Here is a 262,310-nt window from a genome sequence, read left to right on the forward strand (position 1 = left end):
CCCACCAGCTGGATGCAGGAAAACAACTAGGCAGCCAGCCCTTTATAGGGGAGTGACATGAAAAGTGATTTACTTTTTTACTGTCTCCATCTGTTGGTGGGAGGACTTTGCCCCTCTATGCCAGCCCTGATACTGGTTACAGTATTTAGAGAAAGAAAAGGAGTTCTTGTGGCACCTTAGAGACTAACAAATTTTATTTGAGCGTAAGCTTTCGTGAGCTACAGTTCACTTCATTGGAGGCATTCAGTATTTGGAGAAAATCCACTGGAAAGCATAAAACGAGATAGGTTTCAAAAACCTAACATGACCTTTAAATAGAAATATAAAGTTCCATATTCTTTAACAGTGGGGGGCCTGATGCTGCAGTTCTTGTGTACCTGAAATTCTCATTACTGTAACAAGGGTTTTAGCAGCATAAGGACTTCAGGATCTAAGCCCTAATAGAATTTGCCAGTTTTGGCAACTTCAGCCCTGAGCTTGGATTTTTTTTTTTAATTTTAAGTTTGAGCCAACTTTTTAATAACTGTAAATATTGTATGAAGACAGATGCTCAACAAGTGACTGGGACTATAGCTGTGAAAGAAAACTTTAGAAACCTGGACCTCCCTTAATGTGAAATTGGTCTAACTCCTGGGGCTTTTATAATGGCAAATTGTACGTACTTTCTACCACCCACATGGCACCAAATTTCATTACCACATTCTGTGAAGCAGTCAAATTCTTCACTGGTGTGGTCTACTTTAAAGGGTCACTGGGTTTGCAACTTATGTAGTAGTAAGCCCCAAACTAATGCTGGGTCTTGAAAACAGCACCATCCTGAAAGATGGGCAGAGATGCCTTTTGGTTCAGGGCTCAACAGACACTCATATGGGGCTGGCAGAAATGCCTAGGGATAGTATATAGCTTTAATCTTTGTTTTGTGCATTATTGGTTTAATTTATTAGTTCACTACCATTTGGGGTTTTTTATTTTGTTTTGTTTTTTTAAGTGATGGGTTTAAAAAAAATGCGAAAAAAAGATCCTAAATTCCAGAACTACGGAGATTTAGGTGTAGATCTGAATTGTGCACCAGGTCCACCCTGCAATTTTTTATTTTTGACCATGTGCTTCGTAATCGATTGTTAAGCTGTACTTGCAAAATCAAAAAAGTGCAGCGCAACTCTTGTATTTGGAGGTGTGGGCATGTCTTAGCTGGTGCGTTGGCTAAGGCAGTATCCCCCGCACTAACATATAAAATACACGTGTGCAGTATTTGTTTATGCTGGTCTGGGAATGCAGCACATTTTTGCAACAAAACGTGTTGCTGTGCTAGCAACAGGTGGAATATCTCCACTTTGCCCTCTGATACACAGTCCTTTCCGTTGACATCAAGCCCCTCCCCCCTTGACTGCTGTACCGGGGGAAAGGCACATGGACTGGGGACAAAGAGCATAAGTATCATGATTTAAGTAGGCGGGTGTGATTATGGATCTTGCTAGTGGCCAATAGGTGCAAGAGGACTTTTTAGAACATCCAGCAAACACAGGCGGCCCGAACTCTGATTCCCTAAACCCAGGACTCTCTTCCCTTAACATCACAAGTTCCTGTTCGACACTGGCCCACAGCGTGTTGGATCATATTAAAGAAGTTCTGTATTAAAATCACAAATGAGTTTGATTCCCCATAGTTTAAATTCCAGGGTATTACTAATTAAGAGGTCTCTTGGTTTTTGGTACTGTTTCTCTCCCTCTATGTGTGAAACTTGCAAGTTGCTAATTGTGTTAGTACATTCTAAGACAGAGTCTGCTTTCAAAGCAATTCTTTGTAACAACAACTACTCACACAGAGAGAGACTCAAAGCAATACTCTGTAACGATAGAAACAGCACCCAGAGACTCCCCGCCCTTTTGTTGTCTTCTTCTCGCTTTCTTAACAATTGTGATTAAAATAGAGATAGAGGATGTATGTGGATGGATGCTTGGTGTGGATAATAACTGAATGATCAGGGAGGTGCCAGCCTAAGAATCCAGTGTCCATCGGCTGAAGAAGGCGTCAAGTGGAAATAACCAGAGGACCCCCGGAGGGCAGACTGGAATCCACCCAACAGCCTCAAGAATGGGAGAACCAAAGAACAAGATAACATCTAGCAGCACGGAGCCATCAGGAATGTGACATCTGCTGATTGATTCAGCAACAGCATGATGAAGCAATTCCCATAGACTGGCATAGGAAGAAATTCCTATAAAAATGGACTCTAGAAAGTGAGAACTTGGGGGTCTGATTCTGCAAACCAACTTCCAGGAGCATATGTCAAGGCCCTGCTCCCTCCTCATGTCCAGGCCACCCAGCCAGTGGCTTGGCATGAGCAACTCTAAGGCTGGTAACTATATAACAACCTTGCAGAACCTGTGTGTGTGTGTGTGTGTGTGTGTGTGTATGAATGAATGTGTGAATAAATATGAGATTGAATGGAATGTTATAGCTATAACTAACTGCTTACTATGATTCTTTCTGTATTCACAATAAATGTGGTATTTTGCCCTTTTCCCTTTAAGAAGATCCTGCTGATTTTTATTTTATTGGTATAAAAAGCGCAATATCAATGACCGTGGAAGGGGATCTCAGCAACGACGCTATTAAAAGGGAAAGCGGAGTACTTCCCTGGCAAGCTGTGTTTCCAGCTGAATCGCTCTCCAACGAGCATTCACTTTCAAATCAGTAACTTTCCCGTATATTTAACTTTCGAAACAGCAGATTTGAATGAGGCTTTTTTAGCAGGTACAATGGTTCCGTTTTTAAGGGTGGCGCAATGTTGAAGTGCCTGGCTCTGAATGGGCACAATGTTGTAGTGCTTGAATGGATACAATGTTGCCATCTCAAATATGTGGAGAAGTGTTTAGAAGTGGGTGGAAGTGGAACTCTACACAGGCCCACTCACAATGTCTCCTTCTCCTGCCTAGTACACCCCCTCTACCTCAACATTCCCTTCCCAGCTGGCTGACTGTGAGCCCTGGATGAAATTAAGAAAATGTAGCTTTGAAAAAATGGGTAGAAACTTCCTCCAAATGAGATCATCATCAGACTGTGGAGAAATCTCCTAAGGTAGGTGTGACAAAGCTCTGTCTTTGTCTCCATGAGTCCCATGTTTCCTGGTGGATTTCACTAGCTCTCAGAGGCTCACTGTGACCCTCCATATAACCCTTCTCTCTCTAGAGACAAGGGTCATAGTCTACTGAGCCATTTTCATCATAAGCCAGCGAGGGAGGTGAGGAGACACTGTCCTCCCTTGCACAGTCTTTGTTGTCTCCCAATCTCAGTGATTAATCGGGGGGAGGGCAAAGGGGGGAGCCCGGGCCCGCCCTCTACTCCAGGCTCCAGCGCAGGGACCCAAATAGTATCCACTATGGTAGCTGATCTTTTGGAAACATGACACGTACAATTCCCTGGGCTACTTCCCCACAGCAGCCCCCACTTCCTCAGGCTCCACTTCACCCTTACCTCAGGGCCTCCTTCCTTGTGCCTGATATGGTGTGTACTGCTCAGTCTCTCCAACAGCACAACTTCCTCCCACAGCTCCTGACATCCACACCCACCTGACTAACTGGGAGGCTTTTAACTAGTTTCAGCCAACCCCTGATTGGCTTCAGGTGTCCCAATCAACCTAGCATTCTCCCTGCCTTCTGGAAAGTTCTTAATTGGCCCCAGGTGTCTTAATTGACCTGGAGCAGCTGCCATTTCACTTATCTTGGTAGCAGGGATTTGTTTAGCCTGGAGCTAATATATCTATCTTCCACTACTTTTCTATAGCCATCTGGCCTTGTCCCATCACAATACATACTATACATTTCGAAATACCAACTTAATTACTGTGAACTGCAGATGACACCATTGAATTATGTGTTGTGAAAATCGCACAAAATATAAGAGATGAGGCAGAAATATGTAAATAACTGGAGGGCATGATCTCCTCTTAGTGCTTATGTGCAGCGCCCATTAATGCTAACAGGAGTTAAGTGTGCAGAATAAAGGGACAACTAAACCCATCAGCCAGCAGTTCTGAAACTGGTCCAGCCAGCACATTTAGAAGGTCTACAGAACTGCTTCTATCACAATGATGAGGCAACTCTCGGGCTTCATGAAATAACGCACTCTGCTAGCTCTACCTCTATTCGGGGCATTTTAAGGAATCCACTTTCTGGAGTCTTGTTTTAACCCATTAAATCCCAAGTTAATAAAGCACCTCCCTTGTCTTGGTGCAGTAGCATCATTCCTGTCTCTTCCAAGTGTTTTCTTGGTGTAAAATCTAACCCTGCACAAAGTGCGGAAGACCCTAGGGTGACCAGATAGCAAGTGTGAAAAATCGAGACAAGGGGTGAGGGGTAATAGGAGCCTATATAAGAAAAAGCTCCAAATATATAAAATCAGGACATCTGGTCACCCTAGAAGACCCCTAAAAGTGCAGCTGGGTGTGCAGAGTTGTCCTGTAAAATAGCCTAGCGCAGTGGGGATTGTAGGCAACATAGGGATAGAGGAAATACCTTATTGATCAGACCCACGGTCTACTTTGTCCAGTACTCTGACAGTAGTCAGCACCAGATATCTGAGGAAGAAACTATAAACCATGCAGCGGGCAGATGTAGGATAATCTGCTTTCCAGGGAACAAAGGGAGTTTTAACACTAGTCCTATGAAATAAACAGCACAGATATCAAATGAGGGAATGTGGACAGCCACCCATCCCAGCCACATCAAACAAATATACCTCTAATATTCTCCTTAATAATGTCCTATCGTTGCTTTTTTTAATTGGTTTACTTGGGGGGTGGGGGCTGGGAGGAGGGGAGTCCATGTGAAGATTTTTGATCTCAAGCATTTTACCTTGGTTCCAAGCAGGGATAAGCGGCACCAGTGCAAATCCCAGCTCTGCCTGATTATTCCAGGGCAGAGGTAATCAATAGGTGGACCACAGGCCAAATACAGACCACCAGATGCTTTTGAACAGACCCTGAAATCTTTTTATTTAATTATTATCACTATTGTTGTTTTTTAATTATTCTTTTCTCTGGAGTCTGGATCTTGACTATACCTTGACCAAGAAATTTGGATCTTGACAAAAAATAATTGACTACCCCTGCTCTAGGGGTTTGTACTAGTGCTGCTACTCATTGGCTGGTCTGTGTTGGGACAAGCCAGTTGAATACCATGGCTGAGGGCTCGTATGTGGTAGACAAGGCATCTTCAACACCTTTGTGTGGCTCTGTGACTTTCACAGAGAACTCACTTGCTTTCAGTGCAATATTCTTATGCTTTGAATGAACTACATTTTCAAAGGTGAGACAACACAATGGCAGTAAATGGAAGGGAGTGATTAATCTCTTTGGTCATTTCTCTGGTCTCAGCACCAACATTTTAATGTAATTTTTAAAAGAAAGTTAAATGCAATATTTTGAAATATGCCCCTTCTGGGGTCCAACCCAACACCCAATGCAGTGAGTAGAAATATTCCCACAGACTTTAATAGGCATTGGATCATGCCCTCAGTGAGAAGTTACCATGAGATTTATGTGAGCCAGTAGAATACCTCTATTCCTTCTAGTGGTTTAAGACGAAGGAAACCCTAAAACCCCTCACACATGGAAGTTTAGAACCATTTTCTGTGATTTTTTTCTGCTCTGCCCCTGGTACCAATGGAAACACCCTGCCAGAGTGTTGGGAAGGTGACCGTGGGAGCTGGGAAAGAGAAATGATTTAGGTGAATACATCTGCAGAATTGAAGAGAATGGAAGATTATTCTCACTGTTGTGCTCACTGGGAAATCCAGCTGCACTAATATCCTTACAGTCACATTAGTGACTTCAGTGGGGCTGGGATTTCACCCAAAGTTTCTTCTTTAATTTGAGTGGGCAGAATGGAATAATTTAACATCTCTTCAGTAACTGTTGATTTGCCCATTTCAAGCTATTGTTTTTACAAATGCAGGTGGGCCCTATAATGATCAAAATGCAGCGCACTCCTGTTTATCCAAATAGTATGGGGGTGTGACATACCAGAGTACAATTGGCACTGTGAGCAGTCCAGGCTGGAGACTACAACAACTTACTGTAAAGGGCACCCCAGGTTACAGGGCAGGGGTGACATAACTACTCAAACAGCCTCCAGCATTTGGCACTGAATGGCTATGTCCCAGCTATGTCTGTATGTTCTGCAGCCAGCCACCCCTTGGCTCTTACCAGCCTGGGTTATGCTGTAGGATGACCCCAACACACCTCCAGTCCCAGATTTCCCCCCATAAATGTATGTCCTGTAGTGCCTAGCCATCTCCTGGACAATACAAATATATTGAGTCCATTAGTCTTTTAGGGGAATAATATGCACAGAACTTGCTACCCCAAATGGAGTTACCTGAGCACTTAAACTTGAACACAATGGATTAGATAAAACAAGTTTATTAACTGCAAAGAGAGAGATTTTAAGTGAATACAAATAATGAGGCATAAAAGCCAGAAATGGTTACAAGAAAAATAAAGATAAAATGTTTACTATTATTCACTTAAGAAACTAACTTAGTTGCAAAGTAAGCTTTCTTACCACATGCTCCAGCAGATTACTGACCAAATTCCCAGGTCAAGACCCCTCTCCCAGAGCCCAATGACTGGTACCTTTGTCTCTTCAGGTGCAGTGAATGTGATGGGCAGGGAGAGAGAGGGGGGTACCTGGTGTTTGTCCCTGCTTTTTTATTGTTTCAGTCTCCCTCTGGAAAAACATTTCCACTTTAGACTCAGGCAACAGAGAATATGTGGAAGGATATTCCCTGCTGGGGTTTCTTCTACCTTGTGATGGGGCGGTGCCCCACTCCCAGGCAAGATTGGGCTACAACAGGCCAGAGCAGCTGCATGGAACGGCAGCCAATCAGAGAGGGCCTGTGGAGGAACCATTCAGTGCCAAGCAAGAGGCAGCCAATCAGGGCCAGGCTAGGCCCTATATAAAGGCTGCCCAGGCAAGAGGCAGTGAGTCTCTCCCAGACCTTCAAAGGGGGAAGGTCTGTCTCCTGAGTGAGGAGACCAGCACCTGGGAAAGTTCAGTACTGGGCAGGCTTGGGGGAGCAGAAGGAGCTCCAGCCTGGTACCTGCCAGGCTGCAGGCCCTGATAGAAGGGCCCACAAGGTGCCAAGGGGCTGAAGAGGAAGGGCCCAGGGAGGAGAGGTGGACAAGGGGAGCGAAGGAGGGCAGAGAGGCTGCCACCAGAGGGTCCTTGGGCTGGGACCCCCCACTTGCATTACACCCGGCTGTTAGAAGTGGCCATAGCAGATTGCACCCGACCCCTGACAGAAGGGGTTAGACTTCGGCGGTGTGGTTGGCCACTGGGGAGAAGTGGAAGGACTACTGTTAACCCCTCCCCCCCCCCCCCCGGAAGGGGGTGAGCATGGACTAGGGGGCACTGCTGGAGCGCAGTGTCCTGAGTCCTAAACCTGTCACACATGTTTGAACTTCCTGTTTTCCTCCTTGCTTGATGACTGTTTATTTCTTAAATGCAAATTAACGCAAGCACACACTCCTTCCTTTGTTTAGGACAAACCTGACTTCTGTCTGGGCAGGGCTGTGGCTTTGGAACATGTTAATATCATACATCTTATTACTTCACATATAATGTTGCCACACACATTTTATCAAGATAATACTGACCAGCAAATGAGTTTTCAAATGATACCTTACAAGGCATATTTTGTACAAAGATTACAAGAGTGTGTAGGGTGTGAATACAGGGGTGTATTCCATCACAGAAGGACAATTTTATTCAGGTAACCTGGAGTTCAGAGAACTTGAGAAGGCAGCCTCTTGCCCCAATCCCCTCAACACTTCCCCTTGCAGTCAGAAACAGCTGGACAGGGTACAGCCTTTACTGTTGTCACTAAGCAAGCAGAGTAATAGCAAGGCAGTAGACTCCCTAGCACCTGGGCTCCTCCTGCAGCTTCTCAGCTCTGTGGGGCAGCACTGGCTCCTGTGGGCCATCCAGCAACCAGCATGGAGGCTACACTGAAGAGGGAGCTGGGTACCTCATGATACATAAGCAAGGGCCAGAGCTATGACACGGATCAGGTGAAGAGCAACACCATGGCAGAGATACAGAAAGGAGGCCAGGGAGCAGGGGGAAAGGATGTGCATGTAGACATCTGCACGCAGGTGTCAGGGGATTGACTAGGAGGGTGTTGCAGGGCAGCAGCTGGGCAGGGTAGATAAATGGGGGAATTGCATGCAGGCATTTGTTTTGGGGGTGGGGACAAGGAAGGGATTGGGATAATGCAGAGGTTCAGATAATAGGGTTTGGGGTATACTGTAATTGTGGGCCTCCCTTTCCCTTCCTACATGAAGCCTACCAGAGGGAGACAGACAAACCAGAATGTTCTGAGAGGCTCACTTTGCAGAGTTCCCTGTCCATTATCCCTCCGAGAGCCCGGTCAGGCTGGATTGATTTAAATCACCAATTTTAATCGTGATTTAAATCAGCAAGCAGAAAATCTTGAATTAAATCACAAATGCAAAACACAATTAAAAAATCCATTTTTAAAAATCTATTTTTTTTATCTACCATGAGCCTGGATGGGGATTGTCAGTGGACAAGAGGTGTGGCCTTCTAACCCCAGAATTCCCCAGACATGCTGAAATAGGTGTTTATACAGAGATCTGTTCCCTCTGTCCTGCTGCTCCCTTGGCTTTTTCAGGAGTCATGCTAGCGTCGGCTGAGTCCTACATAGCTGTGCACAGGCCAGTGTTCTGTACAGACACACACAACAGCTCCTTTGGCGTTGGGGGCAGGACCAGTGGGTCTGTCACTGAGCCATTAGGCTACACAGAATGGGGGTGCAAAGACAGGGAGGCTATTACAAACCAAAAGCTACACTCATAAAGGCAGGGTAGATTTGCTTGTACCCCACAGTATTAGGGAGTTATTGCCCCCATTGAGATGCCCTGCGTCCGGTCCAGCTACTCGGGCTGGGCACTGGAAATAGAATTTGGGGTTTACCGTGCATTTTAAAAGGAAATATGTGAGGGCCTGTTATATCTCTTTATTAATAGGTTTTGACTAATCCTCTAATCATTGATGTCCATAATGAGATTATATGGCTAAAATTAGGTTAGCACATACAGTATGTCTATAATGAATTAGATAATTGTGTGTTTCGAAAATAAAAAATGGTTCAGTGATTAGGGCTGAGACTGGCAACTGACATAATAGCCTTGTTGACTGAGGATTATTAGTTAAGTGTTGCAGCCTTGCTTTTCCTTTACAAGTTAGAAAGGACCAAGAATTGAGGTCGTTCTGCTCTATTGCAAGAAATAGAAGTACTGTGCACGAGGCACAAACGTACACTGTGAGAGGGAATCAAAAGCTCCAAGCTGGCATCAGTAAAAAATATGGTAGGAGGATCAATTCTTGGAGGACAAGAGGATTTATTAGCCATTACAATCACGGTTTATTTCACTCGATAGAATTTGTATGTTGGGACAATATGTTATATGTTCTAAACCCTTTTCTAAATGATTGTATAAGTGAAAATTGAATAACTGTATTTTTTTTTTACATAATTAGACATACGGTGTGTATTAAGCTGTCTTAAAGTACAACTGTTTCCTTCAGGATCTGTGACCACATCTCAAAGTGTGATAGACCAGGTTTGGCAGAATTTAGCTCTAATAGTGGTAACCAACTCACTTTAGTAGTTAATACCAAAGGAAAATATAACAGTAAATTCATCCCAGTATTAAGATACAGGTGTTTCAGTAACACCAGGGTTTGACACACTCCAGAGGTACCCACCATTTTGGACAATTTCACTGGGAGTTGTGGGCGTTGTACACAATTCAAATGTTCCTTGTTGTCAGGGATGCCACTTACTTTAGTTCAAAAGTTCCCTGCATTACTTACACACACACACACACACACACATGCTGTCTCCTCCCTTTTATCATTGAAAAGTATTTACATCAGACATGAAGAATCATGAAATGGAGATTGGAGAAAGAGCTGGTTATGCTAAAGAATTGAATCCCACATACCTTAATTATGCTGCGTGGATATCATCTTGTTTTAAAAGGTGGGCCCTTATTTTGGGCCTTTTTTAGAAATTACATCCCACCTTTGGGCCCTGGTAGGTTGGAGGCAGAACAACCTAATGGGTAAGGTACTGGACTGGGAGTCAGGTAACTTTGGTTCTATTCCTGGCTCTGTCATTGGTCTGATTTGTGACCTAGGGAAAGTTTTTTTCCCTCCTACCCTTGCTCCGACTTGTCTGTTTAAATTGTAAGCTCTTTTGGGCAGAGACTGTGTATTTGCAGAATGCCCAGGACAATGGACTCCTTGATCTTGGTTAGCTCCTGTAGGTGCTGCCTTACATATACTACATAATAATAATAATTAATAATAAACTGCTCACAGGAAGTTCTTGGTACCATGCAAGATCAGGCCCTATTTTTCCACTCTGAAAGGAGTGTCCCAGGGAGCTGCAGGCCTAGACTGGACTGTGAAGGCAGAACTTTGTGGGGATGTAACACAGAGACCCACTGGTAATTCACTACTGTGTCTGCTACTTTTGCCAGGCCTGACATTCTCACTATTCCTAACACACCATTGTCAGAAACTGTATCTTAAAAGGTGGAATGTAAGGTATCACTGGAAAACTCTTAACTCACTGATCATTAATATTATTCTGTGGGGCTATGTACAGATAACAAATGCAAAATTACAAACAGGCCAAAATGTTCTTAAAATGTGTCAGGTGCAACATATGATAATTCACCCTAGGCAAAGGAATGTGTATCCGAAGTAAATCAGGAGAGACTGGAAATGCATTTACATCAAAGGTAAACAAAGCCATCAACATAGCGAGTGGGGGAGGTAGTTAAGAGGCTATCACAATGGGGGGTGGAGGAAGACTGCAAAAATTAACATGGTATCAGCCCCCTGGTGGATACAGCAAGCTGCAGCCTAGGAGGGCTTCCTGCCTGCTAAAGGAAGGTCTTTGAACTTTGGAAGATATAAGCAAGGACAGAAAGTCCTTTTGGTATCCTTCACCTGAAAAGGCAAAGGAACTGCGCATTTTGAGATCTGTGATGGGTCCTGGCTAGAGTGTCTGGTCAGCCATGCTGGGAAAAAGATTGTGAGAAACAATTATTTGAAAAAGTTTAATTTGTCCAATCAGGTTTTAGTCTGACAAGTGTATTTTTACTTTTGTGGTGTGTAACCCTATCGATCTTTATTTCTTATACCTGGTATCACTTAATCTTATGTGTTTGTTACATAAACTTGTCTTTCTTTTACTATAAACCAGTTCAGTACTGTGATTGAAATAAGTGTTTGTCAAACCCCGATTAAATTAATGATACCCAGTGTATTATCTCTTTTAAAGGAGCAATGAACTGAATGTCTGTAAGTGTTCAGGAGAGGTCTGGGTGCTTCAAGAAGATGTCTCTGGGGAACTCGGGAATTGGGGTTCATTGTTTGTTAGGCAAGGCTTGGATCAGCAGAATCCTGAGGATTTTGTAAGTCAGACAAGTGGCTGTGTCAGGAAATTTTCTCACACTGCTTAGCAGCAGCAAAAGTTTCACTTGGTGAGACTGAGAGGGATTATACAGTAACTCTCAGTACAGCAGATTGTCACAGGGGTTCAAGGAAAACCATATCAGGCAATAAAGATCAATTTGTCATACTAAACCTCATGAGATCAACTCTTTATGAGCGCAATGGTTCCTTTTGCTATCCTTAACTCTACATTTAAGTTCAGGGTCTACTGGGAGTAGGGAGACAGTTCTGTAATATAGTAGACCCTTGAAACTCTGAGCTTTGCTTTTGACACTAAAGGGGGGGTGGGGAAGGAATATCCTATCTAGTGTACTGTTTCTGCACTACACCTATGTAGATACACAACACGGATGAAATGGCGTCTGATTCCAGAGGTGGTATTAGAAGTGTCCAACAGGGGAAAAATAGCATAAAAATGAAAAGCTGAGTGTAAACTGTCAAGTGCACCATTGCCTGAGGAATCTATTCACTATTACTCACCGATGGGATAAATGCTGGGGAAAGCATAGCCATTTAGGATTTGCCATACCACCGATTAGACTATTGCTTTAGTAAGTTTGGTATCTTATCTTAAGTTATGGTCAATGCCTCGTACTTCAAAAGAATGCAAAGCTCTAATACACCTGAAATGACATTGGCTTCCCACCCACTGAAGTCCACTATCCTCAGTAGGGTGCCACCAAAGGTGAAAGTTCAAGGGTTCTTTTGCTGAACTCATCTCTTAATATTAGAGAGTCAAAGATAAGCTTTATGGCTCCCCCTAAGCTCTGCCTAAGTTTTGTTTCCTGTCTGTGTTTGCTAAGATCCTGTTCCATCCTTTCCCAGAAGTGGGTCTACCAAAGCATCCATACGGGGTTGAATGCAGCAGTCCTTACTCAAGCAAAACTCCCATTAATTTAGGAGCATTTCTGTCTGAATCAGAACTGCAGAATTTGGGCTTCCTTATGTTTCTGGGTCACAGTGGAGAGAGAGTCACATAGGAAGGGCAATCTGTTTACTGAAGAGAAGGATCATTGGAGAAGCAGCTCCAAAGAACACAATGGGACCAGCAAAGAGGAATCTAATCCCTTCACCCTATGCACTCTTTGTGAGTGAAATCCTGGCCTCCTTGAAGTCAATGGGAGTTTTGCTACTGACTTCAGTGGGACCAGGGATTCACCAAATAAACGGCCCTGGCACCCTTTCTATTTGCACCAGAAAGCCTGGCAAGACAGTCATGCATGATTTCTCTCAGTGTACATGATATGGTGATTTCATTGGTGCCATGGGCAGGAATGTGAACCGCTGCAAAAACCCACCTTGCCGTTAGCAACCTTCTGTGCATTCTGTTCATTGTGTTTCCTTTGCAGAAAGGCAAAGGGCCTGATTTTTAGATGGGTAGAAATTGAAGCTAGACGAAGTCAGACTGGACACATTGGATACATTTTTAACAGTGAGCGTAATTAACCATTGGAACAATTTAACAAAGTTTGTGGTGTATTCTCCATCAGTGACACCTTTTTGTAAATCAAGATTGGATATTTTTCTAAAAGATAAGCTCTAGGCATTATTTTGGGAGAAGTTCTAGAGCCTGTGTTAGACAGAAGGTCAGACTAGATGATTACAATGATCCCTTCTGGCCTTGGAATCTGTGAATCTACATCCACACCCTTCCAAACTATGGCTGTCCATAGAGACCCTGTTGCAATTACTGATATTTTAGTGGCAATGCACCAGATGCACCCTTCAGGTTGCACCAGTGCAAGCTGGCTGACAGCCCCCAGGGTAAAAAGTCCACGAAGGCTGGTGAGGGAGGAAGCCACCCATGACCCTCACTCTGCTGGGGGACCTGGAACCAACCAGCAAGTCCTCCAAATTGGATAGAACCAGCCAAAAAGGGTGAGCAATGAGGAAGGCCAGGAAATATGATCATTAGGTACAGCTGGGAGCATTGTTGATGGAGCTCATATGGAGCCCTAGTGAGAACTAAAAGGTGTCGTCCTCTGAACTCTGGGGGGAGGGGAGACACCTGTGTCCCCAAAGATTAATGCTTTCTTTGGGTACAGTTGGCAGCTCCTATGCCATATGGGTGAATGGAGTCCATTGATAGTGGTGAACGAAGGGTGACTGATGATAGAAAAATGGAGGCCAGCACTTTCAGTCCATGCATTTGGTTGATACAATTTAGAAATATTGTTGTACTTGAGATGGGCACGCTCCTTAACAACAACACAGTACCATGCACGGTAGTCCCAAATTCCCAAGCAAGAATGCTGGCACTAATGCTTCAGCAAGACATGCAACTGATCTCAGCCATGTTACTATGGCTTGATTTCTGTAGCCGTGATGTTTCAGACAAGGCTTGATTTAAGAGATCTAGGAAAATCAAGTTAGTTAATGTTCTAAAAATTGCCTCATCTCAACAGCCCAACTCCTCCTAGCTCCAAAAAAAAACAACCCTCCCTCTTCTACTTGTGATATTCCAAAGTCCATATGAGCTTGCTCATGCCTTTCCCTTCTTTGCTACAATTACACTAATCCAGTGAGGTGACAGAAACAATGCTATGTGACTAAAGTGACCAGTCACACCCTGATAACAACGAACAGCAAAGATATGTGGTGAACACAGTTCACAAGCAATCTGTGGACTAAAATTTGCTTTCATGTGACCGTCACAAAATCACTGAATAACAAACACATTTGTAAAAAACCAAATTTGTGAACAACTAAAGAGCTAAATTCCTCAAATAAAACTTTTTTACTATAGATTTGCCTTGCTCTAGTAGTAGAGATCCAGCCTAGGTTTTATTATATACATATACAAATGGTGCATGTCATTGTTTGTGGAGAAATACTGCAGAACAGAATAGTAACAGAAAGACAACTAGGGGAAAAATCCATTATGAAAATATTTTATACCATATCAGCTACTGCCTTTGTCAGGCAATAAGTAAAAGGTAGCAGAGCATGATATTAAGATGCTGCTACCTAATAATTTCTTGATAATTGCCCTTTAAGAGGCAAATGACAATAAACTGTGTCAGAGCTTTGACCTACTCAATCCTGATTCAGAGAGTACACGATGGTGCACACGTCCTTTGAGTAAATAGTGAAAGGCTCCCTACCAATGCTTATACAGTATCTAGTCTCCCATTGATGTGCTAGGGATTTATGTAGGTGAGTCCCATTAATGCTAATGGTAGTTATGTGTGTAATTCTCCTTTTTCAGCAATGAGAGAATAGACCTTTATGTTTCTAAAGTAATTACAGCCTTGGCACTGTTAGCATTTTCCACCTCTCTTTTCTCCCTCTCCCCCGATAGCTTTTTTCCTTCCCTCCCCAGCTTTGATTCTGAGGGGGGAGGAGGATTTTTTTTCCAGTTGAAAAAGGAAAATTGGCAAAATAACTTAAAGGTGAAACAAATGTAACTACTCGTTATTTGAAAGACATGCTAATGTGGAAAGCCAGTTTACATGCACTGTGTATGCAGTGCTTTTGGGGAGCAGTAGTGGTTTGTTTTTTACTTCTGGACTGTTTATTTTAGAAGGAGGGAAACAAATTTTCTGGACCTTGTCATTTTAATTAATCTATCTTTAGATAAGTAAAATTTCAGTACTAGGAGACTGTTTGTAAAAACTAGATAGTTAAGTAGAATGAAGACTTCTTAGAGTGAAGTCCTTGATTGACAGACAACATTACAGGTTGAACCTCTCTGACCAAACCAGAGAATTTGCCGAACCATGGGAGGTCAATACAGTATTGTAGTGAGCGGATCTCTTTTTATTTTTATTTTGTCAATGCAAATAAACTGAACAACGTACCCAATATGCCCTTTTCCAATTTCTGTGACAATTCCACCTTTTGTTGTATCGATAGTGGCTATGCTTACTCTTAGCAGCATTACCAACACTTCCACGGCTTGCTGGTCTCTTAGAAGACCTATTTAGGGGTAAATTAGAGCTGTAAGCAGAGTCAGGATGAGCTCCACCCCAACATCTGGTGGTGAGGTGTGGCAAGTTGTGGAAACAACTTCAGGGGCTGATCTCATTTGCATAGGCACACCCACCCCACCTAGAATGAGGCCATAACTGCCCAAATGGTCACTTTGGCTGTTGTGGGATCCCCAGTGTCTCTGTTATTGGGGCGGGAAGAATAAATTGTTATTACCCTGATTATAGGAACTGTGCTTGGAACTGTACTTGGCCTTTTGTTATGATGGAGGGACTCACCATCAGCTAAGTAGCACTCGCTAGGCAAGGGACATGGGTTCCAAAACTCTGTGAATGCAGAGAGGCCTGAGAAAGGTATTTGTACCTGGTGGTGTGGGCTCCTTTGTGAGGACTTGAAACACCAACTGCACCTCTGTCTCTCTCCACTGTGGAATGTCAGAGCTAATTTTGGGTCTATTAAGAGTCTTGCTACAGGTACTGTGCTGAATTCACTTTGGCCTTATGGTGCACCAGCACTAAGGCTCCCACTACTATGAGCTGGAATCACTGAGCACTGTGTCAAGTAGTGGGGAGCCGGAAGAACTAGAGTGCAGTGGTGCTGTTCGTGGATAGGCTGGCGGAGTGTTCGTGAGACGGCGAGCTGAGCAGAGCTGTTCGTGAGACGGCGGAGTAAAGTGTTCGTGAGGCGGCGAGCTGTGCAGAGCGGAGCCGGTCATGGTGGAGCGGAGCTGTTTGTGAGACAGCGGAGCAGAGCAGAGCCCTGTGGGGCAGTCAGCTTCAGGACACGTAAGGTGCCCCTTACCTCTTTCCCCCACACACAGGCACATTTTAGCCAGACTGGGGAGTAACACTCTGCAGATGAACTTTTGAACTCTGGGGCTGGACTTTTTGAACTTTGGGTGATTTGTGGATTGCTGAACTCAAGAGACGTTTGGGTTCTGGGACTCAAGAACCCGAGGGAAAGGATGTGGCCCAATTTGCTGGGGTGGGTCTTTGCTCATGGTTTGGTTAATGAACACTAGTTGTGGTGTTTCCCCAATTTAATGCTGATGTCATTTACCTCATGTTATTAAAGATTCTCTGCTACACCAAGACTCTGTGCTTGCGAGAGGGGAAGTATTGCCTCTTTGAGGCACCCAGGGGGTGTGTAAGATTTTCCCAGGTCACTGGGTGGGAGCTCGAGCCAGTTTTGCATTCGCTTTGATGAGAGGGAACCCTGTGTACTGAACCCGGCCCTTGCTGCTATCAACTTGGCCTGGCAGAAGGGTTACAGAGCTAATGAACAGAACACTGAGAGCCAGGACTGGCAGCTGTAAACAAACTTTGCCAGACCGCGGGAAAGTTGGCCCCACCCACAGTAAGCAGACATTCGGCTAACTAAAATCATGCTGGACCATGGATGTTGCTGGAACAGAGAGTGCCAGACTAGAAAGGTTCAACCTGTATAAGATGAGTGCTACTATAATCATCCCTACAGTTTGTACATTGTGATGCACTGAAACAACCCAGACCTTCATTCTACCAGCTGGAGTTTCTCGACATCAGTGTTCCCTACAAGTAGGTTCTGAATGGATTTAGGTGTCTAATGAGAGGCATCCAAGTTTGAAAAAGTTGGTTCTGAAACTGCCTCTGCAAGTCAAATATCGTATCTGTGCCTCAATTTCCCCATCTATAAAAAGGAGATGATCTTTTTCTCTCTGATAGGGGTAATCTGAGACTTAATTTATTAATGTTTGTGAGGTGCATAGATAATAGAAGGATGAGCATCATAGAAATATGTATTAGTAAAATCTGAATAGCAATGTTGTCTACCTTTTATCTCGAAACCTAGCAAAATGTTCACCTAAAATGATCCAGTTATTAGATTCTGCAGTTTTCAGTTCCATCCTCTTCGAACACTAATATGCTTTTTTTATGTGTAAACAGCTTTATCACTAAGCAAACTCCCACATTTTATTCAAATTTGATATCATCCCAAATTGAAATGGAAGGAACAACTCCCCAAACTTGATGCAAAGAAAGACAATGAGTTTGAAAGAAACAAAGAAATGGGAAACCACCTCTTTCTTGGGTTCCTTGGGTTCTGCATTTGCATAATGCGACTCAGACCTGGGGACTGATCCTCAGATACAGCCAAAGAGAACAGACCACAGCAGGATGCGGGGTGTTCAAAGGTGTCTTAAAGCTTTGCCCTGCCTTGATCCCGGTGCTTCTCTATGCATGCTGTTCTCCCTGTACTGTGTTAGAGCAGCTACACTGTAATGGCCACAAGAATCATAGCCCAGGACTGCTGTAGCATAGGTGTATTCCAACTACTACATGTTCCCTAGCCATTTCTCCTTGTTCCCCTATAAGCCCCTATGTCATCTCTACGCTTACAATGGGAACATCCTTATGATGGGACAGTTAGGAAGAGTTTACAGCCAAAACAACTGCGCTATGTGCAAAATTTGACACCGATTATCTTTATCCTTAATTTAGGGCTTGATTCTGAAGGGGTGTGGATTAAGATTCACAGAAGCACTGATTCACAGCAAGCAGGGCTACTGAGCATGGTGCTTCGTGACATTAGGAGACGGAGGCAGGCACTGCATGGTGGTGGGCTTGCAAGAAACCTGTATTCAGTGCACGTGGACATGAGGCATTGAGAGCAGCTGTGACTACCCCTGCTTTTCATTTCTTCTAAATGTAACTCCTCGGCACACTCCTACTGCCAGTCAGTAGTAATAACTGATCAGTAGTAATAACTGATCTTTTTTTTTTTTTAAAGCAACTTCTACTCATACTCACTTTCATAGATTTTTAAGGGCCCATTATGACGATCTGATCTCCTGCATAACAGACTAGAGAATTTCACCCAGTAATTCCTGCACAAAGCCCATAACATTCACTGGGTTGCAGGGGTCACCTGTGCTCTGCCTCTATCTTTCCGCTCTCTGCACCCCTATCGTGCCCACTTTTTCTCCTCCTCAACCAAGGGTATGTGTTTTGTCACACCCCTGAACGACTAAAGTTTTAGCACTGAAAGTGGCAAGTGTAGCCACAGCCTCAGTGTGGGCATATTGCTATGCTCAATTTGCAGAGCACCAGGTACCTTTCTCCATAATGGCCGGACGCTTCTCTGCACAGGTGCTGATCAGTTATTAAGTGGAAAGTGCTTGTGCTTTGGCTCTGTCTACTTAATCTATCTACCTAATCACATATAGACACTAAAACTCTGCTTCATGTCTATGGGCCAGGATTCCATCTGCTATGCATTTTCTGTAGCACCCCTCACCCTAGTATCTTAGGTTAATTCTTTCAGAAGGGCTCAGCAGGCGGCAGAATCCACACTCTAATATTCTTCTTTGAGTTACTATGTCTTCCTGCCTCTAAGTATTTCCTCTTGCCCTTATGCTCTTTCCAACAGTTCCAGAGAAGAGCCCTTTCCTCTGAATTATTTGATTAAAGAACAGTTCATCTACAGCAGAAGCATGCTGCCCTGTAGAAAAATATAGCAAATAAATGGGAATAAACGTTATGCAATGTGAAATTTCTTGTTTGGAAAAGATGCAAACAGCTGGCCTCAGCAGTTTAGAAATATCTATTCATCTATCACTTTCACCATTATTGCTATAATGAGTATTAGAAATAGTAATTAGCCTAGATGAACTGAATTAAACAGATAGAAGTACGAAGGAATGAAACCTGCCATTGGATGCAGGTCCAAATGATGTCCAAGAGGAGCTACGCATGCTCGTTCAACAGCAGAAATGTAGTCATAAAAATGTACTTCAACTTTGTAAGCAGATCTAAGATTTCTCTCCTAGAATACCAACACACAGACTGACTCATCTGTTCAGTGGATGGGGAGGCCACTCACAACATTTTGCTGCAGCCTTTACATTTAAACTTCCATATCTTTCTTTTTATTGTGTGCTCATGACATTTAGGGCCCAATCTTGTCACTGATTCCTGCCAGGGGCCAAGTATTCTCATTCTCCACTGAAGTCAACAATTTTTGGTTGCACACTTGAGGCACTTTAAAGAAGCCTGATTTTTCAGAGGGACAGTGCCCAGCACTTCCTGAATAGCTGCTCTCATTAAAGTGTCTCATGATGGGCACCCAAGCATTGAAGCGCTTTTGAAATCTTGATCTCTTGAGTCACTCTTAATTTCTCCTTTTTTGCCTTTATTTTCACCATCACTTAAAGATGAATTAAAATGCTTTTAAAAACCCACATAAATAAACCAGTGTCAGATGTCTTCCGGTAATGATTTAGATTGCTGGTCCAATAAACGATATTACCTCAGTCACCTTGTCTCTCTAATGTAAATACATTGTAAAGACGGACGTTGCAGGCTTTCTACCTGCATGTTTAGTTTATAACAAGGATTTGAGTTCTTCTTTTAATCTTTTAAGACCTTCCATCAATGATCTCAAGCAGCTCTTCAGGAAAGGAAGTAACATAAAGTGTCAAGGCAGAAGTGTTGTTGTTGTTTCATATTGAAGATGCTCATTGAGGTGGTCAATCAAGGTTTATTACTAGATGCTGTATTTTTGTTTGATATATATATAGAGAGATGCCTAGCTTAATGTTTTTAAGAACATAAAAATGACAAAGACTGCCCTCCCAGTTCTTCTGTTAACAAAGATTCAGTGTTGTAAAGTCATGAAACTGCAATGCATGGGCAGATGGATCATACATACTTACTGTATCCCTGACATTTTTTTGTTTTTGTCTTACAGTAATAACGCAACCATTTTTTTGGTCTTTGTTTCTAGTATCCAATTATGTTGTTGCTCTTTGAGCTGCAGGACTACACTGGTGATGGGAATCTATTATTTTTATACCTCAAATTCTTCCAGGACTGCAGTCACTCATTAAAAAGAACGTCGGAGCAGCTGTTCTTGGGTGCAAGAATTGCTACAGTATGTTCATAGCTGTCATTTTTTGGTGTATATTTATTTGCTATGGGAGCTTTTTCATTGGATTTTACATTCAGCACCTTAAAATATTTTCATGAGAGGCATCTTCTAAGTGTTTTGCCCTTGACTAGAGCAGTGTCCAATGAAAAATACTCACTATGAATAAATGCGAAGATGAAAATATCCAAGATATATTCTAGTTGAAAACTTGCCGTTCAGAATGATTATAATAATACACACACTTTATATCTTTCTACTTTATCAGGCTGTGGGAGGCAAACTTCTTTGACCTATGAAGTTGATCTGTGAACTGTGTCAAAAAATTCAAAACCTCACAGTTGAGGTTTGCGCATTCTATTAGCATAATTTACCACCCAAGCTGTAAATGTATACTTTGTACAATGGCTTGCTGCACAGACAGTATTTCACAATTTTGTAAGGGAGAGTGTTTGTATCTAATGTTTCTCAGGTACATTCAATAAGTTTGCCACAATAGCTGTGCTTTCCCCCCACCCCCCACCTGCTCTGGCAGTATTTAATGAAAATGTCTTCTCTAAGGCATATGCTGAACTTCATTTGTGTAGAACAATAGATATGCAGAATAAACACAGAAACGTACTTTGGCCTGAACTTATCCACTTCTGATTTAGCAAGATGAGAGAAGGGGTTTGTTGGGTTGGGGAGGGGGGGGGGGCGTGTCTTTTTGTTTTCCTATCCTTCTGCAAACCTTTGAGATCTAGAGAAATGGCTTATAGGTTTAAAGAAACCAAATGGAGTATCTGAGAATCTGAATCTGAAACTGAAATGCAGGCAGGCTTCTGCTTTTTGAATGGAGGGAATGTTTGTAGGACTTCACTGTTACTAAAGCTTTGTACGACTTATTCAGAGCCAGACCGATGATGTGTGTCCCCTCCCCAGCCCCCCACCTCTCTAGCTACACCCTCCCCTTTATAATTCCTGAAATTAAAATGTGTTGGAATGCTCAGTGCTGCTTTTCACTCTCTTTTGAATGGGCCCTTTAGTTTTTCACACCAAGGTGTCCTTTGGGGTGCCAGGTCAGGCTACCAAAACAGCTTCTAGGAGGGGATTAGGACCAATTAACATCTTTGTACACAAAAGCCACTGGCAGCTGAACAGGCGGCCTGGTGGCCTGCTCGGGAGCTGCATTTTAAATAGGGGCCTTCTGTACTTGAGCTCAAGTGGGAAGAGGCGGAGAAAGTTTTTATTTATAATTGAAAATGCTGCTCCTGGATAAAGTCGAATGAAAGGCAGAGTGGTGTTCAAAAGTATCTAACAAATACTATTTGAATATTGGCCTTTATTGTATGATTTCCATCAAGTATACTATAACAATATAGCCATTTTCCATTACATATTGAGATGAAGTGATTTTTCCTGTGAAGGAAAAACAGTTTCATCCACACATTGCATCAGTCCCTCTGTTTTTCAAATGCAGCTATACTTTAAAGTCACCAGATAGGGTTGTTGCTGCAAAGTGATATACAGTCTTAAAACCCATTGCCTTTTCAAGCGAATGCTATCACAGGGACACCTGACTCACCAAACCTTTTGTTTACAGAAAAATGAGACAATTTTGAGTGTGTGGGGGTGGGAATCAGTGTTTTACATAAGTAAATTTGCCTTTATACCCATCAGTTTGTTAATAGAGAAAAATAATGAAGAGTCCAAAGACTGAACTGTTCAATTCAGTTGAGCCAGATCCTCAGCTAGTGTACGTCAACGGAGATCTATTGACCTTGATGGAGCTATGCATATATACATCAACTGAGGATCTGACTAGATATCTTTACTGTGTTCCTCATTGTTTGCTCTCCATATCACCTTTAAATCATCACCCTCAGAATCTAATCAGACATTAAAGGAAAGGAGGCAGGACAAAATACATGGTGTGTGCATAATTATTGTACGTGGTTTTTTCCTGAAATTCTAGGTTTATACTATGTTATAAAGTTTGTGGTGAAACCCTTCTGCATTTTTGGGATGACACTTTTTCAAACAGTGTTTCTAATCACAGCATAAGCCTTTCCCCCTACTTTCATAATAATAATAATAATAATAATGCAATTTCATACACTTTTTATAGAAGGAAGTCATTACTAGCTCTTCTTTAAACCAGCATTTTTGATAAGGAAAAGGTTCATTGCAGATAAGAATAGCTCAGGTTTAATAACCCCATCAGGAAAAACTGCAATTTGTCCTCCTGATTAATATAATTTTAAAAGGAAAGAATTGTAATATGGAATGGTAAGAGAATGGTGTGAAAAAGATTTAAATATACCAACAACCAGTTCAAGTAAAGCACCTATAAAAGTAAATAAGAACACAAACAATATGCCAGATCTTCAACTGTACAAAGTGGCCTATTTCCCTTGACATCAGTAGGACTAGGTCAGTTTACACCATTTGAGAATCTGGTCCCATAGACATGCATTGTCTTTCATGTCCTATGGCATTTATTCATTTATTTTACTTATGTCGGACAAATATGGATTTCCACCTCAGTTGAGGAGAACAGAAAAAGCCTAATTATGATCATTTCCAGCATCATGGTTTTTATAAATAACTACAGATTCCATTTAGTGTGACATTTTATAACAAACATTAAAACATACTCTATGTGTGGCTTTACCCCTTCCTACCCCCTCTTTAGTTTCAGATACTGTATTGTATTTCTTCCAACATGTTGATTCTACCTCCTGTTAAATTGTAATTGGCAGTAGTATAGGTGGGGATAGAAACATTGTTATATTTTGTTCATTTTTCACACTTCAGCAGTTATCCCTTTCTCTCCCTAGCTGTACGCTTATTAGTGTATGAAATGCAGGTGTGTGGGAAATGGCAAGCAGACATTGACAGGTTATTTTGTTGGCCACTGCCTAATTAGTAGCATAGTGCATGCACCCTGCTAAGCTTTAGTGTGGTGCAGTAGAGCTGGTCTGTTCTAATTTCCTCACAGCTTTGATATTCACCAAGAGATTGACGGTTAGCACAAAAAGCCAAAGCGCGACGGAGGCCTGCAGAAACAATGGCCCTTCTTGCTTGTAGACACCACAGATGTGAGAGAAAGCTGACTAAAAACAATTGGCCAACACTGTCTAATTGTCTCCAATGTCAGCATCATTAATGGTTTCCCATGTAAAAAGTAAAAGGCCAAGGTTGTATCCTCCCTTTATTTTGAGTCACATGATTATGTAACTTACTGAGATTCATCTTAAGGGTTAATTGTATTTGTGCAATAAAGAAACTGAAGCTACCTTGAATTCAATGACTATGTACTTAATTAATTTTGACAGCCTTTTATCTTTATTACCTATTGAAGAATCACAATCAGAATTAATAACATTTATAAGCAATTAAAATTACAGCCTATTTAATGATGATATGTGTTTACGTCTTTTGCTGAGATACAAATTATGAATACTTATTAGTGAAGAAGTTGTTTGCCTGCCAGGAGGCTTCTTGTCTGTGTTAACAGCAACAAACAACAATAATCAGTTCAGTGTGTAATAGTGCCTTTCACATCAGACAATCCCCCGAAGCGCCGCACAGCAGAAAGGGGTTTGCAGAATTTAAAGGTAATCACTAAATGGCAAGAACTATAATGTGCCTGAAACAAAAAGGACCAAACTCTTCGAAATCAGACACAAGGCAAGTACAACAAATCACAATATTTTAGCATTTTCATTATTTTAAAGCAGTGGTTTTCAACCTATGGTCCGTGGACCCCCTGGAGGTTCACAGGCTATGTCTAAGACTTCCAAAGGGGTCCACAGCTCCATTTGAAAATCTTTAGGGGTCCGCAAATGAAAAAGTTGAAAACCACTGTTTGAAAACTTAATTTCCTCCAGCAGGAAAAAATGTCCATTAACGGTACAATCCATCTTCATTTAAAATTGCTTCAAGAAACTATACGGCACCAGGCACTCAGTATTTTCTATGCTACATGGAGATTGCCAGGGTACTGCAGAGTTCCAAGACAGTCACATTCATAAGAAAGCCAAGGTATTGTCTAGCAAAATGCCCATGTAACAGTTTCAGGATGATCACTGCTAGTCACGTAGGTGTTGAATAGCAGAATACTGGCTTTCCTATTGTGTTGGCCACACTGGATTTGTTGTTGTTTGCAAGATGGCACCATCAGGAGCTGAATGTGAGGAAAAGAATAGCTAAAAAATGAAAGAAGCCTGTGATGGTTTGGGGGACGTGTCTATGTACCAATTATGAACTCTGCATGTTTATGCCTTATGATTGTCTTTACTGTATTCTTGCATCACACTTTTTGGTAGTAAGGAAAGGGGGAGTGGTGCCAGTGTGTGGGCCTCTGAATGGGACAGTTGTTCAGGACCATCAACAACTGCAGACACCATGCTACCTAGCAGAACGCTTGGGAAGCTTCAATCTAGGTAAAACCAGTTCTTTCCACATCTCAGGAGGAGGGAGAGGAGAGGACAGTGGAAAATATCCAAAAGGAGAAGAAAGAGACAAAGGTGTCAATGCAGGCCTTTAAAGACAGAGAGGCTAAGAAGTTCAAGAGGAGGAACAAAGAAGGCATGTTCCTGGAGGGAACCTTTTTGACTGCTGCACCAGTTGAAGCCGAAGGAAGTGGTTGTAGGAATCAGGGAAGTGGTTTCATCATCCAGAGAGAAGCCTGAACTGGAGAAATGAGATCCAGGTTTTCCCACGATCACCCCTTTTTTTTCTTTTCTTTTTTCTTTTTTTTTTTTTGAGGTAGCTGTTCCCGGAAGTTTATAAGGGTGCTCGGTACATACTGTCAACTGTCCAGTTTTATGGGCTAAGCATCATCCTGGATTTTCTGGAGTTTTGTACCTCAGAGGTAGCAACCCTAGGTCCAGGAAAGGGGGTTTGGGACCCTGAAAGGACTCTGTCCCAGTCCCAAAGAACTCTCAAGAGCAGTGAGGAAACTGAGGCAGGAAATGGTGCAGATGTTGTATTGTTTTGCCTAGATTTTATATCTGTTGTGCTGGCTAAAGTAAAGGAATGATTGGTTTAGAAATGCCTTAGCAAAGTCTGTGTCTTTTTGGCTTCAACTATCACATATCCCTGAAGGGAAAAACTATTAACCAGAGCATCCATCAGGGTGGAGCTCTGGGGAAGGTGTGCTTAAAATACAGGGGAGTCTTGTGGGGTTTGGCACTGGTCTTGGGACCTAGAGCAGCAGGACCGTGGGGTCCCACTTCTGAGGAGATGTACTAAATAGACAGGCAATGCTCAGGGGGTGATCCTAAAGGCCAAAGAAAGAAATGGTGCATGAAGTCTACCCGTATCGCAAGAGATCTTAAAAGCACACAGATCCAGCATGTGGGTCCAAACACAGCAGCAGGGGGCGCTCAGCGAGGTCTGTGACAAAGCCTATGTCGTTTCAAATTAAATCATGGAGTTATACATTTGACTATTAAGAAAATTAACGTGCATGGGGCAGTGGTGGAGTGGAGGATCACAACTAAGCTAGGTTTAAGTTGCTGGTGTAAAGAAAAGAGGGGACCAGTAGGGCCTCAAACTTCAGAATTTACCTAGAGCCCCAGAAGATCTTAATCTGGGATTGTTAAAATGAATCCTAATTTTGAACTGATTAAAAATGTATAATTACAGACTGGATTAAATAATTCACTTTTCGTGACTAATTGCCACATGGCTTTATACAAGGTTTAGGTAAATTATGACACTTGCATCCTTATTTCACTCTGATCCTGGTAAACCGAGTGCCAGCTCTAGCCAAGGCTGGAGGCATCTGCTGAGCACTGACTAATTCATAGCTGGAAACCAGACCAGCTCATCTGCATGTTAATATTGTTCAATAGGTGTTAGACTTGTAAAAACGTGTCTAGATGCTATAAAATGCTTGTAAGTTGATGCATACATTACTCTTACATGTTATGTCTGTATCTCATGCTGTAAGATAATATGAAAGTTTTGCTTTATAATTGTAAACATGCCTGCTCTGAACTTATGAACCTTGGCAGGAAGAGTGGTTCCTCCACCCATCAAGAAGAACTATCAAGACTAATTGGGCCATTGTAGGACAGAAACGTTGTTGACTGCCCCATCCACCCATGAAGAAGTTACATGCAGGAGCTCTCATCCCATTGGTTTGAACTCTGGGGGAAGAGTATATCAGGATGCTCACAAAAACAAATGGTTATCTCTTTGCTGTTTGAACTCTCATGGGGCAGGAGCTAGGAAACAAAAGCAGAGTCCCCCAAGGTCAACTTGGGTTAGCCCTAAAAGACAATCAGTGGACAGATTACTACATCTCAGTTGCCTTTTGGAAACATAGTGAAACTCATCTGTGCTTATATGTTGCCTGCTTTAACCTGTAAATAACTCTTGTCATTTCTTTTTACTGCTTAATAAATTCTTAGTTAGATTACTATGGGACTGGCTACCAGGGTCTCTTGGGACTTGGGAGCAACCTGAATACTTTGTGACCTTTGGTATAAGTGACCATTTATCACTAAGTCCAGCTTGCCTGAGTGGCAAGATAGATTGGAATGCCTAAGGGAACTGTCTGTGACTCTGTGTTGGTGTGATCCAGGAGTTCACATTTGTTACTGGGTTGGTGAAATCTAATTATAGAGCCCCAGCTTGGGATGTCTGCCCTGCTTTTTGACAGTCTGCCGTGAGGTTGGCACCAATGGCCGTGAACCAATCCAGACAGTGGGACACCCATCCATTGTAATGAGTGAGTTTGGCAATTGACTTTCACATAAGGTTCTTTATTATAAGGAATAGGATAACAAATGACCAGGGGACACTACTGAGCATTAAAAATGGACTTGTTTTAGAATAGCTAATGGCCCATCAAGTCCATTATATACACCATAATAAAATCAATGTATTCATTAAGCTGAGGACTAACACAAGAGTAAAGGTCTTACAACTTTGAACATTTCCTACTTTCTATGTATTCAAATGTAAGATGCTTTCTTTGAGTCATGAGATTTGTCAATATGGAGTCAGCTTCTCATTTGATACTTGCTTTGTTCTATTTATTTCTCTTTTGTGATGAAAATGAAACTGGGAGAGATATGTATTGTATCAGATCAAAGGTAGTTGGGGGTTCAAAACCAGGAGTCCTGAGTCTCGGTGGGGTACTGCCTGTTTTTGCACTGCTGTGCTGGTGCGAAGGGACTCTACAACTCGCCAAGCCAGCCAGAAAGGATCGAGCCAGCATAGCAGCTAGGGACTATACAAAAAAAGGTGTCCTATGACTTCAGAGTAGCATCAAACTGATGGTTTTGTGGTGGAATGGATGCTGGAGGAACAGATCTCGTGACAATTACACAGCTATATATTTTGAGATTTTTTTTCCCCTTCCTACTATAAAAATCTTGATATTAAAGTTCAGAGCTTTTCATTTCCTGGTTATGTCACTGTGAATTCCGAATGCCAGCCCAGCTTTTCCCTATATCCCTAGCAGGACAGCTGATTGACAGTAACCACAAATACAGAATTAATATTCAACAGATGCAATTTAAGGGCACCGCCTCAACAAGAGATTCACTTTTTACCCGGGCCTCCCTGCATGAAACAGAAAAGAATAAGCTCTTTGTACTAGATGCATTTAAAACATAGAAGCAAAGCGTACAAATTGTGAAACAGGAACCCATCGTATCCCCCTTGACACCAATACCAGCAAGTCTGTTCTCCTCCCCCAACTCCTAAGCTTGTCTGAAAGCTGGCTACATTTGGGATTTGGTCCTCTCCCCTTGTACTAACATGCACCGCTAGTTAGAGTTTTCATCTCTTCACCTGAAGTTGGTAGGAGATCTGGGTTTTTTTTTGCTGTAGTAGGACCTCTACGTTCCCTGAATTCCAGCTCATTTTGTCCCTCTTCACTTTTAAAAATGTCTGTGTGTTTAACTTCAAAGCAATAGAACAGCAAATGGACTTAGCAGCTTTTGGGGGTAGTTGTTGCTGTCTTGACCCATGAGGTGGTAGATTAAGTGAAATGCTACAAATGACTACTCCAAAGTGGAGGTCCTGTTCATCAGACAAATCACAGTCTTAAAGGCTGTCATGGTGGTTCAGTGGTGCATGGTTGCTCAAAAATATCTTGTCATGCTTACTGTTGAGGGTAAACTGTCTGAAGACCAACCCTTTTCCCTAGTTCGTTGAGACATAGCCAAGTACGGCAAGCACACAACTGACAAGGTTCAGAATCACCTGCTAATTTTCAAATCAATAGTTTTTATGCACAATATTAGTTCCTTAAAGTATTAAGCCACAGTGCTCACCTCAGGGGCAGTCTAATGTCTTGTCTTTCATACTCCAGCATTATTAACTAATATATATCATTAGATTAAAAATGCTCCCAATTTTTCTTTACTTATGATCATAGTATGAGGCATTGTTATAAAGATTAATTACAATATATTTTGGACCAAATCCTTGGGTAAAACCAAAATGCACTTGGTGCAAATCAGGGGTGGCATCCAGAGATGATGTAAAGCCCTCCCTTACATGCCCATGGTGCTGGTATTGCTCTGTGCATGCTCCCTGTGAGCTGTCTTGAATGCAACCTAGACCAGGGGTTCTCAAACTGGGGGTCATGACCCCTCAGGGGGTTGTGAGGTTATTACATGGAGGGTCGTGAGCTGTGAGCCTCCACCCCAAACCCCGCTTTGCCTCTAGCATTTATAATAGTGTTAAATATAAAAAAGTGTTTTTAATTTATAAGGCGGGGAGGGGGGTCGCACTCAGAGGCTTGCTGTCTGAAAGGGGTCACCAGTACAAAAGTTTCAGAACCGCTGACCTAGACTGTCTGTGATGGCCACAAGTACCTGAGACCTTAGCCTAGGATTAGCCTGGCATAAATTCATCCTGACTACACCCCTCTTCTGTAAGCACACCCCCTTTTCTCATGATGTTGGAAGTGTGGCAGGGGCAAGCCCATACATCAGCTGTACGCCACTGTAAGATACAGTTGGCAGTTAAGACTGGTTGTGTAGCCAAAGCACTTCAGCAGTGTAGTATGAAGTTGCTGCACCACAGGTGGTGGTTTATTCTACTTTGGAACTAAGTACTTGAGAGTGCAAAATAGATTTGTTAATCTCGCTTTTATGATTGCTCATAACTTACTCAAGCAAATACCTTTTGGGTTGAAATTTTTAATGCTTCATGTCAAACCAAAGATGACACATTTTATGTGAAGCCTAAATAAAATTTGGGTGAGATTTTGTTTTGTTTTTAGTTATTAAAGCATTTAAAAACATGTTTTTCCCAATATGTTTCTCTTAGATGTTTTATGTATGGACTACTCAAAACTGACTAAATAATTGAAGCTATAAACATCAAACATGGCTTGATTTGTAGATCTCATAGTAATCTAATATTTAAGATGAGCTTTAAGAAAATTGGTACAGTAGTTCTAAAGTTATCAGCATTTAAATTTGAGAATTGGTCATACAGTCAGTAGAATTTTTCTATTCCATTGGTTTTTGGAAGTACTGTTAAAGAAGAGCCACTTAGAACATTGACTGGGCTTAGCAGCACTTGAGTATAGCAGTGTCTTTAAGCCAAAGTTTAACAGTACTTTTGGAGCTATAAGCCCAAATACACCTCTAAAAAGAGGGGCATGTCTGTAAAATAAAAATATTTTGCCTTGTGATTGCCATAATAACCCTTTTTTAAAACTAATATTTCACACTTAAAATACAGCAGGTTGAAAAAAGAAACAAAAGTTTCACGAACATTTTTGAAATTTTAAAGTTTTATTTTTGTTCTCGGTTGGTTTTTTTTAAATATTTGCTGTGCATCTGTTTGAAAATTAGCAACATTTTGATATTTCAAAATTTCAATCTTTTGCTTTCCTTCCCTTTTTTCCACATTTCACCATTGGGTGCAATATAGTGAATGATGTTCTGAATTTTACAGTTTTGAAACAAATAAGCCATTTTTCATCTCTTCCCTCCACACTCCCCTCCCAAAAAGTTTCTAATGAAAAAATGTGACCAGCTTTAACTTACATGAATTTGTTGCCCATGAGTATACCATTTTTCAATGATGGTACAGCATACTGTGAGTATGTGGCCTTCATCCTTTTGCATAGGATAGGAGGGGTGCCCTGGGTCAATCTCAAATCCTACCTGTAAGGTGCTTAAGGAGTTAAAGGAGGAAGGAGATTAGTTTAACCTTTTCAGTTCATGCTGCAGTGGATGCAAAAGTACTGTCTAATTCAGATTCCTAAATCTGTTTCCCTGCAAATGCTCCTGTTTCTGGCATTTTTTATTTTTAATGTATTGAGATTTTCTATGAATGTGTGTTATGCATCTTGGCAAAACCCAGTTAAATAAATGGTACTGTACGCTGTGGGGCCTGAAGCCTGAGAGAGAAGAGAGCTCAGTGCTGTCTCCTGTTGGTGAAATGGGACAAGAGCTGCCCAAAATTGCTTACAAACTGCAGAGGGGTCGGTGTGGGAGATATCTGCCCCCATCTGTTTTATGGTTGGGGTTGGAGGAGGGGAAAGGATTTATTTTCTTAATTATTTACATCTTGTACTTTTGGCTTGACTCAGATTTAGATGTGGTAGAGGACAAGGAGAGCTGACTGAATAGGCCAGGCCTCATTTGCGTTTTGTTTTGTGTGACATTTTGGTTAAAATACAGTTCAGTTTTGTGTTTTGGGGGGCAATACAATACAATTGACCTTGTTGGGAAATAAAGACAAGACATTGTCATTGAATGGGCTTGGGGTCACTTTGACAGATGGCTGTCAGGCACAGTTGGGGTAAGAGAGCCTTGACAGCCCGAAGGTGGGGTGGGGAAGAGAGAAGGAGAGGGCTGGGCTGGGTGTTGTGTTGTGTTGTCTGCTGCTGAGAGTCCCTCTCTGGTGGTGGAGGTTCTGACAAAGGTCTCAGATACCACTGATTCCCCCCCTCACCTACAAGCTGAGTCGAGCCTGCAAAATGTGGACAGAGCAGACTGGCAGCATCTCCTCTGAGGCGACGAGGGTGCAGAGTGGCTGCAGCACTTCAAGGGGATGGATGGCTCAAGGCGGCAGCAGACCTAGGCAGCTTAGGCTGAAACCCGAGAGAGCAGCAGCCTGCCTAAGGGACTGGGTTGTGGATTTCCCTGCCCAGCAAATAACATTGACTCGAGCGCCTCATCCAGAAACCTGGGAAATTATATATATCACCCTGGGCATCCTGATGATCAGTTCTTTCTCAAGCACCCTTTTTTTGCTGCTGACAACACCTGGCAGAATGGTGACAATACCACTGCTTCCATTGTTGCCTTACCAGTAGTAGAGACAAGTAAACAAAGCAAACCTTGCTAAATATTAGCAGGCAAGGGAGAAAATGGACAAAAGGCTTGTAGTATCATGCACTCTGATAATGGCAGTCCCCTGTAACATCACTAAGAACAACACTATTGACTTGTAGTCCATTATGAATGAAGGTGTTAGCCTAGTTTGATGGCTTGTTTTTCAAGACTTTCTAGTGGCTTTTAGGTGGTTTTTTGTTTTTTAATATCTTCATTAAAGATTTTAAAAGCAAAGGTCTTTGCTTACATTTAAAATACTTTTCCAGAGCCCTGAAGCATCATAGCTTCTTGCTAATGGACTTCTGAATGCCATTTTCATTATTCTATTTTTTTACAAGACTTCTCTTTTCCTTTACATTATTACATTTGCTTTTGTTAAATGGCTGAGACTGTTTGTCACTTACATTCGGTCTTTTAAATATTGTTCATGTTTACCATTAATAGAGATAGTGATGAATTTGTTTAAGAAGAATAAATCCATACACCAGTTTGTATTTGGCAGCTAAGTGTACATATAGAGTGACTGCATTTGTTAAGAAAATTGATAATAGACCTGTCCTTTCTCAGCATAAATCAATAATACAGTTATTGGCTTTGAAGTATAGATCCAATGAAAAGAGTGTGTTGCCTAATGTTTCATTGAGTATTACACAAGTGTCCAAGGACTCCATCATGCCGTAATAAATAGCTTCAAACACATCTGATACATCATTTTTAGGGGCGACTATTTCAAGACTGATTCTCCATTGTCCTTGTACCTTGCATAGTCACTTACACCTGTGCAAGATGAGTGTAAAATGCTGCTATAACCCACTAATCAGTATGTGATATGTGTAACCTGTCTGTGCTTGGTCTACAGTCTGTTACATCTCCTAGCTAGAGGACCTGGCATTTAGCAAAAGCTGTAGAGGGCTATCCTTTTAGCTCTGGAGGTTCCTGGTTTAATCCCCAATGTCAGTCAGGATGGTGGTTGTCACACTATCATTCTGATTTTGCTCTCCGATACTGTGGTGATGAGTTTGGATTGCGGACAGAATAGAATAGAACAGACCAGGCAGTGGAGAATCAGTCCTTTCATTTATCTTATGCACAAAAACTTAATCTGATTAGAGGCCTGATTCCTCACTGTACTACTCTTGCTCAACGGTGGTATAATTTCACTGACTTCAGTACGGTGGTGAATCAGGCCCTAGAAGCAGAGACTGCCAATTCTCATTCCTTAGTACTTGTGATGCCAGTTTGTGGTCTTGTACTGAGCCACAAAACATGTACAGCAATGACACTGGCAGTGAAAGCCACCTCCATCAATGAGGTGTTTTAAAACTGACCTACAGGTAGTTCCACACCCATCTGATCTTGGTCTGTCTGGCAAGACTGCCAGCAGGGGTGCTGTTTAGTGCCTATTATTATGCAGACACCTTTCCATTTGGAACTGGGCTGAGATCACAGATTGTTTCCTAGACGCCACACAGCAGCTATGAGATGGTAATGACTTTCAGTCACACTTGACTGGCTTTGAAACATCACCTCAGAGATGAAAAGTGGGGCTGGCTGGAAAGCAGTAGTTCTATTTCATGAAAAATGTCAATGTTTCAAAATTTGTTTTCATTCCAACGTGGAATGGAAATGAGAACTTTCAAAATCTTTCATGGGAAAAAATTAGAGTGAGACTTGCCCCAGAATAACCAGTAGACTAATAGGTAGGACGCTCACCTAGGATATTGGAGACCTACATTCAAGTCATTGCTCCAAATCAGGCAGAGTAGGGTCTTGAATTTGGGCCTTTCATGTCCCAGGTGAGTGCCCGACCCCCCAGGCTATTAGTTGTTCTGGGGTCCCTCCTTCTCTGTGACCAGAAATTACATCATGGACCTGAGAGATCTTCCTGCTGAAACTTGTCAAAACAGACACGTTTCCATGGAACATTTTAGTTTTGACAAAACAGCAATTTTGACAGAAAAAAAGGTTTGTCAAAAAATTTTCAGCCAGTTCTAATGAAAGGTTCACTCTCCCATTAGCAATCCCCCAAGCCACCGAGTCTCTCTCTTCATTTTCTCATGTAGAGAGCGTCAAATTCTATCCTGAATTACACCAGAATAAAGTCACTGAAGTAAAGGGAGTTATTCTGAATGTACACTGGCGTAACAACAGCAGGCTCTGGACCTTTGTTCCTAACTGATGTGGTGTTATGAATTAGTCCTATGCATGATAAGCTGATTAAGCCAATTTCTTTTCTCAGGGTCACCTGTGACACCCTGTTGATCTCAATGGGGTAGCATGAGTGTAACTGAGAGTAGAATTCTGAACATAATTTAAATAGCAGATGTAATTTAAACAGTATGTGATTCCTATTTGTTCAGAATACTCTGCAGTTTTAGTAGTAATAGTGGTATTTGCTGCATTCACTCTTTACAAACTGTGACAAAGTTCCTGCTCTACCTTGGTGGGTCTTGCGCTTATTGGTGGATTTGCTCGCCTTGGAGCTTCACAGCAGCCCTCAGCTTGGCCATTTTTCTGAATTCACAGTCCAGGTTGACTCCTCCTGTGTCTGACCAGGAGTTGGGAGGATTTGGGGGGAACCCGGGCCCCCCCGTCTACTCCAGGTTCCAGCTCAGGGCCCTGTGGAATGCAGCTGTCTAGAGTGCCTCCTGGAACAGCTGTGCGACAGCTACAACTCCCTGGGCTACTTCCCCATGGCCTCCTCCCAACACCTTCTTTATCCTCGCCATAGGACCTTCCTCCTGGTGTCTGGTAATGCTTGTACACTTCAGTCCTCCAACAGTCTGCGTTCTCACTCTCAGTTCCTAGTGCCTCTTGCTCCCAACTTCTAACACGCAAACCACAAACTGAAGTGAGCTCCTTTTTAAAACCCAGGTGCCCTGATTAGCTTGCCTTAATTGATTCTAGCAGCTTCTTGATTGGCTGCTGGTGTTCTAATCAGCCTGTCTTAATTGTCTCCAGAAGGTTCCTGATTGTTCTGGAACCTTCCCTGTTACCTTACCCAGGGAAAAGGGACCTACTTAACCTGGGGCTAATATATCTGCCTTCTATTACTCTCCTATAGCCATCTGGCGTGACCCTGTCACAAAACACACAACACAAATATTTAACTGAGCCATTGGATTTTACTATGCTGTTTTATTTATTGATGTATTTTTCATTAATGTTTATTTCAATTATTTCAAATAAGCTGGCCTAGTATTCTGTATTTTTCTGTCAGTATAAATCAAGAAGAAAGCAGTTCTCAGGGCTTCATGAATTATGTTCAGTAATTTTAAATATCTTTTTAAAAGACTTGATTGCTATGAATTATGACTTTAAATACCCTAAATTCTTTTTTCAGCTCAATAGGTTTTTAATTGTTTATGATAGACCAGTTAAGTTGTCTGGATTCATAATTGATATACCAATAGAGAAGAGTCAATGATAAGAATGAATTATAGAAGGCCTGCATCTTTAAAAGTAGATTGAGCTGTTTTCAGGGTAGTGTCTCCAAGATGTTTAACGTGCCAAGCACAGTCATTTAAGGTCCATTCAAAAGGTACACTGCCATGGGGGCGGTGTTTGCTTATTGGGGATAAAACAGTTCAAATGGGGAGTGGGAAAACAGCAAATGAGGCTGTCCAGACACAGCACTGATTAATCATTCTTAAATTCTCCTACACTTTATCTGCCTTGTCTGTTTAGGTTGTAAGTTCTTCAGGGCAGGGTCTGTCCCTCATATAAGTACATACAGTGTTTTAGTAGAGTGGGGCATCAGGCTCAGTTAGGGGCTCTACGTGCTATTTAATACAAATAATACATAATAATGATAGCGAATAACTGAATACAATCCTGATTTCAGGGACAGACCCTGGGAAATGCCACTTGCATAATGGGGTGTGGGCACATCAAAGAATCTGAAACGTAAAATACAACTGGGCTGTAAAACGAAAATCAAATGGGGGGGGAAGTGTTTCTGATAGGCTGAAAGGGGAGAAGAAAATTAAAACTTTCATTGTACTACAACTACGCAGCTTAGCTGTTGCCAAGCACAGGAGTGGCTATGTTCTGTAGACAATGTCTTTTGTTGAAATCTGACTCTCTTTCTGTTCTTCATAAATCTTGTTTTTTAAGTAGAGCACTTGAACCTTAGGACCCAATCTTGAAAGCACTAATGAGCATACTTAAGTTGCATTTGCACTTGACTTCAATGGATTGTGTCAAGTTACGAGAGTGCTCACGTGTATAAATTTAAACCTCTGAGTGTCTTCAGGACCAGAATCTTTGCATGTACTGAGGAAAATTGCTGCACTATATTCTTGAAGAGAAGCCAACATTCTGAACTCTTGTGAGAGGCAGGTGAGGTGATAATGGTACCTATTCTGGAACACCTGGTTCAGATAACCACTTCATTGGTGTTCTCTAGATATTGACTGCACCCACAAGGAGCACAGGGAGCTAATACAGACTCTGAGAAGTAGTAGCCAGCAGGAATAGGAAACTGACCATGCTTCCTAAACATGTGCCTGGCTTTTGGTGGGTCAGGAGGTTTGGGTATATATTTTGGAGTGACAGAGAGGGGAAGGACATACATATTTATATTTTATGCCTTTCACCTGTCGATCACCAGTTCAAATCTGGGTCCAGATAAGTATTTATCGGGTTAAGTTATATGGCTAGGTATAGTTTACAGAATATATACAGTACAGTTATATGGCTACGTATACAGAAAGTTGCCGTCCACTGGCTCTTTGTGGGCTATAAAATGGGTTGCTGGTCTCAGGCCAGCAAAAGTTACTATCACTCTTGGTACTCACTGGAAGCCTTAGCAGGAGGCTAAGGACTGGATGAATGTAGAGACTTAACATGTACAGGTGTCCTTATCAAAATGGGGTGCACTCAGGAAACTTGAACTGCTAACCTCGATCTGTAGATTAAAAAAAGCATTTAAGTGTACAGTATAATCAATCCAGCACCCTTCTTGAGCACTAAACTAACTTAAAAAATTAAGAAATTGGTCCAGCAGAACCGAGGTGCGGCAAGGGGTCAATGAGTGCAAAAGAGTTGGGTGTGGTTTCTTATGCCAGTTGGTACATCAGCTGTTCTAACCTACTACCGGAAGGGATCATCTACTCCTTGAAAATAGTTGACACGTACAGGCTTTATGCTAGCGCTAGGAAGGCAAGGAGGCTTATTAGTCTGCTATACTGGCTCTATGCCAGCAGAAGACACACTGCAGGGAGTCTCGGCTGTGGAGGTGGCCAGTTTCCAGACCTTTTGTGCCAATGCAGCAGGCTAGAAAATCTGTCCCTAGTTTAAGTGCAGATGTTTGTTGCTTGAAAAGACAAAAGCCATTTTGTGACAAAACAATACAGAATGTTTTACGTCAGCTGTTTTTCCATCTAATGCACTGTTGCTTTTTTATCTGTTACTAGCCACAGCAGAATGCGTCTTCACCAGACTGACAAGCAAGTGCTAGTTATTTTGACTGAGGTAGGTAGCTCTTATGTGGAGGTACTGCAAGAGGTAAAATGTAATAGCATTTTGCCAAGCACTTGTTCCAAAGAAAGTGTCTGAGTACTTGGCTGCTTTATTGTCTCCAGAAAAGGCTCAGAGAGACACGCATGGATATGCTGTTGCTCAAAAACCTGTTTATGAGAAGGCTGTTAGGACTGTAAGTCAATAGAGTCATAGAGTATATGTAACTGGAGCCAGAATGCAAGCAGTTATACCTGGTACAGTGTTATACTGAGTAACACTTTTATTTTGATATATCCATTTTTCTGGCTAAATATGTTTTAAATGTTCAGGAACTGGGCAGAGGGCATAATAGTCTCTAAAATTTAGACTGAATTCTACTGTGTTTTATCTAACTATTCTTCAAATGACCAGTCCCATTGAAGTCAGTTGGTCTATTCACAAGAGTAAGGATTATTTATGCAAGTAACAAATTTTCAGGATTAGGTCTGAAACACTCAAATCGGATGCCAAAAAACGGAGACAACAAGAATCTCAAATCAATTGAAAATCTGTTTTGTTAATCTGGAGTAATTGCCTTCACCTCATTGGAGTCAGTCTGGATTTACACCAATGTAACTGACAAGAGTAAGCTCTTTATGGCAGGGTGTTTTTGTTCTTAGTTTGTATAGTGCCTAGCATTATAGTCCATTGCTGAGGCTTCTAAGTGCTACGGTAATACAAATAATAGAGAATCTGACCCTTATACATACAGATCAAAATTAAAAAAAAAAATGTAGACAGAAAAGTAATGTAAGACAATTTCCCCATCTAACATATGCAAAGTTAGCATTCAGCAGATGGATTGTTGCTCACACATAATATATGAGGAATGTGTGAATCTAAACGTGGGAGAAGAATGAGTGAAACAGGAGAGAAAGATCGGGGGAGGGAAAAAACCAACAAATAAGCAACAGAAATACCCAGCAGTTAAAATCAGAACATTTTCTACCAAATCAGCAGTGCTTTCCCTTGCTTAGCTGGTACTGCGCAGCTTTAACTTTCACAACCACCACTTTCATGTCAGAGACCTCTGGTCTCACGTGCCTGGGCTTAAGGGCAATCTTTTATGGAACTGTGAGCTCTTTTCAAACACTTTTCCTTAATGTATTAGGGGCAGCGATGTGTTTACTTTAATCAGCCAACAATAAAGTCATCTCGTTTCAGCTCTCTGCTTTCCTGAGCTGACATACTTGTTTCGTACAATGCAAAGAGACACTTATTTCTTCTCTTGGATTTAAAAGAATAATCAGTGAATAAAGCCATATCATTTTTTCACTGATGGGCATTCAAGTAACCCTGGAAATAAAGACAGCTGGGCAGACTCAATTTTCATGCACAGAGTAAAGGAGTCAGATCCCCTAGAAATAGAGGTTACTTTCCCTTGATAAATGTTTGGGTTTTTTTTCACCTGACACACTTGAGAACACTTGGAAGGGTCTCTCCTCTCTCAACTCAGTGAAGCTTACAGCACTTCCCCGCCCATGTTCTGCACATGCTCAGCTCAGTTCCTGCTATCCTTGGGGTAAAAACCTGTCTTGGCAGATTGCTAAAAGAAACACAAAGCCTGGTGCTTCTCAGACAATGGGGCCACCGGAGATGAACCCCCCACTGCACTGGATATCAGATCTCTAGGCTCCCCACTCCACTAGTGTCTCCTACTGTGTTCCTGTAGGAGACTCTCTCCAATTAGGGACAGGGGCCACTACATCACCACCGGTATCTAGGAATTCCACCTCTCCCAATGGGAAGAGTTCCTAACATAGTAGTGCCCAGTGCCACGGTATCCGCCTGCAGTACAAAGGAACAATTTCAGGAAGTCAGGCTCAGCCCCTGCAACCCAAGGATGGAGTGTGCTCAGTCACTCTTGAGGGAAGACATATATGCTCAATCTGATTGACATGTGGGAGCTCTGAGGGGTTGGATCATGCTCAGTAAAGACAGAATCTTCAGAGAATATAGCTGCCAACTCTTACGAGTCCCAACTGAATATGTGCAAACAGATTTTTCAGAGGCCTGTACTTTGGCCAAGTTGAGACAGGGTTTCACAAGGATGATAAAAGGCACTTCCCTGACACCTGTGCAAACCAAAGCCAAATTTCAAGACCTTGCTCCAAGCATGGTGGCATTATTGCTTCTCCCTGAAACAGCTGTAAGAATTTCTTAACGTGCAAAATCCTGTATTTTTTTCCCCATTCTCAGAAATGGCTTGAACCATTTTTGCTTAAAGTTTCTTTAAAAAAAAAGAAAAAAAAAGCCAGAGAGTCCAAGCAGTTCGTCTGACAAAGTTGTAGGCAACTGAAAACGTGGTCTTATAATGGAAAGTGTCAGGCAACCCTAGCACTGCCTATAGTTAGTCTTACCTTAGGAGAATAGGTTGAAGTGTTTTGTTTGTTTGACATGTTTATAATTTTGTGTGTTTATCAGTTATAGTTATGTATTCATATTTTATTGTGCTTTATAGTTGGGAATAGTAAAACGTTATTCTATTAAATGTATGGCAGCTAGTTCAAAATCACTGAAGATGGAGTCCCTTCTAAAAAGAGTTGACCTTTCCAAAATCTTTAACTTTTAGCATGAAATTTGACACCATCCAGTTGGTATTATTTAATGAGCCAGCGGTCTGATTTTCAGAGGTACTGAGCACCAGCAGCTCCCAATGACATCAGCAACATTCTGAAAACCGGATCTTAAGTGAAACCAATCAGTGAGTGAAACGTATCTTAATTCCCATCAAATTAACAGAATTACCTATTATTAAAATCAAAGATAACGGGTTTTGTTTGAGTTCCCTCCTGTTCCTTATGCAGAATTTCAAGGCAGTAATGTAAAAAACAGGTTCATTTTGTATCTTGTCTGGTTTTTTTTTTACGGTTCTTTCTTTGGAAGTCTTGTGCCACAGAGCAATCTGTTCTTTCTGTTGATCTTCTGCAACAGTAATTCTTTCTTTTCAGCTTTTAAAATCACGTTTCTTATCTTGGCATGTGATGATTCAGAGTTGAACACTTGGCCCTTTGCCTAAGAATATGCAGTAGCAGCAGTACTAGGGGGTGCGAAGGCAGCAGCTTCAGAACATAGTAAGTCAAAGCATCAAGACTCACAGCATGAATAGCGTGCTGCTCAACAAAGCAAGCTGTTTTAAGACGCTGTTTTACAAAACTCACCATTTCCATGAACTATATGATGACTAAAAATGAACAGTTGACATTAAATCTTGCTCTTGGCCTGATCCGAAGAAGGACTCCCTCTCTCCATATTCGAAATTTGTGCTTAATTGTGGGGTCAGCAAACACAATTCAGGTATCACTAGGGTTGCCAGCATTCCAGGATTGTCCAGGAATTAAAGAGTATGTCATGTGATGAAACCTCCAGGAATATCTCCAGCCAAAATTGGCAACCCTAGGTGTCATTGCACATTCTGAATGCATATTGAAAACCATGCAGTCTACACATATGTCTTCTCCCTCCGTTTGTCAGAGAAAATAAGAGAACGTAGGATCTCAAGTAAAACATTTGATTTGGCATCAGAGCACATGACTGCAAGTGGTTACCACAGTAATAGAGGGAGGTTGTAATATTCTCTGTTGCATAGCATGTAATCTTGAGGGCTTGATAAATGAAACAATACAAGAAATTGATTGCACAGAGAACAGAGAGAGATAAAGAAGTAGATCATGTGAGGCAGTGAGAAACTGTTGTAAATATGGAGCCAAATCCTCAGCTGGTGTAACTGGTGTAAATTCACAGAGCTCCATTAAAGTGCCTGGTTTACACCAACTAAGGATCTGGCTTTCTGAGCTGAATCACTGTACACCACTGTAAATCTGAATGGCAGTACTTACTCCAGACACTACCAGTGTAAATCAGATCACCAGAATCCGGCTCTTAGGGTATGTCTACACTGCAGCAGGGAGCAAATGTCCCAGCCCAGGCAGACAGATTTGTATTAGTGGGGCTCAAGCTAGCGTGTATTATGGACATTGCATCTCGGCTCTCAAGCTCACCTGACCCCGAGGCTTGAGAGTCCGAGCTGCAGCCCCAGATGCAATGTCCACATGGCTATTTTTAGCACGCTAGGCGAGTCTGTCTACCCAGGCTGGGCGGCTCACTCTCAGCTGCAGTATAGACACACCCTACGTTTCTCAGGGCAGCTATATTAGATAGCTATAGTGGATGCTGCAAACGCTGTGAAGCTTTGTTCAGACTTTTCTTCTTATGCAATATTTTTGCTCTTTCTAATTTCTCTGCCGTAGTATTCTTGTTGACTCTTCAAATTTATTAACGTGCAATAAATCTATAGTGCTCTATTTCTTAGTGCTTGCTGCCTGTTTATTCATTAATCTCATTAATGATTCACAGGAACTTCTTCTACAGGAAGAGGAACAATGTTTAACCCCTTCCATCCCCTTCCTTCCTCTCTTGATTTCAACAAGACAAGAAAGGTAAAAAAGCAGAGCATGTGTTTTGTTTTGCAATCATTTCCACAGGGACATTAGCATTTCAGGCACTTAGCTGATATAACCCTTCTGCCAGGTGGAGCCGGCAGCAACCAGGGTCGGGTTCAATATCTAGGGGTTCCTTTTCAACAATACAACACAGAACCGGCTTGAACACCCAATAACCTGTGAAAATTACACACCATCCCTGAGCACCTCTGAGAGGCAAAACTTCCTCTCTTACAAGCACAGAGTCTGAGTGTAGAAAAGAAACTTTTAATAAAAGGAGGGAAGTCACCCAACATTAATTAGGGAAAATGCTACATGCAGGATTCATAATCATAAAACTGTGAGCAGGACATCCAACCCAAGGTGCGTGGGGCAGTGTCTTCTGACTCATGTTCCTCAGTTCTACAACCAAAAGTTCCTTTTCTGTGCCCCTCTCTGCTCCCTCACCATACCCCACTCACTGTGGTTGTCCTTGGTCCGTGAGGACCCAAGGTTCAGAGGTGCATCTGTGTGAGTTCACCTCCCACCCGGGGAAGAAGGCACCTTGCTTGCTCTGCTATCTGATCACTTGCTCTGGCTGGCCACCCTGCCAGCCAAGGTTCCTTTCTGTTGGCTGCCTTGCCAGCCACTCGTTCCACTTCGCCAGTCACCTTCTGCCACCTGCCTCTCTGCTGTGACCTCTGCAGGTCAGTCTCTTGAGAGTCCACCCAACTCTTAGTGACTGTCAGCTCTTAGTGACTTTCAGCGCTTAGAAATGCTGTCCCACCAAAAGTGTTTTCAGTGCTAGTGAGCACTTTATATAACAAAAGACTCTTAATGGAGCCTATTTAGCTCTATGTTTGAACAGTGGGGAGGAACAGGTTAAACCAGACTGGGGACCATTAGGGAAAGACTACATCTCCTGACTGGGACAGCTGTTCCCACTCCTCCTGCTTTCACAGGGGTCTGGCCTTCGAGCCCCTGATTTAGCGAGTCCCTTTCAACTGAGGGTGACTCCTCAATCAGGACAGGCTCAGCACAGTTCTACTCCCCTTTACTCATACAATAATGTTAACAACATTGATAACAACATTTCACAACTTCTGCATTCAGTACTAAAGTGGTTTGTAACCCAACAACAGCCAAAGTTGATCACTTGGAGCCCCACAACTCCTGTCTGCTGGATACCTATGCAGAGCAGGTGTGTTTATGTAAATTCAGTTTGCTCCTGAAGTCTCTCACCTCCCCAGCTATCTGTCAGGGGAGAGTTCATTCAGACCCTGCTTACACGCCATAACCTACCTTGCATGGAAGTTCCTCAGTTCTTTGATTTATTAGCAGATTGTTATATTGCACTGGTCTTGTTTACACAATTATCTCGAAGATGTCCCCCATTTTGTCTGCTAACGCATTATTTCCTTATAGGTCTGTGGGGTTTTATTTATTAATAATTATAGGCTCCCTAATGGAAGCATTTTAAAAATATATATATTTTTGCAATCTTGAGTGACCGATGCTGAGTTTTAGTTTCCATTATGAAGTCTCTGATCAGAGCCAGATATAGCGTGGCCAGGAAATGTGCATGGTTTGCCATACAGTTTTACTAAGAGACCTTAATGCTATCCTGACATGCAAAGATAGAGTCCTGGCAGAATGAGAACATATTTTTTAACACTGGTGTTTATTGATATGGGGTTAAAGATATATTAATGTCCTAAAAATGGAACAAATCCTTCTCTCAATTACACTGATGCAAATCCACTGATGACTCCTTTTAAGATCAAGGCAATTATTGCAGATTTACGCAAGTGTAATGAGACAGAATTAGGACTGCTAAACTGTGAGTTCTAATGTTAGTTCTTGGAAGTGTTGAAGTAGAACCACATGGAGAAGTTAACCTGTGGAATAGTCTCCTATTGTTTGGAATGTTCCAAACTAGCTGGGACCAAAAACCACTAGAAAATAGATTGCAGAATGCACGGTCTGGGAGATGGGTGCGCTGGCAGAATAAGCATTTCCCCCTCTCTAATGTCCGTCATTCAGTTCCAGATTCCGTAAGCTGGAATTCACAATATTCTCTTGCTTTTAGCCCCTTTAAAACCTATTTGGCATCCAGAAGATGTTGGGCCAGATCCCTATTCTGGCTCCTTTGTATTGCTACAGCAACAATGCTCTATGTTCCATGAATAATCAACAGGATCTGTGGGAGTTCCATGCATGGAGGAAGGCAGACTCTAGGAAATGAGTACCACTATGCCAATCAGAGAGGAGAATTTTCTCCAATGTGTTCACAAATGCACTGGGCCAAATACATCCCCAGTGTAACTCCATTGCAGACAAAGGGTCAACGTCTCTGAATTACACCATTGGAACCCCATTGAAATCAACAGGAGGCAAATCTGGGCGGAACATGACCCAGATGAATTTGACCCATTCTCCGTTTTCTTTTTCTCAGCCTGATTTTGAATTGACACTGTTAACAGCAACAGAGCTTGAGGTTTCAGCAGCTGCCTCTCTGTGGTAGTGCAGGTCAGCAAAAGGGAAACTCCATTCTGGCAAAGGGCATACAAATAATTCATATTCTTGGTACATAGATGTCAGAGTGCTGGGCACATTAGAAATACCTTGATAGATAGGTATAAGGATTTGTCATTGATTGTCTTTATGGAAATCATGTTGCAGATGTATGTTCCCCCTCCCCCATCCTTTTTCTGCCTCATTAAGGCAGGGTGTCCATATTTCCCAAAGGGAAAACGGGACACTGCACGGGGCTGGCCCAAGACTCTTTCTCTCCCCTCCTCCCACCCCCCCGAAGGGCTGGTCCGAGCCACTTGCCTGAGCCCACCTCCCCACGCAGGGAAGAGGCAAGGCTCGGGTAAGCAGCAACACACATACTACATAGGGTGACCGTATTTCACAAAAGCTGGGGCTGGCATTGCTGTTCACCCCAGCCCTGCCTGCCTTCCACACGAGGCTGGGGCTGGTGTCGCTGCTTGCCCGAGCCCTGCCTGCCCCCTGCTAGAGCCCTGCCCCCCCGCACCACCACCACCAGCGTGGGGCTGGGATCACAGTTCCCTTTCCCCGGGAACATTCCACCACACCCCACTTTTTTGACAAGATGGCAAGAGCAAACGGGACGAATGCCCACTTTTGCCAAAAAAAAAAAAAAAGTTGGGACGGCCAGGACAGGGCTTAAAAAAGGGACTGTCCCAGCCAAAATGGGACATTTGGCTCTGGCCCTTAGCAAAGGGTGACCATATCGCACTGAATTTAATCGGAGTCTTTCTACTGACTTCAATGAGCTAAGCGAGCACAGAGGGACAGATACTCAGCTGATGTAAATCAGGGTAGTTCCACTGAAGGCAAAGGGGCTGTGGTGATGTACATCAGATGAGTATGTGGCCTATGTATGTTTACTGATTTATTTATTTATTGTCTAGCAGCTCCAAAAGTGTCATCAGGTGATATGCCAGCACAATAGCATTCAGCACTAAGTAAAGAACATGACATGACAGCTCTAATTAAAAGGGGAGGGGGGGATTGTGAGAGGGAGAGCCCAGGTGCCCTTCATTTCAAACAATAGGTATGTGACCCTAATTGTGTGCTTAACAGAGTGTGCAAAATTCTGCAACAGGGTCAAAAATGTCAAATATTGTTAGGCTGTAAGTAAAGTTCAACTCAAAGAGATAAACAAAGTGTGAAAATAGCTACAGTTGCACATAAATGCATTATAGAATATGTATTATGGAAGCAGGGCAACAGGTTATTGCTGATTAGCTGCAAAATAGCTTAATATAAGTGGAGTGATGTGCCCTTCCTGTACAAATTAAATTGTGAAGGTAACTGTTATCTAGCTGTATAATAAAAATTCAGGCAAAGTAACCATAGCACTGAATTCAATAAATATGCATAATGAATAGTCTATTAACATAATATGAACAATACCAATAGACCTTGACCATAGTACAATCATGTATTTCAGTCTCCACTAAATTGGATTTACTAGTTTTTGCAACATTACATTAGCTGTTTATCAAAGAACAAGGGCTAGAATTGCCTTGCATATTTGAGGGGCAAGTTACTACAGGAATAAAACAAACTCTTTTTTTCAGTGCCACTCTCATAATATCGCAGGAGGAGTGTGTTCTTTTCAAAATAGCCCCCAAGATAAACATCCAGCCATGTAGAAGGCACTCTTGTCCCTGCTTCACAAAGCACTGAGACACTTACTACCATACAACCAGAATGATTAAGATGTGATTTGAACAGAGATGCATTTAATATATTTTCCTTTCCCAGAGCTAAAGGATCTTCCCCTTTTTTGTGTACTTTTGTGATTTTTTTCCCCCCATAGTCTTTTGTTTAGAAAATATCAAAGCAGTGTCCATTGCTGGTAAGTGCTGCTACAGAAATGTATAGAAGACCAATATATAGGTCATTTATCTATCAATATTGCAATTTATAAAAATCTCCACTGTTGCCCCAATACACTGAGTAGTTTTTGCACATCAAGGGTCCAGTTCTTTACTGGTTTAAATACGTGTGTCATGCACACCCCCAGCAAATCCCATCTCCTTTTTGGTCTTTAGGCTTCTCTCCTGTGTTTCCATGCCTTTGAGATATACCTCAATAGGAGGGGGCACTACTGTACATATTGCATCTGTCCTTATTCTTCAGCACCTCCCCTTAGAGGCTGAACATTTCTTTGGTACTGTCTGCATGAAGTTACCCAGTACCAGAGTAGTCTTTTTAAAAACAAGATTTATTAAAAATAAAGAGAAATAGTAGTAAAACTGACAGTTTGGGGAATAGGTCTGCCAATTTATGAATTCCTTTTATGTTGTGAAATATCATTTAGATTGTAACCTGCAGTGGGATTAAAACCTACATTTACTAGCAGAAACAGACTTTGGTCTGGGAAGTTGAAACAGAGGCCATCAACCTCAAATTGCCCTACATTTTTGGGACAATGGGGTTGTTACCAGAAGACACATTGACTCTGCCCACTAACCAATACAGGGATTTGGAGCATGGAAAATTGCCAGCAGAATCAGAAAAGATGTTACAGGCTGTTTTTAGAAGTGACATGCTCTCTAGCAAGGGAGCCAGGAAGGGATTTTTTTTCTTTTTTTGCCATAGAACTGTAACTCTCCTGTGCAGTCTAAGAGTAAAGTTTGTGTGTTTAAGAAGTTCCTTTGCAAATCCTTTGTTACTTGCTTTAACTGCCATGTGGTCCCCAAAGAGTTAAACTGTACCCTACAGCACCCACAGAAAGTGGAACTCTAGAGAGTATTCATAAGTGACTGGAGAGGCTTGGAAGGTTCAGCACTGATTTCAGGACATAGGCAGTTTGACTTTGAGTCCCACATAGCAAGGAGGGGGGGCAGATAGGGAGTCTGCACACAAGAATATGCCTTGGAGGCCAGAGCTAGAAACAGTGCTTGCATGCAGCCCTGCTAGCTTGGAAGCATGTGGGATCCAAAGTTGGGTCCTCTTAACAGTCAGGTGACTGTCCACTAAGGGAGACTCAGCCAGGATTGTGACAGAATTCATTAGAAAAAACCTCATTGGCATAACAAACCTCATCTGAATATCTTGCAAAGTCCAGTAAGGCATGCTGCTCTTAGCTTAGCTACAGAGAAAAGATTTTGCATCTCTAGAAATCAGCTCTCTCTCTGATGATTTCCTGATTACCCCAGATACAAACTCTCTCTCTCTCTCTCATGTCCAGAGACGTCTCTCCCTGTCCTCCACCCAACATACTTATGACATCCCAGAGAGTTCTTTATCAGCTCAGGGTCAGGATGCATCAATAATTCCACAGCTGAGTATTTGATGAGGAGTACTGCCTGCAGGCAATTTTTCAGTATTTCAAATGCCATCTTGCTCTCCACTTCCTTAGACATAGAATCATAGAAATGTAGGGCTGGAAGGGACCATGAGAAATCATAATGTCCAGCCTCTTGCCCCAAGACAGAACTAAGTAAATCTAGACCATCCCTGACAGATGTTTGTTGAACCTGTTCTTAAAAACCTCCCATGATGGGATTTCACAGCTTTCCTTAGAAGCCTATTTCAAAGCTTAACTACCCTTATAGTTAGATTTTTCCTAATATCTAACCTAAATCTTTCTTGCTGCAGATTAAAACCATTACTTCTTGTACTACCTTCAGTGGACATGGAGAACAATTTATCACCATTGTCGTTATAACAGCCCTTAACTTATTTTAAGACTGTCATTAGGTCCCCACTCAATTTTCTTTTTTCAAGACTAAATATGCCCAGTTTTTAAACCTTTCCTCATAGGTTATATTTTCTAAATGTCTTATTTTTGTTGCTCTCCCCGGACTCTCTCTGGTCTGTCCATATCTTTCCTGAAGTGTGGGGCCCAGAATTGGACACAGTTGAATATTAGGAAAAGCTTTTTAACTATAAGAGTAGTTAAGCTCTGAAATAGGCTTCCAAGGGAGGTTGTGGAATCCCCATCGTTGGAGGGTTTTTTAAGAACTGGGTAGACAAACACCTGTCAAGGATGATCAGGGTGTACTTAGTCCTGCCTCAACATAGGGGGCAGGACTAGATGACCTGTTGAGGTCCCTTCCAGCCCCATATTTCTATGATTCTCCGAAATCCAGGGGAGCCTTTCCCACTGCAAACTGTGTTCGCATGTGTATGTGTTTTTGTGTAACCCACTGGTGACTGTGTATTGCAGGTTCCCCTCTGTGCTTGATCCCAACCAATGTGTCTGTTTCAACCCCTGCTAAGGATTTTTGGCTCTTTAGCTCAAGTTGTAGCAACTCATGCTTTTAGCTCTGGAGGTCCCTGGTTTGTTGGCCAAGATGGTGTCCATCGCATTTGCCTTAGTTTTTGTTGAATCATCATAAAATACTAACACTCATAAATGTTTCTTTTCTACTAGCTGTCCCAGTAGATAGTACAACATTGAGAGTTGTGCAAATCTCAGCAGGCTCAGCTCACAACCTATCTAGTCCAGTAGATATGGAAATATGTATTTCACCTAAATTATAACAGAGGAATATTAGAAACATTCATGGAAATATGGTATACTGCTTTGAAAGGTGACTAGTTATAATTGTGACTGCAGACATTTTTTAGTTCTGCATTTAAAATGCACGACCATTAATTGCACTGTAATTACGGTATTTTAAAATGCCATACCAACTGTGTGTAGTCTTTTTCACCTTTATCCTCCAATCAGTGTTCCATCTTCATTGTTGAGGCGGATGAAGCATGCCTAGTAAGAGGGAATGACTAGGAAAGGTCATGCCAAGGTCTCTAATCAAATGGTAAATTTTTCAAATGAATCTGAATTATTTGTTTTTTATTATTAATCATCATTGTAATCTGCTTATGAATGTGTGTTGATTAGTTAGTTGTCATCTTAGGGAAACAATGACAGCTAATATTTACCCAGATATACTGTTCTAGAGTTATTATTTACTACTGATTTGATTTGCTTTGATGGGAAAATTTACATTACCTCAGCAGATAGATCCACTTAATCTTATTCATGATGTTAATTATATACTCAAATATATTGCCATTTTATTCTTTATGGTTATTATTAGGACTTGTTTATCTGTGTAGCAATTCTGTGTAGTAATTACGTGTGTACACACACACATACACACACACACACACACACACAATGCCTGCTATGCAAATAGTAAATATCTTCAATCCATGACTTTAGTCATACAGCCATGAGCTGTGATCTTGTCTGCTCCCCTAAGCCAGGCCTTATCTATACATGAATGTTAAACCTTCAAGATAAAATTGAGGAGTTGCAAGGATTGGAATGGTTGATTCCGTAGGTGACACTCTTCCATCTGAGTTAGTACGGAGCACCTATCACAGCACATGTTTGGGGTGGGTTTTTTAATTGGATGTAAAACTAATAGCTACAAATGGTCAGGAGCTCAAAGATCCCACAACACTTCTAGCAAGTATAGGAAGGGCTAGCCAAGTTCTAATGTGGGCAGCCCTATTCTGCCCATCAAAATTCTTCCTGAAATTTCTATTGGATCAGAAATTCTTCACTTCCTACCCTACACTGTTGTGCAGTGTTGTCGTCATATCCTTTTAAATAGTTGATATATTTCACCCAGCAGATGGCTGTACTTCAGGACAAGTTCTATATTCTGCAAAAAAGAACACGACAGGATTCCCAATTTCTTGACTCTTGGTTTCAGATCAAATGTTCTTAGTTTTCAAGATTTTTTCTAATTGTCAATCCTTCAAACTCAGCCTGGAATCTGACAGTCAAGCAGATTTCTTTCCTTCTTGCTCATCACCACCATCAATAAAGATTTTGTAGGCTAAATGACGGGTATCCTACGCAGCCCCATTGTCGTCATCATTGTTACTTCAGTTCCAGAAATAAATAAAAGAAGGTAGGCAGTGAGGGTCCAAGCACTTGTTATAATGACACAGAGTTCTAGCAATCAGTAGAGCTAGGCAAATTATTCATAATGAATAGCTTTAGATAAACTTTGCTGCTTTTTCTGTTTGTGAATTTTCTGTGAGCAGATTGTTCTTTTCTCCAATTTACTTTAAATTATTTACTTAATCTTTTCTGAGGACAACTTTTTTATCTGCAGATTATTGCAAGCAATTTGTCCCAAGTATTCTGTATTCAAAATGGGAGTTGTTTTGATATGTCACATGGGTAATGTGCTGGGTTGTTTATTGATAACTCATCAGATAGCTATGCTCCATCAAGTTTATTAAGTAAACATAATAACACACACAGACAGACAAAGATTAATTTTATCTAATCCATTTGGCTAACTCCCATCACCATCATTCTCAATTCCATCTCACCCTTCTCACATTCATTAGTCCCTTGTTTATTGGGAGGAAGAAATCCCATGAGATCTCTGAGCAACCCTGGGCTTGCAGAGGTTTCTGCATGCTCATTCCCAGAGCCTCCACACCAACATCTGCATCCTGCCACTCAGAGAAGCAGTTTCATGCAGTTAAGGGCATTAACAGGGTCCCCAATCCAGGAGTTATCGAAATCATACTCGTACTGCTGACAGCCGTCATCCCAACCATCCTTATCTGGATAAGGTGGTGCAGAGGGGCTTAGTTTATGTTTAAATGCCATGATTTGCCATCTGAGGACCCATCCATGTTCCTCTGTCTTTCTCCATCTGTTTATAACACTTATGATCTATATGAAGTCCCCTTTGCTTTAAATTCATGTTCCCAAAGAACTCCGTAAGCACTTATTAAATCCTCTTTTTGTTTCCACTGTAACTTTTCATATTTCTCCCTAGTACAGCAGCTCCTGATGGTCTCTCAGCTTACAATTTGTCTTCCAAGCTACATATGGTATCTTTCTGTTTCCTGATTGGAGAAACAGTCTTTATGCTAATACTCACATTCATGGATCCAGAGTTTCTTTTCTGTGAATATTCACTAGTATTTCCTTACATTCATTGTTTCCAGGAACATTCATGCTAGCTAGCCCCCTCATTAGGGATATTCATGGAGCACGAGAGGAGCACAAACACAAAATGATATCTTAAAATTTGAACATGTATTTGCAGAATTTTTCGGCAAGTTGGCTTCAGTGGAGCTCTGTGCAGGCATAGCAGTCCACTTGTGCATGATTAATTGCAGGATCACAGCATAAGGCCTGTGAGCTGTAAATTGTCCTCAACTTCCATTGATTTCATTGGGATTTGAGGGTGGTCAGCACCTCTCAAGATCAGGCCCAAAGAGAGACAAATCATGAAAAGCAAACCTTCTGTTAGCATTTTTACCCTACCATTTCAATATTAGGTTTATGAGGTGGTTTTGCTGGGTAACCTGAATATAGAATTCACATTCTTATCAATTGCATTCAAAGTTCTCCACTCTTTGGCTTGCTCTTATTTTTGAAACGTGACTCCAAGTGTATGCATCTGCCTATGCTGTAACTCTGGACCTTATTCATTGTTATATCTCTGTTCCCTTGCAATTTCCAAGGGCATAGCTTTTGCAAGCTCTTAGCTGATGGATGTACTTCCATGGTTTCTCATATCAGTGACTCCCTTGGAATTTTTAATGCCCCCCCTTTGAAAGTGTATTGTTGTTTTTTGTTCTATACGGTGTTTGTGACCCTCTTATAAAATGTCTACATGCATGTGGAAGGTATTTTATAAAGGTACCTTGCAGGATTGGAGGCTCTATAAGTAAATAGTCATCATTGATTTAAACATGGGCCCAGTCCTGTATTGTTTATACAGGCAAAAAGCTCTCTGATTTCAGTAGCTTTGCCTGCATAAAGAATATAGTATTGGGCTTTATAAGCCATTGAAATATGCCTGAAAATCCTATCCAATCGGCACTCGAATGGAAACTAAAGTTGGATATTTTAGTTGCTTACAATTCACTAATTTCCACAAACTCTCCTGATAGCAAAGTTTTTTGCTAAGGTAGTTGTGGCCTTTGATCCCAAAAGGTGCATAAACCCAGTTACTAAAACAACAACTTGCCCTCCCCCCCCCCACTATTCACCAAGTTAAAATAAACAGACTGTGAAGGGATTCACTTAATGCTAGAGTGCTGCGCCCTGGCCAGGCACGGCATAGCACCTCTCCCCTCCAATGGTGACCCCCTGCCAACTGTTGCTCCAGTGCTGTGGGGCTCTCTTTCCATTACTTGGCCCTTTGGCCAGGTCACAACTTCATCTACCCCTTCCAGGGTAATAGAGAGTCCAACAAAATAAGAGTTCAGTGTCCTTATATCTGGTCTTGGGCTGCAACTCTGTGCCCTGTGGTCCTTGCCCCCTTTTCTCAGGGCTCTCTATTGTCCTTGTCCCCTTCTCTAACCTCATGCCACCCTACCAGTGGCTGGTAAGGGAACTGAGGCCTACCTACTATACCAGGTTCAAGCCCAGGGCTCCTATACCCAGTAGCCAACGTCTACTCAGTCCATCTCTTGCTGCTGCTTCCCTGGGCTTCTTCATACCTTAAGCTTTCTCCCCCACAACCCCTCTAAGTTTTCCTTTCTCTCTGCTCCAGGACTCAGTGCCCTCTCCCTGGGATCCCCTAATAAAAATCCTAAGCTAAAAGTATAAACTCTAACAAGTATCCACATCTTGCCCTTTTAGCAGGGCTTACCACTGGAGCCTGCTCTATGCTGCCCCTGGCTGCTTGCCAGTCTTCTCTGGCCTGGCTATGATCCTAAAACTTCCTCCTTACACCCCCTCTATTCCCAGATTCTCTCTACGTAGCCCCTTTCTGCTACACGCTTCCTTTCTTTATACTAACCAGTCAGCTCATGCCTACCTGGGCTTCATGATCATTTAAACCGGGTTCTCCCTCCAGATCCAGCTTGGTATGTTAATTGGCCTCTCAGGCACACATTAACCCATTCAGGGCTTGTGTGGAGCACTCACCCCATCACACAGTCAAAAAGAGAAAAACGGCATCCCCGTGAGATAACGTACATGGATATGTCATACTGAATATTTCACGGGTAGAACCAAGTCAATTACCTTAACCCCAAGAGAAGTTAATCAGATAAGCAAAGCGTTTGGCTGTCAAATGCTGTTACCAGTGACTGCAATAAAAAGTGATATTTAACAACATCTGAATTTAGAAAAGAATCTGGAAGATGGCCAGCAAATATCTCCTATTGCCTTGAAATATCTTTGAAATTCCAAGGGTTTACATGAGCTAGGAGAAGTGAATAAGGCATGCCAGGATTGGCCAATGATTAGAATAGCTCCTGTTATGTAAATTGCCATTTGGGGAATGATGTCATTAAAAACTACACAGCTGGTTTGTTTATACAGCCACAGTTCTGCCTGCTCTGCTGAGTCCAGTGCGGCTGCTAGCGCTAAACTCTCCTAGTGCTTGAGTCAGGGAGTGTAAGGAATGGGAATGTGACTAGCTCTTGTGCAAGGGTGTAGATGGAGTGGGGAAAGCGCCTTGCATTTTGCTTGCCCCTTTCCCTATTGGGTCACACACAACTGGCACTTAATTTTCTTGTGGAAATATTTGTACAGAAATAAAGCATTTAGAGCTAGATTGTGGTTTGAAGGGGAAGGTTGGGCTAGCATGGGCTGCACTGCAGTGGAAGCTCCCAGCGGGAGTTTTTGCTGGCTCAGGTCATAGTCCTCCTGGGGATTCCCAAGGACCACATGCTGCAGCAGCAGTAACACCACCCCAGAAATGAGTGCGTCATGCAGCCTAGCCCTAGTATCCTTTTTCTGGTACAGTAGAAAAACATCATCTGCGCTAAAGCCATGCGGGAGCAGAGACCTCTGACCAGTGAATCATTCCTTCAAGAGAACAGACTTTGCAAATCCTTCAGAATATCCACTTCTCATAAGCACGTCATGAGTTTTGACTGGGAGGGGGACTGATTATTACATCCTAGCTTTCCCCCCCATCTTTAAAAAGAATCCTCGATAGGACTTTTGATGCAGTGTGCACATCATAATGGAAGAAATACGAAGTAAAGGACCCACATTCATTGGTACAGGAGATGCCTCTTTGTTTATTTGTGCCAAAAGAAAGAGCAATGTAGTTCATGCTGTTGTATATTGATCCTTCAGTAAACAGTGTCACTTATAATCAAGTTTCTGTCAACACTGAAGATCAATAAAATGCATAGTTAAATAAAATGAGCAGCAACCAGTTTTAACTAGTTTAACATAGAAACTTCACTCCTGAATTAATTTAAAATCAGTCTGTACTGCAGTCGCTTCCTACTGTCGAGAGAAGAAGGATGGTCCAATGATTAGAGTACTAGCCTGGGACTCGGGAGACTTATGGTCAAGTCCTTGTTTCTCACAGACTGGAGTGTGACCTTTAGCATGTCACTTAGGGACAGATTTTTAAAAGTACTTAGGTGTCTAAAGATGCAGATAGTTGCCTAGTAGGATTTTCAAAAGCATTTGGATGCCTAAGTGCTTTTTAAAATCCCACTAGGTGCCTATCACATCTTTAGGCACTTAAATATCTTTAAAAAGATGCCCCCCTGTGCCTCAGTTCCCCATCTGTAAAATGGGGGAAATAGTACTTCCCTACCTCACAGGGATGCTGTAAGGATGAGTTACATTAAAGATTGTGAGGCACTCTAATGATGGGGGGCCATATACCTGCCATCGATAGGATATTTTAAAAATACTTTGCTACCTTAACCAAAGCGATCGGTCTTGAATCTCTACTTAAAAAAATAAATGGATACAACATCTTAGATTTTTCTCAGATAAAACTGTTTACATTCATTTGCTAAGGACAGAACAGTTTCTGAATTCCAGGATGGGACATCTGGCCTTGATTTGATCCAAAGGGCTGTCAACAAACCAAAGCCCCCATCCCATCCTTCACGTAATGACTCCAAGTGTATGTCTACACTGCATGGCTGGTCCATGTCGGTTGACTAAGACTCAGGGGGCTGTAAAATTGTGGTGTAGATATTCGGGCTCAGGCTGGAGCCCAAGCTTTGGGACCCTCCCCCATCATGTGGGCCTAGAGCTTGGGCTCCAGCCTAAGCCCTAGCCTCTACAACAGCCCTGCAGCCCAAGCCCTGTGAGCCCGAGTCAGCTGACAGCCTTCCCCCTCAATACAAAGTTTGAGGGTCTGTGGGCCACTTCCAACCCAAGACTTCATGGAGCCTATATTAAATCACCCCTGCAAAGAGAGAGCATCACAGAAAATGTAAAATAGCCTTTGTGTTGCCAGAGGGATGATGCGTGTTCATTCCCTTCAGCCTTACTGCCCACAGATAGCCCTGTGATCTGAGAGGATACATGTGATTTGGGGGCCAATCTATCACCTATTCTGGGGAGGAGTATGTGAGTGTGGAACTCCACCTTAATTGTATGGGTTTTAAGGTGAACCTTTCTGAATTCTCCTCCCTAAAGGGCTTCTTATGACAGAATTTTCTATGGCAGTGGTTCATCTGGCCTCTACATTCCATTTCCAACTTGGCCACTGACTGTCACGTGAACTAGGGCAAGATTTTAATCATGCTATGCCTCAGGTTCTCCATCTATAAAATGGGGATAATATCCACTTTTTAGAGTTCTTTGAAAACTTCCAGTGAAAATTGCCATATAAATTCAAAGTTCAGTGTAATTATTATTACTGTCTTTCATAAAGTAATAACAACCCTTTGTATAATTATTTAGGTCTTCTGAAACCTTGTGATCTAATGTGGAATTATGGAAGTGCAGAGTCCTGCACTTAGGAAGGAAGAATCCCATGCACCGCTACAGGCTGGGTACTGACTGGCTAAACAGCAGTTCTACAGAAAAGGACCTGGGGATTACAGTGAACGAGAAGCTGGATATGAGTCAGCAGTGTGCCCTTGTCGCCAAGAAGGCCAATTGAATATTGGGCTGCATTAGTAGGAGCATTGCCAGCAGATCGAGGGAAGTGATTATTCCCTTCTATTCGGCACTGGTGAGGCCACATCTGGAGTATTGTGTCCAGTTTTGGTCCCCCCGCTACAGAAGAGATGTGAATAAATTGGAGAGAGTCCAGCGGAGGACAACAAAAATGATTAGGGGGCTGGGGCACATGACTTACGAGGAGAGGCTGAAGGAACTGGGGTTATTTAGTCTGCAGAAAGAGAAGAGTGAGGGGAGATTTGATAGCAGCCTTCAACTACCTGAAGGGGGTTCCAAAGAGGATGGATCTAGACTGTTCTCAGTGGTGGCAGATGACAGAACAAGAACCAATGGTCTCAAGTTGCAATGGGGGAGGTTTAGGTTGGATATTAGGAAACACTATTTCACTAGGAGGGTGGTGGAACCTCCATCCTTAGAGGTTTTTAAGGCCTGGCTTGACAAAGCCCTGGCTGGAATGATTTAGTTGAGGATTGGTCCTGCTGTGAGCAGGCGGTTGGACTAGATGACCTCCTGAGGTCTCTTCCAACCCTAATCTTCTATGATTCTATTAAATGAAATATTTTGGCACAATTCCATAGTAACCTATTAATTTTTAAAATATTTTTAATGGGGGGTTTGACTGAGTATCTTCTTTCATAACATCAGGACAATTTCTGTCCCCGGCACTGGAGGCCTAAAGCAGTGCTCCCCACCCCCGGGCTGATGTAACTTATACTGAGGCCTGTCATATTAGTTTTGTGACGGTAAAAGCAAATGGAGGCGTACATTTTTAAAAGTGATTAAAAACTGGTTTTGGATGCCTCCAATTTTGAGCAAGGTCTTACGAGTTGAGGAGCACCTGCAGATGCCTTTGACTGTGGACTGAAGTTGTGAGTGCTCAACATCTGAAAACCAGCCCGCGCATTGGTTAATAAAACCAAACGGAGGGAAAGGGACTTTCTGATGCTTTACAAGGAGCGTGTAGTTTGGATTCAGGGATTCCAGCAGCTTGCAGTAGTTTTTTTGAAGGAAATATATATATTAAATGTGCGAGAGGGAGGTTTACCCTGTATTGTGAAATAGGTTTGTAAGGTGTTACTCAGTGATGCACATAAGGTTATTTTTAGTCCATTGTTAGAAATTGTGAATGAAACCTTTAAATATGAGTCTGTCTTTTAAACAATGAAATTCCCCAAAGGAGGATTAAGGCTTGCTTGTGCAATGGGGCGAGCGCTCTTGGCATTGATCCAATGAAGCGTGTTTTTAAACTTAAGCACCTGAGTAATCTCATCAACTTTCAGGATTAAGCCCTCAGTGCATGACATGGTTGGAACGCAGCCTATATTTCGAATAATACACGGGTTCCTGTGGGACTTGTACTGTGCAGGTGTCACTGGGGCTGACAAAGTGCAGGCAAAGTGCAATTTTGTGGAGCCTTCTGCAAAATCTGACCAGATCTGGAGGCATGAAACCCTTGCTCTTTTGCAAGGGGCGGGGAGTAAACACTGACCCTGATAGGAGCTTTGGCAGCCAATTCTATGAGTATACCACCCCCCACCCCCTCCACACACCTCCATATGTCATTACATCGCTGGAGAGAATGTGGCTGATTAATTTTTGTCACCAGCGCCTGTCTTTATCCCTGACCGCATTGAAGACCTCACCATATTTCCTCACTTTAAATCCTCTGCTTCCAATCTCAAACTCCTTGTGACTCAACTACTATCCACCATGCCAACCATTAAACAGGTTCCTGTTTTCTTTAAAACATTAAATAATTTTTGAGTCTTTGCATCATTTGAACTATAATATCTCTGTGTGCTGAATTTTCACAATGACTAACATGACCAAGGAGAGGCTGGCTCCCTGAGCACATTTCAGCTCGGCCATAGTTTTCTCCTAGAATTCCTTTTAGTGTATTGCTGAGTGGCTCCAGTTTTTTTTAATGCAGAGCAAAGTTGGTAGTTCAGGATAAGAAGAAGGTAGGTAAACCCCAGGAATTTGTATGCTGATCTTCTAAAACAAAATACAAAGGTTTATGGCTTTTCCTATATCATTATAAACATTTCAACATAGGGCATGCAAGTAATAGATACATAAAAGGGAAGGGAAAATCTCAGGTTTACATCAGTTTACTGCAATCTTAGGGGGTCCAGTTCTTTGGTGATATTTTTACTTGTAATCTGTCATTCACTCACTAACTGTGGTGTACTAGGCTAAAACAGAGTATGTTCCTTGATAAACAAGGAAGGAAAAACTGAAATGCAAGCAGTGTGGAATCCTGTTTGTTTGCTCCTGTTTATTAAATTCCTCCTGTGCAGGATGGACTGTGATTTCCTATAGACTGATAATTCCTACTCCTAGGTCAATGAGCCTGATTTTGAGTTTACTTACATTGGTGCAAATCCAGAGTAATTCCATCAGTCAGTGGAGTGAAATCAGAATTGGGCCCCCTGAATTCAGTGGGAGCAGTCCTGGACTCAGTGTATTTTTAGATTTGAACACATGGTTCACAATTTCAGTAAAATCAGACATGTTGGATCCAGCTAATCTAAAATTTGCTGGGAAATGCGTATGTTCTGTTCACTTTATTTACCGGTTTTAATAATCAATTGCTTATCTTTCTTGCACTCCAGTTGCAGTCATATCCTTAGTGGGCTCAAGTGTGGGCGTGATTGAATCAGCTACTCAGGGCGTGGCTACACTTGCAGATGTAGAGCGCTGGGAGTTAAACCAGCGCTTGGACACTGCAGCAGGGAAAGCGCTGCTGTGTGTTCACGCTGACAGCTGCAGGCGCACTGGCATGGCCACATTTGCGGCCCTTGTAGTGGCATTGGGAGTGGTGCATTATGGGCAGCTATCCCACAGAGCACCTCTTCCCATTCTGGCACAGTGGCTTGTGGGAAGGGGGTGTGGGCTTGTGGAGCATTCTGGGTCCTGTCCCAATGCCCCATGATGCATCGGTTTGCATCCCAGCAATCCCTGTGCTTCCGTCCATATTTGGTGCCATCTTTCAACGTTTTTTGTACTGCGCACACTGTCTTCCCCTTCAGTCTGCGGGAATGGAGCCCGAACTGCTGAAGAATATGCTGACGAGTCTCGCCAGCACGTCACGAATTGCAGTCGAGTTACTCCTTAAGCTACAAACTGATGAGGAGGAGTCCGATGATGATGTCAACTCACATAACGCATAAGACATGAGATTGCTTGTGGCATTCACGGACATGCTCACCACAGTGGAACGCCGCATTTGGTCTCAGGAAACAAGCCCTGAGGGGTGGGATCACATCGTCATGCAAGTCTGGGACGACGAGCAGTGGCTGCAGAACTTTCGGATGAGAAAAGTCACTTTCATGGGACTGTGCGAGGAGCTCGCCCCCACCCAAGGACACGAGATTGACAGCTGCCCTGATGGTGGAGAAGCGGGTGGCTATTGCAATCTGGAAGCTGGCAACTCCAGACAGCTACCGATCGGTCGCTAACCAGTTTGGAGTGGGGAAGTCGACGGTTGGAATCGTGTTGATGCAAGTTTGCCCAGCCATTAATCACATCCTGCTCAGAAGAACCGTGACTCTGAGTAACATGCGTGACATTGTGGCTGGCTTTGCACAAATGGTTTTCCCTAACTGCAGAGGGGCGATAGATGGGACGCATATTCCAATTCTGGCACCAGCCCACCTAGCCTCCGAGTACATAAATTGGAAGGGGTATTTCTCTATGGTTTGCCAGGTGCTTATGGTGCTTATCACCGTGGGCGTTTCATTGACATTAACGCAGCCTGGTCAGGAAAGGTGCATGACGCACACATCTTTCAGAACACAGATCTGTTCAGGAAGCTGCAAGCCGGGACTTTCTTCCCAGACCAGAAGATCACCGTAAGGGAAGTCGAAATGCCCACTGTGATCCTTGGAGACCTCGCTTACTCTTTAATGCCGTGGCTCATGAAACCCTAATCAGAGAGTCTTGACAGCAGCAAGGAGCAGTTCAACAACAGGCTGAGTTGGTGCAGAAAGACTGTGGAGTGTGCTTTTGGCCATTTAAAGGGCTTCTGGCACTGTCTGTATGGGAAGCTGGACCTGGCCTATGACAACATCCCCATGATTATATCCGCGTGCTGTACCCTCCATAACATTGTGAAGGGAAGGGTGAAAGCTTCACTCAGGCATGGACCTTGGAGGTTCAACACCTGGAGGCTGAATTTGAACAGCCAGAGAGCAGGATTATTAGAGGGGCCCAGTGTGTGGCTGCAAGGATTACGGATGCCTTGAGGGAGCAATTTGATGCTGAAAGCCACCAGTAATGTTTGGTGCCTTGCATGGGAGTGAAGTGCAGTGGTTCCAATGTTAGTAGAAATCTGTGTTTGCTACATATGATGCACTGACTTGCAGTGCCTGTTGCTTTCCTGGGCTACTGTATCTTTTACTTAATGCAATAATAAAGGAGGTTTTCAAAGCCAAATTCATTTATTGAAAAGAAACACAACTACTTAGGAAACAGAAAGGGCATAACACATCTGTGCTGTGTGGGATGTGGGAATGGGGTGGAGTGGGGAACGGGACAATCAGAGATTTGCGTATGTCCTGTTATACTCTACCTTCCTGTCTGGTGGGCTGTGCAATGAGTGCTGCACGTCAGGCTGGGTAAAATGCACAGTGATGGGGGTTGAGTGCAGTGGGTAAGGGTCGTAGTTTGCAGGGCTGGGTGGTGAAGCTACAGGTGTTGGAGGCAGCTGGTGGCGATAAGAACCCAGATGTTGGGGAAAGTGGGTTGGCGGTGACACAGGGGCACAAGGGAAAGAATTTTGGGACAAGGGCTGCAGGGACAAGGGGTGGGTGCAGATGTGCTCCTCCTGCATTGCTATGAGCGCCTGTATCGAGTCTGCTTGGCGCTCCATGATGCTTAGCAGCCACTCTGCACTTTGGTGCCGGCAATCCGCATTCCGCTGGCAGACCCTCCTTTCACTTTCCCACCACTCCTGCACTTTTTTATTTTCATTAAGGTACTTCTACATGACTTCATGCAGCATGTCCTCTTTGCATCTTCGCGGATGCTTCCTGATTCTTTGCAGTGTTTCGACCGTTGATAACAAGGACGGCTGGGATCTCAAGGTTGCATCTGTAAAGCCAAAATGCAACACTTAACAGAGGCAGCAATGATTCGGCTGTAGTTAAAGACAATGTATACAATAGCAGAAATTGCCTGTCCCAAAGTGAGCACACTTAACCCATGGGAGCCCCAAAATGGTGAGTAAGCACAGGGGCAAGGGGGACTGATTGTTTCACGGCCATACTATCCTCTGGGGTTCTGTGCCTTGGGGAGAGCCAACAGCTGCAGGGGGCCCCTATACTGAACACTGTCCCCACATTTTCCACAGGATGAGTTCATCCTGGAAGATATCTCGCTGCTGAGGGTGACCTGGAAAGCAAGGGAGTGTCTTCTACTACAATGCGGCTTTCCACCCTGGCTCATATGCAGCTTGCCTGTGTGCAGCAATGGCCCCCCGCCCGTCACAGCACAGTGGCGCGGATATGTTAGCCTTACTGGGACAAGGAGCACAGTAGCTCTCCCAAGGAACCTGCACAAGTGGATTGCCTAGCTTCTGCATGAGACCTTTGAAGAGATCACTAAGGCCGATTACTGCGATGTGAGAGAGCACATCAACTCCCTGTTCCGCATCTAGGCATGCATGTAGCCCTAACCCTCCTCGCCCCAAGAGTCCGCACTGAACAACTTCCTTCCCAAAATAAAAGCCACTTACCGGGCACCTCCTCTGCTGTTTGTCCTTCCCCAAGCACCGTCCGCTGCAACTGGCTACCTTCCTCCTGGCTTGAAACCAGCTCCTGGCTGCATGCATCTAGGATGATGGGCTGTCCCCCTCCTCCTCAGCACCCTTGCTCCCACTTTCCTCCTCCTGCCTTGTTGAACTGGGCTCTGAATTATCCATGGTGGTCTTCAGAGTGGAGGTGGGGTTGCCCTCAAGTATTGCGTCCAGCTCTTTGTAGAAATGGCAGGTCATGGGGGCAGCACCGGAGCGGCGGTTTGCCTCCCGCGCTTTGTGGTAGGCATTCCGCAGCTCCTTCACTTTAACCCTGCACTGCAATGTGTCCCGGTCATGGCCCATTTCCATTGTATCCCTTGATATCTGCCCGAAGGTATCATAATTCCTATAGCTGGAGCACAGCTGGGACTGGACAGCTTCCTCCCCCCAAACACTGATGAGGTCCAGGACCTCGCCATTGCTCCATACTGGTGATTGTCTGGCGCGTGGAGGCATGGTCATCTGGAAAGATTCGCTGAGAGCACTTCGCACCTGGCTGAGCAAACAGGAAGGGGATTTTCAAAATTCCCAGACAATTTAAAGGGTGGCGTCTGACGGTTGGTCATCTGAGGGCAGGGCAGTAGAGTTCAAAGTGATGACCAGAGTGGCTAGAACAGGCATTGTGGGACACTTCTGGAGGCTGCTCAGAGTGCACTAACAGACCAGCGTGTCCACACTGGTGCTGCGGTGCTCCAGCCGGGGCGCAGCAAGTGTTATGCTTCTCATGGAGGTGGATTACAAAGGTGGTGGACTACAGCTGCGGAGTCTGGGTGCTCTATGTGCCTTGCGAGTGTGGCACATCAAGAGTTAGGGCCCCTGGGCTGCTTTAATGCGCTCTAACTTGCAAGTGTAGCCAAGCCCTCAGTCATTTTTAGTGTACTCTGCATCTCGTACAGTATCAGATGTTACCTCATTTTGTAAATGAAGGGATCAGACCAATACCTGCCAACATCACACTGGAGTTTAGAGAACTTCACACACACAAAGAACAAATATGAATGTTCAAAGGTAGAAAAAAACTCACTGCGATTATAAGTTCATGCAGATCTGCTTTTTTTCCAGAACTTGGGCATTAGAATGATCAAGAATTAGCTATGAGATAGGAAGTGGAGAAATACATAGTAGGTGTTTGATATGCATGTGAACAAACTGAACATCTCACTGCAATAGATCCTACAAAATTGGGAAGAGAGGACAAGAGAATGAAGAAGTGGGGAGGAGAAAGAAACACTGAACAGGTCTTTGTAGTTTACTCTCATGAGTTTGTTTTGTTATTTGTTTGTTACTGTGGATATCTTTATCTAAATTTATCTTTCACCTGCTATGTTTATGAGCATATTTTGTGTAATGACATGTATGCACTGAATGCATCCGATGCATCTCACGAAAGCTCATGCTCAAATAAATTTGTTAGTCTCTAAGGTGCCACAAGTATTCCTTTTCTTTTTATGTATGCCTTAGTAAATTATGGGTATACTCGAGGAAGGGAAAGGGAGATGCAATTGATTGGTCAGTGTGAGACTAAAGTTCAAATTGCTAGCTATGCCCCTAGTTTAATAGATATTCCTGGAGTGAACACAAGAGCTGTAATTCACTTGAGAGGCTTTGCTGATACCATGAACCACAGGACTGCACCTCCAGCAGTTTATGACTGGCAGTTGGTCTCTAAAAGTAAGTTCAACCTTAAATTCACTCTTGGGGTATGTGTTATGCATTGTATATATTGCATTAACTTCTGTATTTTACTCTGAAAGTTTAACACTTCCGTCAGTAAATGTTTGGTTTCTAAACTAACCAAGGTCAGTGAAAAAGGTAGACAGGCTCAACCAAATTTCTGCAGGTTGGCTATCTTAAACATTGTGTGACATGAAAACTGCAGGATAAGCTTGGATATTTTCACTACCTTAGGGCTCAATTGTACCTTTTAAGGCTATCCCACGAGGAGACATTATGCTTCAGAGGTGGGCCTGGACCAAAATCTTTGATCCAAACATCCTTCCAAGCTGGGGGGAACCAAGGTCAGTGAAAAAGGTAGACAGGCTCAACCAAATTTCTGCAGGTTGGCTATCTTAAACATTGTGTGACATGAAAACTGCAGGATAAGCTTGGATATTTTCACTACCTTAGGGCTCAATTGTACCTTTTAAGGCTATCCCACGAGGAGACATTATGCTTCAGAGGTGGGCCTGGACCAAAATCTTTGATCCAAACATCCTTCCAAGCTGGGGGGAAGTTTTGAATGCTAGGACAAATGACCTGCAGCTGCTCCTCCTGGCCACCATGTGCCACTGGTGTACCTTTCCAGCTTGTTTTACCCATCTCCTGCTACCTTGCCTCATGGCTCAGCTTTGTATCCTCTTCCCATCACTGTAGACAGGCTCAACCAAATTTCTGCAGGTTGGCTATCTTAAACATTGTGTGACATGAAAACTGCAGGATAAGCTTGGATATTTTCACTACCTTAGGGCTCAATTGTACCTTTTAAGGCTATCCCACGAGGAGACATTATGCTTCAGAGGTGGGCCTGGACCAAAATCTTTGATCCAAACATCCTTCCAAGCTGGGGGGAAGTTTTGAATGCTAGGACAAATGACCTGCAGCTGCTCCTCCTGGCCACCATGTGCCACTGGTGTACCTTTCCAGCTTGTTTTACCCATCTCCTGCTACCTTGCCTCATGGCTCAGCTTTGTATCCTCTTCCCATCACTGTACAGGGGAAGGTGCGTTGATGATAAATGGAAGTTTGTTATATGCAAATAAGCTCATTAAATGTACACAGAATGGCGCACACACAACTACACTGCGGACTGGCATGGAAAGAGATTCCTTCCTGCCCCTTTCTGGCATAAGAGTAGGCGTGGAAAGATTAGATTTTTATTGGTAAATGTCAGTAAATGTGTATTTCACCACACACACAAACCCATGGAAAAATATTTCCAATAATAATAATTGAAATCTAGGCAGCATGTTTTTCTTTTCTGAGTACTTATTGGCGTCAAAATCCAATGATTTAGATTTTTGAATTAGGCTTCTCACAATGAATGAATAGTAAAGACAGGCAAAAAGAAAAGCAGTACTTGTGGCACCTTAGAGACTAACAAATTTATCTGAGCCTAAGCTCAAAAAGACAGGCGTGATCTGTTGATTTAAGGATATTTTCTTTGTATAGTTTGACATGTGATGTGAAAAGTTTGCTTTAATGGTTATAAATAGGGCCCTACCAAATTCAGGGTCCATTTTGGTCAGTTTCACAGTCATAGGATTTTTAAAATTGTGAATTTCATTATTTCAGCTATTTAAATCTGAAATGTCACTGTGTTGTAATTGTAGGGGTCCTGACCCAAAAAGGAACTGGGGGCGGGAGGTTACAAGGTTATTGTAAGGGGGCGGGGGCTGCGGTACTGCTACTCTTACTTCTGCGCTGCTGCTGGTTGCAGGGCTGCCTTCAGAGATGTGTGGCCAGAAAGTGGTGCCTGCTGGCCAGGAGCCCAGCTCTGAAGGCAGAGCCGCCGCCAGCAGCAGCGCAGAAGTAAGGATGGCATGGTACAGTGTTGCCACCCTTACTTCTGCGCTGCTGCATTCAGAGCTGGACCCTCAGTCAGCAGCCGCCACTCTCTAGGCGCCCAGCAGAAGGGTGGCATGATATGTTATTGCCCCTATTACTTCTGCGTTGCTGCCTTCAGAACTGGGCACCCAGTCAATAGCCACAGCTCTCTGACTGCCCAGCTCTGAGTGCAGCGCAGAAGTAATAGTAGCAATACTGTAACCCCCCCTAAAATAACCTTGTGACCCCCCCCACACACACAACTCCCTTTTGGGCAGGACCCCCAATTTGAGAAACACTGATCTCCCATGAAATTTGGACTTTTGTGTGCTTTTACCCTACACTATACAGATTTCACAGGGGGGACGGACAACGTTTCATGGTCTGTGATGCATTTTTCATGGCCGTGAATTTGTTAGGGCCCTAGTTATAAAGCTTTAACTTTTTGAATCTCAGCATCCTACTGTCACTAAATAATTGTCCAACCACCCCATAATTTCCCACAACTGTGAAAATGTAAATGGCTAAAAATAGGGGGAAATGATTAAAAATAAACAGTGCTATGTGTCAATTATAGAAAATAAAAAGCAAATTCTTCTAAACATACTTAAGAGCAAACACATGCTTCCCAGGAGCCTGGGATCTGCTACTGTGAGAGGTAACTGCCTTAGGGCGATGTGGGGTTTCTAACAATACCTCTCCATGCCTGTACCAGGGATGTTCACAATCTGGCCCCATAATAACTGATCACATTAATGGGGATGATTATTAAGGGTACATTTAGATTCCTTATGACACTTGTGCGTTTCTGTTCCTTTAATAAAAATCAGAATGCTAAAGCCTATTGCTTTATATTGCTCCTGCCTTCAACTAATCTCTATCTCTCACCTGCCCCAACATGTTACTTTTACACTGCCCCCCCCCCCCCCGAACATGCCATGTCTTCCTCTTGCACCCCTAATCTGCTCTGAGTCTGTCCTAAGGCAGGACCTTCTGTGCTTAAAGCAATGGACCTGGGGGAGCTGAATGCAGTTCCCATCTCTGCCTTAGACCCTTGTGCATGTCACTTCACCTCCCTGTGCCTCAGTTCCCCGTCTGTAAAACGGGGATAATACTTCCTTTCTCCCATCCTCTGCCTGTCTGGTCGATGTGGATTAACGCTTTGGGGCAGGGGCTGTCTCATTATATAGACCTAGCGGCACAGGTGCAATTTCTGACGGGTGGCAGGAGCTTATCCTCCCCCCAGCCTCCCCTGATGGCCTCACCCCGTTGCTGCCCCACCCCCCGCTTTCCTCCTCCTCCTCCACCAATCCTGGCTCCTTATTTCCCCCCTGTGCTCCTTGTCTGGGGCCTCATCCCCCGGCCCTGCCCCTGCCGCTCGGACCCGGGCAGGGCAGCCGCCGCCCGTGTGCAGCCCCCTCGCACATGCTCCCTGGGCCGGCGGCGGCGCTCTGAGCATGTGCAGGGGGAGGCCGGCCGCCGCCGCCGCCCGGGGGCTCTGCCTGGCGCGCCCAGGTCCTTCCCAGGTGAGGCTGCGCGGGGCGGGGTGAGGTGCGGGCGGGCGCAGCGGAGCGGGCAGCAGAGCCCCCTGCTTGCCGGCGGCCGCAGCCTCTTTGCACCGCCGGGCCAGCTCCGGGCGCAGCCGGCAGCATGAGCGGGCCGGAGGAGGAGACGCAGCTGGAGCGTCTCACCAGCCTGAAAGCGCGAGGTAAGGCGGCGGCGGCGGCGGGCGGGGAGATGATCTGGTGCGTTTCAGGGAGCGGCTGCTGCCATTGCGGCGGCTGCCGCCGCCTCGGGCTCCGTGGCAGGGTCAGGCAGGCGAGAGACCAATTGCACCGGCTGAGCCCCCGTGCAACCGGCCACCCCCGGCCGCAAGCGCGGGCGGGGGCTCCGGCATGAAACAAGTGGAGCAGGCGGGGCTGTGGTCAAGCCGGGCCAGGCGGGTGTGGGACTCTCCTGGCTCACTGATGTGTGACTCAGCCTCAGAAGAAGGGTGGGGAGAAAGGCACGCTGCAAGCGAATCGCCTTGGGCATCAGCTTCACGCCTCCACCATGGAGCTAATACAGGGCCCCCTAAGGCAGCGATTTCAACCAGGGTAGTCACCGGAGGGCCTAACTTTGAGGCCTGTTTGATTCTCCTTCCAACCTCCCCCGATTTGAGATTTTTCTCTTGTTCCCCATTCTCTCTCGTGAAGGCTTGTATAGTTCTAGTGGTTAATCTCTTCCCTTTTCAGGGCATATAAATCACCTTCCAGCACCCACCTGTTTTTGCTTGATTGGTTGCTGCAGCTAGGTCAGCTGTTGGCATTGGAATAATAGATGTGGGCTGATTTGGGTTGATGGGATAATGAAATATTTTAAGATGTACATAGGTTAACCTATCTCTTTCTTCCTCCCAGCAAGTGCAAAATAATCCTGTACAATAAACCCAATATCAAATGCCCAAATAAATTTCCTAAAATGGACCCCAGTGAACTCCAGACATATCTTCCAAAAGGAGGCTCATTAGGCAAAATGTTCCTGTGCAGAAATGACAGGTTTCAGAGTAACAGCCGTGTTAGTCTGTATTCGCAAAAAGAAAAGGAGTACTTGTGGCACCTTAGAGACTAACCAATTTATTTGAGCATGAGCTTTCGTGAGCTACAGCTCACTTCATCGGATGCATGCTGTAGCTCACGAAAGCTCATGCTCAAATAAATTGGTTAGTCTCTAAGGTGCCACAAGTACTCCTTTTCTTTTTATCTAAAGTGATCACTCTCCTTACAATGTGTATGATCATTTGTTTCATGAGGTAAGAATCCAGTTACCCAACAATCTTCCAAGGGAAGCTAAAACCATATACCATTCCTTGCCATTTCTGAAGTAACTTCCAGAGTCGTTTGTCCCCCTGAGCAAGGCTGAATGTGTTAAAGTACTGAACAAATAATGACAACTAAAAGTTCATTGGCTGCATAAGAATTATAATCTACTCTTGATCTGGGTGCAAACCTCACACTGACATCAGTGTGAGTTCTCTTGTGCCTTAAGTGTAGCATGGAGTCCTAAGTTAAATTGAAAATGGAATTTGGCCCTTGTTACCAAATGAGTTTGATACCCCTGCTTTAGTTGCTGTCTTCTGCTTTTCATAAAGGCGTACAGTGTTCCAGCTCTGTAGATGTTGAGGTCTCTTGAATGCATATTGGCACACTTCAGGGCAACTGCACCAGTATTTCCCCATAGTCATACAGCAAAGGCACTCACTCTCAGACTTCCAACTCCCCAGCTATTGCCCTCCAAGATGGAGACCCACATGTCTCTCCCTGCTGACCCAGGTATTTCCAGGCTTCATAGTCCTGCCTTCACCCTGTTATTCCCAGCACAGACCGGTTGCCTGAAGACACCTGCTTGCTTTCTCTTCAGAGACTGTTAATAGGTGTAAAAAGAAAAGGAGTACTTGTGGCACCTTAGAGACTAACCAATTTATTTGAGCATAAGCTTTCGTGAAGTGAGCTGTAGCTCATGAAAGCTTATGCTCAAATAAATTGGTTAGTCTCTAAGGTGCCACAAGTACTCCTTTTCTTTTTGCGAATACAGACTAACACGGCTGTTACTCTGAAACCTGTCATTAATAGGTGTAATTGCTACAGTTTAAACTGCCACACAGTGCTTCCTAGGCAAGCCTACTGTATTCTTAAGGTAAAAAAGCATTACAGTGAAAACATTAAAAACAGCTAAAGAAACTACATGCATTCTAATGAGCTTACCAGAGTCCACCCCAACTCTCTGGATTCTAGTAGGAGCAGTCCTTCAAATCCCCCTCCAAGGGGATGCATTATGATTGCAGGTTCACCACAGTTTCAGTTTAGAACAAGCACCCAGGCTTATGGGACCTCAGTAGGCCAAGTCCTCCCAACCCTACCATAAGGATTGGGGCCCTCTGTGGACCAGGGATCCCGTGCCTTTGTTGAATCAGGAAGAAGGCCCTGAGCTAGTTTAAAAGCAGGTTGGCTTTTTTTTAAAAAACAAAACAAAACAAAAACACAAACCTTTCTTTGTCTCTTGCCCCTGGAGAATCCAGTTTGAATAAGTATATGGATACCTCTCCAAGGGGATAGCTTCAAAGGGCTGTTAATGGAAGAAGTCGATTAGCATACACCTCCCTACTAGAGAAGATGCATACAATGCCAAAATAACACATACTCAATTGTGTTTTTCATACAGTGTACCCCAAAAGTATTAACCCTAATTCAATAAGGTTTCTTAATTCGATAAGGCTTTGTTCAGGTTATGAAAGGCTATTGTCAATCTGTCACACGTGTTGTGCCATGATGTTTGGTTCAATCTATAAGTAGCCAGATGAACTGGAAGAATTGGCTTTATCAGCTGCTTGCATTTCAGTTATGCATCTACTTGATCAGTGCAGCTCATACCCTAACATACAAAGGGTTTGCAGCTTTGTAGTAGTCAGATACAAAGGGTTTGTAGCTCCACCTTTAATTTTTGAAGCAGATTTATGATTTGAGATGCATTTCATTTGCGTACACTACATCACAGTTCCTTCAGCTGTGCTTAAACTGTCCTCTGCACATCATGAGATGGCTTTGTTTTGAAAAGGAAAATTTTAACTATAGCTGGTAGTAATTTGCATGGATATATTGGACAGAATAGTATGATGCAATTTTCTCTTCTCTTGAGTGGGAATGGTGTAGGTCTGGTGACTGGTATGGGTGCTTACATTGTGTATGAGCCTGATGTATAAATTTACCTCCTCTCCTCCGCTGTACAGCTGAATTTTTTTGAGCATCAGCTCTAAGGGTATGTCTACGCTATGGAATAAGGTCGAATTTATAGAAGTCGGTTTTTTAGAAATCGGTTTTATATATTCGAGTGTGTGTGTCCCCACAGAAGTGCATTAAGTGCATTAACTCGGCGGAGTGCTTCCACAGTACCGAGGCTAGAGTCGACTTCCGGAGCGTTGCACTGTGGGTAGCTATCCCACAGTTCCCGCAGTCTCCGCTGCCCATTGGAATTCTGGGTTGAGATCCCAATGCCTGATGGGGCTGAAACATTGTCGCGGGTGGTTCTGGGTACATATCGTCAGTCCCCCCCTTCCCTCCCTCCCTCCGTGAAAGCAAGGGCAGACAATTGTTTCGCGCCTTTTTTCCTGAGTTACCTGTGCGGACGCCATACCACCGCAAGCATGGAGCCCGCTCAGGTAACCGTCACCGTATGTCTCCTGGGTGCTGGCAGACGTGGCACGGCATTGCTACACAGTAGCAGCAACCCATTGCCTTGTGGCAGCAGACGGTACAATACGACTGGTAGCCGTCCTCGTCATGTCCGAGGTACTCCTGGTCGCCTGTGTGATCAGGAGCGCCTGGGCAGACATGGGCGCAGGGACTAAATTTTTAGTTACTTGACCAGGTCATTTTTTTTACTCCGGCAGTCAGTCCTATTGAACCGTCTTATGGTGAGCAGGCAGGCAATATGTCCTTCTGCACCGTCTGCTGCCAGCCAAAGATTAAAAGATAGATGGAGTGGATCAAAACAAGAAATAGACCAGATTTGTTTTGTACTCATTTGCCTTCTCCCCTGTCTAGGGGACTCATTCCTCTAGGTCACACTGCAGTCACGCACAGAGAAGGTGCAGCGAGGTAGATCTAGCCATGTATCAATCAGAGGCCAGGCTAACCTCCTTGTTCCAATAAGAACAATAACTTAGGTGCACCATTTCTTATTGGAACCCTCCGTGAACTCTACCCTTGTAAGCCGTGTCCTCAGTCGCCCCTCCCTGCGTCAGAGCAACGGCGAACAATCGTGCATCTGAGTTGAGAGTGCTGTCCAGAGCAGCCCAATGGAGCACTCTGATTGGGCTAAAACATTGTCGCGGGTGGTTCTGGGTACATATTGTCCGGCCCCCGTTCCCTCCCTCCCTCCCTCCGTGAAGGCAAGGGCAGACAATTGTTTCGCGCCTTTTTTCCTGAGTTACCTGTGCGGACGCCATACCACCGCAAGCATGGAGCCCGCTCAGGTAACCGTCACCGTATGTCTCCTGGGTGCTGGCAGACGCGGTACGGCATTGCTACACAGTAGCAGCAACCCATTGCCTTCTGGCAGCAGACGGTGCAGTATGACTGGTACCCGTCCTCGTCATGTCCGAGGTGCTCCTGGCCACGTCGGCTGGGAGCGCCTGGGCAGACATGGGCGCAGGGACTAAATTTTTGGTGACTTGACCAGGTCATTCTCTTTAGTCCTGCAGTCAGTCGTATTGAACCGTCTAATGGTGAGCAGGCAGGCAATACGGATTGCTAGCAGTCGTATTGTACCATCTTCTGCCGGGCAGGCAAGAGATGACGATGGCTAGCAATCGTACTGTACCATCTTCTGCCGGGCAGGCAAGAGATGTGGATGGCTTGCAGTCCTTCTGCACCGTCTGCTGCCAGCCAAAGATGTAAAAGATAGATGGAGTGGATCAAAACAAGAAATAGACCAGATTTGTTTTGTACTCATTTGCCTCCTGCCCTGTCTAGGGGACTCATTCCTCTAGGTCACACTGCAGTCACTCACAGAGAAGGTGCTGCGAGGTAGATCTAGCCATGTATCAATCAGAGGCCAGGCTAACCTCCTTGTTCCAATAAGAACAATAACTTAGGTGCACCATTTCTTATTGGAACCCTCCGTGAAGTCCTGCCTGAACTACTCCTTGATGTAAAGCCACCCCCTTTGTGGATTTTAGCCTCCTGAAGCCAACCCTGTAAGCCGTGTCGTCAGTCGCCCCTCCCTCCGTCAGAGCAACGGCAGACAATCATTCCGCGCCTTTTTTCTGTGCGGACGCCATACCAAGGCAAGCATGGAGTCCGCTCAGCTCACTTTGGCAATTAGGAGCACATTAAACACCACACGCATTATCCAGCAGTATATGCAACACCAGAACCTGGCAAAGCGCTACCGGGCGAGGAGGCGACGTCAGCGCGGTCACGTGAGTGATCAGGACATGGACACAGATTTCTCTGAAAGCATGGGCCCTGCCAATGCATGCATAATGGTGCTAATGGGGCAGGTTCATGCTGTGGAACGCCGATTCTGGGCTCGGGAAACAAGCACAGACTGGTGGGACCGCATAGTGTTGCAGGTCTGGGACGATTCCCAGTGGCTGCGAAACTTTCGCATGCGTAAGGGCACTTTCATGGAACTTTGTGACTTGCTTTCCCCTGCCCTGAAGCGCATGAATACCAAGATGAGAGCAGCCCTCACAGTTGAGAAACGAGTGGCGATAGCCCTGTGGAAGCTTGCAACGCCAGACAGCTACCGGTCAGTTGGGAATCAATTTGGAGTGGGCAAATCTACTGTGGGGGCTGCTGTGATGCAAGTAGCCCACGCAATCAAAGATCTGCTGATATCAAGGGTAGTGACCTTGGGAAATGTGCAGGTCATAGTGGATGGCTTTGCTGCAATGGGATTCCCTAACTGTGGTGGGGCCATAGACGGAACCCATATCCCTATCTTGGCACCGGAGCACCAAGCCGGCGAGTACATAAACCGCAAGGGGTACTTTTCAATAGTGCTGCAAGCTCTGGTGGATCACAAGGGACGTTTCACCAACATCAACGTGGGATGGCCGGGAAAGGTACATGATGCTCGCATCTTCAGGAACTCTGGTCTGTTTCAAAAGCTTCAAGAAGGGACTTTATTCCCAGACCAGAAAATAACTGTTGGTGATGTTGAAATGCCTATATGTATCCTTGGGGACCCAGCCTACCCCTTAATGCCATGGCTCATGAAGCCGTACACAGGCAGCCTGGACAGCAGTCAGGAGCTGTTCAACTACAGGCTGAGCAAGTGCAGAATGGTGGTAGAATGTGCATTTGGACGTTTAAAGGCGCGCTGGCGCAGTTTTCTGACTCGGTTAGACCTCAGCGAAACCAATATTCCCACTGTTATTACTGCTTGCTGTGTGCTCCACAATATCTGTGAGAGTAAGGGGGAGACGTTTATGGCGGGGTGGGAGGTTGAGGCAAATCGCCTGGCTGCTGGTTATGCGCAGCCAGACACCAGGGCGGTTAGAAGAGCACAGGAGGGTGCGGTACGCATCAGAGAGGCTTTGAAAACCAGTTTCATGACTGGCCAGGCTACGGTGTGAAAGTTCTGTTTGTTTCTCCTTGATGAAACCCCCCGCCCCTTGGTTCACTCTACTTCCTTGTAAGCTAACCACCCTCCCCTCCTCCCTTTGATCACCTCTTGCAGAGGCAATAAAGTCATTGTTGCTTCACATTCATGCATTCTTTATTCATTCATCACACAAATAGGGGGATGACTACCAAGGTAGCCCAGGAGGGGTGGTGGAGGAGGGAAGGAAAATGCCACACAGCACTTTAAAAGTTTACAACTTTAAAATTTATTGAATGACAGCCTTCTTTTTTGGGGGCAATCCTCTGTGGCGGAGTGGCTGGTTGGCTGGTGGCCCCCCCACCGCGTTCTTGGGCGTTTGGGTGTGGAGGCTATGGAACTTGGGGAGGAGGGCGGTTGGTTACACAGGGGCTGTAGTGGCAGTCTGTGCTCCAGCTGCCTTTGCTGCAGCTCAACCATACACTGGAGCATACTGGTTTGGTCCTCCAGCAGCCTCAGCATTGAATCCTGCCTCCTCTCATCACGCTGTCGCCACATTCGAGCTTCAGCCCTCTCTTCAGCCCGCCACTTACTCTCTTCAGCCCGCCACCTCTCCTCCTGGTCATTTTGTGCTTTCCTGCAGTCTGACATTATTTGCCTCCACGCATTCGTCTGTGCTCTGTCAGTGTGGGAGGACAGCATGAGCTCGGAGAACATTTCATCTCGAGTACGTTTTTTTTTCTTTCTAATCTTCACTAGCCTCTGGGAAGGAGAAGATCCTGTGATCATTGAAACACATGCAGCTGGTGGAGAAAAGAAAAGGGACAGCGGTATTTAAAAAGACACATTTTATAAAACACTGGCTACACTCTTTCAGGGTAAACCTTGCTGTTAACATTACATACATAGCACATGTGCTTTCGTTACAAGGTCGCATTTTGCCTCCCCCCACCGCGTGGCTACCCCCTCAACCCTCCCCCCTCCCTGTGGCTAACAGCGGGGAACATTTCTGTTCAGCCGCAGGCAAACAGCCCAGCAGGAATGGGCTCCTCTGAGTGTCCCCTGAAGAAAAGCACCCTATTTCAACCAGGTGACCATGGATTATATCTCACTCTCCTGAGGATAACACATGAACGGATGTTGCTTGAACGCCAGCAAACATACACTGCAATGCTTTGTTGTACAATGATTCCCGAGTACGTGTTACTGGCCTGGAGTGGTATAGTGTCCTACCATGAAGGACGCAATAAGTCTGCCCTCCCCAGAAACCTTTTGCAAAGGCTTTGGGAGTATATCCAGGAGAGCCGCGAATGCCAAGGCAGAGTAATCCTTTCACATGCTTGCTTTTAAACCATGTATAGTATTTTAAAAGGTACACTCACCGGAGGTCCCTTCTCCGCCTGCTGGGTCCAGGAGGCAGCCTTGGGTGGGTTCAGGGGGTACTGGCTCCAGGTCCAGGGTGAGAAACAGTTCCTGGCTGTCGGGAAAACCGGTTTCTCCGCTTGCTTGCTGTGAGCTATCTACAACCTCGTCGTCATCATCATCTTCTTCGTCCCCAAAACCTGCTTCCGTATTGCCTCCATCTCCATTGAAGGAGTCAAACAACACGGCTGGGGTAGTGGTGGCTGAACCCCCTAAAATGGCATGCAGCTCATCATAGAAGCGGCATGTTTGGGGCTCTGACCCGGAGCGGCCGTTCGCCTCTCTGGTTTTCTGGTAGGCTTGCCTCAGCTCCTTCAGTTTCACGCGGCACTGCTTCGGGTCCCTGTTATGGCCTCTGTCCTTCATGCCCTGGGAGATCTTGACAAAGGTTTTGGCATTTCGAAAACTGGAACGGAGTTCTGATAGCACGGATTCCTCTCCCCATACAGCGATCAGATCCCGTACCTCCCGTTCGGTCCATGCTGGAGCTCTTTTGCGATTCTGAGACTCCATCATGGTCACCTCTGCTGATGAGCTCTGCATGGTCACCTGCAGCTTGCCACGCTGGCCAAACAGGAAATGAGATTCAAAAGTTCGCGGTTCTTTTCCTGTCTACCTGGCCAGTGCATCTGAGTTGAGAGTGCTGTCCAGAGCGGTCAAAATGGAGCACTCTGGGATAGCTCCCGGAGGCCAATACCGTCGAATTGTGTCCACAGTACCCCAAATTCGACCCGGCAAGGCCGATTTAAGCGCTAATCCACTTGTCAGGGGTGGAGTAAGGAAATCGATTTTAAGAGCCCTTTAAGTCGAAATAAAGGGCTTCATCGTGTGGACGGGTGCAGGTTTACATCGATTTAATGCTGCTAAATTCGACCTAAAGTCCTAGTGTAGACCAGGGCTAAGACTTCAGATAGTTTTAGAGGTTTTTTTTTTTTTGTTTGTTTGTTTTTAAATTTCCCAGTAACTAACCCAACTGCTGGATCCACTGCTGCTCTAACTTGTATTCCGGCCTGTGAACAAGTTCAATAAGTGTTCATTCATGATTCTCAAATGGACACACTTCTGTAATTCAACACCAAATACACAAATTCAGATAAAGTTATTCTAAACAACTAGTCCTCACTGCTGTCTATCAGCACTGTTGGTTCCAAAATACCAACAATCACTGAAATGACTACGCATTTTGGAGTATTCCTCACAGATACTTTGGAGAAAATCCTGGTCTTATTGAACTCGGTTGGAATAAGGCCAGGATTTCACCCATGTCTAGGGGTCTCCAGCCAGACAACCATAACACTGTTAACTATCTAATGGAGCTTATGGCACTCCAGGAAATAGGTTGGGGAAAAGATATCATGGCTCAAGTATGTTCTGCCCTAGATCCACATCTGTTCTTGAAATGGGACACTGTCACATGCAGATGGAGCAATATTTTATTATAAATTATATACATTTATTTTAAATGTGGGAGTTTTCCGATGCTATTACAAAACCTAAGAACAACAGAAATATTGTCATGCTCATGTGAGTTTGGGATTTTTTTTAAAAGGAAAAAATATTCCAATGGAAAATATTTGTAAACATTTATTCCCTTGTTTACATATAGCAGCATTTTACTAGGACATGGGCCTGTAAAGTTCTATTGACATGTCCAAGTTCTGGGAAATGCCAAAGGTGAATAAACTAAATAATAAAATTTTAAGTTATTTTATTTGTAATCAACTATGTATTGTTAAACAGGTAACTAAACTTGCTTCCTTTATATAAAAAGTTTTAATCAAACACTGTCCCATTAATATTTCAGATAAAAGAAAAAGGGAAACCATTTTAGACATTTTATGACCTTCCTCAGATAATAGAGATAAATTGGCTTTAGGGACACTCAGTAACTGCAGGCAACATGTAACTAGAATAAATGTTTTGAAATCTTACTGACGCTTTGTATAGGAATGGGTAATGGTATTTCTCCAAACATAATGCTGCTCAAACTCGACAAGGTAAACCAGCATGGAAGCTCCCAATTAAATCTCCTCTCAGAGGTTGGGTTATGGGGGCTGTGGCAGAGGGATCCTGGAGATCTGTATAGAATGGGAGATCAAGTCATGTCGATGACTGGCATCTTTATAGTGTATTCTCTGTGCTGCTTTTTCTCCTTTCCCCTGCAAAAGTATGGCTGCTACAGAGTTTTGCTTATATTGCTGCCCACTGTGCACTTACACAAATCTACCCACCCTGCAAGAGCACACATGGGGAGCATAACATTGTTTTTCTGGCAGTACTAAGTGTGAATCCAGGGGGCTAGCTACATCTCCAGTGGGGTCCACACCTACTCACCCTTAAGGTGTTGACTCTGGAGTTTGGAAGAGGAGAGGGAACATAATCGCTGTTAGGGCATCAAAGGAGGATAACAGAGGCTCTACTTTAACAGTTCTTATCTTTGCTACGCTTCTGTTTTGCTATGGTGGGGTACTATTGTTTGAGAAATGTGCTGTGGGACAGACCCAGTCTGATTCTTGGACCTAATCTCTTGCTTTCCAGGCTTGCAGGAACTGGAAGCACAACACCATCACCTCCTTAGGGCAGGTCTGCACATAAAACTTTTACTGCTTAAGTAAAGTTGGTTAAGCATGCGATTTATTTAAACATCATTTCTGTACTAGCAAAAGTGCTAGTGTGGACACATTTATACTGGTGAGACTCGGTCTTTTGCCCAGTGTAACCTATTTCATTCAGAGAACCAGTGTAAGCTATACTGGCAAAAGCACTCTTGCCAGTATATGCTGGATCTGCTGCAAACCTTTTCTGGTGTAGAGTAGATATTCATCTAGAGGAGTAGATGATGGACTGAGCTTTGCTTTCCTTGACAGCTTTATTTACAATCTGATTAAATGACCATTTCAACCCGGTTACTCTGATTAAGTGGAATCCTTGGTTGATTTGACATGGAAGGACACTCAACCATATTCTGTGGAGATCATTTGAACCTCTTTAAAATAAAAATACAAAAACGTACACGAATGTAGCATTGAGGTTACTTGAATGTTTGCAAGCAGGGAAATGTGAAACATTAGACACACAAACATTTTAGCTTGTGATTTTAGTTGGTGTAGGTACTGCCACCTATTGTTAATGTTGCCCAACACTTTCCATTGTAAGACCCTGGTTTGGGTTGCTTATTGCTTTGTAAAGCCTAATTTTCCATACTAGGTATCTGCCTTAGGCTGAATTTTTGGAAAACTTCAACCAAAAACTGTTTAGTCATTTCTCAAAATGAGGTGAGGGAAAAATATGATTTTTCCTATTTAAAAAAACAACCACCCCCAAAAGCTGTAGGGCCTCCATGCTTTGGAACAAGGACTTGAAATTTGGCAGGGTAGGGTGGTGCAGTGAGTCTGGTTTCAGAGATCAGGTTTCAGAGTAGCAGCCGTAGAGATGTGCTTTTTTTGCTGTCTGTGTGAAAACCCGCCTGAATCTGGCCAACTAATGAGACTCTGAAAATTGCAGTTCACACATGGTCGATAGAGACTTGTTGGAATTTGACAGGTAGAGTCACTGAAGATTTCATTGGTACTGAGTGTTCTCCATCCTGGGGCTCCAGGGACTGAGCAGAACTCTTCCTACAATTGCTCCTTCCATTCATCTGGGACTGATGTGGTGCCAGGCACAGGAACTGAGGGATACTTTGTCTCCTGTGCTTCTGTTGCTTCCAATACTAGCAGACAGGCTGCAAGGAGGAAACAGTCTGATTTGAAGTCAGAATGAGGCTTGCCAACTTTCTAATAACAAAAAAACAGAACACCTTTGCCCCGTCCCCTGCCCCACCCCTCATCTGAGGCCCCGCCCTTGCTCACTCCATCCCCCCTTACTCACTTGCTCATTTTCACTGGGCTGGGGCAGGGGGTTGGGGTGCGGGAGGAGGTGAGGGCTCTGGCTGGGGGTGCAGGCTTTGGGTTGGGGCCAGGGATGAGGGGTTTAGGGTGTAGGAAGAGCCTGGGGGGTGGGGTCAAGGGATTCAGGGGGCGGGAGGGGGCTCCAGGCTGAGGCAGGGGGTTGGAGTGTGGGAGGGGGTACAGGCTCTGGGCTGAGGGTGCGGGCTCTGTGGTGGGGCCAGAAATGAGGGGTTCATGGTGCGGGAGGGTGATCTGGGTTGCAGTGCAGGGAGAGGGGCTGTGTCTCCATCTGGGGGTGCGGGCTTTGGGGTGGGGTTGGGGATGAAGGGCTTGGGGTGCAGGAGCGGGCTGTAGCCTGGGGCTGAGGGGTGTGGAATGCGGAAGTGGGTTCTGAGCTGGGGCAGAGGGTTGGGGCGCGGGAGGGGGTGTGGGCTCTGGGAGGGAGTTTGGTTGCGGGAGGGGGCTCAGGGCTGGGGCACAGGGTGGGGTGCGGGCACGGGGCGGCACTTACCTTGGGTAGCTCCTCGGAAGCAGTGACATCTCCCTCTCGCTCCTAGGTGCACTGCCTCTGCCTACAGACGCCGCCCCTGCAGCTCCCATTGGCCACGGTTCCCGGCCAGTGGGATCTGCGAAGCTGGTGCCCGGAGTGGGGGCAGTGCATAGAGACCCTGTGGCCATCCCTATGCCTAGGAGCCAAGGGACATGTTGCTGCTTCCGAGGAGCCGTAGAGAGCCAGCCAGCACTGGACCAACTGGACTTTTAACGGCCCGGTCAGTGGTGCTGACTGGAACCACCAGGGTCCTTTTTTGACCTGGTGTTCCGCTCGAAAACCCGACACCTGGCAACCCTAAGACAGGCCCAAGCAGGGAGGCGAGGGGGAAGACTGGAAATGGTAAGGTTGGGGGCTGGGACTGGCATGTGTAGTCAAGAGTGGGGAGTGGAGATTTGGATGAGGACAGGCTGGGGGCAGGCTTAGAGGGGAATGTGCAGAAGGGTCTGTAACCGCTTGAGCACGCTCCTCTTAGAACCCAGGATTCCAGAGACTCTGTATTCCATTTCTGTCAGCAAATAGCTGTAAAAACCCACTGGCAAAGTGTCTCATCCCTCTTCCAGTGCTGGCCTACACAGAAGGTGACAGCCTACTATTGCTGTCAGTTACTCTGTTAGTTCAAGTGGCAGAGGTCTGTGGTGCGAACCTAAAGATTCTAACGCTGCTGATGAACCGTGTGGGAATCCATATGGTTTCACATGGTAGAATTTCTGTTTGTTTGCTTTGTTTTTTTTAAATCTAGAAAACTGCATACCAAAAATACATTAAAGGAATATAAGGTTGCAAAGTCTAGCACTCAGAAGTAAGGAAATGCCAGAATAAAGGTTGCTGATGAATCCTTAAATAGGCCATCCTGTGCATCTTAGCAACTTTAACATTTTCAATGTTTTTTGTATGTAATATCATATTTTATTGTATACTTACCATACTAGAAGAGCCTCATTGGCTTAGACTGCCTATATAACTTCTTTTCTGATTTATGATCATGCATGCACAGTACACTTAACTAGGATATTTGTTTTCTTTGGAGACTGACACTAACAATTGTTGAATGGTATGTCTTGCAAGCTGTCTCAGAGGAATACTATAAGTTGCATTAACAGTTTATATGGCTTATAATTCCTGTTTTATTGTGTCTGTGTATAAGTTGAGCTGGCTTGTTTTTCATGTGATACATCCTCAGACATTCTTAAAGATCAAATATTACTTTCACTGACATTGTTTAAAATATTGTAGAATGTTTTTCTTTTATTTCACACAAGAATTTGTTGTATACAATATTTGTACCCTGTTAATTTATAAGTTGTCAGTATATTTCAAACTTCACAATCAAGTAAGCTGGAAACTGAATTTTTCCGTAAGCTGACGTAATATATGTGTTGCTAATAAAATATTTTAGAGTAAGGTTAAATGAATGAAACACCATTAATAGTGACATAGGTTTCACTCCTGCAAGGGCCAGCCCTCAAGATTCCTATTGACCCTCTTGGGTGCCCAGCCCCTTGCAGGACTGACCACTTAGAATTAGGGTTGTACTTGTTTGTCTATGTCAACACATAATGCTTTCCTTTATTATAACTTCATATTGTCTGAGTACATTTTACTGTGTATGTTTTATATGGTGTCTGTCTGGCATTCATGGAGTAACTTGCATTAGTGCATCTAAAGATGGCAACAAAAAATAGGATAATATTTTTGAGGTATTAGGTAATTAAAGGCTGCATCATTATGCATATTTAAAAGCGGACAGAATTAAAGTTACTACAATTTTGTATACAATACAAATACTATTGCATTTTCTGTCTTCTGAGCATTCAGATGTGCTAGAGGCTTTATAAATTAGAGAGAGGCTCCCTCCTGCTGGAGAATTAAGAGCATGTCAGATCATGTGGGCTGATCCTTACTTGAGGTAATTCTATGTAGCTCCTCTGAAGTCAATGGAACCATGCTGATTTACACCAGCTGAGGATCTGACTTGACTAAGGGAACCTTCAGTCCATAGTGACATTGGCTATGATGGTAAATGGTACTTGCACAAGTTATTACCACCCACACATACAAGTGAATTTATAACCAATCCCCCCCCCCCCCAACCCCTATACACACCTAGTTGTCAATAAAGACTTTTTTTAACCCAGAAAACTGCAAACTGTCTGAGAGTTGGGGAGGGAGAAAAGAGTCTTAACATTAAAATAGAGATTTTTCATCTATTCAAAATCAGCTGAATGGCGTTTGCTCAAACAGAAAATATTACACCTGTCGACTGAGATTAAGCATGAACATTTTTGGCCCAAAAGGTGAATATTTCAAAAAGTCATATGCAACTGCAAAAAAGGGTGATAGAGCACTACTAGAGCACTTTTTATATAATAAGCATAGGTGTGTCTGTCTAATGTTCACTGTAAAGCAAATTCATCATCGCATACTTCTGCTTGTATGACATTGTTCCAGTAATAAATCCACTTTTAGCATTTGTGTAATAAATTAATATCAAATAATGATCTGCTTTTAGCACACTCAGTTCCAGGGGAAATGTATCTTTAACCTCATTATCAGTAAAACAGCGACCACTACATTTATATTTTTGTCTTTTGCTTTAGTTGTATGCTACAGTTCAGCCTAGCAGAACCTTGCTAATACCCGTTTCCGGGGGGACAATTGAATTTTGGGACCAAGTGAACATGGTATCAATGTGTAGACACGGAATGTATTTTGTTCAAACATTTTGATAATTTGTGGCTTGAATATTTTAAATAATAGTAATATTTTCAGCAGGGTGGTGGTGGGCCAGCATATCAGCACTCTTCTGGTGGCCCCATGGTATTTTTGCAGGCTTGAACCAAAGCAGTCATGTGTTCCTGAGTCTGCAAACAGCTAGTCAGGAACAGTAGGCATCATTCTGATCTCACTGATTTTTACACTAATTTAAGTCCATTGACTTCAATAGTTAATCCTTATTTACATTAGTATAGCTGATATCAGAATGACAGTAACTATGAAAAGTGTGATATATCCCTATTATACATAAAAACTATATGTGAGGTGGTTATTCTGAAAGTTAATGTTTACAATATAGACAGTGTACAGTGATAAGATGTTACACTGTTGAGTCTTTCATGCAGCTATTCCAGAATTTTATGGGAGTAGTTTGGGAAAAGCATCGCCACTTTCTCCCTCTTCTGACCATGGTTGTGATAATGTGATGCTGTACTGGGAAGAGAGCACCATTTTCTTTGTGCAGATTAGTGAAGTTCTACTATACACTAATTCACATAATCAGTATGAAATAGCACAGGGCCGGGAGCCAGGAACTCTTGAAGGGCTCAGGTACCACAATGATGGATATAGTAGAAGAACCTTACTAGACTAGAATAAAATCCTGGCTCTGCCACTGACCGACTGTGAGGGTTGGGCAAATGACTTCACCATTCTGTTTCTGTTCTCCATCTATAATATATTCTCTGCCTGCCTGTAATTAATATTGGTATAGGACTTTAGACAAAGTGCTACATAAGTATATGTTACTATTATTAATTGTCATGAGTTTACCCAGTACATTGTTGAATTATAAGAAGATGATTATCAGTCACAAGTGGAATTTTAGAGTTAAGTGAATCTTGTAGACATCTGATCCTGGCTAACTTGAGTTAGGGATGCCACTGAACTTTGTTTGGTATCCAAGTGCATACAGTATGGACTTGATGCTTAAAAACCAAAAACCTGCATAAAGGCTCCACTAGAAAAAGGTTGTTGCATCTTTCATCGGATACCTTTTAAGTGCCACCCTTGTTCCACTCTAACCAAGAATTTGATTCACAGCATAGATCCACTTTTTAAAACTTTTGTGAGCTATCTTCGGGAAGAGATTTATTAAGAACGCTTCACCTAGAGATTCCGTAAAAGGGGTCTACATGTGTCCTCTGGAAGCTGTCATCCATATAATGTTAGCAGAGGTCTCAGTATGAAATGAGGTTCTTCTGAGTCCATGTCAGGAGCATTAAAACGGGGAAAAGGGGGCAACTTCTTAATGACAATAAAATATCATGGCCTGACAGGTCTTGATTGACTGATTTGTGTATGGGGCTAACTAAACAGTAGGATGGAATGTAGTAGGAATTGCAGGCTTAAAACTGGTTTGTTGATCCAGTCATTTTAAGTCCTACATACCAAGTTTGCATTATCCTTAAATATACCTAGAAACTGTTAGCACCTTCCAAGGAGCTATACCTACCAAGACAACAAGAACCTCTATTTTCACATCTTTGGCTGGGGTCTATTGAGATTACAAACGTCTTCTTTCATGGTCATAAAGCAAACCCAGAAATTTCTTATAAATAGAATATTAGCTAGTGGCAATTCATTTTTTAATTCCCTAAGAGAGAACTTAATTTTATTGCTCTGTTATCTCTGTGTGTATATTTTTTCCATATAGTTTCCTTATCTCTCAGATCTGCAGATATCTGGTGAGTTTGCATGTGGTTTGTGGTCACATTTTCAGTGGTTTTGTTGTGCTTTTCTCTTTGAAAGTCCTGGGTGGCTCTGTACAGACACTGTGGTTTTGGGGTTGCCACAGTTTGTAGCCAAGCAAAGGTTGGGAGAGGGGGGAGAACCTCTGTTAGGAAATAGAGGTAGATTCATTGTTCTGATAGCCCAGAGTATTCGTTTTCGCAACACGCTCTCTTGTAAATGGCTAACAAAGAGCATGTCTACGTTGCAGTTGGCACGTGTGATTGTAGCATGTGTACGCATACCTGAACTAGCTTTGGGCGAGCTAGCTTGCTAAAAATAGCAGTGTAGCCACAGTGGCACAGGCTAGTTGTCAGAGTACGTAATCTGCGCAGGATTGTACTTGGGTGGCTAGCCCATGTAGCTGCCTGAGCTATTGTGGCTACTAGTTTTTAATGGGTTAGCTAACTCAATGCTAGCTTGGGTATATGCACATATGCTGCAGTGGCACCTCCTGCCTGCAGTGTAGACATAGCCTAAGCTACTTTTAAGGAGCCCAGCATCCTTGAATTACCTTTTGCAGTTGACATGGCCAGTTAGCTAATCTGCAGACACACAGAGGCAAGATGGTCCAGTCGTTAGGGCACTGGCCTAGAACTTGCGAGACCTGGGTTCAGTTCCCTGCTCTGGCACAGACTTCCTGTGTGACCTTGGGCAAGTCTCTGTGCCTCAGTTACCCATCTGTAAAATGGGGATAATAGCACTTCTCTACCTCACTGGAACATTGCAATTTTTTTTAATGTATCTATCCTAATAAAGTGCTTAGATAAGACAGTAATGGGGACAGAGGGCATATGTAAGTACCTTAGATAGAAAAACACTCTTGCAGATCGCCAACAAGTTTACCATCTTGGGCTTCGTTTACAAGAGAGAGTTGCATCAGTTTAACTTAAATTGGTTTTTAAACCAGTTTAGTTAAACTGGTGCAAAAAGCGGTGTGGACACTCTTATTTTGTTTTAAAGACCATTCCTAATTGACTTAGGCAAACTGAAATAAGTCTGGTTTAAACAAAAATAAATGATAACACAGCGTTTTGCCCCAGATTAACTATATCAGTTTAAAAGTATCACCTTGCTTAAGTTAAACCAGTGCCACTTCTTTGTGAAGACAAAAGAAAAAGATAGTGACAGATAGTGAGTGGTTAAGTGGGTAAGGTAGGAACAATGGCTACAATATTCAGATACTCCAGTTGCTGTGTTTAATGATGCATCCCTCTGGAGAGTTGCACCATATTTCTTTTTGTATTCTTTAATTTATTTCCACAAGATGTCCACAGTACCTCAGAAGACAGACAGATTGCACATGTCCCTGTCCTGAAGACCAAAATATGTAATGTCACATATGACACAATGAAGGGACGACAAACCTGTGGGGGTGGGAATAGGTCAAAGAAGACAGAGGTCATTGCATTGAGCTTAAGCAACTATTCAGCAAAGTTGTGTGCACAGCAGGTTGAGGAAACGAATGTCGTTTATAAATATATGTATAAATCAAAGTCCTTTTACAATCAAATGGAAGCTGGAATTCCTAGTTCTCAGGTAATATACTACATTTATGATTGGGATGGAAGGATGGTCCAGTGGTTTGGGCTCTGTCTTGAGACACTGAAGACCAGGTTCCAGGCCCCCCTTCTCCACTGACTTTTTGGGTGTCCCTGGGCAAGTCACCAAGGGTCAGATTTTTAAAGGTATTTGTGTCCAACTCCCAATTTAAATCAGTGGAAGTTAGGCTCTCTGTGACTCCATTCCCCATCTGTGAAATGTGGCTAATAGAACTTCCCTACGTCACAGTGGTGTTGTGAAGATAAACACATTAAAGGTTGTGACGTACTCCGAGATTACAGTACTGGGAGCCACAGAAGTATCTTAGATAGGATGATTCATGAGACACCAGCACTAAAACAATATCTGATCCCTTATCTGTTCTAATTTGGATTTAAAAACGTGAATCCCTGTCATTGATTCTTTCTAACTGTTGGTTGACGAAGTTCGTTGATTTTTAGGACCCATCTTCTTCTGCAGACACTCCATAGGTTCCTGAAGTCTAAAGAAATGCTCTAGTTCAACCACACATTATTGGGTTTAAGGCAGGAGTTATTACGTAAAGTTCCCTGGCCTGTGTAACATAGGAGGTCAGATTAGATAACCATGATAGCTTTAAAATGAATGAATATGAAAGTCAATGGGAATTCTGTGCATGGAGCAGCTATGGAATCAGGCCATGAGTGTACTACTAAAATATGTTTTTAATTCTTTTTTATAGCTATCGGTGAATATGAAGATCTTAGAGCAGCAAACAACAAAAAGAAAGAGGAGGTTTGTACTCTGCAATATGTTTCCTTAACACCTAATGTACTAGATATTGGAAGTCTTTGTTTGTCTACTGACTTCAGCTGAGTCCAAATATATCGAGGGAAATTTTGTTGTCTCTTGTAGCAGCTGAAGGCTAACTGTATGCTAAGAGGTGAAGAATAACATACAGCAATGTGTATGATTGTTGTGAGACAAACACGTGCCTCAAGGATGTAGCAAGATCCTTCTTGGCCTTATGCCTCCAATACCTGAATTGTAAATTTATATCTCAACAATCACACAGCCAAGCCTAGTCTACATTAGAAAATTATGTATGTTTTTAACTTTGGGTGCAGCAGCACCCAGTGTAAAAGTGGTTCAAATATGAATGTGGACCAAGTGAATCATTCAAAAGTATCTCAGTAAGACTTGTTTCCCCCAGGTCTGAATCTCATTTGTCAGAACCATTTTATGAAATGCATATTTATTTTTTTTTAATCTAAAAATATCTTGTGAATGTAGGAATGCAATCTTTTTTTAAAAAAAGAAGCATTTGAAATCAGTCTCCCCTCCAGATTTTTAATTCATTTTAATAGAATTAAGGATTATAGATGAACCTGAGCCTATAGCCTTGATGAAGGTGAAACTCCCATGGACTTCATATGGACAAGTCAGAACTGCAGGATTGGACTTCTTAAAGTAAGAAGTAAAGTAATGGAGGTCTCAGAATCATTGGAAATCTCCAAAGTAACTCAGGGATTTAGCCAGGCTACTTCCACTGAAATTAGTTGAGGGTTCTGTGGCCTTTCAGTGGAAATGGTTAGTTGCTAAATCCCTGAGTCAGTTTTGAAATCTCAGCCAGTGACTCTGGGAGTGCATCAAGTTTGCTGCTCAGGCTCTGAAGCTCATCCTCCCTAGACTTCAGAACCTGACCTCCAGCCCAAGCTGCAGCTATTTTTAGAGTTTTAGGGCAAGCCCCACTACCCAAAGTGAGTCGATCCGGACTGGGAGACTCAGTACCTGGTCTGTGTAGACCAATCCCGCACTGGGTAATGGGGCCTGACTAATCACTGTGGGGCCTGGAGACCACGACCCCTTACCCCTGCTGCGCATGGTCCAGGTGGAAGGGACAGATAAAAGGAGGCAGCCCAGCTCAGTCTGGGCTGGCTGAGGAGGAGGGGTGTGTGCCCAAGGCTTTTTCAGAGGTGCCTGAGACTCTCCAAGCGGTGGGAAATCGTGAACCTGGACTACGCTGTGGATGAACAGCTGACTGCGGAGTGGGGGGGACCTGATTCGTTAAAATGAGGTGGAATGTGGTGGTGTTTTTGCCATTCAGTAAATGCACCATGTAAATGAGGAAGTAGTTTTATTGTGGATATCTGCAATAAAAGAAAGTGTGGGAAGTAGCTGGGGGTGAGGGAGGGAGTGTGGGCAAACAGTGAAAGTTCTCCCTCTTCTTTGAGTGTTTGACAGTTAATGCACATGGGATAGTTTTTACTTTTTGGAAGAAAGTTGTTATATGGACACTCCAGATCTCATTCTATGAAATATGTTGCAACCACGTTGCACATGTGGTGCAAAATGTTAATGGATAGACTAGTAAAGGAAACTCAAAACTGGTTTTCCCCACTAAAATTCAGCGATGTCTGTAGCTATTTGACTCTCTTTTGCCTTCTGTTGTGCTGAACACATTTCTCTTCTCCCTCTCTTGCCTGCCCTCCCTCCCCCTGACAAAATCCATCTCTCTTCCCTGGCTAAAGTTTTTCTAATTTTTCCATCCGGTTCCTTCTTTTGCTCCCAGCATACCTCTCCCACGCCAAACCCTCCCAACCCTGGTATCATAGTGATTCATCCTGCAGTCTAGGAGAACTGGTCATATCTGTCTTCAGAGAGCTTCCAGCAGGACTGATCAACATTTTTTGTCAAAGCTTTCCTCCTTCCCTTCCCCCCAACAAAATGTTTTTTGTTTTTTTTTTTAAATAAATAAATATAATTGTTCAGAATTTCCCCCCAAATTAAAAATTAGTCTGGTTTTTGATGATTTTTTTTGCCTAGCGCTAGTGCTGAGCATTGTGGTCCTGATTCTGCAAAACACCTAAACACATTTAACTTTATTTTAACGGGACTGCTTATTTGCTTAAAGTTATGTATGTGCCTGTGTTTTTTGCAGGAGACAGGTCAAAATGCTCCGGACTTTGCTGCATCAAGCCCTTAGTGTGAATGGGAGAAAGCATTTTCCAGTGCAAGAATTCTCATCCTTTTTCTTTCTGAGCCTCTGACCCCCCCCCCCCCGCCCAACATGCTATAAAAACTCCACAACCTACCTGTGCCACAACTGGTTTTCTGCATATAAAAGCCAGGGCTGGCATTAGGGGGTAGCAAGCAGGGCAGTTGCCTGGGGCCCCACACCACAGGAACCCCTGCAAAACTACATTGCTCAGGCTTCAGCTTCAGCTCCAGGTGGCTTGACTCAGGGCCCCGGGCTTCAGCCCCATGCAGTGGGGCTTTGGCTTTCTGCCCTGGGCCACAGCGAGTCTAATGCTAGCCCTGATTGCTGGACCTCCTGGAACGTGCTCGCTGCCCCCCCAAGGGGCCCCAGACCTCGGGTTGAGAACCACTGGTCCGGTTGACCGGGCATAGAACTTGAAGTCAGGAGTTCTCATTGCTGTCCTTTGCTGTGCCATTCTCTCACTGTGACCTTGAGAAAGTTGCTTCACCCCTCTGCATCTCTGCCCATTTGTAGAATGGAGATAATGACAGATAACTGCTTCGCTTTGAGACCTACGTGTGGAAAGCACTATATAAAAGCTAGGTGGTAGTGTATGTGCTTCTACCGCAGTTTATTGGCCATTTTCCCAAAATGAAGATGTGCATTCTTCTGTGCATGTGGAAGATGCCATGCCGGATATTTTTCTTTCTTGGAAAAGAATTTAGTATATATTAGAAATTCAAGCAGAGTTCATCACGCAACAAACAGCTAGGGTCAAAAGTAACCTGAAAAGAAAACCTGAAAACTAGATCTGTGCCCTTTGTACGTCTTTAATGTAGAAAGAAGGCCTGAAAGGCTTTTGTTTTGTGTTAAGGTTTTTTCCTGCCTGGTTTTATATTAGAAATTAAGGTCTAGTCTATCCTGTTTTCCCCTGGAAGATTCTATGAAGAACTAGAGCATGATGTCAGAGACACCAGGGAAAACCTGTTTGAGAGAGGAAGTGGTTTTAAATCGGGCATTTTAAAACACTTTTTGGCTAACATTTTAAAACTCAAGCAAGTAATAGAAGGAAAGATATGAGTCAAAAATTCCCCCTTTCCCACCTTATTAAGGTGTGAGAAAGTACACAATCAACATTGAGATCTCCAGTGAGTTATCCAGCAAAATAAGACTGACATTCCTAATATTTTAAGGTAAAATCAAATAATCCGTCCCCCCTTCTTCCTCAAAAAAATTCCTTTCCAGCCTGGTTTACACATCTTAATGGAGTAAAAAAGGCACAGCCCCAATTATTTTCCTTTATAGGTCACCTTTTTATTTAAAAAACAAACTAGGACTAAAGATGTCAAGGTAACTTAACAGTCAACTGAGCTCCCCCTCTCCCCTTAGATACTTAATATGCAGCTCTGAAGCATTCAAAGTCAGGGAACGAATACATATTTATGAATACTTGCTATAGATAATCATACAGGAACTACTTTTGTGCATCAGCATGGGCAGTGTTTTGTCACCCTGCCAGCAGAAAAGGAACTGAGACAGATACCTTTCAAGAAACAGTGTATGTAATACAGTATCTTTGATACTGTTTGGCATTGTTAATTTCCCTTTCCTTGTGTGGCTTTCACTGAGTAGGGATTGTTAATTTGGAGTACTTTAAATTTCAGTAAAAAAAATTTTTTTAAAAGGGGAAACTGTATGTTTTCATTGTGTTTGCTGTATATATGCAGTTTCTTTGAGACCAAATGGCACATGGTACTGCAGTGGGAAAAGGAAAGTAATTACTTGGCTGTTTGAAAATGAATCTCCTATTAGCAACCGTCTGTCTAGAAACAAAGAAGATGGATCCCTATATTGATAGCATGTCTCTTTCTCTTTACGTTGAACGTGACAAATGTCATGTGATTCCTTCTTGGACAATACTTAATTTTTAATTTGATATTTTCACTAAAATTCTAACATTTCAAAGTCCTTCATAAAATAACCATGTCAAGAAAAAAGGAATTTTTGGTTAAGCAGTGGAAGTGGCTTAATTCACTGTGTGGTGTCTATGTAAACTTTGATGCATCCAGACATCTAGGATAAATAATATCCCGTGATTATTTAGATGAATTAAAATGTAGTAAGCCGTTCTATCTAATGCTTGGCTCAGAAAGTCTGCTCTCTTGTTTTAAGTGAAAAATAAGTCGACTTTTCTCTCCTAGGGCCTGATCTTGCACCATTGCAGTTAATGGGAGCTTTGCCATTGATGTCAGTGAGTGCAGGATCAGACTCACAGCTGGATAACTGAGCCAGTTGCAAGGATCTAGGGGTGAAATTCTGGCTTCATTCAAATCGATGCAAAATTCCCATTGACATCAACGCGGCTCAGATTTCACCCTAGTGCTCCAGACTTCCAGTGTGGTTTGCCTGGTGGGCTCATGTATCCATGCAGAGTCTCATTTAAGTCAGTGGAGCTTGACGCGGGTGCAGGCAACCACTTAAACGTGTCACATTGCAGGATCAGAGTGTAGAATAGGCAAATGACAATTTGTGCTATGCTGACCCAAGATGCTGGTCAATTTTGAAGTCTTCCATCCCTCTCCTAACATGTCCAATACTATACTGCATGGATATCTTCAGTATTCACGTATTTCCTCTTGTAAGAAGTCAGCTATATCAGAAATTATCTTTTCTTTAAAAAGGGAATGCTGGCTGGCAGATTCCATGGCTACCAGCTAGGAGTACTGAAATTTCAGAAAAACAGAAGGCCTTTGAGATTCCACAGCTTGAGACTTGCAGGCAGCTAGAGGATCTGCTAATTGCCACTGAAGAATTGCTTAGTAACTTGAATAACCAGAAGGCAGAAATCTAAACTTTAGTACTAGCCAGTTGCCAAGTCTCTCGAGTATGATCCTTACGTGTACCACTCTTGAAAGATCAGGTCCTAGAGAGAAATTAATATAAAACTAATTCAATAAACTGAACTAAAAGGATCTAGTTCTTAAAATATCAACAGATTTCTGTTTTCTTGCTAAGAAATTCAGATTGAGTTGTTAAATGACAATTATGTAATAATATAATCAGCTGTAGTACTTCATAAAAAACCCAAGTAAGGACACTATAAATATTACACTACTGACATCATAAACACATCTGTCTTAAATTCATATTTTATCACAGCAAAGAAGCCTTAACTCTGACCCATGGATGTTGGTGATTTCTTACATACCCATTTTTGATTTTGATATCTAAACATTTCTCTTTTAAGGGCTACTGCTAAATGGGAATTGTTAGTTAATACTGACAGCAGAAGGTTTGGTAAAGTACTTAGAATTACTGTTTCACAAGAATGTTTGTTTTATATGTATTTAAAATCGACAACACACATACTTTTTTCAAATGAATGGTAATGCTATGTACATGTGTTCTTGCATTTGTTTTCATCAATAATCACATTGATTGGCATCAAAGTATATACTTTTAAAGTTTCTCTTTCAACAGTGTCATTGTGTTTCATATTTTACTAACACTGGAGAAAGAATACTAGTTTTGGGAGCAACTGGCAGTTCTAGATTTGTTGTCCTTAACTATTCATTTTCTTCTTTTAAATGCAAGGTTGATTGGTTTGTTTAAATTGTGATAAGTAAATGCATTGTTATCACTTATCAATATTAATTGTTTCTTGACCTGAAAATGTTTTCTGAGATTTCAATGTTTGTTTGCAACTTTTATTTCTACTTTTGTAGAAGTAAAAAGACAGTTTTTTGGTTTTTTTCTCATATTAAGAAATGGGATGGACTAATCTTCCTAGTAAGTTCAATGGACTTTGAGTAGGGGTGGGATCGGGGTGGAGGGTCTACCTGTGTAGATCTGATTGCATGGTTGAAGTCAGTGTGCTCGCTGCTGCCCTCACTGAAATCAATGTCAAACCCCCCTGTCTTTGCCGTGAGGCATAGCAGCAGCAAATGAAATCGTGTGAGAAAATGATGACTTAGAATGGAAATTGTTTGGAAAGTTAGGAGCCAAGCCTGTAGGCCCTCATCCTGCAAACACATATGAATAACTGGGCATGTGAGTAATCACGTTGCCTTCAGTGGGACTACTCATGTGCATAAGTGTTTGCCTTAGTCATGTAAGTAATCCTTATTCATGTGAGTAGTCCTAAAGAGGCTTCAGTGGGGACTGCTTGTGCAAAGACAACCCATGTGAGTAAAGGTCTGGAGGACTGGGTCATTTCCTTGTTATTACATTATCTTAACAAAATGTTTTATGAAGAGATTTGGAGGGTGTTTTATTTAGCGGTTAGGGCCAGGGACAGCATTGGGTTTTCTGGGTCCTATTCTTGACTGGCAGTGACTCAATATGACCCTGGGCAAATCACCAAGGATCCAAACCAGTGCCCATTGAACTCGCTGGAAAGACTCCCATTGATTTCATTAGGCTTCAGATCAGGCCCTTAATCTCTTTGTATATTTACAACTCCGATAATAATGCTTATCCACGTCCCTGGGTGTTGTGAGGCTGAAAGCTTGTGAAGCACTTTGAGATCCTCGGGTGAGGTGTGGTGGATCAGTGCACCGTGTCATTGCTCTACAGTATTAAGCATTAACTGGCCGTGGATCACACAGAATCCCCTTGCAAGAGAGCGGTGCTCTCCAGTGACAGTGGCAAGTGAAACAACAATTTTAAGTACATAATTTTTATATCATATTATGCATTTCTCCACTTCCCTCGTGCAGGCCCCTCTCCTAGCAGTGAGGTAGGACAGAGGCTTCCTGCTGGAAAAACTGAGAGGGAGGGGAGGAAGCAAAAAGACCGTAGTTTAATTCCTAGTAAATGGAAACTGAGGTGTCACTCTCCTTTCCCCTCCCTTCCTTTCTTTTTTGGGGAAAAGATTCAGTCATTATACATAAAAAGACAGAAAGTACTGAGACAGCGCTTCATTCAGCCTTTTCCCCCTGGCTGTTTCTCCCTCTTTAGCTGCTTTGGAGCTGGTTGTCTTCCCTCCCCCCAGCAGTTAGAGTAAGACGCTCCCAATTCCATCCAGCTCCCTGCCAATCACTACAGCTTTCTTTCTCCATCCTCTTCCTGCCCTCACTGCCCTCCTCAGCAGCAGCCGACCCTGCAGCAACAGGTGTCTGATCCTCTCCCCACTTTGAAGCTACTCACACTCCCTTCACCTCACATGTTGCGATAGGCAGTCACTTGCTCAGTGCAGCTCCTCTTCCTCATGTTTTCCATAGGATGCCCCCCAAAGTGGCTTCTGCTGAGGCCTGGCTTCCAGCTGCGGCGGAGATATCCTCTGTGGCACCCCCTTCTGCTGAAGAGCGGGTCCTGTCTGAGGGCCTGATCCAAAGCCCATTGGAGTCAATGAAAAGATTCGAGTTGACTTTGACTGACTGACTTTGGATCAGGCCCTTTGTTGCTGTGGGCCCCTCTCCTAGTTGTCTGGAAGTGGGGCCCCTAGTGGGCAAACTGAAAATAGAAACATAAATTTAACGATTTTTTTTCTTTTAAAAATCAAAAATTGTTTAACCTGTCATGAACTTCTGAAATGCTGAAAGTATAATCTGGAAATATAGTTACACTGTAAGGATACTGATCTTGTGGGTCCCTTCCATCTCTAGTTACTGTGGTCCTCTATAGCTACATGTGAGAGAGAATGTACTTACGCTGGGCATTAGAGACAGAAGGTGGGTGGGTAATATTTTTATTGGACCGACTTCTGTTGGTGAGAGAAATAAGCTTTTGATCTTACACGGAGCTCTTCTTCAGGTCCAGGAATAAGAAGAGCTCTATGTAAGCTCGAAAGCTTGTCTCTCTCATCAACAGAAGTTATTTCAATAAAAAATATTACCCACCCCCCTTGTGTCGCTAATATGCTGGGACCAGGACAGCTACAAGAACACTGCCTACTTACTTTGGGCATGTAAGATACATTATGTGGAAAAATCTCATGACGTTCTATTTTTCTGTAATGGTGTCATTCTTCCCCATAAAGTCATGTATTTTCCATGATTTGGATGATCACTTACAGTATGTGTCATGTGAGCTGTACTCATTGTTTCGTGGAATTATATCTATTATATGGAGTTGTGAAAGCGGTAGAGGCAAGTTACCAATTAAGTGTTCATTTTATTCTTCTCCTTTGAAAAATCCTTTCCATCATAAGAATGACACTGAGAACACTGACACCTCTTTTGCTCTAAAACTGTCACAACCCTTATTTCCACCCCTCCCCCCCCCCCACAAAGACACCCCCCCAACACCAATCCTAAACACAGTTTTGATCCCAAAAAGGGCGAGGTGCCAGAAACTTTATGCAGTGCACGATGGACTTCACTATTGCTGTTGAGTTTACATGGAAGGCACTCAGATACTGTGATGATGGGCAGCAATATAAACCTCCAAGATACAGATATTCTCTATATATTTGTATAGAAATGTAGGACACTGTGCAAAAAGCAGTTGGCATCTCTGATAAATATAATGTATATCTCACATGCCATTAATGTTACTTCTATTATTGTAAAATGTATGGTAGAATTTACTAACATCTGGACCGGTCAATGTGACACTTCTAAAATAATTGCAGACTAGCTGTGCTCGTTTCAGGAACAGTACACTAGTAACAATACTGATTGAACTCCAGAGGTTTTTTGTCAGCTGTGATTTGAAACATCTTGGACAACAACTTTTAAATACATATCCTCCATAGATCTTGGGGGAATGAGAACAAAAAGACTATTGCTTTTTAGGTTCATATACGTTATCTCTTCCCTATGGTTTTACATTAATATTGTACAGATTAATTTATATGACCATGTTCACAGCTTTACGTGAATTCCTGTCTTCTCTTCCCCTGTACAGTGTGACAAAATTAAACAAGAGCGTGATGAGGCAGTCAAAAAACTTGAAGAGTTTCAAAAAAGTAAGTTGGCATTTGAATGGGAATATTAACACTTAAGAGTAAGAGCTACAACCATAGCACTCAGCATTGCTGTGCAGCAGTGACAATGCCGGGGTTCAGATTCAATTGCATTTTCTCCTTCAAAGCCTGTTTTTAAAGGGGTTTGTCACACACCATTTCAGCTTACATCAGGTTAAATGCTGGCACAGCAGTTGTTGGCTCAATAGGTGAAATCAGTTAAGCCATCTTCAGGTGGGAAGTGCTCAAAAGATAGTAGCCAAATTCTGCTCTGTCTCCTCAGTATAACTCAGCTGAGTTATTCTGAAATTATACACGTGTAAACTGAATAGCTATTATACCCATGTAAATTGAATAGCTGTATTTTTTTGGTGGGAAGGGAGTCAAGCTGCTAAAAGAAAAGAAATTACTGATGTCCCTTGGTAATTTTTATAGCAAGTCATATTTTATCCTGTGAAAAATGTCAAGATCAGTTTTACACTTTTATGGTAATGGTTCTATTGACACTGTATGGTGTCTGGAAGTAACAAAGCACAGCTAATGGGAGTGTAAGTATCCTAGTGGAAAAGCTCCTCATAAGGGACCATTACAATGGGATTTTGGTCTGTTATGTCTGGTTTGTATCAATGCATGATGACCATTAGAAATACAGGACATGGAAAGCACACACAAAAATAAACAGTGTGAGACTAAGTTAATTTAAATTTCTTTTTTTTGGCAATTGTTCACAAATACAATTATAGAAAATGAACCTAAAAAATGGTAACTTTTACTATCCTCAAATGATCTTGTATAATTGCTCCATAAGGCAAGGATATTCTTAAATAAGAAGTCTAATTCCTGTGGAAAAAAACACAGCCTCTTTGGGTTTTTGTTATGATAGTGTGAATACCAGAGTGTGGCAAAAATGTCAAGTAGTTAAGGCTTAAAATTCAAAGTAATATTTGCTGTAAAATTTTATAGGTTTCCTTTATCTTCCTTTCACATTTTTAAAGAACATACCTTGTAAACATAGTGATAAAATGCCAGGAATATTAGGATTTTAAGGCAATAATAGAGCCCATTATTTAAATGACAATATAAAAGGCAATTATATTGATGAAGAGCTACACCGGCTTTGTGTCTGTGAATAAACTTGGCCTGTACTCAGCGTCTATTTGTTCTCCTGGCATAAACACATATTGTGTGTGATTCCAGTTTAATGGGGCCCCGTTTGTATGCCAAGCAGCTGCATTTTAGGCCCTATTGCGTGATTTCATAGCTCTCTGAAAATTGGTTCTATTCAGCACAAGAGATAGAAGGTGGTGGTGGGGGGGGGGAAGCTTCAACACACAATCATTTCTTTTCAATTGGAGCCAGCAAGGTTGATGACAACATGACCATTGTGTTATAATGATAAGACCACTAAGGATCTGTACCTCTCATCAAGGCTTTCACACAACAGCAGATACAATTTAATTCACTGCTCTGTCAGCAGTGCTGATACCATTATGCCGTCTGTCTCCACAGTTATAATCACTGTCCTCCGAGAAATGCAGTTGAAATGATCTTGAGCAGTCAAAGAAACTCTCAATTAAGGCTGCCACTTCCAATGTGTCAGATTGTGTCTTATGCACTTGGTACAATTTTCACTTCCAATCCTGTTTATTTACAATGTCTACCAGTAATTATGCTTAACGTGTCATTTAGTGAGGGTGCCCCTGCCAAGGAGATTGTTGGGTGCTGCGGTACCATTGAGTGGGAGTTTCTCGCAGTCAATGCCATCAGCAGCTTTTAGTCCCTGATGGGATGCAGTAGTAATGTTGATAATGCAAGTATCGTGCTCATCAAGTCATAATTAGATGCCACTCAAATGTGCCACTTGTAATAACAGTGTTGATTCATGTTTTCTCGGTGACTGCAACTACTAATTAGTTAAGTGGTTTTTGGCTGGCCTGCATTTGCTGCAGATTATTATTACCCCTGAAAAAACATCAAGGTTAGAGATGTTTCTGGCCACTTAGTGCTGCTTTATGAATTTTAATATTAACATAATAAGAACTTTGGGCAGATTTAGGAAGTAATATATTTTTGTATTTAATTTGGAAAGAATTTTTTTCCTGAGTTTAATCATAATTGGAGGTTAATTAAGCTTAAGTGAACCAAGAGTAATCTCTAGTTGTGCGATGTGACCTGGTCCTGGTTTTCTAACTTTAACTAGTTTTGCATGCAGGATTTGAGATAGGGTTCTTTCCCTGTTGGTGGATATAAATAATATATCCATCCTTCTTCAATTTCTGAGTTTATGATGCAACAACAACAAAAGGAAAAGCACAAATAGTCAATTTCTTAAGTTTTACTCTATAAAATATATTCCTCCACAGCCTCCTGTGAAGGGCAGCAGCTTTGCTCCATTCCAATAGTGTAGCTTTTCTGTAAAGCAAGCATAACTGGCCACAAGAAAGATCACCCCAGCGTAGGAGGTTTCACGACGATCGAGGGACTCCAGTGTTCCTCTTCTCTCTACTGCCAGTTTAGGGGACGTGGTCTGAGGATAGATAGAGATTGTTGGCCAGGATTCCTCAATGTTTTGCAAATATCCAGCTGTTCTTTTGGTCTTTTCAGGCTGTTGGTGGCCAGCAGAAATTAGAGCAGACTAAGGGCTACTTTAAGGATTAGTCTACACTGGAAACTGAACGACACAACTTTTGTTGTTCAGGGGTGTGAAAAAAAAACACCCCCACAAGCGACAAAAAAAACCTCCCCACAAACCAACGAAAAGTGCCAGTGTGAACAGCGCTTTGTTGGCAGGAGCGCTCTCCTGCCTTCCACTAGTTGGGAGTGGAAGCTTTTTGTCAGCGAGAAAGCTCTCTCCGGCCAACAAACAGTGGCTACGTTGCACACCTTTTAGCAGCATGGCTGTAGCGGCACAGCTGTGTTGCTAAAAGGTGCGTAGTGTGGACAAAGATTTATTTATGATGGAGGACTAACCCTGCACATAGTGATCCCAGAATCAGGGCACGTCGAGGTGAGTGTTTTATGTCACTTTGGCCCAACTTGCATGGCCTGCCTTTCACCTGTAGCCAAAGACTTGCCCTATAATCTCCAAGTTATTTTTAACTTCAAAACATAAAATTTTCTTGTATTATTGACTAAATAGCATTAGGGCAAAAGTACATTTGTAAAATAATGGTAAAACTTCTCAGCTGACAGCACTTTGCTATCTTCCTAAACTATTTAATCTCTGTTGTGCCCATCAGCGTGGTGTCTGGACACTGGTAGTGTCTGTTCCCATTTTTTTATATCTTTGTCTATTGAACTGCATGGTCTGAAAATATTTTTCCAATCACAATTCTGAAGTTTGTTTCGGGGGAAGAAATATATCTATTTCTTTAGTGTATGAAGCTGTTAAGTTTTAACTCTGGCAATAATTAATACAAATGAATTTTTCAGTTTCCCTCTCTTCAAGCTAAATTCTGCCGCCCTTACTGACGTAGTGTAGTATCATAGTCTGTGAATAGTCCTATTTCCATATTAAAGTCTTGATTCTGCGGTTGACTCCATGCAAGGAAAGCAATCTGCCACCACAGAGTCGGCTGCAGAATCAGGGCCCCAGGACACTGAGGGTGTCAGAATCTAGCCCTCAGAGTAAGGATGGTGCAGTGGTTAAGTTGCTAACCTGAGGACTCGAGAGACCCAGATTCAAGTCCCTGCTCTGCCACAGGCTTCCTGTGTGACCTTGGGCAAGTCACTTACAGGAGGAGATTTTCCAAGCCATAAATGGTGTTTGGTGCTTAACGCTCACTGAAAGTCAATGGGAGTTAGGGACCTAACTGCCATCTGTGCTTTGAAAATCCCCCTTTAGTCCCTCTGTGCCTTAGTTCCCCCTCTGTAAGATGGGGGAAAATAGTACTTCCCTATTTTATGGGGTTTTGACGATAAATACATTTAAACATTGGGAGGTGCTCAGATACCATGGTAATGGGGACCATATAAGCACCTAAGAAACCAAATTACCTGTTTCACAATCACTCTGACATGATCTCAAAAGTTCTAATGTGGATATTTCCATTGTGTGTTACTATCTGATCATCACTGTGTCTTATTTAGGCCCCAGTCCCACAAAAGGATCCATGTGAGTGTTGGAATCTGTCTATGTGTATTTTAGCAGGACTGGGAGCACAGGTTGTAAAGTCTTCAGTTTATGTTAGTACAGTGCCAGGCGCAGAGAGAACTCAAGCCATAAATAATAATTTAAAATACAAAAACCTTTGTCATGCCATTGTTCCGATTGTAGAGTTTAAATTACAAATAAAGTCAGGAAATGCCCAAGTTAGACTTTCAACAGCAGTATTAACTAAGCTGTGTTGCATGCCCATTCTGTGGCTTTTAGGGTATAGTGTTCAGCCAACAACAGAAACTTATATTATGCCTGGGATGGTCTCAATGAAGTCAGTGAGCCCACTTGTGGAGTAAGATACTACTCCATGTGAGTGCCCTGTGTTCTGAAGGAACTCACACTTTGGGGCAGAGACTCTCTCTCTCTCCCCCCCTTCCACCACCACCACCCCCTTTTTTTTTCTTTGTATAACACCTGGCATGATGGGGGTTCTGGTCCAACTAGAGCTCCTATGTGCTACTACAATACAATTAATAAATGATGATCATTGTCAAAATTGTCCCTTCTGGCCTTAAAAACTATCAATTTATGACTTGCTTTTAGCTATCCGAAACTCCTGTAATTTTGCTAGCATGGTTAATAATAATCTGATTGTTGCTTACAAAGTATATCTCTCACTCTGTTTTCATAACCTTTCCTCTCTACATGCATTTATATGGGCTGTGCTTTTCCAAGTTTGTAATACCATTTTCAAAAGTTGTTGATGTGCAAGACAGTGTAGTCATAATCATGGGATGAGTGTGTCAATTACAGTAAAAAATTAGTCAGCTTTTTCATCTTTGTAAGAAACACATTTCCCCATTTTCTAGTTTCTCACATGGTTATCGAGGAAGTAAATTGTATGCAGAACCACCTTGAAATTGAAAAGACGTGCCGTGAAAGTGCTGAAGCTTTGGCTTCTAAGGTGAGAACAATTAATACAATTGTTCAGTTGTATCTGTATTCTGATTTCATGTTCTCTTTCTGAAAGAAGGGTGTTGGGTGTGTGTGTCTCTGTAAGCACAGCAGATGCCTGTTTGCATTCTTCGAGAGATGAAATAACTTTAAGACAGTAAAAACTATAATTCATATGTGAAACACTGTAAAATGTATTTGTTGTTTTGATGTAGGGTGCCCTCCTTTTAGAAGTGTCTATTTAGTTATGCTTTTAGAACCGCAAGCAAGATACCAGTAATTCATGGAGCATTACTTTTTATAGCCCATTTTATATGCATTTAGGCTAAATGGTAAACAAGTTTAAGACTATCCCACATGTGACATAAAGGAATAGTGGGCATTTCAGTATCTGAATCAAATGAAAAAGTCTGCCAAAGCATTACATTTCAGGTGATTGTTCATGAAAGCTAACCGAGGGCAGGCAAAAGGTGACCTCCAGTGCTCTGTTGATTGCATCTAGTCTGATGAATTTACCAAGTGTGTAATTTTCTATATTCCATCTCATCAGAAGTACATTATTATAAAAGAATGTTTTTTATCTCTGTGTTATGTATTTTTGGTTGTGCAAAATGCATCTGAGCCACTTCATCAGAAAATGGATTACAGCAATTTTGAACCAAATTTCATTAGCAATGCCAGCTGTTTTTTTGTCTGCCCAGAGTACTACTTGGGATGTGGCAGAAATCACACCAACAAGAAATCTCTTTAATTTAGACGCATTAGCAATGTACTTTCCAGAGGTATTTACTTAATTGTTTGCATAATGACACGATATTAGAACTCATAAGGTAGTCAGTCAGCATATAACTAAGAAAAGTAATTTATGTATGTAACTTTCCTCTCCTCTGTTCATTATTTGTAACATACATAGTGACACACATGGGTGGTTAAAAGACTTGCACTGTCCAGTAGGGCTGAAGTGCTTGTTAGTATGTGCTGACTAAAACATGCAAGATTCCTCTTGCTTCCTTTATTTCAGTCTTTGAAAGTGAGATGTGTTTGAAGAGGCTCTGTACTCAAGCAAATCTCCCATTTTTATGGAAGGGAGTTTTGCCTAGGTAAAGAATTCAGGATCATTTCCCCAATACGGTAACTGTAGGGTATCCCTTCTAATCAAAGGAGGAAGTATGGTCTGTGGCTGCATTTTTCAGATTGTATAGGCCAGGGTGCAGTGCGTGCCCTTGTGGGCAGATCTGGACCTGATCTCTATGGGGGCAGAGAGGGGTGCTTGGCACAAGGGCATGCAAACATTGCACACCCCTTGTGCAATGTGGAGCTTAGCTTTGGGGGGCTATGTGCATGCAGGCAGAGTACAGATGTGGAGCAACCAAGGAAAGGCTGGGAGGGAGACCGAAGCATCTTTTGCTGTCTGGATCCTTCAGTTCTTCCTGCCAGCACCAACTTGCTTCATGGTAGGGATGCATTTAAGCTCCATCATTGTTCTTTCCTAGCCATGCACCTGCTTAGCATCCAACCCAACTACTGGGGATGGGCATTGGCCTGTGGTTATGACCCATAGTGCATTCGATGATTTCAATTCTGTGTTATGACTGTCTTTTTATGTATATTGAACCTATGTTGTTAACTCTCTGGCATCAAAATAATTAGAAGTTAATTATGACTTCTTTAGGATTAGCACTTTTATTAATGCCAATGTATGGTGGAGGACAGGAGCTGTGGCAGCTATCACAAAGAATATATAAGATTAAAGTAAGCATGCTAGTTAATTGATTTGAGCCTATCTAGGATATTCACTAACCAGGAGTACCAGAGAGAAACATTTCTTATATGAAGTAAGAAATGGGCCTGACTGAACCATAATGTCAGATCCAAACCACTTCAAAGTGGTAGGGGGCCAAACTTCATGGCTTGGGCCCTTCTTTAGTGTTAAGTGCTGTATTTTAAACTAATATCACTTTGTCTTGCTTGCTGCATGATTGATAAATCTTCTGGTTAAAATAGAGAAGAAAAAGAATATACTTAGCTACATACTGTGCGTATCTTTTACTTTTCAGTTGAACAAAGAAAATAAGACCCTGAAAAGAATTAGCATGTTGTATATGGCGAAACTGGGGCCAGATATCATTACAGAAGAAATTAACATTGATGACGATGATTCATCCACAGAAACTGAAGGTAGCTCAGGTTCATGCAACTCAGTGCATTGTCAACAGCAAATGAAAGGTGAGCTCTGCTGTTGAATAGACCGCATTGTGGTGGATAACAGTTACCATATCAAACATACATACTGTAGAACAAGTTACAATGCAATGATGGAGTAGTCCTACACTCAGGTGAGAGATTTCAGTGTTGTTGACTCAATAAAATAAACATCTGCATTAGTCTAGTAACAGCAATAGGTCAGTCACTTGGTACTTTTTACATACACAAAAGACTGAGGGCAGGGTCACCTGTGGCCTTTTTTTCAGCTGCTGTTTGCGTAAAGTTTCCTCAGTAGGCATATAAGGCAGCGTTCCTTGCCAGTTTTCATTTGGTATCTCTGTATTTCCTTCCATGAAAACCAATATGTCCATCTAACTTTGCATGAGGCACTACCAAAAAATGGGTTAAACAGGGACTTTTGCACTGGGACAAACAGCAAAGCTTGAGGGTGACAAAGGGTGTTTATCCTAGAGAACTCTCCTTTACTTTACTAATAAGTTTCTGAGTTCCCTTTTCTTGTTTTGCAAGCAGTCCCTACTGGAATAAGAGCTTCCCTCCCAGCCTGATTCTGCATAAGCTTGTGTTGATTATGATGGCAAGGCTTCTAACAAGGGGCATGTATGGATTTCCCAAATTCATCATTGAGACAGGTTAAAATGCTCCCTTTTTAAAAGAACCTCTACTCTTTCTAATTGCAATAGCATAGTTAATAGCTATAGAACATAGTTAATTCCCGTGTAGTAGGGAAGTATGATTCTCCCCATTTACCAATGAGAAAGCTGAGGCACAGAACAGTTAAATACTTTCTCTAACACTGCACAGCAAATCACTGTCAGAGCTGGGATCAAACTCCAGAGTTCCTAATACTTCCCCTTGGAGAGGAAAGCCAAGGATCCTGTTGGAGGTTGAGAAGAGCGGAAACAGGGAGAAGCCTGGCTGGGTACTGAGAAGGGTACTAAGGAAGTTGAAGAGGAGAGAATAACTGAAAGGTCAAAGGTTCAGATAAGCATGTGCACAGTGGGGGCGGGGGGAAGGGAGGGGTGCATTGTATCTCCTGTCACTGTTGATGACACCATTACAGAAGGAAATGTGGTCTGTTGTCCAGGAGTTAGAATAGCTTGTTTCTATTCCCTGCTCTGTCACTGACTCACTGTGAGGCCTTGGGCAACTTACAAACCACCCTGTGTCTCAGACTTTCCTTCTGCACAGTAGAAGGATAATAAATAATCCTGCCTAACTCACATGGGTGCTGGGAGTCTTCCTTAACATTGTTAAATGTTTGTGATACTTGAATGGAAGTGCAAAGTATTTTATCAGTGGTATAATAGTCACTGTAGTAGGAGGGGATGTATTGTCCCATTGCCTGGAGAGAGATCACATTTGTTTAAGCAGGGAGATCTTTGCTCCAAAAACCAGCACACAGAAAACACCCCCAGTTCTTGTCAATGTACTTCCTGGCCACTAGCATGGAAAGTTCCACGGGTGCCCATCTCAGAGAGAGCAGGGTGGAGGCTGCTATTCAGACAAAAAGAAAAAGTTTGAAAAGCCCAATATTTCCAGGGATTTTAAATAATTTTAATCACTGCTCCCAATATGCAATATCCAATATGTCCAGCAACCATCTCTGCCCAGTCTGCAGTTGACTAGGAACAGATGTTGAAGCTAATAGTTTGGTATTCAAAGAGTAGCAGCACTATGAAAAATGGAAGGCAGGTAGGGAATGAGAGGGTTCAGTGAGAACTAATACAACCAGTAAGTCTGTATCTTTTTGTCTCCTTTTTTATTTATTTATTTTTTATTTTATTTTTTTTAAAAGGGTTAAGCAACAATTTTAAACTAAACCCTTATGGTCCCAATAAGAAGTGATTGTAATCAAATGTTTTATTCCATTGTAATTTAATTATCAAAATATGAAGTAAATTAAGAAACAAATTCTGAGGAGAAAATTTACCAAAATTACCTCTGCTATCAGTAAAAAGGTTATGCTGATTCACTTCAAATAATGTTACAAGGGTTATAAATTGGCAGCTATTCAGGAGTATTTCTTCACAGAAAACCTCCCAAAGTATTAAGTGCCTGTTGTTTGTTTATATCTTATTGTGACAAGAAAGAGATCATGATCCGAAAGGAATTCAAGTGTATTAATTTGTTTTACAGGCAGCCTCTAAAAATATTTTTCTGTTTCCACATGGCCTCATCTTGTGAGGTGCTGATCATCTTCTGAGGGGACTGAGGGTCTTCAGCATCTGGCAGCATTGCACCCATAACAGCATATTGCCTTGCAGAAAGAGAGTTTTCAACAGAATGCAATAAATGAAAGACAAAAGAACTGGACAAGGGAGATTACCTTGGTAGAGCAAATCTGAAACTGTAGCCGCGTTGCAGTTCTGTTATATGACACCTAAGAGAAGCATGTGTCTGTGTATGTATTTATGGAACCTAGGCTATGACTGACGTTTTCTCTTTGCAGCCCAGTGTGTTTCATGCTCGGCTGTATCCACATAATTGTTGGATTTCTTCCCCCCTCACCCTCCCCCCGAGTATAAGATGAAAAAAATTTTTTTTTCCCCTCCTGAAAATGTAGAGCTGCAAGATCAAATTATATCTGTTCAGGAGCAAAAGAAGACCTTGGCCATTGAACTGGAAAACCTGAGGCGCAAACTTGTAGAAGTAATTGAAGAAGTATGTATTGTAGCATGGAAGGCGAGACCATTTGTGTGCATTCAATACCTTTTGTATGTAGTGTTTGGTTGAAAACTGTCAGTTGTGAAGTTAATTGAATACTATCTAATCGGAGGGTTCACCAGCCTTGTACTATGGACCACTTCGTAAGAGACTGGTCCTTTCATTGACCACCTTAATGTTACCCCTCTGCCTCCCAAATTATTTGGTTTTGTGTGGATGTCCAGGAAGGGCTGTGTGGATCAAGGATTGTTATTCTCTGGTCTAAACTGTGGTGTTGTCTGCGTTGGATCTTGCCCTGATTTTTAGCCATCAGCAGTCACTCACCAATGTAACTAGACAGGCAAAGGGGCTGTTTTGAGCCAATGGCATGTACCTTTTGTTTCATACTGGGGTAAGCTATGTACCGATGCAAATCACCACTTATAGTCATTTGTCCTGTCTGCCCTACACCTGCATTCAGTATGACAAGCAGCAGCTCTTGGCCAATAAACAGAGACATCCACTCCCTCCCCTTGTCCCTCTCCCCGCACAAAAAATTTGCATAACAGTAGCTTGCTTGTGTTAAAATTCAGTCAATAGTGGGTAAGCTAATAACTTTAACCTGTTACCTTGGAATTTGTCAGGATAAAGACAATGTAGAAGTACAAATATGTTGTATTTTCTGCTGTAATTGGTGTGTGTCATGAAAGTGGGCAGTGCAATCTCCAAAAGAACCATTTGGTTCTGCAGTACTTCATAACGTTTGAAAACAATATTATCTGGAGGAGGGAAATATCAATAAGTCAGGTGGGGAACTCCCTTAAACCCCTTTGAAAATTACAATGTGAAGTTGAAAGTAAGTCCTCCAGTCCGAAATCAACTATTAAAAATAAATCTTTGCATGTAAAATAAGATGCAATAATATATTATGCTGTTAATTAGATTCTCACTGATTTATTATTCATCTGTTTGTGTTTTCTTTATACTCTTCTAGGTAAATAAAGTAAAGGAAGAAAAAGCTGTTCTGACAGCAGAAGTTCATGAACAGAGGAAACTATTGGAAAAATGTAACCGAGGTGTGTGTTCTCAATATTGTTTTTTCACCATCTCCCTCCCTTGCTACTTTATCTCCAGATAATCTGCAGAGCCTTTTCTTAAATTGTGTTGTAATTTATCTTCATAGTGACTGAAGTGACATTCGGGCCATGTTGTGCTAGGCACTGTGTAAACATGTAGGAGACAGTCCCTTCTCTAAAAAAATCTCATTCTTTACATAGTGAAGACAGGTGAAAGGTGTGAGCGGTGGGGAACCAAGGCACAGAAAGATTTAAGTGACTTTACCCAGGATTTCACAGGGAGTCTGTGGCAGAGGTGGAAATTAAACCCAGATCTCCTGAGTCCCAGTTTGTTGTCTTAACCACAAGGACCAACCTTCCTCTTAACTTAGGTACTTAATTTTAAATATCTACACTTCCTGATGCATTACAAAGTTTTACATTCAAAACAGCACACACAAGGGCTACACCCATCAATATTCAAAGAGAGAGATCTTCCCCACTCATACAGCATTTCCTGTTTGAAGTCTTCTCCAACTCATTCCCCCACAATCATTCTCCACCAACTCCCATGGGAAAACAGGTAGGTAGGTCCTGCAGCATCCCCCCCAAAATCTTCCGGCTCAGGCTATTACAGACCAAGGAGCACAGTGAGTTCCAAAGGCCATGGTCCTCTCACAGAATATTCTCCGACCAGCTCTGTCCTTTTACACCAAGAGGGGACTATTAATTTGAATCCATCAGCTGGCAAATGTCACACTGAGAGACAGATGTGGTCTCTCAAGTAGTGAGGATTCCAGACCGTTTCTGATGTCATAGGAAGATGTACACAGGATCCGCGTAGTCTGTGTCCTTCTGCAGTGTTGTGAAATTCAGGATTCGAGTCCGAGCTTGAATGTCTACACAGCTATTTTTAATGCCGTAGCATGAGCCCCATGTGTCTGAATCTGTAGACTTGGGCTCTGAAACTCGCTGTTGCAGTTCCTGCTGCATGTGGATGTACCCTAAAAGCATCATCAGCATGATAGACTGTGCCAAGGGAGTGTCTGCTGGTACGTTGTGATGAATGGAAGCAGGGGCTCTTCTTAACGCCTTCTACAATGTTTTGTTGAAATATCTTCATGTGCTTGAGCAAAAGGGTAATCCATCTGCCCAGATCCAATGGAGCAGAATCATAGAATCCTAGCATATTAGGGTTGGAAGTGACCTCAGGAGGTCATCTAGTCCAACCCCCTGCTCAAAGCAGGACCAATCCCCAATTTTTGCCCCTGATCCCTAAATGGCCCCCTCAACCCTGGGTTTAGCAGGCCAATGCTCAAACCACTGAGCTATCCCTCCCCCCCCAAATAGTAGGCCCAGTGTCTAGTGTAGCAATATATTTCAGTTATTTTTGAGTGGTGATTCATCCAAGAGTATTAAAGGAACTGGCACATGAAATTGCAAGCCCATTAGCAAAAATTTTTAATGAATCTATAAACTCAGGGGTTGTACCGTATGACTGGAGAATTGCTAGCATAGTCCCTGTTTTTTAAGAAAGGGGTGGGGGAAAAAGTGATCTGGGGAACTACAGGCCTGTTAGTTTAACACCTGTAGTATGCAAGGTCTTGGAAAAAATTTTGAAGGCAAAAGTAGTTAAGGACATTGAGGCCAATGGTAATTGGGACAAAATACAACATGGTTTTACAAAAGGTAGATTGTGCCAAACCAACCTGATCTCCTTCTTTGAGAAAGTAACAGATTTTTTTAGACAAAGGAAACGCAGTGGATCTAATTTACCTCGATTTCAGTAAGGCATTTGATACGGTTCCACATGAGGAATTATTAGCTAAATTGGAAAAGATGGGGATCAATATGAAAATTGAAAGGTGGATAAGGAACTGGTTAAAGGGGAGACTACAACGGGTCACACTGAAAGGTGAACTGTCAGGCTGGAAGGAGGTTACTAGTGGAGTTCCTCAGGATCGGTTTTGGGACCAGTCTTGTTTAATCTTTTTATAACTGATCTTGGCACAAAAAGCGGGAATGTGCTAATAAAGTTTGTGGATGACACAAAGCTGGGAGGTATTGCCAATACAGAGAAGGACCACGATATCATACAGGAAGATCTGGATGACCTTGTAAACTGGAGTAATAGTAATAGGAAATTTAATAGTGAAATTTAATAGTGAAATTTAATAGTGAAAAGTGCAAGGTCATGCATTCAGGGATTAATAACAAGAATTTTTGTTATAAACTGGGGACGCATCACTTGGAAGTAACAGAGGAGGAGGAGGACCTCAGAGTACTAGTTGATCAGAGGATGACTATGAGCTACCAATGTGATATTGCCGTGAAAAAAGCTAACGCAGTTTTGGGATGCATCGGGTGAGGTATTTCCAGTAGAAATAAGGAGGTGTTAGTACCGTTATACAAGGCACTGGTGAGACCTCATCTGGAATATTGTGTGCAGTTCTGATCTCCCATGTTTAAGAAAGATGAATTCAAACTGGAACAGGTACAGAGAAGGGCTACTAGGATGATCTGAGGAACGGAGAACCTGTCTTATGAAAAGAGACTCAAAGAGCTTGGCTTGTTTAGCTTAACCAAAAGAAGGCTGAGAGGAGATATAATTGCTCTCTCTATAAATATATCAGAGGGATAAATACCATGGAGGGAGAAGAATTATTTAAGCTCAGTACCAATATGGACACAAGAACAAATGGATATAAACTGACCATCAGGAAGTTTTAGACTTGAAATTAGATGAAGGTTTCTAACCATCAGAGGAGTGAAGTTCTGGAACAGCCTTCCAAGGGGAGCAGTGGGAGCAAAAGATATATCTGGCTTCAAGACTAAGCTTGATAGGTTTATGGAAGGGATGATATGATGGGATAGCCTAATTTTGGCAATTAATTAATCTTTGGCTATTAGCAGTAAATATGCCCAATGGCCTGTGATGGGATGTTAGATGGGGTGGGATCTGAGTTACTACAGAGAATTCTTTCCTGGGTGTCTGGCTGGTGAGTCTAGTGCACATGCTCAGGGTTTAGCTGGTCGCCATATTTGGGGTCAGGAAGGAATTTTCCTGCAGGGCAGATTTGCAGAGGTCCTGGGGGTTATTTGCCTTCTTCTGCAGCGTGGGGCACGAGTCACTTGCTGGAAGATTCTCTGCACTTTGAAGTCTTTAAACCACGATTTGAGGACTTCAGTAGCTCAGACATAGGTTAGGGGTTTGTTACAGGAGTGGGTGGGTGAGATTCTGAGGCCTGCGTTGTGCAGGAGGTCAGACAAGACTATCATAATGGTCCCTTCTGACCTTAAAGTCTATGATTCTGTGATGCATGTAGTAGAAATGCCCTACTACCTAGAAGATAGGATACATAGACAGCCAAAATTACTTGAACATCGGCTGATCCCTCTATACTTTGTGTGAGCTAGCAGAGCACTGGAGATTACCGATTTGCTAGTTGTCATATACCCTATTCCTGGTAGCTCTTGTATACCGTGCAACTGTGTTGCAGAGTTCTGTACATGTAGAATGAATGAATGATTTTGGCCAGGATTGGTGAATTATCGTAAGTTTTTCTAATTGTTTTGTTCAAGAATTTTCTTTTTGAAATGTAATTTGATGATCAGTTGGATTTTAGCAGCCTATAATCCATGTCACAAAGTACCACTGACAGTGCTTTGCTTTAGACATAGTTAAGCTTGTCTCCAAAGAGGCAGGGGATTTACCGAGGGTGGTGTTTGAAATTGTATGTCATTACTCTGAAAACTAGTCCTTAGTCAGTTAGAGCTGAAGTGCATTGAGAGAGCAATGTGTGCAAGTAGTCATTAAGAGACTTTTTTAAAGGTTTTATTGATATTACTCACAGGTCAGGATTGAGGTGTATGGGCAGAACAATATGAGGAAGTTTGCACAATGCCTCGCTATGGCTAATTTTTTAGGCAGCGATATCAGTCTCACTTGTATGACCATTGTTTTAATACATTACACTCAATTGTACTGATATTACCTTCTTGTTGCGATCTCATTGTCCTCTGATGTAAGGAGACGCATTGATACAGAGCCCATTAATCTCTGGTAGCCAAATGTCAGTTTCCTGGAAATGCATTCTGCTTTACAAAATATGCAACAATCTTTTATGGATTGAGTATTACACTTATAGGGCTAGACTGTGGAGCATCCTGACACAGGGGAATAGGTCCCCATTTACATCCCTGTGCTCGTTACAGGGTAACTTATGTCCAGGTATGACAGAGTAAGTAGATATAGTGCACTTGCTTATTCCTTCCTAAAATATGTGGGTGGGGGAATGGCGCAGCCTCGTCTTATCCCTTGCTCAGTGGTATGCAACAACAATCTGTCTCTCGAAATATTGCAACGTCATTACCAGAGAAAAAGAGGAAGAGGTAGGAGGGTGGAAAGAAGCAAAACATGGCTGATTTTTTTTCTGAGCTTAACAGCCTCATGGAAAATAAGAATGAAATTTAAGCCAATGACCTTTCATGGATTTGGTTTTAACTAGCCACAGTGGTGGGTGTGACGTTGCACTCTATTATTTTATGAAAGTATGTGGATGAGTGTGAATATAATGTAACTGAAATATGCTTCATGCAAAAGATCTCTTGTAAGGTATCATTACAAAGCTTATAACCTACTGAGTGTGGTCATCCTATTTGTATAAATGTATAACTCTGGTATCAGAAACTAGAAATATGAAATATAACTCTGAGGGCCTATTGTAATTATGCAAAGTGTGGGCCATTAATGGTGGTTTGGAATCTTGATGGCTCCCATCAACCAGGACAATTGACTGTAGATGACTCTGTTTTACTTGTAAGTCTTCTTGTATACATGTGTGCTGGCCAAGTGGGTAATGAAGTCTTACAGTGACATGTGATCATGTCACCTAAACTGGAATCGATCTTTATCCTGGTGCTTTTTCCATTGAGAAGGAGGGGTGGGAACCCAGAGGGACAAAGGATTCCTGCCTTATGCAGAAGAGATACAAGTGGGTGGAACAGAACAAAGGGGGCAGCCATCATGAGAAATCCCCTAGCTACCACCTGAACTGGAGCAAGGGCTGTACCAGGGGAAAGGATTGTGCCCAGACTAGGAAGGCATCCAGTCTGTGAAAGAAACTTATTGAAATATCTCTGAGGGTGAGATTTTTATCTGTATTCAGTTTTCTTAGACATCGCGTGTTCTATTTTATTTTACTTGGTAATTCACTTTGTTCTGTCTGTTACTGCTTGGAACCACTTAAATCCTACTTTCTGTATTTAATAAAATCACTTTTTACTTAACCCAGAATATGTATTAATACCTGGGGGGCGCAAACAGCTGTGCATACTCTCTATCAGTGTTATAGAGGGCGAACAATTTGAGTTTACCCTATATAAGCTTTATACAGGGTAAAACTGATTTATTTGGGGTTTGGACCCCATTGGGAGTTGGGCATCTGAGAGTCAAAGACAGGAACACTTCCTAAGTTGCTTTCAGTTAGTCTGCAGCTTTGGGGCATGTGGTTCAGACCCTGGGTTGGTGTTGGAGCAGACTGGAGTGTCTGGCTCAGCAAGACAGGGTGCTGGAGTCCCAAGCTGTCAGGGAAAGCAGGGGCAGAAGTAGCCTTGGCACATGAGTGGCAGCCCCAAGAGGGTTTCTGTGATCCAACCCGTCACAGTGGGTCCCATTATTAAAAGCCTAGATGGATGGATAAAGGTGTTGGGGGAATAGCATACTTCGTAGGTCTTAATACATGAATAAGTATTGTTGAAATTTTTATGGGAGGAAAAGTTAATTTAGAGAATTCGATATGGGGTATAGTCAACTTCGCACCATGTACTGCAAGTGTTACAGGACATGAGACAAATAATAGAAATAATGTCCTTTTTTATGTTTATATAACCAGAAATATCCCAAAGTACTTTCCAAACATTACGAAGCTTGGGATGTGCATGTACACATGGGGAGCATGTGCACAGGGGGGAGGGATAGCTCAGTGGTTTGAGCATTGGCCTGCTAAACCCAGGGTTGTGAGTTCAGTCCTTGAGGGGGCCATTTAGGGATCAGGGGCAAAAATTGGGGATTGGTCCTGCTTCAAGCAGGGGGTTGGACTAGATGGCCTCCTGAGGTCCCTTCCAACCCTGATATTCTATGATTCTATGTGTACACACAGAGACGTACATAAATTATAAGTAAATTGTTTGTATCGTATCACCCACCATTGAAAGGTAGCCATCTCTGAGTGGAATTTAATTAGGTAGCAGTCCGTAACAACACTACACAACAGTTTAGGACCAGAAGGAAATAATGCAGTATCGAATAGTCCAGTGGTTACACATATAAAGAGGAAGTTTAGGGGAGAAAAGGAGGGCAAAACAAAATCAGAATAGTACAGGTCGTTGGAAATATGGACCTATAGAACTAAACATTTTTATGTTCTTTGTAAGGAATCAAAATATATTGAGCAGTCTTACCCCATGGCCTGATCAAACAAACTGTACCTTTGTTAATTTCTTTGCTAGCTTGTTTTTATTCATCCTTGTCTGTGTTTTGTTTTTTGTTTTTTAAATAGTGTCTGTACTGGCTGTGGAAGAATATGAAGAACTCCAGGAAAACTTTGAGTTGGAAAAGAATCTACGGAAGAAAGCGGAGTCATTTGCACAAGAGGTGGGTAGATCAACAGAAATCCTGCAGATGAAAGAATTCCATAAAATATGGGTCTTGTAAAAAACAAAGAGGTGAGAACAGGTTTTGATGGTTTTATGGCTAAAGCAGACTGTTTGGAACCCAGACCTCTTACGGACCATTTTCTGTGGCCTTGAGCAAGTCACTTAACCTTTATGCGTCCATTTCCCCATCTGTAAAATGGATCTAACGATACCTACTTCACAGGTATGTTTGAGGAGTAATTCTACAATGTTCATTAGACATTTTAGGATCATTGCGTGGTAAGTGCCATAGAAGTGCAAACTATAATACATTTTACCAATTTAATTTATTAATATAAATGTAACATTTCCCTCTTATTCCCTCCCATTCATTTTTTAAGTTTTGCTATTAAATTTGAGAGGGCTCAGACAGTCATAACATGAGAATTTATATTCCCAGAATATGGGCTTAATGTTGCAAGGACGACTTTCTTTTTTCACTCGGGTTTGGAGTGGAATACGTTTACTGGCAAAATATATGAACCCAGCCAAAGAAATATGAGACAGTTTGATATTCAGATATATGCAAATATGTCTGCAGTTTGGAATATGTCTTCAGAAGAGACCCAGTGTTGGTGAAGATTTCAAACAATCCTCTGCGCGGGGGAGAGGCATGAGCAGATTTCAGTGTTGTGAAAATACAAAAGAAAATAGAAAAGGAGTACTTGTGGCACCTTAGAGACTAACCAATTTATTTGAGCATAAGCTGTAGCTCACGAATTGGTTAGTCTCTAAGGTGCCACAAGTACTCCTTTTCTTTTTGCGAATACAGACTAACACGGCTGTTACTCTGAAAGAAGAAAATGAGCTTTGAGAGAACATTATGGAATGTCTGTGATAACTGTCCCAATACCTTCTTGGTCAGTGGGTTTCAACCTGTGGTCGGCCAACCCTTGGGAGTCTGCAGACTGTCTAATATTTCCAAAGGGGTCCGCACCTCCATTTTACATTTTGTAGGGGTCTGCAAAGGAAAAAAGGTTGAAAACTACTGTTCTAGGTGGCCATATTGTTCGCCATGGGAATTCTAATAAACTCTAGCGCAATCTTGCCAATCCCAAGCACTGGAAAAATCATTAGATTGGCTTAAAACTCATGCAATATAAAAAAATAATGCTCTTCTTTTTTGCTTCCTGGTTTTTGAGCTTTAGGGTACACATGGGTTATGTTATCAAGCATTTTCCCCATAACTATGTGGGCTAGAAAACTTTTCTTTAATGGAAGCTGAGATTCTCAAATAATCATGTGACTCTGGAACCCAGGGTTTTAAGGAGAACACCAAATATTGCAAGACTCACAGTAAAATAAGAGTTGGCAAAACTGCAGTGTTGTAAACGGTAGAAGCATGTTAGGTCTCATTTGAAATGTCCGTTCAATTTGAACACCTGGGTGCAGGCAGGCGAATAGAACGTGGTTTCCTGGGCATGAAATTTCTTTTGGCCAACTGGCAGGCTTTTTATTTTTTTTAACCAAGTCTTTCATGAAATCTCTGCTTGATAACTCCTGTGCATCTAACTACACCCACTATGCTAGTGATCATATTGTGTGGTAAGGGCATTTTTTGACTGGGAGATTATGGAAGGGAGTGGATATGTTTAGTGGATGCAGTGTTTGCCAGCTACATCTTTGTCTTGACCTGGGTATTCATAATGCTTCATCTGTGAAGCGAGTTGTAGAAAAAGTTTAAAAAAAAAAAAAAACCCTCCAAAAACCCCCAAGCTTTGTTGATCTGAGAGCCCGAGGTAGGCTATGAATGAACTTAAAGAACTGAAAGAATGAGGAGTTCTTGTGGCACCTTAGAGACTAAGAAATTTATTTGGACATAAGCTTTCATGGGCTAAAACCCACTTCATCGGATGCATGCAGTGGAAAATACAGCAGGAAGACACACACACACACACACACACCCCACCCCCCCCCCCATGAAAAAATGGGTGTTGCCATACCAACTCTAACGAGACTAATCAATTAAGGTGGGCTATTATCAGCAGGAGAGAAAACACTTTTGTAGTGATAATCAGGAGGGCACATTTCAAACAGTTACAAGAAGGTGTGAGTAACAGTAGGGGAAAAATTAGCATAGGGAAATAGTTTTTCGTTTGTGTACACGAAAGCTTATGCCCAAATAAATTTGTTAGTTTCTAAGGTGCCACAAGGACTCCTCGTTCTTTTTGCTGACACAGACTAACACGTCTACCACTCTGAATCCTTAAAGAACTGAGGGCTCTTTAGGGGAGGAAGACACTGTGAGTGTAGCCCACAACCACACAGTGCTATGCTTTGTCCTCCTCCTGCTGGTGACTGGGCCACATACAGAGGTTGATGAGCCTGCTATAGCCTTGGCTAGCAGAGCTGGGTTTCTTAGAGGCTTTTAGAACCAAAGGTACCAGGTTCAGTCTCCCCTCCCAACAGCCCATAAGCCAAGAGAGGGTCTCTGCTGACAGCATGACGCTTATAAGGCTTTCCAGCTTCACAACTAGTGTTCATTGCTGCTGTACGCACAGCAAAAACTGTTTCTAGTTCCTGTTCAGCTTTGCATTTGAATAATTGGACCAGCTATTCGTTAGTACAGATATTCAAGGAGAAAGATAAGAGTTTCAAAGACGAGGGTATTCTGTTCTGCTAGATTATCACTCATTCATTTAGGGCCAGATATTAAAGGGTAGTTAGGTAGCTTAAGACACAGATGCATATCTAGTGGGATTTTCAAAAGCATCTAGGTATTTAGCTTCCAATAATTTCAAAGCTGTAACAATTTACTTCAGTTTAGGATCTGTCCCATTGGCTTCAATCGGACTGCTTCAGTGAATAAGGAGTACTCATGTTTTTAAGGCTTTGCAGGATTGGACCGTCTACATAGACATGAATTACCTATTGTTCCTTTGAAAACTGTATCAAAAAACTAGTGCAGGCAACAGAAATAGAGTAAGAGTAGGGCGAAGGAGGCCAGCATTTGCCAGAGAAGATTCCCGTGTTTATTTGTTTGCAGGTGGTTGGTCTGATTTTTTTTTTTCCTATATATTTATAATTAGTCAAATACAGGCATCTACCATCTTCTGATACATGTCACAATCAGCTCAACAAGCACACTGCCCCTTTTGCATTCCTGTGCATCATATCCACACTGAAAATAGAAAAGCGAGACAAGGATGACAGTGAACGACTCTAAAAAGAAAAGCCTTCATTAGACAGCTGGCAGGTTATCAAGTGTCATTGGCTATACATTTTTTTTCAGAGAACTGCAGCCTGTTGCCAAGGACAATCCTAATGAATATGTCAACAAGAACAACAACATGCTGAACTAGATCTGCAACACATCGTTCTTCAGGAAACATGTCTTATGCTGTTACTTTATTTAAAAAAAAAAAAAAAACCTGCTCCCAATAATCCCAGAAACTGTGGAACAATGTTTCAGCTACTTAAACTAGTAAAGATATAGTATGTCTGAGAATAACAGTAAGGGGTTGTCTACATGGAGATTTTGTGTGCAGCAAGTTGGGGTGTGAATCTACTGTGCGCTACCTTGCCACGTGCTAACTAGCCATGTGGACCCTGCTCTGTGCAGTAAAAGTTCCATGGTGTACTTTGGCATTACTGTTCTTTTGAAATAGAAAACACCCTGGCTTACCGCACACCTTGGCCCAGATTTTTAAAGGTATTTAGTAGGGCTGTCAAGCGATTAAAAAAATTGTGATTTAATCACACTGTTAATAATAAAATACCATTTATTTAAATATTTTTGGATGTTTTCTGCATTTTCAAATATATTGATTTCAATTATAACACAGAATACAAAGTGTACAGTGCTCACTTTATTTTTGATTACAAATATTTGCACTGTAAAAAACAAAAGAAATTGTATTTTTCAATTCACCTAATACAAGTATTGTAGTGCAACCTCTTTATCATGAAAATTGAACTTACAAATGTAGAACTATGTACAAAAAAAACTGCATTCAAAAACAAAACAATGTAAAACTTTAGCGCCCACAAGTCCACTCAGTCCTATTTCTTGTTCAGCCAATTGCTTAGACAAACAAGTTTGTTTACATTTGCAGGAGATAATGCTGCCCGTTTCTTGTTCACAATGTCACCTGAAAATGAAAACAGGTGTTCTCATGGCACTGTTGTAGCTGGTGTCGCAAGATATTTACATGCCAGGTGCTCTAAAGATTCATATGTCCCTTCGTGCTTCAACCACCATTCCAGGTGACATGCGTCCATGCTGATGATGGGTTCTGCTCTATAACAATCCAAAGCAGTGCGGACTGACGCATGTTCATTTTCATCATCTGAGTCAGATGTCACCAGCAGAAGGTTGATTTTCTTTTTTGGTGGTCTGGGTTCTGTAGTTTCCGCACTGGAGTGTTGCTCTTTTAAGACTTCTGAAAGCATGCTCCACACCTCGTCCCTCTCAGATTTTGGAAGGCACTTCAGATTCTTAAACCTTGGGTCAAGTGCTGTAGCTATCTTTAGAAATCTCACATTGGTACCTTCTTTGCATTTTGTCAAATCTGCAGCGAAAGTGTTCTTAAAATGAACGTGTGCTGAGTCGTCATCCGAGACTGCTATAACATGAAATATATGGCAGAATGCAGATAAAATAGAGCCGGAGACATACAATTTTCCCCTAAGGAGTTCAGTCACAAATTTAATTAATGCATTATTTTTTTTAACCAGCATCATCAGCATGGAAGCATGTCCTCTTGAATGGTGGCCGAAGCATGAAGGGGCAGATGAATGTTTAGCATGTCTAGCATGTAATACCTTGCAATGCCGGCTGCAAAAGTCCCATGCAAATGCCTGTTCTCACTTTCCGGTGACATTGTAAATAAGAAGTGGGCAGCATTATCGCCTGTAAATGTAAACCAACTTGTTTGTCTTAGCAATTGGCTGAACAAGAAGTAGGACTGAGTGGACTTGTAGGCTCTAAAGTTTTTTGCATTGTTTTGTTTTTGAGTGCAGTTATGTAACAAAAAATCTACATTTGTAAGTTACATTTTACGATAAAGAGATTGCATTACGGTACTTTTATGAGGTGAGTTGAAAAATACTGTTTCAATTGGTATTCTATTGTTTAACAATGCGATTAAAACGGCAATTGCAATTAATTTTTTTTTTTTAGTTAATTGTGTGAGTTAACTGCATTTAATCAACAGCCCTAGTATTTAGGCATTACTACACTTACTGTTGCAATGCCTACCTGGCTTGAAAGCCTAAATCTCATTTTCAAAAAGGATTTAGGTAGCTAGGAGCCCGAATCCCATTGACAGTCTGGACCAATGTCTCTGTGTAGACAAGCCCATAGTCTTGAACCACTGCATACAGGTGTGTTTCAGTCAGGTACAGTTCAGTTACTAAACCCTTAATTGTTTGATTAATGAGTTAGTAACCAAAGCAGATTTGGATTTACGTGATACATAAGAGAGTGCCTGAAGGCATCTACCATATGTTAAAAATGCTCTTGTACAGTACCAACTAGAGTAAATCTAGCAGCCTCCCCCAAATGACCAGGAATGACCAGTCAAAAGGGAAACAAAAATCATCCACTGAACAGAACAAAAATCATTCTTATATGGCCCTCAGCACACACCCTTCCAACAACAAACGCCTAGGGAAAGAGATGGTCTTTGAAGTATGCCCTTAGGGCAGAGATGGGCAAACTATGGCCCACGGGCCACATCCGGCCCGTGGGACCCTCCTGCCCAGCCCCTGAGCTCTGGGCCTGGGAGGCTAGCCCCCAGCCCCTCCCCCATTGTTCTCCCTCCCCTGCAGCCTCAACTCACTGCGGTGACAGGGCTGTGAGCTCCTGAGGCAGCGCAGCTGCAGAGCCTGGCCTGACCCGGTGCTCTGTGCTGCGTGGTGCGTGGCTGGCTCCAGCCGGGTAGCGCAGCTGTAATGCCGCCAGCCACCAGTGCTCCAGGCAGCACGGTAAGGGGGCAGGGAGCAGGGGGGTTGGGCACAGCCTCCCCTAACCAGCTCTCCATACAATTTCCAAAACCCAATGCGGCTCTCAGGCCAAAAAGTTTGCCCGCCCCTGCCTTAGGGTCTGTTTGGACCAAGAAGGGGAGAGTTTTCCAAAGTCCTGAAGCTCTTGAACATCTTGCTGGCAGACCCTCTTCTTTTAATATCAAGGGACCTGGAGCTTGAATGCTTCCACTGGTCACAACTGTGGAAGTCTGGCAAGGGGAGATGGGCAGTCTCCGGTAGGAGCTTCTCTGACCATTTATGGCTAGTTGAAGTCAATGGGAATCTTTCCATTGGGTGGTTTTATTTTATTTTTTTAAAGAGTTTTAAATCGGGGCCTAATGGTCTTTTATAGATCAAAAACCATACCTGAAACTCCACCTCAGTGTATTTAAAACAAAAGCAGTTACAGATGTGGAAACTGAAGTGAATTATCTCTCTATATATAATAAAAATATTTACCTCTAGATTGTGTTGTCTTGCTCTAAATACTTTGATCTTCGGATAGTTTAACTTACTCATCACACTTACTATGGGTAAGTGGCCGCAATTTTTCTCCTCCTTTAAGTCTCCTGGGAGTATACAGTTGCTGCTGTTTTATTACCATTTCCCCCCATGTTTGCCTGCGATTATGTCCATATAATTTTTATATGCTGAAAACCAACATATGGGGTTACGAAGGATCACCTTTCAGACCCTACATTTTGCTAAGTCTTTTGCACTTCTTACCACTCCTTTAGCTTTCCCTTCTGAAGTGCAGCACAGTTATTTACTTCTGAATACTGGATGATGCAGAGATTGTTGCCTCTGTCAGAGATAAGCAATTTGTATCTACAGAGCTAGGATATTTGTCAAAATGTACAGGGACACTGTTTGTTTGGTATTATGGGCCCAGAATTTTAAACTGAATGAAAATAAAAGCAAAACAAAAGTACCTGCAGAACTGAAATATTTTCAAAATTGAAAAATATGTAAGCTGTGTTTTAGTATAAATTCAAAGTTTGTTACCCAAACACTGCAGTATTGTGCCAGTGCAGGAGAACATAAAAGTGAAATTGACTGTAGAAACTGCCATAAGAGTGTAAGTGATTACTTTTTGCCACTTTTCTTTGTTTAGTCTTTCTTCAGTGTCAGAATTCAGTGAAGTCAAAAAAGTAATGTATATATTAAAAGGGGGGGGATTTTAATCTTAAAATCACTTTATTTTTTAATCTATTGTTGCAAATAACACCTAAGATTATTTGTTTTTTCAGTTTGATTTATGTTATGCATTTGACAGCATAACCCACTGGTCAGTGTGTTGCATCTCCTCCTTTGTGACCAACCCATAGAGGATATGGTTCTGTCACAGCTCTCATGTGGAGAGCCTGACTCTTTAGCTCAAGTGCTCTACTAAATCTTTTCCGCACTGGAGATCCCTGGTTCAATCCCTGGTGTACAAGCCAAGAAGCGGCAATTAGTATGAAGTCCATTTTACTGTTTCCCCTGTATATTCTATTTCCCCTATTGTTAGTTTGGGTCTTTTATGAGCAGTGGGAGAGAGAAAAACATGTTAAAATATTGGAAAACATGATTGTAAAATCAGCATTTTTAGAGGGACTCAGGGACAGGCGTATTTGAAACTACTTTTAATAATTTTGACATTGATTTCAAGTTGGTATCCCTTTAATAATATGAGGTGGTGTTAAATGCACAGACCACGACCTTGCAGTCACATCTATGCAAGCAGATCCTGGCACTCATGTGAAGCTCAGTGAGGCTTCATGTGGGCACAAGAATCCACTCACACAGCTGACTGCAGGATTGGGGTCATAGAAGAAATGTGTTTAACAAAATATGATTTTTAACACATTGGTTGGATATGATTTTATAATGATTGCATTATGTTATCTCTGGCATTTCGGGAAGAGGCCAAGCAGCGGCGGGGCCTTGGGGCAGAGCGCTGGCAGAGCCTTGGGGCGAAGAGGCAGAGTGGGGGTGGGGTGGAGCAGCGGGGGGGCGGAGGTCGGGGCGAAGTGGCTGGTGGGGCCTTGGGGTACAGCAGGGGGCGGGGCCACAGTTTGGGTGATGGGGCCCACAAAAGATTAATCCAGCCCTGTGGGTGTTGAGCACCCCCTATTTTTTTCGGTGGGTGCTTGAGCCCCAGAGCACCCACAGAGTCAGCGCCTATGCCAGGAATATCTTTTGGGATGTCTTGAAGTGCTCTGATGTCTCATTTTGTCAGTCAGGTGGATTTTTTCTTTATAACTGTAGAATAGGTGTTAAAAATTTTACTAAATGGAGTAGAATTTGCTTTGAGTATACCAGGAACACACAGGCCAGTGGAGCGAGCGTTCATTGTGATGAACGGTATTTGGAGTGAGCGGAGACCCTGTGAAAGCCATTCTTTCGCTCAAAGTTAATGTTAACCACACTTATTCAGAGCTTCATGATAAAACTCATTCTGAAAACTGTTCCTGGAAAGGAGCCACCACTCTAAGTAATATGCATGTGTCACTGTTGAGTAATAGCAATGCCAGCACACATGCTTTATCATAGTGCACTTCTGTCTTTTATATGACTATTTTGTGAGCCAAGAAATATTGTCCTGGCTTTTTATTTTGAAAATAGGGGCCCTTTACCTAGAGGGGCCTTATTTATTTATTTAAAGAGAGTGAACACCTGCAGCTCCTCTTAATTTCAGTGGGAGCTCTGCATGTCCAGTAGGTGGAGGACAGGGCCCACCCATTCAAATCAAACCCTTCCATGTGTGGTTATGCATCTCCCAGGTGACACTCTTAGGATACCATTACTACTGAGATAGTGGGAGTCAGGAAACCGTGCCGGCAGCTGGAATAGGGGGCATTTATGTGTGATGCTTTTTGTGCCCCCTGTCTTTGCTATAAGGGATGAGGATCTACCTCTGAAGTGCAGGCAGTTGGGAGGGGAGTGTGTGTGCTTGCTGCAGGTGAGAGAGAGAGTGAGCGCGCACACACATAGGAATGAGAGAACACTTGAAAATCAAAGCTTTTTATTTAAAAAAAAAAAAAATCCAGTGCAGCTTTAATTATAGTCGTTCTGCTAGCACCACCATAATATGTATTTAATTAATCAAAAATGATGTAACTTCAAACATTAGAATTCATTCTCTTTAGAGGTTCTAAAGAAACTGAGTAAATATTGTCAGCTGTGGTGAAGAAGGGGGGAGAAAGAAAAAGGGTTTAAAGTGAGTCATCCTTTGTAAAAGCTACAGGAATCTGAATAAAAGGACTAAATAAATGGTGCGGGGGGAGAAGGGGGGACAGGACAGATGAGGGAATAGAAAATCTGTATCCACCTGAATAAGCCAGGGCTGTTAACCTAAGGATCTTGGCAAGCGTAATCAGAATGCTAGTGTCATGTTTTAAGAGACATTTTAAGATTCATCAGTTTTTTGTGAAATGCTATACAAGAAAACAAAGGCACAGAGAGGGGATCTTGAAGGCCACAGCAATAATGTAGAGGCTAGACCTGAAAAACAATATTCCACGAAGGAAAGCAAACTGTTAGGTACCATAAACACAAATGAAAAGGAAGATGTGACAGTGCTGGACGGGGGGTGGGGTGGGGAGGGAGGGGGAGCAGAGCTAAGGATCTTAATGCTGCAATCACATATGCTTAATAAAATATTAAATGTAAAAGATTTATTAAGCATGTATCTTGCCTTACAATGATACTTGTAAAGTTCTTGTAGACACTTTGTTAGCATCTCTCGTTGGCTTCTATAAAATACCTGCACCTGAAATTACTTTTGAAACCTTGCTGAGAAATGAGGTAGTATGTTCCTCCAAATTAGAGTGCAAGGCTGTTGTTTTATGCTGCCTGTATGTGAGGAAAAATGAAAAGCAAGTGTAGAGTTGCTGTGCAGGTTTGTTAGGGCTGCTCTTACTTTGGGTATTGGTACAGTTGCTGCCTGAAACACATCACTTGGTGAAAGAAAGAGGCTTCTGTAAATGTTTATAGTGAGCAGCAGAATGGTTTGGATTCAGCTGGTATATTTTAAGAGGCCAACCGAGGCTATATCCAGGGGTAAATTCACATTTTTATAGTCCCCTTTTTAATATAGGTTTTGAAAGAACCCTGTAGCATGCCCTGCCTGCAGCTTGCTTTAATTTTCCTCTCAGTGCCTGATTGTTACATATGCATTTTAAAAGTGTGTATATACAGTACAGTGTGTCTGTCTGTATGTGTACATCAACTGTACAGTACAGTGTCTGTATTTAACTTCACCTTCAGGATGCCCCTTCCATTATGGGGCCCTGTGAAAGTGCTTGGTTGGCACTTTATTTAATCCAGGATTGAACCTTCCTATATAAAAAGCACAGATGCTGTTATTCTTTTTGTGACTGTTAAGAAGGACTGTCATAATTGCTACAAACGATGATGACCTGTGCCCCTCATGAGATTGCATGCAATTGAGTCAGAGATCTGAGTGTGTTGCATTAGTGATGAGCTGCACCAGAACTCTTGTTTGGAGCCATTAATAGCGTTTGAGTCATTTATAATGACCATGTGGCATGTCTGCAAGTGGATACCACAGGACCTGTGCTCCTGGAAAGACTTTTCTGTTATGCAAACCTGCGTCTATGTATTGCCAAGGACGGCTTAAGAAAAGCTGGTATGTAATAATTAAGCTTGGCAGAATTCAACTTTTAACTTTTGATGGATAATATCTGTTTATTTTTAAGCTTTTTTTTTTTTTTTTTTTTTTTTTACTTTTATGTATTTAAATTTTCACAGTTGCAGGGAATAATGGGAGGAGTCAGACAAGAATTATTTAATGACAGTAGATGTTGAGATTCAAAAAGTTAAAGCTTTGTAACTGTTAAAACACAAATTGTCAACATCTCCTGTCAAATATACAAAATAAATATCCTTACATCAAACTCTACTAATCTTTCCAGCAGCATTTTTCTTTGTCTATTTATAAATTTTGATTATCTTCTGAGGAAATATTTTTATGTGAAAATGACAAAATTGACATTTATTGATAAGGTAATCCTTCCAAGCCTAGTAACAATAATTAATTCACTGCTTAGCTGGTTGAACTGAAAATAATTGAAATAGAGGAGGGATATGTTTAGGTCTTAAACCCTGAGCTTGAATCTTGCCACCTGTAGAGCATGATACAAGACTAATCTCTCTCATCAACTTTCATCTGGGAACAGACTTGTGAAATGGCCAAAGCTGTTTGCGCTAGAAAGTGTACTGCCTAGATCTGATTCCTCTGAAGTCAGCCATTTAATCTGTTGGGAAGAGGGTTAAGAGATTTGCTCCTCTTCCAAGAAGCATCTTATCTGTTTCTAAATGGATTCAGTGGCATCCAAATACAACAAGGCTGGGTGCCTTAGAAATATATAGAGTAATATAATCCATTCTATATGATGCTAAAACAGGAAAATGTTAATTGGAGAACATTCTTTTGCCCTGTCAGCAAACACTTTGTTTGATACGTTGGTGCTATGTGCAAGTTTCTGTGCTGCTGAAATGTGTTTTAATTAGATGGTCTTGGACATTTAATTTTTATATATAATAAAAATTAATGTCTTTTATTTAGTGCAGACAAACTGACCTCCCAAGTGAGCGTATAATCATATTTTACCCTCTCGTTTTGCTTCACTTAATATTTTCTGTCCTATCCTGTTTTGTTCCCTTAATTTAGGGCCTGATCTTGCAAATACTTAAGCATAGGTATAATATTTTAAGTCAGTGGGACTATTCATGTGAATAAATTATTCCCATGCATGATTACAGAATCAAGCTCATACATACGAAGCATTTTCTGGCTTAGAAATCTCCGTTTCTCCATATTGTAAGCACCATGTACATTATCTGTGATGCTTAAGAAAGTAATAAAGTAGAGGTAGTCGAAAAACCCAGGCAGTTTTCTGTGAAATTTTTGAACAAAAAGTTTTCACTCAGTTTTTTGATAGAAAGTGTTTGATTTTCACAGGAAAACCTTGAAATAAAATTATTACAATTTTCTCCCTTTTTTTTTTTTTTCCCAAAATCTACTGATGGGCTAAGTTGCAGTGTTTTAATGTTTCCTTTTGCCACTCAGTAGGCTTTCAAAAGCTGAGGTAGTTTGGTACAAAGGGAACCGGAACCCTCCCCAAATTATAGCCATCATTCATTCCTTTAGATTTGTTGGCAAAAAAGGGAGTGAAAGGATCGAAATCTGGAATTTTGAAAACAAATTTTTCAATTCTGAAGTAAAAATGTTCATTTAGCTTTGAAACTTGTCAAGAACATTTTGAAAAAAAATTCAGTTTTTTTCACATGAATACACTTGAGTTTTTTGACAAAATCCCGTTTTTCAGCAGGAAAATGTGTTGACTGAAAACCCTGTGACCAGCTCTATTAATAACATATTGCATGCACCTTAATTTGGGCTGCTAAACATTTTTCCACATCAGAATTATAGAGAAACTGTTATGCTGTTTTCTCGTGTTCTGTCCTTCTTTTCAGAGAGGACTTAAATTTCACTGGGGGCAACTATTCTGCGTGACTGAGTGACTTTGTTGTTTATCAGTGGCATTATTGGTTTCAAGACTCCATGTGCCAAATTGATCTGTGGTGTAACTTTGAAGTTCCCAGTCCTGATTCTTCTTTACCTTGCCTCTTCTGTAAATCACAGACACCAGTGCAAAGTGAGTGTAAAATGCGACCATTGTGGTTTTGTAGCATTACACACCCCATTTGAGGACCCAATCCAGCACCTTTTGAAGTCAATGGAAAGATTCCCATAGACTACAGTAGAGCTGGATCAGATCCTAAACCACAATTGAGGGTGCAGGGCAATGCAAATTCAGGGATCAGTTTGATTCCAAGACTCCACTTATACTATGGTAAGCTCCTGTTGGTGAAGCATTGAATTAGTGTAGGTTCTGAGTAAAGAATGCTCTCTCCTTCCAATAAACCAAGCCTGTCATTCTTACTGGAAATGTGTTATCTCAGTTTAAGGCTGTGACATCCTCTCCATTAATAACCTTTGTTTCCATAGGTTTATGGATGAATTATAAAATGGTGATAGAGGCTGAAAGTGGCCATAAAATATTTCAATCCAGAAGCAATTTTTAAATGTACTACATATTTGCAATGTTGCTTCATTCTAGTACAACTGAAAAATGAAACCTTGCTAAATATTAGCCCACCAGATAGCCTAATAGTTCTTATAGTGTGCAAACCAAAATAACATGGCACAGAAATTAAACCTTTTTAAAATGGCTTCTGCTCATGCACAGTAACTGCGTGCTGGATTTTCAGTGTGCCTTTTTTTGAGATATTTAAAGAAGTTTTCACTCTGCTTCTAATTTAGTGCCTGCAGTAAACTGCAGACAGCATCAATTATAGGCACAAAAGAAAGCATTCAGGCTACCAACAGATCCTGATTGTAAAAATGAGGGTGTAAAATAGAAGCAATTTTTCTAATATGTCCTTTATTTTCCATATGTGACTCAGAATGCCACCTCAGTGGAGTCAGTTGGGATCTGTGTGGCCAGATCACTGGGTCCATGCAGACCCTCATTGAAGTCAGTGGGGTGCTACGTAGGTGCCAGGATGGAGCTCACTGCCATATCAGGGTCAAAGATCCCTTCCACTGTCAAGTAATGAGAATCTGTAAACATTAAATGCTGTATTGTCTTTACCTGACTCAATTGTCTTGCTCTCCCAGGCAGACAATAGATTTTATACTCTGGTGAGGAATGCTTTAGAAATACCTGTAAGCAGTTAAGTTATTACTCTTCAAAGATGTTTTATGTTTAATCTCCTGATCTAGAAAACCCAAGTATATGTAATATAATGGGCTACCAACAAATCCTGCCAGACATTCAAAATTTCAGATGGGCAGTCAGCTTTAAATATGAATTTCTTCTTTGCTTTTGGTCAGTTTATGGCACAGTTTTAGTATTGTTTAATGGGTCTTTTAACATATATTTGTAGGACAGTATGGCTCCCGATCATGTTTCAGTGTGCAGAAGGGAATGCTGTGCATACCCTAGTCAGAAATACAGCCATCTGCCCATCTTAGTGTTTTGTATAGCACCCATCACTGTAGTATATAAGTACTTCACAGGACAATTAGTTCCATGTAGCGAGTTCTCCAGAGGAAATCTCTGATCCATTTGCTGCACTGTGCTCTCTGCTTTCTTCTTTTCTAAAGGAAGGTGAAGGAGACCAGGATTTGTATTGAAAGTGAAGGTGACCAAGGGTGGGGCAAGGCTGACTTAAACCTAATCCTGGCCCACTACTCAAAGTGACCATGAGGAAGATAAACCATTACTTTGCTTCAGAGAAGAGTCACTGCAGTTGTCACAGGAAGCTAACTTCTGCTGTGTTGTGGTCCCAGACCCCCACAACAGTCCCTGTTTTTATATAAGTGCAGGACTGGAGCCTGTAGTCATAGTTTTCTCTTCACTGAGTGCTTTCCGTTCTTTAGTGCCTTTCCCACTGCATAGCTCTACCCAAAGACGTGTTCTTTGTTGGCTTTTTTAATATTAAGGTCACATCGATTCTCTCTCTGTTTTTGCAATCGGATTGCATTTGTGAGTCATCTAGACTGTATCAAAAGTTAGGGCTGGTCTACACTAGAAGCGCTACAGTGGTAATTCTCCTGCTGACATAGCACAGTTCACACTGGTGCTTAGGTTGGTGTAACTTACGTCGCTCAAGGGAGTGGCTTATTCACACCGCTGAGCGACATAAGTTACACCGAAGTAAGTGGGAGTGTAGACAAGGCCTTTAAGTTCAGCGAGCTCAGTAGCTTCCCTTTTTATTATCAACCTCCATAATAATACATTATGTAGCCCAACAGAATGCTGGATAGAAACTTGCTACAAAACTCAGCCAAATAAATAAATACACAGACATCTGATTGCATTTCGTTTTTTTAATAATATACCAGTAAGTCCAATAATAGTGGACTGGAAGAAATAGTTTGTCAGACTGTTGTGGTGGTAACTTTGGCCAGGAAATAAGCAGTGAGGGAAACTGTCAAGATTTCATAGAGCTTTGCATTTATAATAATTTGGTCATAAATCATTCTGCTGAACAGTGGATCAGTTTTTCAACAATTTGGGGACAATCACTGTACTCGGGGTGTTTTTTTCATAAATGATCGAAAGTGTCTCCCACAGAATAAACACTGGCTGTGCTGGTACACCCAGCATTGTCATCAGAAATCTCCTCTCCTAGTTACACGTGTCATTTCTGCTACAAAGATGGGGTTCTCTTGGGGCCAGTCCTGAATTCCTTGCTCACCCAACCCCCCGCACTGACTTCAGGCACAGCCCATGTTATTGGCAGCATAGAGCTGCAGGGGTAGCTCCTTGGGGAATTTTATTGCAAGAAAGCAGAATTCTCCCTGGAGCTCTCCAGCAGACAAAGGGAAGTACCCTCTATATTTGATCTGCGCAAAGGCCTGTGCAATCCCTTGCAAGGGCCCAGTGGCCTATTTAAAAGGCTTGGAGTAGTGACACCGACCTGATTTACCCCCACATCTTAAACCGAAAGTATCAACATTTGGGAAAGTGAAAGAAGTGGCTAGTTCAAAATTAAAAGGGAAACAGTGGCTTTAAAGGCAAGTTGTTGAGACTCTCTCTCAGCCCCATTTTTACTAGCCTAAAATATCACAATAACGCACCACCTTCTTTATGGAGTAGGCGCGCATGCACACACCCCACCCGCTCACCTTGTATTGGGAGCTAGGCAAGTGTTTCAGGAATAAAATCTACCACCTGACACTTAGATTGGGCATGAGCCTCTCTATGGTCACTGTTACAGACCCCATGCTCTTTTGGCTCCTATCCCAGTGACTGAACTTCTCATCTAGTGAAGAACTGACTGTGTAAGTGCTTGTATACCAAGTGAGCTTTAATCTCTTAAGAGAATACTAATTTAAATCTATGAACTTTAATTTCAGTGTGTTGCAAACACGCACAATTTTTTAATAATAAATGACATAGTTCTCTTAACAAGGAGGCACTTTATGCACTTAGCTATTGTAAACTTCCCCCCCCGCCCCGAGTTTCTTAACCAGTGCTAGATGATTCACTATGTTTATTATTATTATTTATCTGGGTCCTGTTAAAATGGGAGACTTTACTTAACCATTCAGTTTTTTTTGGCGGGGGTGTTGTTTTCGGCAGATGTATATTGAACAAAACAAGTTGAAAAGACAAAGTCATCTGCTTCTGCAAAATTCTGCTCCTGATCAGCAGCTATTGAAAGCTTTAGATGAAAATGCCAGGTTGACCCAAACACTGGAAGAAGAGAGACATCAACACCAGCAAAAGGTAGTGTAAGATTTTTCACCTACTATAGGATAGCTTCTCAAAGCTCTCATTAATTGCCATTTATTAAATGTGCTCAGCACAGTTAAATGCAGAGATCTGGTCCCTGCCCTATCCCCTGTCTCTTTGGATCATTGATAGGGTCTGAACACAAAATCTTCAGCACTTACACCCTGATTCAGGAAAGGATCTCTCTTCAAGATTGCAGGTAAGCACATGCTTAGCTTTAAGCATGTACTTAAAATTATGTCCTGAATAGGGATGGAGTTAAGCATGTTCTTTCCTGAATAAAGTCTTGAAAGCATGCTCCTTTAACACTGGAGGTAAAGGAATTACCCCACTAGCTGGTAGTTGGTAGTAGGCGCTTAACTCTTTTGTGAACCAGCCACTAAACCTGATAAAGGCATGTGCTAGTATGGATTACCAAAGCACTAGGAGACTCAATGGATGATAAGTTTGAGTGTTGCTTTTTAAATTGATAGGGGTGATGATGATGTCACATTGACATGCGTTAATATTTATGTGCCTTGGGGAAGGCAGGGATTTTTCAGGAAGGATTTAAATGAAGAGAAGGCAGGATCCAGGCATCCTGCAATGAGAAGGTGGTTCCTGGTTCCAGAGGAAATGAAAAGAAAATGGAGCAGGAGAATGAGAGCAGTAGAAGGAAGTATAAATTCCACAGTATTGGGGAACTATGGAAAAAGATAAAAATTATACAAAATGCTGTGTATATGGGTGCTGTGGAAAACCCCATAGTTATGAAAGGCATGAGAAAGATGGCATCTCTGAAGTAAGAGACTATGTAGTATGGTATCTGTGGATCTATGACCATTTCCACCAGCTGAGGATCTGCACCCATAAATCACTTTAGTTTTTAGTGTGTGTATGCCATAGGGCAGTGGTCCCCAAACTTTTTTGTCCATGCCCCCCAGAAGCCACATTGGAGTTGGGGCCACAGTCAGGAGTGGGGCTGGTGCTGCAGCTGGGGCCTCGGCTGGGAGTGGGGCTGCAAGCAAACCCGCGGTCGGGGCTGGGAGCCGGGGCCTGCGGTTGGGAGCCAGGGGCTGCAGCTGGGGGCCGGGGCCAGGGGCTGCGGTGGGAACTGAGCGTGGGGGCAGAGCAGGGCTGAGTGGTACATGGGGTCTGGCCTGGGCCCTGCTGTGCCCCCCTGAACGTTCTTCTATGTCCCCCACCCCACAGTTTGGGGACCACTGCCATAGGGTAATGCTCAGTAGCTGCACCTTCTTCACATGTACAGTAAAGCTAAAGGTACATTCACTTAATATATTTATTTAAAAAAAATACTTGAGGTGTAATAGCTGGCTTTTAGAAAAGCTCTGATTTTTGTAAACTAGACCAAATTGTATATATTTAATAGCTATGGAAGTGGTTGCTTCAACATACTTGAATGCTGCCACTCAATCTGATGTCATTCTGTAGTTCATCCATTGACAACTGCATGAACTGCGGAAGGAGTGAGTTTAAATAAGAACCTTTAAACAGAACTAAAAAAAAAAAGGTCATTAATATTTGCTTCAAATGAAGAAACTCTGTTCAAATAAGACGATTAAATCTCTAAAGAAAAAAAGTCTTAGTTAGACATTTGAGGCCTGGAGATGTTTGTAAAACAAAATTGGGGTTAGGTTAGAAAATTAATAGTGAGATCTTTGTGACTCTCTTTCAAAAATGTTTGCTTAAAAAGTCTTCTCATGTATATTACTGCAGTTTACAGCGTTCCTGCTAATCTCATATTCTCAATGGCCCAGCTATTCAACAAGGCAAAAGACAGAATGAGCATTTATTTTTTATTGTAACAATGTCCAGTGTTTGCCATCTGCAGGTTAAAGAATTAGAAGAGAAGTTAGAAAATGAAGCACTGCATAAGGAGATCAGTTGTCTACAGCAGCAGCTGGGACTTCTGGAAGAAGATAAAAAGGAGTTAGAACTAAAGTGGCAGAACTCTGAAGAAAAAGTTAAAAACCTAAAGCATTCAGGTAAAATCACTTAATTAAATTAAGTTTAGAAGTGAAATTTTCTCAAGTGTTACTGGTGCAGACCTAATAGAATTATACAAGATACTTTTGAGATGAAACCATGAACATCTGTGCATAATTGTTGTTTCACAGTATGAAGTTCAGTGACTCAACTCAACATGTCTAGAATCTATTCAGTAGAAAAATTTGTAAAATTTTTGTGGCATTGTGATGGGGCATACAAACCTCACTGGAGAGCGGGTTAAGGGGTTAAGGAACAGCTCTGGTCTCAGGTAGCCCTGTCCAGCAACACTTGCAGGGCCTGCACAAACTGGAGGCAGGGGCCTTTAAAAGGGAAGCAGAGCAGCTCAGAGGCAGGCAAGTAGTGGAAGGGAGCAGACCTCTGCTCTGAGGGAGAAGTGTTGCCCAGGAACTCATTGTCTCAGATCTGACAGCGCAGACATGTGCAAACCTATAAAGGAGAGTCAGGTGACTGAGTGTGCAGGTTAGAGACTTTATTGAAGAAAATTCTTTGGTTTACTCTAGGAAGCTAAAGGAGGCTTGGGTAGGAGATGGCCTGGGGGGCAGTTGTATAGCACTGCAAGGTAGAGTGTAGCTGCCCACCATAGGGCCCTGGACCGGAGCTGTAGAGGAGGTGGACCAGGGTTCCCCTTCAAGAGGATATTCACCTCGGTTGAGAACCCAGCTGGAAAAGACCTTGACTGTTCAAGGGCCTAGACCCCAAGTCCCTATGTTAAAAGGGAAAGACTGGAAATTCTGGGAGAGATGGGGGAAGCACTGAAGGACGGGACTGTGTTTTCAAGAGGGATATGGCCTGCCACCCTCCTGTCTGACCACTAAGCAGCATGGTCGGTGGTTGTTCACCTTCCACAGGTATATAAAATGAAATCTTTAGGTAACTCTGAGTCTACAGTACATGACTATTCAATGCACTGTTTACATGTGAAAGGGTAATCCTTTTAAGTTCAGCTGAAACTTATATCTTTCATTGACTCAAAAGACATAAATAAATAGAACATGACAGTCCTGTTAATTCTTTCACAGAGATACACACATAATACACCATGGCTTATCAAGTAGCACCCCTATTGTACAGATGATGAAGGGGAAAGCTCTCATGTTTCCATATGTGGAAGTTATCAAGCAACTTAGGAAACCACACAAGCATTTAGTAGTCTTGATCTAGCAGTTATCGGTGAATTTGTGGGAATGATTTGGCCCTTCAGACTGAGTTGTGAGAAAACAACTCCTGCTGAAGTGAGGTTTTTTCCTCATATTACCGGCTGTTCTGATACTGACATTTAAAGGGTAAATACTTTATTCAGAACTTGGCAGAGGGAATTAACTACATGACTCATGTGGGTTTCAATGGCTGAAATCCTTGGGAATTGTGTGTCTAATTCCCTGTGCATCATGCTAAACATTTATCCCCTTACTATCTGACTGAAAAAATTGTCTGGCTTTCTGACTATTTGTCCAGTTTATAGGCTAAACCAAAGCCTCAAGAACACTGACAAAAATCACTTACAGTACATACAGTGTGGAACAAGTACTGTAATTTAGTTATCAAAGTCTTATATGCTAGAATGGTGCCTGACCAGCTTACAGCATCATGCCTATTAAATGCTAAAAACTGTAATTTAACTCTCTTTATTTAAAATTGCCATTTCATAATAAATTCAAAATATAGTTAGCAGCTGGTGAACTACTGTTTAACTATCCAAACACAGCTGGAATGTGTAGATGGAAAATGTCAGAGAGAAAAAGCATACCGATGTGGTGGTGTGAGCTTCTGGAAAAAATATTTTACAATTTTGTGTGTGTCAAATTAATCATAGATTCATAGAATTTAGGTGGAAAGACGTATTAGATCATGCAGTCCATCTCACACAATCAATGCAGGATTGTTAGATGCTTGCTTACCATGATAAGCACATATAAGCAGATAAAATTCCCTAGAATATATTTTCTTAGGGCTCGCTTGTTCAGTCTATTTTTAAAAGTCCCAGATAACATGGTTGCCATGGTATTTTCTGATAGCCATTCTAAATTTGGTATGTGATTAAGTTTAAAAACCCGAAAACTAAAGAATTCCTTTCCATCCTTTGGTTTTACGTCTATCATATCATTATATTCCATTATCTCCCCTCTGAGTCATTGGTTAGCCAAGCTACACACATTTAGATAGTTCAGTTTTTCCATACATTTTTAACTTCATTGTTTTTGCTCTTCCCTAAAGAATTAAATGAAAGTTCTAAGATTCTGAGAATTGAACACTTGTGTAAGTTTCCCATCGTTACAGTGTGTCTCTGAGAGTGGGGAAATGGAAAATTGATCCCAGCTTCCACCAGATTCTGATTCGGGCACAGTTTGTTTCATGTGCAATGTGGCTAGAAGGCAGCCAGATGTCCAAAACATGTGAGATACATGTGGAAATACCATTATTTTGAATGGGGGATTGTGTGTGCCTATCATATGCAATGCTTCGAAAATGTAACCCAGGCTGTCATTATTATACTGACACCAATAAGGTCATTCTGGCTACTGTTGGGTAGGCATTTTCACTATAAGTCAGATCAGATACTCAACGTATAATTAATTAAAATTAACAACAAAGGGGAAGGAATGCAGGCCAAAATAGGGAAGGTCAGGTTAAAGGATATTTAGGTAAGTTAGAAGTACTCAAGTTGGCAGGGCCTGATGAAATTCATCAGAGTACTTAAGGAACTAGCTGAAGCAATCTTGGAACTGATAGCAATTATCTTTGAAAACTCATGAAGGACAAGTGAGGTCTGTGAAGACAGAAGAAGGGCAAACATAGTACCTAATTTTAAAAAGGGGAGCAAAGAGGATCTGGGGAATTCATGACTAGTCAGCTGAACTTTGATACCTGGAAAGACACTGGAACAAATTATTAAGCCATCATTTTGTAAGCATCTGGAGGATAATAGGACTATAAGGAATAGCCAGCATGGATTTGGCAATAACAAATGATGCCAAACCAACCTAATTTCCTTCTTTGACAGGGTTACTGGCCTAGTGAGTAGGGGGGAAGCAGTAGATGTGATATATCTTGATCGTAATAAAGTTTCTAACGAAGTCTGTCATGGCATTTTCATTAGCAAACTAGGAAGGTGTAGTCTAGATAAAATTATTATAAGATGAGTGCACAGCTTTTTGAAAGACCCTACTGTAGTTATCAATGGTTCATTACCAAACTGGGAGGTTGTATCTAGTGGAGTTTCTCACGGGTCAGTCCTGGATCTGGTACTATTCAATATTTTCATTAATAACTTGAATAATGAGGTGGATAGAGCGCTTATAAAATCTTCAGATGACACCAAGCTGGAAGGGGTAGCAAGCATGTTAAAGGACAAGATAAGAATTAAAAAATACCTTTATAAATTGGAGAGTTGGTCTGAAGTCAACAAGATAAAATTCAATAAATACAACTGCAAAGAACTTCACTTAGGAAGGAAAAATCAAATGCTCAAATACAAAATGGGGAATAACTGGCCAGGTACTATTATTGCTGACAAGGATCTGGGTGTTACTGTGGATCACAAATTGGATATCAGTCAACAATATGATGCAGCTGTGAAAAACGGTATTGTTGTTCTGGGGTGTATTAACAGGAATGTCGTATGTAAGACATGGGAGATATTTGTCCTGCTCTACTCAGCACAGGTGAGCCTCAGTTGGAGTACCATGTCCAGGTCTGCATGCCACACTTTAGGAAAGAGGTGGACAAATTGGAGAGAGTCCTGAGGAGAGCAACAAAAATGATAAAAATTTTATAAAATGTGATTTATGAGGAAAGGTTAAGAAAACTGGGCATCTTTAGTCTTAAGAAAAGAAGATTGGGTGGGAGGGGGACTGATAACAGTCTGCAAATATGTTAAGGGCTATTATAAAGAGAACAGTGATCAATTGTTCTCCATATCCACTGGAGATAGAACAAGAAGTAATGGACTTAATCATCAGCAAGGGAAATTTTGGTTAGATATTAGGAAAAGGGCATATATAAAGGTAGTTAAGCTCTGGAATAGGCTTCAAAAGGAGGTTGTGGAATCCCCATCGTTGGAGATTTTTAGGAGCAGGTTGGACAAACACCTGTCAGGCATGGCCTAGATTTACTTGGTCCTGCAATGGAGCAGGTGTCTGGATTTGATGACTTCTTGAGGTCCCTTCCAGTCCTATATTGCTGTGATTCTATGGGGATCCCATAACTCAGGCTCTGATTCAGAAAAGCCCTTAAAAACATGCTCAAGTCCATCCATGTTCAGGCCTAACTGCTTTCCTGAATCAGAAGCTCAAGCCCAGGCTTACCTGGAAATACGTGTTGAAGTCATTTGAATAGTCTTTAGTATTGGAGAAAATTGTTTGGTGTGGTGAATATTGCACAGGATTTTCAGTAAAGATATGCGGGTGCTGTTCTGTGTGATAGTGGGTTCTTTATGAATGGCTATACAGAGATTCTTTAAACCTCACATCACTCATTTACATAAAGCACAAAGTGGATTTGAATGTGCATTCACAGTACTCCTTTTCCCTTTTACATATTTTATTATTAAAAAGGGCACCATCAGCATAAGAATCTCAGATGGGTTTGTAAAGCCACATAAGGGATTTAAATTTAAAATGTAATTAATTTATAATTAATAGGAATTGAGGATCCACTTTGGGAGTCCCACCCAATCCATCTGTCTGAAATTCCCTCTGTACTTAGAAGCAGCTGCTAAGATTTATTGTAACTAAATGACATTAGAGAAAAATATATTTTTCCTCTTTTCCCCCCCCTCCCCCCCACACTAAGTTCACTTGACAGCACTTTATATATAGTCTCTTTCACTGTCTCCCCTTTGTACTGGGGTAGCTTTCCCCGTTGATTGTGTAGATCTCTCACACAGCAACAGAAGAGAAAAACCTGTTTTAAAGAACATGACTGTAAACCTGCAAAAAATTATCAAAGCGACTCAGGGTAAAGAGTAGAAACTGAAATGCTTTTTTTTTTTTAATTGACTAGATTTCCAGTTGATGTGATGTCCCTTTCACAACTAGGAAATGTAGCAGTCACTCTGGTTTCTCCTTAAGGCTCCAATCGCTGTGTATGAAGAGTTTAATAATATGCAGCTAGGCATTCAATTCTCAGAAGTTGCCTTGATTGTAGAAATTGTATGCAGCTAGATCAGTGTTCTTGGTGAAGATGAGTGCAAAAACTACCACTAACCCAGTGTGATAGCAGGTCAGCCATTGAGAAGTGCTGCCATTTTGCTTTTGAATGAATCAGTGGCTTTCTTTACAGGCAAAACTTCTGTTTAGGACTCTGGTTTCAAATCACCCACTAGCAGATGGGGAACTGCTTTTGCTGAGAACTCATTCTGCTTTTCTGTTGCTCTCATGCAGTTGATGAACTCCAGAAACGAATACACAGGTCAGAAAATACAGCACCGCCACCTCCGCCCCCACCGCCACCTCCGCTTCCTCCTCCCCCTCCCAATCCAATTCGGTAAGTGTTCATCCTCCAAGAAGTACTCAAGTTCAGTGGCCTGTTTAGACAGTGATTTTGAGGGAAGGAGGGGTACGCTGGAGGGTAGGGATAGGATACAGAGGGCCCTAGACAAATTAGAGGATTGAGCCAAAAGAAATCTGATGAGGTTCAACAAGGACAAGTGCAGAGTCCTGCACTTAGGACGGAAGAATCCCATGCACCACTACAGACTAGGGACCAAATGGCTAGGTGGCAGTTCTGCAGAAAAGGACCTAGGGGTTACAATGGACGAGAAGCTAGATATGAGTCAACAGTGTGCCCTTGTTTCCAAGAAGGCCGATGGCATTTTGGGATGTATAAGTAGGGGCATTGCCAGCAGATGGAGGGAGGTGATCGTTCCCCTCTATTCGACCTTGGTGAGGCCTCATCTGGAGTACTGTGTCCAGTTTTGGGCCCCACACGACAAGAAGGATGTGGAAAAATTGGAAAGAGTCCAGCGGAGGGCAACAAAAATGATTAGGGGACTGGAACACATGACTTACGAGGAGAGGCTGAGGCAACTGGGATTGTTTAGTCTGCGGAAGAGAAGAATGAGGGGGGATTTGATAGCTGCTTTCAACTACCTGAAAGGGGGTTCCAAAGAGGATGGATCTAGACTGTTCTCAGTGGTAGCAGATGACAGAACGAGGAGTAATGGTCTCAATTTGCCGTGGGGGATGTTTAGGTTGGATATTAGGAAAAACTTTTTCACGATGAGGGTGGTGAAACACTGGAATGCGTTATCTAGGGAGGTGGTGGAATCCCCTTCCTTAGAAGTTTTTAAGGTCAGGCTTGACAAAGCCCTGGCTGGGATGATTTAATTGGGGATTGGTCCTGCTTTGAGCAGGGTGTTGGACTAGATGACCTCCTGAGGTCCCTTCCAACCCTGATATTCTGTGATTCTATGATTCTACCTCTTTGATCTGAATTTGAAAGGTTGTTCTTCCTGTTTATCTGATAGCTATAGTTAGGCTCCTTTGTGACCTAGAGAAGTGCGTATCTGAATCACTGCTGTTAGGGTATCCTCTGCAAGCAAAAGGGCTGGGTTTGATTTGTCTGCCTTTCCATCCAGTGTGGATGATGGAAATAGCTAAATTTGTGGGATCCCAGGTTTTAGGTAGGATAATCAGCCTTCTCAGCATCCAACAGATTAGACAAGTTTTTCATAGTGGCACCCAAATCCCACTGAAATTTACTGATAGGTGAAGCACCAAATCCAGCAAAGCACTGAACTGCGTGATCTTGTAAGTGCATGAAGAGGCCTATATTAAGACTATTCACATGCTTAAAGTTAAGTATGTGCTCCAGTGCTTTGCTGGATTGCTCAACTCACTTAGACTCCTGTGAAAATCTCAGCCTAGATGCCTACAATTAGACACCCGAGTAAGTGGCTTGATTTTTCAAAACTGTAGAGCACTTGCCATCTGCCAGTGAAGTCATACTTAGACACATTTTTGAAAATCTTGGCCTTTGCTTTTTGCTGTTAATAGATTAAGAATGAAATTTTCTGTCATACTGCACATCTGCAAATCTTGTTAAGTTATTGGAATAATGTACAAAAATTCCAGTGCTTAGCAATGAAAATTCGACCTGTTCTGTCATTGTTTAGCTGATTCTGTAAAATATACTTTTGAACAGCCGTATTTTGACTCTAGCTGCTTTTACCTTTCGTTAGCTCATGTCACTTGTTTAATTCTTTTACACAATACCAACTACTTTATTCACTTCCATTACAGTTATATACACATTTGAATAGAATGTTTAGTAAGTAAATTCCTCCCATGCCAGGAACAGAACTGCACCTCTTGACAGACAAATTCCATAGCTAATCAGGGTGGATGACACAATCTATTTAAATGCCTGAAGTAGCTAAAGCAGAGTAACTTTTACATGTGATCTGAAACTCAGATGAAGGAATTTCAAAAGTGCAGAGTAACTGTCGTACACAGCTACCTTTGCAGGACATATTTTATGGATTGCTTTAAAAGTTGGGAGTTAAATACATCATTATTTTAGGACAGGTTTCTGGATCTTTAGTTTGGTTCTTTTCTTTTCAATAAGGTGTAATGATCTGAGATGGTATGGAAAATTTCAAGCCTAGACCTTGGAATTAATGATGAGAGAAACACTGAAGAGTGTCTTAACGTTGGAAGTAGCTAAATTGTGGCATAGATTCTTTTTGTGAAGGCTATGAACAATTAAACAGGAATGATTGCAGACAGTCTATTTCATCTTAAGTGTATCGTCTACTGTCTGTAGAACCAAAAGAACTTGCATATTATGTAACAGCCCAGATTGCCAGAAAAAAAAATCCGTAATGACAAATGGGGCAGTAAGTGGGTTCTTTTTAGAAGTTTATTTTTAATTTTATACATGCACGCACGCTACAGCTGCCATGACAGGTAGTTCAAAGAAAGACAGCAACAACATGTAAGTATAAGTAGAGTATTCATCATCAACTTATGATTATTAAAATATAAATACAAAACTTGACACGAACCAGATGTAAATTATTTTACCTTAATAAGGAATCAATATTATTTAATGAAACTGCATTTTTTTTTCCTCTGGCTGTCTCCTTGACTGGAAAAAAATGTTATTCTGAAGCATTCTCGGGATGTTTTCTCATAGTATATGAGGAATATACTGATAAAATTTAGCCATAGAAGATTATGTAGCAGTGTAAACATCTCTACAGTGTTTTTGGTAAAAGGGAACATTGCCAAGTTCAAAGATGGAATTTTGCTTTTAAAATTGTTTGTGTTGTTAATAACTTAAACTAAAACTGAAAGAGTATTAAAGAGAGATAATTTTCTCTGAATTGTATAGGGTGGCTGTTTCCTTTTTGCATTTCTCTTTCAATCTGGACAATGAAAATAGACTGGTCAGTTTCACATTCTGTTTCTGGTCAGTTTCTAGTTTTTTCACTTTTAGGTTTCATGTGTTAGCATAATTATGAAGTGCTTGTTTTGCAAACACTACAGAGGAATGTTTTATGTTTTTTCTAATCAATGGAATTAAACACTTCTGTTGGTCATAAGTTTTGTAAACCTTCATTTTAAAAATAACCCCTAAATTCTGGTGGCATACTTAGCCTTAAGGTATCTATTTCACAGTGCATATCATGGTGGGGTATTTATTTATTTATTTTGAATAGAACGCATAGGCTCTGCTTTTTCTTTTGATCTGGTAAATGTAGGCTAACAGATATTCATTGGAAAATGAGGGAGTGATATGATCACCCTCTAGCAATGTCCTCTAGAGAATAATGCTTGCCATTAATATGTGCAATTCATTTTTTTTTTGCTGTGCGGGAGGGCTTTAATTTGTTACGTGTCACAATGCCATGTTACCTTTTAATACTCCGATCTTAAGTGTTCTGCATGATGCCTGGCAACAATAAAAGAAAAGTAAATAATATCTTTGTATTTTTAGGGGTGCTTCACCTCTGCCTCTGCATGGAAATGATTAACACCTCTTTTGTAAATAGGAGAACTATAAATCAGTGAAGCAAGCATTCAATGCTGGCTCGTTTTACAATATATGACTTACGTTCAGGGTCAATGTTAAAAGTATAGATGTTGCTCATAAGAGAAAGCAGTGTGACTATCTTCATTTTAATTGTCCTGAAAAGGTCCCTTATGTCCATGATTCGTAAGAAGTCTCATCCTAGCAGCAGTGTGAGCAAAAAAGAGAGAGCTCCTCAGCAAGAATCAGGTATGGCTCATCCTATTTCAAGTAATGTGGGTAACTTGTTAGAAAATTCAAACAATATTTGTGTGAAATTAAAAAATAATTTAAAAATAATAGTTTTCAACAACCCGTCCATTTTGGAAGCATTCGCCTCTGGCACCAGTTTTAATGCAAAACAGGTTCGTAAAGACTAATGATGGTTACCATCCATTCGTAGTAATAGGATAGCGGCACATGGAGGACCAAATGTGCAAAGTGCTGTGCATACGCATACTAAGAGATTGTGTCTGCCCTGAAGAACATACATTATAAGACCCCAGTCCTGTAAACAGTTACACCCAAGCTTAACTTTATGCAGGTGAGTAGTCCCATTAATCCTTGTGCACATAAAGAAAGTGCATAGGTAATTATTTGCGGGATTGTTACTGTTTTCCCATTGTGTGTAATGGTCTGCAGGAATGTGGCCTAAATAGACAAGACAGAGTGAGAGTAAGGAAGTTGTATTGTTCTCATTTTACAGATGCGGTAACTGAGGTGCAGAGCCTTTAAGTGATTTGGCCAAGGTCATACAGGAAGTCTGTGGATGTTAGCTGTTTACCAGCCCATGAAAAATGAGATTGGTGATCTTGGTCCAGTTACTAGTAGAGAAATGACCTTTTAGCTGTATATCTTATAAAGAGCTAATCTTATTTTCCAGCAACTGTTCAATAATGCTCGACCTATGTTGTCTTCATTTATCATGTTTTTTTAACTTCAAGCATTTTAGATGTTTTGATTATACCTTTTCGTTGACTGTTACCAGCTGTGATTGCAGGAAATACTGTGAATAGTACACCCCATTCTTCCATTATTTATTAGTAAACTTTTTAACAGTTCTGATCTTTCTTCAATCACATATAAATTGCTTCTTCCCTTAATGGTTGAGTGGTCATAAAAAAGAATAGAAAAGGTCTCTCTTGCTCTGGTTACTGTATCTAACTTCAGGCTTATTTTGACCCTTGTTAAGGACTTACAATGAGTGGTTCCTATTTCTCACAGCCAGTTAAGCTTTTACATTTGAAACAGACTGTTTGGGAAATTAAAGCCTGGCATTAAATTGATATACAGTATAGGAACTGCACTTCTGTGGATCTTCAGTGTTACCAGGAGAGAGGGTCTACTTTAAATGCCTGTATATTAGGCACTACAGCAGATTTTAATAGTGTTGACCATATTTCTCCATCTGTCTCTCTCAGTTAGGTTGGCCTTTTTTGTATGGTGCAACTACATGGTTTTAGTCATGTCTTCTAGTGCATCAGTATGCTAGTATGAAAAGCTCAAATTCATCAGATAGGATTTTCAGTTTTACTTGAACATTTCACAGGTCTGCTGTTGGGTCTCTTGGAAGCCAGATCGCTTGGTGGTATTTAGGTGTTTCAGTTTTATATCAATGCCACATAGTTCTATTTTTTTTTTCTTTTAGACTTTTGGGCACGGATTCACAAGATTCTTAAGCATGTCCGTAACTTTTAGCACATTGAGTAGCCCCATTGCTTAAGTTAAACATGTGCTTAAGTACCTTGCTGAATCAGGGCCCTGATACTGCCTCATCTGTAGGCATCATTGACTTGACCATCTTGACCAACTCTAATGAAGCCAATGGGATTGTTTCCATTTACAGTGGTTTAAGTGAGATCAGAATCTGACCTCCTGATTTAACCAGGGTTGCTAATTTCTTGGGGTCTGAAGACATGCAACTCCAACTGCTCAGGATCAGGCCCCTGGTTCCAGGTCTGCATTTATATACTGCACTATCTTTTTCTTCTGTTTGTACAGCACCTATCACAACAGGTCCTAGTCCATGACTGGGGCTCCTAGGTGCTATGATAATACAAATAATAAATAATAATGATCTGAGTATAACAGGATGGAAAGGTCGAGGGCCAGATCATCAACTTTGTGTAAATTGTCATAATTCAGTTGAAGACAATGGGGCTGTAACCATTTACACCAACTGAGGAACTGTCTGTAGGATCCTGCATATGATTGTGAGGTTCCTGAATCACCCTAAATCCAGGTGCTACAACTCTGTAAAAAGATACAAAGTAGATTCTTCTGAGTTCTGCTAGCATGTGGATCATGTTATCTCCATCTGGACATACCTTAAAGTGATGTAAGGGATGCCTCTCTGGGGCAGGGGGAGCTAGGGGCTGTGACAGAGGAGGCCCTGTGGGAAAACCCCATGAACAGCCAAGATTTGAGTTAAAAACAAGGCTTATGTTTAAATGTAGTTTTCATTTCCATTAATAATACAGCCAAACTGAAGAAGGATGCAAGTTTGGATTATATATAGTGCGTATATATTCCACCTGCTCACACTGACATGAGGAATTTTTTCAGTTATACAGCCATCTGCATCGTACGTTAATTGTTGCTTGATCATTGATTTTTGTGACTAAATTACTATTTATTTATAACTTGCAGCATGCTGTGAATGTTACTCTTTTTTTAATGTATCTCTTTAAAATGAGTGTTTTCTTGATGTTTCTTCCTAATATCTAGTATCTTTAACCTGACACGATCTATGCCTTATGAACAGGGGAAGAAGTAGGAGACCTGAAGAGACAAGCAGTTGAAGAAATGATGGATAGAATTAAAAAGGGAGTTCACCTAAGGCCAGTTAATCAGTCAAGCAGACCTAAGACAAAGGTTTGGAATAATTATACACTGATTTCTTTGTGTGTTTAGTCTTACACTGGGGGAAGCCTGGTACTGTAATGTATGCTGAAAACAAATGTACCATAATACATTCATCAGAGCACAATTTGGGGGTGTGGGGGGGTTCCTTTTCTTTTGCTGCTTGTTTGACTAGAATAACGTAAAGTTGTGGGTTTAATTGTTGGACTATACACCATTCAGCCTAAAAGATGGAAGGAGGAGAAAATAATTGAGAGAAGGTACAAAATAAGGCAGTGATTCCCAAACAAGATGTGTTTTTAAAAAGTAAATCTAAAAGAGCTATTCCTGAATCACAGAAATTAGAGATGGAATAGCTACTTTGTCATTTCATTCATCTCCCTGCTAGTGCAAGATTTGCTCTGACAGTTTATTCTCCAGAGTTTTGTCTAGTGCAGTTTTAAATGACTCAAGCAACGGCTCAGTTCCTTAGAAAGCCTATTTCCCCATTCTAACAGACCTCAAGTTTATGAATTCTTCCCGCTCTCCCCCCCTGCCCCCCGATAGTCTTCAAATGTTGTTATACGCTTGCTATGCCTCCCTCTGTGCCCAGGTGTACACATGTACACACTCAAGCCTGAGTTTTCAAAAGTGACTAGTTACTTTTGTGTGCCTCAGTTGCTAGGTTCCCGAACTGAGCACCCAAAATCATGAGTCACTTTTGAAGATAGAGGCCTTAGTCGTCATGTAATCCAGCTATAAATATTGTACTATTTTTATCTTCATGTTATTCCTCCAGCCCTTAAATGATTTTTGTTCATCCTCTTTGAACTTTCTCAAATTCATAATGTCTTTTTGGTATGTGAAGTATCAAGAAAGGTCTCGGGTGCATTTGCCTTGATACAGAAGGAAACTAAGAGAGCACCTTCTCAAGCCTAACAATACAATAGAGGCCACGCTTTTAGAAATCCTAAGCAAACATAACTATTAAGAAACTGAACAAAAATAACAATCTGAAAAGGAATGTGATTGGATTATTTAAAGGGAACGTTCCAAAAGACTTGATCCTTAAACAACACAGACTCATGTACTTTCCATCTCATCAGTATTTCTTTTCTTTCTCCTTATGCAAGACACAGCAGTAATGTGTGAACCTGCCTGCAGCAAAGTGTTGTTTAATGTCTGCATAAAAGCTTGAAATAGCCTATACACAAAAGTAAGATAATGGGATAGTGGTTTTGAAGTGTTTATATTTAAGCTAAGTAAATCTTCTCTTGATTAAAGTAGCAATTATCTTAAGAAAATAAATGAAAATTAGCCCTGTGCCAAAAAGTAAAGCTTTTTCACCACCGTGAAAGTTTGATCCTAGAAATGCTGAGTCTTGCCAGCTCTTGTGATTTTGTCACAGTTCATGTGATTCTTGGTGTTTTTTCTTAAAGCTGCAGCTCCCAGAGTCATGTGATTATGTGAGACTCTGATGTTTTGTTTTGGGTTTTTTTAGAAAGTACATTTCTAATCCTTATGGTTGCGGAGGTGACCTTGAAAATATAATCCCAAGTGAAACGGAGAAGCTCAGAAACTAGATGACAAATACAATGCATCCAAGATGCCTCAGTATTTTTTAAGCCAAACATTTTAAAAAGATCTCTCATGATTTTTTTTTTAAGACCTTACTCGTGATTTTTGAATAATTGGGTTGACAATTCTGCAGTTATGCAAACGAGTAACTTGGAACACAGTGGGACTACTAATGTGAGAAGTTCTTTGTGGCCATAAGTGTTTGCAGAATGATCAGACCTCAGAATGTTCATTAAGATAAAGGCCCAGATCCTTCAAGTTCTTACCTCCAGCCTTAGCTCAGAGAGTTTTCTGGTGACATCAGAATTCCAGCTTTCATTAAAAGAAATTATATTTCTAGTCTTCATGTTGTAAAGAAAAGCATGGAAGCATTACATAGGTGTAACCAAGACAGTGATGTCTGGAGGCACAGGAGCTGTTAGAGCCTCGAAGGAAGCTGTCTGAGCCCACACCCATCACCAATGCAGATCAAGCTCCCTGCTTGGCTGCGGCCCTGCTGCCCCTTTATGGGGTTTGAGGAACCCTGTGACACTTTCCTCAGGGCACCCAGAACCATGAGCCTCTGTGTTACCCCTCTGCCTCAACAAGGGAGAGCTTTGCTGGAGCTTAGACTGTGTGTCAGTTCCCTGCCACGCCACTCTGTCTGCCTCATAAACAAACCCCTCGATACTCTGCCAGGTTAATCCTTGCCTTGCAAGTAACTATCAGTGAACTCCAGTTCCTCAGGTCCCCAGAGATGTCCAGTCCCTCTCCCTGGATGCTCACAGTCAAGTTTGCCTCCAAAGACACAGTGCACACACTAGCCTGTTAGGCTAGCTGAGGACTCACTCTTCTCTTCAATATAAGAGCACTCAGATGGTTTATAGTGAAACAAAGAAGTTTATTTACAAAGAACAGAGATTTAAGTGATACTTAGTAACTATATCTCTCTCTTCTTTCTCTTGCTAACAAAACACACTTTCTAGTGGCTAAATCTTAATCTTAGCAAGTTACAATCTTTGCCTAAGCAGTTTTCTTAGTCACATCAGGTTACCAGCATCTCCAGCCCTCCAGATTAGAGGTTTCAGAGTAACAGCCGTGTTAGTCTGTATTCGTAAAAAGAAAAGGAGTACTTGTGGCACCTTAGAGACTAACCAGTTTATTTGAGCATGAGCTTTCGTGAGCTACAGCTCACTTCATCGGATGCATAGCATATCGTGGAAACTGCAGAAGACATTATATACACACAGAGACCATGAAACAAAACTTCCTCCCACCCCACTCTCCTGCTGGTAACAGCTTATCTAAAGTGATCATCAAGTAGGACCATTTCCAGCACAAATCCAGGTTTTCTCACCCTTCCCCCCCCCCCCCCCCACACACAAACTCACTCTCCTGCTGGTAATAGCCCATCCCTCTTTGAAACCTCTCTTTATAATGCGCATGATAATCAATAATAATTAGAGGATTCAACATTCATTGAATCAGAAGGTGCTGTCCCATTTATCCCCTATGTGATGGATAACTAAAATGTCGTTTTGTTCCTCTTTATATTTCCTTGCCTCAAGAGCCAGGAAGACTTGCTGGGAGTATAGACTCCGTGCCCCAGAGTGCTTATAAATTTCCTCTGCTGCTTGTTAGTGTGATTGCTTAGTTTAACTTATATGTAAATGTACTTTCATCATCTTCTGCCTGTAATCAAGCCCGTGAGACAGGTAAATCCACAGTCCTTTGTCTTGGGCCAGCATGATTTATGCACTGTCTCTCAAACACATTTTAAGAACATATTCCCAGCACGCATACATGATTCTCTGAGATATGTATGGATTATGTACATGCAATGTATTCCTGACCAGCACATCACCAGTTTACATATAATACCTTACAAGATATCTTTTGGATACATATTATGACTGTCAAGCTGTCTGGAGTCAACCTCAGGGCAGACTGTCAAGAAGCAAGGCATAAATCCCAAATTGGTAGTGAGTCCTATACATAGATTTCACCAACCAAGTAACAGATGTTAATTCTTCAAGCACTGTAACAGTCTAACAATACAGTGACAGAAAGTCCCCTTGGGTACTCTGGTCTATCTTGCCACCCAAGCAAACTTGCCTTTCTGAGATATGGTCCCTTACACCAAAAATCACAATATTCCGGTTACTCCCAGTCCCAAAGGACCAGTCACTTATCCTAGGTCAGTTGCATCTTAGACCGCACACCAAAGACAATGCTTGTAGCCAATCCTATAATAAACTAACTAAATATTTATTAACAAAGAAAAAGAAATGAGAGTTATTTACAAAGTTAAAGCAGGTAAACATAATGAGTTACAGTTTTAGGTTCCAGAACATCATGGAAGCTGCTGCGATATGCAAGTTTTCTATGTCCTTTAGTGCTAACTCAAGCTTAGCAGTTTGGGGCTCCCTTTCAATCTCCAAATTCCAACCAGCATAGTGATACAGTTCCTTCTGGCCAGGGATTTTTATTTCCTGCCCCCAGAGTTCAAACTCATGGGACAAGTATTTGCACCTCTCTCCTCTTCATGGGTGTGTGTGGGGCAATCAGCAAAGTCTTTATTTCACAGTGGCTTATTTGGTTTCAGTGGGGCTTCTTGTGTGCGGGACCAGCATTTTACATTAATTAATGCTCCTTTCCTGTTTGGTTAGTTACTCAGTTACAGAGATGTATAATACGAACACTTGATATAACTTTATACCATGGGATACAGATGTTATAAGTGAGATCAATACATCCAGTATTCTATGAGCATTGAATAAAGTCTAAACACATTTTTATAAAAGTAACATCTGTTTTAACAATGCTAATACACAGGTGAGCCATACTGGTTTCCAGCCATGCAGTTCTCAGTGTTCACTGAGACCTAGGGGCCTTGGCATGAGCTGGCACCTGGTCTGCCAGAGTCAGTGATGACAGAGGTGGTGTCAGGACTGATATGAGTTACAGGATAATGAGCCCTCTGTCAGACCTGTATGTAGAGGTATGCCTGGGCCCCTGCGTTGGATAGCAGTTGGATCTGTTGTTCCACTTTGCTCCCATTTTGCTGAGGGTATTAAAATAATTAAGGTAGTCAGATTTATGCAGACTTGAAAGGAAAAGAGCCGAAATTAGTATCCTAGAGAACCTTATGAATATTTATTGTGTTAAAAAAAAATTAAAAAACCAAACCTTAACACTCAGAAATATTTCAAGGGGTAGATGCTACTCAGTTAATAGACCCTAACCTGCTGATTTTGTTCTGCTGTGTCTGAATGAAAGCTGACATTTTACTGCTGCTTCCCAGCAGGCCTGATCCTGAGAAGAGCAAGGAACCCGCATCTCCCAATGAGTACACTGGGCCCAATCCTGCAGGGTGCTGAGCACCAGCCACTCCCATAATGGCACCCAAAGTTGTCACCATGGCAGCATGAGACAGCCTGGAAAAGGGTGGGGACATTGCAAGTGGCTGTCGAGGGAGGGGTTCTATGATGATGTGGCACTGGTGTGACATAAGCAATAGTCTGTCTTAATATGAACAGTATGGGGCAGAGGACAGAGCAAGAAGACTCCCCCTGCACCTTCTTGTATTGCTGCCTGGTTGCCATTCACAGTAGCTGTCTCTAAATTCCCATGTTCCCTTCTCCACACCCCCACTGGAAGGAGGATTCTGAGATGGGAAAGAGGCTGCTGAAGGTATGTCCCCTCACTGGTCCCCTTCCACATCTGTCCTGCCTCTAGTGGTGTGGGAGAGGTGGGGATGCCACTCAAAGTAGGGAACCAAGGTCAGCAGTAGTAAAAAGGGAACTTTTATTTGAACTCCCTGGTTCTGTTGCATTCATTTGTGTTTAATACAGTTTTATGCTAAAACATTAATATTCAAATTTACTAAAGTACACTTGCTAGAATTCAAGTTGCTTAATTTTCTCCTTCATTCCTAGTTAATATCTTTCCAAGCATTGGAATATTTTCAGAAATACTAGCATTTTAAGTATCCCAGTGCTGTCCATTGAGGGGTGGTGAGTTAATAAATTTACATAGGCCTTACCAACAAATTGCAGATTCATGTGGTGTTTGTCCTAAAATACAATACAAAACAAGCACACACGTCTTCCACAGTCAGTATTTGCAGAATCAGATTTGATGATGTGTGTGTTTTGTTTAATTACAGCCGGAAGCACCAAAAGCCTCTGATAGTGCAGTGAAAGAACTAAAGGGAATACTGGTAAGAACGCATGTTTGCATTCTGTTGCTCTCTTTTCATGGGAGATGAGAGGACTTTTTGAGGATGGATGGATATAAATAGAGCCATAGAGAGAGTTCTCTGACTCCCTCTTTCTTGATATCTGAATAGATAGCTAAAGACCCAGAACTCTTCTCTCTCCATCTGTATTTATTGATATAAATATATAAAAATTTATATCTGTAGTTACATATATGTATTTGATTGTCACTAAGTGAAGCAGTCAAATTTGATATTTTGCTCAGCTTTAACAAACTGTGCTCAGTTTATTTCTGTTTTGTAATGTAATTACACTGTACATTGTACATGTTCAGTAGCTGCTTCTCCTGAATAAGGTGCTTAAATCTTATTGAATAAGAATCAAATCAGCATAGCTTCTCCTACTTGGCTTCTCTAGTCCTGAGAGTTAAAAGTTGAGGTGTCACTTCAGCACATGCATAGAGTGAAGTCCTATCCTCATTGAAGTCAATGGAAGTTTTGCAATAGATTTCAGTGAACCCATGGTTTTATCCACAATATGTTAATATTATTGCACACATGCTCAATAGGCAACATTGCAGTTACTAACAATCAATGCTAGGATTTACATAACCTTTATTAATATATACTATAGTATTGTACAGCAATGGTCCAAAATACTATAGCTGACCGCGTTGCTACTGCAGTGTTAAGGGCCATTACAATGTTATTTTAAAACAGAGAATGATGTTTTATGCCTCCCATCTTTGGCTTACCTAGTTACTCTCTCTTCTAGTCCAGAAGATTTTGAGTTCAAGCCCCGCAGTGTGATGTGCTGAGAAAGGGGAATTTGCAGCAAGGGTGGCAATCTTGGGGTAATATTAAGCTGGAGGTAGTTCTGTCCATCTTTGGCAGAAATTATTCTTTAACTGTAAGTTAAAGATCCAGTGGCACCTTTGTGAAGCGACTGGAGGATCACCCTGATGTCCTGGCTAGCGTTCCATCTATTAGGAGCTAACTTCTGTTGTCCAAGGCTTCGAGTCAACTATTGCAGTGTACATAATGACTATTTCATTTGCTGTCAAGGGCCGGTTCTTCATGACTGAACTCAGTGTGTCCTTTGCCATTGATTTCAATCTGAGCAAGAGGAGACCGATGGTCACTGTGCTATCAGTATCTAGCTCAATGCCTTTTGTAACTCTTCAGGATATTTAGAGTATGAGAGGTGTTATATAAACTAAATTCTAGTCTATTCTTGAGACTAATCATTATGCACAGTCAGATGACAAACATGGGGGTGGATACGGAAGAAATAAATACTTACGTGTTTGTTGTTACTGTGCTAATTGTGCATTCCATGCAGACCTTCGTATAATTGTTATAAACACATTTATATTCATTCTGTAAATTGCAGAGTTCAAGGAAAGCAACTCAGTTATTTGGTTTACTTTTAGGTCTGTAACATTAGTACAATGCTGAGGAATATTACTCATTAATAATACCCCAGCTCAGTTAATTTCAGAATAGCTTCAAAGTAAAATATTTTAACTTATTGAGGGAAAAGCTGTTTTGATGGAGTCCTGGAAATAGTGCTGCCTCTGTGACTTATAAGCTGCTGTTTGATTTTTCAAATCTAATGCCCCCGTTCATGAGAGTACATGTACAACACTGTATCTTGTATCTCTTCACTGATTACTCTCTGAAGAAATAGACCACTTCTGGAGTCCAGACTTTTCCTGGCAGCCCAGACAATAAGTAACAGTTGCTCATGCGTGTTGGAACTCTGTAGGAAGGCAATACCATATCAGAAAATAGTGCCAATGGAGCAATTGATCCATAGAAGACCGTGTATAGGATTGAGCTGAAGATACCAGTGGTGTGCTATCTCAAACCAGCGAGCAACCAACTCAAGGTCCATAAGCTCAACTGGTTAGCAATGAGTTACACCATGCAGAGCCTAGAAACAGATGATATTGGTCATGTTGTCCCAGAGATTAGAGCCAGGTAATTCCACTTCCACAATATTCCCTTGTGGACTCCCACAAGACTAATTGTCTACCCATGTCTCTTTAAAAGGATGCATGATGCCTTTTGGGAGGAATTGTGAGACGCTATAAAGTTATCAACTTCAATGTGAATCTCATGACAATGCGAGACCGGGCTTGTCTGACAACAGGTCCAAGACTTTACATTCATACAGGAGGATATCTGTATGACCACAGGTCTCAAGGACTTCGTACACTCACTCTTTTGGCCTGGCTTTCTCACAGACACAACTAGAATTAGCAAAGGAGGGAGAAGCAAGAAGAGGAACAAAAGGAAGGTAAAGACAATCAGGAGGAAAAAGAGAGAAGGAATTTGGAAGAGAAGAAGGAAATGGGGAACGGGGAGAGTACCCCAAACTCCATCAGAAGGAAGTAGGGAAAAAATTAAGGCCATTGCCGTTGGTGAATTTCTTTTTAACTCTGTGGGAGGCATTGAGATACTACAGTGAGAGGGGTGTAGTTATAAACATCTGGAAAGAATACACTTGTTCTTGTAACCTTATTTCTTGTCACATGTGTGTAATATTGCGAGGAATAAGCTGGATTGCTGTGTTTTAATAATAATTTTTGACAACTAATTCCCACTTAGTAACACAGTTCAGCAGTGAATAAATGCATTTTGCTGCTTTCATTCAAATGAGCTTTACATCCTCATAGGTAAACCTAGTGTATTAGATGATTACTCTCAACTCTCCTTGAGTGTATCCACCACTTCTGAGAATCAGGCCCATGTACCATATGAAAGATTCTGTCCGTAAGGAGGTTGTTGGGGTGGTGGTTTTGTTTTTGTTTTTTTATTTTATTTTATTTTAAATATTAGTTTTGAGATTTTTTTGACATCGCGTTTTGGACCTAGCCTGAGTTGAGCTGGGATACACCGCTGAAAACCTGCTGTGTGGGTCTCTAAATGTGTTTTTTGCAACTGCCAGCAAACGGGCTTTACAAGGCTCACAAACAATGGTGAGGCTCAGAGAGAGCAATAAATACACGTCCTAAATTTTGAGCTCCATTTATAAACATTTAGGGCAATTTTACAGTCAATTTGGTATTTGACAAGGTGGCAGTGTAACTCCTGCCAGACTGGAGGAGCATGCTGAGCATGCTTTGTGCCAGTTAAAATTCCAGTGGCAGCATTTTTAGAGGTTTTGGCTTAGGAAGACTTTTTCTTAGGAGGGCTGTAAAATCAGACCCTGCCTTTTGGCCTAAGCCAGAGGCTACAAAAGTGTTAGCCTCAATATGAGGCAGCGATGACGTTGGTCTGTATTCTGTGTATGCTAAAAGGAAGCTGTAACCAGAGATCTGATTCTGCCACCAAAAGACACAGCCAGGCCTATGAAAATACTTGAGTTTTTAGTGGGCATTGAAGGATTTGTGAGATCAGCATGAGCATAGTGGGTATTTCTTTTGGTAAATTAAATGAACCTGTTGTAACCTTGATTAGTAGGGCAGTTTAGCACACTGATTTGTAAGACACTGTGTGTCACCCATAAATAAACTTCATTTAGAAAAGGTAGCATACTATAGGAGTCAATTAAATGTGTTTCTTTGGCTTTCAGCTAATAGAGAAGGTTTGTTACTAACAAGATATTCCTCTTGTAAAATCTTGTTAAGATCCTCACAGCTTTAACAGGGGGAGTATTCCAGTATTTGTGTAAATAGTTGGGTTTGTTCCGGTAATTATACTTAGCATTTACATAGTGCTTTAGAAATAATCCACCAGATTTACCCACACAGAGCTAGCCTGATTCCTTGCTACAGAGTGGGATTCACCAGGAAAGGGCATTGTTAGCTTGAGGTCAGGTCTTCACGGAGTCTGTTCAGGGGATGTGCTAAATTACCTAGACATAATCTCTCCCTCGCCAGCACTGCCTCATTTTTGGCCAGCCTAGGTCCCTTGCAGGCTTCCCCACAGATGGAATTTTCCACTGCCAGGGGCGGCCTCCTGTGCTGATTATGGGTCAGTAAGCCTCACAAATGCTCTGTAATCATGGTTCTCCCCATTTTACTGATAGGTAAATTGAGGTAGAAAGGTTAAGTGACCTGCCCAGTGTCCCGGAGGGACTCTGTGATAGTATTAGAATCAGGAGTTCCTGGTTCATAGTGCTTACCGAGCAGAACTGTTACTTACTTAATCTAAAATGGTAACACTTACCATCTCCAATACCTGTTTCACTTGTTTGACCTTATCTACTGTTTTGGAAGAGCCTGTGTTCTGATGACCCTCTGTGTATATTTCTTACTACAGGAAACACTCAACAAATCCACCAGTTCAAGAAGCTTAAAATCTCTTGAAACAGACACAGAGAACAATGAAACTGAGTTAGAAAGAATTTTACGGCGCAGGAAGGTGACAGCCGAGCAAGACAGCAGTAGTAAGTTGGCTCGATCCCTTCCTAGTCCTACTGTTGAGTTTCATAGAACTTGCATTAAAGCTATTTAAAGCCAAATTACTCTGTCTTTAAGACCTTTCCAGGTTCACCCAATGTTATTTGGGAGAGCTCTAATTGCTTCCCAATTGATCCACTTTCCCTTAATAGCTTCACTCTGCCATCACGATTTTCTCTAGTATAAGTATCAGGGGGTAGCCGTGTTAGTCTGTATCGACAAAAACAAGAAGGAGTCGGGTGGCACCTTAAAGACTAACAGATTTATTTTGTGTGTCAGTGCTCTCCGCCCACCCTTGTAAACCTTCTGCTCCTGAGTTCAGACAGCATTACTGAAGTCCTTGGACTGACTTTGCTGCTCTGTGCTTCCTGCAAAGGTGTGTTTCATAAACTAATGTAAAATAGGGGAATGATAGCTTACAGCCGCCATCTTGAATTCACTCCCTCTGAAGAACAAGTACTGGTGGCAGCTTTTAATGGTTTTAAAGCTTTGTTCAGATATCCTTTTATAGCAGAAAAGAGAAACATTAACACCTTCAATATACTCACCAGTCCACGCTTCTCAGCTGAGTGAATTCAGACAGCAGCTGGGGTTCTGTAGTTCCTGTGGGACCCTTCGAAATCCTAGGCTTGGCTGCACTGAGCCATGGCACTTTGACACTGGAGAGAGAGAGAGGCTGATTCTAAATGGAATGCATTTCAGCACTTTCCATGAATTAGAAGCTACTCTTTAAGAAACTGATTTGACCTACCTAATTGACTGGAATTACATTGGGCTGATCTGTGATTCAATACCCATGACAAGCAGGGGTAACAAAAATGCTAAACTCTGTTTGGGTTTTAGGTCCGGCTGGAGTCTTGGCCACATCAGAATCCAAATCCATGCCAGTGTTAGGTTCAGAATCCGGTACTACACAAACAGCATTGAACAAGAAAACTCTGGAGGCAGAATTCAGCTCCAAAACACCTGAGTTGGGCGAAGGGTCTCTTCAAATGAAGGAAAGCGCAAGTTCTAAGGTTACATTTCAGTAAGTAATGCTATTTATGGACATCCAGTCAGATGTTAATGCCAAACCTATCTCACTGGTGTATATTTATGCCATTTACATCACTTTGTTAATCAGGAAAAAGTGCAATATGTAACTGTTCATACAAGTTATCACTCAGTCCCGCTTGGAGATTGAACTCTCCATTATAACAAGGCTCTTGTCGCCCTAGAGTCAATGAGTCTACTGCCCAGAGATATTCAGGATCTCTCACTACAAAAAGATAGTGGGACTTTTGGAGGAATACTTGAGGTATTCTCCCCATTCTCAATAAAGAAGAGGGGATTTAGGTGGGCAGTGTATTCTTGGTTTTAAAAAACAAACAGCCAGTTTGTAAATCCAACATTAGTGTTAAATAAACCTGACCAATTGAAAAGTGTTTCTTTTGGTTTTTGCCCCCTGTGGATGAAAAGGAATGCACATTTTCACAATCTCAAAATAACATTTAACAGCAGGAAATGGAAATGTCGAACTATCCGGAAGTCACAGGATTTAGATGCTGAAAGAAAATGTAGAATCAGATACTATTTTGGCACAACAGACAGAGGATTCTTTTGGTACAACAGATTGAAGCTTCAAAGTTCCATTTAAGGATCAAAGAGTTAATCCTGCTTCAGAAATGTACATTTCAGACAGATCCGGTTGAGGATCAGTTTGTTTTATAACAATGCAAACCTCTTTTTGAAATTAGTCTGCAGATTTGCTTTAGTTCTCTTGCCAGGATGTTTGTCAGGTAGTCTGTCACTTAAAGAAAAAGGAAATAGGTGAGACAAATCAGATCAGCAGAATATTATAATCATGGTTAATTAAACCTCTGATTTCCTGTTCCATCAGTAGAAAAAGAACACCTATTCTCGTAGGTCTCCATTGCTTAGTTCAAAGGGGAGAATCGGGACAAATGAACTGGAAATTCAATTCAGATATATTTTTTGTGAACTGATATTTGCTTTATTCTCTTGTTGGTGCTTTCATCTCTCTCTGTGTCTCTCTCTTTGTTTTTTTATTTAATGAAAGGCCTTATATCCTTTCTGTGCCTTATAGTTTTATTTAATCCCAATTGAATTTTAAAAGCAAATTTCTCTCTCCAATCAGGTGTCTTTCTCCACTGAAATATATTCAATAAGAGTCCTTAAAAGAAATATGATCTATACTTACTCTTTATCTTTCTGATTTTAAATTTGTTTAACAATTAATTTGACCTCCACAATGTAGCTGTGTGGTGGTTTTTTTTTTTTTTTAACCAATACCCTGTTACAGAGGCAATTCGGCAGAGGTGAGTTTGTTTCTGAGAAACACTGCATTGTTAGCCTATAGATATTTACCATTTTGAACAGATAACCTTAATCAGAAAATTCTGCGACTCTTACCACTTTTTGTCTACCTTTTATTCCACCAAACTAAGTGGAAATTACATTTGCAAGAAAGGAAATGAAATAATTGCAGGCCCAAGGTCTTGCAGAATGCGTGGTGAATTGACAGTGAAAAGGATCTTGTGTTGACAGTCACAGTTGTTACGTGCTATAAAAGCATATGTGAAGCTTAATTTATTTTGCAGCTTGCCTATTCTGTGGGAACCTAAATGACACATTTAATTTTAATCTGTTAATGCACCAATACAAATGCTGTGGGCCAGGTTCTCTAGTGAGGTATGCTGTTCCATTGGTGTAAACTGGCCTGACTGGGGGGGACCATCCCAAAGCTATTGTCAAGCAGGATCCTCCAATGGAATACAGATGGTGTAGGGACTTTGGTGCCGTTTCCCTGGGAAAAGGCTGCTGGGCTGGGAGGGAAAAGAAAACCTGGCCAGGGTGCCTTGCATCATATTGATACCTAACTGCATTTTTGGTCAGTTGGGGTTGTTTGCAGCCAGGATTCACTGGAGCAGCCCCTAGGCCAGGGGTCGGCAACCTTTGGCACGCAGCCCGTCAGGGGAATCCGCTGGCAGGCCGGGACGATTTGTTTACTTCGGTGTCCGCAGGTTCGGCCAATCGCAGCTCCCACTGGCCGCGGTCCGCCGTTCCAGGCCAATGGGGGTTGTGGGAAGCAGCGGCCAGCGCATCCCTTGGCCCGCGCCGCTTCCTGCAGCCCCCATTGGCCTGGAACGGCGAACCACAGCCAGTGGGAGCTGCGATTGGCCGAACCTGCGGATGCTGCAGGTAAACAAACCGTCCCAGCCCACTAGCGAAGTTTTCTGACGGGCCTCATGCCAAAGGTTGCCGATCCCTGCCCTAGGCACTAATGTATGTTGCTTTGGAAGGAGGACTGAAGTCAGGGCAAAATCATTTTGTTGAACACAGCTGACAACTTGAAACTGTAATTAAGCAGCATCCTAGACTTACTTCATGGTTAACCAGGCTGGTAAGAAACATACAACACTCTGCTTTGACCAGACACCTAAGCAAGAGGTACAAGCAAATTATTAACTGTCCTTCTTCCCGCCCAAGATAAGGGGCTTTATCCATCTCATTACCATTTACATTTCTTTAAACCCTGACAAAGGTTTGACCTTTATTATTGTTTTCAGTGGTTTGTCAGACCACTGACAGTGCACCCTGCCATGCAAGAGTACAGGTTCCCTAATTACAGGAACTCTTTTCCCGTGTAATCTGTTTTTCTTTGGTTTGCTCTAACTTTAAATGTAAAGATCTACAGCATCCCTATTGAAAAAATCAAGTAAATAGTCCTGCATGATGTATTGCTTTTTGCTTTATTGTCAGTCTTCTGTAGCCCATCGTCTGAGTGGTATGTAAAGAATATTAGCTAATATTAAACACCCAATTCTGCAACATTTACTCATGTTGAGTAGCTTTCACTCATGTGAGTAGTCCCATTGAAGAAGGGGATCATGTAGTCAGTGAAGGCCCAACTTTGCAATCCAAACACATGAATAATTTACTGACACTAGTAGACTCACGCCTCACCGGTCTCAATGGGAGTTTTGCCATTGACTTCAGTGCGGCCAGAATTTCACCCATTGGCTTAAATGGAACTAAACACATGAATAAAGTTTCTTGTTTATAAGTGCTTACAAGATAGTGACTTAAAGTAATTGGAGTACTCACATATATGTAAGCGCTCCACAGTCTGAGCCAGGATTCTAGAACTGGGCCTCATGTGAGTAGATGCACGTCAGTTCTAAAACATCCCTGTAAACAGACTAACTGATCATATTTCAGAATTTGGAAAAATTAGTTCAGAGGACAGTGCTTTGTTTTTGACTATCAGTCCAGTGATTTCAATACAACAGGTTAATAAATTGAAGGCTAGAAGCTGTTAATAAGCTGGTGTGGAATCGGGAGCCAGGGGGTGGGGAGGAGAGGCACAGGAAGGAATGGGTCACAAACAGAAACTGTGGGCCTTAGCTCAACTTTAAGACGACTCCCCATACAACTGTCTTCCCAAACATTTATCCCAGCAGGAGTCTTAATTTAATGGCAATTCCTCAAGAGAGACTAGTTAATGTTTTGTTCGGTTGGAAGCCAAGGGAGTTCCCATGGCTCCTGTGGTGTGTACACATAGAAAGGAAAGGTGTGCCTCACTCTTCCTTTTTTTTTCCTCCCCTCCCCCACTTAGTAAACATTTGTTTCCAGGCAGTAGATGACTCAGTTAACAGAATGAACTACACAGAGGGGAAGGCTTAATCTGATGATTTTATACAATTAAAGGATTTGTTCTCCTCGTCTCAGCTGTAATCTTAGTACCACTGAATTGTCTACTGACACTGCAGGAAACAGGTCGGCCTCAGCAAGACACAACTACAAAGGTTTTCCGTATGCAGGTTGAACATGAACAATTAAGCTTGAAGAACAAAATGAGGAGGACAATGGGATGTTCTGGAAGTTGAGAATCTTCTTATTTTTAACAAATAGTTTTAAAAGTAGCTGACATAGATTCTCTCTCTCGTGTGTGTGTGTGTGTGTGTGTGTGTGTGTGTGTGTATAAAATGTATAAAAATACCCTAAATTATAGTGCAGATAGTTGACACTGAAACGATATTCAAAACCATTCCGTTTCAGTGACTTTCACTGATTATTCAAGTACATGCTACGGCAGGCATAAAACTGACAATGGTTTTTAGAAAAAGAAAAGGAGTACTTGTGGCACCTTAGAGACTAACCAATTTATCTGAGCATAAGCTTTCGTGAGCTACAGCTCACTTCATCGGATGCATTGGTTAGTCTCTAAGGTGCCACGAGTACTCCTTTTCTTTTTGCGAATACAGACTAACACGGCTGTTACTCTGAAACCAATGGTTTTTAGGTGGTTTGATAGTCCAGCCCACTGACTATGGAGTATTTCTAAAAATTCAGTTCTGTTGAGCATTAAATTCCTTGTAGCTAACTACTACCTGCCTAGGCTTAGGAAAGAACTTCCAACATAGGCAAGGTATTCTATGATTGTATGTTATAAGATTTCTTTCTCCTGGTATTGGCAACTGTCAGAGATAGGAAAAAGAAATAGCTGGACCACTGTTCTAATCCACTGTGGCAATTTCTTCATTCCCGAAACTCACATTTGAAAAGAACTAGAGTGTAAAGAAGGTTTTGTGAAAACTCATTATCTCTATGTACTAATATAACAGGTGTTTGCCTTTAGTCCTTTGAATTTTATTCACTTCTCTGCTACAGATTCTGAAATGTTCTCATATGTATTTCTGCAGCACTTGCTGTGTTAATGCTCTAAGGGTTAATTTACTCTCAGGCTGATGTCTGCCACACCTCTGTAGAGGGCCACAGTTGGCCTGTGCTTCCCTAAATAGCCTGGTGCAGAAGAGGGTCACTGAAGGTGGGTACGGAGACAGGTTACTGATCTGTGATTTGGCCCAAATCCATGGTTTAGGAGTTGTAAAGGGCACATAGGTTGGACCAGTAGCCTGTGGAAAGTTGCATTGCAGCCTTGTGACCTGCCTGTGGATTAAGGGAGATAAATGTCACAAACACTGACCCCGTGTTCAGTTCTGTGCATACAGCCCATTTCCTTAAGTTTTGTAGTACAGGAGTGAATTTCACCTTAGTTTCTGGGGGAGGTTGTAGGAAAGTTTTTTCTTAGGCCTGGTCTACACTGGGGAGGGAGTCGATGTAAGGTACGCAATTTCACCTAAGAGAATAGCATAGCTGAAGTCGACGAATCTTAGGTCGACTTACCTCGCGTCCTCACGGTTTGGGGTTGACTGCCGCTGCTCCCCGTCAACTCTGCTTCCGCCTCTTGCTGCAGTGGATTACAGGAGTCGACGGCAGAGCGATCGGGGATCGATTTATCGTGTCTACATTAGACGCGATAAATCGATCCCCGATAGATCGATCACTGTCCGCCAATCCGGCGGGTAGTGTAGACATACCCTTTAGTAGACAAAGATATGACAAACCAAGTCTCAGGCCTGATCTATACTGGGCGGGAGGGAGGATCGATCTAAGTGACACAACTTCAACTATGTGAATAACGTAGCTGAAGTCGACGTACTTAGATCTACTCACCGCAGTGTCTTCACTGCGATGAGTCAACTGCTGACGCTCCCCCATTGACTCTGCCTGCGTCTCTCACCCTGGTGGAGCACCGGAGTCGACGGGAGAGCACTCGGGTCGATTTGTCGCGTCTAGACTAGATGCAATAAATCAACCCCTGCTGGATCGATCTCTGCCCGCCAATCCGGCGGGTAGTATAGACATACCCTTAGAGACAAGCTCTGAGTAGCTGGAAATTTTCTCTCTTTCGCTAACAGAAATTGGTCCGATAAAACGTATTGCCTCACCCAGCTTGTCTCTCAGGCCCGACACAGCTACAACAATGCTCAAACCTGAACCTGAGTCGCAGGTTTGGTTTCTAGGTAGCGTAAGCTGCAGTGTCCCACACTATGATGTTAATCTAGTCCCAACTTTCATAAAGCTTCAAACCATATTTAGTTTTGGATGAGGACAACGCTCTTTTCAGGGGATTTTGCTTCGATATGGTAAATTAATAGGGAAGTCCTGAAAGCATAGGTTTCAGAGTGGTAGCCGTGTTAGTCTGTATCAGCAGAAAGGAGGAGTCCTTGTGGCACTTTAAATTTATTAGTCTTTAGGGTGCCACAAGGACTCCTGGTTCTTTCTCCTGAAATCATAGTTAGCGTAGAATTGTGTTAATGTCGTCAAACTGTGGGATCGAAACATGAATGTTTCAACCGTGTTTTTTCACTCTCTTAATGTTGTCCTTTTGGGCTTGTGCTTTTGCAAATGATCAGGACTCTGTCCAGACATGTATTTAGGAATCTTTAGCTTTTAATGTCTATAACAAAATGATATAATTAACAGAAAACCAGATTTTAATAATCTTAAAGTTTCAGTGCAAACCAGTGACGAAAAGGAAAATCCACATCAGAGCTGACGGAACTGGTCCTCCGTTTGCCCTGTTATACTGCAGCTGCCCCCAAGGTCAGAATTACTGCAAAAGCAACAGTGGCACTATTTCTCAGATTGACAGTCAGGCATAACTCTTTGTTTTGTTGCTTTTGTTGGCTTGTGTCACGGTGTTAATGTGGGTATTTTTGTGTTAAAATTACAAGCACTCCTGCTCGAAACTGCAGGGGAGCTGACACATTAGACTGCCAGTTATATTACCGTTTATCATGTAAAAATGTATTTAGGTTTCATATAATAGATTAGAAACATTTAGTCGCTTTGAAAAATGTAATGTGTGTGGATTTCCGCACTATTCTGTTGTAAATATGAACTCGGAGAATATTTCAGTCTTCAACACATATTTGCACAACTAATAATTTGAGTTTGACATCCAAAATAAAATTCTGAATGGAAAGATGCTTTGTGTAGAGCTGGAAGTAAATATCTGAGTCAGTTGGATTTGTAGTAATATATATTTTAAAGGCGGTTAACCATATTATGCACTAATTGCTCTCCCAACCTTTATTTGTGGCAATAAAAGTTGATTTTTTTTTTTTTGACAAAGCGTGGAATTTTCTTCGCTTTTTAAAAATGACTTTATATTTACTCTTGGGCTGAAACTATATCATTCCAAATTTCAGCTGTATTTGAACTGTTACGAGTGAGATATATAAATGGGATTTATAATTTAAACAATAACACTCCCTAGCAGCAGTCCTGACAAACTGGTGTAGCTGTGTAGAGGACTTGACGAAGGAAATACTAGTAAAATGAATTGTGAATAGTCCTTCTTTTACACTAGAAAATATAACACTGGACTTAATCACTGGATTTCTCCATTAAACTATTTTATATCGACAGATTTAAATCTTTCATTTTTCTGTCCTTGAAGGTGGTAAATATGATTGCAGTTTTATCCATTTTTATTGTAAGTGAAACAGACTTCAGAGTGTTTGGCTGTGCATCAGTTGTTGGATGGCTGCCACGCACTAATGCAGACTCCCTGCTGTGAGCCCAGTGCAGAATTATACTTTGATTCACCAGATTGTATTAAATAGTCCAGCTGTTGAGATTTGAAAGATAGTTACCTCCGAAGTGAAATAAAAATGAACGTGGCATTTATGGCTTTGACCATTTTTGTAGTGTTGGGCAATCAGCTTTTCAGACGTAGCACTTTCTAAAATAACCCTCTTGTAGTTACACTGCTCTGAAAAGTTTCATTCACTGTAATGTTCAAAATATCCCACCTTGTATTTTCAGCAAAAATAAGCTTGAGTGAGGCATCATTTGCATAAAATAAGCAGCATTTTCCTTCTTCATTTTGTGTGTTTTGACTGTATTCAAGTGAGTCTGCAACTGTATCTATTAGTGCCAATTTCAGAATTAATTAACTTGTACTGAAGCTCTTATGTTAGACATGATGCTTGTGAAGGTTGCTTGAACGTGGAATTTCACTAAATACAAACAACCATGTGCCGTTTGAAATGTAAATGCAAAACATTCGTCTCTTGCGTAAACCAGATGAGAAATTTCACTCTTAGGGTGTAGAATACAAACCTTCAGTACAACTTTGCCATTTCTGTGACTTTACTTGCATCAGTTCAGGTTGCAGAATTTACTATCTCCCTGTCTGTCCGATAGGAGCCCATGAAATCTCATCGCTTGAGTTTGTTGCTGAACCAGGTGTCCTCTCTCCCTGTTGTCTTTCTGTCTCAGACAGTCACATGAGAGGGCAGCTCATAACAGATGGAACCATCACGTTCACTTCTTTTCCTTCTGTAGATTCTAGTTTTTCCTTTCAATACTCAAGTTCACTTACTGACAGCTTGGAGCTGCATTGCTGATTGTGTTGGAGATAGACAAAAAATGGCTCCAGGCAAGCATGTGCAGCTGAACCCAGCAGTCATGTGTAGTTAGCTCTTCCATGAGAGCAGAGCCACCAACTTGTTGGTGAATCTAGGGGTTATCTACATTAGGGATTTTTGCACTGATGTAGTTCATCTGCCCATGCTTACCTAGTCACAGGGATGTAGCTGCCCCAAGTACAGACCCCTTTTGTAGTCTCATTTAGGCGAAGTCATACCAGTGCTAGCCCTATTTTACACTGGTGCAGTTATCTACACTAGGGGGTTGCACACTTGTAACTTCGCTAGTAGAAAACTCCCTAAAGTAGTCAAGTCCTTTCAGTTTGCTTCGTGGTGGTCTCCCTAGGCAAGCACCCACAATATTCTTCCTGTGAGGATCTTCCCACAGCAAACGATCAGAGTATTAGCCTATCTCAAAAAGTGTAGAATCTGGGCCCATTACCCTCTGCATGTTAGTGAATCTCATGGCTGGATTGTCAGAAGTGCTCTTCATTGAGAATGATGCAGAGTGGTGAGCACAATTTGAATATCTGACCATCTCAGTCTACCTCTGTAGCATGTGGCAGAGTTTAGGACATTTAGGCTGTGTTCATCCTCTTTGAGGGGGCAGAATGCAGTTGTGGACAAGAAGCCACGTTCTCCCTACTTCACTACAGGATTATGGTGTGCAAATCCCGAGTTTTATTTACTGCCACCTCCCTGACTGACAAGTAGAACCAAAACCTGGGGTCCAGCTATGAGCTGATGTAGAGAGATCACAGAAAAGAGAATGTCACTTAAAAATGACGTTCTCCTTCATAGTCTGAAAGCCGTTGTTTGCCGCTGTATAACTTAAATTTTCCTAGTTCACTTCTTAAATTCATAGTGTATTTAGTATATTAACTGATGATTATATTTGTCTGTCATTGTCGGTACAATGCAACTATCCTGGTCATCCATGCTGCTAATAATTTAAATACATTTCTGCTCACTTTTGTTCCAAAAATGTGATAAAGAAACCTTTTATCTGTGTATTTATTTATTCTACTTTTCTTCCCAGGTCACCTAGTTACTTGGGATTTGCAAGAAAATCTATTAGCCGTGAAAATCAAACGGAATCGATTGTAGTTTTAGATCCTGTTTCCACCAGTGAAGCACAAACCAAAGACCAGATGCTTGAAAAAATCATAAATCAACACAAGATGAAAGAAGAAAAAAACAAACAATTATATAAAGAAACTACTGTTGATAAAGCAAAAGATTCAGACAGCTCTAACTGCTAATTGTTATGCTAAAAGGCTGAGATTTTTGGAAGTCCTTCTCAGTAAGTGTAAATTGCTTAGGTGAATTGGCAAGGGCTATATTCTGCACTCAGAACTATATTCAGTAATCGCTTACTGAAATGGCCTACTGTATGCAGTTTTGGTATATGCATTAGCAGGTTACATAACTATATACAACTCAAAATCCCTTTTTTGTTTTGGTCTCGTATGTGTATTTTCCTAGATAATAGGTTACTCACAATATTATTTTTTAATTTTATCAAAAAAATCCCACTTTTTTTGTGTGTGTGTTAGCTGGACACTTTGTAAAAGCCAATAAGGGACTGATCCAAAGCCCAGTAAAGTCAGTGGAAAGGCCTCCCTCTGATTTCAGTGGGCTTTGGATCAGGCCCTAAGTAGGTAATCACAAAGAAGTACCTTTCCTCATTTAGACTGGGTAATATCAATAAAAATCAGTTTGAGACACTGCCTTAAAAATGTTTTGATTCCTGTTTAATACAAGGCTTCTACTGATCTCCTCCTCACTAACATCTCCACACAAGCTATTTTAAATCATTTTAAAGCACAAACGTGAAATGGTCTCTCCAGTAAACAGTTGACACGAGCAGTGAAAACAGGCAGTGCGGTTTGCCAGTTTGGTACCAGGAGTTTTGGTAACTGTTTCTAAATTTAGAATGTTAAACTGATGCTTCCTTAGCCTGTGGGAATTGAAACTCTGTTAAGTTCTGATCCCACTTCCATTGAAATCAATGGAAAGACTCCTCTTGATTTCAGTGGAGTGAGGTCCTCAATATAGAGTGGGAATAGGAAAATAATGAACAAGGCCCAATCCTGAAAAGCTGTGCCTATGAGGACATTTCCACTCCCCCTTTACTGGATCACGTGTGACAATACATTCCTGCACATCATTAGACATGTAAATAATCCTTATGCATAGGAGTCCATTGTAGTCTGGCTTTAATGAGCCAACTCCCGCTGAAGTAAATGTAAATCCTTTTGAGTTGAAGAGGAAGGATGGGCCTGTGGTTAATGCACTGGGTTGGGACTTAGGAGATCTGGATTCTGTTCCCAGCTCTGACACAGCTTCCTATATGTTGTTGAGCAAATCACTTAATTTTTCTGTGCCTCAGTTCCCCGTCTTGTTCTCCCAACTTTTGTCCATCTTGTCTGTTTGGATTGTAAACTCTTCAGGGCACAGACAGCACCCAGCACAGTGGGGATCTGAAGTTGGTTGGAGCCTCTTGGGGCTACTGTAATACATAATAAATTTTACTGGACTCCTGTGAGTAAATGTATACAGGATTGGGCCTCTCTGTCAATCTTGCAATTGATCTGCACTCAGAGCTCCCATTGACTTCAAGAGCAGGTCCAGTATTACTAACACACAAACTTACAACATGATCCGTGTAAGCCTTATACTGTGGTGGCATGAGTTGTGTTATCATGTGATAACACAAGTACCACATTTTATCAAGGCCCTTCTCTCCCATGAAGATAGAGCTACAGGTATAAACTTACTCTTCACTACCAATCCCCATTCCATAGACATTTTTAAAAATCAGCACAATATTTCACTCTGCTTGTCGACTACATTGAACAAACAAATGTAATCAGGGATTTATTTTTTAACTTAAACTGAAGATTGGTGTTACTGATGTTGAGTGGTAATATACCTGAATGCACTATTGGAGTTTTTTTTAATGCCCATAAGAAACAGTGATAGTATTTTAACTATTGAAAAGGATGAATGTGTTCAGTTTGTTAGCTTGGCTTTGCATGGAGCTGTCTGGTGCTTCTCTTTTAGAAAGAAAATGATAGTCATGAATGTGGTAGTTGTGCTTTTTTTTTTTTTTGGCATGTTTGGTAAGCAAATCTTGGGGTTGATCTAATTAGTTAACTCAATGTATTTCCTAAATTTAGGGAAATTTGTCACTTTATTGTCTATCTACATTTCTGTGGGTTTTTTAGTAGTTAATTTTACACTTAGGTATCTGTTTGCTTACACTGAATTTAAAATGTAAAATTTTATAAATGTATTTTTCCTCAAATTATTACTACTGCTGTATATGTTAACCGCAAGCTATCCTAAAACAGAAGGTTTTTTTTAAAAAATACTTCTTTTTATGTAAACTATTTCTGTTACACTGATATAAATTATTTCTTTTCACTGTTGCTTATTAAAAAATCTTACTGACAATTTCCCAAACACTGTGAAATCTTGTTATTGTTATTCCTTACTTGAAAATGGGGTAACCTCTTCTACCTGTGCAAAGTGCAGCTCTTTTTGTCTATACTTGGGGTTTACACTGATGTAACTGGCCATCAATTGCTCAAATCAGGACAAAATTCCTGATCTACACCAGGCTGATGAGAGGTGTTGAGGATGTGTTGTGTGATGAAATAGCATAACAGTCAAGTTTCTTTGTTTTCATAAAATGTTTGCTTATTACTTGTCCATAGTTTGTTTGTTCTTATATATAAACCTTAAGGATCATTTTAAAATGAATAGACTGTTATTGTTTAAAAAGTAAATATAGTTATGCAGAGTTGAGAGAAAATAATGCTATTAAAACATCCAGTACTCCAAAATCTTGTTTTGCAGATGATGGGTAAGATTTTCAAAAACTTCTCCCTACTGGCCTAACTCTGTTTCTACTAAAGTCAGTGGGAGCAGAGATAGGTCAATGTGGAGCAGTTTTTGAAAATCCCACACAAAGTATCTTCAGGTAAGTGTTATAGAATATCTAAAAAATAAGAAATGACTTGCTGTGTAGGATTATTTTGTGTTACAAATTTACCCTGGCTAAAATATATAAAGAAATATAAACCCCTATTTTAGTAGTGCAGTGTCTTATAGCAGAATTATAGAGACAGGGTGAGTGGGAAGTAATATCTTTTATTATACCAACTTCTGTTGGTAAGAGAGACACGCTTTTGAGCTTACACAGAGCTCTTCTTGGTCTGGGAAAGTACTCAGTGTGTCCCAGCTAAATACAAGGTGTAGCAGATACAGCAGAATTAGAGCCTAATAAAACATGCACAGGTACAAAAACTATCAAAATAGGATGCGTTTGAGTGAAAACAAAGTAATGCTGAACTTCAGGCATTTAAAAATAGTTTATTGTTAGGTAGATGTAACAGTAGAATTAATGGCAATCAAACAATTGAAGTTTGGTTACTGAGAATTCACTAGAGCTCTCGCCTTATTGCATTGGCACAAGGGGGAACCCCTTGCAACCATGTGGAAACTTAAGTAGGGTTCCACACAAGCACATGATTAACCTCCTCACAGACCTAATGGCATCATCAGAACCTAAAACTCAAAATTTAGGATCCAATCCTGTGTGGTGCTGAGCACCTTCAACTCCTGTTAACTTTAATGAGAGCTGAGGATGCTCAGCACCTTGATGGACTAGACGTTTGATATCAACTTAGTGCCAAACTGTCATTAAGGAAATAATGATGGGTCCATCTTGGTAGCCTCGTTGAGATGCAGTGTACTACCACGTAAGGAAACAGGATTTTGGTCCTGGGCCAGCAGAGGCTGAGAATGCTGCGAAGGCCACGAGTCCTGCTCTATGGGAGGGAGTGCATTGAGAAGTTCTTCCGCTGTTTGTGCCTCTTCAGCAAAATCAACAAATTCATGGTTTTCTCCTAAACCTGCAATGGAAAAAAAGTTCCTTGATTGTTCTAAACAAATTTGCAGACACTACACTAGATTTAAAAAATATAATCCCAAATGATGCATGTATTATGATTAATTTACATAAGTACACAGTTTTAATATGAATGAAAACTCACTACCTCCCTTGGGACTGATCTGCAACTGACAGAGAAGCTAGGCCAGATTGTTAAAGGCATTAAGGTGCCTAGAGATGCTGATAGGTGCTTAATGGGATTTTTAAAAGTGGCAGGGTACCTAACTCCCAGATGCCTTGGCACTTCTGAAAAACCCACTAGTCACCTATCTGCATCTTTAGGTGCCTAAATACTTTCCGCAATCTGGCCCTTAGAGTCTAATGGGGCTAAATGCAGGTGTAGCAGTTCACCAGTACACTGTTGGTTGCAGGATCAGAACCTTGGTCCATAACAGCCTGACTTTGTTAAGCTTCAGGGCATAGTGATAGGCCCATCCCTTCTATGTGGAGATGGGAGTAGTTAGAGGTGGATGTGGACTTTGCTACTCGGGTTTATTACAGCTAGAGCAGTGTTATCTGCAAGAAACTGCTGAAGTTTGCGGTGTATTTTTAAACATTTGTCAGTGCTTGGTATCTTTTTGTTTAGTGTACTAAAGTACTGCATACTAAAATACTGATGAGCCAGTTAAGTTCATACTGCTGTAGTTATGTGTCCCGTCACTTGAAATGCACCTAAGAAAGGTTGTGCTGCACATGCATATTCAGCTAAGTCTCTTTCCTAGTAAAATGGACATGGTGAACTTATATGTGGGCTATTATATTACTATACTGCTGTTAGTTGTTACAGTTTTTACATATGTGTAAAGTAAACTGATTTCATAGATTTTTTTTTTCCCATAGTCCTAGCCAAGACCAATGCAAAAAATGGTGGTGGTAGGGAAAGTAAGTAGGGTGTGGTGTGTGTGTGTGTGTGTGTGTGTGTGTGTGTAAAAAAAAAAAAATCTGAAGTGTTAATAATAGGTAAACATTTTATTTACCAAAAAAAAAAAATTAAACTGGCTGTGTTCCTTTAGCTGCCTCACCCTCTAAATTGAACATAAGGAAGGCTATTACATGGTTGTTGACAGTTATACATATCTTAGACTATAAGAAAAATCTAGAGTTAGTGTAAGTCTAGAAGAATGAAAATATATTACATGCTACACATGTGAATATAAAGTTGTGTGAAAAAAATCTGAGATATGCAAGAAATAATATGCTATCAAAGTGTTAAAGATTTTGGGCTTTTATTCTCTCACTTACACCGGTAAAAATCAGGAGTGACTCCACTGAAGTTAGTGAAGTTATACCAGCATAAAACTGGAGTGAGAGAAGATGTAGGCCATGTCATTCATCCTGGTACATATAAGGAGCACAGGTTTCAGAGTAGCAGCCGTGTTAGTCTGTATCCGTAAAAAGAAAAGGAGTACTCGCAGCACCTTAGAGACTAACAAATTTATTAGAGCATAAGCTTTCGTGAACTACAGCTCACTTCATCAGATGCATCCGCTGTAGCTCACAAAAGCTTATGCTCTAATAAATTTGTTAGTCTCTAAGGTGCCACAAGTACTCCTGTTCTTTATAAGGAGCACAGCTAACGTTGCACATGCATCCTTAACATCAGCATTTCCTGACTTTTGAGTGCTTATTCATGCAACCTGAACTTTCTCAGCATTGTTTTTGTAAAGAATATTACTGTGAAATGGGTTGTAAACTGAAGCTATGGTGGTGACACATCTGCTTTTGACTAAAATTTTCTGTGAGGAGAAACCTTAATTTAATTTTTCTTATTTTTGCCAACATGTGCTTGAAGATTCTAACCAATTAATTCTGCTGAAAAATGTGATGTAGGCTACTCCTCAAGAAGGGGACTATTTTAACATTCAGGTAAACAGATAATCCATTAGGACAACAATATACGTTGTAGCAAGTGCCATCCTAGTTTTTTGTCATTGCTTATTTATAGTCTTTTCATTCCTTTTCCCTCCCGTGGAGCAGTTTCAATCATTCCTCCTGCAATCTTTGTTCTCTTATTCATTGCAAGCTGAAAACAAGAAAGAAAGAAGCTCATACGCAGTGTTCCGTTCTTGGCCAGTTCTTCCTCTATTGCAAGAAGGCGGTTGTATTTGGTCACCCTTTCTCCACGGGAAAGACCTCCCAACTTGATAAACCTGGCACCCAGGCCAACAGCCTTAGGACAAAAAAAGTGCACATTTTAAAATTCCACGGTTTAGCAATGAAGTCACTTTCTTCCTAGTTATTTAACTTGGTGTCCTAAAGTAAACCCCTACTCACAATACTTCTCATCTCTCTATGTGGGAATAAAACCTTCCTTTAGTTAAATGTATAGTTGGAGTTGCACACTAATTATCACTATCATAAGAAATGAAATTTTATTTGCAAATGCAATGTCAATACAAACAGACTATCAGAGCTAAGATGTACTATACAAGATTGTTATTACTACTCAGGTATAATTTCAGTAATTCATTTACATTTTTACAGACTAATGCAAGCAAATAGATAATACACACTTAAGTATGTTCTCTTTATCCTGCTTTGGCTATTTTCTTGCTTTTAAAAATAATAAAAGTTCAAAGATTAACTCTCTGTAAAAGGTGACTTTCTAAGGAAAAAACCCCTTTTAATAGGTTATATGCCTTTCTCCTAAATACCAGTTCATGATAAAAGCATTTAGCTTTTAGCAATTCTGCAACTGAACAGCTTTCAATACATACCAGATCTACAAGGCTATCATCAGAAGATTCTCCAGCTGGACTTCCTAATATGGCAATATGTTTTTGACCTATAGAATAAGAGTTTTTAACCTTCATTAGTAAATATTTTATATATTTCACAAAAATATAGATTTCACTTTTTATACATTAAGTCCTTTGGCTCGCTCTGAGGTTAAGTACAAATAGGGGAAAGATGGAGTAAATGCCCTCCTGATAGAAAAGTACACAATAACATCAGTTTAACTGTTGCAATATAATACCTGTCTGCATTTTTATTATTTCTCTTTTTACCTTGTTAAAACTATTTCCTTTCAGCCTGGCTAAGGTGAGACCGAGCATCTGTGCTCTAATTCTTATAACTACTACAGGCTGAGCTGATCATTCTGGCAGTGTATTCCAGATGATAGAATGGGGTTCTAGGTACTGTATTCTAATTCTAAATGTATTCTCTAGCATAGCAGAAGTGATTTCTCTTCACTATGAAAAGCAGCCCTCCCACCTGGTGTGATTTAAATCCTAAAGCTCACTGTTCATTGATTTTTGACATGGTGGTTTTTTATTTTGTTTTATTTTAGGGAGGAGGGGAACAGTTAGATATATAAAAACGTATCCATCATAAAGTCTCTGGGAACCTATGAAGAACAAAATAAGATATTGACAAATGTAACTCCTCCCCCCTCCCCCCCACAAGCATTACATATAGTAACGACCAAGGGTCAATAACAGAGAATCATTAATTTATCTGTCTAGACTACATTTGTGGACCAATCTGGTTTTGTTTGTTCGTTACAGGTAACATTTCAGCTTCCTCCAGTTCAGCTTTTGTTTGTATGTTTCTTTTTCAGTTCTGGTGTCTGAATATATAAAGTTTAGCCATAGTTTGAAAATATATACACATTCAAGACAGGCACAGTATCACCCAGGTGCATTTGAAGCACTGGAATATATTATAAGGATTCCTTAAATATTTTCAGAATATATGAACTCCTAAATATATTTGGCAATCAAGCCATGAGTTTTAATTTCTTTTAACAAGCACGTCCTAAACTGTCAACTGCTGTATTTAAATGTGAAATATTACATATTTATAGATTGCATAGGTGTAGCTGTCTTATGTATTCATTATTGGGTTTTGAAATTCAGACTTTTCCACTACTCACCATCTAGAAGTCGGGTAAGTTCAGTGAGGTCAGATATCTTGGTTTGATTTGTATATTTTATTATAAGGCCACTGCATTTTGGTACGTTTATATTTTGATCCTCCACAAGTTTAGAAATACTTTTGGCTGCATCTTCTGCAATCAAATAACATCTGGAACCAACAGCATTACATATATTGCTCCATTGCTGGCCATCCTGGGTAAACAGTAAAGTAAATAATTAGTTGTTTAAAGGACAAATTTAGAAAAACAATAAAAAAAATGTTGAGGGGTGAAAATAAGGTGGTGGTGGGGGGCACAGGGAACACCAAGTATGAAATCTTGACCTCACTAACGTTGATGGCAAAGCAGCCATTGACTTCAGTGGGACCAGGATTTCGCCCCAGGGCTATCATTCACACAGAGAAATTATTTTTATTAGCGGACACAAATCAAATATATCACTGGCATTTTGTTTGGCTATAGGGATTTTGCTAAAGGCAAGAAGAGAGCTAGTCACAGGTAAAAAGCATGAGCTAATATATTACTGCAAAATGAATTGAATGTAGGTGTCTGCTACCCAGATTACACTCCTGCAGACTTGGGTTAAAGGAAAACTAATGGAATATAAAATAGTTTCCAGGCACTTGATCCAATATAAAATATGGCTAAATAGCTAGAAATTATTTATTTTAAAATCTATATCTCATTTAAATATGAAATAGTGAAACAGGAAGTAGCCATATAATCGGCCTGATGACATGTATCAAGACAGGAAGATAAGAGCTGCAGTCAGACTCAGAGAGAACAGCAAATAAAGTTTGCCTTTTTTCTGTTCACAAATTATCTGTGAATAGATGGTAAAATTCTCAGATGTATTTGAGGTTTGTGAATTTCCTCAGTTCATAATTCTTGCTCTATATCAATCACACAGAATCTGTATCTGTACTTAGAAATTTGCACTATGTGGGGCTCCAATTCAGCAAAGCTTTTAAGCACATGCTTAAGTCACATTGAAGATAATGGCACTTAAGCACATGCCTAAAGTTAAGCACTCACTAAAGTGTTTTGCTGTATAAGAATGGACGGAGGAAATGGGTCCAGATTAGTGATAATTCTAAAATGCTCAAATGTTTGTGGAAAAGCTGTGTTGTGAATAAACTTTGTCATTCGTTTTTGTTAAACAGTGAACTATTTTAAGGTGTCCCATATTCAGTTTTTGATATTCTGCAGATTTCTATATTGAAAGCACGTAACTTCATCACAGCAGCTGTCAGGGGAAGTTGGAAGTTTTGGCAGCTAAGGAACAATCTGGGCTTCTGGCACCTTGGGAAGGGCGTGAATCAGTTTAGAACTCTGAGAGAAGCAAAGCTAGCTATACATTTCTGCTAGGATGATCAGCAATGAAATTGTTTTAAACGTTCATATTTAAATGGTCACCTTTAGGTTTCAGAGTCAACTCATTGAGATGAATGGGGCAGTTCACTCCTCTCAGAGCTATTGTTTCAGGCTATGGGCAGATTCAGGAAGACAACATTGCATTGGTTTACCCTTGGTTCACATTTTTAAGGTTTTCTTCATAAGCATGAAGGCTAGAAAGCTACATTGTTTTTAAATGAAAGTTTAGGGATTCGGTGCACAATTCTGCTCCGAAGGATAGATTCCACATTAAATTATGTGGCTGCAGAACAGTGGAAAATATATTTCCATGGCTATAGTTGGGGTTTTGTCTTTTTGAAATATAGCAAACCTATATATTAACATAATTAGAAACAATGATAAAACCATTGATATTTAAATGTATAAAATCTGTCCCTTTCATCCATATAAATATCTTAATATCATATTTAATATTCTACTTATAATTTATTGGCCAAATCCATTTGTCTCTTCTAATTTTGATTTTATTGGTAGTTAAATCTAATGTTAATATACTCCAGTTAATTCTATGTGGTTCTACCACTCCTTTTAATGCTGTTGAGCAGCACTGTCAAATACAGGTTTATATTGCAGTATGAGTGTAAATGTTGGTGCGATAGTATCATAGCAACTTATTACTAAATGACTCTTAGGAATGTACAGCTATGTCTAATTCTTTTTTCCTGCTTCAAGTAGTTTTTCACTTTTGCAATGTATCTAAAATACTATGAGCACCCAAGAAAGGATGTGTAATTTAAAATGACAGCGGCTTAGCAAGTAGAATCTGCCAGAACTTCATTTTCATTTAATTCTTTAAAACACATTATATATTGTATATCTGCATTATGCTCACACTAATCAGGATTAATTTCTATCAAGTGTCATGTCAAATGTATATAAACTAAGGGCCATATTACCAATTTGTGGACATGTGAATGAAGTCTGACATAAATTTTCATTCTGTGTGTCTCCAAGAGAGTGAAAAATGCCACTTTTTCCTTATGGTTTTAATTTTTGGTAAACACATGCAAGCTCAGTGAAATTCCTTCCACGGTTCCTGATGAGTACACAAGGCCTGTGCAGAGAGTTAACATATGGCCTATGCATCACATTTGTACAACTTAAGCTCTCAGAATGGGGATTAAGTAGTATATAGGTGGTGTATAAATGGTGTACTGGCCCTCTGGATAGGTGTGAATTTCACCCACGAGTGTTTATGTATGGCTTCTTATTTCCCTTAGAAAATATATTTCCCAAAGCATAATCTAAAAGCTTTCAAAATATCTCTTACCTCTTTCCTCAGGGGATCTACTAATGCAATAATAGAGGGGTATTTATTAATTAGGTCCACATACATATCGACCATTTCATCAGGACTCTTGAGTGTTCCAGTCAGTATTTCATATTTTCCTTTGGTCTAAAAACATAAGTTAAATGTGTAAAAGATAAAAACGGTAGCAATTTTGTGGTAAACAATTTCCACGCAATCATGCAGATCCAGTGGCCACAAAACCCACCCAAGGTGAATGCAGGGTACATAGCCCTTACTTCAGTCCACAGACCATTAGCTATTTACTCAGGCTTTGTGTGAGGTGGATGGAGTTTACCTCTTGCTATTTTTAGACCTCTGCATGTCCAAGGCAGTGTTGCCAACTCCCGTGATTTTATTGTGAGCTTTTCACACACATACCCCACACAAAGTTTCTAGCCTTAATAAGTGCAGAAAAAAGCTTGAAAACATGAAATGAGCGCACTCTAAAGGCTCAGAAACCAGAGGGCAAAGAAAAAAGCAAAATATATTGTTTTTATGCCATTCTTGTGATTTGTGGGACCTGACTCATGATTTTTGCACGCTTGAGGTTGGCAATACTGTCTAGGTAGAGGTAGAATTAATGGCAGAATGTCAAACTGCAGGAGAACTTCTAGCTTTCATCACCTTCACATACCATTAATGTTATGACAGTTCCCGTTGTTTCATCATTTAAGGTTCTGTTCATCTTAAAATAGGATTTGTGTGTGTGCCAAATTGGCCTCAGTTGGCACAGTTTCTGTTACACACCACAAGCGTCTTATAAAATGTCTGATATTAACAATGAAGGGTTTCTGTCATTGACAGCACTCAGAACATAAAAAAACTAATTAAATACTAAGCCAGACAGAATAGCACATAACCTTTTCTAAATAAAAAGCATCCTGATTGATTTCTAAACTTTAAAAACACCCAAAAAATACTTTTCAAAATTTCAGCCTGAGGTAAATAAATCTGACCAAGTTATAAACACTGCTAAAATAGGAATATGTCATAGAAATGTTGACAGCCAATTATAAGAGTGCCACATATTCCTGTTCAATAGGTGAAGTTGTTCCAAGCAATAACAGGTCTTTGAGTACATCTACACTGCAAGAAAACAAAAAACCTGCAGCAACAAGTCTCAGAGACTGGGTCAACTAACTTGGGTTCACAGGGCTTGTGCTACAGGACTAAAAATAGCAGTGTAGCCACTCCTGCTAGGCTGGAGCCTGGTTCTAAGACTCACCCCCCTCACTGGGTCTCAGAGCTCAGGCTTCAGCCCCAGCAGGAACACCTAGACTGCTATTTTTAGCCCTGTCATGGGCCCACATCTGAGACTCGCTGCTGCACATTTTTTTGTTTTACAGAGTAGATTGTACCCTACACCTTGATGTGTGTGTATAGCCTTAAAACATAACAGGTGTTATACAATAAAATACGGGGGCAGGGGAAGAATAGTGTGAATGGATTACAGCAGGAATCCATTACTTTGCAGAATATGAAGATATTTAGACATTTAAAGGCAAGAGGGGGTGGAAGCTAGGCATATAATTAATCTGCACATTGGTATGAGCGAAGGCTCTTTTGGAAACTTGGACTCTCATCCAGCTTAGGTCATAAGTGCAATGAATTTGGCTTGCTCAATTTAACTAGTAATGAATATTTGTCCATTAAAGCAGTTTGCTACGATTGATCAGAAAAGTCTCAAACAAAGAAAAATAAGAGTGAGCTGGCTGGCACAATTAGCTTTTCAGTGTTTAAGTTCTCAAGGCCAAATCCTGAATAATGGACCACACCCCACATGAAAAGGGATGGATGATTTCGTCACAACTGTCCCAAGTGTCTCTGAAGTGAGCCACAGCTGCTACGCCAGGTCATAAGGAGGAATAGCTGCCATGGCCCATTGTGCCTTGCTCCATGCAAGGTTTTATTCCTGTGGACCCATTCTGTTAGTAGGTATGGGTATATCTCATCACACTAGCTGCCCCTTGTTCCCCATGTTCATATGCAGAGAGTCACTACAGAGCTCTGCTGCATAGTACACAAGGGGATGAGACAACTGAGTGGTCTCCCTGAAGCTTGCTTCCCTCCATTCACCCATAACATTTTTGCTGTCTTGGGTGGTGCACACCACCGGGGGCCTCATGTTCAAAGCCTCGTGTATCAGGGCAGAAGACTTGTGTTTGTTGTATGTTTGTACACTGCCAACACAATGCGGTTGTGACATCTATGTGCTACCACAAAACAAATAAGCAATCACTTTAAAATCAGTTAAAGAAGAGAGATTAAAAATAACTTACATAGTCCATCAATTCATGAGCAGCACAGTTTATTGCTAAATGTACATCTATTCCTAGTTCCAGACCGAGATTCCTGCAAGCCGTTTGCATTAATATCAGAGGTTGTTCTAGACTCTCACACCCTGTTATTAAGCACCCCAAATGGGATATTCTCTTTAAAACTGGTGGCTGGAAATAAAACAGAAACAATATCTGTATTAACATATATGTAGCTACAGGACAGTAGGATTTCAGTCAACATCAGCTCAGAAAAATATAATGTTCTCCTCTCACAAATGATACTGAAAACCTTATGGACAATACACTATGTAATGAGAGGTTCCCAAAAGCTGGTCCATGGAAGGAAGGCTAGCCTGAAAACTATGGCTGGTCCCATGGTTCTGGCTCACCTGTTTCCAGCTGCTATAGTTCATTAAAAGACAGCCAAAATACTGTAAAGGCTCTCTTAATATTGCCTTTCCATATAAGCAAATTTTGTAATTGCCAAAAGTCTGTTATGAAATTACAAATAGAAGTTGGTCTGCACATCTGTGATTGCCCTGTGGATCCCCTCCCCTCCCAATCTCCATTAAGAAGTGGTGAATGCTATGAAAAAGTTTCCCTTGTTATAGATCATGCCTTTTCCTTCCAACTGTCATTTACATTTCAAACTCACTTCCCACTCAGTTATCCTCATCCGGTACCTCAACGTGACACTACTGGAACATTCAAGACATAGTACAGCTCTTTCAAGCCCTCATGAGGAAAGAAAATGTTGCAGGAAATATAGCTATGGTATGGTTTTTATCTTGTTGAACATCAGGCATAATGTTTCTGATGTGGGAATATACTAGCCATACGCAGATTGGCACTAAATCAAGTATCTCAGCTCTGCTTTGGTGTTTAACCAGCTACAAAAGTTGTGTTGCTTTATAAACTCTACTGCTATAAATGTTATGTAATAAATGAGTGTTGTAGCCATGTTAGTCCCAGGATATTAGAGAGACAAGATGGGTGAGGTAATAACTTTTATTAGACCAACTTCTGTTGGTAATACAGACAAGCTTTCGAGCTTACATAGTCCCATGAGGTCCCTGAAGGAGAGTTCTATGTCTATGTAATAAATAAGTTATTCTTAACAACAGGTATACGTACTGATACCCTCAGAACTTCAGATTCCCCCCTCTACCTTGATGTAGAGCCTTTGTACTACAAATTCATTTGTGAGTGCTCTGTCCCACAATGCAACTTGGATTCCTTCATGTGCAGCAGCCCATGCTTGTCAGCAGGTTACAGTGCATACTACTGAATATACTAGAAAGTATAGCTGAAATCTTAGACTGGTAAACTGTTGCTACCACCTAAACAGATTGAATGACATCATGAGGTTGCCAAGGTAACTCAGCAGAACTGGGTTCTGTTGAGGAGAGAGTTAGTTGGGAAGGTGACACAGTGTCTCTGCCTAAACTCAAGAGGTCTTGAAGGAGTAAGACCCATAAGAAGGAGCAGAAGACTAGCTACAGAGACTGAGTTGGGGACCTTCTCTCAAATATAAAATTTGGAGAGATGGGTACAGTTCAGATTACTGTGAGAGAGAGAGAGAGAGAGTGAGAGTCTTGTACCAGATGGAAGAAGTGAAAAGGCAATTTATTTCACTCATAGTTATCTAGATATAGCATTAAGATAAGAATATGATCCTGCAACGGATAGTGCATGAGTCCACCTGAATGCTATCATATTCCCAGGATAAGGCTTAAGTTTGTATTTTCATATGATTTCTCTAAATTTTCTTTTCAATTTCTTTATTTTTGCTTCCTCCTGCAGCCTGGTCTACACCTAAAACTTAGGTTGACCTAACTGTCACTAAGAGAAGTAGTTAAGCTGACCTAAGCCCCAGTACAGATACCGCTAAGGTTACATCTACGTTGCAATTAGACACCCGTGGCTGGTCTGTGTCAGCTGACTTGAGCTCGCAAGGATTGGGCTTGCAGGGCTGTGTAATTGTGGTATAGATGTTCAGGTTTGGGCTGGAGCCCAAGTTTTCAGACACTTCAAGAGAGGAGGGCCCCAGAGCTCAAGATCCAGCCCTAGTCCAAACATCTACACTGCAGTTTTAGGGTATGTCTATACTACCCTCCGGTTTGGCGGGCAGCGATCAATCCAGCGGGGGTCAATTTATCGCATCTAGTCTAGATGCGATAAATAGACCCCCCCGAGCGCTCTCCCGTTGACTTCTGTACTCCGCCACCGCGAGAGGTGCAGGCAGAGTCGACAGGGGAGGTTTTATCAACCTTTTCAGGCTAAAAATGAATGAAACCAAAAAACCCACCTTCTATATTAAGCAAAAGCCCCAAAACTTCAGTATAACAATCCTCACCCCAAAATCTATTTTAATAGCTTTGATTTTAATTGTTTATAATACCTAAATAGAAGCTTGACAATACTATTTTCTACTAGTTTCAGAGGGGTGTGGTAAATCAAAGGTAGAGTGGGTTCCCAGGCAGCTGTGCTGCCAAGGATAGGAAGCAACACAAAGGGACAATCCTTACATGCAGTTGTCTCAAGGATCTATGTAGTGAGAGGGTCATGCTCTTTGCCTCCTCACTGGCCTCCCAAATCCCTCCCCTATGCATATGATGCATCGGGGCTCCCTGTGATGAACTACGTGGAGTATCCCCTCATGGCTTTTTTTGCGGGGGGGAGGGAGGAGGAGGGGGAAGTGTTAGCTAATAGAATCCAAAAAAACACTTCCTATTAGATTATACAAAATGTGTCCTATCTGGAATTTAGAAGTCTTGACTTTGACCTTTTAAAGGGGCCGCTGTAAACGAACATTTTATAACGTAGAATGTTTGGGCTTCCTGTTGTTCATGATAATCCTCTGGAAGCTTAAAACTAAAATATGTTTTCTTACCAGAGCTTTTTTCACTGCACTACGCGCACTGCCTTTTTTACTATCTGCTAGCTGAGGGTTGGACTGTTGGCATTGAAGAAAAAGCAATGAAGCAGTTTTGTTTGGGAAAATCCAAGAATTACATAATTATTTCAGGAAGAGAAACGAAAAAAAAAAAGAGTTGATCAAACTTTGATCTCATAACATTAAGTGTACTCCTTTAGGTTTAGAAAACATTATTTTGGAAAACATAGAAGAGGAGTATTCTGTGTATAGTACAAAGTAATGATATTGTTTTGTACCACACAATAACTCCTCTCCAAATGTTCATTTCAATGAAGAATGTGCGTTGCTGCTTTTTCCAGAAAATTTTCACTTTCTGTGCCAACTGCATATGTTCTCCCAAAAGTGTGGATCTGGACTGACTATGCACCTGAAGAATAACTAGGGCCCCAATCCTGCAAAAAATGTATGCACACACTTAACTTTACACACTTTGTCAATAATCCTACTGACTTTAGTAGAACTATTTTGTGTGTAAAGTTAAACGTGCCTTTGCAGGAGCAGGGTCATTTCTTTTACATTGTACTTATGCTGGAATGTGTTTTCTTCTTATTGCAGTTTTTCTTGTAAGGATAATGGAATAGAGGGTTGTCTCGTGTTTGTGAAAATGTTCTATTCTACATTTCTGATTAAAGTTCAATGTCACCAAACAGGGGTTTGTTTGTGTGTGTGTGTGAGAGAGAGAGAGAGAGACAAATGGCAAAAGACATTGTTAACGCACTTAAGTTGCCTGGTTCATGCCCTTCCAGAATGTCAAGTGCAGTGAAACTAAAACTTCTGAAAACCAGGAAATACAGAATTAAGGTAAATACCCCCTAGAGCTGGCAATAACCACTGGAAATTATCTGTATGCATTCTAGCTGGGTTCACTGTGTAGTGTAGCTGTACTAAATGCTGGAAGAATAAAATGTAGTAGCTTGGAAGAGCTGTGATTCTGATATGAAGAGATCTGGGTCTGAGTCCCCTCATGTATGTTGTCAAAGGAGAGAGATTTATGGATACCTTGAGGTTCCAATCCGCATCATTTCAATACAGAATTGTGTAGGTTGTGTCAGTAGGGCACTGGGGTCTTCTTGCCATGGGTATTGACAGTAGAAGGGTGGGATATGAAAGAACTCTGTGGATTTAATGTTGGGTAGGGGAAAATATAGGTTTAGGTGGTATCTTATGTGCAAGTGTGAAGGAGTTGTAAAATTTGACAACTGTGATACTCTGTCAGGGGAGTAGGCTGTGTGTTTGGGCATAGGGCAAGTCCAGGTAGCGCTTGGGAGTGTGTGTATTATGGGCACCACTCAGAGAGAGTACAATTAAGGCTGCATGAGTATTTACCTGAACTCTTATTTCCTGGCTTTCAGATGTCTGAGTTTTGATGAACTCGATGTTCTGGAAGTGCACAAAATATCATCAGGCAAACTTACCTCTGTGTTAACAAAGTTTATTGCCATTTTCTAATTTTTTTAAACAAAGAGAAATGTTTAAGAACATAAGAACGGCCATACTGGGTCAGACCAAAGGTCCATCCAGCCCAGTATCCTGTCTACTGACGGTGGCCAATGCCAGGTGCCCCAGAGGGAGTGAACCTAACAGGTAATGATCTAGTGATCTCTCTCCTGCCATCCATCTCCTCCCTCTGACAAACAGAGGCTAGGGAAACCATTCCTTACTCATCCTGGCCATTAATGGACTTAACCTCCATGAATTGATCCAGATCTCTTTTAAACCCTGTTATAGTCCTAGCCTTCACAACCTCCTCAGGCAAGGAGTTCCACAGGTTGACTGTGCGCTGAGTGAAGAAGAACTTCCTTTTATTTGTTTTAAACCTGCTACCCATTAATTTCACTTGGTGGCCCCCCAGTTCTTCTATTATGGGAACAAGTAAATAACTTTTACTTATTCACTTTCTCCACATCACTCACGATTTTATATACCTCTATCATATCCCCCTTAGTCTCCTCTTTTTCAAGCTGAAAAGTCCTAGCCTCTTTAATCTCTCTTCATATGGGACCTGTTCCAAATCCCTAATCATTTTAGTTGCCCTTTTCTGAACCTTTTCTAATGCCACATCTGTATGCAGTATTCAAGATGTGGGCATACCATGGATTTATATAAGGGCAATAAGATATTCCCCGTCTTATTCTCTATCCCTTTTTTAATGATTCCTAACATCCCGTTTGCTTTTTTGACTGCCGCTGCACACTGCATGGACGTCTTCAGAGAACTATCCATGATGACTCCAAGATCTTTCTCCTGATTAGTTGTAGCTAAATTAGCCCCCATCATATTGTATGTATAGTTGGGGTTATTTTTTCCAATGTGCATTACTTTACATTTATCCACATGAAATTTCATTTGCGATTTTGTTGCCCAATCACTTAGTTTTGTGCGATCTTTTTGAAGTTCTTCACAGTCTGCTTTGGTCTTAACTATCTTGAGCAGTCTAGTATCATCTGCAAACTTTGCCACCTCACTGTTTACCCCTTTCTCCAGATCATTTATGAATAAGTTGAATAGGATTGGTAAATGATCTGGAGAAAGGGGTTTGTTGGTAGATGTTTGTGTTCATTCAGACAGTTGTAGTTTTCACCTAGGTTTGTACCGGATATGCTTCTGTGGCTAGGTAATAATTAAAAACCCATAGTTTTACATAGTGCTTTTCATCACTAGACTTCAAAGAACTTTGTCATTATCCCCATTTTACAGATGGGACATTGAGAGGTGAAGTGACTTGCCTACAGTCTCCCAGCAGGCCAGTGGAAGAGCTAGGAACAGTCCCAGTTCAGTAGTCTTCCACTAGATCACATAGTTGCAATGTGATTCTTCATAGCTCCTCCCCATTCTGTACATTTTATTGTTGTGGAATAGGGATAATGTTGTGCTTTGAAATGTTTGCAATGTGTAGTTGCTACCAAGGCCGGTCATAGAAAACTTATCCATGGTCTACGTCCCCAAACCTTGACAGTTTTAACGCATGGTGGTTACAATAACTTTGAGTGTGAGAGACTGGTGTGTTTCACTCCTTCTCCACCCTCTATCCCACCATTCCTCACAACATATAGCCCTTCCACCAACATTTCCAGCTCCCCCTCCCCAACCTTCCCCATCCCATTAAGCCATTAGTTAGCACTTCAAAAGCCAGAAGTTGCTCCTTCCTATCTCCTGCCCTGTACTGCTGCATGCATATATCACAGGCAGCAGCTTACTGGAAGGTGGCACACCACCTTAGTTATATAGCCCAAGCTGCACTGAGCTGGCTCCTCACTCCCACTACCCATCCCAAGCTGGGACTCTGCCCCTGCTTCAGTCAGGCTTCCCCAGCCATGCCCCAGCTCCACCCAATCCAAGCCTCCTCCAAACCAGGCTCCCTCTACCACACAGTCTGGCTAGCCCTGCCCATTCACACCCACTCCACACACAGGTGAGGTGTATGTTAACTACTCATTTTCTAGATTTCAGGGAGAGGAGCTCAGACACCTAAAGACGAGCAGGGTCCTCCAGATCCCGGAATACACAGCCAGCAATGGTGTAGAGCTCCACCACAGTCCAACATGTACACAGAAGGGCTGACAAGTCCACAGTTCCCTAAAACCCCAACTTCGTCTCCTACCCCTCATATTCTCCAACCCCTCCTGTCTTTTCCTTTCCCACCCCCCAGTTCCGGCCCTCTCCTCTTTAGCTGAGTCCCCAAGCCCTCTTCCCTTCCCTCCACCCATTTCCATTGATCTCCCCTCCCCATAATACTCCCATCCCTCACTGAAGACCCAAACCTCTCTTCCCTTGTTACCACTTACTCTTGCACCCGTCACCCCTTCCTTCCCAGTGAGCACTCACATGTGTAATTTATTTTCTTTTCAAAAATAGTCACAGCACCTTCTGAGTACTCTGCTGCACTTAAATTACATATCGCAAAAAACACCCTTGACAGAAGCAGATTTTTCACAACTGTTTACAGTTCATGCTTAGATTTCTGCCTAGGGTGGATTTCAAACTTCAAAATTGCTAGAATCTGTGAACTTCATAAAACACTATTTTTTGTTTGTACTTTTCTTGGAACTGTATCTCGGAAAACCTTTGTTAAATGGTTCCAAATTTGGGTCACTGACCTTACCTCACCGCCCCCTTCAAAAAACCAAATTTGAAGGCGATCTAATTACCCTACAGATTTTAGGGCACTTAGAACAATCAAGCTTTAAACAGAAAGCTGGCCTTAATCTTAACTATAGTAGAGCTATTGCTCTGCTATAATGTGTGTATAATATATGGGTGTGTGAAATAAATGCATTTACTATATTGTGCCTAGGGTGACCAGATAGCAAGTGTGAAAAATCAGGACACTTTTTTTTCAGGGGGAGGCGGGGAAGGGATAGTTGGGTATATAAGACAAAGCCCCTAATATCGGGGCTCATACTATCAGGAAGTGTGGTTACCCTAATGCCACAAAACTGATAGAAATGTGATACAAGGCCCGTTTTTCAATATACACAGGTAACAGATATGAATGTCAAATAATAAATCTTATGTTCAGTATTAGAGAGGCCATATGAAACATATCAACAGTATTAACTCCACAAGTTATTAAATTAGGATTAGTTTTTATCTTACCCCTTTGACTACAGGATCCAGCAACCTCATCATTTGTTTCTGAATCTCCAGAAGCCTTTCAGTACCCTTTAAATTAAATAACAATAATCATCCAAAACAGAATTATTATTTTGCATTAAGAATGTAAATTAAAACATGAGAAAATTTTCTCTTATTTAAAAAAAATGTAGCTCCTAATGCACACATTCCAGTGCACATTTTTATTCTATAGATCTGATTAGCACAAACACAAATCACAAATTATCCATGGCCTTCTGATATGGTCAAGCTTCTCCAGTGCTAGAGGGTCAGTAGCAGTGGAGCTAGGACCAATGATTCCTTGTCTTGCTGAATGGGAGTAAGCAGAACCCTAAGAAGAACCCTACCTGAATTAACAACCAGCAGCCACATTGGTCTGCCCCCTTAAGATCTAAGAGGAGGGGAAAAGCTAGATGACTGCCTCAAAACTCAAAAAGTGATGCAGGCACCAGGAAAGAAGGCTACCTGTCTATGCTCCACCTCATAATATATAACTTTAACTAAGGGGATGTGCTGGGAGAAGGAGTCCCCAGTGGATAGGATCACAAGCCTGTTGGGAAGATGATATTCAGGGACCAAATATCATCTGTATAACTGCCCATGCCTACTAATCAGCACCTCCCTAGATCTATCTCTGGCTTGTCTATACAGGGATACTCTGGTAAATTAATCTGAATTAATTCTTAAAGTGGATTAGTTAAACTGCATGGAACCCCTAGGTGGACACTCTTATTCAGAATTAAAATGGTCTTAATTTGTTTTAGAGTAATTCACTTCCAAAGTCAATTGCACTAAAGTGAATTAAGGCCACTTTCTTTCTGAATCAAAGTGTCCACCCAGGGTTTTAATGCAGTTTAACTAACCTACTTTAAATTCACACTTTTAGTTAATTTGGATTAATTTTTCTGAGTGTCTTTTTGCAGACAAGCCCTAGGAGATTAGCATCTAAGCACCTCAGAAACACTTATGTATTTATCTTCCCCAACTCCGTGAAGTAGGAAAGTATTGTGATCTCCATTTTACAAGCAAGGAATGGAGGAATAAAGAGGTTAAGCTCATACAGGAAGGCTGTGGCAGTCAGAAAATGAACTCCAATCTTCAGTCATAGTCTACTGCTTAACCACAAGACTATCTTTCCTCTTCAACTGAATAAGGAAAAGATTAACCCTCCCTTCATAAATCATATGCCTTCATATTATGTTAATCATGCCTACGTAGGTGCACTAGTGGAGGCAGAGGTCACAGTCAAGAACGTAACTACACAGGGGGCACGCTATTCTTGCTACTGCATGTTGTAGCAAAGAATCTCTCGTTGCTCCCCACTCAAGCACCCAGGAGGCATTATGCCTTTGAAAGGCACAATAGGTTATGGTGACAATTATAAACAACAAGAGTAAAGCTCAGCTACTTTGTTCAGGTCACTGGCATACAAAACAGAGTACAGCTTTAATGTAGACATCTTGTGCAGATACATTCTTTAATGCCACATACAGTTAAGCAAATAAGGTGTTGACCCAGCCTGCCCTTATCCACCCTTCCTGCCACTTTAATGGGTTTTTGTTCCTCTTTGCTTTCCCTTCTACATCGTTTCATTTTAAAAACGATTTGTTCACAAAGATTTTTATACCTTATTGTGTACTTTTCTTGTGGTCATCCTTTTACTGTGTGCTATACACTGAATGATATGATTTATTACCTATGAATGGCAAGCCTATTCTACCAATTATATTATGCATTTTATACAAGCCTATTATATGCTTCCACAGTATTACAAAACTCTGCTGCTGCTTTTAATTGAATTGATTCCTGTGATCCACTAGACACACCTACTTTATATTTGGAGATCTGCAATACAAAACATTCCATATTCTAACTATTCAGTTCTGCAATAACATTTTGTTAAGGAAACTTTGACCTCACCCATAAACAGAAATAAAAAACCCACTTTCTCAGGACTGTATCTAAAAGGTATGAGGTCAATAAATTATGATGTCATAAAATTAAAGTGAAAATAGTAGCATACAGTACTTGTTTAACTGTTAACTCTGTGGGTGGTATAAGCATCACTTCTTTCATTAACTTCAGTTTTCCAGATGACGATTTTCCACAGCTCAACAGAGTGACCATTGGTAGTGGCACAGTCAATTCCTTAGGCAAATCCTAAAATTGAGAAAGCCATCTGAAAATAAGACTGTTTAACTCTTATTGTTTAACCAAGTTTTTTCTTGTTTATTTTCGTTACAGACCTGATCCAAAGCCCAATGAAGTGAGTGGAAAGATTCCCTCCATTGACCTCAATGAGTTTTGGATTATGTCATATAAGGAGTCATCTGACAATGAGTATCAAACTATACAGCTTTTCACTGAACATTCCTGAAGTACACAACTCTGGAACAGTGACTACAGCTGAGACAAAATGAAAAAAAATATATTGTCAATTACCTGATCATGTTTCATCAGTGCAAGATGTAAATACAAAGGTGTGTTGTTAATGGTGGCACCAGTTTTAGCAACAGCAAGTGATAATCCTCCAATGGCTATGCTGCCACAGAGCACTGGTTCAATGGGTTCTGCAGGTGGGATTGGTTTCTCTGCAACAGAACACTTCTTCCCTAACGTGATTAAGAATATTTACTAAATGTTTTACCAGTTTAAAATTCAGTTGTGTACCTAAAATATCAGCATCCTACAAATAAGTAAAATATTGCATTAAATGTTATGCATATTAATTGATGCACTATGATTTTAAGGATTAATTTGATGTTTATTTCAATTAATCAATCCATTTTTTGTTGTATCTTGCAGCTCTCATCACTTGGGGTTATCTTGATCTCCAACTGCATAATGCATTCGACCTCCTTTCTGATTTTAAATCCCTCAAAATTCACTTCCTTCAGCTAGCTTTTAACCACTGATTTCTAGATCTTATCTTTTGCCCTTCTCTGTATTTAGATGTAATCATCTGATCTTTCAAACTCCATATGCAAAGCATGTTTTGCATGTTCTTTATTTGTTGTAAACCTCATCCCTCCCTTCCTTTCTAGTTCTCATCATTTTCTGCATTTATCTAGTTTACATTATAAGCTCTTTGAGACAAAGTGCACCTTCTGTTTTCTGCTAAGTAACATGTACACTAAGAAGAAGAATATAGCACCCTTAAGCCATGAACTGAAGGGACCAGATTTTCAAGTGTTCAACACCCACAATTTGGGCTAGATTTTTCAAAAGTGCTCAGCATCCAACGTACCTCCTTTGAAAATCTTATTTATTTTGGTTCCTAAATACATGCTCTTTTGAAAATCTGACCCTTCATACCAGCATTGCAGAGCAATTTTCAATAACAAAATACAAATGCAACAGAGTACATTTGTAGTATTGTAAGTGAAGATTCACCAAAATAGGACCTGAACTACATTTACAGCATGTGATAGATTCTACACCACTTATACCCATGGGATAAAGTGCAGCACCAATAGGGATGAAGTAAGTGAATGATCAAAAGCTAAAGCAAACAGTTGTTTTGTTCTCCAAAGATTCTTTGTAGGAAATGGTCTTTTGTGCCACATGCAACCAGACAGAGTACATTCTAAAACCAGCTAACAGCAGTTGAGTATCTACTGCCCCTTCACTGTGAGTCAGTAGCCACACCCATTGACGTCTAATAGCCAAAATTTTCTTAAATAAGTGTGAATTTATCGATTTTTACATTCAGCAAGAAATCATTAATAACTACTGAAACTAAGTAGTCAATGACAGTTGGGTATCAAAACCCACTAAAACTACTGTGTGAAGCAAAAGATGACATCTGAGAATGGACATGATAACTGTGGATAGCATAACTAATAATCTAAGTTGGACAATAGATGTATATTTGCATTAATGTGCACATCTATAAAACAATCTCAAGAAATTACACTGATCTTACAAAATAAGAAAGAAGTCAATAACAAGATAAACATGATGAGGCATCATCATCAGCAGAGGTGATGGCTCACTCTCCAATTCCACAGAAAGAAGATAATAGAAAGGAGACCATTTCTCTGAGGAAGTCAGCACGTACATACTCTTTCTCCTTACTTTTGCCCATATATTTATGACCTTTGGTCTTCACCACCCATTTTCCTTTGCTCATACCACTTTCTCTTCCCCCTCCTTAGTCATTTTTATTCTTTCTGCTTCTCCTCTCCATACTGCCTCACTGTCTGATTCCCTCTCTTCGCAGACCCCTCCCCTTTCCTCTGTATTCTGTTTGCCTTCTCACCTCCATTCTTCCCCCTTTCTGTGTTCCCCAATTTCTCTCCTCTTCCCCCATTGTTTCTTCTCCCCATCTTCATTCCACTCACATTTTCCTGCTTATTCCTATGGTTCCCACTTCCTCCCCCATCATTTTCATCCACATCCTCCTCCATTCTCATTCTCAGGATGAAGAGTGGACCCCCCCACCCCCCAACTAGGCCAATCACAACCTGGAAAGAGGCTCCATTACACTATCCCATGTGGCTGACTGAGCATGCTTTGTTCTCTTCTCCCCATTCCCCAAGCTTTGCAGTGGAGATGACTTATTCTCATTGCTGACTGGTGCTCTGGTAGAGAGGAACTGCAGCTAGTGGCCAGGAAGGAGGTCTGGGATCCTGCTACAAAAGCACGGTAGAGAACCACTGCTACCTTTCAGTGCCCATGGGGAGCTACAGAAGGTATGCTAGCATCTTTATTGATACCTATTTTGCATGAAATATTAGAAGAAAATCAACTAAAACCTAATTTGACTCCTTTTTTTTTGCCAGATGGTGTTACAGCTGATAAAGCTGGAACGCATGCAGGTGCAGAAATTGCTGCTTCTTGTTCTTCCCTTTCAATTTCCTTTCTTTCTTTTTCTTCTTCTACCTTCTTTGCAAAGTATTCACTGATGGGAAAAGAAAAGGCATAATGATTAGTTGCTTAAGAATATTATTAGATAGATGAGGAGCAGGTATGGGCTAGTGGGAAAAGCACATGCTGGGAAATGAATTAAGATCTATTCATGGTTCTGCTGCTGACGCCTCATGTGAACCTGAGAAAGTCAATAAACTTCTTTGTGCCTCAGTCTAGCCATCTCTAAAATAGGTTTAATAATACACGTCACAAAGGGATGTTATAAGGCTTAATAGATATGTACTTTGAAAACTCTGGACAGAAGTAACAGAACGGCAAAGTATACATATTCAAATGAGGACGGCAATGCTGTTTAGTAATTAAACCTCATTTTTCAGCTATTTCAAATCCTATTGAATTGAAACTCAGAGGAGATGGCTTAGTGGTCTAAACAACCAGCTTGAAGTGCAAAAACTCCTTCAAACTCAGCAAGGTTGACTCAGCTCTTTATCCTTCCACGGTAAATAATGTGAGCTCTATACAGAGAAGACCCTCAAAAGGAAGACTTATTTGCTTTGCACGGATATTAAAAATCCCATGGCACTTCCCCAAAGTGTCAGAATTTGGCCTAATTTGCTTATCCAAAAGGTCATCTTTCTCTAGATTTGAGCTCTGGTTATACGGCTGCTGCTTTAGAATTGGCTGTATTTTAGTTGTTTGTATACAATGGAAGCAACATATAGAATGAAATTTACCCCAGTGCAGTAGGAATAAGGCCATATAAGTGGTAAATCAATGGTTTTGTTCAGGCTCCTATCAATTAGATGAATTTCATCCATAGTGAAGCTTTACTCCACTAAGCATGTTCCACAGAGCTAATTTTCTTGGAATGCAACAGTTTATACCGGTCAGGTATATGATGTACTCCATTCCAACAAGTAAAAAGGAAGTCCTGGCTACTAGTCTTCCTGCAGCTGCTCCTGTTAGAAAGCTGATCCCTTCCAAGAGGTAGCTGCCAGTAACTCTTACAACTGCAGAGGATGAAGAGAGGTCATACCACCATTCCCAGAGTGAAGAGCAGTCAATCTTTAACCAACTAGGCCCTCTCCTATTAAAGTGAGACTCCATTCATAAAGAAGGTTTTTGGTGAAGAAAAAAAATCAGTTTATAGTATGATCTGGGATGAAAAATGTTATATATTGTACATATAAAATATTATTAGACAATTCCCAAGGCAAACATCAATTTTATTTTTTTTAAAACTGTTCAACTAAATCTGTGGGGTTTTTGATACTAGGAAAATCAAAACACCTTTTGGGGCACTTCAGGTGCTTTTTCAAATATGTTAGCCTATAATTTTTCTTACCAAAGACCAGATAAATGTATTACAAATGGAAAAGTATTACCATTCTCCACGGCTTCATAATTTCTCTAAGATCAGAAGAAGTTTGTATGGAAAAATGCAAATGAACTTGATTACAGAATAGGTATTTTTCAAGGAAGCTTAAAACAGAAATCAGAAACTTAAAACAGAAACAAAAGGAGGTTGATAATGATCCCAAGGTAAGAGCCTTAGATATCCTCTCAGAGTAGCCTTTTTGAAAGAGTACTCCATCAAAACCAGAGATTTGTAAATACACTACGTGGGAAATTAATCTCAGTGCTGAGGTCCCATGGAAGGCCTTTCACATCACTTATGTCCTGCAGGGCACTAGAGGCAGTGGCTGAGCTGCTGGCTGAGGAAGATTCCAACCCAAGCTCCATGAGCTGCTGAGGGAAAGACCACTGGATCAGTACTAACTCATACTGAAATCAATGGAAACACTCCCATTGACTTCAATGGGCATTGGATCAGTTCCTTACATAGATCCAATGTGGGGACTGTGGCTGATATTCTAGGTCATAAGTCCAAAAGTAGGGTGTGTGTGGTGTGTGTTAGAGGTGTATTCCTAACTCCCATCTTTGTATTTCTGCACAATGCTGGTTTATTTGGATTTTGTGCAGGCTGGGATGAACTTCATATTATATAAAAATATACAGCAATGGAAATAATATAGTGCAAGGCGGCTTCTAGTGGCAATAATATCCCAGAAATATTGTGTCGAAAGAATTAGGAACAACATTAGAAAAAATATTGAGATTTTGCACAAATTATTTTATTTACAACACAATTATTTGCAAGAATTTGTTTTACTACAGTAAAAATCAGTGAAAAAAATATGCAAGACCTACCCAAGCAGCTCATCAACTTTACACTGGTCAGCAGGTTGCAGATCTCTGAGCATTTCATTCAGTGATCCATTTACCCATTCCAGGGCTCTATTAATAGAGTCATTTCTTTCTTTCTCATCAGCATCAATTGCTTCAGGTGAAGCATTTTCAAGGATTTCAGAATGAGAAGAGACCACAATGGAACAAATGCTCTGCAAAATTAATGTGAAAAGCTTACAAACTGTTCAATTTCTAACTCTGAAATGTCACTTTAAAAGATTAAAAAGATATAGGCTTAAACATAGCCCCCCTCCCCAGGAACTTAATTGATCCCATAATTGAAGCTTTTTCTTGGTTTCTCGTACTTCTGCACTTACAGCTTTCCAGCTAAGATTCTCAAACCATTTATGAACATTACTTATGTGTTACTCCTGTCACATAATTTTTATACTCATTTTAAAGGATGGTAAAGTAAGGTTCAGAGTGATTTAGTGACTGGCCCAAAATAAGGCTCTGAGCCTGCAGTTCTGATCAATGGCAACAGAATTTACACCTACACCTCAATCTAATCCCAATGCAGTGAGGCTCTGCATGGAGATAGGGATCAGATTGCAGAATCTGGACCTAAAACAGTGACAGCACCAGGAATAGAACCCAGAGTCCTAATTTGTGTTTTAACCACTAGAATTCAAGCTTACTCAGAGCTCTTCTTCAGGTCTGCTGAAGTGTGAACATCTCTGTGTAAGTTAGTGTTTTTCCAGATCTTTCGGCAATAGAAATTCTTTACAAATATTACTGACAATAGATTGCCAAATGTACAAAACAAAATTAAAAAAAGATGACCATAGGTAACTTTAAAAAAAAATCAAAACTCTGCATCCATTTCCTCTTCTGAAATAAGCATCTGTCAAAATAAGTTTCATAAGTGTTATTTACCTGGCAATATTTTAGGAAGATGTGCCTATAAATTACATTAACAACTGAGGGTGAATGACAGTAGCAAAGAAGTATAAATGCTGGTGAATCATGGTTAAGGATATAATTCTGTCACAGAGGTAATGGAGTCTGTGACTTTCCGGGACCTCCATGACTCCTTTTGGGGCAGAGCTAGAGCAGCTGTCAGCCCCAGAGCCACCGGCACAGCAGCCCCCAGAATAGCTGGCGGTTGGCCAGCCCCAGGCATGCTGGAGCAGCAGTCCCCGGCCCACTGGAGCAGCAGCTGGGACTGGGTCAGCCCCTGTGGGGCTGGATCAGCAGTGGTCAGCCCCGGCTGCAGGAGCAGCAGCAGCAGGGTTGGAGCAGCGGAAAGCCCCAGCAGCACTGTTTGTCCCCCTTTATCCACCCAAGTACTTTTAGTAAAAGTCAGGGACAGGTCGTGGGCTTCCATGAATTTTTGTTTATGGCAGCCAACCTGTCCCTGACTTTTACTAAAAATATCAGTGACAGAATCTTAACCTTATTCATGGTACAAAAGCTGTCTATTGTTGCAGTGAAAAGTGTCATATAATGACAATGTGACCTTTCAAATGAACTCTATTTTGATCAGTCACTAACTACTGTGCATCCTTTACAGATTTCCTAAGGATGATTGCATTAAGGATGTTAGACAAAATGAACCTTAAATACTTTTCATACTGGATTTTTTTTAAAAAAATACATAAATTGTCTACTTTTCTGAGCATTTTCAATGAAGTAAATCATAGTTCTACTTCAAGGAAAGTGTAAATAGCTACCATCTGTAGTGAAGTAGAGAGACAAGGTGGGTGAGGTAATATATTTTATTGGACCAACTTCTCTTGGTGAAAGAGAGACGCTTTTAAACTTACACAGAGCTTTTCTTCAGTTCTGGGAGTGTCACAGCAAATATAAGATGGAATCGGTTGTTTAGCATAAGTAGTTAACACATGTTTCAATGGACTATTCAAGGTGAAGGGTCTATTAACATCCCTCCATTCATGGGGGGGGGGGGAAGGGAGAAGAAAAAGTAGCTTGGGGGTAAGGGGTTGTTAGTGGGTTATAGATTGTTATAATAAGCCATAAATCCAGTGTCTCTATTCAGCCATCTATGGAACAACCTTGGATGCTAATGAGGAATAATGCTAATGTGAGGGGAACACAGAACTAGTCTTGAATTTCTGGAACACACAACAATATTTTTGAATGAAGTGAAACGTACACTGCCCTAAACTCGCAGCATGAAAACCTGTTTATTGACATGAACTGTGTTAAGAGTAGACTGCATGTTTTTTTTCTGAAATACAGTAGTGTAATAGGAATAGAAAGATATGTAGCTCAGAACATACGAATGAAAATAAATGTATAGTAAAAAAAAAAAAATGCTTATACAAGCAGAACTATCTCCAAGAACAGGGACAGTTCTAAAGCCCTGATCCTGCAAACACATATATGTATATGTTTAAGCACGAGTAATTCTGTTGACTTCAGTAGGACTACTGAGCACATAAGCGTGTGTTTGCAGGACTGGAGCCTCATCTAGCATATTACCAGTGTAAGAAGGCTGAGAAAGGTGCCACTGAGACATTTTAAAGAAAGAAAAGCAAGACACAAAACTCATGTTATGTAGGGAGAATGAGTTAAATTAGGGTCCAAGTCTGACAAATGCTAAAAGCTATCTCCTGCCACCATTGGAGTCAAGAGGAGTTTTTGCTTATGGCTGCTATGACTATAAGAGGACAGTTTTTGTGAGACAAGGACCAGGGTACAATTATATGACAAACAACAACATACATGAATGTAATATCAGATGTGGGTCACAAATTAAAATATAAACAAAGCATTATTATTCTAAAAACAGCTAATACTGTATAATAGTCAGGGGTAGGGCAATGTAGTTAATTTTCACCAGAGTTTTGCTACTTGTGACTTACAAAAGTAATTCATTCAGGAACTTGATCCACATTTAACTCCTCCATTTTGTCTCATTAATTAAAATGACCCATCATTAACAATGGTGGAGATGAGCATCTCTGTAATGTCCTGTTAGGATATATAACAAAATAAGATGTAGCTCATACCTTCTCATGGTTTTTAACTGTGCAAAATATTTCCACTTCTAATGTTGGTCGACCAACTCCATCAAGGACCTTCCTTCCAATTAATTTGCATATTACTGGAGGTTTTGAAAATTTAGAGAAGTAGTTAGCCTTGAAAAAGAGAGAGTTTGATTAAAAAAAATCAATTTCTGTGTAAATAAGTCTTTCATTTTATGTTAGCATTAAATCCATCCTTGGGTAAATCTATTTTTGTGCCTTGGTATTCATCAGGATACTTCAGTATTCTTATTCCTATGCTGTGTGCTTAAGAGCCACTCTAGGACCTGGGTTTATACTTACTGCTTACAACCTATATAGTACTAGTCATTTCTATTCAGGTTCACATTGTGACAGATATTACAGCCCCATGCCATATATCTGAGGACTACTGTATTACATTTATGAATGGTTTATGTATGATTGTGTCCTACTCCATGGGGGAGGGATACCACAGCTTCTCCAGAAATTTAAAAACAGTAGGAGCTGACTACTCCTAGGATTATATGCAACTCCAAGACATACCGCCCCCTGGGGTGGTTTGCATATACTGCTTTAGGCTTGGTATTCCAGAGACTAGGAAACAAAGAAAAGGTTTTTGGTATAAAAGAATGAGCTTGAATTCACCTGTGACCTTCCTTTTGATTCAACAAATGGACAGGATCATAGATCCTAGGGGGGGACCAACCTTAAAGGAGGGGTTGGAAGAATGTTGACCTACCTGGACCTCCTAAGACTGACGGATGATTTCTGGTATGTTTATTAATAAGCATGTCAGAACTTTCATTGTTTTTTTATGTTTTCTCTGTGATGCTTTTACCCTAAGAATAAATGTGCTCTGAGAAAAAGCTGCATGATAACTTGTAATTAGGCTCGGCAGGTTTCAATTTTAATCAGTAACGGTCAGTAAACATCCATTTCAGCTGACACACTGCAATCGACTGAAAAAATATCAATTGGTACCAGACAGAGTATCTGTAGGGATCTGGTGTCACTGGCCCTGCAGCAGTGCAGGGAGCCCTCTGCAACCCTGCTGTCATGGGAGTGAGTAAGCCCGTGCTAGCCAGCGGGGAAGCCACTCCACTGCTGAATGCCTCCCGTGGCAGTACAGGGAGCCCTCAATAGCTCTTGTGGCACCGGAGTGCTAAGAGACTCTGTTCTGCCCTGCCAGGAACGCAGCCTCCCTGACACTTTGTGCCTGCAGGGATTGGGTGTCACCAGCCCTGCAGCTCTGTTGTCACTGTAGTGAGGGAGCAGGGCCATGACACCAGAGTTGCAGATGGCTTCCTGCATGGCCGCATGACTGGTGACACCTGATCCCTGGAGGCTATGCAGGGGAGGCTGTGGTTATCCTGGTCTAGAGAAGCAGAGACCACCAGCCAGAACTGCAAAGATGAGGATGAGCTATAAGGGAGGCCATTCTGCTGCCAAACAGTTCCTGCTCAGGAACAGCTCCCACACTTCTGGCTGGTGAGTGAGTGGGTGGGGTTGGTGACATCCAATACCTGCAGACACAAGCTACAGAGAAGGATATGGTCCTGGCGTGGAGGAGTTGTTCCCGGACATGGTGGTGGCTCTGTCCCCGGGTGACAACTCCGCCTCATGGCCCTAGTCTGGCCTGAGCTCTGCGTTCCCTCACGAGGACCCCAGCCTTCCCTCCACCTTGTGCCTGCAGGGATCCAGTGCCACTGGCCCCTCAGCTATCAGGGAACCCTCTGCAGCTCTGCTCTCATAGCTCCATTCACTCACACACTAACCAAGAGGGTGGGAGCCATTCCCAGGCAGGAACTGTTCAGCAGCGGGGTAGCCTCCCCGTGGCTGGGGCTCCTGCTCCTCCTTACCAGTCCTGGCTGGGAGTCTCTGCTCCAAATGCAGGGGGCCAGAACAACTGAAGCTTACCCCGCATGTTCCACCCTGGGGTCTTTGGCCCCTCAGCTTCACAAGGACCTCCTACATCCCCACTGTCAGCACTGCCCTAATCTGAACACTACCCCGCACAGCTGTAAAAAATAAAAATTAAATAAAAAAAATTCCTAAAAATGCAAATTGATCATCAAAAAATCATAAATAAAAAACAATAATCCACAATTAGAAAAAAAATAAACATTTAATTCTACAAAGCCTACTTGTAACTGCTGGCAATCCACTGTTCATAGCCCTCAGAAAGAAAGAAAGAAAGAACAATGCACAGGTGCTGGCTGTTAGACCCAATGGCTTGCTGAGGATATCACAGTGTTTGGCAGGGGGTGTGCATCCTTAAAGCTCCTGGTCAGAAGGGTGTGGAATATGGGTCCCTGCCCAGAGACAGGTGAGGGATGTAAGACTGGGCATTCCTAGAGTGGACCATTGAGGAGGAATACAGGTGCAGTTACTCTTAAAACTGACACACAAAATAAGCCCCTCACGGCAGTTGCTGATGTTGCAGGTGTAGGGCACTCTGTCCTTGAATAAGCCATGTAAAAAAGACTGCACCTGTCTGTCTCTAGAAAGCAGAGGGGAAAGTCTAATCAGGAACAACTGCTAAAGCCATTTGGAGGATGACTCACAGGATCTGGTCTTAAAGGAGCATTAAATATCCTGTGATACTTAACTCTTGTCTCTCTCACCAACAGAAGTTGGTCCAATATTACCTCACCCACCTTATCACTTTTGCCTTCATAATATAATTAGAGAGAATATTTCTAAGTTTACAGAGAAAGCAAATGAGAGATCTGACTTCAAGAAAGAGGACAGAGAAAAAAGGATTGTTTCTGAATGCTTTTCTTGGCATGATGTCAAAAGCTGACTTGGTCAAGATGCCACAGCAGAATCATTAGTTATTTACAGTTGAGTTTCATCTGTGTTAATGTGGTAAATGCCCAAGAGGGAAAAGAAATGACGAAGAACTAAACCTTGTGGAAACAACGAGGAGTACTTGTGGCACCTTAGAGACTAACAAATTTATTTGGGCATAAGCTTTTGTGGGCTAAAACACACTTCATCAGATGCATGGAGTGGAAAAATACAGTAGGCAGATATATCTACACAATACATGAAAAGATGGGAGTTGCCTCACCAAGTGGGGCAGTCAGCTCTAACGAGACAATTCAATTAAAGTGGAAGTGGGCTATTATCAACAGGAGGAAAAAAAATCACATTTGTAGTGGTAATCAGGGTGGCTCATTTCAAACAGTTGACAAGAAGGTGTGAGTAATAGTAGGGGGAAATTAGTTTTTAGTTTTTGAAGTGACCCATCCACTCCCAGTCTTTATTCAGGCCTAATTTGATGGTGTCCAGTTTACAAATTAATTCCAGTTCTGCAGTTTCTCGTTGGAGTCTGTTTTTGAAGTTTTTTTGTTGAAGAATTGCCACTTTTAAGTCTGTTATTGAGTGTCCAGGGAGATTGAAGTGTTCTCTGACTGTTTTTTGAATTTTATAATTCTTGACGTCCTATTTGTGTCCATTTATTCTTTTGGGAGGTACTCCTCGTTGTTTTTGCTGATACAGACTAACACAGCTACCACCCTAAATCTTGTGGGTTTCTAAAGAGAGCTGGTCTTAGCAAAGAAGAGGAACCATCACCAAATCCAGAGAGTGATTTGTGAGGTAGGAAGTGAACCATAACAGGTGGAAACTAGAAACACCAGTGTAACTGTGGATGCAATCCTGGTGAATAGAGTGGTACATAGTATGGAAAGCTGCAGTGAGGAGGCAGAGGCATACCTAACTAACAAGTATCATTAAAAAAAAAATCAACTATCACAAGCATGATAGAATTTTGTTTGATTTACCTTCTTTCCAGTAAAACATAATCTGGAACCAGTGATCACACTTTATCATGGAGAGTAATGAAACTTGAGGTCAACATGGAACAATGCAATGAATAATACCTGAGATGTAAGACTTCATTATCATAGAGACATTCGTGTAGGAGGAAGCATTGGAAGGCAATCTTTTTAAAACAGCTTTCTAAAGTATGGTGTTGGCCATTCCACTATTATATGGAGTGGATATTTTATTGGCCACACTAGTTCCAGTGTCTGACTCTGCTGCTGGCTGAACAGCAAAGGGGAAAGCTCGCCTGATTCTTGTCCATTTCACCTAAGCCCACAGGGATCTGAATACCAATAGCAGCATGAAAACTAACCAGACTCCCTTTATCTTCATTCTTCTGATGCTTGGCAGAGGTCTGCACAACAGTTGTGGCTGCAGGAGCATCTGCCTACAGTCTCAGAAGAAAATATTTTGCAATCTCTTGTTAGTTCAATCGAGCTAGCTTAAAATGATTGAATAGCTTTGTTAAGGGGCCATCTAATGCTGTGACAAACCCAAGCATTGACAAACCCAGCATTCAAAAATCATGGCCCAGGCCTCACACTGTGACATTGTTTTCAAATCAGTTTTAAGTTAAATAAAAGGAAGGGCCATTTTGTCCTCTGATTTCTGGGCTGCGAGGGTGCAGGTTAGGTCTCATTATTAAGCTTTGCTCCACAACCACAAGAGCTAATAAGTCTTTTGGTGGAATCTGAAATTGTTACCTAATCCCGAGAATCCAGGAGCTAGGGCTTTATGAAAAATAGCAAAGAGCTGAGCCTGGCGATAACGTCATGCAAGCTGGTACCCTTAGGCTCGAGCAGCATCTCAAGGAAAGGTCAGTCAGGTGGAGCGCCCACTGGGTGATGCCACAGCAGCTCAGGCCAGGAGGCTGGGCACCCCCAGGACCACCTGCCTCACCCCACTGCCCCTGCTGGGGCAGGGGGAGGGGAGGGGAGGGGAGGGGCGAGCCTCCCTTCTGCACCTGAGCAGAGCTCCTAACCTCAACCCTACTCCGCTCACTTTCCATTTGCGCGGGGGATTATGGGATCTGCCGGGGGGAGGGGGGAAGAGAGCGGTAGTGCAGCGCCTGCGCATTAGCCACCCCCCCCCCCTCCAGTCCGGCGCCTGCACACTGGCCCCCCCGCCGGTAGGTACCAGATGGCCGTAGAGGTCGGCGGGACGCACGTAGAACGTGGCGTTGAGCGCCTCCTCCAGCCGTTGCGGGACCTCGTTGCTCCGATAATACTCGGCCGCCTGGTGCCTGAGTTCGAGGAGGTGCCGCCGCAGCTCGCGTTCCCCGCCGGGCTCCATGGGGCTGAGAAGGCGGCGGCGGCTGCTAGGAGACGGAGCGCGTTCCCTCAGCGCCGACTTCTCGCGCGACGGCTGCCGCGGAGGAGCTTGCCTTCCGCGCGCCCTCTGCGAGCAGTCGGGGCATCAGACCCCTCCCCCACGCTCTCCTCGCCCTCAGCCTGGCAACCAGGACTCCTGGGTTCTCTCCCCGCCTCCGCCAGTGAGCTGCTGTGTGACCCTGGGCAAGTCACCTACCGTCCCTTCAGCTTTCCCCAGGAGCCAGACGGGGAAGAGGGTATTTGCTCTTCTGAGGGTGACCAGAGAGCAAGTGTGAAAGATTCTGACGGGGCTGGGGGATAATAGGAGCTTATATAAGAAAAAGACCTAAAAATCGGGACTGACCCTATAAAATGGGGACATCTGGTCACCCTAGCTCTTCCTTATCAGTGGCCTTTGGGCTACAGGTGATGAGCACATAGAGGTGGCAGGTGCCATGGCTGTGTGAACAGCTGGGACTTAATGAAGATGATTGGAATTGCCCTGGCTATGAACTCCCACGTGCTGGGCTTGCTTTGATTAGCAAGTTAGATGTTTACGACTCCTCTTTTTCAAGGTGGAGGGTCCGCACTCTCTCTCAGACTCTTCCAGGGGTTGGTTATGATCTTTAATGCTAGACACTTTCAAGCAAGTTCCCTTTTGTAGTAAAAGAGTCTTTGAACAACAAAATTGCACAAGATTAACATCCTGAAAGAGAGAGACATTATAGTGTGTGAAATAATCTAGTGAGGACAAAGCTGCCAAGCGCCCCAGTAACTTTACTTCTGCTTTTAAAAATCCTTTACATTCCATGAAAAAAGAAACATTTCACAACCTGAATGATCATTTGTAGTCTACAATTTCTCACCAACAAACTTTCACTTTGTTGCCTGGTTCGCTGGTAATTTTGTTGAAGTAACTGAAAATGGAGATACTTAAAATGCTATTAGCTACACACTTCCTCTGTTCTAAAACCACTAGACCTTGCTCATTGTATGTTCACTTCTCTGGGGTGGGTGGTAATGAAGAAAAATCCCGACAGTTATTTCCCTTTGCCTTTAAAATATCACAGTGCTTCTCTGAGGACATAATCCCTCTTCCTATGTCTACTTTTTCAGAAGAATCTTCTGAACCGACCCCAGGCATTCCTTAAAGAAGGTGCGCAGGGGAGATCTATTTGGATTTTCCCACTTTCACAGTCTAACAAATTGAAAATAGAGTTCCTCAAACTTAGTTTCAGATTACTAAAATGTTAATTTCTTGCCTTGTGCCTTTTTATAAGGGTGTAAACAAAGCATTGGTGTGATTAAAGCCCCCAATCATCTTCTGAGGCTACCTATGATAGGAAAAAAGATCTCAAAGCTTTCATTCAAACACAGCTAGTTAACTTTGGGGAAACAGTGAATAGAAAGCAGTTTTAACAATTATTGGTTCTTATTGAATAACCCATTTGAAATAATAGTAAAAATTCTCTTAGAAATATTTATCATTTTAGTTTACTGATTAAAAATTAACATGATGTGTATTTTCTTTCTTCCCTTGTATTTTTCATTAACACTGATAGTAGTTGTAGGTATGTTGTAAAAGGAGGATTTATTCTATGATCCTGCCTATTATTGTGTAGTTAACTGATTAATAAAGCCATTTCATGCTATCAGTGATGCCTGTGCAACCCTATTATTGTCAGTAGGCTTGCACTGGTGTAATTAATGGGGACTCAGTAAACAGCTGTGTTAATTGAAAAGAATTCAACTCTCTCTATTAGCTTTGTTGAATCTACCATGCTAAGAGAAGTAAAACACTTGTAAGTAAGTAAAAAACTTGTACTTGTTACTAAAGTAAACAGACATGACTAAATACCCGGGAGGAAAAGATCAGTTGAGGATAGAGATGTCACTTGTACAAATTTGTGCTCTGATATATGACTATGTACAAATGGCACCTCCTTTCTCAGTAGGATTTGAGTGGTGGTATATCATGGATGAATTTAGCCTATTGAAGCTAACTGGATTGCACACCTATAACTGAGGAGGAATTTGGGCAACTGTTAAAATTGTCATTATTGTATTTCCATACATCACAGTTCTTTCTTGGTCTTTCATAATGAGAAGTTCAAATTTCTGTAATTTAAAAAATAAGGATTAAAATTACAGAAACACACATTGTAAATTTGCCATCAGTACTGCAGTGTGTAAAAATCCATTTACATTACAACAAAGTATATGCCTTAATAAACATAAGTTTAAAAAGTTCACAGACTGGATAACTTCTTTTTGAGTATATATAGCAGTGAAGGGATGCGGTGCAATTTCTTTCTCTTAGACCATCTTCAGTGTCTAAATAATAGTCTAATAGGATCATCAGGTTTCCTCATATATATCATAATTTCAGAAGAATACTAAAAATATTTTTCTCTTTATATTTCAGAAACTGATTGCATCATTTACATCTTTATCAAATGCCTAATACAGATAAAGAGGATGTATTTATATATTTGTATCATAGTGAAATCATAGAAATAGAAAACAATATTACAAAGCCAGAATCAGTATGTTTAGATGAAACCATCCCTTTTCTCAACATTATAAAACAACCCTGTATATTTTTGTCCTGTACTCTCTCAGTGGATTCAAAATCCCCCAAAAGGCACATCTTATGTTTGTATTGTACCTGCAGGTTGGCTGGGTGGAGAAATGCTCCAAATAAAATGTATATCCCCTTTGTGCCTTTATTATAGGGCATATATCAGGAAATACACATATCCTGGATAGAGAATCATTGGTCTTTGTTTGCTTGTTTGGCGTATTAACACACTTTCTAATTTAAGTAGTTATATGGTTCCAATCAACATAGTATAGAGGCACTCTAATACCTAGATTTCACATAGATCTGTAAGCACTGAATAACAGATTTGCTTTTGCCACACTATGATTTAAGACATGAGCTATGCTCCTTAAATCCGCTATGCTCCTTAAAGATCATAGTCTCCCTGCCATCCATGTTCTTGTCAGAGTTCATAGTGGGATACACTGTGCTCACTTTCCACTAATAGGGTGGTCTTTTGGAGTCAAGTCTGAGTATGTGATAAATCCATGTTTTTAGAAATGCAAAATTGTGGCTGCTTTTTATGCTTTGCAATCCAAGTGCTCTCAAATTAAAGTACAGTATTGCTCTTGCAATATTTTAGTTTGATAAGCAAAGGCAACCTTTATCGCATCCCTCAGTACTTTTGTACAGTGTTCCTCATCACTCACAGCTTCATGTAGTCTATTAGGAAGCATGGGCTTGAGTCATAAAGTTAAGGTTAGTCTGACTTGGAGTTTTAGTTCAGTCGTTTATTTACAGTACGTGGCCAGCTATGAAATTTAGGTTGGGCTTCAAATCTGCATCCAAACTTTCCCACGTCTGGGGGATATTTGGGTTTAGGATAGTGGTTCAGACACATCCATTCCATGTTTCTCCTTTAGTTTCAATATTACTCATATGAGTGTTCATTGTCCCCTATAATTATCCACAACTTTGATGACTATTTCAAGTTGTGGCTTTAGTCCTATTTACTTTCACAAGCTCAAGGACACTTCCCTGTGGGTATGTTAGGCTCTGGCCAAGGCAGCATTAGCTCAGACCTTTCAAAAGATGATTTTAGGACTAAAATATGAGAGTTAGTAGCCTTTCATTTAGCATGCTCATTCTCCAAAGGATGTTTTAATAAAAGTAGCTGGAAATAAAATGAGTATTTTAAACCCTAATTTTGAACTGTTCCAAAGCCCTGGAATCCAAAATGAAATATTCCACCAAATTGTTTAGGTCCCCATACCATGAGTAGCTTCTAAGCTTTCAGAAAACTGGCCTCAAATTTCTCTAATCTGTTTGCAGATTCTAATGTGTAGATTTAGATGTGTATAATTTTCCTTAATATACAGGTTATTGATATAGTAAGGAGTAGTTTCAGTTTATGCTTTCAAGGCCTATTACAAGATTCATTTGTACACAAGTTATGAAGGGGCTATTTATGAGCGATCATGTCAAGGCCTACTTAACTGCTTCTTAGTTCAAGGATCATTGACACAATAAACCATGCCTCTCTTGGCAATGTTATTGTCTGTTGAGATAGTGCACTTGTGAGCATACACAAAGCCTATATATTAAAGATCCTTGTGAAATTTCTTATTTCAAGCATAATAAGATAAGAAAATAAACAGAAATATATATCTTTATTAATCAGTTATGCTTGATACCAAAGTAGCAATAAGATGTTACTATTTCAAAAATAAGAGCAAGATAGCTTTATAAGCTTGCAACCTATTCAAAGAGCATAGATTAACAAAAATTAAAAAACAGAACAAAAATCCCCACAAAAACCCACAACTAATGTGAGAGAGCCATTGAGTAGAAACATAGGAACATATATTTGAGTTTGTAAATGGAAGCATTGGGTGAGCTGGCCTCCCCTGAATTAATCAGATTTTTACTGGGGGGAAAAAATGGCTTAGAGACAGCTCATCCTTCTTTTTCAGAGCACTTTTGAAATGGAGTCCAGACTCTGATATATTCAGCAAATTTTTCACTTCTACAAGCATATGGTTCTAATTAATTACATGGAGATAGGTCCAACATGTGTAGATTTTAGGACCAGAATGTACCACAATGATTATCCTGACCGATCTCTGGTGTGACACACAATTTCACATAGCAATTCAAGCAGTGGACAGGAAATATTCTTCCCTACACTTAAGTGAACTCTGTTGACCCCAGTGGCTTGTCATTGTCACTAAGCATAACCTTAGTGAAGGAGACTTATATGCCAGTTATGTCCATTGTAAGCTTTTGAACTGCTGAACAATGTGACTGAACATTGAGAGACAGTCACTACAGGTGAGCCAGTGACTCATATAATCGTTATAAGTAACTATCCTTTAGGTATTGAAAATAACTAATTTTAAATTACAGTTAACTACAAGTCTGTTTTAAAGTTAATATAATGATAAAGAAAAATTATTAGCTGAGTGTTCAGCTTTTGGAAATCACTGATGGGAAAGCAGTTTTTATCCCTTTTTTTCCTCCAGAGAACTGAAACTTCTGGATTATGGAATTCAAAATGAAGATAATTTAATATTGTTGTTTTTACACAGAATTAGTTCCTATTATTTTTCTCTTACATAAATATAGGGTTTTTTGAGACAAAATGAGTAATCATGTTTTCTTCCAAAATCACATTGTTTCCCAGGGTACATCCCTGACTTTTACAACCTTAATCGCTTGGGGCATGTCTTGAACTTTTAACCTTCTTTCCTAAGCTCTGATGCTGTGAATGATGGTCTATCCTACTTGACACACAACTAGATTGTAGTTCAAAGTGGATGTCACAAACACTATGGCACTATCTGGAGCAAAGATTTGACTATCACTTTGGGATAAGCCCATAAGATCATAAAGTTAAAATGTACTATTTTCTCCATTCCACTAATTCAGATTTCTGCAATACCCATTTATCGTAATGTTCACTTAACCCCTTTTCCACTACTAATAATTGTCACATAACATGAATATAATTTTCAGACAAGATATTAAATTAATATTACAGTACTATAATGTGATCCTACTCATGACCTGTTATAAGCCAGATGTAAATAGCTTCCCTTAGCCTTGGGAAATGCTGTACAAGTCTTGGAGCGAAGAGGTCCTGAATTATGTACCCATTGCTTCCACAGTTGCCTTTAATCATGTCCTGTACTTGATAACCCTTATTAAGTGAAACCTCACAGAAGGATGGTAAATGTCATTTAAACCCTTTTTAAAAATCTAGGAAATTCCACACAAAAGGCTTTAAGTGAATGGTCAGGTTGCATTGGTAAGCAGTCAAAAGTCAGGAAATGCCAACGTTAATGCTGTGTGCCTGATTTTTAACTCTGCCTTCTTAATAAGAAACTTTGAGGGCAAATCACATGACACAAAAATAGTTATATTCCTACATAAATTTAAATAATGTACTCTATAAATGCAATTATGTCTATATTTCTTAATTGACTGAGCTACTAATACAAATGACTGTTCAAAGGCAGATCTGTCTGCAAAAAAAATGTATTTTCAATGCATAGTTCTTAGGTACTGATAACATTTATTTAAAGACCGTATTAATGTGTAAATTATCTGATGGCCAAATCTTGAGTGGTGCTGAGCATGTTCCATTTCTGTTGAAGTCAGTGGGATTTGCATATCCACATCATCTCTTAGAAGATGGCTTGAAATCAAAGATATACTGGAATGCCACAACAGTGAAATTAGCAGTGTGAGTATTACAAGATGTGTATATAAGATTTTAGAAAAAATAGTTTATGATATTATTTAATAATGTGGAATTGTGTGATTACTTTTATTGCACAAGGGGACAGAGTTAAGGTTGCATTTGCAACTTTAAAGTTTCCTAATTTCTGAGTCCCTAGCAGTGGCTGACAGTCATCCCTCTGCCCCTTTCATATATAATTTCATTGAGGTGGGGAGGGAGTAACAAGATGACTCAGTTGGCAGGTGCCGTCTCTCATTTCCTGATTAAAACACTGACAACAACCAGAACTCAAGAATCAGATATATGGATAGATGTAGTAATTTTTACTTGCTTCTGTGGATTTTAGGAAAAGTAAAACCCTGTAACTGCAGGGTAATGTGATTTTTACAGCATATTCTTCAGTGCTACACAATGACTGAAAACCGCACCAGGTGAGTGACCACAAAATATGTAATATGGCAACTTGCAGAAAAAAATTCTACTGATTATTAATCTAATGCTTTAGATTCCTAGAATGGTAAAGACATTGATATGTGTAATCTCAGAACACATTTTCATAACGACCTGATCTTGCTGTCCTTGGGCTAGATAATGATGGAAGTTACAGTGGTATAAATCTAGAGTGACTGTTGATTTCAGTGTAACAGAGATCAGAATCTGATCCAAAGAGTATAGTCAGGATTTTGTCTGAGAAAAGAATGCAGGGCCAAGCATTACATTTTCAGCTGTCAGTGCTTATGTATCGTTTTAAGAACAACCATATGCAGCGCATTGAAAAGCCGTCGAAATGGGAAATATAATAATAGTACTTACAGTGATCTGCACTGCCACAGCAAAGTAACTATTTAAACTAGAGACAGTACTTCAACTTTCTAGTTCTCATTTATTATGAATATCAACAGAAAACCAGAGTGAAAAAACTTCAGAATGATGCAAAATATGTTCTGACAGGAAACTCTCTTCCTGTAGTGATACAGTACATTTGGTCAGTGTTCTGTTGTGTGTATGTGGAGCAAACTAATCGCGCACACAGCTTCAGCCAGAAAACAATTACACTGTACTTAAAGTATCCAAACATCTGTCATAAGAATTACCCACACTACTTTAAACAGCAAGGAGAGAGGGCATGTATACTGTTGACTTTTCTGACCGGACTGAGATAAGTAATAAATATACACAATTGTATTTACCAAGTTAGTGTCAAACCATTATGTTAAAGTGATGATGCCACCAGTTAATGTACTATCACCCATTCCTTTAAAAAATTTACAAAAGATAAAACTGGTATATTGCAACCATTGGAAAGCAACTGTAAACAAATTTCTTATGCTATTTACATTTTTATAGAAGTGCCAAGTATTGCTATTTAATTTTAAATATAAAGGCAAACCTGGCACTTCTTCAGATGATCTATAAATTAGTTTCTTAAAGATTTAACTCAAAATTAATTTGTACCTTCTTGAAGTAAAATACTTTTTTTTTTAAAGTAGCATAGCTCTGAATTAAATTCTTCGCATTATATTGATTTCTCTGTTTTGTAATTCTTATTTGGGTCCCCTCAGAGTATTGCCTATAATGAGATGAAAGTAAAGGCCAGACGAGCAGGTTATATTCCCTAGCTGCTGTCAGATTTGTTGTGCTTTTGTTCCATAGAAGGTGGCTGGGCTTTTTCTTTGGTGTTTCCTCCCTGTAAATAATAATTTCAGGGGTTGCCATAAAATGGTGTTTAAACTGCTCTTGCACCAGCTCAGCCAGTCATGAGAATTCACTCAAAGGCCATATTGCTTAAGGACAGGAAAAAGTAGCAGTTGCCACCTCCACTCAAGATGTGTTACACTTATATCAAGGGGTCCAGAGCCAGTCTTCCCGGTTCTTCTGTCTCTCTTCTTTCCAGACACAAGACTGAAATCAGTAATTTGTTCTGGGAATCAGCAGACAGAATTATGTATGAGGGAACTGTATTCTCCACCCCTCTTCTACCAAATCCTCTTTATCTCGCCACTGCAAAGAAACAATGGTGTATTAAATCATCCAATGAATGGCAAGGCTACCAGTACAATGTCTTAACATCATTCATCATACTGAAGGACCAGATGTAGCTGTGATATCTAAACTCTGTTATGTATTATATATGTAATAGAGGGTATATGCACTATATTTATTTACTAGGATTTATCTGGGGATTTACTACAATTTATCCTCATCTCCAGGCAGCTCCAATTACTTAACAAAACATCATAAACAATAGTTCAGTTTTTCCAATACACAGGCCCACAATTTATTTGTCAGCAGACTTCCCATTGGAGGAAAAAAACCAAGGCTCCTGCTATATCTTTTTATAGTCTACAATCCCACCACTAAGAAATCCACATCTTTGCTAAAGCCATGCAAAAAGATGAGTTTTGTGATGTACCTGGAAAATTAACCAATTAAGGCGCCAGGGCACCAATTGTGTTACTATCCTTATAAAACAATAGGAACAGTGTGAGGATAGATATGCTTTAGTGACTACTAATGGCTACAATAAGTCTTTGAGTATACACTGTGGATTATGGGGCTTTCCACTAAAGTCAATAGAGTTACTCTAGAATAAAACTGATGTAATGATCTGCAGGATCAGTTCTGGGATGTTTCTAGAAGTCTGAGCGTCATCAACTCACCTGACTTCTTGAGTGCCTTACTAAACACTACAATTAGTACTTACATATGACACTAGCCATATGACAAATTGTGGGACCATATAGTAAATTGCATTGCACTTCTGGCAGCCTCACCTGCACTCTGCCTTCTGATAAATTTCCAAAGAATTTATTCTAACATTCTAATTGTCTGAGTAGTGTCAAACAGTCATTCATTAAATAGGGAATATATGGTAGTTTGGTGTGGTATAAAAGTTTTTAAAGTTTTACAAGCAGGAGTTTGGGACAGCTGTAATACTCATGAATATGATAAATCATTACGTATATGTAATAGAAAATTAATTATTGGAATATACAAAGTTGGAAAAAGTTGCTTTTTGAAGGGGACATTCAACTTTGTTCAATCATATTTTGAATAAACTAAAACACAAGTGCTTGCTTTCTCCTGTTTAAACTTAGCTGCAAGTAATGATGGTAAAGATAATATCAAAAAGCCCACTTACTGCTCAAGTCTCCTCTTCCTGCAAGATCTCTATGGGCTATATATATATATATATATATATAATATGCTCATCTTTTATTATAGATTATAGGTTTGTTAATAAACTAGTGATACAAAATTATGTTTTTCCAGTGGGAGTGCCCTTAAAATTGTGTGGTATTACATCAATGCAAAATATGACTCTTAGCAAAAACTCTTAGCAGAAATTCATGCTGTCACCTGTTGGGAGACAGGGAGATGAATAAAATATTGGAAGCGAGCTATTTCATGATTTTACTCTAATTAGTTAAGAAACAAGAGTTCTATTTTATTTAAATAACCTGCTCTCTGCCATAGCATTCTTTTGGAAGTGGTCATTATTAAAACTATTGCGCAAAGCTTCACAAAATGTGGATTTGCTCTGATTTGAACATTTTATGTGTCACTGCTGCCGCCAAGTGACAGGTTTGGAGGGCATAAAACTCATAGCAGTTTGTAACTGCAGTATCCAAATAATCCCCTGTCCTCCTACCCCACTCCAGACCCTCCCCTCTCACCACCTACACAGAGACAACCTTCTAAGGCTATGCATTCAGATTAGCCCTTTTGTGAGTGTGGCGTTGTTTAAGCAGTGGACCAGGAAACATGGAGAAAATATAAATGCACTAGGTATTTATAGCTGTATAATATTCTCCTCCCAGGATTCATGTCTGTGGGAGCGAATCACATGTAGGACTTTAGTAACTGAGAAGAATATTTCCATATCTGGATTTGTGTGTGTGATGATTAACTCCTTTTAATCCCATGCAAACTGCTAATTTGTCGAAAGTGGCCCTCAGAAAGCAAAATGACACACCAGGGGAGGTGGGTGCACAGTAAACTTATTACATATAGACATAGATGCATCTATATGCATCAGCTGCTTCTCTTTTGCAACCTTATTCTTGAACTGTGCTAAGAGCTTTTCAATTGCGGTGACATTTTCAGCCAAAGACGTAGTAGTTGTTGCAGAGCAGTGTTTTACAGGCAATTACTTTATCTGATCACTGGCGCAATCTCCCCCCCGAAAAGGGACCAAAGCGATCAAGTTAAATCATTACACAAAGGCAAGAGAAACAAAGGGATACACACACAGAGAAAAAGGGTCTCATCTCATTAGCTGGTGTCCGTGCTGCCAGATCCAGGGATGCACACAATGAGGCTGGTCCTTTAAGACAATACTATGTGAAGTTGCCTCCTGTAGTTGTTGACAGCTCTGAATCCTCCCTTCCAGAGCTCATTGTGGCCACAGTGGGAGGCACCTGCAGAAAATGTGACAAAGGTAGGTGGGGAGCAAGAGCTTTTCAGTGAGCTCCCCAGCTGGAGAGAAGAAGCCACACTGAACAGCTAGACTGGGAATGGGCATGTGAGGGAAAAGGAGGTCAAACATGGGCACCTTAGCACTAATGACTTTCTAAGCACTGTACAGTTCAGGTTTCTGACATCTCTTAACGTGCTTTTCTTCTGTTTGCTTAATATGCTGAGGTATTTAGCTTAAAAGCACTAAATGTTCCATTATGATGGGCAAGTTGTCCTACCCACTGATTATTGTCAGTAAGTAGGTCTTGCAGCACTTCGTCTCTCTTTACACTCCTAATCTGGGAAGGCAGGTAGGAATTTCTCCTCCTTCAGCTTCTTATCAATTATGAGCATTTTGAACACTAGTCAAAATAAGCTACCTGTTTGATTTACCGTGATTACAAAGCACAGACCAAACAAGGCTGGCTGGGTCTGCCTACAGAGAAGAATTTCCAGAGTTGCATTATTTTATTTTTTTAAAGAAATCAACATGTAAATTATTTAGTATATATTTCCAGAGTGGCTTGGGGGGGCCTAAAAATATTGAATGTATGTGTGAAATACCTTCTTTATAAAGTGATCTATGGATAAAAAGAGCTAAGGGGTGTGTATGTATATACATGTAGTAAGTATATGTTTCCATACTCTCTGTTTCTATAAATAAGTCTGGGAATCTCTTATTATTTTTGTATATTACAGTAGAACCTATAGTCTTAAGAATCTAAGAAGATTAGGCCTGATGCTGCAAACACTTCTGCACTTTGGTAACTTTGCTCAATAAAGTTGTGCTTAGTACAATGGGTTCTGACTGGGGACTCTAGGCCCTATTGTAATATAAAAATAAGATTCCCAAACTTGTTTTACATACACAGGTAATAATTGTAACAATAAGGAGGCGAGGGGAAAGGATGATTCTGGGTAAATGGCAAGAAAATGCAGTGTTATAGGCTAGCTATAAAATTTTAAATTGAACCCCATGTACCTACTCGTTATACATATGACTTGTATATATGCGTCATTTGTATTGCCAGGGCACCTAGACATTCCAATTAAGAATTGGGGCCCCAGTCAGTGTGCGCGCACACACAACTGAAAAGAACAAATACATAAAGATGCAGACATATGAACACACATGTACCTATTTGTTTTTTCTCTCTTTTTATGTTTATGCCAGCTTGGGACACTTCTTTTGGTGTGTCACAGCTAGGTTGGTTGTGTTTAGTTCTGTTTGTAAACCCCCTCCCCCCTCCCCCTCCTCATCCGAAAAGGTAAGAGATTGTCTCATCATTTCACGGCTTGTTTATGCTTTGAATGTATCTAGTTCCCTTGGAGAAACTCTTCCCTACATCCCCAGCCCCCTTTGGAGAAAACAAGAGAACTATTCATGCAAAAAAGCGTGGGTGGGTGTGGTGGAGGGGAGAGGATGCCACCGACAAACCCTATTGAAATGCATTGGCTGTTCATTTACATTCACACTTTTTAAAATAAAAATGTTAACTAACGATGTTAAATGCTTTGCCAAAGGTCTTGGCGGGTCAGTTGCAGAAGTGCCATTTCTGCCTAATTAGGGCTCTTGTGTGAGCCTGGGGGCCTCTTGATACAGCGGGTGACAAGCTGGGAGTTGACAGCTTCAATCGGCTCCAACGGGAAGGTTGTGCCGGTCATGTTTTCCAACTCAGCCAGGTGTTAGTTGAATGTGGGGGGGTCTTGGCCAGACCTGAGCTCTTGTTTGATCTCCCTTTCTTTTACTCGCTCTATTTTGAGCTCTTCCCTTTGCCTGGCCCGTCTCGTGTCAAGGTCAAGAATGGGCTTGACTAAATCGGCAATTTCGTTTATCTCTGGGAGGTCATTAGCAGCCCTCCAAATAAACCTTGGGTATTGGTGCAGAAACAAAATGGGCTCCAGAAACCAGGCACTGCACAGTCTAAATCTAAAAACAGGAGAGAGGAATGAATGCAGATGTGTCCAGAAAAAAAATCTTTTACTGATCTATCTTTAATAGATATGCCTTAGAAACCACAGTTAGATATAATTAATAATACCTGCACTTATTAAATACCTCTGCCAAGGCACCCTGGATGCTGTACAGTTTAAAGGCTATCACAGTCATGAATAATTATCTTGCATTTATACAACCTCTCATTTTGAGACCACACAAATAACTGCAACCCAATATTACTTTCAGAAATCAAAATAAAACCTTCCCATTCTTTTGTCAACACTCTTATCCTTCCGCCTCCTGCTGGAATACTCTCTTTCTTTCTTTCTTTTTCTTTCTCAGTCTCTTAGATGTCCTGACATGTGTTATCCATATAAATTAGACTGAAAACTCATTGGGGCATTTTTTACTTTGTGGACCATCCTGAGTTAGTATAAATCATTGGTGCTTTGAGTTCAGTAGAGCTACACTGATCTGCATTAGCTGAGAATCTGGCCCTGTATCTTGAAAGCACAAGGCACAACAGTGCTATTTAATAAATAATAATCCCAAAAGATACTGAATGCATAAAATATTAGAATAAAACCCAGATGATCCTAAACTTCCTTATTCAAAATATAATCCAGTTTCACAGTTTTCTTAAAGATTTCCATTAGAAACTCTTCCACTGAAGAAAATGTATTTCATGTCCCCCGCACTGTTTGAATAATTCAAACTTCACTGCATGTAGGAATCGCTGTGTACACTACTGAAATGCAGCCAGCTCTGGGATAAACTATTTAACAGCACAAAGCAATACCACACAATTTTGGACCAGAAATGATTTAAAAAGCTATATCCTGTGTTGATAATTGCATGCCCTAATATACAACAGCAATGGTATTTTTAATGTTAGGTAGGAAGAATGTAACTGGAATTAGATAGAATGTTGAGTTTCATATCTTTACTCTTTTTTAAAAAATATCTAGGCTTGTGCATGTGACCTTAATTAACATCAGCTGGAGTTAGTTCCTCTTCCAGACATATACCTAACTCCTTTAACTGAAATGGAAGGTGCATGTGGTGGTTTATCTGATGAGCACTGAAAAACATGCTGTGTGCTTTCCGGGTGTTTACAGTACACAGGAGCTTGTTGCTGAACAGGTATGTCCAAGATCCATAACCAACGTGAAGGAGAAGCGGTGGCCATGCAAACAGTTTTCTAGGTGATGAGTCAGGTTGGTTTTAATTTATGTATTTTTACTTAGCAAAATACAGATCAACATCAATATTGTTGCTTTTTTTTCTTAAGACAGGGACAGAATGAAAGACTATTTATCTTCTTGCAATTACATCTTGCAGCATATATTAGAGCATAAAGAGCATGTATGATTCATGTGTGGAGAGTTCAAGGAAGCGTATTGTCTTGGCCCCAGGTCCCACAGAGAATCTTTACAATAGGTCATACAGCTACAGCCTAGTTTAATATAGTTAGCTTTTTGTAAAGTTGCTGCATATAAAAATCTAGTCACCATGTTTTAAGCTGAAAACCTTGGACAAACTAAACACAATGGACTGAGTTAAGGACAGAGTGCTAGCCTTTAATTGAATTTTCCTTCCATGTGTGGGTTCAAAACAGAACCTTGACATTACTTCAACTGTTTTCTCTTTAAATTTAACTGCATGTCCCAGTTGAATTTGAAAATCCCTACATATATACCGTTCCAACATAGTGGGCAGCTTGCTTTCCTCTGTTGATAGCTATTTCATGTGTGCATTGGTCTGGGAAATCATTTGATTATTTACTATTGCTTTTCAGTATAACAATTTCTCCTCCATTTCTGCTGTGTAAATAAAAAAAAAAGCCCCTTTCTGTTAGTATTTTCAAAGTAAGGTATTTTGTAAATGAACGTAACAAAGCAGACTTGTAGGGTTAAATCATGTTACATGGAGGGAAGAAAAGGGAAGCTGTGCACAGCTGGGAGCATCCTCTGCCACAGGGATCTTTCTAGCCAGGACAGATCCTTTTTGCTGGGGGGTAGGGTAGTATTTTGCTGTTTCTCCAATATGGAGTTTGGGGCAGCCTAAGTCTGACACTTGCCATAGACTGCAGCGTATGCACTAGCTCTCTGGTGGGGCTCAATATGGCCCTTGGGGATGTAGTGTGCATTAGCCAATCCACTCACTGTCTGGAATGCTATGGAAAGGTGGTGCCAAACTGCTTTGTGGGGAGATAACCTCCTGTGCAGTATAGGCCAGGACTGAACACTGAGGGCCTGATCCAATTCTCGCTGAAGTTAGTGGGAATACTCCCACTGTCTTGAGTCAGCAATGGTTCATACCCTTAGTGAATTTCCATTTTTTTCCCATGTTTTAGATTTTATTTTCATTTTGGTATGGAGTCAGCAGAATCTGTTGTTGCTGAAATATGCTGACATGAGGCTCTGAAGAGGTCATAAGGGGAACAGATTTCTTTCCTCCAGATAGGAGCTTTAAACAGGGAATAATTACATGGAAATGCAAGAATCCTCAGGTAACTGATTGGATTTTATCTTCCTGATCTTTTCATGATGTGAATAGAAGATCGACCTGGCCCTGAACTCTCTTGGCAGCTTCATGGAATGATTTAAACAAGATCAGCTAAAACAATTATGCTAGATAGGTTTTAATGATCAAGCAAACCAATTCATCAGTGTGTCTCCCATTGGTACTTTCATTCTATTACCATACACAGTCTGACTTTATAGGCTGGGTAATTCTTTTGTAGATCAAACCATTAAAAATCATTTTAAAAAGGCTTTAGAGCTCAACTGATAGTTTGCCACATGAAATAAATATTTTAGATTAGGAACTACTGCATGTGATGCACAAGTGGTATCACTTCAGCAGTATAACATTATTAATAATGAGTTTGACTTGCTGTATTATAATTATTGTTGTCTTTTTAAGGACAGACAGTGTGCTCAGCAGTGTACAAGGCAAAATGAGACCGTTCCTGTCCTGAAGAGTGTCTGATTCCACCCCTCACCCACACCGCTGATTGTCTTGGACCAGGCCCTGAGTCCCTTGCTGGCCTCTACGGTGTGCATGACCCCAAGGGCCTACAAGCAGTTGATGCAGCTGCATGCAGTAATGAGGAGAAATCTCTTCTAGGCCTTAGAGCCATGCTTTCATTCTCCCCTTCTATTCAGTCTGCCTGCAAAGTCTGTTGCTTATCTACCTGCTGAAGGCACAGACAGTTGCATCCTGGGACCTGGTCTACACTACACACTTATGTCATAACGACATAACTATGTCGCTCAGGGGTGTGGAAAATGCACACTGCGAGTGATGTAATTATACTTACCTAACTCCCAGTGTAGACAACGCTATGTTGACAGAAGGGCTTCTCCTCTCAACATAGCTACCGCCTCTCGGGGAGGTGGAGTACTGACTATGCTGACAGAAGAAATTCATCAGTGTAGGTAGTGTCTTCACTAAACAGTACAGCTGTGCCTCTGGAGCACTGTAAGTGTAGACAAGCCTTGAGAGCTGGACAGAAAATTATTTGCAAGGCACATCTTCAAAAGATTTAGGTATGTCTCCATCTGCTGGTTGGGAAGAATTGTAATCCAAGGATCTCGGCTGATACAGAAGTTCAAACAAAAAATAGTTTCTCTGGAGTGGATAGGTGTTTCCTTATATAATCCAGTTGTAATAATTTATAACATTGAAATATCTTGTTTCATATGGTGGCAATAAGATTTTTGACAGCGACGTATTTGGCCAGTAGGTTAAAATGGTGTTTAAAAAACAGTGAAACAAGCTACAACCTTTTTCAAAGCCTGAAAAACATCAACTGTGTTGCAGAAGTCACTGATACAGAAAATCTGTAATGAAATTATTCTATAACATTCTCACTCTATTTTAGATCATCTGGCAAGATAAGAGTAGAAGCAGGAATTCTCATTGTCTTTATCTAAGCTTTAGGGGGTGCATTGTGAACAGAGGGTATTCCAGCTGAACATAATAGATCAAATTCCAGAATGATTAGAGTCTGTGTTGTCTAAGTAATTAGATTCCATGACGGTTAATTAAGTGATGACGTGGTTGCGAGTAGTATATGAGGCAATAAATTGCTGCTTTTAGTCTTAACCAGACCTGAAAGTCATTTGTTGTGACTATGCTAATGTTGCTATATTAGGGAGAAATTACACACAAACACAGTAATGAATATAGTTTAAGATTTTAATGTTTTTAAACAGGAGAATAAACAGTAAGTCCAATGATGATACATATAGGATCAAATCTTGTAGACCTTACTCAGACAAAATGAATGTTTAAGGAACATATTCTGGTGAATTTACACAAACATCCTCTCTGAGGTTAACAGGACTACTCCACATGAGGAGTAAGATAGCAGGTTCTAGCCCAGAGTCAACAGAAAATTTGCCTAGATAAGGAATAAAGACTGCAGAATTTGCTGCTATTTTTTCTGTTACTTTCATGTTATACACTAGAATGAATAAATAAAGGGTGAGCAAGCACTTCTCCCGAGTGTCTGCCTTCTTGCACTCCCAAATCAAAGTTTTAAATTTTTTAAATTACTCCCAAGTGCTCATGGTTGCAAAGATAATGTGAACCGTGTGAGTATAAATCAATGCAGTGATGTCTACCGAAGTCTGCAGAGTGCTTGTAAGAATAGTTCTGAGATCTGTAAACATCTCCCTTTCATTTCAATGGGCTGTTGATGCTGAAGCCTATTGATAACATTTTAATGTGTCGGCATTCGCTATTTTTCTGTTAGTAAAATCATGCAGAAAGAAAAGGATCATAGTATAAAGATTTGGACAATTTGCTGTGAGTGACATCTAATTTTGCATGAGGAGAGGGCGGAGTGCGGCTTGTGGCTGAACTTTTTTTTTCCCCCCTAATCTGAGCCCTGCATGCAGTGCACTGCCATCTTGGAACTGAGGCCCAGCTATGAATCTGCTGGATCCAAATACGCTGCCAGCTTGTATGCAATGCTATAATCCCATTTTGCTTTCCATAACCTATTTTATATGGTCGCACTTCAGACAGCATGTTTGGGCCCTGCAGAGAGAAGCCAGGAGGCAACAGGGAGAAAAAATGGAACAGAAGTGGATGGAGAGAGAGAACCAGGCATCCAAATAGGATGTCTTGTCACTCTAGAGCTGCTCTTCTGGTTCTGAAATTCTAGTGGGGGGCATCAACCCATAACTGGTCAATTTGAACACCTTATTTCTTCCAAAGGCAGATGCATCTTCCCTCCCTCCCAAACTGTACTGTACATTATTCACCTTTTCCACTTTTCTTTCTTTTGCATTGAAATCTACAGTGTTTTGTGGGAATGCATTTTTCTTTTTCTATTACTCCTAGCTAAAGACATACTGTATCTCCAAACTGTTTTGATAGATTGCACAGAGAAGAAAATGATTCAGAGGGGGAAAAAATTTTAATGTATTTTTTGAAATATATTAGTACTAAAGCTACCTTTAAACTCCCTGCAGGTTTGAGTGCCTGTTAAATTTTCTGGATAGAGAAGACTAATTTGCCAAACAAAATCCTCACTGTAATACATCGGTTTAGCTTAACTATCTTTTTTTTTTAAAACTTCAGAATAAATGAAAAATTGATCTTTTTGGTCACTGAAATATTAAATTGTGTTGTCTGTCACTTGTTCAACATTGGCTTCTTAAAAGGGAAAACAACAATCACAATCAAGAGTTCTTCGGTGTCCAGAAGAAAATTGAAGCTATAAATGGACAGATGAATTATGTGCTTCCAGTGTTTTTCAAGGGAAGCATTTACCAAGGGAGAAAATTGTTTTAATCTTATAACAACCAAGGAGTAGACTTTGTAAAGCATGGAACACCCTCATATACATTTATTTTTTGTTGCATAGGAGCAGCACAAAATAGCTTTCAACAAATATGGATGGCAAGCGGGCTTTTTCATTGTTCACTATGTTACTTTAAATCCTTTACAAATCTCCATGAAACACTCAGGAGATCTGAACACATTGGACTAGCTGAATGTTCAGCCTTCTACAGTATTAAAAAAAATAGAGCTATTCCTGGCATTTGCTGAATATTCTATTAAAGTGGGAATAAAAAGTAAGTTTTAGACATCTGGGGTTTAATTTAATCTGGGGAAGAGGAGAAGCTATGGCCCAAACCTGAGAATTTGGAGGTGGCTGTTGTATTTATTACTTTTCAGCAGGGACAGAGTTTGTATTTTTTTGCCTATTTCTAGTTTGCTAGGCATCAATCAGAGGAAAATACACAGCTGCAGAGCTGCCACTAGGAGGCATTTACAGCCTCCCAACTTTTGACTAATGAGATCTGGTCACAGGAAAAACCTGTATTTTTCTGGTTTCAGAGTAGCAGCCGTGTTAGTCTGTATTCGTAAAAAGAAAAAAGAAAAGGAGTACTTGTGGCACCTTAGAGACTAACCAGTTTATTTGAGCATGAGCTTTCGTGAGCTACAGCTCACTTCATCGGATGCATAGCATATCATGGAAACTGCAGAAGACATTATATACACACAGAGACCATGAAACAAAACTTCCTCCCACCCCACTCTCCTGCTGGTAACAGCTTATCTAAAGTGATCATCAAGGAGGGCCATTTCCAGCACAAATCCAGGTTTTCTCACCCTTCCCCCCCCCCCCCAGACACACATACAAACTCACTCTCCTGCTGGTAATAGCCCATCCCTCTTTGAAACCTCTCTTTATAATGCGCATGATAATCAAGGTGGGTCATTTCCAGCACTAATCCAGGTTTTCTCACCCCCCCCCCACACACACACACCCCTCCAAAAACCACACACACAAACTCACTCTCCTGCTGGCAATAGCTCATCTTACAATGTGCACAGCAATAATCCAAGTTTAACCAGAACGTCTTGGGGGGGGTTTGTAGGAAAAAAACAAGGGGAGATAGGCTACCTTGCATAATGACTTAGCCACTCCCAGTCTCTATTCAAGCCCAAATTAATAGTATCCAATTTGCAAATGAATTCCAATTCAGCAGTTTCTCGCTGGAGTCTGGATTTGAAGTTTTTTTGCTTTAAGATAGCGACCCTCATGTCTGTGATTGCGTGACCAGAGAGATTGAAGTGTTCTCCGACTGGTTTATGAATGTTATAATTCTTAACATCTGATTTGTGTCCATTTATTCTTTTACGTAGAGACTGTCCAGTTTGACCAATGTACATGGCAGAGGGGCATTGCTGGCACATGATGGCATATATCACATTGGTGGATGTGCAGGTGAACGAGCCTCTGATAGTGTGGCTGATGTTGTTAGGCCCTGTGATGGTGTCCCCTGAATAGATATGTGGGCACAGTTGGCAACGGGCTTTGTTGCAAGGATAGGTTCCTGGGTTAGTGGTTCTGTTGTGTGGTATGTGGTTGTTGGTGAGTATTTGCTTCAGGTTGGGGGGCTGTCTGTAGGCAAGGACTGGCCTTTCTCCCAAGATTTGTGAAAGTGTTGGGTCATCCTTCAGGATAGGTTGTAGATCCTTAATAATGCGTTGGAGGGGTTTTAGTTGGGGGCTGAAGGTGACGGCTAGTGGCGTTCTGTTATTTTCTTTGTTAGGCCTGTCCTGTAGTAGGTGACTTCTGGGAACTCTTCTGGCTCTATCAATCTGTTGAAGTGAAGAAACAGATTGATAGAGCCAGAAAAGTCACCTACTACAGGACAGGCCTAACAAAGAAAATAACAGAACGCCACTAGCCGTCACCTTCAGCCCCCAACTAAAACCCCTCCAACGCATTATTAAGGATCTACAACCTATCCTGAAGGATGACCCAACACTCTCACAAATCTTGGGAGAAAGGCCAGTCCTTGCCTACAGACAGCCCCCCAACCTGAAGCGAATACTCACCAACAACCACATACCACACAACAGAACCACTAACCCAGGAACCTATCCTTGCAACAAAGCCCGTTGCCAACTGTGCCCACATATCTATTCAGGGAACACCATCACAGGGCCTAACAACATCAGCCACACTATCAGAGGCTCGTTCACCTGCACATCCACCAATGTGATATATGCCATCATGTGCCAGCAATGCCCCTCTGCCATGTACATTGGTCAAACTGGACAGTCTCTACGTAAAAGAATAAATGGACACAAATCAGATGTTAAGAATTATAACATTCATAAACCAGTCGGAGAACACTTCAATCTCTCTGGTCACGCAATCACAGACATGAGGGTCGCTATCTTAAAGCAAAAAAACTTCAAATCCAGACTCCAGCGAGAAACTGCTGAATTGGAATTCATTTGCAAATTGGATACTATTAATTTGGGCTTGAATAGAGACTGGGAGTGGCTAAGTCATTATGCAAGGTAGCCTATCTCCCCTTGTTTTTTTCCTACAACCCCCCCCCAAGACGTTCTGGTTAAACTTGGATTATTGCTGTGCACATTGTAAGATGAGCTATTGCCAGCAGGAGAGTGAGTTTGTGTGGGGGGGGGGGGTGAGAAAACCTGGATTAGTGCTGGAAATGACCCACCTTGATTATCATGCGCATTATAAAGAGAGGTTTCAAAGAGGGATGGGCTATTACCAGCAGGAGAGTGAGTTTGTATGTGTGTCTGGGGGGGGGGGGGGAGGGTGAGAAAACCTGGATTTGTGCTGGAAATGGCCCTCCTTGATGATCACTTTAGATAAGCTGTTACCAGCAGGAGAGTGGGGTGGGAGGAAGTTTTGTTTCATGGTCTCTGTGTGTATATAATGTCTTCTGCAGTTTCCACGATATGCTATGCATCCGATGAAGTGAGCTGTAGCTCACGAAAGCTCATGCTCAAATAAACTGGTTAGTCTCTAAGGTGCCACAAGTACTCCTTTTCTGTATTTTTCTGTGCATTTTCTCTTGCATAGTTATTACATGAGAGCTGCTTTTGCATTTATGCAAAGTATGCACAAATAGTCAAAGTTTACCTCTTTACTGTTGATAAACAGAACCACTTCTGGAAAAAAATCAAGACGTTTTCAATAATAAAAAGGATTTAATTCTCTTTTTGGGAGAAGTAAATAAACCTATCTAAATCTAAAATGGTGTAAATTATCAAATGTAAAAAAGGACGAAATATAAACTGTAATAACCATATTTAAATCCCTCATTGATTTCAACAGAATTTGGCAGGAAAAGTAATAGAAATGGTGATCAGTTCTATAAAGTATTAATCCGGTTCCTGAATGGATAGTTGAGAAGGCTGTATTATCACCAAGGAAAATGGAGTACTCCTCCTATTATTGTTGTACTGTGTTGCAAATATGACAATGAAATTTACCTGTTACTGGAGTCCTCTCTGTTAGGTGTTTGCCAGAAGCCTTTAGTTTACCTAAAAGTAAGGGCGGGGGTGGGGGCGGGAACAGACTGTCTTTCTGTGATTAGAATTACCTGATGAGGTTTGGGGGTTATTTTAGTTCCTGTGTGTGTGGAAAGGAGCTCATGAAGTTGGCCTTATGCAGTTTAGGCTAGAAATCAGCTCATGGCATTTGGCTGGCAAATATTTTAAGAAAATTTTCCTCCAAAGAGTTTCAATGTAGAATTGTGTGTGCGCGCCTTGCTCATGACATAGATTGGAAATTTAGGGCCTGCTCCTGCTCGCTTAGAAGTACTTTGGCATTGTGCAGGATCTGGCCCTTAGTGCTGTGTGAAGAAAATGTTGAGATAGGCTAAGGAAGGAGAATCAAATGAGTAGGGAGGTTTCTAATGGGAGAGTTCAGGACAACCAAGGTGGGTTTGTCTCTGAGACTTTAATCTTCGTTCCCTCGGCTCTTTTCACTCGTGCACAGTAATTGTTAGATATCAACTCTGTACATTCAGGTAGCTGGTGGTAATGGACAATTCTGGTTGGACTCACCACCTGACCAGTGTATCTGTTTTAAGTCTGGCCAAGGTGCCTGGGTAGCTCCCACTTTGGTTGTTCTAATAAGACCATTCATTTTGGGGTATATGTATTGGCAGAGATTCCACTGGGTATCTTGTTCTTGGTTGTATGTGAATGCTGGTAGCAAGAGAAAGTGTTTGGTGTTTTTTCTCCTGAAATGTTTTAGAATCAGGTTTAATAGAGGATAAGTCAGCTTAGTGCTAGTAAGGAGAAGGAGCAGGTTGTATTCATGTGTAAATATTCCTACTAGAAGTTTATGAATCATTATCCAAGGTTCTTGAATTCTGATAAGTTTCAGGACTGAATTCAGGTTCTTAAAGGTCAGTGCAACACCAGTAGGAAAGGTAATTGATGATGGTGGGCAAGGAGAAGTAAACAAAAGTGAGGAATTGTGGCACTTTGTGGACAGCAGGTAGCAATGCCTGGTGCCCATACAATGGATAGCATGTCCTTGACACACCTACTTTTGGCTAGGATGGCCTAAATTCATTTGGCCATGGACAAAAGAGAAATGTGGCCACAGGGTCATTACGTAGGGATACATGTTCCACTGCTCTGATATGGAGGAGACCAAATGGTGAAATCTACATGAAACTGAATTTATTTTGACATATAAATGGGGAGCTGGTGTAGTCCAGTGGACATGGGTTCAGTTCCAAAATCTGCCATTGACATGCTGTGAAGCCTTGGGCAAGTCCTGTCACTTCTTTGTCTTTTGCTTTTCCCATCTGCAAATCGTGAATAATTATACTTATCTTTCTTTGAAAAGCACTTTGAGATCTATGGATGAAAATCATGCTAGGAGAGCTAAATATTCTAGATTTTGTTTTGTTGTTTTCAATATTATATCTATGCTATAACAGTAGCTGCCTTTGGGCAGCACTGGGATTTTCAAAGTTGGCAACATTTATATTTAGATTTTGTTTAAAAGAAGGGTTAGTCTGAATTATTACTTTAGATTTTCAGGCAGACTGGCTATTTGGAATGTCTACTGGACACTTTTATAATTATGAATAGGAAAATGTAATTCAATGTTTCCTTGATTGGAGGTAAGAGGCTAGACCATGTATAGACCCAAATCCTTATACTTCAGCATATGCAGTCCTTGACTGAATGAAATTAAAATAGTATGCAGCAGGGTCACACATTTTTCAGCCTTGTGAGTGCTCAGAGGGACAGCACACAGCATGAGTGCAGTCACGCGTTACTGACATAGGGCTAGGAGTGCTTGAGGCCCGATCCTTCATTCCTTACTCAGGCAAAACTGTGCTCCTGGATGTAAGGACTGCAGGGCTAGGTTTGTGTTGGAAGGCGCACAGTTCCATTTGACGTAACGGTTGTGCCTTAAAGAAACCTCCATCTGTGTGCTGCCATCTGTGATATGTGAAGGGTTAATTAGACAGAGAAAATTATCTAATCTGTTGCTGCAGATGGGGATTCAAGTGAGGAAATTCTGATGCTATGTTAAGCCCCAAGACCTGAATTTGTTTTCTTAAAGCCCTGTCTATAAAAATGTTTCTCAGCACTTTTCTTACTATGTTTTTGTTTTAGCTTGCAAAGAAACCCCTAAAATGTACTCATTCATTATGCTTCTATTCATCCAGGGTGACACTACCTCTTTTGCAGGAAACCCCCACGAGACCCTGTGTACCGCTAGACTCCCACTTAAGTCCTGAAGTGGGATGTAAATGGTGGCTCTCTGCACAAGGGTGAATTTCACCCATAGTACATTGCTTCCACTGCTTCTGCTTGGCATAACTCTAAATGAAGTGAAAAATCAGACACGAAAGGAGTGTTAGGAATGGCCAGGAGCGTGGATAATGCACCTAAGCACAGAGCGCCTAGGGACCAGGGGAGAAAACATAGGAAAGAATCCAGAACACTGGGGTGCAGGAGTAACTGCAGCCCTAAGGCTTTGACAACTTAACTGCTGATCTTTTCCACGTTGAATAGCTGGAGCATTTTATAGTGCTGCTCAGGTGGATGGCATTAAACGCCTCAGCAATGTAGTTCTCATCTTTTCATCTTAGGTAACTATCTTCAAATATGTATTTTAAAGTATTATTTAATACCCATAAAGAGAAACCAATCAGCAGGCAAGGACTGGGTCACAAATATTGCCAACATAAACAAAAGAAGAAACCAAATCCCATTCTGTGCAGCATTCAATGCAAATCAAAGAGTAAGAACATTAAAAGTATCCATCAGTCATGGGCAGGTAAGGGGGAAAGAACTCTTGGATGAGTCCGTCTCTTGATTAAATTAATTGCTTACCAGGAAAAAATGGGCCAGATCTCCAACTCCTTTCTAGCTGCTTTGTGCTACAAAAATCGGGTGGGAACGCTGACATAATGGGACAGTGGGAATTCCCGAGATCCCCCAGCATAAGGGATAAGAAGGGAAGCGCACTGTGCTCTGCCAGTCCCCCGGCCAACAGAACAGACCCTAGAAGACCATTTCTGCCAGTGTAACTTAGCAGCCTAATGCGAGTTGCATTGCTTACTCCAAAGATAAATTTGGCCCATGGATAGTATGGGAAGTACATTAGTGTAGGAAAAAAATTTTCAGGCCATTACCTATTTATTCTTTTGGGGGCCCTTCTTAAGTGTTTATATTTTGAGTCAATATAGAATGCTATCAAAGCTCTGTGTATTGACAGGTCCTCACCTCTGTGTGTATTTGGAAAGGTTCTTCATGTGTCTCCTAAATCAAAAGATATAATTTGAAGGGAGAAAATTATGGTTCATAAAGTGTTCCTCTTAAGTGACATGACTATGCTTAGACCACTGCAGGACAGCCTAAATTGAGAAATGCATATTTCCATACAAATTACAGTATACTGCAGCCAAGAGATCAATTAGAATGTCTGGAGACCAAGACCTCTCAAATATCTCCATTCAGTCGGCCATTCAAACGAGATGAGAAATACTTTTAATTGGTGTAAAGAATTTGAACTCTTTCAGAGACTGTGTAGAGACTGTTGGAAAGTAGCATTCCCTGCAGGGCGGGATTTTCAGCGTCTGAGAGATCCAGGAGGGAATTTGTAAGAGTTCTGCAACCTAACACTTTGTCTCCTGCCAAGAGAGAATTACAGAACCTGGTGAATATTGCAGAAAGCATGATGGATTGGTCAAATTCAGTGTAACAAAACTGGCTCTACTAAGACCTGTGTATCAAGCAACATGATAATCTTAAGTCTATAACACCTTTCATGTGGAAGGAACCCAAAGCACTTTGCAAATTGTGTAGTGTGTACTACAAGAATTGCTCCACCATCTGCTGAAATGCAGCCACTTCTGGAGTGAAATACAGCAACTGTTTAACAGTGCATAGCAGCATTACACAGTTGATGACAGGAAGTGAATACTTTAGCAAACTGAAACTATGGAGGGATATTTTCAAGGCAGCGGAATAGAATATCCCCTTCTCGTGTGAAAATTGCAGAGAGGTCTTTAAATGACCAAAAGTTGTCAAGACTTCTGTTTGGCATTTCATCCAAAAAAAGAGGTCATCCTGATGAAAGAGAAGCTAAGTTCCTTACCTTTGACCAGAGTCACAAGGCTCAGTCCTGCACTTACTGTAGTCAATGGCAAAAATCAGCTGTATGTCTGTGGTGCAGGAAAAGGCCTGAAAAGGATCAGGCCCGATTGAAGCAAGTTTAATTGAAAATCTCATGATATCTCAATGGGTAACCTGGAGTGGAATTTGTGCTTCTGCTATCTCCTCCAAACTAGATTAGGATTTTGCATGCCCTTGAAAATGAGAGGACTGTCGTAAGAAAATAGCGAGCATGATGAGTGCAGAGCTTCTCTAGAGAAATCTGACAGGTAGGAAATATTGAAGGTACATATCGCCATCTCCAGTGAAGAAAACTGGTAGAGGTTTTGAAAGCCGCTCTATGAAGAAAAGTTCTTCATGAGCATTAAGCCTATTAACTATGAGAGTATACAGTTAACAAATGAAGAAGCGATTAAAACCATATTTAATTTATGAACTGCAAATGCCACTAAAATCAAATGAAACTAGATTTGTAGTCGAGTCCTTGTGCTTGTCTCTAATAAACTTAAACATACATTTTACAGATATCAGTTGCTTGAAATTCACCTCTATTTAGTCATTTTTGACCAAAACACTGAGTGACTTAAAATGTTTGTGCTGTTTTTAGATGAACAAATACTTCTCCCAGAAGTCAAAAAAGCAGTTTTTTGACTAGTAAGACAATATTTGTTCCCTTGCAAAGCAATGCTTTAATATTAAAAAATCTGTTAATTTAATCAAACAAATCTTTGTAATTAAAAACATTAATTAAAAAACTGATTTAAAGACAAGGTTCCTTTTCATTTTTAAATGATTTGTTAGGTGTTACCCAAAGGCAGCATTAGAGAAGTCTCTCATAATTCTTTCAAAAAGTACTGAACTCTTGGGAGTTTATAATTCTTGTTGTAAATGAGTTCCCTGGTGGAATGTTAATGCTGTCTGGGGGCACTGGAGTTTCTTAACAATTTATGATTAATCTTTTCACAGCATCTGTTTGTGAAGGAACTCCTGATCTTCATGGCAGTATAAGGGCCTAAGGCCTGACCCTATAATGCTTTTCTTGCATGAAGCGCAGAGTCCTGTTCCCATGGAAGCAGGAGTAGGCCCTATAGTAAGCATAGGTTAGGTTTGTAATAAGGTAGGCCATGATTTTCAAAAGTGATTAGTGATTAATTGCTCAGGAAAATAGACCAGGGTGAGTTCTTCACTCTGCTTCAGCCCCTTTACAACACTGTAAAAGGGCTGGAGTGGAATAAAGGGCCCTCGAAAAGTCTTGGTTCCAGTCCTGGGAGGATTCCCCCAGAGCAGGCACTGAGTAGGGCTGTTGTAAAACTGCCTCCAAGGACTGTCCTGGCATGCTGGCGGAGAGGGAAGGGAAAATAGGAATGATGGGCTGGTAGTAGAGCCATGGCACCCAGCACTGCAGAGAGATGAGGCAGCACTGCAGCCCATGGGGTCGAATGAGAAGGCTGCTGAAACCTAGCTCCCAAAGCTGTCTAAATTATGCCGTGCACATGAGAGCAGCCCCCAACCAGGAGGGTGCAAAGGCAAATTAAAGCCAGTTTAGCATGTCCCTCCCTCAGGACTCTGAGCACAGAATCTCGGCCCTGGGCATCGCTACGGTTAGGGAATAAAATCTTAAATGGTATCAAAAAAGGAATAAAGAATAATGCTGAGACTATACAGTGCTATTATATGGTATGCCCTCACCTAGAATACTGTGTTCACTTACAGGCACTCCGTCTCAAAACAGATATGGCAGAAATAGGAAAGGATCAGAGAAGAGCAGTGAAAATGATTAGAGGCTTTTGAAAGACTTCTGTATGAAGAGATTATAAAGATTAGGATTATTTGGAAGGCAGTGACTACAGATATGCAACATAATGAATGGTGGTCGCTTGGGCATCCCTATGTATTCTTTCTCATAATACAAGAACATGGGGACGCACAATGAAATTAGCAACAAATTTAAAACTAAAACAAGAACATTTTGTTTTACAAAGTGGAATTAACCTGTGAACTCATTGCCACAAGGTACTAGTAAAGGAAAAACACAGGATTTGATATTTGTATAATAATTATCTAGAGGACAAGAAGTATCAGTCCCAATTTGTTTCAGAACATAGTATTTGGATTAATTGTTAGGAAGAAACTTCTCCCATAGATATGTAATTGCACTGGTGTCCTTATGGGGTCTAAATTCCTCCTCCTCCAAAGCAAGTTACTGGTCTCTGCTACACAAAAGGATACCAGATTAACTTCCCATTGGTTTGGATCTGGTATGAGAATCCGTATAATCCTATATATGTGTGTATATATACATATAATTTTTAAACTCTCAGGGTTTGTTCCTTTTGTAGCTAAGGCTGTGCTACTGTGACTGCACCAGGATGACATCTTAGCACCAATTTAATAAGTGCTCTATCTAACTTCAGTGCCAAAAGTGAAAAACAAAGTATCTTTCACGGCTGTCATTGGCTTCCCTGGATTGCAGAAGCTGGACGGAGTTATGGTACTTAAGAGCCAAGTACAGTCTTGGCTCTTAAGTACCATAAAGAACAAAATGAAATTGTGCATGGCTGTGTGCAGAGCACCTAGGACCAGATTGTTAATGGAACTTGCACAATCTGGTTCTGAATATGCAAAGGAGAGGAAAGGGCAAGGAGCCTTCCTGACTGTTAAGCCCTATCCCCATGTGAGTACATTTGCTGTCCCTGCCCATCTCCACAGTGGCAAGCAAAACTGATTAGGTACTCAGGGCCATTCTTGCTGCACCTCCTACATTCTGTAAAATTCAGGTACGATGTCTATCAGAGCTCCTCCTTGCCAGCACATCTCTGCTCTGCCCCACAGGCCTGACCTAAAACCCATTGAGGTTAATGAGTCTTTCCCCTGATTTCCATGGGCAGGCTGTTTGGGTTCACAGCAGTGTCCTTTAAGTGGTAGGACAGCAAGGTGTTGTCAGGAGAGAATGGAGATGGGGCATATCTAAGGAAGCCAATCACTGTCATTTAGGTTTAAAAAAAATTGCGAAACATTATTAGATAAGTAAAAACACATACATATGCATTGACCGAAACCGGTGCAATACTTAGGGCATTTCTACACATACAGTGCTGCAGTGGCACCGCTGCAGCACGTCTTCTGAAGGTGCTCTGCCAATGGGAAGCTCTCCTGCCGACGTAGCGCTGTGCACAGGAACACTTATGTTGGTGTAATTTATGTCGCTTGGGATATTTTATTCACACCCCTGAGTGGCATAAATTATGCCAACATAAGACGTAGTGTAGACATAGCCTTAAGAATACTCACTTTGAAAGTTGTCCATGTAATTTTTAACTCCTTCTGATTATCCTCTGGGGTATTTTAGCTTTTTAATTTTTGACAGACATACTCACTATGTATAAATTGCAGAACTCAGTAATTTAGGTTTCATGATGGATAATTCTTATGCCAGCACTGCATGTTTCAGCAAAGTATGTGTGGTACCAGCTAAATTTAGTTATACCCAGAAATTGGAGTTAGTCAAATTTTAAAACAAAATAAAAATATTTGTATAGACTAATTTTGCAAAAAAATTTAAACTTTATTATGATTTTAGAAAAAAAACATAGTTTTTAATGGGGAAGTTTTGCAAGGTAATTTTAAACTAGAAGACTGGGAGGATTAATAGAAATAAGACATATGAAAGGCCTATGAAAATATACTAGGGCAGGAGTTCTCAAACTGGGGGTCGGGACCCCTCGGGGGTTGTGAGGTTATTACATGGGGGCTGTCAGCCTCCACCCCAAACCCTGCTTTGCCTCCAGCATTTATAATGGTTTAAATATATTAAAAAGTGTTTTTAATTTATTAGCGGGGTCACAATCAGAGGCTTGCTATGTGAAAAGGGTCACCAGTAAAAAAATGAGAGCCACTGTACGAGAGCTAATGCATTGGTGTATTATGAGAATCCTGTAATTGATGTACTGCACCACATGATGGCAGTGTATTGTAGGATATAGGCTAGGAGCCTGCTTCACATTCTCTGTATGGGACTTCACAAAATGTGCTTTTATTAATTTCTTAGAAACTGCAATTCATGGCCACTGATTGAGCAATGAGGATCTGGTTAAATAGATGCACAAAGAGCCTATAAATCCAGGAGTATGAGAGCAACTTCAAGGGGGTTTAATCTACAGTTTCTTCTGAAGTCCAGAATCTCTGATCCCATGACCATTAGAAGACTTTTGGGGCGGCCAAATATAATTCCGGGTTTCTGCTTCCACTGAAGTCAACAGCAAAACTCCTTGTCTTTATTGAGAGTGGGACTGGCCCATGATGGGGGAGGGCAAGGAAAGAGTTCAGTTATGCTGTATTTTTAAGATATCCTCCAAAATATCATTGGGTGGGTCTAGATTCCTGCCTATAGCTCTGCTTCAACAGTTGGGGATTCCGGGTGCTTCAGTGGCCAGTGCTGTTCTGTTCAGGTGAAGAAAGGAAGGGGCATTGATTAAATCACAGCCAGAGGCAGGGGATAGTGATAAAAGAATGGTGGAGTGCTTGAAATATGATCTCTGTTAGCATTGATTAGATGATGATAATTGCTGGGGAGAGCACTTCCTGGCAGCTAATGTCTAATAGGTGACCCTTTACCTTGGACATCAACTGCCGGGAAATGCCTTCTTCATTAATCACCGCTGCTCTTCTAAACTAAGAAAATATAAAACAGGGAAAGAAATTATATGGCAGATTAGCACCATCCCACTTATTTATTTCTATTTGTTTTAAAACATGTCCAGCTACAGCTCAGCACAAGGGTCCAAAACAATTAAATAGTGTAACATACAAATTAGGACAAGGATTTAAAATAAGAGATCCTACCAGCCCCACATTCCTCAGGATTCTTCTGCCATCCAGTTTGATTCACTCAGTCTACACCCAGAAAAAAGCCTGAGAGAACAGATGAGCTTTGCAGCATGATCCAAAGGTGAATACATTTGGTTTCTGGTAGATAGAAGCAAATTCCAGTATTAGGAATCGTTCAATAAGAACATCATGCCTCCAAACTTGGGCTGTCAAGCGATTAAAAAAATTAATCATGATTAATCACACTGTTAGTAACAGAATACCATTTATTTAAATATTTTTTGATGTTTTCTACATTTTCAAATATATTGATTTCAATTACAACACAGAATACAAAGTGTACAGTGCTTGCTTTCTGTTTATTTTTTTTACAAATATTTGCACTGTAAAAAAAACAAAAGAAATTGTATTTTTCAATTCCCCCATTATAATTCTGTAGTACAATCTCATTATCCTGAAAGTTGAACTTACAAATGTAGAATTATGTACAAAAAATAAGTCCTACAAGTCCACTCAGTCCTACTTCAGCCAGTCGCTCAGACAAACAAGTTTGGTTACAATTTGCAGGAGATAATGCTGCCTGCTTCTTGTTTACAGTGTCACCTGAAAGTGAGAACAGGCGTTCTCCATGGCACTGTTTTAGCAGGCGTTGCAAGATATTTACGTGCCGCTAAAGATTCATATGTCCCTTTGTGCTTCAACACCATTCCAGAGGACATGCGTCTATGCTGATGATGGGTTCTGCTCTATAATGATCCAAAGCACAGCGGACCGACGCATGTTCATTTTCATCATCTTAGTCAGATGCCACCAGCAGAAGATTGATTTTCTTTTTTGGTGGTTCGGGTTCTGTAGTTTCTGCATCTGACTATTGCTCTTTTAAGACTTCTGAAAGCATACACCACACCTCGTCCCGCTCAGATTTTGGAAGGCACTTCAGATGCTTAAACCTTGGGTTGAGTGCTGTAGCTACCTTTATAAATCTCATATTGGTACCTTCTTTGCGTTTTGTCAAATCTGCTGTGAAAGTGTTCTTAAAATGAACATGTGCTGGGTCATCATCTGAGACTGCTATAACATGAAATATATGGCAGAATGTGGGTAAAACAGAACAGGAGACATACAATTCTTCCCCAAGGAGTTCAGTCACAAATTTAATTAATGCATTATTTTTTTAACGAGCATCATCAGCATGGAAGCATGTCCTCTGGAATGATGGCAGAAGCATGGAGGGGCATACGAATGTTTAGCATATATGGCATGTAAATACCTTGCAATGCTGGCTACAAAAGTGCCATGTGAATGCCTGTTCTCACTTTCAGGTGACATTGTAAATAAGAAGCAGGCAGCCGTATCTCCCGTAAATATAAACAAACGTGTTTGTCTTAGGGATTGGCTGAACAAGAAGTAGGACTGAGTGGACTTGTAGGCTCTAAAGTTTTACATTGTTTTATTTTTAAGTGCAGTTATGGAACAAAAAAAATCTACACTTGTAAGTTGCACTTTCATAATAAAGAGATTGCATTACGGTACTTGTATGAGGTGAATTGAAAAATACTATTTTATCATTTTTACAGTGCAAATATTTATAATAAAAATAAAAAGTGAGCACTCTACACTGTATTCTGTGTTGTAATAGAAATCAATATATTTGAAAATGTATAAAAACATCCAAAAATATTTAATAAATTTCCATTGGTATTCTATTGTTTAACAGTGCGATTAATCGCGATTAATTTTTTTGAGTTAACTGCAATTAATCGACAGCCCTACTCCAAACCCGCCCTGATTAAACCAAGGGGGGGGGGTGTGTTAGAGCAAGAACCTCCATTCATCTCCATAGTTATGATACTACAAGGGGAGAGGGGCCACCTCTGGAGTAATCATAACCTAAATAATGTAGGCTGGAATTTTCAGAGGTATCTAAGGGAGTTAGGCACCCCATTGCCAATGAATTCCAATGGGATTTTAGTGCTTAGCTCCCTTAGGCACTGGGAAAATCCCAGTTTTAGGGCTTCATAGGTAAGGCCATACTCCACTATAATTCCTTTGGTTAAAGCTGAGATGATGCTTCCATTCTAAGGGCTAGATCTTGGACCCCAAGTGCAACCTGTGATGTTGCATTCTGTATGATTTTATGAAAATATGCTAATGAGTGTGAATAAAATGTAACTGGAATATGCTTCATGCAAAAGGTCTCTTGTAAATTGTTATGACAAAGCTTATAATCTACTGAGTGTGGTCATCCAATCTGTATAAGTGTATCAGTCTTGTATCTGAAACTGGGAATATGAAATATAACTCTGAGGTCCTATTGTAATTATGCAAAGTGTGGGCCATTAATGGTGGCTTGGAATCTTTATGGCTTCCATTAACCAGGACAGTTGGTTGTAAATGGCTCTGTTTACTTGTAAGTCTTCCTGTAAACGTGTGTGCTGGCAAGTGGGTAATGAAGTCTTACAGTGACGTGATGATGTCACCTGAACTGGAATCCATCTTTAACCTGGTGCTTTTCCATTTAGAAGGTGGGGTGGGAACCCAGACAGGGATAAAGGATTCCCACCTTGTGCAACAAATATATAAGGTGTGGAACAGAACAAAGGGGGCTGCAGTCATGAGAAGTCCCCTAGCTACCACCTGACCTGGACCAAGGACTGTACCAGGGGAAAGGATTGGGCCCAGACTAGAAAGGAGTCTAGTCTGTGAAAGAAGCTTATCGCAACATCTCGGAGGGTGAGGTTTCGTCTGTAATCAGTTTCTTACTGTATTAGGCTTAGACTTGCATGTTTTTGTTTTATTTTGCTTGGTAATTTACTTTGTTTTGTCTGTTATAACTTGGAACCACTTAAATCCTACTTTTTATATTTAAAAAAATCACTTTTTGCTTAATAATTAACCCAGAGCAAGTAATTCCTGGGGGAGCAAACAGCTGTGTATATCTCTCTATCAGTGTTACAGAGGGCAGACAATTTATGAGTTTACCCCGTATAAGCTTTATACAGAGTAAAATGGATTAATTTGAGGTTTGGACCCCATTGGAAACTGGGTATCTGGGTGCTGGAGACAGGAGCGTTTCTTAAGCTGTTTTCAGTTAAGCCTGCAGCTTTTGTGGATGTGGTTCAGATTTGGGTCTGTGTTTGCAGCAGGCTAGCATGTCTGGCTCAACAAGACAAGGTACTGAAGTCCCAAGCTGCCAGGGAAAACGGGCTCAGAGATGGTCTCAGCACATCAGGTGGCAGTCCCGGGGGGGGTCTCTGTGATCGAACCCGTCACACAACCATACAAGGGAGACTTGCATGGAATCTGCTATGGCAGCCCACTGTGCAGCCTCTACATGCAGGTTTTGACCAAGGAACCACATACTTGAGGACCCACTGGCTGCATCCCCAAATTCCTTCTCCCTGGGCTCACTGAAGAGGTTGCCATGAAGCTCTGCTCCATGATATGCAAAGGGATGTTCAGTCCCTTTGTCTTGTCTTTCAAAACCCTGCCACTGCCTGTATAGTGGCACCCCACTGTTTCATTATGATTAGGGCCTTCTACAGCCTCCTGCACCCAAGAGGGATTTGCCCCTAAAACCCAGTTTCAGTCACTGTTACCAAATTTCTAATGGTTCCTATCAGCCAAAAAGTGATTTTTTTAAATTTTATTTTGAGTATTCAAAGTTTGGCATCCAATTTATTATTTTTCTAATCTGAATTTGATTCCAGGGAGAGGGTGGAACCTCCATTTACCTAATAAGCAATGTTTAATTTCCCCTCTCCCTTCACACATGTGACTCAAACGATGTTTTCTATCTTTTCCAGAGTGTGAAGGACAGAGAGTCAGATTCTCAGAAGAGCTCAGCTCGCAATTAGGCACCAAAATAGCTGGCCAGATTTTCCAAAGAACTCAGCATGTTGGGTGTGGAGCTGAAAATATGGCCATTTATCCTCTGTGAGGACAGCTGCGTTGGAAGTGACTGAAGAAGTTTGCTGTAGAGATGATTAAATTATGAGACGTTAAGAGTGCATGTCTCCTTCTGGAAGTTTGCTGGTGTGGATTTTGCAAGGTGAGTAACTCTGATCAATAGGATTTTTTTTCAATGTGAGCGTATAAAATATATAGTGCCATTGTGGTTATTTATTATTAATTTCTCTAGCATTAATCAGGTTATTCAAAGTAGTTTATGTTAATCAAATGGTGAACAGAAAATAAAAATCTTAAAAGTTAATCCTGGGACTGTTCTAGAAATACCCAGAAAGTCTGCTGCATAAACATAAGACATAGAAATTCCCACTACAGAGAAGCTAAGCATGCAAATGGCCTGCAGTTGGAAAATCTACCAGAAGGGGCAAGGGATTGAGGTTAATTAAGGAAGAACATAAAACATTAAAAGATATATGGATCTGAAAAATGGCCCTGATTCACCTCCCAGTGAAATCAATGGGACTCTTTCTGTGACTTCAGTGAGTGCTGGGTCATCCGAAAAGTCCCTCAGATACTTAGTGTTGTTATGTTAGAATTGGGCAATTGCCCCTCCTCATTGACGCTGTTGGGCACAGAAGCTCACTTCCATTCAGGCTACACTAGGGTAAAATTAAATGCCCCTTTGTTTAGCGATAGCTGAAACAATCAAAAACCATCGCCCAAGGAGTAGACTGCATGCAAGCTAGGCCAGTGGCTGGGCCATGCAGTCCAAGGGGTTTTCTGGGGGCCTGATAAATGCAGAGACAGGGGATTTTTAGATTGCAGCTGTGTGTGTGAGGCAGAGAAGCAGCAGAAATACCACAAAAGCACACAGAGAAGGCAGCAAGGAAGCCTGACAACCAGACAGAGGTATTTGTAGAATGATGCTGAGAGAGAGAGAGCTATATGAGAAAAGTGCTGCCTGAAAAGAGGCTTTGAACTGTGAGCAAGTAAACTCTCACCATGTTTGATTCCCATTGTGTTCAGGGTAACAGAACTTTATGTACATTCTCTGTAAACAGATAGATTGCATCAAAGAAATACCTGCATCCACTGTCAATTTCTCCTCTTACTGGATACAACCCACAAGACTCTGAAAACTTCTCAGGCCAAAAAAGGGTAACAGTACCATAGAACCCTACAAAACAGAGAAGAAAGAGACCAGTGAGGTCATTTAGTCCCCTGTTTTTGCCAGTGTCAGATTGTTCCTTACAGGATATTTTCTAGTGGTTTGTTGTGACGACATGTAACTGTGCAGGCACCTTCACTTTGGACAATCACCTAGATCTTACTTTCTGGAAAATTCCTGATAGTCACCATAAATGTTCATTTTCTTAATTTCACCCCATTATTCATAGTTATAACTCCTTGAATGATACCAAATAATTCCTTGGAGTTTACAGGCCAGATAAACTCATTTATACCAACTGAGAATCTGCATTGACTTCAATAAAGCTGTAATGATTTACATTAACTGAGAATCTGGCTCTACATCTCTCAAATGTTTGTAGATGGTATCATATATATCTTCACACTGCAACCCCACATTCTTTAGTGACCGCTTATGGAAAATAATTAAATATAATTGTTCCTTGTAAATCAATCCCTCCAGCACCTTAATCGTTTTTGTTGCTCTTCTCTGAACTCCCTCCAGTTTGTCATTAGACTTTGTTACAGTCTTAAAGGTTAACAACAAGGATTTAATCCTGTTTCTCCATTTCAGTCATCTTAATATAGTTGAACAAATAATACAGTAACATGAAGAGAACAATAGGCCCAGCAAGAGATTAAATAGGCAGCATGACTCAGACTAAGCTAAATAAATAATAAGCCAAAAGGGCAGCAGAAAAACCATTAAAACAGTTATTCTGAGAAACAACTATGGCAAGTGCTAAAGCATTCAGTAGCAGAAAAAATCAAAGCATTTTAAACAAATGAAACCTACAAGATCATACAAGACAACTAATGTGAAGAGCAAAAGATAAATCTAAGTTAAATGAGATCAGGACTCCTTACTGTAGACACCAGTGAACTTATTTAGGGGGAGATTTTTCAAGGGGAGTTAGACAACTCACTCTTACTGACTTTAAGTGGGAGCTGGGGACCTTGTTGTCTTGGTGTCTTTGAAAATCTTCCCCTGGTCAAATAATAGTGTCTATGCTGGGGCTTGAGTTGGGTGGTTGCTCATGCACATAGCCACATATTAGACTTAAGGCTGTTTTAGGTTGGCCTAGGAAAGGGCAGAATGCTCTTTGAAAGCACTGCCCTCAGTTGGAGACTGCTCATTCGTTGCTATAGTGGGAGATAACTGAGGGGTGACAAAAGCAGCAGGTACCTTTTGGTGTGTGTCTGACCTGATACTGGACAATCAAGTGTGACAGAGAACATTTTCTATCACATAATGCAGCCATATCCTGTTTTGCTCCCCAAGGACCTAGAGACCACTGCAACGTATAATTAGGACATCAGAGTTGAATTTTTGTCACGGTCATAGGAAGCAAAAAAAGATTAGCAGAACTAGCCTGTGAGGGAGAGGGAATGATATGTAAGCCCAAGAATTAGCTGTGATAAAGGTGTAAGACAGAAATATAGATAATTATTATTACTATTTAACATTTATATTGTGATAGCACCTAGAGCCTCCACTAAGTCAGGTCCATGAATGCTAGGCATTACACAAATACATGTGTATTATTTTCCCTGCTCCCAGTCACTATCAGTTGCAACTAAAGGTTATAATCATGTCATGTAGACAGGGGGTTGGTATCCACAGACTCCAGCAGCTACTGTTACATCTCCTGATTTAAAAAAAAAATCAAATGTAAATGAAACACACATCACCTAACATCAATAATCTCAAACTGTTTGATTAAACACAGAAAGGTCTAGAAGGAAGGTCAGAATAGGCAACCCTGAGCTCTCTAACCAGATGAGATCATTCTGCCTTTTTTTCAGTCACTGCTAGCTCTGAACCTCAAGGATTTTCTGATCATGTGGCTTCTTTTTGTTCTCAAAACCTTCTTCAGTGACTGTTCAGCTGCGAAGGTGGCTCCATCATCTGGAGCCTGTGTCTGCTGCTCCTGTATGTTTCATTGTCATGCATTATTTCTGCCAGCACAGGAACACAGCCAATAGCATCTTGGATGTCCTCAAGAAACAGAGAGCCAGTGGCCTCCTTCATTTTGTCTAGACACATATTCTGTTCCTCTTATTGAACTGACCTTGAGGGGTGATTATAATGTATGAGCTTGATGTATATGGTATAATTGTTAACTTGGTAGGCTGCAAGCCACTCTCTGGTTGAAATCTAACATTCTTTCCCACTTGCAATGGGGGTAGCTGTTTGGCATTCTTACAGCATTTTTTCTTTTCTAGTTTCCTGGCTTTTTGGCTCTTCTGTAGCTACTTCAGGCTTATTTGTCTCTGACTTAATAAGCTTTTGGCATTAAGGTTTTCCATCTTCTGTTCACAAGTCTCTGAGCCAATGATTCTAATAAACCATTGAGAGGTGTGTTGTGATATTCTCACAATAGAAACCCCTTGACTCTGCCAGCATTTGGGTTTTGTTTATAATCTTCTTTACTATTTGTAGGTTTCAGAGTAGCAGCCGTGTTAGTCTGTATTAGCAAAAAGAAAAGGAGTACTTGTGGCACCTTAGAGACTAACAAATCTATTTGAGCATAAGCTTTCGTGAGCTACAGCTCACTTCATCGGATGCATTCAGTGGAAAATAAAGTGGGGAGATTTATATACATAGAGAACATGAAACAATGAGTGTTACCATACACACTGTAACAGGAGAGTGATCACTTAAGGTGAGCTATTACCAGCAGGAGCAGGGAGGGGGCAGGAAACTTTTGTAGTGATAATCAAGGTGGGCCATTTCCAGCCGTTGACAAGAACGTCTGAGGAACAGTGGAGGGTGAAGGGGGGGAATAAACATGGGGAAATAGTTTTACTTTGTGTAATGACCCATCCACTCCCAGTCTCTATTCAGGCCTAAGTTAATTGTATCCAGTTTGCAAATTAATTCCAATTCAGCAGTCTCTCCTTGGAGTCTGTTTTTGAAGTTTTTTTGGTTGAAGAATTGCCACTTTTAGGTCTGTAATCGAGTGACCAAAGAGATTGAAGTGTTCTCCAACTGGTTTTTGAATATTATAATTCTTGACGTCTGATTTGTGTCCATTTATTCTTTTACGTAGAGACTGTCCAGTTTGGCCAATGTACATGGCAAAGGGGCATTGCTGGCACATGATGACATATATCACATTGGTAGATGTGCAGGTGAACGAGCCTCTGATAGTGTGGCTGATGTGATTAGGCCCTATGATGGGGTCCCCTGAATAGATGTGTGGACACAGTTGGCAACGGGCTTTGTTGCAAGGATAGGTTCCTGGGTTAGTGGTTCTGTTGTGTGGTGTGTGGTTGCTGGTGAGTATTTGCTTCAGGTTGGGGGGCTGTCTGTAGGCAAGGACTGGCCTGTCTCCCAAGATCTGTGAGAGTGATGGGTCGTCCTTCAGGATAGGTTGTAGATCCTTGATGATGTGTTGGAGAGGTTTTAGTTGGGGGCTGAAGGTGATGGCTAGTGGCGTTCGGTTATTATCTTGGTTGTGCCTGTCCTGTAGTAGGTGACTTCTGGGTACTCTTCTGGCTCTGTCCGTCTGTTTCTTCACTTCAGCAGGTGGGTATTGTAGTTGTAAGAATGCTTGATAGAGATCTTATAGGTGTTTGTCTCTCTCTGAGGGGTTGGAGCAAATGCGGTTGTATCGTAGAGCTTGGCTGTAGACAATGGATCGTGTGGTGTGGTCTGGACGCCACTCGCCATCACCTTCAGCCCCCAACTAAAACCTCTCCAATGCATCACCCCTTCCTCCCCCTGCTCTTCTGCTGGTGATAGCTCACCTTAAGTGATCACTCTCTTGTTACAGTGTGTATGGTAACACCCATTGTTTCATGTTCTCTATGTATATAAATCTCCCCACTGTATTTTCCGCTGAATGCATCTGATGAAGTGAGCTGTAGCTCATGAAAGCTTATGCTCAAATATATTTGTTAGTCTCTAAGGTGCCACAAGTACTCCTTTTCTTTTTACTAGTTGTACTGATTTTTCTGCGAAGCCATTCAACTAAGCAGAGTGAAGGCTTGATGTGGTGTACGTGAATTGATATACCGAAGATGTTTGCTGCAATGAGGCACTCATGAATGGTAGTCCATTATCTATTATTAATTAATCTAAAATCCTGGAACACACAAGCTGTGATTTACAATATGGTATATAGCTACTTGATGTGTTCTCCATCACTGGAGCGTTGTTCTCCACTTGTATGCTATGTGTCCTCTGTATTCCCAATCTTTACAATCTATCCTCACATGGCAGACTCTTCATACCTCTAAGTATTTTATGAAATTGTGAATTGATTCAGATTTGACAGTCAAGTTTAAGCCCATCTACAGTAATTTGGTAACTAGTAGATTTCCATTTCTTTGGTTACTCACTTTTAATTCAGTTGGCTGACAATAAAGGGAGTTATGCAGGGTTATATGAGGGCCGAATTGAGCACTGTGTGAACAAATTAGATAGTTGGAGAGGATTTTCTAAAGATCACATCACATTATTGTGAAGATGTCCTTGGCTGCTTTGGAATGCTTAGATAGCAGTAGTAGCCAGGAATGTTTTTATCCTCTGTATTTGCCCAAGAGGTTGCAATCTTTCCTTTCACATGTGGACCTTGCCACAGTTTTCTATTCCTTTGTCGCCTCCAGATTAGATTAGTGCAATGCACTGTACATTGGCTTGCACTTCAAGATCACTTGGAAACTTCAGCTGGTGTGGAATGTGGCTGCTCACTTGTTTAAAGACGTTGATCTTAGCCTATAAAGCTCTAAATGATTTGAGTCTGGATTGATTCTGAAAGCACCTTTCTCCACGCTACTGCAGGTGGGATAACCTGAGAGGCTTGGACTAACAGCCCCCTGGTTTAAACAAGAGGGAGCTGGAGACGGAGTCTTTAGCGAGGGGTTCTTGACTTTGGCACTTGGTTCCCCTGTTGATCCCCCGGCATCTATTGATTGGGTCACACCACAAAGTTTTTATGTTCTCCCAGGTTTTCCTGTGGAAATGATTGAATGAGGGAGAGGGGCTGATGTGAGGATTTAGCATGGATTTTAGTTTTAAATGTTGACCCAATTGTACAGTGTACAGATTTTAATTAATTTTGGATGTATACCTCGCATTTTAAATCCGATTCAGTGAATAAAGACTGTGTTTGAGATTTGGTAGCCCCACAACTTTGGGTTTCTCTGACAGCTGTTGCAGGCCTAGCGTTGGGATTTTTCAACTCAGTCTTACCTACATGTGTTATGTAGACTTAGTTACATGTGTCAGTTAAGGTGATGGAATTGCATTACATAGCATTGTGAGTTTGTGCTATGTAAGAGATTAGATGCTAAGAGAAGAGCTAGATTATGATACCCTTGCTCATGCTGAGAAGTAGCTTAGATTCAGAATAGCCTCACCAGTTTCAATGGGACTGCTCGTGGAATAAAGTACTACTCAGCAGGAGCTAGAGTATGAGAATCTGGACCTAATATCTTAATAGGCTCCATGTGTAGGTTCATTGGGATGGATGCCATACAGGCAAGTGTGACAATTACGACATTTTGCATTGCAATATAAAAATAGAATACAAATGCATTATTCCTTTTTGGTTATTTTAGTTGTAAATCCATGTTTGGCTTCAGCTTTGCATTCTAAGTGTACTCAGACTCAGGCATATAAATTAAATCTGGCATTTCTGCAGCATCAGAGTGTATGTGTAAGATTATATTTGCTGCAGACCCAAGGCAGGGAGACAGCCTGACTAGTAATTGATCATAACCTGCATAAAAAGACAATAATCAGATACGTATCCCGTTAAAGGCTCACATGATTGTTTCCCTCTCTCTTCTTAGTTTACATACATATGTCTTGGAAAGATACTGACATCTTTTGGCCAAACTCTGTGTGGGTCACTACTGCTAGCAACTGAAACACAGTTTGTAAAATTAGATGAAGGGCTATCTAATCTGTAAAATACTCCCCCACCCCCGCAGTTTTGCAAAAATGGAAATGTACCCTTTGATTTTCTACTATCTATCTTAGATATTTATGCCCCCACATCACCATGCTGTCTGAACACCTCACAATCTTTAATGTACTCACCCTCATAATACCCCTGTGAGGTAGAGAAGTACTGTTATCTCTGTTGTACAAATGGGGAACTGAGGTACAAAGAGACAAAGTGACTTGCCCGAGGTAACATAAGACATCTGTGGCAGAGCAGGGAATTAAACCCAGGTCTCCCAAGTCCCAGGCTTGTGTTCTAACCACTGCACCATCCTTCTTCTCTAATTTTACATATTCATTGTAAAAACATAGAGAACCTTCCTCCCATCCCAAATTCCCCCATTCTTGGAGGTCTGGTAAATTTTTTGTTTTGTTTTTTGTTCTCTGGGGTCTGCCAGAGCCCTAAACATCCTCTCCAGCCAGGGCCAAACCCTAAGATGTGCTGAGAATCTGAAACTCCCACTGAAGTCATTAGGAGTCACAGGGATTCAGCATCTCACAGGATTTGGCCCCCAAGACAAAGTTCTATTACTAGGCCACCAGACGGATGGATATAAAATCCATTGGTTTCAATTGAGTCATTTCTACTTGGTGTTAGGGAGGACTATTGTATTCAAATATATTAACTGCAATGTACTGAATTTTAGGCAAGAATTCAATTATAAAGAGTTGCTGTGGGTGATTGGGAAAGAGTTGGAGGACATGGGTGGCCTCTTTTGGAGTGGGGAAGAGGAGAATCAGGAAAAGGGATGGTGTAGCAGGCTTCTCTCAGGGGTCTTCAGCCCTTGTGGTCAGGCCACAGCCAGCCAGTCAGTCTCTCCAAGCCTTGAGGCGGCTCTTCCAGGCAGTTTGGGAGCCCGGCAGTAAAGCTACAGTTTGTCTTCCCCCCCAGAGTCCTCTGGGATCTCTCAAGCAGCCAGGGAGAAGAGGGAATGATAAGGGCACCCAGACCCTCTCTCTCCACCAGGTCATGGCCCAGGGCCTCAGGGGAGAGAGGTGGAGGTGGCTCAGTCCCTGCTGGCTGCCACTCCAGATCAGCCTCCCCAGGCCACTTCCTACCTTCCCTGTTTCCCTTCAGTTTGGGGTATGGCCCCAGCCTACTGCTTACCACCATCTCAATAGTTCAGGGCTTTTGCTGCAGGGGCGGGGATGCTTTCCAGCTCACCTCCAGAGTCCAATTGTCCCCCCTCTTTAGTCGGGGGAAGGGGGATTCTGGCCAAGTCTTACTCACAGTACCTGTCCTTCCCTGTTTGTGCCTCAGTGGCTGCAGCCTGTCCACCTTCTTTCAGCCAAGCTCTCTTTAGGATTGCTAAATTTAGTTGGACGTATTCCTGGAAGTTTCATCACATGATATAATCTTTAATTAAAGATTCATCTTTAATTCATGGAAACTCCAGAACGATCCTAGAGAGTTGGCCACCTAACCTCTCCTCCATGCTCCCCATGCCAGAGTGCCGAAGTTCTCTTTTAAACAGGTCCTCCATAGGCAGCATGCCCGGCAGCTGCTGAAGGGTGAGGCTTCATCTTCCAGTACTGTTCCACCACTCCTTTTACCTTAGTGTGAGGTCTGTAAATCCCATCACATGCTCTTCCCCTCAGGCTGAGCACCGCAGGTTCATTCTGCACAGCTGAGTCTCCTTTGTCCATGAAAAGAAGTGCACATTCTTGTGGGCACCTCCTGCTTGATGCAGTACCTCACACTTATACAACTGTAGTGAGAGGTAGCAGCACATAATTTGGAGGCGATGGTCTTTCATGGAGTTCAGCCTTGGAGGGGTGCATGATCCATCACAAGATGGAAGAGCTATCCCCATAAGTAATAGTGGAGTGCTTTAATGGCCCATTTTACAGCCAATGCCTCCATCTCTGTCACTGAGTATGACACTTCCCAGGCTGACATCAGAGGCATCCTTCTGCAAGACTAAAGGTTTTGAAAAATCAGGGTGGACAGGACAAGCTCCAGAATCAGTTGCTCTTTTAATTTCTTGAAGGCTGCATATTTCACCAGGTCCACCAGCACAGCTGCATTCATGGCAAAATCTGGGATAATTTACCTATAATAGCCCACCTGTCACAAGCAGTGTCATACCTGCCTCTTCGTGATGGGTTCAGGGCATTACACCAGAGTTTGGGACCCCTCCTACAAAGGGGCGCAGGCTTCCCCACTCTATACTTCCTGTACATCACCTCTCGATTAGTTAGGTGGCACATGGAAAGGTTAGCTGTAAATCCAGAGCTTCTGAGGACCTGCAAGACTCTGTTGTAATATGGTTTAAATGCTCATTCCAAGATTTGCTATAGATGAAGTCATCGATGTACACAGCTGCACACTGATCATGAGGCCAAAGCATCTTGTCCATCAGCTTTTGGAAGGTGGCTGCCATGCTATGTAGGCCAAACAGCACCCTCTTAAATTGATATAGGCCAAATGGCATGGAGAAGACCATCTTTTCTTGGAACACCGGAGTCAAGAGGATCTGCCAGTAACCCATGGTTAGGTCAAGGGGGGTGATATACCTGGCAGCCCCAACCTCTCTAACAATTTGTCAACCCTCAGCATCAGGTAGACATCAAATTTCGACACCACCTTGGCCTTCTGGAAGCAGAATCTGGTCAACCCATCTTATTTAGGTACCAACATTATAGGGCTTCACCACAATGTGACACTTGGACCCCACCCCGAAGTCTAACATTGCTTGCAGTTCCTTCTGTACCATTTCCCACATGTGCCTTGGCAATGGCTGAAAGTTCTCTCTCACCTTTTCCCCTGTTTTGGTCTCTTTATGGTGGAACACTAAGTGAGTCTGCCCTGGAACTGCAGAAAATACCACCTAGAAAGACTGGACGAGTTTTTGGATCTGCCAATTTTGCTATGTCTGCAGGCCTCCTCCCACCATAGGCACCAACTTCTCCTGGCACCGGTGGTTGCTCAGTCCCCCCCCCCCCCCGATTCTACCTGTTCCCTGCCCCTTCCCCTTGCCCCGCCCCCATTCCAACCCCTTCCCCAAAGTCTGTGCCCCAACTCTGCCCCCTCCCTGCCCCTATTGGACTCCTTCCCCAAATACCCGCCCCGGCCCTGCCTCTTCCCTGTCTCCTCCCCCCTTCCTCCCACAGCTTGTTACGCCGCAAAATAGCTGTTTTGCGGTGGCAAGCGCTGGGAGGAGAAGCGGGTACGTAGTGCGCTCAGGGGAGGAGGCGGAGGTGAGATGAGCTGGGGCAGGGCGGGGAGCTTGGCTGCCGGTGGGTGGAGGGCACCCACCAATTTTTCCCTGTGGATGCTCCAGCCCCGGAGCATCCACGGAGTTGGCGCCTATGCCTCCCACCACACCTCTCTCTCACCCATAGCACATACTGTACCAAGTTTGTGGCCTTGGAATTTCATTCCGTCCATGTCTCCCAAAGAAGGTCTAGTATTGCTCTTAGCTACCTCCCGTATAGTAATTCAAATGGGGAGAACCCGTCAATGCATGAGGGACTTTGCAGATGATGAACAGGTCCGGTGGTGAGGTTCCAAGGCTCCAAACTTCTGCAACATACTTTTCAAAGTCTTATTAAATCTCTCTACCAGCCCTTTGGACTAGGGGCAGCACATGGACATTCTTAAAGCTTTTATCTTCAAAAGGCTACACAATTCCCTCATAAATTGGGGCATCAAGTTGGTACTTTGATCTGTGATTATTTCCTAGGGATCCTCACCTGGTCACTTTCATGACCACCAGGGCAAGGGCCATTGCCTTCGTTGAGCAGAATGGAATCGCCTCAGGGTACGATGTGGCATAGCCTAACATGACTAGTATGACCTGGAAACTGGCTGACTCTTTTCCAGTGGGTCCCTACCATAGTGAGAGTATCAGCGGGGCCCAGGGAACCTTCCCTGGACTTGTCCACTGGCATTCTGGGCAGGAGACATAGTACTCTCGTACCTCCTGGCCAATAGAAATGAACTATCAGTCGGTCAAGAGATTTCCCTTGGCCAAGATGTCTCCTCACAGGGTATAGCAAGTGTCAGTTGTAGTATTTCCCTGCAGTACTTCTTTGGGACAAGCAGTTACATTTTAACCTCCCCTAGCTTCTCTGAACTCTGTTTTCTCTCCCTATACCTCAAAGTGTGACCATTGTTTCAGGAATCGAGGTTCCACCACTTCAATATCGACCTAGGCGAGCTGTTTGTAGGCTTGTCCCAACATTGGGTCATTTCTTTGTTTGTCAATGAAATCCACATTGTCTGAAAATGTCATTTGCTGCCAGCTCACTTAATTTCTCCTGTGGTTTTATCCTTCTTGGAGAAAGTCTGTCCCGCTCCAATTGACATATTGTCCATGGTGTTCCTTTGCTTTTATGGCTTGCGTCTCCACTGTCTCCTCATCTTTGGCATCTGTGTTAGTCCTAGGGTGATCAGATGTTCGATTTTATAGGGAGAGTCCTGATTTTGGGGGCTTTTTCTTGTTTCAGAACCTATTACCCCCACCACCACCTGTCCCGATTTTTTACACTTGTTATCCGGTCACCCTAGCTGGTTCAGACCTCATCAGGTCCCTAAAAAAACTTCCAATCTCACCCGATTATCACCGAATATAACAGTTTTGTCATATCATTGTGATTCAGCACCCTCTGCTGCACCTTCTTCGTGAGGTAAGGACGGACATCCCAGTGAATGCATTGGAAACAGACAGGGCCTGTTGGAACTGTTTCAGGCCCCAGTAGACTTGCCCTCACCAGAGTCTGGCAGCACCCCAAGTCAATCAGTTCTCATACCTTCATGCCACTGACCTGTACAAGCATTAATAGTTTCATCAGCCCCTCTTACGGGCCCTGGATTTGGCCACCCATATTTGGCTAGAGAGGCAGTCTACATGCGGGCAGTCACGACAGAAGTGTCCTGGCTCTGGACAAGGCCCGGTCTGGTCTTCTGCCGCCCTCACTGTCTTCACAGACATGCTGCCTCCTGGGTCTCCTGCCTTTCTTAAGCCCTGGTCTTTGCAGAGGCACATACCTGCCTGCCATTCTTTATCTGCCCCCCTAGCTGGCCCAGGTAGCCCTGTCCATCTGCTCCCCCTCCCCCTTTCTCCTTCTCCCTTCTATTGCCTGGGTCAGTTGACGTGGGACTAGACAGGTCCGAGGGATGTCCACCATGGGCCTTGTTGGGAACTTGTCGTTCTCCACCTAAGTTATAGTCTTGGAGAGGGTTTTGGGACAGTGGCATATCACCCATTCCCATCTTCCAGCCAGGAGAATCTGTGTGAACTGGTCTAGGACAGTTCTTTTGGCTACATGGGTTCCTGACTTTTTGTTGGGCTGGAGCCACAGCCAGCAATGTTCTCTCAGTCACTGGCTCACCACCCATGGTCTGCGGACATATCAAAGGCATCTAGCACGGCTGCCTTTAGTTGAAGGTAGTCTTGTGTAGCCATCATGTCGAGACTGCAGTACGCCTCCTGGGCCGCTCTTATCAGATAGCTGGGTCACTCTGTTAGTTCCCTGTCTGTGGGCCAGCAAGCCGCCATGGCCACCCTTTCAAAGGTTATCAGGAATGCCTCTGGGTCACCCCTGGGCCCATTTTTGTTGGCTTCAGTGGAAGACTTAGGGCTGGGGCTGGACCTGGGCCAAAGCCACCTGCTGCCAAACTCCGCAGCATACGCTGGGGATGAAACAGTGTGGCCATCTGCTGCACCAGTTGTTGCCGTTGGTCTCTTTGCTGGGCCTCTAATTTGCTGAGGAGTTGTTGCTGTAGCTGCTGCAAAGCTTGCTGCTGCTGTTTTGCAGCCAACTGCTGGAGCAATTGGGTATGCTACTACTGCTGTTGTTGCTGCTGGTCCATAACCCATTTCAACAGCTTGTCCAAATCCATCTCTCACTTGCTCCTATTATTTTTCTAGAGTGCCCGCATTCTCCATCACTCTGCAGCAGGCTTCGCTTCAGGGCTGGCAGGCGTAGTTCTCAGGCGATGGCCAGTCTCTCCAATCCTTGAGACAGCTCTTCTGGGCAGTCCGGCAGCCAAGCAACTTTAGATCCATTGGGTCTGTTTCCCTTCAATTTGGGGTGTGGCTCAAGCCTATTGCTTTTACACAGTCTTGATAGTTCAGGGCTTCAGCTGGGGGCAGGAGAAGGGAGATTCTTTGTGACAAGTTAACATCAGTCACATAAAGTTACTTAAGACTTCCAGCTGGGACAAAAATTAAGGGTAACTGGCTCAGTTACATGGCAGCAGAAGGTTGATCTCCCAGGTACAAGAGGTGCTCTGTGTATTGGGGTGCTCTGTGTATTACTTACATGATGTCTGTTAAGTGCTTTGGAGAGGAAAGGAAAGGTCAATATAATTAGGCTTGGCAGAATTCAATGTTTTTTTTTTATAATTTCAAGGGATAATATCAATGTTTATTTTTAAGAATTTTTATTTATTTAAATTTTCACAGTTGTGGGAAAATGACAGCAAGACAATAATTATTTAATGACAGTAGACACTGAGATTCAAAAAAACTAAAGCTTTATATCGATTAACACACAAATTGGCAACATCACGTGTCACTATACAACGTAAATATTCTTAAATCAAATTCTAATAAGTTGAAATGCAGCATTTTTCTTACTTTGCCTATCTGTAAATTTTGATTATTATTGATGGAAATATATTTTTATCCACTTGTGTGTGTATGATGAAATTGATGTTTACAGACATTTACCAATAAAAAATTAATCTTTCCAAGCCTAACTATGATCATAGAAATGTAGGGACCTTGAGGAGGAGGTCATTAAGTTCAGCCCCAGATCTGAGGCAGGACCAAGTAAACCTAGTCCCATCCCTGACAGGTGTTTGTCTAACCCGTTCTTAAAAACCTCCAATAGTGGGGATTTCTCAACCTCCTTTGGAAGCCTATTCCAGAATTTAACTATCCTTATAGTTGGAAAGCTTTCCTAATATCTAACCTATATCTCCCTTGCTGCAGATTAAGCCCATTACTTTTTGTCCTATGTTCAGTGGATATAGAGAACAATTGATCAATGTCCTCTTTATAACAGCCCTTAATATATTTGAAGACTGTTATCAGGTCACCCCTCAGTCTTCTTTTCTCAGGATTAAACATGCCCAGGTTTTTTAATATTTCCTCATAGGTCAGATTTTCTAAATATTTTATCATTTTTGTTGCTCTCATCTGGACTCTCTCCAGTTTGTCCACATCTTTCCTAAAGTGAGACACCCAGAATTGGATACAGTACTGCATCTGAGGCCTCTCCAGTACCCAGTGGAACAATTACCTCCATGTTTTATATACAACATTCCTGTTATTACACCCCAGAATATTAGCCGCCTTCGCAACTGCATCATATTGTTGACTGATATTCAATTTGTGCTCCTTTTCAGCAGTACAGCCACCTAGCCAGTTATTCCCCACTTTGTACTTGAGCATTTGGTTTTTCCTTCTTAAGTGAAGTACTTCACCCTTGTCTTTATTGAATTTCATCTTGTTGATTTCAGACCTATTCTCCAATTTGTCAAGGTCATTTGGAATTCTAATCCTGCCTTCCAAAGTACTTGCAACTGCTCCCTGCTTGGTGTCATCTGCAAATTTTATAAGCATATTTTCCACTCCATTATCCAAATCATTAATGAAAATGTTTAATAGTACCAGAGCCAGGACTGACCTCTGCATGACCCCACTAGATACATCCTCCCAGTTTGACAGCAAACAATTAATAACTACTCTTTCAGGTCCATCTTTCAACCAGTTGTGCACCCCCCTTATAGTAATTTCATCTAGACCACATATCCTTAGTTTGCGTATGAGAATGTGTAAAAAGCCTTACTGAAGTAAAGATATATCACATCTACTGTTTTTCCCCTATCCACTAGGCCAGTAACCCTGTCCATGAAGAAAATTAAGTTGGTTTTGCATGATTTTTTTTTCTTGACAAACCCGTGCTGGCTATTCTTTATAATCCTCTTATTCTCTAGGTGCTTACATATTGATTGTTTAATTTGTTTCAGTACCTTTCCAGGTATCAAAGTTAGGCTGACTGGTCTATAATGCCCTGCATCCTCTTTGTTCCTCTTTTTACAGATAGATACTATGTTTGCCCTTCTCCAGTTGTCTGGGACCTTACCTGTCCTCCATGAGTTCTCAAATATAATTGCTAATAGTTCCAAAATTGCTTCAGCTAGTTCTTAAATACCTAGAATAAGATGTGATAACATATTTCATTACTCATTGAAACAGCTGCATCACTCACACATGTGGTGTGTGTATGTTCAGTTTGTAACTTGGAATATAATTTATAAATAATATCATTCCAGATTCATTTATCTAAGGAAAAAGCCTCTCAGTACTCACATCAGTGAACAGAAAGCAGTATTAGACATAAGCAACCTTGTTTCCCTATAGCTATTTATTTCGCATCTCATCAACATCATGTATCCACACTGAAGTTTATAGGCCTTGACAGAGTAGCACCTCGGGGGGGAGAGAGAGGATGACAGATAAAATTTACTTTTACAAAGTCAATCCTTTTGGATCTGTTTTTGGACAGCTTTACACCACAGGCTATAAACACCAACAGGAATCTGAAACCTTTTCTGCAGTGACCTTGTTTTAGAAAACAGTATTCTTATCTCTCAGCACTATTCTCTGTGCAGTCACTTCTCACTGTATGTTCCTCACAATGTGTGATTTCCATTTTCTTAAACAGTGACTGCTTTTGTATTTTTAGTTTGCTGAACTTCTGCGTTTAATTTACATATGCTGGGAAACTCCTGCAGCTGGCAGCAGAAGGATTCTATTGAAATCACTTGATTTCTTGTTTCTTTTTCTACTTTACACCACAGTTGTGCCTGGAGGCCTTATCCAGGCAGAGGCCCCATTGTGCTAGGCACTGTACTAACAGATACTAAATGACAGTGGTTTTCTTTCTTTGACAGTGGTTTTCTTTCTTTGAAATTATACTTTCTCTCAAACCCTGACATCCTTATTCAGACAAGCTTCAACTGAAATCAGATATTTCACATTTCATTGAAGTCAGTGGAAGTTTACCCAAGTAAGGGCTGCCTGGTCTCTGACAGGCAAGAAGGATATGTCTTTACTGCAGAGCTAACTCATGTGAGCAGCCGCACTGCAAAGTTGTATCCAAGTTACTGTGTCCTCACTGGTGCTGCACTCACGTGTGTGTGTGTGTGTTGCTAGGACTTCAGGGCACACATCCCATTGATCTTGTTCCTGCAGTAAGCTGAGGCACTCTATGATTCTTTCCCAGTGAATTGTAGGAGAACTTGTCAGTCGCTTTGTGCCCACGATTGGAACAGTGGGAAAGTATTGGAGGACTATCAGCACTAAAGTGATTTTAGCCTGCATCCTTGCTGCAGAATGGGCAGGTTTCAGCCCAAGTGAAAGTCTCACTTGGATGTTCGCCTGTACCCCAGGATGGAGCAGCTAGCCCTGGTTAAAAGCACCACAAACTTGGCTCAGAGGTTGTATATGTGAATGGGATGGGGATTGGGGCAACACCCAAGTAAGAGCCAGGGTTAACTCTGCTGTGAAATTCTTCCTACTGCCTGGCATTTGTTAGTGGTGGCCTCTCCTTCCTAAAGTCCCCCACTGTTTAAATTTGTAATGTTAGGTTGTGTCCATTATGCTCAGCAATCTAAAAGCAGCAGGATTCATAATCCCTTTTTTGTGGTGGGGGGCTCACACACAATACAATTGGTGGCACAGCTTTGAACTACATGGCTATCACCAGCAGTAGGCTGAGAGATGTATTGTAAAAATTGTTTTCACACACATTTCACTCTTTATAAATAGTGCCAACTATTCCTTTTCCTGTGACTGTTCAAGTTACTGGGCCGAGCAAGCAGTTATCTTTGGAAATGACTTATTGACTGGACTTTCACCCGGTCTAAACATACGTATTTTTTCCACAAAATCTATTCTAACAAACATGTAAACTCGCTTTAAAAACACTTTCCTTTTGAGCCAGGCGACCTTATATCAGGCAGGATAGTCGAAGGACGGCTCATTTAAATCTCTGTGCATTTGATCTGCTTGGGTTTCCAAGTGTCCTTGCTAAGATCAGCTGGGCTTGCAGGATCCTGAAGTCAATCTTGTCTCTTTTTCAGCTTACGTTCCCTTTTTAACAATGACCTAGAACAGTGTCCCACCGTGCAGCATACTTTAAATTAAAAAAAAAAACCCACCCTTTGGTGAATACAAACTGCATGACCATTATTCTGATGATACAAAAAATTGCAGTTACTATGAAATAATACATATTAATAAAGTGATAGCTAAATAGTACCTGTGTTGGAAATACAGGTTCTTACAGGTGTTTACTCCACCATATTTTGTCCAGATTTCAGTGTACTTGTAACACCAGTGCTTTGTGGCCAGAGCCAAAGTTCATTGAAGTCAATTGGAGCCCTTCAGTTGATTTGGATGAGGCCATGTATGAAAGCTGTGATCACAGTCCTTCTGTGGATCTTGGAAAGGACCATGAGTAGGTCCATGAGTCCCAGCTGGATCTCAGATATGGCCATATAGAACGTATAAAATAATCAGATGCATCTTTTGCAAGATGGTTGCCCGCATAGCTGAAATAGGAAACAGACCTTTTGCCTTTTGTTGCAGCTAGTCATGTCAATATGATGCATTTCTCTTTTTATCAGTGAAGATGTGGATGAATATGTCATCAGTGCATTTCCTATAGCAACTTCAGCATCATCTTTCTGATAATAAGGAAAAGTAGTTAGTGGCAAACATTTTAAGGGGAGTATTAGTTTTTCTTCTGAATAAATTCTTGGTTTATTAAATTAGCAGACTAAAGCAGTTTAGGCTAAATGTTAGAAGTCACATTAACAACGTTCTTTTCTGCTGGCATGGATGACTGAAATCAGAAATATTTATTGGGAGTACTGTGAGCACATCCAATGGATTTAACAGCGGGGAAAGATATTTCTGGTCTTTAAACATTTTAGTGCAATTTTGCTATATTTAAATGATGACACATAAATAGCATATTTATCTTAATCATAGCATTACCTGCACACTTTGTCAAAACAAGTATTTCAGACACAGAGGCTGATTTCAGTTACGGTTATGTAACCTCATTTAAGTCAATGGAGTCTCTCTAAATTTACACTATTGTAACCAAGAACAGAATCTGTGGTTCAGCCTAGTAATTCTTTTGCATTTAATAGAGTTAAAGAAAGAGAGAGAAAGAAAAAGAGGTGGTTTTTTTGGTCTATGTTTATGTAGCAAAAGCAGCAGTAGTGTCACATTCCAGTATTCATTTTTAGGCAGCCTTTATATAAAATTATATAAAAAATTATTCTGTGAAACTAATTCTAATAAGGTGAACAGTGTTCCTTAGAGAAAGGATTGTCATGCCCCACTTATCTTTGACGGTACTGTTCCTGTTGCAGAATATGGCCTTTTTGTTTATTATTTGCAACCATTCACGTTAAATTCTTAAATTCACAGGAACGGACTGGCTTTCTAGTTGGTGCGAGGTCTTTTGGTTTAGTTCTAGACAGCTGTATCTAGGGATCTCTGAAAACTGGCATTGATCTGTTATTTCAGAATGGCAGATCATTGGAGTTAGTGATGGAGTGATCTAGTCTTCTGTGTCTGATGAAATGCCAATTCCATAAAAAATTTGTGCTCAAGAGAAGAAAGCTACCAGATGGTCTCAAGGGCTGGCACCTAAAGTGTGAGAAATTTAGATATTAAACAAAGTTGCAATGTTTGTTTTGGACTTCTTGAAATTGGAGTCAGTGTTGGGGGAGGGAGGATTTCAGGAAAGGAAATGTGTGCATCAGAAGTGAAGACAAAGCCACATGTTAAGGACTTTGGAGAAACCCTGGTAACAATCATCAATACACTATCCATTTCAGTACTTCGGAATAGCATTAAGCAAATTATTTGTAATTATTAATTTACAGATGATTTTAGCCCTTTATTTGTTAGCAAATTGTCCTTAACTTTGATTTTTACAAATCTGTTCATTATTTGAAATTGTTTGAATACTTTGTGTGAACATATTTCAGTCCCAAATATTCACTTCTGCTATTAGAGTAGTCTCTATTTTGGTTTTCCTGATTCATGGTGTGTGATAGGCCACTTTAGTCACATGGCAATATTTCCACTCCCTGACTGGATAAATGACACTTTTTATATGAATATGATTGTCTCAAACCTTTGTGTGAATAACATTCCACAAACAGCTTACACTTTTGCTTTCTAAAACCATTCTTACAAATACCAATCACTGGCCATGAATGTTCATAGAAAATAAATCTAAAACGATGCAAAGCCTGTTGACACCAACTCATAGTCTGTAGCCAAATTAATGTTCACAGATACTTTGCAATATTTCTCCAGCTCTGTTTCTGACCTGGGTACTGGCTTTTGGTTGATTAGTCTTTATCTCCATCTATAAACTATAAGAATTCCCAGAGTTAAAGCCCTATTGACGCTGCCAAATATCTGTTGGAGGTCAGTAGAATTCATTATAAATTCCCTCTCCTTATTCAATGTTTTTTCAATGAGCACTATCAGACTTTGGATCTTATTGATGTATTTTCTTTCCACAAGAAAGAATATTATTCTCCATCTTTTAAATCAGACACTTGGGGAATTCAGTGATTCAGAATTAAAATGGGGGAGGTGTATGCTTCAGTGTAGTATGGAGTGTTGCTCATCACCAGTTAATATAGGGCTTGTCTATGCACTAAAGAGGTAAACAAACATAAGAGAGAATTATATTGCACTGGTTTAACTAAAGTTCTGTTTGTATGTTACTGGTGTGGTCCATAGAATTACTCTGGATTTTCACCAGTGTAAATGAGAGCAACACTTGGTCCAATAGCTCTTCTCTTTCCCTCAGAGGTAATCCTAGAACTATAGGGCTTGAAGGCACCTCAAGAGGTCATCAAGTCTAGCACCCTGTGGTGAGGCAGGAGCAAGTAAACCTAGACCATCTACTTTTGTCTATCCTCTATTTAAAAACCTCCAATAATTGGAATTCTCCCTTGGAAGCCTATTTCAGAGCTTAACTCCTCTTATAGTTTGAAAGCTTTTCCTAATATCTAACCGAAATCTACCTTGTTGCAGATTAAGCCCATTACTTCTTGTCCTACCTCCAGTAGACATGAAGAACAATTGATCACAGTTCTCTTTACCTTATTACTCCTGGGGGAATTCTGTGTCACTGCATGTACAGATAATTAATGAGCTGTGCATAGTTTTAATTTTTTGCGCAGAAAAAAGCTTGTCAAAAAGTTGTTGCAGTTCTGCCTTTTGCCCACCAGAGGGGGCTGTGGCAGTAGAACACAGCAGCAGCTTCTTCACAGCGGGCCATGTCAGCAGACACGGGGTATGGGGAGACAGACATTGTGGGGTGCTGGGGAAGGTCAGACAGGTGCTCATAAGGGCTAGTGGGGGAGGACAGACTGGGGCAGGGGCTGAGTGGGAGTGGAGGCACAGGGCCACAGGGTGGAGGGCGGTGCAGGGCCACATGGTGATGGGGGAGGGAGTGCAGAGCTATTTAGGGATGGGAGGAGTGGGTGTCTGAGTGGGGGTGGAGGGACACGTGCCTGACTGAATGGGAGAGGCTAGGGGTCAGCCAGGGTCTGCATGGGGAAGCTCCCTAACAGTCCCTTCCCGCCCCACAAAAAACCTGTTCCATACTTTTTTCCCCACCCATACCCAAGAATCTTCCAAGTTCGCATCCAGGCGCCTTCCCAGCAATTATTTCCCTCTCCCTTAGCTCCTCCATTACCCCTGGCTCCCCCGAATCTTTACACTGCTTCTGGGTGTGTGTGTGTGTGTGTGTGAAATATGGTTCTGTATTGTAGTTTAAATGAATTATTACTCAGAGTTCTGTATTAATACTGTATGCCTAGGAAGGAATCTACTTGTCAAAAAACATTTTCTGAATCTTTTTTGTTGTCTATATTGTTACAAACATACTTGCTGACAGGTATTTTGAAATAAATAACCCAAGATAATTGAAACTGGTGTGATTAAATTGTGTTATTTTGAGAAATAAAATATGCAGAATTTTGCAGAATTTGAAAATACTGTGCACAAAATTTTTAATTTTTTGATGCAGAGTAATCTTATTTATCCTATGAAACTCCTTGCTCTGAGAAACCCAGATTTGTAGTTCATCCTTATAAGAAAAGCTATACCTTTTGCTTAGCCCAAGGGATGGTGAAATACAATTCAAACCAGAAATAAACACCAAATTCTGTTTGAGAATAAAGGCTTGATTCACCTCTGCACTGCTCCATTATTTTTTTTGCCAGGGGGACTCCATTCCACCATCTTAAAACCAGAGTAACAGTGCTGACTCAGACCCAAAATGTTTAATTACAAGTGTAATTTCCAAGTTTAGTACTTGGGGCAACCACCTCGCTAAAAAGTAAGATCCCTTCTTACAATGACAATATAGAAACCCTGTATCAGAGTTTCTAAACTAGTTACAAATATGTTTTATTACTAGTTTAACTACAGTGAAAACTATGCAGAGGGCCACCCTTATTAAGCATCATCAAATACACTCCTATCTTTGTTAGAAGACCACATCCATTAATTAACCGATTTGGTCAAGCTTTGGTCAGAGTGCAAAATTCGCTGTATGGTGTAAATACCTTGTTTTAAAATTAATCATTTTGTTTCACTTATTTGTTCAATACCACCATTGAACGTCACTTGCTCCTTTTTCAGTTGACTTTTGAGCTTATTTTATTCCTCCACACAAAACATGTATCTCACTTTGATATCTATCTTGCCTCCTACTCATTTAGTGATATAGGCGCCAAGAGACAGAGACAGGGAAGGTGAAATCTAATGACCTTTGAAATGCACACTATAAGGCTATGATATACTATTTTCTTTTATCCTCTATTAATCCTGAGGCTCTGGTTGGATACATTGTTCTATTGTTTTTGTGTATTCTAAACACATCTTCTCAGATGATCTGAAAAAATGTAACCAGACACATGCCTTTGGAAAGCGGTTCTTGGGACCTAAATCTGGGACAATATTTTTCTCTGAGATTATTCAGTTTGTGGAAAATTTATATCCTCCTAGTTGCAGATTTTCCAGTTCTATTTAATTTGTTTTGAGCATCATGTGAATCATGTGCTGATTAACTTGCAGCATTTATGTTTTTTGTTCTAGTATTTAACTGAACCATGGAAAACACGCTTAGATAGAGTCTGGTGCTTTATGTATTTCTGTAATGACAATTGTGTGCCTAAATGTTTGTTGATGTTGCTCATTTTCCGAATCCTCTCCCCTAACACCACCCAACGTTACCTTTTTAAAGTCACTCCTTGCTGGGGATATTTTTAAAGGATCAGATTCTGCTGCTTTTACTTACATCGGGTAGTAGTTTACAACTTGAGCAGTCCTATTCAAATCAGTGAGACTATTTGCAGACGAAAATACTACACAGTGCCCCCTATTCAGCACAGCACTTAAGCACAAGCTTGAGCGTTTTCCTGAATTGAGGCCATAGTGAGTAAGGGTGCCAGAATCTGACCCTATCTGTCTAGTGGCCTAATTCTCAGAGGTGTTGAGCACTCATAACTCCTGAGGAGTTCAATGGGAGCTGAAGAGCTTAGCCCCTCTATAATCAGCCTGTAAATTCTTGTGCATCTTACGTATCCTATAAACAAAACTATGTTTATCTATTGTGCACTACACACACGCAGCTTTGTTTTGGTTAGGAGCTACAATTAGAAATGTACTATAAAAGAAGTCATTTCAGAGGCAAAATTAAGTTGACCTTTTAAAGATATGAAACGTCTGTTGAATTTTTCACTATATATATACGATAGGGTGTGTATGCTCATAGTGTGCTCACTGTAAGTTATATAATGCATATAAACTTCACCCTTATCTCCACTTTCTTTTAATTTTTCAGAAATGCTAGTGGTGGCAAAAGGCACTGGATTTGATTGACAGCCATGTTTTTTCCACCAAACAGGTACAGCATGATTGTAAGCTCTTTGGGACAGGGACCATCTTTTTGCTCTGTGTTTGTACAGCACCTACCACAATGAGTCCATGACTAGGGCTTCTAGGTGCTCCACAATACAAGTAATACATAATAATAACTTAATATTGGAAAAACTACAGGTTGGCAGAGTTGCAGTGTGTTCATTTTTCCTTTGGCCACTGCCACTTTTTCAAAGTTGGAGCCATTTTGAAAAGTTACAGAGTGGAAAAAAGGAAAATAAAAAGTGAAAAAGCAGTGGAAGTTAGTCACGTAGTTACCATTTGTGCCTTTGAAAATCTTTCCCTAAAAATGAATAAACCTTTTGACTGAAGGTCTGTGCCATTGAAGTCTGTATCATATGAACATTGGAAACACTCTTGTAGTATCTTCAACATAGATTTGCCCTAAAGCCTACTCTGTTAATCGGTGCAGGGGTAAAGTGAATCTGTGCTGAGAATAAAGAATTGTACATCGTTCATACACATGCTCAGATACCACAGGGATAGGTAACTTTATAAAACAGATGGATAGATACTGGAGAAAGGGGACTAGAGGAACATACTCCTCTTGGAGAAGTAGTAGATACGCTGGAGGGCAGGGATAGGATACAGAGGGACCTAGACAAATTGGAGGATTGGGCCAAAAGAAATCTGATGAGGTTCAATAAGGATAAGTGCAGGGTCCTGCACTTAGGACGGAAGAACCCAATGCACCGCTACAGACTAGGGACCAAATGGCTAGGCAGCAGTTCTGCGGAAAAGGACCTAGGGGTGACAGTGGACGAGAAGCTGGATATGAGTCAGCAGTGTGCCCTTGTTGCCAAGAAGGCCAGTGGCATTTTGGGATGTATAAGTAGGGGCATAGCGAGCAGATCGAGGGACGTGATCGTTCCCCTCTATTCGACATTGGTGAGGCCTCATCTGGAGTACTGTGTCCAGTTTTGGGCCCCACACTACAAGAAGGATGTGGATAAATTGGAGAGAGTCCAGTGAAGGGCAACAAAAATGATTAGGGGTCTGGAACACATGACTTATGAGGAGAGGCTGAGGGAACTGGGATTGTTTAGTCTGCAGAAGAGAAGAATGAGGGGGGATTTGAGAGCTACTTTCAACTACCTGAGAGGTGGTTCCAGAGAGGATGGTTCTAGACTATTCTCAGTGGTAGAAGAGGACAGGACAAGGAGTAATGGTCTCAAGTTGCAGTGGGGGAGGTTTAGGTTGGATATTAGGAAAAACTTTTTCACGATGAGGGTGGTGAAACACTGGAATGCGTTACCTAGGGAGGTGGTAGAATCTCCTTGCTTAGAAGTTTTTAAGGTCAGGCTTGACAAAGCCCTGGCTGGTATGATTTAATTGGGGATTGGTCCTGCTTTGAGCAGGGGGTTGGACTAGATGACCTCCTGAGGTCCCTTCCAACCCTGATATTCTATGATTCTATGAAACCACTCATTTCCCTCAATGTGCCCACTTAGTCTTTTCACCCAAGGCTTTCTTACCTTTTGCAAAGGACCAAGTAGCAATAAAAAGAAATGGTTTTAGGAATGGAGGAAGATTCTCCAGTGCCTACTTGCTCTTGGGGAGAGACATATTAGAAGGAGAAGGAGATTGGTACGTGAACCAAGAGGAACTGAGGGAATTTGAAAAGTCTTGAGATCTGGGAAGAGGATCTACAGTCAGCATAAAACATGGAATTTGAAATAATAGTTGTGAAAATCCAACAAAAAAAATCAGACAGACAATGCGTCATATGTTCCAGAAAGTGTACAGCGACAGCTCTTTGGACTGTGAATCCATTGCTTACAGAATACCAGGAGAGCAGGTAGACAATGCCCTACGTCAGGGATTGTCATGCTGTCATTACTTTTGACAGGTTTAATGTATGCAGCTTTCCTTTATTTTGCTTTAAATTCAGTGTATTTTTAGGGCTTTATATAAACAACTCCCACTGACACCAATAGGAGCTGTGTGGTAGACTTCGGGGTATTATATGGCCCTTAGTGTTTGACTGTAATAACTTCTGTCAGTAGTGCTGTCAAAAACACTAAAATGGCCATATACTGCTCTTGATTTGCTCATGCAACTTCAGTTGATGCTAACAGGATTTGTGTGTTTGGATAGGGGGTTGGGTATGGCCATTAGTGTTTGAGCGAGAGACTGACAGCACTTGTTAAAGTCATAGTTTAGAAAGAGTTGTTATTACTCTTATCCATTTCTGCCAATGCATCCATGTCCCTCTTGTTTCAGTGTTCTCTCTCCTGTGCCGAGGCTGCTCAGCACCTCACAGGGTTGGGCCCAGTCAATGACTTTCCTAGGCTAGCCCCAGTCTGAAGTCTTGCCTGCAACTGGCTCTTTTGCTTCAAATTTCTCACAAGTGCTACCACCAGTTCAGCTCCACCATTGTTAGCAACCATGGGAGTTTTGGCTTAAATAAGGTAGTGGCATCCTAGTGATGTAAGCATGATGTCAGATAGACACGCTGTGAGCAGGGTTAAATCACACAGGGTATAAAATGTCAGCAGCCACCTGGACCCCTGGGTGTACTAGTGTTCTCACCATTGCTACCACCAGTGGAACTGGACTGGTGGCAGTAATGGTTAAAAACTGGGGGCACAAAAGGCTAGTATAAGCAAGCCCTAAAATCTGTTACTTAAAGCTCGCTTAATGCAGCAGGAGCATTGTTGAAGGTTAGATTTATTAACATTTATGACTGACTGAGAAATGGGTACTGAGTTGGAACTGGTCATTTACAATCCAGCTCCATTAATTGCATTCTGCTGATTTCAATTCCCTCTGTAGTTTGAATTGGTAGAGTATTCTTCACTCCCTGCCCTGAAGTTCTGTGAAGCGTTGCTGTGTGCTGTGAGAACAGTTGCTGTGTTTCACCCCAGAGGTAGGTACATATCAGTATGGCCGAAGTAATTGATCTATGTATCAATTTAAGTTTGCATAGTGCTTCAGGATCATTTGGGATGAAAGGTGCTACGTAAATGTGAAAAAAAAGATGTATTAAGTCACAGTTCCAAGTAGGGACCTGGGATGGAACATAGCCCACACACCTAGCTATTATTAGGGTGATGATGCATCCATTATGGTCCCAGAGTAGCAGCCGTGTTAGTCTGTATTCACAAAAAGAAAAGGAGTACTTGTGGCACCTTAGAGACTAACCAATTTATTTGAGCATAAGCTTTCGTGAGCTAAAGCTCACTTCATCGGATGCATTCAGTGGAAAATACAGTGAGGAGATTTATATACACACAGAACATGAAAAAATGGGTGTTATCATACACACTGTAAGGAGAGTGATCACTTAAGATGAGCCATTACCAGCAGGAGAGTGGAGTGGGGGGGAGAAAACCTTTTGTAGTGATAATCAAGGTGGGCCATTTCCAGCAGTTAACAAGAACATCTGAGGAACGGTGGGAGGGGGGTAAATAAACATGGGGAAATAGTTTTACTTTGTGTAATGACCCATCCACTCTCAGTCTCTATTCAAGTCTAAGTTAATTGTATCTAGTTTGCAAATTAATGTCAGATGTCAAGAATTATAACATTCATAAACTAGTCAGAGAACACTTCAATCTCTCTGGTCACTCGATTACAGACCTAAAAGTTGCAATATTACAAGAAAAAGACTTCAAAAACAGACTCCAACAAGAGACTGCTGAATTAGAATTAATTTGCAAACTGGATACAATTAACTTAGGCTTGAATAGAGACTGGGAGTGGATGGGTCATTACACAAAGTAAAACTATTTCCCCATGTTTATTCCCCCGCCCCACCCCGCCCCGCCCCGCACTGTTCCTCAGACATTCTTGTTAACTGCTGGAAATGGCCCACCTTGATTATCACTTCAAAACGTCTCCCCCCCGCCCCCCTCCCCGCTCTCCTGCTGGTAATAGCTCATCTTAAGTGATCACTCTCCTTACAGTGTGTATGATAACACCCATTTTTTCATGTTCTGTGTGTATATAAATCTCCTCACTGTATTTTCCACTGAATGCATCCGATGAAGTGAGCTTTAGCTCATGAAAGCTTATGCTCAAATAAATTGGTTAGTCTCTAAGGTGCCACAAGTACTCCTTTTCTTTTTCCATTATGGTCCGCGCACTGTAAATTGTAATTCCAGGATTTGGTGTTTAGATTCTATGCTGATGGATGCCCTGGAAATACCAATGGTCCATCAAGTCAGAATCAAGCCTCTGAGAATGGCCAATACTTGATGCTTCAAGGGCAAACAAACCTCTTCTCTCCTGCCCTCCCCATCCCTGCTCCCCCATAAAGCACACAATAATTGTTACAATACTGTACTGGAAAGGGTAAGAATTTCTTCCTAACCCATGCAGTGATTAAATCCCATCAGGACATAAAGTGATTATCTTATTTGACCAGTTTCAGAGTAGCAGCCATGTTAGTCTGTATCCGCAAAAAGAAAAGGAGGACTTGTGGCACCTTAGACACTAACAAATTTATTTGAGCATAAGCTTTACGCTCACGAAAGCTTATGCTGAAATAAATTTGTTAGTGTCTAAGGTGCCACAAGTCCTCCTTTTCTTTTTATCTTATTTGAGTCTTCATAACTACAGAGGATATTGCTGATCATATAGTTATCCAGTCTTTTTAGAAATCAGTTCACAATATTTAGCTTTGTGTTTGTATTTATTTAGACTAATTTCCAGTTGTGCTTATCAGAATCTTAGCCATTAAAACCATAAATTCCAAACAGCATGTCAAAATGACCATAAAAATGACAGACCTCCAAAAGAAAAGAAAAGAAAAGAAAAAAAAAAACCAAAACCTTCCCAGCCCCAAATCAGCTCAATGACCTTCTGTGGAAGTCAATTCCACCATGAGAAATGTTTGTTTATATTTGTCCACGAGGGAGAGAGATGGCAAAGGGAAAAGACCCTTCCTTCACCCCTTTATTTTCCTATAACCTAGTTTTCTCTATAGATAAAGCCTCAAGAAAAAATTAAGGTGCCACAGTCTTGTGTACGCTTTTTGCTCTGAACTGGGGACATATATTTGAGCTGAAGTAGATTTCTAACGTGGTTCAACTCATTAGATTTTTAACAGTGATGCTAAGTGTACAAGAAAAAGATTTGATTTTTGTAACCAATTGCTACACACATTTGGATATGCTCTTTCTGCATTCTTCACAACACCTACAACTGAGTCTGTAACTTAGGCAACCTGGTGGGATATTCAGTAA

At 41.4% G+C, this 262,310-nt stretch overlaps 3 protein-coding genes across 4 annotated transcripts; 1 reads left to right on the top strand and 2 right to left on the bottom strand.

The window, feature by feature from the left end:
• Positions 1-66,842: 66,842 nt before the first annotated feature.
• Positions 66,843-165,919, top strand: SHTN1 (shootin 1). 2 transcript variants are annotated; one of them, XM_074959273.1, is made up of 17 exons: positions 66,846-67,044; positions 86,053-86,105; positions 95,140-95,200; positions 100,166-100,260; positions 102,308-102,476; positions 105,040-105,137; positions 106,114-106,195; positions 112,735-112,829; positions 129,001-129,147; positions 130,985-131,138; positions 136,545-136,647; positions 140,303-140,385; positions 142,940-143,049; positions 148,742-148,795; positions 153,062-153,188; positions 154,045-154,228; positions 163,525-165,915. In XM_074959273.1, exons 1-17 carry the CDS (start codon positions 66,987-66,989, stop codon positions 163,745-163,747), a joined length of 1,896 nt encoding a protein of 631 aa, XP_074815374.1. In that variant the 5' UTR covers positions 66,846-66,986; the 3' UTR covers positions 163,748-165,915. The 2 variants fall into 2 exon arrangements, with proteins under 2 accessions (XP_074815375.1, XP_074815374.1); XM_074959274.1 differs by lacking the exon at positions 129,001-129,147 and having other exon boundaries at positions 66,843-67,044; positions 163,525-165,919.
• Positions 68,996-75,209, bottom strand: LOC141991283 (uncharacterized). Its single transcript, XM_074959595.1, has 3 exons — positions 74,804-75,209; positions 73,786-74,224; positions 68,996-69,005 (listed from the first exon to the last, which is right to left on the bottom strand). The coding sequence occupies exons 1-3, from the start codon at positions 75,207-75,209 to the stop codon at positions 68,996-68,998; spliced, it is 855 nt and encodes a 284-aa protein (XP_074815696.1).
• Positions 165,920-166,629: 710 nt separating the features above from the next.
• On the bottom strand, positions 166,630-199,197 carry ENO4 (enolase 4). Its single transcript, XM_074960040.1, has 13 exons — positions 198,926-199,197; positions 193,961-194,089; positions 190,947-191,137; positions 188,621-188,766; positions 186,306-186,475; positions 185,892-186,023; positions 183,846-183,911; positions 176,312-176,479; positions 174,012-174,137; positions 171,323-171,518; positions 170,163-170,230; positions 169,498-169,615; positions 166,630-167,407 (listed from the first exon to the last, which is right to left on the bottom strand). The coding sequence occupies exons 1-13, from the start codon at positions 199,079-199,081 to the stop codon at positions 167,196-167,198; spliced, it is 1,878 nt and encodes a 625-aa protein (XP_074816141.1). The 5' UTR covers positions 199,082-199,197; the 3' UTR covers positions 166,630-167,195.
• Between the last annotated feature and the right edge of the window lie 63,113 nt (positions 199,198-262,310).

This window comes from Natator depressus, chromosome 7 (genome assembly GCF_965152275.1).
Source record: "Natator depressus isolate rNatDep1 chromosome 7, rNatDep2.hap1, whole genome shotgun sequence".
Taxonomy (NCBI): Eukaryota; Metazoa; Chordata; order Testudines; family Cheloniidae; genus Natator; species Natator depressus.

What these genes read in the sequence shown, in the direction of transcription:
- SHTN1 (XM_074959273.1), top strand. Translation starts at nt 66,987, where the DNA reads ATGAGCGGGCCGGAGGAGGAGACGCAGCTGGAGCGTCTCACCAGCCTG. An exon ending in CAAGCAGACCTAAGACAAAG is followed by an intron (nt 143,050 to 148,741) that starts GTTTGGAATAAT and finishes GTTTAATTACAG; the next exon opens with CCGGAAGCACCAAAAGCCTC. An exon ending in AAGAACTAAAGGGAATACTG is followed by an intron (nt 148,796 to 153,061) that starts GTAAGAACGCAT and finishes TTCTTACTACAG; the next exon opens with GAAACACTCAACAAATCCAC.
- LOC141991283 (XM_074959595.1), bottom strand. Translation starts at nt 75,209, where the DNA reads ATGAAGGACAGAGGCCATAACAGGGACCCGAAGCAGTGCCGCGTGAAA. An exon ending in AGGCGGAGAAGGGACCTCCG is followed by an intron (nt 74,225 to 74,803) that starts GTGAGTGTACCT and finishes TTTCTCCACCAG; the next exon opens with CTGCATGTGTTTCAATGATC.
- ENO4 (XM_074960040.1), bottom strand. Translation starts at nt 199,081, where the DNA reads ATGGAGCCCGGCGGGGAACGCGAGCTGCGGCGGCACCTCCTCGAACTC. An exon ending in CAGTTAAAAACCATGAGAAG is followed by an intron (nt 191,138 to 193,960) that starts GTATGAGCTACA and finishes TTAATTTTGCAG; the next exon opens with AGCATTTGTTCCATTGTGGT. An exon ending in ACTTACCCGACTTCTAGATG is followed by an intron (nt 170,231 to 171,322) that starts GTGAGTAGTGGA and finishes CTTATTCTATAG; the next exon opens with GTCAAAAACATATTGCCATA.